General features: G+C 37.4%; 8 protein-coding genes across 10 annotated transcripts; 3 read left to right on the forward strand and 5 right to left on the reverse strand.

The window, feature by feature from the left end:
- Positions 1 to 34,164: 34,164 nt before the first annotated feature.
- On the forward strand, positions 34,165 to 50,885 carry LOC752758 (glycine N-methyltransferase). The gene is made up of 5 exons (XM_001180074.4): positions 34,165 to 34,713; positions 40,973 to 41,103; positions 47,465 to 47,715; positions 48,477 to 48,646; positions 50,659 to 50,885. The coding sequence occupies exons 1-5, from the start codon at positions 34,553 to 34,555 to the stop codon at positions 50,819 to 50,821; spliced, it is 876 nt and encodes a 291-aa protein (XP_001180074.2). The 5' UTR covers positions 34,165 to 34,552; the 3' UTR covers positions 50,822 to 50,885.
- Positions 50,886 to 55,505: 4,620 nt separating this feature from the next.
- LOC589953 (glycine N-methyltransferase) lies at positions 55,506 to 69,241 on the reverse strand. Its single transcript, XM_030992695.1, has 6 exons — positions 68,968 to 69,241; positions 65,649 to 65,797; positions 63,748 to 63,863; positions 59,149 to 59,399; positions 58,293 to 58,420; positions 55,506 to 56,892 (listed from the first exon to the last, which is right to left on the reverse strand). Exons 1-6 carry the CDS (start codon positions 68,968 to 68,970, stop codon positions 56,730 to 56,732), a joined length of 810 nt encoding a protein of 269 aa, XP_030848555.1. The 5' UTR covers positions 68,971 to 69,241; the 3' UTR covers positions 55,506 to 56,729.
- A 3,502-nt stretch (positions 69,242 to 72,743) lies between these two features.
- LOC590728 (TBC1 domain family member 2B) lies at positions 72,744 to 118,085 on the forward strand. 2 transcript variants are annotated; one of them, XM_030992696.1, is made up of 30 exons: positions 72,750 to 73,226; positions 78,912 to 78,988; positions 79,507 to 79,575; positions 80,724 to 80,798; positions 82,286 to 82,358; positions 82,808 to 82,882; positions 89,298 to 89,361; positions 89,869 to 90,019; positions 90,585 to 90,695; positions 91,004 to 91,060; positions 93,090 to 93,198; positions 94,359 to 94,486; positions 95,594 to 95,728; positions 96,970 to 97,069; positions 97,603 to 97,779; positions 98,492 to 98,598; positions 100,045 to 100,130; positions 101,191 to 101,296; positions 102,209 to 102,323; positions 103,052 to 103,138; positions 103,495 to 103,559; positions 104,232 to 104,307; positions 104,723 to 104,818; positions 105,762 to 105,827; positions 106,430 to 106,488; positions 106,786 to 106,929; positions 107,389 to 107,455; positions 115,917 to 116,096; positions 116,570 to 116,647; positions 117,800 to 118,085. In XM_030992696.1, the coding sequence occupies exons 1-30, from the start codon at positions 72,759 to 72,761 to the stop codon at positions 117,926 to 117,928; spliced, it is 3,330 nt and encodes a 1,109-aa protein (XP_030848556.1). In that variant the 5' UTR covers positions 72,750 to 72,758; the 3' UTR covers positions 117,929 to 118,085. The 2 variants fall into 2 exon arrangements, with proteins under 2 accessions (XP_030848557.1, XP_030848556.1); XM_030992697.1 differs by lacking the exons at positions 115,917 to 116,096; positions 116,570 to 116,647; positions 117,800 to 118,085 and adding an exon at positions 115,560 to 115,685 and having other exon boundaries at positions 72,744 to 73,226.
- Positions 118,086 to 131,482: 13,397 nt separating this feature from the next.
- LOC105446486 (calmodulin-like) lies at positions 131,483 to 136,682 on the forward strand. Its single transcript, XM_030993626.1, has 5 exons — positions 131,483 to 131,489; positions 131,714 to 131,860; positions 132,333 to 132,447; positions 134,289 to 134,404; positions 135,916 to 136,682. The coding sequence occupies exons 1-5, from the start codon at positions 131,483 to 131,485 to the stop codon at positions 135,942 to 135,944; spliced, it is 414 nt and encodes a 137-aa protein (XP_030849486.1). The 3' UTR covers positions 135,945 to 136,682.
- Positions 136,683 to 141,330: 4,648 nt separating this feature from the next.
- Positions 141,331 to 145,982, reverse strand: LOC105446487. The gene is made up of 5 exons (XM_011683399.2): positions 145,883 to 145,982; positions 144,735 to 144,839; positions 143,517 to 143,717; positions 141,813 to 141,853; positions 141,331 to 141,363 (listed from the first exon to the last, which is right to left on the reverse strand). Exons 2-5 carry the CDS (start codon positions 144,772 to 144,774, stop codon positions 141,331 to 141,333), a joined length of 315 nt encoding a protein of 104 aa, XP_011681701.2. The 5' UTR covers positions 144,775 to 144,839; positions 145,883 to 145,982.
- Positions 145,983 to 146,521: 539 nt separating this feature from the next.
- LOC105446498 lies at positions 146,522 to 149,625 on the reverse strand. The gene is made up of 4 exons (XM_011683426.1): positions 149,489 to 149,625; positions 148,458 to 148,631; positions 147,355 to 147,395; positions 146,522 to 146,551 (listed from the first exon to the last, which is right to left on the reverse strand). Exons 1-4 carry the CDS (start codon positions 149,604 to 149,606, stop codon positions 146,522 to 146,524), a joined length of 363 nt encoding a protein of 120 aa, XP_011681728.1. The 5' UTR covers positions 149,607 to 149,625.
- Positions 149,626 to 155,704: 6,079 nt separating this feature from the next.
- LOC100892317 lies at positions 155,705 to 170,214 on the reverse strand. Of its 2 annotated transcripts, none has more exons than XM_030992700.1 (8): positions 169,705 to 170,214; positions 166,414 to 166,577; positions 165,399 to 165,507; positions 164,725 to 164,791; positions 163,634 to 163,837; positions 161,356 to 161,534; positions 160,343 to 160,457; positions 155,705 to 158,415 (listed from the first exon to the last, which is right to left on the reverse strand). In XM_030992700.1, exons 1-8 carry the CDS (start codon positions 170,002 to 170,004, stop codon positions 158,267 to 158,269), a joined length of 1,287 nt encoding a protein of 428 aa, XP_030848560.1. In that variant the 5' UTR covers positions 170,005 to 170,214; the 3' UTR covers positions 155,705 to 158,266. The 2 variants fall into 2 exon arrangements, with proteins under 2 accessions (XP_030848560.1, XP_030848559.1); XM_030992699.1 differs by having other exon boundaries at positions 155,705 to 158,421; positions 169,705 to 170,213.
- Positions 170,215 to 171,004: 790 nt separating this feature from the next.
- Positions 171,005 to 184,145, reverse strand: LOC105442755. Its single transcript, XM_030992701.1, has 6 exons — positions 184,041 to 184,145; positions 182,917 to 182,974; positions 180,330 to 180,548; positions 179,259 to 179,440; positions 178,874 to 178,990; positions 171,005 to 175,063 (listed from the first exon to the last, which is right to left on the reverse strand). Exons 3-6 carry the CDS (start codon positions 180,370 to 180,372, stop codon positions 175,052 to 175,054), a joined length of 354 nt encoding a protein of 117 aa, XP_030848561.1. The 5' UTR covers positions 180,373 to 180,548; positions 182,917 to 182,974; positions 184,041 to 184,145; the 3' UTR covers positions 171,005 to 175,051.
- Between the last annotated feature and the right edge of the window lie 88,441 nt (positions 184,146 to 272,586).

A 272,586-nucleotide genomic window follows, 5' to 3' on the forward strand; every position in this document is an offset into this window, starting at 1 on the left:
ATTACGGGCGACTATGGAACGCAAAATACCCTTAGTAATCCATGGTTGTTTGGCCTTTTTACCTTTTTTTATTTTGACAAGGGGTATATTCTTATGATAATAATGTAATACAATTTCTAGAAATTTTTCATATGCTACATTTACGTCAGATACACATAATACCTCGACCCAATCTTCTTTGGCTAAATCAAAGTTTAATGATTCAATATTATGTTTTGTTTGTTTTCTATGCATTGCACAATTATTTTTAGTAATTTTTTTAACAAGGTGAACTTTAGAAATAATAAATATCGGTAAATGGTCAGAAATATCGTAATACAACAGACCATTTGTAAAATTGTTATGAGCTACATTCGAAAAAATATTGTCAATGAGAGTTTGAGAAATACATGAAATTCTTGTTGGTTTATCAATATGTGGGTTAAATGCGTAAGATTGCAGTGTACTACTAAATTTCACAATGTGGTTATCATCAGAATTTAAAAGATTAATGTTAAAATCGCCCATTATATAAACTTCTTTATTTTCTCGGGAAACAGTATCAAGACATCTATCAAAATTGTCCAAGAAAATGTCTACATTATGATTAGGGGGTCTATACATTATGCCAACTATTATGTTTTTGGTTTTATCATTTAATATTTCAATATATAAATCTTCAGCACCTTCAGTGTGTAAGTCAGACCTAACTTTAATTTTAAAATGATTATGTATGTATAGCGCTACTCCGCCCCCTCTACCATTGTCACGATCAGAACGAAACATGTGATAGTTTGGTATATTAAATAGAGGTGGGGAATTGTTATGGAGCCAAGTTTCAGATAAGCCTATTATGGAAAACTGGAAGTTATTTAATTGTAAAAAAAGTTCTTGTACGGACTCAAAATTCTTATTCATACTTCTACTATTAACGTGAAATAGGCTAAAGTCAGGATTGGCTTGAAGATTCATGGAGTTTGAATCATCGTACATTTGATCGTTATTATTGGATGAATTAAAACTAGAATTAAATTCTTCTACTGTATAATACTTGCTTTCAACATTTATCAAACCTTGGTCAAAATTTGCGTTAGGAAAAATCATTAAGAATTCTGGAATATCTCAAGTATACAAGAAAAACCACAGAGAGCACGCTGTGTGAGTTTTTGTCCATGTGTGGAAGTGTGAGTCTGTGCATGTAATTCTGTGAACGTGTGTACGTTCTTGTGTACATGGTTGTGCTAGTGCTGAAAATAAAAGTGTTGTAAGAAAACATAAGTAAAGGTAAAAATGGCAACATAATCATAATCACTTACAGGTCTCAAAAGCAAAGTGTTGTAGCCCATGGGACATTAATACAGCTTTTCAAATTAATTATGCAAGTATATCGAGTTATCTCTTTGGTATTCTCATAACTTTATCATGAATTGTGAACATAGAGAATCGAATTTAAAAGAAAAAGTATAGAGATTAAGCTCAATCTAATGCGCACTTTAAACATGCAATATCATTTATGTTTTTACATGTAAATAACCTCATGTAATGTAATATGTAAAACTTTCTTTAAAAAAAAAAGAAGAAAAAAAATCCTAAACTTAACCAACAGAAAGGTCTAATTTGCACTCGTGATTAGACTAAACAAATTATGGGAGACATTGACAACAGTCAGAGTACGAGCAGCTGTATGTACGAGCCAGAACCTTGTTGGCATATAATTCAAGAACACACGAAACCGAATCCAATGCACTAAGCCCAGACGAGCGCCCCGCCTCAAAGCCATTCAACCCACCCGCCACGAATAACTGCATCCCGACAGCCAGAAAGCAAACCGCGCACACTACGTGCCGCCAGGCAGGAAAGGCATTAATGCTTGTCTCACCTAGCAACAAAGAAACGTACGCCATTCACCCGACCACCGAAACACAATCACCCGTAGCAGGCGAAAGAACAGACCCGTAGCGAGGCAGCCAACAAAGATTAAATCACGAAAAAGGACCATTCAATCAACGACACAGGTCATGTGAAATAGTCCGCACCGTCCAAGAACATTGTGTATGTTCTATCTATGCAAGCCACCCATGAATACCTTACATTTAGTTATAAATGTATCTATACAAATAAAGGCTCATGTGTAAAACTTGTTAGTAAGTACTAATAATTACAAAATGTATCCTTGAAACGCAGGCCTAACACATTGGGCAGGCTTGATTTTCCTTTATAAATTATCATTGATGTGATTGAAAATAGAAAAATATCACAACATTATGAAACATGTACCCCTAATTATCTTACGCAAAAGCATATGATATTATCACCAGCATCTTGGGTGTTCGATGTGACAAATGGCTTATCACACCAGAATAACAATATGCATAATTTATTGAGCAATATGCTTTGCAAATCATATTTAAATTGTATACATGTTTATATTTCAACATTTATACATTTGTGGCTCGCGATTTATGATGAAAAAACGGGTACTATAAACCATGCTATAAACGCTCATAAGTTTAACTTGTGCATGTGAAGTATGCGTCTCCTTAATGAAATTTGAGTTATACTAGATGTATTAAGTAGACACATACATGCATATAAATGAGTATTCTTTAAATTGAATAACAAACGAAGAACACTTAAAGTTCTCATTGTGTATCATGAGAAAGTGAATTATCATAAACTATCATAATATATTCCTACATAAGCTTAAATGCCTGTATGCATAAATACATCCAGAATAGCATATCAAGCAAAACCAAACCCAAATTGTATCATGTGAATATGAATTATCATAATATATTTTGACATACTAGCCCTTGTATGCATAAATACACCTAGAATATCGTACCAAGCAAAACTAACCTTAAAGTGTATTTTACATGCGTAAGTAATGGATGTATGATAAGAATGCTTGAAGAAAGACAAACCAAATAAGAACAAAAAACACAAAACACTTTCGTGTTAAACCAGATTAATGTATCAATAACTAATACAAACCTAGTCATTGAAATTCACATGTATATAGTTTATCAAGAAGTGTTTGTTTCAATACAAACGAGATGCATCATACCTCTTTCGGGTATGAAGAATATAATGAGCTTATAAAAGCATCTTCAAGTATAATGTAAAATCACGATTCGACAAAGGTGAAAAGGTATATACTTATTCAAATTTGAACGGAGTACCACCCGCTTGGCGCCATTTTCCAGCGTAAAATCGGAGTCTAGTGCCTGCTTGGTACAGATCTCGGACTTGTTTGCTCCATTTTTGCTTCTCTCGCAGGTCGACGGGCGTGTGGTCATCTATAATGAAGAAATTCTTATCTTTCAGAGCCTCTCTATGTTTCCGCATTATGTTCACTTTATCTCGATAGGATAGCAGCTTCATCAGGACATGACGTGGCCTATCCTCGACCTTTTTTCCATCTCTATGGGCGCGCTCAACTCTGCTTTCTATGTCGAAATGGGTGCGAATGATGCTTTCAGCTATCTGAATACAATCATCATGATGACCTTCCGGAGGCTCAGGGATCCCTACAAGGCGAATGTTATTTCGCCTGGAGAAACGCTCATTTTTATTTGCATCACTTTCATACTTTTCAATCTGAACTTTGAAGGTTGATATTTCCTTTTTCATTTCACCGATTTGCTTTTCCATTTTCTCTTGATTCTTTTCCAGGTTATCGACACGTTCACGCTCAAACTCCAACGAGGCTCCCACATTGGCTTCAAGATCCTTCAACTTGGCAATGAAATTATCCACCGCGCTTCTAATCATTTTTTCAAATTTTACAGAAGCTTCTTTGAAGAAGTTGTCGAGATTAGGTAGACCTGGTGACGGGTTATCGACGACCTGGTCCGACCCAGCTGCGGTATTCCTTGAGAGCTCCGCGTCTTCATTGTTGGTAGTAGCCGGCACAATGGGGTCACATTCCTGTAGCATAGGCATCGTCGTTGTAACCGGGCTCCGTAAATTTGAATTTGGCGGGCTTCCCTGGCGGGAGTTTGGCGGGCTCCTATTGGTAGCAGTACGTGGCTCCGTGGTAGGTTTGGGTTTCGCGTTTGTAGGGTGTTTGCGAGTCCTCAAATTCATACTTATGGGATCACTTTCGGGTCCAGACATCGCTGTGCAGGATCTCTGAATGCTTAATATCCAGACACCAAAATCAGAATTCCAGTTGCATAAATCCAAAGTCCCAAATTTTAATGAAAATTTCGTGGCTTTCGAGACGAGCAAGAAATTTGACCTTATCCAAAGAGCGCCATCTATATGCAGTGTGAAATGTCCGTATTTAAATGAAACCATTTCGTTATTAAATTATTTGATATGAGATTCGTTTGATATATGTTATTCTTCCAACATTTAACATCAAATAAAATTTAGTCGGTTGAATACAGGTAGTTGACTTCGTAATTCATACGACGAATTTACGTTGTGTGAATAGGGGTGTTAAGATGTGGTCATGCACAGCTCTGTAGAAATAAAGTACTATTGTATACGTTTTACGCTTGCCTGGACGAGCTACCCGCCCACCACAACAAACACAAAAATGAAAATATTATGAAAGATATTAGTTGAATTGGGGTTATTAAACAAATTATCTATAAATACGCGAGTGCTGGGGATTATAGGTTGCATTCTGTGATCCATAAGGAAAGAATCGCAAGTCTTTTCGTTTTCTTCATCGTTCACTTTTCATCAGATTTCAAGCCAGTCGTCGTAGACACTACAACGAATCGTCTTTTTTCTTTAATACTTTTAATGAAACGTCAAAGCTTCAAGTAGACACTACGTCAGAAGAATCTCAAAGAAATTTAGAAGTTTGGCTGAGGCTCGGATACGTCATCACAGGTAATGCTCACACATTTCCCTTAAGAACATGTCATTATTTTCTGACTTACAACTGCGTCAGCGAACTACTGCAGCCTTAACGCGCCACATAAGTATAATGTCTGTTACAAACATGGCTACATTTAGTAACGTATGATTGCGTCATCGACTAACCCTTTGAGCGCCATGTGAGAGTACTGCAAATTTCACACGAGGCGTTAAAATGTTTCCTGACGTAGGTTGCGGCAGCGTTCTCTGAACAGGCATGTGATCAATGCAAGTTGCACAAAAATCGTCATATATTAACAAAGGACTGCGCCAGTGAGCCGCGCAGCCGCTAAAGCGCCATAGGAAAGGGATGTTATCTACACGATGAGTCATTTTGTCTGACATAGGATTGCGTAAGAAAAAAAGCGCTACATGAAATGACGTTAGTTTTACACCTGGCGTCAATTTCTTCCGCAGTCTTTGACGCGCGATACACACTGTTTAGACAACAAACACAACAGTTATGGCAACAATACGAACACAAACTCTTCGCTAGCGCATTTTTAGCGCATTCGAAATGACGCCTCGTTTCTGAAAAATAATTATGTTTACCCCAATTTTTTGAATGATTTTAACAATGATTTATTCCTAATAGATCTAAATAATAGTTTACATTCTCAGATTATATTCAATGACAATTGGGGAGTGTTTGTTTTGCGTGATTGCTAAAGCATGAGTGTGCTACTCCCCCCCCCCCCCTCACTCCGAGAACGGACGGACCCTATGCGTATTACCAAAATGTCCTTTTCGTAACAAAAGAAAAAGGTCGACAAGTATTGACTTTACACACCGGACTTTTGCTGAAAGGGGGAGGGGGGGTCGCTTGGAACACGCATATGCGTACCCTAAATAACACTGAGTGGGCGGGGGGCCGCTAATTAACTAGGCGACCTACGTCCTTAAGTCATAACTGACAGTAATGGAGATTAATGCCTCATAAAAGGGCACTAATATAGCACATCGACACGATTTTTATCCTGGGGGATCACAGTAACGAGGCCATTGCTTATTCAATGAATCATGACTGTATGTAGCGGGCGCTAGGGTACGTCGACGCCCCCACACACACAAAAAAACAAAAACAAAGAAAATACAATAAATTATCAATGATTCATTGCATTTTTCCCCAATCCCAACAGGAAAAAATCCTCTGTAGGGCCATTCATTATGGTTCAAGGCATGCCTACATAGGGATTTTTTTTATAATGAGCATAGAAAGACGGGAAATCAAGGTAGTACTAGCACCGACACCATGTGTGTTGTCCCATATATAGCTTTCTGTGTACAGTGCTTGTTACTTTACCAAGACTCGGCCAAATTTATGATGATTTTGATGACTCCAGAACCTTGCAGTGCACACCGCTACTTGCATGCTACATGATCAACTGTTTCTGATCCATTCCACACCATTTCTTTCACAATGCTATCGCATTACCAGAACTCACATTTATCTTTAAGTATACAATATTTTGAAAATCTAGGTCCTTCTTACAAAGAATTTACTCAATGCATGGTCAATGGACCGTGCATGATGGCATGCCTAACACAGCAGGCTTGTTTACGAACAAAAAGACTTCTCTTTTGCCTTCGGATAACACGGACAATCTACATCAAATAAGACTTACCATTATGGCTGTGTGTCTTTTATGAACCTCCAACATTATTCTCAGAAGATTTACGAAATATTGATTGTAAACTTCAATCTTCAAATCACTGTTTTCAATCAACTGTCTAGATCCACAACCTGTCCGGACACAATAGCCCGAATTCACAAAGGAGGTTTGTCGACAAACCTTGGTTCCCGATGTCATATGACGCGTTTTTACGCGTTTTTACAAATCTGGTTTGTAAAGAACAAAAGGAGGTTTGGCGAAACAAAAGGAGGTTTGTCGACAAACCTCCTTTGTGAATTCGGGCCACAACGTCTAGGTATATACTCGAAAATTCAACTAGATTTTACTTTACTCATTACGATTTCGTGTCACTACTCTGTTACAACAGTACATAACATAATTAAAAATACACTACCTGTGGTTTATCTAAATTTCATGTTCGAGTTTTGTTTGAACCCAGGGGATCGATGTCTTCATCAGGTTTCTCCCTTTGTAAATATCAATATGCTTCTCTTGTGTGTGTATTGGTTGTTTTACAGACGTGTATCAATCAGATCTGAATATTTTTCTGGGGACCGAACTTTAAACGTCACCATCCGAAAGACGTGACTCAGTTTCGAACCTGCGTCCTCGGCTGAATCAGTTTGTAACTTCCACTTTTAGCTGGATTAAAGGCGCACGCCACAACGCTTAGTTGTGATAAGCCTGCCAGTTCTCATTGCTACAACTGCTTACTACCCTTTAGTTGAAATGTACTTGCTTGAACTCTTACGAACTTAGCATGCTGTACCTTGTCTCACTCTCTCTCTCTCTCTCTCTCTCTCTTTCTTTCGCTCTCTCTCTCTCTCTCTCTCTCTCTCATCCCCCTCCTTAAGAATGCCGTTGTTTCAGATTGACTACATGTCCTCCAATCGATCGCAAATTCACAATAGGTATCACATTTGAATCAATGAGGCGTAGTCAGTCGTCATGATCTTTCAGAAGAAGCGATAATATCTATGGAACCATAGTGAGGCATAGCGAGTATACCTTTGGATCCATAGTTAGACAAAGCGACGGTTTCTGGGGATCCAAAGTTAGGCAAACCGATAATATCTTTGGATCTACAGTTAGGCAAACCGATGATATCTTTGGATCCATAGTTAGGCAAAGTGGTGATGTATGTGAATCCATAGTTAGGCAGAAGCGATGATGTCTTTGGATCTATAGTTAGACACAGCAATTTATCTTTGGATCCACAGTGAGGCAAAGTGATGATATTTTTTGATCCATATTTAGGTATCGGCGCGACAACTCATCTTGGTCTCTAAATAGGCCAACCATAATGTTACTATATTCTCTATTATTTGTGTTGATTGCACGAAATGTCTTGGGATATCCATGAATAATAACTTAACATGGAAAAAACGTATTGATCACATGTGTAAACTTTTTTCTCGAAACATAAGGGTGATCAACAAATTCAAAGTGTCCCTGCATTCCTGTATTTTATTGACTTTCCTCTCAACCCTCATTCATTTCTATCTAGACTATGGCATTCTTGCGTGCGGAAACGAACAACAAATCAGCACTCACTAATTCTTGTTTAAAAAACGAGCAGTGAGAATAAAAAAATAGACTTTAAATCGTCACTTTGACGAATTAGGTGATACGTATGCTCATGATCTACATAATGAGGAATGCATTTTCACGATGTCATATTGTTATATAAAATGCTTCTCCCATTATGATATATCCATATGTCAACTTTCTACTGTTTAGCCTTGATCATTATGGATGTATGGAAGATATATTGAGACAATTTGACCATTGACCCTAATTAACATAATGAGGCCTACACATACACATTACATATTCCGTGGTAAGAATGAAGTAAGCGAGGGAAAATGAAGGCAATGACAATCGAGAGCGACAGAGAGAGAGAGACAGAATATGGCCGGGTTCAAATTAAGTTTCCTTTAAATCAGACCCAGTACTGAGAATATGTTTATGTGCCATGTTTTTGTTATTTGACGGCTTTTGACGCTACATAGAAATGCCGTCTTTTGTCACCAAATATTGTTCAAATAGCATTGTAGAGACGATGGCCATTAATGCAAAGTCGTTAGCCATGAGAATGTCAATTTCTATTTCGTTCTGCTAAATAACCCGAACTTACAATAGAATCAACCGAGTGGAATCAACTGTTAAATTAATTTATCATGAGTTATGAAATTTCAATTTGTTACTGCACGTCATAATAGTATTAAAGAGCAGCAAAGGCGAACGATTGTCGCTAAAATTCAGAAATTGTTGCTTATATTGCTTAAATTACCATGAGACATCAAGTTACATAGAACTATGATCGACACACATGATATTGTTTTGAAAACAGTCTGAAAAATTGGAGGTAGAATGAATAAGAGATAATGTGGTCATGTAAACAAGTGCATTATGTCCATGTTAATCCCCTAGTTCCAAAATCATGATTGTATTCTCTATTTATTTCTCCTATATAATTTATTTCAATTTGAAATAGAAATTCTAATGTTCCTTCTTTTGGCTTAATAATATTACAGCAACGAATTGACAGTTTTGGTAGACATCTTAGATGTATCATAGCAATAAATTCTTGGCACATGACGTATGGTGTATACGATAATAATGATAAGAAGAAGAAGCATACAAATAACTATAAGAATAATAACAATAACACATACTTACTATAATAATGATTATAATTACGATATTTACTATAATAATAAATATAAAAATGATAATAATAATAATGATTATTATGATGCTGCTGCTATTACTACTACTACAACTACAACTACTAAAAAGAAGTAAATGAAGAAAAGGGGTAGGAGAAGAATCATTCAAGCGATATTAGTGAGTATATTCTCAATGATTGAGGCATACACGTGCATACACATTACATATTCCGTGGTAAGAATGAAGAAAGCGAGGGAAAATGAATGCAATGACAATCGAGAGCGACAGAGAGAGAGAGAGACAGAATATGGCCGGGTTCAAATCAAGTTTCCTTTAAATCAGACCCAGTACTGAGAATATGTTTATGTGCCATGTTTTTTGTTAATTGACGGCTTTTGACGCTATATAGATATGCCGTCTTTTGTCACCAAATATTGTTCAAATAGCATTGTAGAGACGATGGCCATTAATGCAAAGTCGTTAGCCATGAGAATGTCAATTTCTATTTCGTTCTGCTAAATAACCCGAACTTACAATAGAATCAACCAAGTGGAATCAACTGTTAAATTAATTTATCATGAGTTATGAAATTTCAATTTGTTACTGCACGTCATAATAGTATTAAAGAGCAGCAAAGGCGAACGATTGTCGCTAAAATTCAGAAATTGTTGCTTATATTGCTTAAATTACCATGAGACATCAAGTTACATAGAACTATGATCGACACACATGATATTGTTTTGAAAACAGTCTGAAAAATTGGAGGTAGAATGAATAAGAGATAATGTGGTCATGTAAACAAGAGCATTATGTCCATGTTAATCCCCTAGTTCCAAAATTATGATTGTATTCTCTATTTATTTCTCCTATATAATTTATTTCAATTGAAAATAGATATTTTAATGTTCCTTCTTTTGGCTTGATAATATTTCAGCAACGAATTGACAGTTTTGGTAGACATCTTAGATGTATCATAGCAATAAATTCTTGGCACATGACGTATGGTGTATACGATAATAATGATAAGAAGAAGAAGCACACAAATAACTATAAGAATAATTACAATAACACATACTTACTATAATAATGATTATAATTACGATATTTACTATAATAATAAATATAACAATGATAATAATAATAATAATTATTATGATGCTGCTGCTATTACTACTACTACAACTACAACTACTAAGAAGAAGTAAATGAAGAAAAGGGGTAGGAGAAGAATTATTCCAGCGATATTAGTGAGTATATTCTCAATGATTGAGGCATACACGTGCACACACATTAAATATTCCGTGGTAAGAATGAAGAAAGCGAGGGAAAATGAAGGCAATGACAATCGAGAGCGACAGAGAGAGAGAGAGAGAGACAGAATATGGTAGGGTTCAAATTAAGTTTCCTTTAAATCAGACCCAGTACTGAGGATCTGTTTATGTGCCATGTTTTCGTTATTTGACGGCTTTTGACGGCACATAGAAATGCCGTCTTTTGTCACCAAATATTGTTCAAATAGCATTGTAGAGACGATGGCCGTTAATGCAAAGTCGTTAGCCATGAGAATGTCAATTTCTATTTCGTTCTGCTAAATAACCCGAACTTACAATAGAATCAACCAAGTGGAATCAACTGTTAGACGAATTTATCATGAGTTCTGAAATTGAAATTTGTTACTGCACGTCATAATAGTATTAAAGTAGATATTCATTGATTTTAAAAACTAACTTTATTTTCATTATTGCAAAGTTGAAGCTTTGATTCGACAAGGTTATCAACATTTAATGCTTGGACACATTCGAAGTAATGATTATTATAAATTACAAAACGCTTAAATACAGCCCCGGCATAGCATCTGAAGATCCACACACACATTTTAAATTGAACGTATGATGTTCAACAATACGATGGTGGGTGAAACTTCTAAAGTTGCAATTAATATGACCTTAGAACACATTGTTTGCTTATTTGTTTTTATCCAAACTTCTTTCTAGCACATTCCTTTAAAGAAATTCTTGTCTGCGTATTAGCTACAGCTAGATTTCGTATTATTTATGAGTAGATATCGAAGCTTGCCGTTCGTAACCGACAAGTCACCACATTCCTGTACAATTAAACGAAGCCATCAACAATTTATTTTGTTAAATTTAACCTACCTGCATTCGTACCCATCACAAATGGACATATAATAGGTATCTTAAATGTTTGTTTGGATTTTTTTTCAATCAACAATTTATTATTATTATTATTATTATTATTATTATTATTATTTGTTTACATTTAACCTACCTGCATTCGTACCCATCACAAATGGACATATAATAGGTATCTTAAATGTTTGTTTGGATTTTTTTTTTCCATCAACAATTTATTATTATTATTATTTTTTTTTTTTTTACATTTAACCTACCTGCATTCGTATCCATCACAAATGAACATTTAATAGGTATCTTAAATGTTTGTTTGGATTATTATTGTTTCTGTTTCATACTGATAAAATGTTCAATCCACATTTATACACCAACGTTATTAACCGTATCCATCGCTCTAACCCGGAAGCTCATATACCAATCCAACATGTTGATCAAATATGGAAAGATTTCGAAATGAAATTCCTATAAAAATCAAATTTACTATGCACTGAGCGGCTTCAGTTGAAAATCATAAATTCTCTGTGACTGGCTTAGCACTAGTTGCTAAGGGACTAGTCACTGAAGATTGGTAATTTCACAGGTGCGTCGAAAAAAAGTGCATGGTACATTTGTTTTATATCAAGAAATGTCAAGAAATGAAAAACTAAAGATGTAAGCTATAAAGAAAAACATCAGAAATCAGGTATCTTTTTACACCTCTGTTCATAATACACACAAGAACACGCACACACATACACATTAAAGGCATTTAAGGCATTAAATTCATAAATTCAATCTGCAGAAGCAGCCGATATAATAGGTCGTTATGCACGGCGTACTTTATAAAGAAGCCTAAGCTTGTATTGTGTTCTTACTTTTTTTCATTATACGGTTAAATAGCTCTTTTATTTTCCGTGGAAAGCAAATTCCATTGAATCAGAAGAGACCAACCCAGTCAAAATAGTCTCACGAATCCATAAATGGACCTAATAATTTGTGTCGAGCTATTTCATGATCTCTTGTAAAGAGTATTGTTCATTTAAATATGGTCATAATTCACGATATAATTCAATGGCAGTTGCTGCAAAGTAGGTATATGGAGTAGGCATCTAGATTTTTCTCTTCAGGGTTGTAACTGGAAAATACACGACTTAATTGTTTGGTCTTTACACATAAACTTCAACAATGACGGTTTTATTACAAGTCAACTTTTGCAGTGTTAGTAATAATGCAAAACGGCTTCCACGCAACAGGTGATGCAGCTACAGGTGGCACGGGGGCACGTACCCGTCATTTAAATGGTTTTAAAAAACGGGAAAAAAGGGAGTGAGTGAGAGAGATAGAGAGAGAGAGAGAGAGCAAGAGTGAGTGAGTGAGAGAGGGAGGGAGAGCAAGAGCGAGTGAGTGGGTGAGAGAGAGAGAGAGAGAGAGAGAGAGGAGGGGAAAGAAAACGGGGAAAAATAGGTTACGATCCCCTTATATTATCTTGTTAGTTTGCATTTCATACACTGTCTCCAGTAAATCAGGTACTTGATCCCCCACCCCCTCATGGTAGTACCCCGACAGTGCCTTGACCCGCACTAGCTGTCGTTCTTGAGGAATCGTTGCAGTCTGTTTGGTGTCGGTCTGGTTGACTTGACTGGGGTCTTAGGACTGGGGTCTTATTCTGTTCACGCTGTTCATTGACGAAATTTGTTCACCCGAGTTGTATTGGTCCGACCCACCCTTTTCCATTCTAGGAGGTCTTGCAAATTTTGATGAACACACTCCTTCAATTAATCACTTCCGAGATCAGCATCCTGGTCTACAAAATGGAAGTCTCATCATCCACCAGCTTTGCTGTCATGGCGATGTCGATGATCACGTTCTTCATACTCAACGCCCTTATCGACAAGCTGCCCATACCATCGAAGTACGCCGAAAGATCTCGCCGACATAAATGGAGAAACGTGTGGGTTTCGACGGTCCATGCGGTATGTGCCACCATTGGAGCTTTCGCTAGGTATGCTATTCCCTTTCTAATCATAAATCAAACAGGATTGCAAAACAATTTTACGAAATCAAATCAATTTTTTTTAATACCCTATTGTATATTCCATCTACATATTACGTAATAAAACATCGTGATATTCGCACAGAACTGGAGATTTTAGAAGGTCATAAAGATCATGTTATTATCACAACACGATACAGTTCTTATACATGGTATTCTTAAAATTCACATAACTATATAGACGAAAAACATATTTCATATCAAAAATTCACCAATATTTTAGGCGGCTTATATTTACTCTGTATACCTAAAAGAGTCTCAAATAAATTTTGTTTAAATCGTATTAAGCTGCAAATTGATAATGCATGAAAGGCTGTTATATATCTTAATAAAATGGTGCATATTTGTAAGGAAATTAATGATATTTAAAGAGTCTATACACCTGATTTGCAAGCATATGGTTGCAATCATCTTTTCGTTTTTATATATGGATTAACACTAATTTGTCCTTCGTCCGTTACAGCATACACCTCACCCCGGAGCTGCTGAGTGACCATTTAGATGCGCTCTCATCTACTATGTTAATATCTATGGCCATCAGTAACGGTGAGTACGAGACCTCTATCCCTATGCTTCAACACAATTTTGTTTCAACACTACTAAGTCTTAATTTTATGTTAAAGGTAAAGACCAGTATTGGAAACGCCCCAATTTCAAAAAATGAAATGGAAGCTCTCATTACCAATCATGTGAAAGAATATTTTTTGACTAATACATGATGATACAAAAATTGCCGGGAAACCGCCTACTAATTCATATATTTGGTAAATTTGTTTCTCTCATGGTCTGTGAGAGATATAGGGTAGCCCCACATACATCTTTCTGTGTATAGTGCTTGTAACTTTACGAAGAATTGGCCAAATTTCTTATCATTTTGATGATTCCAGAACCTTGCAGATGCTAGATGCTAGATGATCAACCTTTTCTGATCACTTCCACAACGTTTCTTTCACAATGCAATCGCATGACCATAACTGGTCTTTACCTTTAACATGTATAATGCTCTTTGACTTGGTAGCCATAAAGAACACAATTCATGCTTTTCTAATTTAATGGCGAAATCAAAACAAAGTTTATTCCTACGTTCTTCCAACGTTAGCAAATTGCACAATTCTAGAGCATGATTATATGTTTTATAATTAAGTCCCAAAATAATTCTACATGCCCGTTTTGGTATTCGTTCATTATTGTTTTCTAATAACAATAATTCCGATTGCAATTTTAATATTTGTGTACAAGTCCGGCTTTCTACTATGCTTAAATCATCTACATACTTATGAAAAGGGAGTAAACTTAATTTACGAAATGTACCGAACTATTCTCAATTTATTTGTAAACCAATCGCTTTAATAATAGCTCTATTCCCTATTTTGTTCGTATCTTAAACAATTATTATTCAAAAGATAAGCTCCATGTATTTATATATATGTTTATGTTTAATGATGTTGCCTATTATGTGTATAAATGTATCTAATATATTTATCCTTTTATATGTCATTAATTTTATTGTATGTTAACATGTATAATGCTCAGTGTATTTTAAAATATCGTGATGCTTTTACCTTGTATAAATGAACTGCAATTCAGCTTCAGCTGCCAGAACGTCATATGAATAATCCCTTATTGAATTAAATTGAATTATAGCGCTAAATTTTGACACCACTTTTTTTCGACACCCTTGCTTCGACATCTCTATGTTTCGACACCCCTATGTTTTCGACACCACTATGTTTCAACACCCCTATATTTCTTTACCATTATGTTTCGACACCACTATGCTAATATCTACTTGCAGCAGTAACTGTGAGTATGTTTCGACACCACTATGTTCCGACATCCCCATGTTCTGACACCCCTCTGTTCCAACATCTCTTTGTTGTTACACCCGTATGTTTCGACATCAATTTGTTTTCGACACCACATTGGTGAAATAAACTGTCAGCAGTAACGGTGAGTATATTTCCACACGACTATGTCTTGACACTCCTGTGTATCGACACCTCATTGTTTCGACACCCCTATATAATTATGTTTCAATAAATCTATGTTTCAACACCTTTATGCACTGACACCTATGTTTCGACGCCCCTGTGTTTCTTGCCCCCCCCCCCCCCCTTTCATGCAGGATACTATGTCTATGATTTCTGCGATCTAGCAAGGAACACCAAACTGGCTGAGTGTCTTCCGCTGATGATACACCATACCATGGTATGCAAGGCTGTTTCTATTCCCCCTCAATAGATATTGTTCTAGACTATTATCATCAGGTTGATAGAGAAACAAGATAGTTTAAAACCTAATTAAGTAAAACAAAACGAGCGAACCTACACACAGAGCTATAAAAGGTGTTCTTGGGGAGTAAAACGAAATTGGAAAAATAGGGCGCCCCTATTACACCTTTTAGGTAGTAAAACACGGAAATACGCAAGGGTGTACAGAATAGTCATTTGAGGGGTGTAATTTTCCACTCAATTTTAGTCAGACGAGCTCTGGTTGGTCAATATATTTTCTGTTGTGAGTGCATATGCGCATGCGCTACAGCAATGGTGCATCGTTGTTCTCATGTTGTGTATGTCAATACCATAAAAATGCGAGTAACACATGTAATTGCAATAATCGAGAAAATATGGGCAGCGCCTTGTCATGAATATGTCTTTGAAACGAAGTAAAGCGCAATCCAACCTTTTAGTAGTCCTGCCAATAATAATAATACTCTTGGGTTCTTGTATAGCGCTCATATCTGTCAGACTTGACACTCCTGACACCCCGGCTTTAGCATCGCTCTATTACGGCGCTCTAGCATGTCAAAGAATCAATTCGTGCCAGGTACCCAGGGGTGGATCCACATGGGGGGGGGGGGGCGACTGACCCGGGCCCCCTTCCTTGGCAAAAAACAGTTAAAAAAGAGGGTAACGTTAATTTAATACTTTAAAAACAAAAATTGTAAATGCCCCCCCCCCCCTTGCAAAACAAGGGGGTATTGTTAACAAAAAAGAGGGTTAACTCTCCTCCCGCCCCCTGCACCGTTGAGCCCCCCAAACAAAAAAAGTGCTCTTGATGGCCTTATTTATTTATTTTTAGATCTCTCTTCATTAAAAACAAAAAGAATAGTGTCACCGTCAATTATTTTTTCTGTGTTTATCGATCACCCAACAAACTGCATATCACTTATTATTGATAAAAATTTCCCATCTTAAAACAACGAATTAAGATTGTCTAATGGAATCAAATGTTATGCAATTTCATTATAAGAGAGATATCATCTAATTGGAGTCACAGTAGATATCCAGGATTCTTCAAAGTCATTAATTATGCAAAAATAAAATATAGAAGATTCTATTTTGTTCTAATTCATAACGGATCTTATAAAATAACTTACAATTTGAAAGCTCAGATCGGATGTCCCTTGAATTTCTCCTTCACCTCTTTGTATTGTATTATTCATTCGGCACTTTCAAGGAATACAACAATAAAACAATATAATCATGGCGATTACCAAATTTGAACGACAAAAATTATGGAAATACAAATTTTTGTAACAATATTCTGAATGCAAAAAATGGCGGCCAGGGAAGAAGAGAGCAAACTTAATCACTGTTAATCACTTAATCTCTTATTCTCATTCTCGTCTCCGCAGGGAATGGGTTTTGTATGCTGGGTGCTCATAGAGAGGAAGCTCATTGGTATAATCGCCATCTGTTCATGCATTGAACTTAACGGAATATTTCTTCATCTCCGCCACATCCTTCTCATGTGTGGCTACAACAAAGGCGACATCGTCTTCCAGATCAACAACGTCTTCAACGTCGTCACCTACATCGTGCTCCGCCTGGGTATTTTCACTTACGTCACGTGGTGGTTGTGCGGACATTGGACGGAGGTTGGCCTGCTTCTCCCTCCCATGATGGCGATAGTGCTTATATTGAACATTTTTTTGTTTTATCGACTGATCAAGAGTGATTATTTTGGGAGATATCTTACTCAAAAGTCAGAGGAAAGTGATATTATGTACGGAGACGAATGACTCCGCGATAGTCATCTTTCTCCCCCCCCCCCTATTCTCTCTATCTCTCTTCTTCTCCTTCTCCATCTTTCTATCCCACTTCCCCCTCTACCCCGCACTTTTGCTTGTATCTCTTCACTTTCTACCAAATTTCTACCAACTTTATATCTCTCTTCCAGCACCTCTCTCCTTTCTTTATTTAAGTTGGGATTAAAATATTTTCGTGAAGAATATTATCCATAGTAGTAGTAGCAGCAGTAGTAGTATTAGTCATAGGCGCCGGAAGTGGGGGGGGGGCAACCCGGGCAATACGTATTTTTACCCCCCAAAACGCCCGCCCCCCCCCCCCCCCCTCCAAAAAAAAACACACTAAAGGAGTAAAGATTGTTTGTATTTTCAACCCAAAAGAACATAACAATAATAAAAACCTGAATTAAATCGCATATAAATGTCCATTCAAAGTACTTTTTAAAAAAGTATGTTACAGAGAAAAAGAAAGAAAGAGAGAGAAAAAAAATAAGTGACCTGCCAATGTCACAAATGAGGTTTCAAAATATGCTCATCTGACCGTAATTAAATGCCTAAAACCCCCGAGCTTCCGGGGCCCTGCCCCTGGACCACATCAGTTGCATCAAAAAGGGCCCCTGGATGCTCATCTAACCGTAATTAAATACCTAAAACCCTTAAGCTTCTGGGGGCTTTGCTCCCTGGACTCTCCTTCAATTAGTGACCTGCCAGTGTCACCTTTAAGGTATCTTAAATATGCTTATCTGACCGTAATTTTGGCCTAAAACCCCAAGCCAATTTACGCTCTACCTGATCGTTAATACTCCACTTTGAAAAAAGTTCCGCGGGCCTGCATGTAACTTGTAAGAGTGGTGGTGATTTTTCTTCTGCCCCTCTCCCCCCCCCCCCCCCCCCCCCCACTTTCAAACGTTGTGCTCATTACGTCACTGCCCCTGGAAGTTGAGCCCCCTGGAATGTTTGCCCCCCCCCCCCCCATCCCAAACTGTTTCCGACGCGCCTGGTATTAGTAGTAGTAGTATTAGTAATAGAGTAGTAGTAGAAGTAATAGTAGTCGTAGTAGTAGTAGTAGTAGTAGTAGTAGTAGTAGTAGTGCTGGTAGTAGTGGCGGTGGTAAAACTAGTAGTATCGCTATCATTATCATCATCATCATCATCATCATTGCCATTAGCGTAATAAGGCAAGTCAAAGATATGCCCCATATTATGCTTCCAAGTACCATTAAATGGTATTGTGTATATTACATATTAAGATTTTATTTGATATTTTGTCTGATTTAAGCTGTTGGAGAACGATCAGCTTGATACACTCATTAATATACAAGAATCGTAGATGTGGTCGTTAACGTAATAGCTTGGTCTTGCCCGATAATTATCATGATCATTAGTGTCATTATCATGATCATAATTGTCATTATCATGATCATTATTGTCATCATCATGATCATAAGTGTCATTATCATGATCATAATTGTAATTATCATTATCATTATTGTCATTATCATGATCATTATTGTCATCATCATGATCATTATTGTCATCATCATCATGATCATTATTGTCATTATCATGATCATTATTGTAATTATCATGATCATTATTGTCATCATCATGATCATCATTGTAATTATCATGATAATTTTTGTCATCATCATGGTCATTAATGTTATTATCATGATCTTTATTATTGTTATCGTGATCTTTATTGTTATTATCATTATCAACGTCATCATCATTACCACTAGTGTTATTAATTATGTTTAAGAATCACATCTTGCTGAAATCACATGCATATTATTTGCATTGTGTCTCAAACTCGTGTTAGTTTTATTCGGAAACCGCCATGAATCTAAAATCATTGAGGTGCTCCGATCTCGTATTTGCTATTAAGGTAGAGAAAAGAAAAAAATTCTTTTAAAGTCATATTTAATTGTTTGTCTGTTCATTATTTAATAATGATGACTGCGTTAGACAAGTTCATGCATTGATACAAAAAATTGTTTTGTTGTTTTGTTATCATAAAAGTTTGGTTGCATATTCAACATTATCTATACAGACTCTATAGAGAGAGAGAGGGATAGAGAGGGAGGGAAAGAGAAAGAGAGAGGGTGGGAGGGAGAGAGAGAGAGAGAGAGAGAGAGAGAAAGATAGAGAGAGAGAGAGAGAGAGAGAGAGAGAGAAAGAATGAAAGGGATGGGTAGTTGTGGTGGGCTACAGATAGTAAAACAGTGAGAAGGATATAAAAGCAACAACTAACATGATCAATAAGTGTTATTTCCTTACTCATTTTGTTCAAAGTTGCGATGTCTGTCCAACAGATATAGACCTATGCTGAGACCTTTTAATATACACATAATACTTATACTGCTGGTACTTCATTGGGATCAGCGTAATCCGTAATTGGAGAAGCTATAATGACGGCAAGCACACTAATACCTCATAATCCGCCATTCGAGTTTATAACCATGACAACGACAATGTTTCAATGTTTAGCTTATGAAATCTTCCGTTGACTGTTGACGTAGGCAAGTGTACATGCGAATACAACATGGCAACTTGTTCGAGTTTTCAGAACAAAAGCGCTCTAAAATCGGTCCTGGCTCTTTTCCTGCAAACGTGTTTTGTCCTGGGCACGATCAAGTCTATCGGTGTGTTTTTATAAGAACTAGAGCGGAGTTTAGGACTAACCTCAACCGATATAGGACTAGCTCTGGGCTTGTTCGATGCCTTTGCATTTGGTCCAGGTATGTATAGCCCATTACGTCAGTACTGTTATAATCTCTATCTGACCAATGAGTTTTTTCCCTGACTGTTAAGAAAGAATGTATAAGCTTTAAAGTAAACAACCATGGGACCGACGGCTTTATTGTCCTCTCCTCTCCGATGGAACTGGTAATGAGGTTTAATGCCTTACCAAAAGGCACGAGCGCATTGGATCGATTTCTAACTCGGGACCTACTGGTTACGAGACCACTACTCTTCCACTGTGTCACGGTGCCTCCTTTAAATAATATATATATATACGTATATCTCCTCTTTATATCCCACGCAAATAATCTCTGTGATGATGCGTGGTTACTGTAGCGTCAAATGAATGTCCTCATTAACATACACATTACCAGGTGGCGGTGGTCATGGCAGGCGCAGATCCAGCGGGGGCCGAGCGGGCCTTGGCCCCCTCCCCCCCCCCCCCCCCCCCCCCCCGCAAAAAAAAAAGGGAGAGAAAGAGAAGGAAAGAAGGGAAAGGGAAAGAGGAGAGAAAGGGAAAAAAGAAGAGGAAGAAGAAAAGAGAAGAGGGAAGAAGTAGATCGGGGGGGGGGGGGTGGGGGGCAAAAGGACTTGCCTCCCAGGCTGTTGCCCCCCCCCCCCCCAATCAAAAAATAAAAGAGAAGGAAGGAAAGGGAAAGAAAAAAGGAAAAGAGGAGATACAAGAAAGGAAAAAAAGAGGAAGAAGAAAAGAAAAAAAGGGGATAACGACACAACAAATCGTCTTCTTTCTCTAATTATTTAATGAAACGTAAGCTTCCGCTTAGCGCGGGAGGGGGAAAACTCAATTCAGACGAGGATTATTTTTTGGGAACGGTACAACAAATCGTCTTCTTTCTCTAATAATTTATTGAAATGTCAAAGCTCCCGCGTTTCGCGGAAGAGGGAGGGGAAACTCACCCCTCCCTGCACCCACCCACTCCCAATTACGTCACTGCTGGTCACCATTACGAACCAATATTTGGCTCGCATAATTTCAAATCCCCCCCCCCCCCCTAAGAAATCCTGGATCCGCGCCTGATGTATATACAACGGCAAAAGTTTCAATATAAAATGTAAGTTCTTCTTACTTAAATCATTGGTCTGGAAACAATTATTTGCCCATTGTTGTGTATTGTATTACATTTTCAATGACAATGAATTCACATTGTAATGCAACTTTCAAGTTTCCCAGGCTTTATTAGGAGAACAGAAGATCGATATTGTTTAGTTGTACGATAACATCACTCAGTTTGATTTGATTTGATTGGAGATATATCTCATTAAAAACAGAGTAAAGGCTATACATTTTCAAACAAACCTACACCATTAAACTTCAAGCTCACTCACACATGATTTATTGCAACACTTTCAAGGCTACTTATTATTTCAAGTTCATGTATATGCAAAGGGCAACAGCTTCAATATTAAACGTAATTAAATCAATGATCTGGAAAATGTTAATGCCCATTGTTGTATATTATACAACATTTTCCATAACGATGAATATACATTGTATAATGCAATTTTCAGGAAAACCATACTTGTCATTACTGTTATATTTGTTATATGATACTAAAGCAAATCGTTTCGCTTATCGATAAGATAAATCAATGTGAAGTACGTGTCAAATAATGAAATCATTACGTGCTATTTTTAACCGGACTAGACATTTGAAACGTATAAAAAATGTATACACTATTGACAGCAAGCAAGTTTTTTAAACAAAGAATTCAGAAATTGAACAACATTGCACATTTTAGTCTACACGGCATGCTCTACACCCTTAGTTGGACTGTAAACAGTTGTCTTCTTAAGTCTTCCATATAAATATAAATTTAAAGGAGGTCAATAATCATTATGAAAACACCACTTTCGTAAGGTTGACACATCAATATATATTGTGCACACATGTAACAATGTGATAATATTTTTTCTTGGGGGGGGGGGGACGGGAGGAGGGCAATCCAAAAAGGGACTGATATGTAAACATTAATATTGATAGGTCGCTTCACAAAAGGGGCATACATAGTCCTTTTTTGTGGATAGTTTTTTGAGGAAAACACAAAATAGGTGGAAGGACGGGGTACACGTCTTCCTTCAATTTTCTGAGGGGGATCGTCCCCCATGGATAATTTGAAAAAGTGCACACCAACAAAATGTATAGCAAATACTGACTAAAGACTGCAACACGCTTTAAGGCTCTGGTGGGCACAAGAGTACAGCGTTTAGACTAATAGAAAAGCTAAAATCTTCTCGCTCGGTCGCTACGCTCCTTCGCATAATATCCTAAAAATATACAAGTAAATATTGAAGAAAATATGTATTCTGTTGGTATCACGTATGTACAAATTACACTGTATGTTAACAAGATTAAAAGTTATAGAAACAGATCAGTGTTCCAAAAATGAATATTCAGCTTGCTCTTTTAAGAAGTCCCTTCCTGCTCAGTACTTACTAAAATTTACCTAGTAAATATTTACAACCCTTCGGACTGCACACTAGATATCGGCAAAGTAAAAGTGAAGCGTGAAAAAAGTATATTGCTTGTTTTTATGCTGTAGTTTTGCTAAAGAATGTAATTTTGTAACACAACAAAACTTCAAAAACCTGTGAGGGGTTTACATATAAGACTTATCATACAGCTTTATGGGGGTAGTCCCTTCCGTCACCTCCGCCTCTTTCACTGGCGTACTGATGGGGGGGGGGGGGCAGTAACCCCCCCCCCCCCCCAATACAATTTAAACATGGGTTATTTTTAATTTGATACCAGTGATTTACAAGTATTGCTAAAATGGCAGTATTTTCCCATGAGCTCCCGGGGGCTCTACTCCCTGGAACCCACCAAGGGCCCTAAGGCGGGCCCCTGTTTGCTCATCTGGCCGTAATTAAATGCCTAAAGTCCTTGAGCTTTCGGGGGCTCTGGCCTCTGGACTCAACCAAGGGGCCTAAGGCGGGTCCCTAGATGCGTAATTTGGTGCCTAAAAGCCCTTCCGTTATGTATTTCTTATGCACCCACAACAAAACGTGAGTAATTTGACACATTTAAGCATAATTTTCGTGAGTCAGGTGTAAATTGACTCATTAGTAACAACCAATGAGTCTCTATTGACTCATTTATATTTCACCAGTGTGTCAATCATGAGCTGACGCATTTGCAAAATGCTTCGACTGACTCACATGGTCGTAAAAAATGAGTCAAGATCGACATAAGAGCATTTTAGAAGAAAAAAGTGAGTCAACTTGAAAGTGAGGCTGTATGCATGCGCGCGCATGCTTTCGTGACGTCATCCAAAATGCGCATTCTCGAGCCATATTTGAATTCCCGATCGACGACGCGACGTCGCCATCTTATATCTTGGATTCAGAAGAGTTTTGACTGCAGCTAGTGAAAAATTGGTACGCATAATTATTCATATGGTTTTAAACGATGATTTTTATGACTGGATTCGTGGGCTGAATCATCTGATTATTATACAAATGATGCATGCGTTCATTTTACGATATCCGCACTCGAGTTGATGAGGCTGTGTGTAACTTAACTATCACTATGAACATGACTGACAATGAGAGCGGACAAAATATACAGTTCCTCAGGTAGACAAAGGAACATCCCTTACTGCTATTATGTAAAAATGTGTAGAACAGGTGTCACATGCATATTCACCTTTTTACATAATAGCTGTGAAGGGATGTTCCTTTGTCTACCTGAGGAACTGTATATTTTGTCCGCTCTCATTGTCAGTCATGTTCATAGTGTATAGATTCTACTGTATCGCACGAAGCCGTGTCGAATGAAAACATGCATGATCTTGCATCATTGTTTTATACAACGAAACTCCTAGATCCTTGTTATTTGATGTAAAACGAATTAATTCAAGATTGTTTCGTGACAGTATGGGTGACAAATAAATCTCAAGTTAAGGCTTAATTTAGTGCGTACAAAGTAGATTTTTCAGATTCGGGTAGCGGGACCACCGATTACATCGCTAAAATGTGATATTTTAGGATATATTTTCCATTGCAAATGTGGACAGTGACTCTGGCATGGTATGGTATGTGTGTGATAGGTCTAGGGAGTAGGGGGTCTATGTCATGATGCACCCACAACAAAAAGTGAGTCACCCTTACTCAAATTGATGAGTCACTGGTTTGTCCGTACAGCGAAACACTTGAAGGATCATGTGAGTCACTATGACTCGATACAAATGAGTCTCTTAGATAAATAAGACTCATTTGTATCGAGTCATAGTGACTCACATGATCCTTCAAGTGTTTCGCTGTACGGACAAACCAGTGACTCATCAATTTGAGTAAGGGCCAGGGACTTGCCCAACATAGCAACACTTAATAGAAGACTGGGTTGATGGATTCCATTATTGTAGTTCACTCCTTATAACATGTTATTAAATAACTCGCCACTTAATTGTCCCCAGAACAGGAACATCCATACATTTGAATTTGTTAGTATACCAGTCCATCAAAATATTATGGCAACATTATCGACAATAACAAAGTTTACTAATATATTTAGATTTGATGCATGCTTTTTAGACACATGTTGTTCTTGACAACCAGAAGGCTTGTGCAAAGCTTGCCTGACGTATGCAGACTGGATTCCGCGTATTTTTTGGTTCATTCATTGATAACGGATTAACACTATGAACATGACTGACAAAGAAAGCGGACAAAATATACAGTTCCTCGGATAGACAAAGGAACATCCCTTCACTGCTATTATGTAAAAATGTGTAGAACAGGTGTCACATGCATATTCACCTTTTTACATAATAGCAGTGAAGGGATGTTCCTTTGTCTACCTGAGGAACTGTATATTTTGTCCGCTTTCTTTGTCAGTCATGTTCATAGTGTAAATGGATAACTTGTCACGTTAGGTTCCTAGGTCTGAGCATGAGCAGATAAAGGTCACTGCAATCCGAATCGTGAAATACACGGAGACATAAAACTTCACGATACATAAGTGGAAGTATTCTTGAAAAGGGGAAACAAAGGCTATTTATGTAGCACCTCCATTGCTGTAGGGGTGATTATTTCAAAATGTACAAAGTGAGACCTCTTTGGCCCGAATTCACAAAGGAAGTTTGTCGACAAACCTACGTTTATGTGCGTCATATGACGCGTTTTGACGCGTTTTTTTTTAAAACCTGGTTTGTAAAAACGCGTCGAAACGCGTCATATGACACACGAAAACCAGGTTGGTCGACAAACCTCCTTTGTGAATTCGGGCCACCATGTTTTGAAGATCTGTGGATATTCGGGGTCATGTTTGACAAGTACTACAAAACCGTGAATTCAAGTCTATTTTATACACATTTATGGGTGTTCGTTTCCCGGAGAGCTATAGCGACGAGTTTTTCCATTAAGCTGTTATTCATGAATTATCTACATATAACTTGGAATCCAATTAGCATAGATTGATTGTAGCCCTGTCTGGCCAGCATCAAGATCAACCTTTGTTTATAAACTTCCGATACGAACTTCGTTTAGTTGAATACATCAATGGGGGAAAAAGAAGCAGTTCGAGCGCAAGTTTGCGCGCATGTACTAATCCCTGTTCTACTATCTAATGCTACGGTCACAAAGGTTCGAACGAACGATAATTTCTTACGAATCTCCCTGTTTTTACATTGTCTTCCCGAATTTCCATTGTCTGAAAATCGTTCGTACGGCGCTCGTAGCAGTTCGTAATGGCATTTGTGACCGAGGCTTAAGATAAAACAGTAGTACAATTATGGGTTGTTTCAAGAAACCAACCCCATGAAAGTCACATCTTTCACATTATCATGATTAGCGGCAAAATCATGATTTCGATACTATCGGCCAACAAAAATAATCTTCGTCACGATCTATCATATTTTATTTTGAATCACCAATGAGGTTATGAGGCTTTATTTCACTCAAATTGTAAAGAAATGTTACATTCTAAGAGTGTGGTAGCACCGTAGCACAAATAATACACATATCCCATTTAAAGGCAAAGTGAGTTAATAATGACATGTGATAAATTACAAATTTGAGGAAACTGGAGGATACCTTAATTAATTATAAGTCGAAAGAAGGCCCTCATTTTATTTCTTTTTAAATGAATATTGAATATAAGATATTTTATTACTCAAAAAAAAATTGAGTAAAAGTTGATGTGATTGGATTTGTGTCAAGGTTATGCTTGAACATTGAAACTATGTACCAAAAAATACCTTCATGAACGTTGGCGTCATAGGCATGGGGTCTGTGATTACAGGCTGTTCCTTATTCGGTGCCTTTTTTGTATAGATTAAACTGATGTGTGGACTTATAATTTATATCTTATTCAGTTATTTTTGCAATTTTTCACTGCCCATGGAATAACATAAAGTTGATCTCAGAGGGCGTTCTAAAAAGATACGGAGGGTTTGGAGTGGTGACAAGTCTCTTGTTGGGAAAGTTGTCGCAGGAAGCTTCATTACAGCTTCCTGGTTGTCGCTTGCGCCTTGGCAAATTCAAGGATGGTTTTGTGATACTTAGCGGACAAGTCGAGTGATCAACATCGTCGAGATGTCTAATTAATCGTGTGATTATGGCCAAACAAGTTAGATAATTAAACAAGACATTAAAAGTAAATGTGTGTTTACGTAATCCCCCGCTGTATATGTGTGCTGATCATTGCATAAAGAGAGGAGGGATCAAAACGTTACACGGTAAACAAGGTCCGTAAGAATTATTGGCTATGATTCTCCTAGTATGACTTTGCCATAGGCCATTTTCGTAATGTAACCAAATGTAATGCATACGTCTTTGTGAAGTGCCTCAATACAAATTATTTCATTCACATGAAAAGAATAATAGTATTTCAATAGTCAGAATGCAAACTGCATATATCAAGTGTTGCTTGGCAGGTCAAGCCATAATGTTTGTCCAACCTGACAACAACTAATGTACGCAGTTTGGATTATGTCTATTCAAATACTGTTATTCTTACCAGGTGAACGAAATAATTTGTATCGAGGCACTTTTACAAAGACGTAGGCATTAAATTACGTTACATTACGAAAATGGCCTATTGGGTAAAATATAATTTGAATACATGGACTACCATAATATAAACTCGAAAAGCTGAGCAGACTGTTCATACATTTGCTTTTGACCCTTACAATTCTCAACTGCCATAGACAGCTTGAGGCTTTGTAGAATTATGCATGCTACCCTTATATTCTCTTTGGAGGAATTTAAAATGTAATGTATATGAAATTTGAAGACATTTTCTACCATGATATAAACTCGAAAAGCGGAGGTGGCAGGTTCTGGACCCGGTTCTCACTCACTCCGCGTCACATGCATACCCCCCCCCCGCCCCCCCCCCCCCCCCCCCCCCCCCCCCCCCGCCCCTCCCCTTCCCACCTCTCATTAATTCCTCCTTTCTGATGCAGTTAGAGTCAATTCCTGTCTGCTTTGCATGGGACTGAATAGAGTGGATTATGCCACGATTATAGGCAGTATAAGAAAGAAAAAACTATGAAACATGTGTAGTGATTCAGCCTGAGCCAATACGGCTCTGGCGGGTATAAACCCATATGCGCGCAAGTCCCGCATTTGGCGACACCCGCGGTTGTTTCCGTGGTCATGCTAGCCTCTTGTCGATGCCCTCGCTCTGTTGGAGTCTCTAAATTCTGACGAGCAAGCGAGTCAGTGAAACCGAGGCGCTTTTTGGGAGGGCCTCTTGACTAGGCCTGAGTCAAACCGTTTAACCGACGGTTATCCGACCGCATTCATCAAAACCGTTTGGCATTTCTTGCTCCGTTTAACCGTTATTTGCATACACTTTGGAATGTGCTATAATAGCCGATGATAAAGATAATCAAAGAAACCGCAGTGTAATGTTACACCCTGTCCGCTGCGCGCCAGCTTTCTGGCAGCAGTAATCTCCATGAATGAATTTGTAAACAATAAAACAACCAGCCCCCTTCTCTCTTTTCTCACCCTCTTTATTCCCTTCTCTCTGCAATGTGTTCATCGCTCATATACCTTTTCTTATTACTGCACTCTCACAAGCAAAGTTCTAAATGTTTACACATTCGATGTTCAGTTCCTCTCACATCCCTTCTCCTCCGAGTCTCTCTCTCTCTCTCTCTCAATATTAATATCCATCCCTTGCCGACTCGCCCCCTAAAATATTAATGTTCATATATAAATAAAATGCAAAAATAATGATAACAATAATAATTGAAGTTTTAGAAATATCAATCAACAAAGTCTTGGATATTGTGAGTAATTTAAGTTTTTGATCATTCTTCAATTCAGCCGATTAACATGCACAGCCACCCTTTCTATTAATAGTCTCACTTGTCTACTTCACTCTCTCATGTCACTGCATGCCTGGTCCATGCAGGTACATGCTAGACCATGCATGCTCTCTCAGTCACACACACATGTACACACAAACCTCCGGCGCCCAAATACACTGTACATACACACAGATGGAGAGCGCATGCTTGTCATATGCACACATGTGGGCGTGGTTTCTTGACCTCCCACTGAACTCGGTACGGTGAAAGCACATGCGGTCACCAACCTATAATTTATGCTGGTATCAAACTCCACCCACATAGCTAGAGAAACTTCCTGATTGGTCACTAACTTGGATCAGCTCATTGCAGGGTGTGTCTTGGATGTGTGTGATACACACTTGCACATACTTTCATATGGCAATGATACATGCAGGGAGCTCTCTCCCTGACCACGTGCAAACATTGCATTGCAAAGGCATACGGTATATAAACACGTCACAGATCAAGCTATCTTCACAGAGTAACTTTGCAAGGTTAATCATGATATCAGATTCAGATGAGGAATAATAAGACATGTTTTATGTTGTTTATTACTGGTCTCTGTTTATCAGGATGACCCAATGTGTGCCATAGTCTGGCTCGGAATGCTCAGCCCGACAGTCTAAAGACCAGCAGGGTTCCGAGCTACAGCACTATTACAAATACTGTATTTTCACTTTTTCAGATTATTATTTAACGGTTAAACGAAACCGCCCGTATACTTTTAACGGTTATCCGTTTAGCACAAAAACCGTAATGACTCAGGCTTACTCTTGACAAGTGATCTTAATTTTTTATGTTTTACTCTGTTTGGCGAATATTCCGACCCAGCAGAGTTCGGTGAAAGTCATCCAATCAGAGAGAGCTACTATGACGTAATATCCACCGCTCTGTGCGCAAGCACAAACCCTGGTCAGTTGTAAAAGAGAGTGTGCACTATAAGACTACCATATGCCACGTACTATAGCTGCTCCTGACCTATATTGGTACAACCAGTAGGTACCAGTAGATAGCTGGGCTAGGCTTCTCTCAAGGCACAATGATTTTCTGATAAAGTGTCAAATTAGGGTCTGTGCTTGCAGACTAGCCTAGTTGGGCAATCCCGAACACACACGTACACACACACACAATCGCTGCGGTCTAGACATGCATAATTCAGTAGGAAATCGGGTCTCATGAATATATAATTCAGATCACTTGTCAAGAGGCCTGCCGCGCAAGCGCCTCGGTTTCTCTGACTCGCTTCGAAAGGGTGCGGTGCGGTGCGGCGCGGTGTGGTGTGCTCAACGCACCCATTCGATAAAAGAGGGAGGGCTTTTCTCGAAAGGGTGCGTTGAGAGCGGAGTACCGTTTTAACACACCCTTTCGATAGAAGCGGGGGGGGGGGGGGGGGAGGGGGGTTTTCTCGAAAGGGTGCGTCGACTAGTCTTTCGCATCAGTCGTTTAAAATGAGGATCTGGGACAGAAGGTAATAGTTGCCAATTTAAGTATATCAAAAATGTATTAAATAAAATGGAATGGTTGTTGTTGTTGTTGTTGTTTTAGTATTAAGGGCGTGTGTCATTCAATTATGAATATTAACGCCGTCTTGACTACAGAGTGGTCTCTTTCGTTATTACTATGTTGATGGGGGAGACAGAGAGAAGGAAAAAAGGGAAAGGGAAAGGGAAGATAAAAGGAAAGAAAGAAGAATAAGAAGAAAAGAGAGAAACGGGGGGGGGGGGGGCGAAGGGCTCTGGCCTCCTCCTCACCCCCCCCCCCCCCCCCCCCCCCGCCAAAAAATAAATAAGAGAGAGAGAGAAGGGAAAGGGAAAGGGAAAGAAAATATAAAAGGAAAGAAAGAAGAGGAAGAAGGAAAGAGGGAAACGGGGGAAGGGCGAAAGGCTCTTGCCTCCTTCCCCCCAACCCCGCCAAAAATAAATAAGAGAGAGAGAGAGAGAGAAGGGAAAGGGATAGAAAATATAAAAGGAAAGAAAGAAGAGGAATAAGAAGGAAACGTGGGAAGGGCGAAGGGCTCTTGCCTCCTCCCTCCCCACCCCCCGCCAAAAAATAAATAAGAGATAGAGAGAGAAGGGAAAGGGAAAGGGAAAGAGAAGATAAAAGGAAAGAAAGAAGAGGAAGAAGAAGAAGAAAAGAGGGAAACGGGGGCGAAAGGCTCTTGCCTCCCCCCTCCCGCCAAAAAATAAATCAGAGAGAGAGAGAGAGAAGGGAAAGGGAAAGAAAATATAAAAGGAAAGAAAGAAGAGGAAGAAGAAGAAAAGAGGGAAACGGGGGAAGGGCGGAGGACTCTTGCCTCCCCCCCCCCTCCCGCCAAAAAATAAATCAGAGAGAGAGAGAAGGGAAAGGGAAAGAAAATCTAAACGGAAAGAAAGAAGAGGAAAAAGAATAAGAAAAGAGGGAAACGGGGGCGAAGGGCTCTTGCCTCCTCCCTCCCCCCCCCCCCCACCGCAAAAATTAATAAGAGAGAGAGAGAGAGAGAGAGAGAGAGAAGGAAAGGGAAAGAGAAGATAAAAGGAAAGAAAGAAGAGGAAGGAGAATATGTGTCCTGCCAGTGTCACAAATAGATATAAAAATATGCTCATCTGACGATAATTTGATGTATAAAACCCCTCACCTTCTTGAGGCTCCCCCTTTGGATCCAACACCAATTTGTGTCCTGCCAGTGTCACAAATAGATATAAAAATATGCTCATCTGACCGTTATTTATTGCCCAAAACCCCTGAGCTTTCGGGGATCCACCCCCTTGACCCCACGCCAATTCGTGACCCCTGTGTCACAAATAAGGTATAAAATAATAATAATTTAATGTACAAAACTTCTGAGCTTCTGGGGGCTCCGCCCCCTGGACCCAACACCAAATTGTGTCCTGCCACTGTCACAAATAAGGTATAAAATTATGCTCATCCGACATTAATTTTGATGTTTAATACCCCTGAGCTTCTGAGGGCTCCGCCCTGTGAAAAAAACGTGTAAAAAAAAACACGTTAATTTTACCGTTTTGGGGAGATAGGCCCCCCCTCCCTGGCGTTTAAGGGGGGGGGGGGGTACGATTTTTCAAATTTTCGAGGGCCCCCCAAAAAAATTAGTGCTCTCTAGTAATTTCGCGACTACTCCGGAACCGCGGCAGATATAAAGTTTTTCTTTCATGACTTTTTTATTTCGAGTCTTACGCATCTTTTGAAACATTTTTTTGTTGAAAATTGGACGTATAGTTGCGGAGTCACGTGACCTTTTGTTTTTGCATGTCAGCCCTAAAATCGCTCATTTTTGTGATTTATGTACCAAACATATGGAAATACCATTTATTCTTTTAAAAAAAGAGAAAACATTGGTTATTTGTTCTTGTTTTCAAGTTAATGTGTTTGATTTGCGGTTAAAATAGTTGAATTGTGGTACGAAATGAAATAAAAACAACAAAAACAATATAATACATAAATACAAATTATCTAACGAATATATGTAGTGAAAAAGAACGCTTGAATATGAATTATATATGATTTATGGGTAAAAATGTGAATTCTCTGACCTTGTTTGCATAAATTACCATAAATATGCAAATGAGTGAATTTTTCAAAAAATTGAAATTACCATAGTTTTTTATACACTTCACTTGACATGCATGCACATTTTCGCGGCGATCGGTTGTGAAACGGCCGAGATCTTAGGGGGGGACCCCCCCCCCCCACCCTCAAGTCTACTCCAATCACATTGAAAAAAAGTATGACTTAAATCATCTCTCTCATCATTATACCGCTATAGTATTCATGTTTTTAATATTATTTATTATCCTTCCATTAAACAAGTTCATAGAGAAAATACTTATCTCTCTGCAACATTAAACAAGAATCTTCATTAATATGTCTTAATTTGTATTGATAGCCTTGTGGTCGCCAACAGTGGCGTAGGTAGGGGCGTCTCCAAAGGGGGGTGTGGGGGTGCGACACCCCCCCCCCCCTCCCACCTGTCAGGATATTGTCGGTAAAATTGCGCTGCCGTCGGGAAAAAAGAGAAAAGGGGAGGGGAAAAAGAGAGGGAAAGGAAAAAGAAAAAGAAAGAAAGAGAAAAACGAAAAAGAGGGAGAATAGGAAAGAAAGGAAGAGAAAGAAAAAAGGAGGCAAGAACCCTTTGCCCCCGTTTCCCTCCAGTTTCTTCTTCTTCCTCTTCTTTCTTTCCTTTTATCTTCTCTTTCCCTTTCCTTCTCTCTCTCTCTCTCTTGTTTATTTTTTGGCGGGGGGGGGGAGGAGGCAACAGCCCTTCGCCCCCGTTTCCCTCTTTTCTTCTTATTCTTCTTCCTCTTCTTTCTTTCCTTTTATATTCTCTTTCCCTTTCCCTTTCCATTCTCTCTCTCTCTCTCTCTCTCTCTCTCTCTCTTATTTATATTTTTGGCAGGGGGGGGGGGTGAGGAGGAGGCAAGAGCCCTTCGCCCCCCCCCCGTTTCCCTCTTTTCTTCTTATTCTTCTTTCTTTCCTTTTATCTTCCCTTTCCCTTCTTTCTTTCCTTTTATCTATACGTCCAATTTTCAACAAAAAAATGTTTCAAAAGATGCGTAAGACTCGAAAGAAAAAAGGCATGAAAGAAAAACTTTATATCTGCCGCGGTTCCGGAGTAGTCGCGAAATTACAAGAGAGCACTTTCCTTTTATCTTCTTTTTCCCTTTCGCTTTCCAATCTCTCTCTCTCTCTCTCTTATTTATTTTTTGGCGGGGGGGGGGGGGGAGGAGGCAAGAGCCCTTCGCCCCCGTTTCCCTCTTTTCTTCTTATTCTTCTTCCTCTTCTTTCTTTCCTTTTATATTCTCTTTCCCTTTCGCTTTCACATCTCTCTCTTATTTATTTTTTGGCGGGGGGGGGGGCAAGAGCCTTTCGCCCTTCCCCCGTTTCCCTCTTTCCTTCTTCCTCTTCTTTCTTTCCTTTTATATTTTCTTTCCCTTTCCCTTTCCCTTCTCTCTCTCACTTATTTATTTTTTGGCGGGGGGGGGGGGGGGGAGGAGGCAAGAGCCCTTCGCCCCCGTTTCCCTCTTTTCTTCTTATTCTTCTTCCTCTTCTTTCTTTCCTTTTATATTCTCTTTCCCTTTCGCTTTCACATCTCTCTCTTATTTATTTTTTGGCGGGGGGGGGGGCAAGAGCCTTTCGCCCTTCCCCCGTTTCCCTCTTTCCTTCTTCCTCTTCTTTCTTTCCTTTTATATTTTCTTTCCCTTTCCCTTTCCCTTCTCTCTCTCACTTATTTATTTTTAGGCGGGGGGGGGGGGGATGAGGAAGAGGCAAGAGCCCTTCGTCCCCCCCCCCCCCGTTTCCCTCTTTTCTTCTTATTCTTCTTTCTTTCCTTTTATCTTTCCTTTCCCTTTCCCTTTTTTCCTTCTCTCTGTCTCCCCCATCAACATAGTAATAACGAAAGAGACCACTCTGTAATCAAGACCATTCCATTTTATTTAATACATTTTTGATATACTTAAATTGGCAACTATTACCTTCTGTCCCAGATCCTCATTTTAAACGACTGATGCGAAAGACTAGTCGACGCACCCTTTCGAGAAAACCCCCCTCCCCCCCCCCCCCCCCCCGCTTTTATCGAAAGGGTGTGTTAAAACGGTACTCCGCTCACAACGCACCCTTTCGAGAAAAGCCCTCCCTCTTTTATCGAATGGGTGCGTTGAGCACACCACACCGCGCCGCACCGCCCCGCACCCTTTCGATGAAAGCCAACACATGAACAGCGCGAGGGCATCGACAAGAGACTATGGTCATGCCCGATACTGGGTATGTCAGATTTAGACTGGAACTGCAGCCGCGCGACATGCAGTTTGCTGTGTTCCTCTGAGTCTCGGATCTCAACGTAGCTTCGTGGAGCTCCACCGTCGAGTCTTCGAGATATAGATTCTACAGTTCTACAAGCTTATGGTAGGATTTACCCTTACTTGAGCTTCTAATTAATTATCAGTATCGTAGTTGTCTAATAACCGCCCCGTCACTATACATGAAACGTCTTGATAAAGGCTACACCCTCGACTGCATGGTCAAGCCCCCATTACATAACGCCAGAGTATTGTGTTTGCGTTTCTTGAGTCGGCGCTTGATCTGTCCATCGCTTATCGTTATTTGAACATTATTTTAACCATGTCTCAATCGGACAACACTTCTAACGCATGTGATGACGACAATGTTGTTCGACGATTTGGGGTGTTAGCTGAGAGGTCAGATGGTTTCAAACAATGGCTGCTTGACCAGCTTCAAACTCGTAATTGTCGCCGTGTGCTGGACGCTGCTTGCGGTACTGGGTAAGTGACAATTAATGTATGCAACTCGCATTCTGACTATAATGAAATACAATTATTTGTAACAGGTAGCCTATTATATAATTAACAAAGATTGTTGTATTCAAGTTGATAACATTACGAGAATGGTCTATAAGGATCAAAATTACCAAAGCCGACCGCCTATGAACCAAAAAAACAACAGCAACAACAAGAGTACGTGCTTGGTTTCGATACGAACCCGCATTCTTCGCTAAGTACATGTGTAGATGTTTATAGCTGCCTGCTGTTCGAGATCACTGGAGCGAACGAATAGCAAGACACCATGGCAGAGAGCCAGAGACCCTATTCAAAGAATCGTTAATCTATAGTGTCTTTCAAATGTTATATAACAGTATTTGGAATGAGAAGGGTCGTTGAATCTAAAGGGCTCTTTGTGCTCTTCCATCGATCCTCTCCTACCGTGTTCTTCCCCGTTATGCCAACATAAGAATATTCATGTCCATTACTAGCAAGGAGTTTTGAGAGCTGGAGCCCTAACAGACAACAAATTATTCCAAGCATCTGCCGTTTTCTATGGTTGCACAATACAATCTGCTGGTGTGCTGTTACCTTTGATGTCCGAGGTTCGAAGCCGCCAATATCATTGGAAAGCTTGAGTAGTGATAATTGTCACAAAGATATATCCTTAAAGGTATTACAAAGTTTTGGGAAATTTTGAAAAATGGGTGGATAGTGATTCTTTACAATTTTAATATATTTGGATGCCACTGTGGATGTATTAAAAACACCAGAAATTTTAGCCCCTAAAACACTTCTGCTTTCGAGAAAAATTGAATATAAAGATTTACCGGTGCTCCCGGTAAATTTTGATAAATTTCAAATAGCTCCTACGGCCGTACAATGGTAGCTGTGACCATGAAAATCTCAGAGTATGTAGTTGTGGTATATAATTTTCGAACGAGAATAGCTAATCAGTCAATTTTAGTCAATAAACATTGTTTTATAGCTTAATTAATAACTTGACCTTGAGAGGGAGCTATTCAATATAAAGTGTTTATTATTTACAATTTCATAACTTTAGAGTCGATTTCGACCGCGACACCGATCACTGAATATTGTAGGATCGTATATGCTTCCAATATGTTCATTTGAACCAAATTCATGACCCCATACCAAAACTTTGTATTACCTTTAATATTTCACTTTTTATTTTAACTAAAAAGGGGAAAATATAACAGATGATAAAATATGATTATAAAATCCTAATTGTGTCACGAAATTTGCTTACATTGTATGATAGCAGCTTTAATCTGTGAAAAATAGTCAAAATCTACAGTCAGACCTAAAACCAGTAATTTGACACTTTCCCGATTTGTTCGTGTACAGTTTTTTATGATGTTATATGTCAGATTAGTGCCCACACAAGCCCAGTCGAGTAATTTTGATTAATATTTCAGAAAACTTGCTCCATTGTACTGCTCGTATTATCAGACGAGTGGTAGCGAAAAGTAATTGGCATTACAAAAGCATATTTCCCTTTGAAAGTCACCCGATAGTTTGCAGCTAGGCAGGAATCTTGTGTCTACGTATCTGCAAGGAAGGTCCAGTTAAGCACATGCCTGACATATTTTCTCCTGGCGGCATCGAAGATGGTACAAAGGGAATGAGCTAGATAGGACTCTATCTCTTAAAATTTCTTGGTGCTAGTGCGTGGTAGAAAATAGTCTATTTCCATCCACATGATAAGTATTATTGATTATGATGATTTCGTAAACCGAATCGCGCCGCACTGATCTGTGATCTTGTTTTCAGATCATAAGCGGAGGGCCAAAGTGGAAAAATCACGTTGAATATGTTAAGAAAAAAGTTATAAAATATATTTATCTTCTGAGAAGACTCCGACCATACATTAACCAAAATACGGCACTGTTGTTCTACAAAACCATATTGCAAAGCCATTTTGATTACTGCAGTCCTGTTTGGACAAATGCCTCTAAAACATATCTTGGAAAATTACAAATTCTACAAAATAGAGCTCTCCGTACAGTGTTAAAAGTGCATTATTTGTTTCCTTCTAATGATTTATACCGATTACTTAAACTAGACCGTCTGAACGAGCGATGGTCAAAACACCTAGCTTGTATCATGTACCGATCAATTCACCAACTCTGCCCAACCTATCTTAGCAATATTTTTCTTTCCACCAATCAAAATATAATACAAGATCTGGCCCACGTAAATTAAAACTTTCCCAACCCAAAACTAATAACGGTAAACGATCACTTGTCTATCGGGGTTCAAAGCTGTGGAATTCACTTAGTACCATCGCTCAATCAATAGTCTCAATTCAAGCATTTAAACACTTCCTTCAGAGTAACCCCATCAGATGATTTGTTTTATTATGTTTTGATTGTTTTATACGCAACAATTTTATATTTGGTTTCTCTCTCGCCTCTCTATTCCTTGTTTCTTTCTTTCCCCTATCCTGCACATTTCTGTTTTTCTTAATGTATATATAATAATGTGTTTTTGTTTTGTTTGCTTGTTTATCATTGTAATCATATTTCAAATGTATTTTATCAACAATTTGTATTTTTATCTTGTGGATGGACCCCTTTGAAGACCAGCTTTTAGCTGAAAAGGGTGATCCTTCCCATATGTGGAAAATAAATAAATAAAAAATTAAAAAAATTAAAAAAAGTCAAATATCATGCTTACTGAGTTTTTAAGTGGCCTGTCACTACCACACAAACTAAGCACACCTTGTTCAATCGAAAGATGTTATCATAATACCCAATATTTCAGAGGTGTTTTTTGTTTTATATGTAGCGAACACCCCTTAATCAGAGGGGTCGTCCAAAAAAAGAGGCCCTTTTGACGAAAAAAAAAAATTTGTGAATGATATTTCAAGGAAACCTTTAATTAAACTGCTTGTGATTTAGCTAGTATTATTTATAAGACAGCCCACGAGATCGACCAGCAATGTAGGTATCATGAGCCCTCAGATAAATTGTCAGAATGCCCATAAACTTGACACGCCGACTTGTAAATCCTCAAGTATTTTTTTTCAGAAGACCATGCAGAATTCTAGAGCGCTAATGTGATGTAAATTTTTTTCAATACATTTGGATATCAAATCTGAGCCAAAAATGTGTTTTCTTTCCATTATTGAAGAACAAATATAGAAATGAATAGTATTTACTTATCAGACTTGCTCCTGAAGACTGATCTCCATTGTTTTCCTCCTTTAATGTTGTTTTGGTTGCGATAACTGATACCTTTCCTCTTTCAAAATAATATTAATTATTTGCCAAGTTGAAAGGAAACAGTTCTTATCTTACAACCATTAGATATAAGTTTATTGCATTGATATTTATTTATTTAATAAATATACATGTATGTACCAAAATTCCAAAAGCAATGTGTATATAGATTTTTTTAATAAAAAATAGTTTAATTAAAAAAGTGAATAGGCTCTGACTATTAAATGTGATAAGGACTTTAATGTGATAATTTAGTATTGCATGAGTCGTGTGAGTGGCGGACCCAGGAGGGGGGGGGCCTTGCCTCCCCCCCCCCCTTGAGGAAAAAAATCATGTAAAATCACTTGTTTTTTACCTCCCCGTCCCCCCCCCCCCCCCCTGGCGCTCAAGGGGGGGGGGGGGGTGCACATTTTTAAATTTTTAAGGACCAAACAAAAAATGTACCCACTACCACCAGTCTATTGCTCCGAAGGGGGTGAATGTGGGGAATGAATTTCCCGTTTTCAGTTCTATTTTACCCAGACGGAGACACTCGGGCCTTCTCGCGGTTCTGAAAAGGAAAGGGTTCGCAGACCAGTGTTTTATCCCTATATATTTTAATTTATTTATTTCATTATTCACTTTGGATTCGCCTAAGCATAAAGTATTAACTCTATGAAAATGCCGCCCTTATCCTAGTCTGGAAACACAGACCCTAATCTGACAAAACCATTGTGCCTTGAGACAAGCATTGCCCAGCTACCTATACAGGGCCCCGTCTTACAAAGAGTTACGATCGATCCAAATCAATTGTAAGCCCTCCAATCAATCGCAAGTTTGCAGTCTCCTATCTCTTATGTACATAGTTACGATTGATATCAATCGCAATTAAGTTACGATTGATATCAACTCTTTATAAGACGGGGCCCTGGTTGTGTCAATATGTGTTAGGAGCAGCAGTACATGGCCTATGGTAGTCTTATAGTGCAGACTCTCTTTTACGACTGACCAGGGTTTGTGCTGTAATTCAACCGCATATGACATACGGAGTTGAGGTTTGGGGAAGTAATTATGAAACAAACATGAAGTGTTTATTATTAAGCCAAAAGATGACACTAATAGTTATAACGTTTAGTCATATTAGGACTCATTCACAACCGATATTTCGGAAGCTGAAATTATTGAATATGTATCAACTCCATAAACTCCATAAACTCCATAAACTATCTATTTCCTTATGATACGTGTATCTTTTCTTTCTACCAAAATGTCACATTCGCCATTGGCAGTGGGAGTGGGAGCCCCTTGTAACAAGTAGAGATTCAAGATTCAAGATTTATTTATTTCTTTCCACTTGTATACAAAAAACATTTTATTCAGGAACAGTAGCAACAAGTTCGTCGTCAACTAGCATAAATTCATTAACAATAAAACAGTTATAAAGACTTTAACAAAGCTGGAAATGAGGTGGTCTATAAAAAAAGCACAGCTTGTTAAAACACATATTACCTTTACAGGAACAACAACATTTTTTTAAGACTTCGATTGAGAGAGAGAATTGAGAGAGGGGATGAGTGGTTGACACCACGTCAACTCAAAAGTTTGATAAACATTTTATCCAAGCATTTAACGAAATATCTTCGGAAATCAAATACGACTTTTCCCTTTTTTCACACTGAATATTCTTAATCTGGTCAGGAAAGTCAAATTCTAGAGACTTGTTCGTATGTATAACTATGTCATTTTCTAATTTACATGAATGCATTCTTTATCTTTTGTTTAAACAAATAATAATTGTGCACCATACATAGTGATCAATTCTCTAACATTCATCCCATACCCATTTCCATAATAAGCATTGTCTTCATGCTTTATGCCTTAAAGATAAACTTTAGTTCTGGTTAAAAAAAGAAAATCAATTCTCAAAGAATCTAACGAAACTTACACTGAACGTTCAAGATTACAAATAAATGTCATGTGCCAAATATTTTGGAAGAAAATGTATACTGGTTGAATAATGAGCATAGAAAGATAAGGAAATCAGGGTAGTACTAGCCCCGACACCATTTGTTTTGTCCCATATACATCTTTCTGTGTAGTGTGCTTGTTACTTTACCAGGACTGAGCCAAATTTGTTATGAATTTGATGACTCCAGAACCTTGCAGTACACACCAATACTTACATGCTACATGATCAACTTTTTCTGATGCATTCCACACCTTTCTTTCACAATGTAATTGCTTGACCAGAACTCAAGTTTATCTTGATTTCAAAATTCACATCTAGTTTGCATTCTGAACACATCTTGGTAGTTTTTAATCTCTTTTAAATTGTGGTGTCGGGGGTTGGTGGATCGTGTGGCAGTGTGCCGGACATAAACGCTAAACAAGACCTTACTACAGTGTAAGTCATAAAAAGGTTTACACCTTGAAAATTGCTATTTATTTTAAAAATCCCATGTAAACAGTAAATTATTATACATCTTATGAAAGAGTGTTTCATCCCAAATCATTTGGTGTCATTTGTGTGTGGTATGCGTTCAGGCTTGGATGAACAGATCCAAATAACGTCCCTTACACGATTAATGATGCAACAGATATCGAATATCAAATATCGACGAATATTTGCGCGCGCGCGAGCGTGTGTGTGTGTGTGTGTGCTTCTGCAAAAAGCATATGCAATGCATCTCATTTGATACATTCAATTCATTCTCTCATTCTAATACTTTTGCACAAGTCGATTTTTGCACTCTCGCAAACAATGCCTTCTGTTTATCCAAGCGTGAACATATACAGCACATGAATTATACCAAACTATTCGGTATATATCACTCTTTCGAAACATGTATTATAACCTTTCGTTCATAGCAGACTTTTAAAATAAATGACAATTTTCTCAGTGTAAACTTTTTATTGATTCACACGGTATTATCATTATTATTATGATTCTTAATAATTTTCTCATGATTACTATTTTTGTTATTCTTTATTGTTATTACTAAGTTTTTGTCTTTTGTATTACTCTGTCTCGATAACAGAGGGGACTCTCTCTTTCTTCTAGAGCATGGTTATCAAGTTAGCAGTTCAGATAGTGCCGAGGCTATGCTCAAACAAGCCAGGCAGGCCAAGATTTCTCATCAAAGTTCAAATGAAGCTGTTCAAAACTGGGGTGAGTTCTATATTCAATGTTTTGATCACTTCTTATTTGTATACCTGTATCATAATGTGGCAATAAAGTGAGCACATTTTTTTTTTTTTTGATCCTCAAAAAAATTTCGATTTGCACCCCCCCCCCCCCCTTGAGCGCCAGGGGGGGGCCCAACCCCCAAAAAAGGTAAAAATCACGTGATTTTACATGATTTTTTTCTCAAGGGGGGGGGGGGGGGCGGGCCCCCCGGGCCCCCCCCTGGATCCGCCACTGACTGAGTGAGTGGTGTATTTGTGTACGTGTATGTGTGAGTGTGGGTGTGTACCAGCGCTCAAAATACACGGGGGCGATGGGTGATTCGCCCCCATGAGCTCCATAATAGCCCCCATCAGGTTGTCCACGGGGGCGATTGCAAAATTAAAAATCGCCCCCGTGGAATTATAAAATAAAGATTTTCAGCGAATTGAATAATATTGAAAATGATGCAATTCATAGTTGTACTCGATAATACTCACTTAACATATTCTCTCTCTCTCTCTCTCTCTCTCTCCCTGTCTTGCATCAAGAAAATATGAAAATAATATTGCCTTGATTAAGAAATATTGAAATTTTATCAGTATTAAACAGGGAGAAGAAAGGGGAGGATATTAATCAAAACAAACATTGAAGAATCCAATTCAGTGTTTTTTCGTGATGCATAAGAATGAAAGTACATTAAAAGGTGAAATAATAAATTGAAGAGCGATGATGAATCAATTCTTTGACGTTGATTGATTGAATAAAAAATAATGAAACAATATGGTCTGAGGGTCATATATCTTCGAATATTAGAAAGTTTCATCCACCATCGTGTTGTTGAACACTATTTGCAATTTAATTTTAATGCGGTGACGTGTCGGTTACGAGCAGAAGGTCATATCAGGCTTCTATATTTTATAATACTATCAACAGATATTAGGATAGAGACACTTTGTCACATCAAGCTACGAGAAAGTATATCATCATCTCACAGAATTCTACTCGAACACCGCATCGAAATTCTTTTCACCCTTTTTTTTCTTCTTCTTTTTTGGTCCCTTTTAGCTCTCCTTTTTTCCTTTTCCTTCCTTCTCTCTCTTTTTTTTTTAGCAGGGTCGGGGGAGGCAAAGGCCTTTTGCCCCACCCCCCACTTGTTGGCGGGAAAATTGCAAGTGATATCCCCCTTCTTTTCTTTACTTCTTCCTCAATTTTCCTTCCCTTTATCTCCTCTTTTCCTTTTTTCTTTCCATTTCCTTCCTTTCTTCTCTCTTATTTTGTTGTATTGGGGGGAGGCAACAGCCTGGGAGGCAAAGCCCTTTCACCCCCCCCCCCCGATCTCCTTCTTCCCCCTTTTCTTTTCTTCTTCCTCTTCTTTCTTTCCCTTTCTCTCCTCTTTCCCTTTCCCTCTTTTCCTTCTCTCTCTTTCTCTCTCTCTCTTTTGCGGAAGGGGGGGGGGGGAGGGGGAGGGGGTGGTAAGGCCCGCTCACCCCCGCTGGATCCGCGCCTGCATCTACCTTATATCTACTAACGTTAGACCCTAATAATGGATCTAGAAGGTGATTGACCTGGTCTCAGTGACGGGTAAACTTTTTTTTTCTCAATTACTTGGTCTAACCATGAAAACCGTCTAATTTTACTTTAGATTTTCAAACAGTAACAGTTACGACCTAAATTAGGCCTAGGGCCAAGGGCTGTACTCTACATTTTAATAACAAATTAACGTTAACGTTAGACTTAACTTAAACTGTTGTTTCTCTGTGATACAAGTGGGAAAGGAACACTTTTTTCCAAAAAAATAAAATCTTTCCCCCTTTTCTCCCCTTTTTTCCAAGGGGGGGGGGGGGGGGGGGGAAAATTGCAACTGATATCCCCCTTCTTTTGTTTACTTCTTCCTCAATTTTCATTCCCTTTATCTCCTCTTCAGTGACTGGTCCCTCAGAAACTAGTGCTAACTGATGCCTGTCAGTGCATTGTAAATTTGATTTTTCTTCAAATTTCATTTAAATATCTTAAATATTTAAATATCATATTTGATAAAATATGGTACATTGGCATATGGGCTATGGTTGGAGCGTTGGATGCGTTGAACAACGTTGATGTATTATGTGGATTTATCATATTCATATTCTGAATATTTTCAGCGAATTGAATAATATTGAAAAGGATGCAATTCATAGTTGTACTCGATAATTCTCACTTAACATATTTTCTCTCTCTCTCTCCCTGTCTTGCATAACAAAAATATGAAAATAATATTTTGCCTTGATTAAGAAATATTGAAAATTTTATCAGTATTAAACAGGGAGAAGGAAAGGGGAGGAAATTAATCAAAACAATCATTGAAGAATCCAATTCAGTGTTTTTTCGTGATGCATAAGAATGAAAGTACATTAAAAGGTGAAATAATAAATTGAAGTGCGATGATAAATCAATTCTTTGACGTTGATTGATTGAATAAAAAATAATGAAACAATATGGTCTGAAGGTCATATATCTTCGAATATTAGAAAGTTTCATCCACCATCGTGTTTTGCAATTTAATTTTAATGCGGTGACCTGTCGGTTACGAGCAGAAGGTCATATCAGGCTTCTATATTCTATAATACTATCAACAGATATCTGGACAGAGACACTTCGTCGCATCAAGCTACGAGAATTCTACTCGAACACCGCATCGAAATTCTTTTCACCCTTTTTTTTCTTCTTCCTCTTTTTTGGTCCCTTTTGGCTCTCCTTTTGTCCTTTTCCTTCCTTCTCTCTCTTTTTTTTTAGCGGGGTCGGGGGAGGCAAAGGCCTTTTGCCCCACCCCCATCCGCAACTTGTTGGCGGGAAAATTGCAACTGCATGATATCCCCCTTCTTTTCTTTACTTCTTCCTCAATTTTCCTTCCCTTTATCTCTTTTCCTTTTTTCTTTTCATTTCCTTCCTTTCTTCTCTCTTATTTTGTTTTATTGGGGGGAGGCAACAGCCTGGGAGGCAAGGCCCTTTCGCCCCCCCCCCAATCTCCTTCTTCCCCTTTTCTTTTCTTCTCCTCTTCTTTCTTTCCCTTTCTCTCCTCTTTCCCTTTCCCTCTTTTCCTTCTCTCTCTTTCTCTCTCTCTCTCTCTCTCTCTCTTTTGCGGAAAGGAGGGGGGGGGGGTGGGGCTCACCCCCGTTGGATCCGCGCCTGCATCTACCTTATATCTACTAACGTTAGACCCTAATGGACCTAGAAGATTGATTGACCTGGTCTCAGTGACGGGTAAACTTTTTTTCTCAATTACTTGGTCTAACCATGAAAACCGTCTAATTTTACTTTAGATTTTCAAACAGTTACGACCTAAATTAGGCCTAAGGCCAAGGGCTGTACTCTACATTTTAATAACAAATTAACGTTAACGTTAGACATAACTTAAACTGTTGTTTCTCTGTGATACAAGTGGGAAAGGAACACTTCTTTTTTTCAAAAAAAAGAAAAAAGAAAATTCCCCTTATTTCCCCTTCTTTTTTCCCAGGGGGGGGGGGGGTGGGGCGGCCCCCGCCCTCCTGGATCCGCCACTGATCACGGGGATAAAAGTATACAGCTATGTAACAAGTAAATTTCTAAGAGGGAGAATGCCGACTTAAATAAATGATGATAAAATACCAAGGAATTTAGGAGTTTCATCCAATGGAAATTTGTATTAAAATAAGAGCCCCCGTCAGCACTAAAAGAGCCCCCGTGAGAAGGTTCACGGGGGCTATTTTTTTTGGAAGAGCCCCCGTGGACAAAAATTTAATTTGAGCCCTGGTGTGTACGTGTGAGAATGAGTGAGTAATTACGGATGGTAGTTGGTTTTAATTAGGGTTGGGTAGTCAAGGAGGGAGTTATAATGGATTATGATTATTATATTGGGAAAAAGAGTATGGTAAAACCGGTCACTCAGAGATTTTTACGTTTTTGAGACACTTCATGATCATTTTGAAGCGCAACTTGTTAGGGCTTCAATATTACACCATATCACAAACAACTCTTGAAAATTCCTAACTTTGTTTGTTGAATTTTGTTCAATCTTTCAACATTTGATTTTTTTCTGAATTATTTCAAGGAAACTTTATTAGATTTTGTGCTTGGATTTTCCTTTTTTTTCCACTTTTTTTTTGGGGGTGCCGAAATTTGAAAATTTTACCGTTTCACATTCCGTAGGGGGGGGGGGGTATGGTCACCTTTTTTAGGTCACCCATTAGCATTTGTTTCTTTTATTTATTTTTTATTTGAAAATTAAAAATTAAAACAAAGAACCAAGGGGGGGGGTGGGGTGGGGGGAGGGGGGTTCTCCAAAACAAACACATAAACAAAAACTTGAAATTTAATTCGTCATGGGGACGAATTAGGTGGTCTGTCTTCAATTCCTATGTTCATGCTCATCTTTAATTCAATATTTACTATATTGAAAAAGGGAGAAGTTATATAGACATGTAAACAATGATGATCATGATGATGATGATCTTGATAGTAATGGTGATGACGATGTTGATGATCATTATCAACAGACCATTGATGACATCTGATTGAACAAATGAGGGGACATTTAGATAGCGTATAGTCTCAGCTACAACATACTCAAAAATCAACAAAAATCATGCTGAAATAACGGCGATATTGCTTGCAAAAGACATGAATGTAGCATCCCGATTTGAGAAAAAGTCATCTCCCTTAAGGATTACACGCAAAAAGTAATGGATCAAGTGATAATAGGGTTATAATAAAGTAAATATGGTTGTTTATTACATTATTTGCGATTGTACGTGTTTTAATATTCAAAGGAGATGGTACAGTGAAAGGTCAAAAAGAAAAAAAAGTGAAGAAAAAAAAATTGTTGGAGACGCCCGGACTCGAACCAGGGACCTCGAGGTCGGAAGTCAAGTGCGTTACCGATATACCAAAACATTTCCCATAGAGATTACACGTAAACGGAAAATAGAATTCACAAATCCCACTTTGTAAGTGAAATATGAGCATGATCCCGACAACTGACCAAAAAATAATTGTCTCAGCTACAACATACTCAAAGTTCAACGAAAACAAAGCTGAAACGACGGAGATATTGCTCGCAAAAGACAGGATGTAGAAACAACATACTCAAAGTTCAACGAAAACAAAGCTGAAACGACGGAGATATTGCTCGCAAAAGACAGGATGTAGAATCCAGTTTTGAGAAAAAGTCATGTCCCATAGAGAATACACGCAAAATGTGAAAAATTGACATGCCACCTTTAATCGCCAAAATACGCCATGATACCTTTGTCAAAATGAAATATTGTGATAACTGCATTTGTAGAGAATTGTCTCAGCTAGATCATATCACAATTTGGAAGAAAATCAATCAATATTTACAGAGATACAGTCAATTTTCCAGAAATATGCTGACGTCATAATATGCAAATTGAAATTTTGAGTTCGGAGGCCATTATGATGACGTCATGAGTTAATTGAGGGTCAAATGACACATGAAATCATATCTCCGATTCATACTTAATCAAAATATGAAAACAAAATTGGGGTCACCTTGCATCCTAAAGAGCTACAATGGATTTTGCATAGGCATGTTTTTGTCCATATATGCTATGTATTACAAGAGCTCGCGCGCACGTAAGTTTATGTTTAACGGTCGATTATTCTGTCATTGATAGTCATAAAGAGATAAACATGCTATCAATTTGTTTGTAAAAATATGTGTAATATTATGAAAGAAAAAAATGGCGATTCTATGTTGTGTAATAGTTTAACACGCAAAAACGCGCACGCATGCGCGTGTGCGCGATTTTTAATAAAATGCTTAGAATGGCCTAAAACGTATGCAAAATGATTTTGAGACGATTTTGAGCATTTCAAAATTTTACGCGTTCATTGACGCGCGGACGTACGCGCACGCGCGCGTTATTTGGCCTTAAATTGACCGGACGGATATTGACCTTGATCATGATAAATATGAATCAGAAATACCTTTTGGTTATGAAGATATGATCATGAGTTGATTTTCGTAAGATTTTACAAAATGGCGCCTAGATGACGTCATCAGTCAAGGTCAAGGTTGAAAAAAATTCTGTGCTTTGTACATATGCCTATACATATGTGTGCCAAATTTCAAGGCATTTGATCCAGCCATTTTCAAGTTATCTTGTCCACAAAAAAGTGGTTAGAAATAAGAAAAATAAAGAATAATAAATAAAGGCAATTCTAACGAAATTATAAGGTGGTCTGTACGTTATACAGCCCACCTGATAAAAGCCTCGAAAAATGCATAATTCGACCAGTTTGTCGTTTCCTCATTTATTAGCTGTGAATAAATATACATAATATATTAATTTTAAAACGTTATTTTGATTGAATCATTTTTTGCTAGAAATCAAGAACGCCAACTGGCTAACTCTTAGCGAGGACCTCCCAGGATACGGACAATTCGATGCAGTACTCTGTATAGGAAACTCACTGATTTGTTTACTTGATCCATCACCAAACTTTGACCTTTACCGTCAGTGCTTCGAGAACTTCAAATCCATGCTCAAACCAGGAGGAGTTTTCATGGTTGACCATCGGAACATGGACATCATCATGGACCACGGTAGCCCTATCAACAAGCACGTGTACTTTAAGGTAAAGTCTTTTTTACTTTCGTTTGAAAGGCCCCGGTTATAAACACATGATGATAATAATGATAATAATAATATTGATGATGATAATGATAAAACTGGGTTATTGTATAATGCACATATATATCTGTCAGACTTGAAACTCCTAGTACTTGACATGATGATATTAATAATAATGATAATAATGATGGATCATACGTAACAGAACTGCGAATCATATGGTTTACGGTTCGAGTCCCACCGCAGAACTAATGTCTATTGCCAAGGCATGAATCTACATTTGCAACACTCCACCCAGGTGAGGTAAATGGGTACCTGGCAGGAAATAATTCATTGACATGCGAGAGCTACAACACGGCAGACATACTACAGCTAATAATTCTGGAGCGTCTGGAGTGTCAATATTGGTAATACTACTTCTACTACTAATAAATGTGTTTACCAGGGGAGGCCTCATCAGTCTCCGTGCCGTTCTTCCTGAGGGCCCTGCGCGTATAAAGATGACACGCAATAATCTTATAGTACAGCATAGAGTTAAAAGAATCTAATTGGTCAAATTACATCACATGACCAAGCAGCATTTTAAGCTGCCTTGCAAAATATTGTATGAAATGCGGCTGGAACTGTTTTCTCTTCTTTCCTTCTCACATTCATGAAGAAATAGACACACTATATGGTTACCTTAATTTGTTCTCTCTCTCTCTCTCTCTCTCTCGCTCTCTCTCTCTCTCTCTCTCACACTCACTTTTTATAACGTCAATTCAGGAAAATACTATCAACAAAATATCCTCTGAGATAGTTAAATCTCCTGGAAAACAAGATTTCGTCAACATCACTTTCGACATGATAGTTGATGGTAGTGCTTCTGACAAGGGTAAACAAAATGGCGCTGATACTACGTCAGGAATCAACAACAACAACTGTAATATTGAAAAGTAAGTAATTCAACTACTTGTAGCGATTTGCGCCCTCTATATAGCGGTGACCAGTGGTCCCCCACGACCCCCTTTTGTTGATAGATTTGATGAGGTAAACACCTGTCAGTAACCATGCAGGGAGGTTTAATCCATCCTGGCCAAATAGTGCAGACAGGATTGAAACATCTATACCAACTTTTCTTGTTTTTAAACGAGAATTGTCTTGTTTCATTTCACACTACCACAATTAAGAATCCTTCGCATATTTATTAAGATGAAGATTTGAAACTTAACTCGACAAAATCCTCTAAACGTGTATATACAGTGTGAGACCAAAAAAAGTTAACGCCTAGAATATTGCTAATTATTTAAAAAATCATCTATGAACAGTGAATTATTATACATCTTATGAAAGAGTGTCTCTTCCCAAATCATTTAGTATCATTTTTTTGTGGTATGTGTTCACGCTTGGATAAACAGGAAGCATTGTTTGCGAGAGTGCAAAAATCGACTTGCGTAAAACGATTGGGATTTGAGTATTAATTCGGTCTTTGCAGATCCTAATAACATCCCTTACACAATTAATCATGCTACACATATCACACTTCAAATATCAAGGAACAATTGTGCGTGTGTGTGACTTTGCTTCTTCGAAAAGCATATGCAATGCATCTCATTTGAAACATTCATGCAATTCATTCTCTAACTTTAATACTTTTGCGCAAGTCGTTTTTTTGCATACACTTTACCTTCTGGTCTTTAATAATAACACAGAGTTCAGTGAAAATGCGCCTCATTTGGGTTGCACCGTCAGTTGACATTCTTGTTAAAAGTAATAAAAAAAAAAGAATAATAATAACCACGGTAGATTTTTTTTGGGGGGGGGGGGGGGGTAGGGGGGGGGGGAGTTGTCTGAACGAGCCTAAAAATGGGGTACTCAGAGCCAGATTACACAGAGTGGATTGGTTTCAGTTTGTCACTCACAACAATTAAGGCACACATTTTTTGTCTGTGCTTTTGGGGGTCGTTTAATGGTACACCGCCCGCCCTCTTCTCCCTCCCACCCCCTCTTAACACTGTCATGAAAAAAAGACATTACAACCCGACCAACAAGGCTTAGCGTGTTTATTGACATTTCAACGAATCAAACATTACATAAGCAACTTTGGCGCAAGTCGATTGTTGCACTCTTGCAACCAACGACTGTTGTTCATCCAAGCTTGAACTCATACCACACACAAATGATACTTATGATAAAATCATCTTTCATAAGATGTATAATAAATTACTGTTCATAGATGATTTTAAAAATAATTAGCAGTTTTCTAGGTGTAAACTTTTTTTTGACTCACACGGAATAGCTGATATGTCTTGGATTATACGTATTGTGTTAGAATTTGTATTGAATGCGAGAATAAATAGTGAGGTAAGTACCGTGTTTCTTGTCGATAAATACATTGGTTTATGGATAGGCATCTAAATCATAGAGTAGAGTTCCTTATAGGCCACACAGCTCTTTGAAAACTACCAGAAAGTAGAGAGGGGTGCATGGCGATGTCATGCTGACTGTCGTGATGTGTTTCATTAACTCATTGACTCTCAATAAGGATCTCCACTCCATCTATATATGTGTGTGTGTGTGTGAATATATATATAATTATAAGATGATGACGTGGATCCTAATCAAATGATTGGTTGAAAGCGTACACGTGACCAGGCATTTATTTTGCCTAACGCATAATCGCGCGTAATTTGGGTAATGACCGGTCATTATCCAATGGTAATGACTGGTCATTATCAAAATCATGTTAGAAAACATCATTTTATAAAACAAATAATACACATCATTTTGTTCGGGCATTAGTAAAATTACCCACACTTGCACCTTCAAAACAGTCCAAACGCCCGAGGCGATTAGACTGTTCAAAAGGAACCTCGTGTGGGTAATTCTTACTAATGCCCTCACTGATGTGTATTATTTGTATAATATATGTATATATATGTTTTTTTTTTCATTTCTTTTTCATCAGAGCAACTGTGCCTCTTCAGGCTATCCGTGCTGGGCAAGTAGCTACCATGCTTGCTGAAGTTTTTGGTGAGAATTGCGAGCAGGCCCTCTACGGGGATTTCAAGTCAGCTCCAGACATTTCCGACACCGCCTATTTCCAGCATGTAATAACAAAGACAGAATGAGGAATAGAAAACAAGAAAGAAGATTGAGGAAGACCCATCCCTCTCTCCCTCTCACACTCGCTCATTCACTCCTCCTCCCCCTCTCTCTTTCTCTATCTTACTTGTCCTTCACCCCCACCCTTCTCTCTATCCCTAAGAGCACTTTTTTTTCTTCCAGTGTTTGAGGACAAATTTCGCAACGACTCAGCCAGCCGGTGAATAAGCGGGGGGGGGGGGGGGGGGGGGGGGGGGGGGGGTTAAGAATTTTTATGCCTCCGCTACAAAGTAGCCGTAGGCATTATGTTTTCGGGTTGTCCGTCCGCCCCGTTCTCGTGAACACGTTATTTCAGGAACCAACTGATTGATTCCCGCCAAACTTGGGTCATATATGTATCTTGCAGAGCCAATGAACTGATTAGATTTTGGGGTCACGAGATCAAAGGTCAAGGTCACAGGGCTCATTTTTTTTTTTGGTCCAGTTTTTGAGGAAAAATTTCGCAACGACTCAGCCAGCCGGTGAATAAGAGCACATATTTGTTTTTGTCTTGGAAATGGGAAAATTATGCCTACCGTTATTTCGTTCAGTAGGGGGGGGGGGGGGGGGGGGGGGGAGGTCACCCTTTAGCACCAAAAACATTTAAGGGGGGAGGGGTCCTCAAAAAGACACACATAAAACAAAATAAAACAAATGCTGGAACCCTTTAACTCTTCTTTTTTGTTTGCTTTATTTTTCTGTAACAATTTTGATTCCATAATTCGTCGTTGTTTTCACGAAGTGACGGTAGTGAAAAAAATTGCATTCACTTTGCGTGACGATTTTCCTCACTACCGTCACTTCGTGAAAACAAGGACGAATTATTGTCAAATGCGGAACGGATTTTAGCAGGGAATTATACCTTGATTTACAGGACACTTAAGTTCGCGAAATCTTTCAAATTGCATGAGTAAAATTTGACGTTGATATTTGAACATAGAAATCCGGTATGGAGCTCATTGCACTAAGAGGTAATTAGTACTTTGTTAAGTTAGATGTAAAAGCAGCCATGCTAAAGCCAGGGTTATGAAGGAGACAGGAGTGGCAATGTTCGTTATCATATTTATTATTTTAACTATCAGTAGTAGTAGTAGTGTTATTATTGCCTTTACTATTATTTCATTATTATATTAGTAATATTATTACGACTGTCATTATTATTATTGTTATATTTATTATGTGGTTCGTGGGAACAGAATGTTTTTTATTCAATTTATTTTATATTCTAATATTCTGTTTCTGGATATCGGTACTTGCTTGTAATATATACTATTTATTGATGATATTGTCATTTGTATTCTATAGAATACCTTTGTATTGGTAACGTATGAAACTGTAATAAACTAACACAAACAATCAAGGTTAGAAAACGTTGAGTCTCTTTGTTGCTTTGATTTTAATAAGGGGATCTCCAGTTGAAGAGGTTAAAGAGATTGATTGGTGTTGTCTTAAAGAGAAGGTTGAGTTCTGGGAAGAGGTGAACAATAATTTGTGAGCGTTATCATTGTTATTATGCAAATGTGGAAGAACATCAGATAAAACATGCTCCCTGAAAAGCATGGCTCTTCAAATGCCTTCATATTCTAAATATGGCATGTAACATCGTAAAAATTCGGGACAGATTTTTACGGCACGTGTTCGTGTGGTCCCATATACATATTTCTGTGTACAATGCTTGTAAATTTTACAAGACTTGACCAACTAATTTGTTTTTATCATTTTGATGATTCCAGAACCTTGCAATAGACACAAATACTTATATGCTAGATGATCAACCTTTTCTGATCGACTCCACACAGTTTCTTTCACAATGCAATCGCATGACCAGAACTCAACTTTATCTTTAAACATTACATATGCAGGCGCGTAGCCAGAGTTTGATGTTTGGGGGGGCACATACATGTAATCGATCGAGGTCAAAAAAAGGGGTCTACAAAATTTCAACCGATCCTGGAAATTTTAGGGGGGGCACGTGCCCCCCCGTGGCTACGCGCCTGTACATATGAAAAGACGAGAAAATAAACTCCTCAAAAAGTTATGCAATTCAACTTTCAACTGATATATCTCTTGTAATTTGTTTTACCATAAAGCCAAAAGCAACATGTTGCAAATTGCATTGGTATTGTACAGAGTGAATTCTTCATTTTTTTTAAAGGATGGATCATGTTTGATAATATTTAGGCGGTCGGTCATGCGTGAATGTCAATATGGTGTATTGTCCAATTCATTGGAAAATAAAACATGTTTTGATTAATGATGAGGTATACATGAGGTGCAATGTGCTGTTATCACCGTTTGTTTCTTCTTCCATTGTAGTACATCCTCTAAAAGAGCATTGTCGTACTTAAGATGGAAGATGATATGTGTTGCAATAAGGTGCGTACGCAGGGGGGGGGGGGGGGGGGGGTTGAACCCCCCCTTACACTTGTTGTATATGTGTTTTGGAGGAACCCCCCCCCCCTTCATTTTTTTTATTATTAAAAAATACAAATAAAAAAAATACAAATTGTGATAATGGGTGACCCCAAAAAGCTGACCCTTACCCCTCCCCCCCCCCCCCCCCCCAACGAAACAAAATATCGATCGGCCAAATTTTCAAATTTTGGGACACACACACACACAAAAAATGTGCTCTTCATTTCCCTGACAGTCGGGCTATTTCTCAAGATGGCCGTCGGCATTTTGTTTCTTTAGTTGTAACTTCAAGAAAAGATAATTTTAGCAGTATGTTTTTCATGTGGTCAAAGATGCCAGAATGTCCCAAATAGTTAGAACGATTTGAATGCATTGGATCTGTAATCGATACATGTTTATACATTTGTATTTTTAAATAGAATTTGGCTATCAAAATCCGCTCAATAACTCATTTCGATAAAAATGTAATCCTAATTCTGAGAAAACATTTTGGCCAGAGAGCGCATTCAAATTGTCAACAATCGCTGAACCCACTCTGCTGAAGTTCTGGAAGGAATTGTATAGGTAGAAATATGTATTATTATACAGTAGGCTTGCGGGTGCACCATTACCATATTTCATGTCTCTCATCTGATTGCAAACCTACCGATCAATTTACAATATATGTTATCCATAACTCACCAATGAAAATGTAAAATGTAATTTATTAATTTTAACAACCAGTATTCTCTCTGTCGAAATTGTACTACCTTATTTTCGATATGTCTGATATACACTCTCATCCTCAGCATTATCTTTTATATATATATATATATATATATATATATATATATATATATCGCTTTGTCTCTCTTTCTCTCTCCCTCTCTCCCTTTCTCTCTTTCTCTCCCTCTCTGTCTGTCTCTATCTCACATTTTTCCTGGATCTCCCGTGCTGTCTGCACTATTGTCCTCCATACCTCTCTTCTATATTTCTCTCCAGCCCTATGATGATTGTGGAATAGAATGTTAAGCGAATTTTATGAATTGTATTAATTTGTATATATATGTGTTCACTGATTTATTTAGAATATTCATTCACTGTGTGATATACGTTTTATGTTTGTATAAATATTTATGTTTTTACAATGTACAATTAAGTTCTGCAATTCAACCATCTGGCTGCAAATGAATTTTTAATAACGCCATTACCATTACCATTACATGTGAGAGAGAGGGAGGATTGAGGAGTCCTGAAAAGGACTCTCGGTATAGTCTTGAAAAAGACTGTTGGTTATCTTTCTTAGCTTATAGTTCTAAGGAGAACTATAGCGCTTGGAGAGGATGAGTGGCGGGTGTGGCTCGATGTTTCGAACAGGTTGACTCGTCGTCAGGAGTTATATTATTCTTGATTATAATGTAATGTTCATTGAAATGTATCATGTAATGCGGTATATAAATATAAAACATTATTACTAATAGTTGTAGTAGTAATTGTAGAAGTACTAGCAGCAGTAGTAGTATCAGTAGTACATGTAGTAATAGTAATATTCTTCTTATTTTTTCATTACAGTGTATCATAATTATTATTAATCATTATTATTATAATCATTATAATCATCAACAATATTATAATCATTATTATTATTAAACTATCATTGTTATTAAATTATCATTATGTTGTTACATGTATTATGTTGTTATTATCGATGAATTTAGGGCCATCTGACATTTACTCTGGTGACAATTACTCCCGAGTCTTAGTTCATCAATGTATACAATATTAAAAAAAACAAGTTCAAAAAATAAATAAATGAATAACGTTCAAAGGAAGACAAAAACAAGTCACGAAGTGCAGTTATTACACTCAAGATAGAGTCAAATTCTGGGCAATAATACTCTAATAATCATTAATTAATAAACCATCTAAAAGTAATTTGTTTATGAAATACAAATGAACTTGGGTATACTCTGTCCATTTGGAATCATCAAATTAATGATCATGAAAGGCACATGAACTGCACACCATGGTATAAATGGAAAATTCGGGACACACATTTTTCAGTCCGATAAATAATTCTGCCTATGAAGGAATTTGCAAAGCATTCCGTTTTATGATTTTCATTTCATTATCATGGCTTTCTGTCTTTCAAACATACATTTTGTTTCAAGTAAATGAGAAAAAAAAATCACAAATTATTTTTCGTCTTGACCAGAACTCCACTTTGTTTTCAACCTGAATTGAAACGCAAATGAATAAACACAATGGACTACCGTATACATTGTTCTTTGCACTGTCATTTATTAGTACGTTTTAAATATTAAAAATTGATTCAATGCATGTATAAATACATTTACCAACAGATATTGTGTATCTGGAACACTCTAAAATATACGACATCTATGTATTTCTAAATACATGTGCACCCTGTATGTTTATTGTGGATGTGGCCACGTGTATGTTTATCGTGGATGCAGCCACATAAATAAAACAATCATTATCAGTACATTCATATAGTTACAAGATATTTGTATTACAAAATATAAAAATCCTGATTTCATATGAAATCATAATAAATATTTTCGACGACACTTCAGTACAACGGATTAATGGTGTAACCTAATTTTTTTAGTAGAGAGTAGTAAAGAAGAAATGAGAGTAGGAACTTTGATGACATTTTTGCTTCCCCGCCGCCTTCCCCTCTTCTTTCTCTTCTCGTTCTTCTTCATTTTTCTCTTTTCTTCTTCTTCTTCTTAGTTGTAGTAGCAGTAGTACAAGTAGTTGAAATAGTATTAGTTTGAGTAGGAGTACAAGACGTTGTAGTACCGCTTCCCTGATCGTCTCCTGGGCTGTTGCGATCTTCTGGATCTTTTTGGAACTTTTCTAGTCACAAATTTTATTTTAAAACTCGGGCCGTCCGCCTCGTGGAACTTTTGCCATTGCAATCGGTTTCATGGGGCTGTCGATCTACTGCGACGAACCCCATCGTCATTACATTTATATAATATAATTTTAATGAAACTTATAATACAGTCAAACCTGTTTTAGTGACCACCTGTCTACAAAGGCCACATTTGATGTTTCCCTTGAAAATGGTTTCTCCTTGAATCATGTACTAAGGGAACCTGTCTACAAAGACCACCTGTCTACAAAGGCAACTTTTTGTGTTTTCCTTGCTTGGTCGCTATAGGCAGTTTTGACTGTATATGCACATGGGCAGATAAAGGTCTATTGTATCAAGTTATACAACGCATTGAGAAGGATGCTACGTGTATGTTCGTGATAGGTTTTTTTTTTTAATCGTTAATTCATCGACAGTATATTTTTGATACACAGATGAAAGGATTAGTGGGCAAACAAAAATAAATGATTCATGCAGCACCCCCATCATTTTGGCAGTGATTATTCTGAAATGTACAGAGCAGGACTTTTCCATGTTTAACAAAAATTATATTGTGGATATTTTGGGGTCACTTGTAAATGTACTACGTTTAAACTAGTCTATTCGTGTACAATGTGTTGAAAATAGGCTACATCTTCTGTGTTCCCGTTCTCCAATCGTTGCAGATCGCCGTACAGGGTGTATTCGCATTTCGGTCCAAACATCTCCTTGAGTAACGTGGTAAACTTGTGAACGTGGATCGGTGCTAACGGCATGATTACCCTGTAAAAAAGAGAGAAGAATCAGGGTAATCGTAAAATTAACAAATAACCATAAGACCTGAGACATTTGTAGGTAGCCAGTGTCTGTGGGAGTGGCAATGGCTGTTGTAATGTACTTGACCACCGGTCATTGTCCGTTGTAATGTACTTGGCCAACGGTCATCCAAACCAACTCGAAACCCACTCTACATCAACTGATCTGTGGCCGTTAGGGTCAATGTAATAAGCTATTTTCGTAATGTAACCAAATGTAATGCATACGTATCTGAGAAGTGCCTAGGTACGAATGATTCCATTCACCATTTAGCAAAGAAAATAATACTAAGCTGGAAGAACTGTTAAATATACTTTAAGTTTTAGCCTTTATGTTTCACTCAATCATTGAGTTATTAATGTAAATATGTATTAAAATTGCTTGAGGATAAGAGAAAAACATTCACCATTTACAAATAATTGTATCTCAATACTCAGAATGCATATTGCATACATTACTTGTTGCTAGGTAGGACAAACATTATGCTTGCCCTACCTAACAACACGTATTACATGAATATGCAATTCGCATTCTTATTGCATACATTACTTGTTGCTAGGTAGGACAAACATTATGCTTGCCCTACCTAACAACACGTATTACATGAATATACAATTCGCATTCTCACTATTGAAATACATTTATTCGTAACAGGTAAATGGAATCATTTCGTATCCATGCACTGCCCAAAGACGTTTGCATTAATTTTGGTTACATTACGAAAATGGCCTAGTAGTTATTCGGTTTAGGATCCGGTTGGTGTGACTGAAGTTTTGGGGAGCTGTCAATACCAAGACAAATCTACAGTGTCCACACTTTCTTCACTGTAGTTTGCTGGGATGTGACTGCTTCAAAGTTCAGCCATCATTTATTTTGTCTTTGCAAACTACCAACTTAGACCGTTGAGTTTTGTATTTGATGGTTTGAAGTATTGGGAATACTATAGTTCTGTGACACATGCCAAATCTGCTATTAAACCTGTGACAGTTTCGATGCATATGGCCCAGATACCTTCTGCAGACGTACGCTGGCAAACTGAACTTATCTGTCTTCTGGCACGTCTGGCGGTAGAAAAAGAATGGCAGCTAAATTCAGACTGCCGGTACACGTCTGCGGGAGATGTCTGACCTGTATACATGTGAGGGTGTGATAGCTCATTGGTAACTTGCATTCATTCTCGTTACAAAGTTCCTCGGACAGGACTTACGCCGTCGGTCCCCTTGTTGCGTACGTACACGCATACGTGTGCATTCTTAGCAGTCGGGTAACAAAAATATAACACCAAATTAAACCTACATCGAAACTGTCACAGGTAAATACCCTCCTAAATGTGTCACAAAAAAAGTTTTAAAAACCTGTATATTTACTTTTCTATTTTGTCGTTGTTGGTAGCAGCATCTCCCTCTTTCATCAGCATATCGTAAATAATATCGACTCGCAATGTGACGCCCTCTTCGGTGATAGTTTTCGTACTTACGCCGGGTAGTGTGTCCTCCTGTTAATGATATTCAAACAAAGAAGATTGGATGTATTTGGTCCGGCAAATGCTTTATTGCGTCATAAGGGTTAGAGTCTGTTGATAGTTTAAAGGTACTATGTCCCATTTGGAGGTCGAAAAAATGAAAATGTTATATTCATTCTAACGGCATTTGAAAGACAATATTTATTTAAACTTCTCTCATAACGAAAGGGTTTGCAAATGGATTTTTGTGGGAAACTAAGGACCATTAGTTGTCGAATCGACATTAGTGATTGCCATCACCTAAGTAATTGTCTGATTTTTTTAGACCATTGTACCAAATGGTCGTTCGTTTTATGCTGCGCAAAGATTCAACCAGTTTAATTTTGGCCATTACAAGTAGTGGGTTATTAATGTAGACAAATGCTCATGTACCCTTTAGAGCTCATGTTATGTATGTTATTATCAAAGAAGAAAAAGCCAGTCAGTCACTCAATAGTGTCTGACAGTGAAGTCTAGTAATTAGACGGGTTTTCTTGCATAATTTCAATATTAGGACACTGCTAACGTAGAAACTTCAAAGATAGGCCATACATGACATATTCATAATTCCTGCAAAGTTCTACAGAATTTGATGTTGGCTGCAAAAGGGACATAGTATCTTTAATACGTGCCTTGCAATGAGATGTTGGAGAACTTGTATAAGGGACTTGTAACCGTTTCGTTTAACGATGCAATTTTGTTGTAGGCTTTTTATTACTTACCGCATGATAAACGTTCTTATTCACGACAATCCCTCGATCTAGCATAGAATCTATGTTCCTGTGATCGATCAGCAGCAAGCCACCAGGTTTAAGAAACTTCTTGAAGTTGGTCAAACATTTCCGATAGAGGGCGAGCTCAGGCAGTTTATCAATGAGGTGTAAAATCGAGCTTCCCAAGCAGAGTACGGCGTCAAATTCACCTTGCTCCGGGATATCTTCCGGTAAGGTCAGCCAGTTAGCCCGCTTTACCTCTGCAAACGAGATAAATATATATATTCATGTAAATGATGTAATACAACAGCAACAACTATACTACTACAACTTCTAATAATAATAATCAATAAATGAAGAAATGAATAATGAAAATTCATAATAAAATGAAGAACAGTAATGGTAATAATAATAACTATATTAATAACAACAACAACAACAATAAACATAATACTATAATAATAATGGTGTCTCCTTATAAAGGTTCAGGTCTTTCTAAAAAGGCGCTACACACATATATAACGAAGGAAAAATACAAAAGAATATACAATTTGTGTTTCCCTTGAACTATATATTCAATTAAAATGATATTCTACTTCACATGTTATGAAATCCGATCAAGAACACAAATAAATAGGAAAAAACAAAAGACTTGTGAAATTTGATGTACAAAAGGCATGGAGAGTTGTCCACAAATGATGTCATCAAATTGAATATCGCCCTCTAGTGACTAGTCATTTTAAAAAGCTTTACTAATCGTTTTAGATAGCTTTTAAAGCTATCAGGGATCCCCTTAACTTATGTCGATCCTGTAATAATATATAAAATGAAGTATTTGCGGTTTTTCATTTCACCAAGGAAAGTCGCTCATGCTTGATTTCCGAAGCCCACGCCAAAGCTATACACGAAATTGATTGGCGCAAATAATCTTTGAGATTGAAGAGCGCCATCTAAACGAAGAACCAACCAACCAACCTTTAACTTCCTTATTCATTGCCCGATTTTGTTCAATTTTTCACTGATTTTATTCCAATATCTTAAACTTTACAATAACAGTAACTTAGTATGAAGGTTTTGGTTCCCTTTAATGAAGAACATCATATCTAGATTAGGTGTATATTTGGTATATTTTTCCTGTATTTTTTTCCAGCATTACATAATTACAGACATAGACAAACACACGAACAAACACACACACACACACACACACACAAATAGTACACACAAGAGCAACCATACTCATCACCATTGTTATTATGTTCAAAATTGGACAATCCCTATGAACAAGTGAGTGGAAATATATATTTCCCGGTATTTCCCAGTAAAAAGTGGTAAATACCGGTAAAAAGCGGTAAATACCGCTTATTTCCCGGCGTCCGGGAAATAAGTCTCCAAAGCGGGAAATATGCCAACCCTGGCTTTAGACATACAAATGCGTTGTCAACAGACGATCAGTGTGTGTGTATTGAACAGTGGCGTAATGAGCAAAAACTGTGGGGTGGGGGGGGGGGGGGCTGAATAAACTGCAGACAATCCTGTCATTTTGGCAATATATTTTGTACATCACTGGTATCGATTTAGAAATAAAGCATGTTTGATTTTTTTTTTTGGGGGGGGGGGGGGGGGTAGGACAACTACCATCCCAAGTGTCTATGTTTGTATGCGTTGTCCCATATACATCTTTCTGTGTACGGTGCTTGTAACTGTACAAAGAAAAGTCTCTGTTTGTAAAGCCCATGGACAAATATAAATAGACCGTGGTGATCAAACAACGATTGCCTGATTATTGCAGACTCATGGAGGGTCGTAGTACTCTTGACATGCTCTTAAGTCTGTTCACACCTGTATTTGTCTATTAATGATGCAGGCCTTATCAACTGAGGTAGCGTATACATATTGATTATAGATATGACGAATAATAATAATAGTAAAAAATGATTACACATATATACGGCCTTATCAAGTGAGGTAGCGTATAAATATTGAATATAGATATGACTAAAAATAATAATAGTAAAAATGATTACACATATATACGGCCTTATCAAGTGAGGTAGCGTATAAATATTGAATATAGATATGACTAAAGATAATAACAGTAAAAATGATTACACATATATACGGCCTTATCAAGTGAGATAGCATATAAATATTGAATAAAGATATGACTAATAATAATAATAGTAAAAATTATTACACATATATACGGCCTTATCAAGTGAGGTAACGTATAAATATTGAATATAGATATGACTAATAATAATAATAATAGTAAAAATGATTACACATAATTATATACGGCCTTATCAACTGAGGTACATGTAGCGTATACATATTGAATATAGATCTATATCACTAATAATAATAATAGTAAAAATGATTACACATACGGCCTTATCAACTGAGGTAGCGTATACATTTTGAATATAGATATGACTAATAATAATAACAGTAAAAATTATTACACATACTGTATATACGGCCTTATCAACTAAGGTAGCGTATAAATATTAATTATAGATATGACTAAAAATAATAATAGTAAAAATGATAACACATATATACTAATAAGAAGAGTAGTAGTTGTATTAATATTAACAAAAACAATTAATGATAGCAATATGATATAATAAAAACACAATTATAACAATAATGATAATAATACTAATTATAATTACAATACTACTACTAATAATAATTAGCTCAAATTGTTTGTAATACTTCTGATGGAAAAAAGGAAATGATATGACGATAAGAACTCAGACATTTTGTTTGTCATGTATATCTTTGATATTATTATGTGTATGTTTCTGTTGTACCACTTGTACCAACGAGAGGAAATCAAAGATCCCGATATGGTCATTGAATGAATGAAGTATATCATTATACTTATATATTTAAAGAGATGGTTGAGTTCTGGGAAGAGGTGAAAAATAATTTGTGAGCGTTATCATTGTATTGTGTGGACGAACATCAGATAACAAATGTTCCCTGAAAACCATGGCTCTTCAAATGCCTTAATTTTCTAAATATGGCATGTAACATCATACAAATCGGGACGGATTTTTATGCCACATGTTCGTGTAGTCTCATATGCATCTTTCTGTGTACAGTGCTTGCAACTTTACCAAGACTGGGAACATTTTCTTATCATTTTGATGATTCCAGAACCTTGCAGTACACACCAATGCTAGATGATCAACCTTTTCTGATCGATTCCACAATGTTTCTTTCACAATGCAATCACATGACCAGAAATCAACTTTATCTTGAATTACTTATACATATGCTTATATTTATACTCATAAAGCCTTTTAAAATCTCGTGCAGACCAATGGCCTTGAAATCCAGACCCTAGTACATGTACGCAATGTGTTGTTATTGAAAAGTGTCTGTTTTTGTGAATCTTTTAAACAAATAATGGACAGTAACAACAATTGCCTGATTATTGCAGACTCATGGAGGGTTCATTTGACATGCTCTTCAGCCAGTTATATCACATCGGTATTTAGGTAATGATGATGTAGGCCTTATCAACTGAAGTGGTACTGTGTGTAACTATTAAATATAAATTATATGACTATTAATAATAATAGTATTAGTAATAATGATAATACATGTGAAGAGTTTAATTCCAAAAGGAGCTAAATCTATTTTTGCAACTTTGGAGAAAAAAGAAATTGTTAACCAGATTTGGTACAGGCGTCTATGGAAGATTGATATTAGAAGGTGCATTGTATCACAATTGCTCCAAAAATTAAGGTAAATAATAAAAAAATAAAAAAAAACAAATTAAATGGGTACTTAGTGAACAATGTTCTGATATCAATAACTCAATTTTCATCAAAAGTGGATTTAGCTCCTTCTAGAATTAAGCTCTTCATATACTAATAAGAAGAGTTGTACATGTAGTTGTGGTAATATTAACAATAATACAAATAATGATAACATTAATATACTAATTACAAAATAATGATAGCAATAACAATAAGGATAACAATAATATTGATCACAATAATAATAATAATAATAATTAGCTCAAATTATTGATAATACTTCTGATGGAATCGACACAACGATTAGAACTCAAACAATAACAACAACCAATCAAAGAACAAGAACAAAAACCCACACAAACAAACACAAGGGTTTTACCCCAGACTTGGAGTCCAAGACCGTATGACGGTCTTTTTTCCGATCTAGCGTAGGAGAGCATCGCTTCAGTATCATACATGTAAATTGTTTTTGAATGATTACTGTTTTTTTTTTATAAATTAGCTTATCACAATGGGTGGATATAATGTTGATACCATCTCAGAATGTTATTGATCAATGAAGATTAATCTGTTTTGGGAAGATTTAAATTTTGTCATTTGAGAAAAAGAAATAAGAACAAAATATTCTAACTTTATGGGAAATAGGGGATGATGGGTCAGAGTTTTTAACTTCTTCTGCTTTTGTATGTAGTACTATTTTATTAAATGAAAGAGAATAAATAAAATGTTTACATGAATGGCAAGTGTAAACGTAGCTACTCACAAAAATGGCCTTACGACTATATATTTTTGACTATTATTTTGATTGAAAAAAGAGCAAAACATGCCTTACCCCAGTCTTTAAGTCCAAGACGATCTTTTTCAGCTCTGGCGTAGGAAAGCATCGCTTCAGCATCGTCACAGCTAACAACCTCCATTCCATGCTTGAGCAGAAATAAAGAGTCCACACTGCAAAGTAAGAGGGATGGTAATAATGATCACAATCAATTTAAACAATACAACATTTTAATGACAAAGAACAGAATTTCTGTTGTGGTTAAAAGATTAACCATTTTGTATGATGGTCAATAGATGTAGGATCAATAAAGTGATGTTTGAAAAATAAGTAAGAATGATATTAATTAATGCCACTACTAATGATAATCATCAATACTATAATAATAACAGGGGAAATGCTCTCGGCGGTCTCGCCTGCATTACGCAATTCAATATGATAAATCAGAACGTCAAAGACGTAGCGCTCATCCGCATCTCGCAACAACAAATATCGTAAATTTTATGTGGTACACTTTTGAACTGGTCAAAAAATAAAAATTTGATGCCCTAGAAGGGTCATAATTTCATTCCATTTGCATAAAGTACCATAAATAATCAATGGAGCAAAATCTCACAATTCTGTGTAGAAGGTTAGTGTTCCAAATTTAGCTCTACCAGATAAGGCAAACCGAATCAAAATCAGTCAAGAAATGAGGGAAAAGAAGCAAAGTTTCATTGACTAAGAACTTATACTTTAAAAATTATATCAAAAATTCAAAAACTTAACCTTAGGTTAAGTTTTTGATGTTGACGCCGCCGCCGTCGCCGCCGTCACCGGAAAAGCGGCGCCTATGTCTTGCTTTATGATACGAAGGCGAGACAATAAGAATACTGATAATAACAATAATTATTATTGTTATAATACAAGTAATAATACGGGCCAAATATACTTGATATTATCTACTGCCCACGTCATAATATGTCTATTGCGAATATAAAAATATCAAAAGCACCATGCACAAAGTAACAATACAGCTGCACCATTTTGAACCATCTTGTACCAGTAACATTTCAGTTGAACCATTTTGAACAACCTTGTACCAGTAACATTTCAGTTGCATTACATGTACTTTGAGCCACTTGTACCAGCAACATTGCAGTTTAACAGTAACACTATTTTAAACCAACCAATAACATTTCAAACTGCAGTGTAGTATCCTATCCTCACAATTGCTCACTTTTCTTTCATAGCCATATTATTCATGGTTAGTTTTTTTTTGTAATTCAATATAGACTCATTCTGAGATGTATTTCATCACAGCGCAGTTGTGTATAGTACCTGAGTAATATGAATCAATGTTTTTATTATAATCATTGTAATTTGTTGTATTATTAGTAGAAGCATATAGTAGTAATATTATTTTCATTATCAATATACTAATAAACATGATATGTTATTTTTATTATTGATAATATCATAATCACCATCATCATCTTCATCATCAACAACATCATCATCATCATCATCAACATCATCATTATCATCATCATCACCATCATCATCACCATTACCATCACCATCATCATCAACATCATCATTCATCACCATCATCACCATTACCATCACCATCATCATCATCATCATCACCATCATCACCATTGCCATCACCATCATCATCATCACCATCATCATCATCATTACCATCATCATCACAATCATCATCACCATCATCATCATCATCATTACCATCATCATCACCATCATCATCAACATCATCATCATCATCATTACCATCATCATCATCACAATCATCATCACCATCATCATCACCATCTTCATCACCATCATCACCATCATCATCATCATCATCACCATCATCACCATCATCATCACCATCATCACCATCATCATCATCATCATCCTCATTGTCACCATCATCATCACCATCATCATCAACATCATCATTTGAACCTTACCCTGTTCCGCAGGCTACGTCAAGGACGCGATGACATTTTTGACCCTGCAAAACTCCTAGCAGCCAGTCCTTATAACCGGACGACCGCTCCGCCAACGGACCAAGCTTGTGGACAGCATCACTGTCATCAAATGGATTTGAAACGTCTTGCTGTAATTGTAAAGGCAACAAGTGTTATTCTCTCATATGCATCAATAGTCCATATTCAGTCCGTTCTTTCTGTTTATTCTTCTATCACACGCATCGATCCCTCACACAGCGTTGTCTGCAAGCACAAAGCCTGGTCAGTTGTAAAAGTGAGTCTGCACTATAAGACTACCATAGGCCATGCACTGTAGCTGTGGGCTAGGCTTCTCTCAAGGCACAATGATTGTTTGATAAAATGTCAAATTAGGGTCTGTGCTTGACACAACCAGTAGGTAGCTGGGCTAGGCTTCTCTCAAGGGACAATGATTTTTTTGACAAAGTATCAAACTAGGATCTGTGCTTGCAGACTACACACAGCTCTCCGACAACTTATCGGGCAATCCCCCAAAAGACCGTCCACACGAACGGGGTCGGGGACTAGTCTGCAAGCACAAACCCTGGTCAGTCGTAAAAGTGAGTCTGCACTATAAGACTACCATAGGCCATGTACTGTAGCTGCTCCTTCATATTGATACAACCGTGTGTGTGTGTGTGTGTGTGTAATTGGGTTTTTACAGACGTGTATCAATCAGATATGATTATTTACGTCTGGGGACCGACCTTTAACGTCACCATCCGAAAGACGTGACTCAGTTTCGAACCTGCGTCCTCGGCTGAATCAGTCTGTAACTTCCACTGTTAGCTGGATTACAGACGCACGCCACAACGCCTAGCCAAGCTACCAGTAGGTAGCTTGGCTAGACTTCTCTCAAGGCACAACGATTTGTTGATAAAGTGTTACATTAGGGTCTGTGCCTGCAGACTAGTCGGGGACGTGGAGTTCTGCTACAACGCACTCATTCCGAACATGCAAAACACTTATAGGCCCAAATTCACAAAGGAGGTTTGTTGACAAACCTTTTCGTACATCATAATGACGCTTTTTTACAAACCTGGTTTGTAAAGAACAAAAAGAGGTTTGGCGAAACAAAAGGAGGTTTGTAGACAAACCTCCTTTGTGAATTCGGGCCTTTAAGTACAGGTCCACTCCAAAAATAAAAGCTGCACTTTGGCTGGCGGGAAAGTTCACATCATTGCCACATTGGGCAAATCTGAAATGTGAACCTGCAGACAGGCGCGGATCCACTGGGGAGGGGGAGGGGGAGGGGGAGGGGGGGGGGGGGGGGGGAGGGGGAGGGGGGGGGGGGGGCTGTTGGACACGGGCTCCCCTTTTTTCTTTTTTTCTTTGTAACATAAAAGGAAATATATATATATAATATTTGTTTAGTAAGTGATCACACATTCCGCTCCCCACCCCACCCCCCAATCGGGGTCAAATAGGAAGAAAACAAATTATGCTCACTACCGCCCCCCCCCCCCCCGACTGTATTTATTTGTCGTCTGATGTTGCAAATCTTGTAAATCTTGCATGTTATATTGCAAGCTCTCCCTATTCTGTGCATGGAACTGAACTGTGTTTGCTCACATATTATTCAACAACGCTTGCTTCATTATTTCTGCTAAAGCATTTGACCATCCATAACCCATCACATGTTCATCTGCATGATCTGTTCCTACAGTAGGCCTACCGCTACTGCTTGATAGTATTATTCAACCCTCTAGCATACGGCTCGGTGTAAAAATGTCAGAGGAAAAAATGTCAGAGGTAAAAATGTCAGAGGAAAAAATGTCAGACGTAAAAATGTCAGAGGAAAAAATGTCAGAGGAAAAAATGTCTGAGGTAAAAATGTCAGAGGTAAAAATGTCAGAGGAAAAAATGTCAGAGGTAAAAATGTCAGAGGTAAAAATGTCAGAGGTACAAGCAAAACAAAATGAGTGCCGTCATCATGTCTCAGCACTTTTATTACACTGAATGTCGAGACGTACTGCTACTGCATGGGCTAGTCTATTATATTCCTTTCTTCCATAATGTAAATTTTATAAATGGCTGTGTGTTATATTTCGTACATTTCCTGAGGATAATACAATGTGGAAAATAGATTTTGAAATTTATTTTGTTGTGATCAGGCTTGCATATATGTATGAATGTCTAACATTTGTTGATATTTTGAATCGGTTGATGTGTTAATGTTTGTGAAACGGACCGGTTTGGCCGGTGCATGCCAGCCTGCACCTATCCGCGTGTAACGTTCCAGAGACAAAGTCCAAACGAAGAAATGAAAGTTCTCGACAAAAGTCAAGTAGTTGATTTACTGTAATATGCTTTGTATTGTATTATTGTATTATTGCAAATTATGTCCTGAAGTATGTTAAACTGTAACTTATGTGTATTTTACTTTCTTTCTTGAATTCTTGCCCACAATTATACAACTTCCACACAACTGCGCCAGGAGTGTCATTTTTGACAGACATGGCGCATTATAAATGTTCACTATTATTATTATTATTATGATTTGTTTTCAAATGGCCAGGAGGGGCGGGGTTCCAGGAAAGGAGACCCACAATAATACCTCTGAAGCTTAGCAGAGAAAGCCAGGCGCAGCGAAGAGGCAGAGTGACGTGAGAGTCCAATATTATGAGATTCACGAAGCGAAGTAACCAAGATTTAAAAAGGAAGCGAGGGGTGTGCCTGTAACAGAGTCTTGTACTACTAATGTAAGACATAATTAATTAAACAAACTAATATGTTGAGAACAGAAACGTTTTTAACAAAGAACATGGCGGTGGTAAATGTTGATGAGAAGAGCCAAACGACCAGCACAGTTTGCCAAGGCTCTCACTTCAATCAACACAGTCAAACTGGAAGACTCAACATTAACAACCATACACACGCAAAGACTGTATTCCCTATATAGAACAAAAGCATTACAGAACAAACTTGTTTCGAATGTAACGTTAAAAAAAATAAAAGTACTGAAATAGGCCTTTTTCATCATAAAATTGCTCTAAAATCTTTAATTTGAATTCAATGAAGCTGAAACCTTGTTTAGAGCTTCCCCCAAGGGTACTTTCTAATATAAAAATGCTAACGTGTGTCTGAGTCTCATGGTTTTGGATAATTGAACAATTTCCCAGTGTTCAATCATGTCAATCTACATGTAAGTGTACCGTTGATCTGAGCCAATCCATGCACATGCCAGTACGGCTAAAATCAAGAGCAGAATTACAGAACATGCATGTTAATTATGAGGTTCATAAAACTGGCCCCCGAGAAATAATTAATTAGAACTCACCATGTTTGTGTTATATCACCAGTTTTCACCACAGCTATTAGCTCGTTTAATTAAATTATAGGTCTACAGTCCCTTGCACCACTTGATCCTGGCTATATATAGAGTCTAGACTATCTAACCCAATAGGCCGTTTACAGTAGTAGGTCTGCATGAACCTTAGGCTCATGGTCTATGTGTGCAGTGCTTGCTTCTCGTTAGCCGTTTCACGTCCGCCTTGAAATAGTCCGTATCGAGGCGTTTCGATTGTCTCATTTTCGCTCGCGTGAACATTGTCAGCACAAACCACTGATCTCGACCTCCTGAACGGATCATCGCCCATTCCCATTCACTATACGTTACGTACGAAAAGGCTGTATTGTCCGTTCAGGTAAATGCAAAATTGAATGGAAATTACCGATATCGGCTAGCTAACTTATATTTTGGTGCTTCGCTTTCTGTTTCATCACTGGCTTTCAAGCCAATGTCGCTTGTATCATCGACCTCGTTTTTATTTTTGAGGGGGTATCGTGCGCTGCCTGTACCGGGGACTTGGCCGAACATGTTTAGCTGCAAGATGTGAATCGCTAGTTCTGTACCAGCAATGCTTTTCTATTATTCGTGCCTAAGACTCAGCGATTTTAAGGATCAAATGTATGAAGAACAAAATCACATCTCAAAGATATTTATTATTCAAGTTTAAAACTGCCTCCTTTTTCTTCTCTCTCTCTCTCTCTCAAAATAGCGAAAACAAACGATACACTTGGCGAACACAGTCATGTATGGTATGCACGCAAAGTGTAGTCTGTTAATACGCCGCGAGTTCTTTGCTTGTCCATTACGAAACTGGTCAGTGCTAGTCTGCAAGCACAAACCCTGGTAAGTCGTAAAAGTGAGTCTGCACTATAATACTACTGTTAGCTGGATTACAGTACAGGCGCACGCCACAGCGCCTAGTTGTTGTTGTTGTTGTTGTTTTAGTTTTAAGGGTGTGTGTCGTTCAATTATGAATATTTACGCCGTTGTAGGTAGCTGGGCTAGACTTCTCTTAAGGCAATGAATTTTTGATAAAGTGTCAAATTAGGGTCTGTGCCTGCAGACTAGGTCAGTGCTAGCATGGACCTATTATGTAATAGGTCCATGGTGCTTGGGAGCGACCGAAACACTGCTAGTATAGTCTGCAGATGAAGACCCTAAATTGAAGCCTCGAGCAGAGTTACAGATCTGTCACTTTCTGGCCGCGGGAGCAGCTGTTATGTATAATATAGGCTTATATTGTACTATTTATTTTTACTGTGTTTGTTTCGCCGTATGGTAAAATGTCGATGCGTCATTTCTTCTTCCTTTACGTCTTTTTCTTCATTCTTATATTCTTCATCCTATAGAACTAGATGTCTCGATGTGGTGTTAGCTAATTGTGGCCATGAACCTACTTAGTATAGGTCCATAATTATGATGTGGTCGCGATCGATGCATCGTTGGTAGTTGTTTTCTGAGTGTATTTTGTAAATAGCCTTATAATTATATTCCATATTTCATGAATCAGTTATCTTTGTCACGTCGTCTCCTTGTCCTTCTCTATTCTACACTGTGCGCTATGGAATACAGTGGATATTAGACGATAATTTTGTACTGTTAGGCCAAAAAAAAAAAACAAAAAAACAAAACATGTTTAGCGTCCTGTTTTTTCCGAAAAATAGGAAGGAGGAGGCCCTTTTTTCAAAATGGCCGCTCGGTACATTTTCCGTGGCAGTCGGGCTATTTTTAAAGATGGCCGCCGACATTTTTTTTTTTTTTTTTCTAATCAGAAATAGATCCATTTTTAGTGTTTTTCATGTTTTGTTTTTTTTAAATTAAAAAATAAATAAATAAATAAATAAAATAGGAGGCGGCCCCAAAAAAGGAAGCGGGCGGAGACGCTAAACGGTATATTTTGTTAAAAGCCTTATGATCATACTCTTTCATATTTTGTTACATGTGTTTTCTGAAAGACAAATAAACTGGAAACTTGAAACTTGAAAAACAAATTGTATACTATACGACTCTTACATGTTTCAATGAATGAATTTATATGGTAGAAGTTTCATTGGAATTTCATTTGCACGATAATCGTATACCTTGATACTGTTTTAAAAGAAAATGAATTTGCCGATTGTTTGATACAGAGGCCTTCCGACAATGCAAAATATGAAGAAACAACCTATAGCCTACAAGTGTCAATCATTAGAAGTCTTTTAATTATTTTGAATTTATTTTGAAAAAAATAATTTAAAATAATTGGTCTAACTGTAACCTGGTTGTGTGATAATAATAAATATGTATGGTTTAGCAAATTATGATTTTATATACAATAATCGACAAAACAAACGTGGAAGTAGGACTGGGCCCTGTCTTACAAAGAGTTACGATTGATCCAAATCAATCGTAAGTTCTCCAATCAATCGCAAGTTTGCAGTCTCCTATCTCTTATGTACATAATGTAGTTACGATTGATATCAATCGCAAATAAGTTACGATTGATATCAACTCTTTGTAAGACGGGGCCCTGGTAGGCCTATGTACATTGCTAAATCGTTTCAGTATCATAAAGAGAAACGAGAATTAAAAGTTTCTACTGAATCAATTGCAAGTCCTTTTATTAAATTATATAATAAACAGAACAAGAATATAATTATTGATGTTATATACCATCTACCTGGACAATTGATAGACCTCTTTCTAAGCGAATTTACCTTTATTTTAATTGTTAAAATATTGAATTCTTGGGAATCAACCTAGATGATAAGCTATCATGAAACTTCCATACAAATTATCTCTGTATCGAACGTTCAAAGAATATTGTTGCACTATATAGGTTACAGTTTTTACCGCAATTTTTTTTTTAAACTATTGTATTTTCACACTTGATTTACTGTAATGGGTCATTCGATGTCAAATCACCCAACACATCCGACTACTTTTAATTTTAATGAAGCTTATTGTATTTGTGGAGTGTGATCTCACGGCACCAAATCTCAAATTTTAGATCAATCAGGTAACGGGTTTGGGAGATACGGCCCATCAAATTTTGAGATTTGGCCCCCTGCCTTTGAAGTTTGAACCCTTGTATCTCAGGAACTCAGAAATAAATGTTTAACATGTTCAACATTTTTTTGCGAAATTATTTATCTGCAAACAGTTGCAGGCGATTGAAAAACAGTCGTAAGCCTTAATTTGCAAACGGTTGTAAGACGGTGTCGCTCTTTGTTTACGTCAGTTCTCATTGTTTGTTTCGCCAATGCTAGCGACCACGTTACCGTATGTTTTTTTTTTTTTTTTTAAATAAAATTGACCCATTAAGTACCAGGGGTTTAATAGCAAGAGATCTCAAACGTGGTCTCAAAAATGGCAAAGGATGGGCAAATATCTGTTAATCTTCGCAAAAAAAAATGTCGCTAATATAGTCGCCAACTGCCTTTCGCAAACACTTTTAGAAACATTCGCTCAAATGTTGCTAATTGTCGCTAAACATCACTAAAAGTTGCTGATTTTTGCCAACATTCGTCAGATGGCGAATCCAAATTTGTAACGTTCGTAAGCATTCGCCGCTCGGTGAGATAGGGCCTAAGTTCACTCCAAAATAACTTACTTTCAAAAGAAGCAGAAAAATCAGACAAACCAATAAAAAAAAAAAAGGTTGAAAAAAAAATCGGATATCTAATAAGAAAGTTAGGATGTCGCACCCCTCACCCCGAAATTAGACAAAGAAATGGTGTTCCTACGAAGTTGATTCAAGGTGTTCATTCAACTTCTCGTCTAGCGCCATCTAGAGCCGCATGCTTGTTATCAGTTCAGAAAGCAAGATGGCAGCGCCCGGGAGAAAGGAAGTTTCGTCACCGGACGGACGAAGCAGCGAGTTGTTGAAAGCAAATTCCCCTTCCGCTCCCCTGGCTAACGTCCCAACAGGCGTGCTGATCTCATTTGAGGATGATGTCATGCCTGTACCTCCAAGAAGAAACAAATCCCTTGTAAAGAAGTCTAAAATGGAACCGGGCTGCGAGCCAAGCAAATCCGATCGGGGGGCGTTGCTCCCCTCCATCAACCCGGAACTCTCCGCGAAGGATTCTCCCGGTTTCATAGCCGTTTCCGATTCCGCGGGTGGTGGTTGCGACGACGACGTGAAAAGTGCCGCGATCGCAGACAAGTCAAGTTGTGAAACTGCCGAAATGGAGGAAGATTTTCAAAAGGAAGGAAATACAAACACATGTCGTTCAGAGCTGAGACACAATTCGAGTAGCAGTGAGGTAAGTTATAATTTGAGTTAGATTCTATTCTATCTCACAAAACTGCAAAAAGCGTGACAAACAAACATGAGTAATATCAAGTTCAAGTTTCAACTGTGTCTGTCTGTTTACAGTTTGCTGACTGCTTAATTACTGTAACTGAGTGTACGTTATAGTGCAGTGTGTACATGTATGTGTTACTTAAAGGGAAAGTCCACCCCCCAAAATAGATCTAAGTTTGTTTCGATAGAGGCAGAATAATAAGAAAATCAGGTGAGTGAAAGTTTGAGCAAATTCTGAATGAAAATAAGAAAGTTATGAATTATTGAAGTTGTGATCAATCAAATACAAATTGGCAACTCTGTGACTTATTATACGAGCTCTCCTTCATTTGCTTTGTGCATAATATTCCATAAAATCATGTTTTCTTCGTTATTGATGACGGAATATATATTTGTTCCTTGCAGGGGGAGTATAGAAACATATTTGCAATTATTATATTTAGGGTGCATGTATGGTTGAAATTTTTCTTGAGGGAAAATGAAAATTTTAGATTGTTTTAGTACTGAGCAAATGGAAGTTGAGCTCGCATGATACGTCATAGAGTTGCCAATTTGTGTTTGATTGATCACAACGTCAAAAATCCTAACTTCCTTATTTTTAATCGGAATTTGCTCAAACTTTCACTGACTTGTTTCTCTCATTTTTCTACTCCTATTAAAACTAACTTAATTTCAGGGTGGACTTCCCCTTTAAAGGGAGTCATGCGTCAGTTTCCATGTGCAGAAGGCCATAATTTGCAGACACCAGACTTAGTGGGAAAACGATTAATGGGAGTACAAATGAATCTGCACACCGCAAACCCGTTGGCCAGTCAAGAATTACCCCCTTATCTCTCGGAGAGTCTAGCTTCGGATCCCGCTTCGGATCGGGTGAGGGAAAAGCAAAGCATTACACAAGGTCGAACGGTCATAAGACTCAAGGCTAACCCTGGTGATTGACAACACCTGTTATTGGGTAAGCACCTGAACAGTGTTGAATTCCCCATGAGAGCTAACTACTGCAGAGTGTCTTTAATGTTACTTGTTGCAGTAATCCCAAACAGCACCGTAAATGGGATCAAAGGATGGCAATCATGTTGTGTACCAATGAAGCTAGGTGCAAAATTTGTGTTGTCTCACAAAGACTTTGTGTGTAAATATGTATTATTTAAATACAATATAAATGTGTGTGTCTGTGCAAGTAATGCAATGTTAGTGTGTTAACAACAACATTAACATAAAACAAGAATCAAATGTAAAAAACAATGAATTATAAACAACTGAGTCATGTTGATTATCTGCTGCCATTACTGAACTTCTAGTAGGGGCTAAGAAGGGGGCGGGGCGGAGGAGGGGCTGATTGTTCAAAGCCAATGATATGCCCTGTAGTTTGAAGGCGACCATATTTAGAATGACCTTGGCTTTGATTAGTTGAATGCAGGCACGTACGCAAGGTGGGGGGGGGGGGGGGTTAAACCCCCCCCCCCCTTCAATTCTTTTTATGTGTGTATTTTTGAGCAAAATACTCCCCCCCCCCCCTTTTTTTTTAAAAATAAATAATTATAAAAAAAAATTATGTCAAAGGCTGACCTAAAAAAGGTGACCTTACCCCCCCCCCCCCCTCCCCTCCCCAACGGAGCAAAATGAAAAAATTACAAATTTCGAGAACCAAAAAAAGAAAGAAAAAAAAGTGTCCTCTTACCCCTTACTTACTTTTTGGGGCTCTCTTATGACTTTCAGGCTCTTTTATGACTTTCGGGGGCTAATTTGCCCCGAGCCCCGTGTATTTTTTTCACTGCCAAGGCAACCGCAAAATTTGGGAGATGGTGGTTTCCTTGCTAATAAATCATATTTTAGTAATTTCAAGATTGAAACAAAAATGGCTGACAATTTTGAATAAGATTACCACTACATACATGTACAGTATGTTGTGTTTGTGTTTCATTTTCTTCAAGGGGTACGGTATCTCCATTTCAGGATGTGGGCAATCTATTTATGACTATCCAAATCACTTCCTTTTAAAACTGAAAGTGAATGTCCTCCTTGTACATAGCTAAAATAAAAGTCAGTGGGTATCTCTAAGATTTCCGCTACATAAGTTGTGTTTCATTTTCCTTTAAAGGGATTGGGCATCATTCCTTCAGGTTCTAAACAAAATCCTGGGGGGTGTTTCACAAAGATCCTAAGTAGAACTTAACACTAAGTGGGACATAAAAGTTATGGACAGCCATTGGAGCCTTAAAATGAAATATATTCAAAAGAAGAAATTCAAGTATTTAAGACTTTTTATAAATTCCACATCCAGAACATGCAATCTCCTTGATGATAGAACATACATGTATGAATGATTTGAATCAACATTTTATGCCTTTTAAAATAACTTTTACAAAATATTTTCAAAGATGCTAATGGCTTTCCATATTTTTTAAGTCCAACTTAGAGATAAGTTCAACTTAGGATCTTTGTGAAACACCCCCCTGGATATAACTCAAGCTACAATCATGATCATAACCACGACTTTTACAAGCTGATCGTCTGTCTGATTATCAAAATATTTATGATTGGAAATCAAAATTTCATTTTTTGTTTTCCTAACGGTTTTTGTAACAGTACACTCTATTTGGGAAAATGAGTATGTAAAACCGGTCACTGAACAATTTGTTACTTTTTTGAGGCAAATCATGATCATTTTGAAGCGCAATTTTTTTAGGGCTTCAATATTGCACCATTTCACCCTCACAGACACTAATTACACGTACTATAGGGCCATGCATCTCAGATTGTTAAACTATGCCTTTAATGGGGATCTCCATTCCTGGATGAAGGTATATGACTGGCCAAATCACTTCCTTTTAAACCAGAAAGCAGTCTGTTCCACTGCACCAGTTCCACTGCACTGTCATGTTTTTGTTCAGTCTCTGAGTCAATTATGTCTCTCACCCACTCCTTCCTCTGCGGGGTCATTCACATCGGAAAAATAAATCACTGTACCATTTATAATGTTCTCGCTGACTGTGTAGAGCATTCCCACTTGCTAATGATAATGAAATTGATAATACTGCTACTATTAATATTAATAATCAAATAGTGATAATAATTCACAAAATAATAATGATAATAATAATTAATTGATTATACTAATACTAATAGTGTATTGTTATTATCATTATTATTGTTATGATACATTCACTTGTGAATTCAATTTACTACAATTCATGTACATATGTAAAATTAGGCTTTTCAAAAGGAAAGTTAGGACATCATGACTATAACCAAATGAAACGGGGGGGGGGGGGGGGGGGGGGGCTTGATTATTTGGATCACCAGCTTATCCACTATGGAATAAATTATCTCTTTTTATTTTCAAACATCCAATACAGTACCCTTGAAACTTCAAAGCCATACATGCACTTGCTGGGTACGATTAAGTTTCTCTCGTTGAAGTTGAAACATTATAGACGTGTGTGCTTTATAAATATTTATATAATATTGGATGGTTTTTGAGAGTGATACAAGAATGTACTGTCATAGCAAGAGCAATATGCATGTATCACACACAAAAACAAAACCATACAATATTATTATTATTATCTATATTGGGCTGACTAGCGAAATAACAAAATTTGACTGTGATATCGATAGTCGAAGTTCCTGGATGACTGAGCATTACAAAAACAATATTGGTCAGTCATCCAGGTACATGTACTGTGCTAAAGATATTAAATACACTGATATATTGTTCCTCTTGGAAGCCTTAATATAAACATGTAGATAATAATCATCATTATTGTCTTAGGCTACATGTAAATGGTCATGGAAAAACATGTAATTGTCCAGTAATCAGTTTTACATTTAAAGGCCCACTGCACTACTTGTAGCTACTTGCGCCCTCTTACAACAAACAATGCCTAATCGGTGACCATTGGTCCCCCATGATCCTCTTTTTCTTATGTTAACTGAGAGCTGAGTTGATGAGATAACCACCTGTCCAGTGACCTTGCAGGGTGCTCTAATCCCTCCTCTAAACTATGGCAGATAAGCTTTAATAGATGTACTATTGTACTGTTACCTTTTTTGTTGTTGGAAGTAGACTATCAAGTAATAATAAAAGGGGGGAAGTCCACTCTAATCTGGTATTGGTTTCAATTAAAGCAGACACAATCAGAGAAACATTAGTGAGTGAGCGCTGAAGGCAAAGTCAAGTAAAAGATGACTAAGGAAGTTCAAATGTTCAATGCAATTATTCTTTAAGGAAAGAGCAAACTGTATTAGAGTTATTTTAAACTCTCTTCTGTATTAATGTATTTCCTTTATTTTGCTTTATTGATATTGATATTTATTTACTAATTAATTTATTTGTGTATTTAAATATACTTCTTCATTTATTTTCTGATTTATGTACATCAAAGGTCTTAGTTCTAGATACAAAATCGTAAATTTCTGTTGTCATGAATAGAATAGTACAACAAATGTATCTATTTATTTGTTTACACCATGTATTCATTATTTCAATTTTTATCCTGTTTTTATTTAAACTTTTTTTTACTTTTATCAATTAATTCATGCTTGTTTATTTATCTGGTCATATGTTGATCTTTTTCATTTGTATTTTTAATCATTTAATAATTTGATTTATATACCTCACTTAAGAAATCCAGCCATCTGATTGGTCGAATTGCATTCATAAACTTCAACTGTTCCTGTAAAATTCCCGGTAACCATGCTTAAAACATTTCAATATTTTTAATAACCATGATTATTAAAAAAATAGGTCAGTCTCCATGGTTACCCCATAGGTTTACATGTTAAAAAATGGTTTGAGCGATGGAGGATACCATACGTGTGCGAAAAATTGGTCGGCAATTTCAATACAATTGAATCTCGATCGATCTTACCGACAATTTTATCTTGCATTGTTGACATGAAGACGAAAATAAACTCTCAAAAACAAAAAAAAACATCTGCCGATAGATCTTGATCTAAGTTCGTGCCAATATGCATTGCAAAAGTAAAAGAAGGGTCCGTTTCATGGAGCTTTTGCGAAGCATCCCTCACGCGGAGCCGTTTTCAATCCATTTTAATGTATATATTGAAGAAAACTGCCAAGCATGTTAACGGCGCGCGATAGCCGAGTGGTCTAAGCGTTGGTTTTCGATACACCTCTTGTTGTACGCAAGAGTTCGAATCCCGTCTTCGACAAAAATGTAAATTATTTTTTATTTTTTATTTTTTAGTCTATTTTTTTTGGCATATACATGTAAAAGTATTAATGACTGCTTTAATATTCGAGAAATAGTTGTTTTCATACGCTCTCTGGAAGGTTACAATTGGGCTATTCCCCTCGGCAAGCCTCGGGGAATAGCACAATCCTAACCTTCCCTTGAGCGTAATAAAACAACTATTTCTCTCAAAGCAGTCATTAATACTATATTATTAATTCATTTAATAATTTGATTTATTAATTCATTTATTATTTAGATCTTAATTAGTGACCATGATTGATTGGTGGATTCATTCATTTATGTATTTATCACAGTTGTTTATTGATTGATTGATTGAGTTTAATATTGATTTGTTTATTTTGTATTTAAATTTACATATTCATTTATTAATTTATGCATTTATTCATTTATTCATGTATTCATCCATCTGTTATCTATTATAGGATCAGTCAGTAAAGCTGTGTGGGTACCTGGACAAACAAGGAGAGAAAGGGCTCATCAAATCATTCAAAACAAGATGGTAAGTTAAAGCCTCTCCAAAGTGTTAGAAGCCCCAACAATTTGATGGCCAAATTTCACTAAAATTGTATCCTAATGCAAAAGAGGATGTCATTTAAAAGCCCCACTGTTCTACTTATAGCTACTTGCTCCCTCTGTATAGAAAACAATGCCTAATTGGTGACCATTGGTCCCCCATGATCCTCTTTTTTCTCTTGTTCATTAAGAGCTGATTTGATGAGATAGCCACCTGTCCAGTGACCATGCAGGGAAATCTCTTCTCCCTCCTGTAAACTAACTAAATGTAGTACAGATGGTCTTTAAATTGTATCATAATGTGACAGAGGATGTCATAGACACACTTCTGCAAAAATCCCCCCCCCCCCAGAAGAAAATGTTTAAAGACAAATTTTGATAAAAGAATACATTACACAATTTGGGTTTTCTGTTGTATGCAGAAAACCTACATTTTTTTTTAACATTATGTGTTTTATTTATACATATTACATTATAATTTAACTAGTTTGTGTTCTGGAACAGGTTTGTCTTTGATGATCAAAGATGTCGTCTGTACTACTATCGGACACCTCAAGATGTCTCTCCACTAGGGTGAGTGAAGAAGACAATTGTTTGTTGTTTGTTGCTATGACAGGCAGCCAGCCAGTGAAAACAAATTTGTTTGAAAAAATTATGGAAATGCAAGTATTACTTTGAACAAACAGAACTTTGTTATTCCTGATTGAGGTGTCATATGAAAGGGCAGAAAAGGAACTTTTTGGAAATGTGATTTTTCTCATTGAAATTTTAAATGAAGTACCGAAGCTGTGACATCACAAAAATCTATTTTTGAAATTGCTCAATTTTTTCTTCATTTTCTGAAAGGCCACCAAAAATAATGTCCAAATATCGAAAACCAATTGAATATAATTATGTTAAGTATTGGCTGAGATACATGTATGACCATCTGAATAAAAAGATTGCCTATGAGAACTCAGTGTTATATCGCTCTGGCTCGTAATGTTATGAACCAGAGCAAATAACAATGAGTTCCCATAGGCAATCTTTTTTATTCAGATGGTCATATCTCAGCCAATACTTAACCTATTCAATTGGTTTTCGATATTTGGACATTACTTTGGTGGTCTTTTGGAAAATGAAGAAAAAATTGAGAAATTCCCAAAATAGATTTTTGATGACGTCACACTTCACCTCTCTATACTGTTCGCCAAATGACTTTTTGTACCCTTTCTTCAAATTGTCTTTAATCACTCGTGCATGAAATATGCATCATATGGGTTGCATCAGACGAAAGAAGAGGATCTAAGCTTTACAAATATGTGTCATTGTGATTAAGTGTGATTAAGTTATGATAAAACATTGATAATTCTCGGTTTCCCTTTCCTGGGAACCACTGTATTACCTATTAAATACTGAAGATATATACAAAATGGAACATGAATTCAAATCCTGAATGAGAAATGAATTGTGATGAATTCAAGTTGGTTATCCTTCAAGGGTTTAAAAAGTTATTCCCCCCACAGCCAAGGAACTACATGTAAACTAGGCGTAAATAGTCAAATTTAACTAAAAGCCAAAAATACAACCAACAACGAAAACACCAATGATGTTGCCTAAAAAAAAAATCAGGTACCGAGTTGTGATTACTTCTAATAAGTTAATTCAAACATGAATATAACTGTAGTTTAGATGAATGTTTTTCACATTTCCATTCAAACGGTGATCTCTATTTTTCTCAGATCAATAGATGTTGCCAACTCCTCCCTCACGTTCGATGTTGCCAATCCAGGAGCACACCGGCAATTCCAGATACAGTGAGTTATCCAAATGTTGTTAACCCTTTCGCAAAAATTATTCAAGATTTTGTTGTTTTGCTCAATACATTTTGATTGAGAGCCAGATACACAAGTAGAAAGGCAAACAATTTCTGCACACACTGCAACCATTTTTGTTTTCATAACTATATTTCGTTTGATGCTATGAATTTTGAAAAGTGCAATAAGTTTTTGAATCCTTAAATTGGCACAAATTGAGAGATTATTATTTTTTTTTTTCTTAACTCTCATACTTTTTGTGAGCTACCTTGCCCAGAGGCCTCTAAGGCCTTTTTAGGTGTGCCTCGCAAACCACTTTTATAGTAGAGCGCCATTTTATTTACCCCCGCCCCCCCCCCCCCCCCCCAATATTTATTTTACTAATATTTGTATCTATCATTTTATATTCTTTTATGCAATTTTTGTACTTTCTATACGATTGATATATATGTTATATTTATAGTATATGTTTTATTCATGGTTTGTGAAATAAAGAGAAAATGAAACAAATTGTTAATCTTTGTTGCCAAGCACGGAGCGACAAACTTTCAATGATCAGCACATTTTTGGAAATGAAGGACCTTAACAATCTGAAGGAAGTAGTCAGAAAAAATGATAGGGGAATGATCACATTGCATGTTAAAGACACAGAAGTTTGGCTCTCATGGGGAATTCAACACCATCCAGGTGTTTACCCAACAATAGGTGTTGTCAATCATCAGGGGGGTGTTTCACAAAGATCCTAAGTTGGACTTAGCAATTATGGAGAGCCGTTAGCATCTTAAAAAATATTTTGTAAAAGCTATTTTAAAAGGCATAACATGTTGATTCAAGTCATTCATATTTTCTGTCATCAAGGAGATTTAATATTCATATTGCTTTTTAATATATTTATTTTAAGGCTACAAACGGATCTCCATAATGTTTGAGTTTGACTTAGGATCTTTGTGAAACACCCCCCCCCCCCCCCCCCCCCAGGATGAGCCTTCAGTTTTGTGACCAACAGGCCTTATAAATGCTCCACCAATTACCCCATACAATGTACATGTAAAGGTCATTATCTTACCTATCCCTACATATGGGACTGTATGTTTGCTGAGTGGGAGACTTGTACACTCATTAATGGTATTTCCTCCAAGTCTGGTGTCAGCTAATTATATCCTACTACACATGGGTAATCCCATAAATTAGGGACCAACTTTGTGACATTTTTGGTGTCCCACTTTTAAAGAAACCCTCACATATTTGTGGCTCTGAGTAAAGGCTCAAATAGTGGAGTGAGATTGTAAAGTGATTTTCAATCATAATATTGCATCCCCATACCTAGAATCACTTAATTATCTCACTCCACAATTTAAGCCTTTAGTCAGAGCCACAAATATATGTGGGTTCCTTATTAAAGTGGGACACCAAAAATGTCACCAAGTAGGTCCCTAATTTCTGGAAACTGACGACCCCTCTCCCTTTAATCTGTTCTCTCCACCCAGCACGGAGGGCAGGACGTACATACTTCAATGCAAGGATCAGCATACCATGATGTTCTGGTTGCAGGAGCTACAGGTAAGTACAAAACATGTCGGAACATGGCTTTGCTTTACTTTTCAAATTTTACATATCTCTAGCCTGTATGAGATACAGTCAGACCTGTTTGTAGCGACCGACCATGGGAAAAACAGCAAGTGGTCTTTGTAGACAGGTTCCTTTAGTACATGTTTCAATGAGAAGCCATTTTCAAGGGAAACAAAAAATGTAGTCTTTGTAGACAGGTGGTCACTAAAGCAGGTTTGACTGTATACACAAATTAAATTTGTGTTCATAGATTGTGGATTTAAAAATTAAAGTATCTTGTTTTGTGTCGTGATCAAAATGTATTCAAGAAAAATAAATGACATTATGACTGGACACTTAAATATCCCAAATCTTAAGAAATGTTAATATTAGCATATCACAAAGGATTTAGAGTCTATTGATTTTAATTGATGATTTTATTTGTTTTGTTGACCTGACAGGAGAGAAGGAGAGCTTACAGCAGTCAGAAGACATCACTTTCTAAAGAGCGATCACTGACCAGATATTCAGTACTAGTAAGTCAAACCTTTAGGCCAAATAACACAAATTAAGTGTTTCTCGTCCCTGCCAGCCTCTTTGTTGGTACTATATACTCTTCAGAAGAAAAAAAAGAAAAAAAGGCTGTGATATACATTTTGTTTAAATACCTTCTAAAGTGATACAAATCATGAGTTTTATCATACATTGGATCAGTCTACTCACATAGCACAATTTATAAGAAAAAATAGGCTCGGCCAGCTACAATTACGTGGCAGCCATCTTGGTAAAATATAGCAAAAAATAGCAAAATGATAAATAATAATGCCCTGCCTCCTCCCTTTCATTTTTTGTTATTTGGCCTTTAAGACAACTCAAGGGAGACATGAAAAGTGGTCTATATACATGTAGGCAGGTGGTCTTTATGTACAGGTTGCTACAGTACAGTGAAAACCTTTATTTAAAGACCACTAATGGGAGACAAGAAAAGTTGTAATTATAAGCAGGTGGTCTTCAAGACTCTTTATAGCCTATAATCTAGGCGGAGTGCCGAGCTTTTTTCTTTGCTGCTAGACTAACCTTAAGCAGAACGTCTGATACGGCGAGACTACGAACCGTGAGCCGCGAAGCGGCTTACCGCCTATAATCACTGGTCTAGCTAATCAATATTCATATATATTCAAAATGGCGGATCTATGAATCATTCAACAGCCCTACCAAATAAGGTACACCTATGTTACGTTCGACCAATCAGATATAAGAAACTATGATCATAGAATCCGTGGTCGCGTAGAAAATCACAGCACAAGGGGATTGCTTGGTGTATTGCACTCTTTCCAAAACCAGTAGGTAATGCAACAAAAATATCCCTGCTGGCTTCAATAACGCTACGAATAGCGGATTCCTGCAGTTCTCTGAATTTTCCATTAGGAATGCCTAGTTTGTTGGCCGCATATGATAAACTTTCTCGCAGAAGATCGTCGTCGCATGAACTACCCGCCATCTTGGATGAAGAAAATGACGTAATGTCATGTGATTTATAATATGCATATGCATAGACTCTTCTCCATACGTGTTTCTGATTGGTTGAGTTCATTTCGTATTCATGAGGTTTTTTCGTACGAAAAACTGCCACAGATTCATGGTCGATAATAAAAAAACAACGACTAAAGCTAGACCAGTGATTATAGGCGGTGAGCCGCTTCGCGACTCACGGTTCGTAGTCTCGCCGTATCAGACGTTCTGCTTAGGGTTAGTCTAGCAGCAAAGAAAAAAGCTCGGCACTCCGCCTAGATTATAGGCTAGACTCTTTATAGACAGGTTGTTTTGATACAGTGAAGTTGGTATACACATGTACATGTATATGTTAAGACAGCTCAAGGGAAACAAGAAATGTGGTCTTTATAGACTGATGGTGTTGAACTCTTGGCGTACAGGTTTCTTTAGTACATGTTTCAATGAGAATTCTTTTTCAAGGACATTATAAAGGAAGTGAAAAAACTTTGCTCTGTATAAACTTCAGGTCTGTCAATTCATGTGGTTGATACAGTAGGCTTGACTGTATAATTACTAGTCTAGTTTTTAAGTCCCCCCCCCCCCCCCCCCCCCATGAAAGTTGGTGTTAACGGTAATAAAGGTATCGTTTTTTTCTCTCCTTTTTTCTCTCCTTTTCTTTTTTGTTGCCTTTGTAGGAGTCTGCTTCTCTTACATATTATTATCTTAGTACAAAATTGAAGATCATTGCCAAAGTTCATGAGTTTTTAGCATTTGAAACTAGCAAGCAAACAAACAAAACTATTCACACACAAAAAGGAGGCTCTTAATAGCCTTATCTCAAATCAGAGCCATCATTGTTTTTTCCTGTTTATACATGTAGGTTATAAGTATCGGTGGTTGAAGAGTTAATGTATTTCTGCAGGTGTTGGTTTAAATGTTAACAGGAACTATGTGGTATTGAGACAACTATGCCAACTCTTTCCCTTGCCAATAACAGATCCATTTTTTTATTTTTAAATTTAATAGAACCTTTAAAATCTAATGTCAGAAGTATTAATCAAATGAAATAAGAGAAGCCGGAAATAAGCATTATCTCTCATATCATTGTTTCTTCCTGTTGTTTCCTTGTTATTTGTGGTTCTGCATTTGTATTACAGGGGGGGGGGGGGTGTTTTACAAAGACTAAGATGGACTTTAAGTTGGACTTAACTATGGGAGGCCATTCATACCACTGGCTGCTCTCACCATTCACTGGCATTGGTCTTTCAAGGGACGTCCAAATTAATGGTCACAAATATACAGAATTAACATTTTTTGATAATTCATTATTGAAGGAAAAAATATCATCTAAAGATCATAATGGTGAGAGCAACCGGTGGCATGAATAGCCTGCCATAGTTTAGTCCAACTTAAAGTTGATCTTAGTCTTTGTGAAACACTCCCCAGGGGAAGTTGTTTTGTTGAGTATTGAGGTTACGGTGCCAAGACATGGCCTCGCCGCCGTACAGTGACTCACACTAATGTAACATGATATGTTGATTTTAAAGGGAATACCTGTTGGTCAGACTTCCTGGAAGCTTGTTACTGTAACTGAGGCCTAAACACAGGCTCTGCTCATGGGGGTATTCCACAAAGATCCTAAGTCAAACTTAACTCTAAGTTGGATTTGGACATCATGGAGAGCCATTTGTAGCTTTAAATTAAAATATATTCCAAAGCAGAAATTCTAATATTTTTGACTTTTCATTATATCCACATCAAGAACATGAAATCTCCTAGATAATAGAAAATATGAATGATTTGAATCAACATTGTATGCCTTTTAAAATAACTTTTACCAAATATTTTCAAAGATGCTAACGGCTTTTCATAATTGTTAAGTCCAACTTAGAGTTACGGTAAGTTCGACTAAGGATCTTTGTGAAACACCCACCTGGACTTTAAAAATTGTGGTAAAGTGATAAATTAGAGTGTATACATGTATTTGCAGACTAGCGTAGGGGGATTGATGCAAAAAAAACAAGACTATCAAAAAAAAATTATTGTGACCTTATAAATGGAATAATAGCAGTGGGGTATCAATGCAAAAGAACAGAAGAGACTTACAAACAATTTGTATCATCTACATGTACTAATATGGAATAAAACTCAGGATCTGCTCTCAGTTTTTTAGAAATTTTGGTAAAGTTTCAGATTAGAGAGTGTGCCTGCAGGTGTTTCAATGCAAATGGAAAGAAACAACAACTGGGGGTGTTTCACAAAGATCCTAAGTAGAACTTAACACTAAGTTGGACTTAAAAATTATGGACAGCTATTGGAGCCTTAAAATGAAATATATTCAAAAGCAAAAATTCAAGTATTTTAGACTTGTTATGAATTCCACATCCAGAACATGAAGTCTCCTTGATGATAAAAAATATGAATGATTTGAATCAACATTTTATGCCTTTTAAAATAACTTTTACAAAATATGTTCAAAGATGCTAATGGCTTTCCATAATTTTTAAGTCCAACTTAAAGATAAGTTTAACTTCGGATCTTTGTGAAACACCCCCCTGGTTAAAGTTTCTTTTACATGTACATATCGCTTTGTGTAAAAAAAGAAATATTGAAAAAATCATACTTGCACAATGCTAAAAAATAACACCTACAAATCTTGGAATTCCTCCAATTGATTTATAGATTGACATGCAGTGCCAATTTGATTTGTACTAAGTAGATTCAAGAGGTAGTGAGATCTTTGATAAAAGCAGTTTTGGTTTCTGTTCAATTATGTGATTAAAATACTTTCACGGACATGTGATCAAGCTATAACTCTGGTTAGGGTCTGGGGAATGTATGTTTATATGTGGGCAATGATTGTTTCCAGGGGTGTGTTTCACAAAGACTAAGATCCACTTAAAGTGACTCTGTAACATTGTTGAAGGTTGATGACAAAAATGTGTAATTTATGGATGAATAGTTACTTAATTCCTTCTATTGTACTAACCCTCTTAACATGCAAAAGATCCTGACAAAATTCTCAAACCACAAAGATATCTATGGCTTTCTTTGAAGGAGTCACTGTGCGACACCTTCTAACAGTAAATTCTCCCAACCATTCTTGAATTTTCCCAACCCTTTTCCCATGAAAATAAGATACTAAATTACCAGTCTCTTTTTTATGTAAAAGATTATATCATGCTTTGTGTGGTTTTGAATAAAATGAACTGAACTGAATAAGACAGGCTTTTAAATACCGGTATCTGACTGGAATGGTTTATAGAGCCAATTAATTGCTTTGTGACGATTTACACTCACCTATAATATAATTAAATTAGATCAGTTTTCCCCAATTTTCATCATTTATAAAGGTCTGTTTTTACTCAAACTTTCAGATTATCTTCAATTGTACCTCTTGGCAGTGAAGTCACTACCTAAGCACCATTTTCTCTCATCTGAACAATGTTACAAAATCCCTTTAAGTTGGACTTGAACACTGGCAGTTCATTCATGCCACTCACCATTGGTCTCTCAAGGGACGCCATGAATCTACAGAGTTCATATATTGTAATACTTTATTATTATTATAAGGAAAAAACATTATCTATAAAAGATCATAATTTCTAAGGGTTTTTTCCTCTAATTTTACATCTGTTCAAGACTTTTTAAGGGCATAAATCCCCTGCCATTGTTCAAGTCCAACTTAAGTGGATCTTAGTCTTTGTGAAACACCCCCATCAAATTGTTAGGGCTCCCATTACAATACTTTAGAGGAGCTTAAATATAAACATTCAATTCCGTTTGACAGTTTTATGTCAAGACTCTTTTAGTTTTGATACTTGTGGAACTCAAGATGTTGATAATTATTTTTTTTATTGTTAGGCGAAGTACCAGTACCCAGCTTTCATTTCCTGTACAAGAGTTTCCTGTATGATATCGATTCTAGTTCAGAAAGCTATTGTTTTGGGAAGAGTAGCCAGCACAGTATACTCCAGAATCTAACAAAAGAATTCAAAGGACGAGAATTGATTTCAAAGCATTGATTCGAAACCAAATATCTATATTCATGAGAAAGAAAAGCTTTCAAGTTTATTGCTACCTCGTCTATAATGACAGCAATGTACACTTTCTAATTAATTATCGAACTGTTGTTATCTCTACTGGTAATTATTTTTTTATTTGTTATGAGTACTAGAGATTAAGTCGGTGACTACCGATAATCAAGTCCATCATTTACGTGCAGTTGTCCAAAAGAAGGCATAGATGGCTTTAAGCAGTATTTGCCAAGCTACACCCCCTTTAAGAAATGTTACAGAATTGTAACATATGATATAAAGCCGTCAGTGGAACTAGAAATACATGTAGCACGTGTGCTCGTCAAACAAGGGCCCCATTTCACAAAACTTGTCATCAGTGACAAATGACATATTTTGTTAAAAGCTAGTGAAAATCCCTGCTTCTGATTGGTTATCAGCAGATTTGTCACTGTTTTGGGTAATTTGTCATTGAAAAAAGGCTTTGTGAAACAGGTCCCAGGTCCCTCTGTATTATAAGAAAAAGAGAATGTTCACCACCACTCCCCTCCCCCCCCCCCCTTCCCCTCCCCCTCCCCCTCCCCCTCCCCATACTAGTACCTACCTGGCTGCCACCATCATAGTTGGTGATTTGCGACCATATCAGCACACCTTCTGATCACTTCCTTCGTCTTCTGTCTATTCTGTGCTAATTTATTGGTTTCCTGTGTTTGTGAGGCCGGTCTATTCCTTGATGTTGTCTTAACACTGCTTTCTGTGTCTGCCTCTTCTTCTCTCTCCTTCTCTTTCATTCTCTCTCCTTCTCTCTCCTCTCCCTCCTTCTCTCTCCTCTCTCATTTTCTCTCCTTCTCTCTCATTTTCTCTCCTTCTCTCTCCTTCTCTCCTTCTCTTCCTTTGCTTGCTTCTCTTTCCTTCTCTTTCCTTATCTTTCCTTCTCTTTCCTTCTCTTTCCTTCTCTCTCCATCTCTCTCCATCTCTTTCCTTCTCTTTCCTTCTCTCTCCATCTCTTTCCTTCTCTTTTCTTTCCTTTTCTTTCCTTTTCTTTCCTTTTCTTTCCTTTTCTTTCCTTTTCTTTCCTTTTCTTTCCTTTCCTTCTCTTCTTTCCTTTTCTTTCCTTTCCTTCTCTTCTTTCCTTTCCTTTTCTTTCCTTTCCTTCTCTTCTCTCTCCTTCTCTTCCTTCTCTTTCCTTCTCTTTCCTTTCCCTTCTCTTTCCTTATCTCTCCTCTTTCCTTCTCTTTCCTTTCATTTGACTTTCAATTATCTGTGCTGCTAGGGGACTCCCACCCCCCTTAGGATGTGTCCATACCCAGCTTTGAATTAAACAAAACATTAAAATGCAAATTATGGTCTAAATCTGTACATGTGTGTATAAATGTACATGTGGATGCTGTGATTGAGATATACTTGTCATAATTACTCATTGTTTTTATTGTCCCCATAGCAACCATCGTCTGGTCTTCTCAGTACTCAAAGAATGAAGGAAAAGATGAACAGCTCTTGCTCAGGTCAGTGACTCTGCACAGACATATTTTTGCCCCCGCTACAAAGTACGCTCTCTTCATATTGTTTTTAATCACACATGCATGAAATATGCATCATATGAGTTGCATCAAATGAACAAGGAGGATCTAAGCTTTACAGATATGTGTCATTTATTAATTATGATTATGATTAAGTTATGATAAAACATTGATAAATCTGGGTTTTGTTCTTTCTTGGACGCACTGTATATGTTTGTGTACATATACATGTAAGTGTTTGAAACAGTTGAGAAAAATGAATTGTTCGAAGGAAGAAAAGTGTCTGCAAGTTTTATTAAAAAGAAACTCGACCAAGCTGCCGTGTGTGTTTACATCAGAGTTATGCCCCCAAAATTGCATTTAACACAAACTTGATCTAAGCATAGAAAATGTTTGCTCTATCCCCGTACATATTCATGACTTTGTACGTGTATAGACACCCAAACTGTAAGTCCATTTAACAGTGAATTTCTACCCCTCCATACTCCACAGAGTCTGATATCCCCCCTGTGATGGCCTATGTGGAACCTCCCAGGCATTCAGTTGGGGAAGCTACGGCCAATACCACTCAGAAAACGGGGATGTTCAACTTATCCCTGACAAGCATTAAATCAGACTTTCGAAATCAGATGTCAAATTTTAGGTAAGAAGAGTTTTTAGTTATACTTGTTTATATATATTATTTTTTGTTTCATGACATAAAGAGTAGTATATTAATGATTCAACAACCTGTTTTATATACTTAACAATTAAATTATTCATACCCCTTGTGATTATTTTTTGTTTTATGTGTGTTTTTTGTAACTCAAAAATGAAAGGTGGACTTGTTGAATAAGTGCCTTTATTGAATACTTTTAGATGTGTATATATATGTCACATTCTCAACAAACATAAATTGGTACAAATCAATTGTTCACACACACACAAAAATCCAACACAATAGGCACCAAGTGATGGAATGATCAGTTTGTGCAAAATGGCTGGTCTTGACTAGCTCAATGAGAACACTCTTAAAATCAGCATAGATAAAGCTTGCACTGAAAACAGTTCACTAGTTTTAAAGCCTTTAGTATATCTATCCATTGATAAATACAATGTGGCACAGGGAGATTATTAGTGGGGTACATGAAGAGTGATATAAAAAAGAAAGAAACCCAAGTGATAACAATGCATTGCTGTCCTAAAATGTACATGTATCTTTTATACAGCATGAAATGGAAGTTGCAATCGCCCAACAGCGAGACACCGCCCGATGACTTCAACGGTGAAGGTATGCAGACAGATGCAGCAAAACAAGCTGAACAGATCAAACAGAAAAGGTAATCATCACAAAAGACAAGGTTGCCGTTTTATAAAGAGTTAATATTAATTGATATTGATGTCAATCGCAAGTATGTATATAAGATATAGGAGACTGCAACTTTATGAAACAGGTTCCTGATTGCCACCCATTTCTTTTACCTGCTATGAATAAGGGCATCTCTCTGAATAAGAATTCATCATTTTAAAATCTTTTTAGTGACTCTTTTTCTTTCTCATAAATGGGGTAAATCATAGATATTATTCCTGCTGCTGTTCACTGTAGACTTTTTTTCTTTTTTTCTTCTTCTCTTCATATTTTATGCAGTTTTGAGAAGAAGGATGTAGTGGGACACATCGGAGGAGCAAAGTCAGCATTTAAAAAGTAAGTCTTGATCTATTAAAATATTGTTCTAGATTTGTTTAGTTATTTATCAGTCAGTTTCCTCCTCTTGTTTTAAAAATAAAAGAGAAAAACAGAAATGCCAGTGCCATTCTAGATTTGAAAAAAATGGAAAAGACAAAAATAAAAGTGAATCTCCAACAGGCAATGATTTTAAAGATAATTCTGAATAATGGCAGGAATTAATTTTTCCGTCGTGGCTCCATAGGACGTTTCTTTTAGTAGATCTGGGGAGTGTTTCACAAAGACTAAGAATGACTTTAAGTTGGACTTAACTATGGCAGGCCGTTCATGCCACTTTTTGCTCTCACCATTATGATCTTTAGATGATATTTTTCCCTTCAATAATGAATTATCAAAAAATGTAAATTCTGTAGATTTGTGACCATGATTTGTACCTTCGGAGACCAATGCAAGTAAATGGTGAGAGCAAACTTTGACATGAACGGCCTGCCATAGTTAAGTCCAACTTAAAGTCGATCTCAGTCTTTGTGAAACACCCCCCTGATGATATAAAAGAAGTTGGTGTGCCATTTCAGTGTCTGTAAGAGGAGAAACAGCTCTCTTAAAACCTGAAATTGAAAGCTTTGAAAATCAGAAGTTTTATGCCTAAAAACTAGCTATCAACTTAATGACATCTTGAAATGGTGTATGCATATAATATTCACAATGAAAAGGAAAGCTCTTGTGTGAAATTAGACCATGTTGTATATAACCTCTCTTTCAGAAAGCTAAGCACTGGTAATAGCTCTACTTTTGGGACACCATCCTCCGTACCATCTAAACACCCTATGTTGTATATAATTTCTCTCTTAGAAAGCTAAGTACTGGAAATAGCTCTGCTTTTGGGACTCCAGCCTCCGTACCATCTAAACACCCCATGTTGTATATAATTTCTCTCTTAGAAAGCAAAGCACTGGTAATAGCTCTGCTTTTGGGACTCCAGCCTCCGTACCATCTAAACCCCCCCCCCCCATGTTGTATATAATTTCTCTCTTTTAGAAAGCTAAGTACTGGTAATAGCTCTGCTTTTGGGACGCCAGCCTCCGTACCATCTAAACACACCCATATTGGTGATACATGTAGCTCTGCTTTTGGGACACCAGCCTCCGTACCATCTAAACCCCCATGTTGTATATAATCTCTCTTTTAGAAAGCTAAGTACTGGAAATAGCTCTGCTTTTGGGACTCCAGCCTCCGTACCATCTAAACACACCCATGTTGTATATAATCTCTCTTTTAGAAAGCTAAGTACTGGTAATAGCTCTGCTTTTGGGACTCCAGCCTCCGTACCATCTAAACCCCCCATGTTGTATATAATCTCTCTTTTAGAAAGCTAAGTACTGGAAATAGCTCTGCTTTTGGGACTCCAGCCTCCGTACCATCTAAACACCCCATGTTGTATATAATTTCTCTCTTAGAAAGCAAAGCACTGGTAATAGCTCTGCTTTTGGGACTCCAGCCTCCGTACCATCTAAACCCCCCCCCCCCCCCCATGTTGTATATAATTTCTCTCTTTTAGAAAGCTAAGTACTGGTAATAGCTCTGCTTTTGGGACGCCAGCCTCCGTACCATCTAAACACACCCATATTGGTGATACATGTAGCTCTGCTTTTGGGACACCAGCCTCCGTACCATCTAAACACACCCATATTGGTGATACATGTAGCTCTGCTTTTGGGACACCAGCCTCCGTACCATCTAAACCCCCATGTTGTATATAATCTCTCTTTTAGAAAGCTAAGCACTGGTAATAGCTCTGCTTTTGGGACACCATCCTCCGTACCATCTAAACACCCCATGTTGTATATAATTTCTCTCTTAGAAAGCAAAGCACTGGTAATAGCTCTGTTGGGACACCAGCCTCCGTACCATCTAACCCCCCCCCCCCCCCATGTTGTATATAATTTCTCTCTTTTAGAAAGCTAAGTACTGGTAATAGCTCTGCTTTTGGGACTCCAGCCTCCGTACCATCTAAACACACCCATGTTGTATATAATCTCTCTCTTAGAAAGCTAAGTACTGGTAATAGCTCTGCTTTTGGGAATCCAGCCTCACCACCATCTAAACCTGCCAGTACAACCTGGTTTGAGGACTATGACTGCAAAAACTGCCAGCAGGTTTGTAGATTTCTTTATTCAATTACTCTTTTTTTAATTCTGTCTTTGTTTGTTCATTTAATTTTGAAAATAAATATTATTCTATTTTTTAATGACATGTACAGGTGTACATGTATAATCATTAGAGTATACTCCAGATTCAAGATTCAAATAAGGTTTTATTCACGACTTGTCAAAAAATCCAAAGACTAAAAATGCAAGTTTACATCAAACATACAATCATATGACAAAAATCAAAAAAACATTAAAAAAACTCATATTTATGTATTTAAAGAAAACATAGCAAATGGGAGAAGAAAAAATAAAATATTTATATATATTAAATTTAATATATGTTTCCTTCTAAACATCAAATCAGTATTAAAAAAACATAAAAAATTACACAATATCAAATATTGTTAGCAAAATTGTGTAAATGTTTAAAGTCTAAAATTTTTGAACTTATCAAAATGATATTAAATTCACTCAATATTGCTGAAAGCCACACATGCCGACAGAGTGAAAGGCATTAGTCTACATCCGTAGTCCCCCTCGGAGAGGACTAAAATCCATCAGTCCCCCGGTTGCTTACAAGCATACGCGCTTTCTTTAATAGCAGTCAGATCAGTTAAATCAAACCATCAAACCGAACCATCATAAGAATGATCAGAGATTATGTGTCACCTTTACAACTACTTCACCTTATTCCCTTCTTGAAATCCATTTTTATCATGGGCAACTTTTGATTGAAAGGCATTAATTTTTTGGTTTGTTTGTTTATTGTTTTGTTTTGTTTTTACCAGCTAATAAAGTATGTGTATGCTTGTAAGGAAGCAACCAGGGGACCAACAGCTTTGAGCCTTCTCCAAGGGACTTGGTAATGAGGATTAATGCCTAACCTAAGGGTACTAGGGCATCGACTTGGTTTCGAACCCGGGACCTTCTGGTTACAAGACCGCGCCTCCTTTTTGTTTTATCTTTCTTTCTCTCTTCTACCTTTTTAGCTTGTAGCTGAGGTCAAACAACTGAGTGAGGAGCTGTGTCTTGTGAGAAAAGAGTTACACGCTTTGACTTGGTTTTAAACTCGATACCTCCCGGTTACAAGACCACTGCTCTGCCACCAGGCCATTGCACCTTTTATATATGTTTTATTTCCTTCTGTTTCTCTACTACTTTTTTAGCTCGTAGCTGAGGTCAAACAACTGAGTGAGGAGCTGTGTCTCGTGAGAAAAGAGTTGAACGAGAGTAAAGAATTGATAGACCTCCTTCATAAGCAACTCACTGCCTCTCAAATGCAGTCCACCAGCAAGTGAGTAGTTTCCCTAACCAGGGGGGGGGGGGGGGGGGGGGGGGGGTGTTTCACAAAGATTTTAAGTCGAACTTAAATCTAAGTTGGACTTAAATATTATGGAGAGCCATACATGTATGTAGCCTTATTATGACGTATAATCAACAGCAAAAATTCAGGTATTTTAGACTTGTCATAAATTCCACATTAAAATCATGAAATCTCCAATGATAATAGAAAATATGAATGATTTGAATCAACATTTTATGCCTATTAAACTAAGTTTTACAAAATATTTTCCAAGATGCTAACGGCTTTCCATAATTGTTCAGTCCAACTTAGAGATAAGTTCAACAAGTTCATCTTTGTGAAACACTCCCCAGCAGGCCCTTTCCCCCTTGATGATAATGATAATAATAATCATTACAATAATTGGATTTATAAAGTGCCTTTTCCAGGGGATACAAGGTGCTGTCCCTTAGTCTGTCAACAACTTAAAGCCCCACTGCACTACTTAAAGCTATGTGCGCCCTCTATATAGCAAACCATGTCTCATCGGTGACCATTGGTCCCCCATGGTCCCCTTTTTCTTATGTTAATTGAGAGCTGATTTGATGAAATAACTACCTGTCAGTGACCATGCAGGGAGGTCTAATCCCTCCTAGCCAAGGTGCTAGAAGTGCCTCCTAGTGCAGAGGGGCTTAAGAATAATGTTTTCAGATAAGATTGATTACATGTGTTATGGGTTGAATACCCAAATGTGGTCAAATTCTCCATGAGAATCCACGCTCATAAGTCTGAAAGGCAGGTGGTGGTTAGTGTTCATGTGCAGAAGGCCATAATTCGCTGATACCAGAATTGGTGGAAATACCATTGATGGGTGTACAAGTCTGCACACAGCAAAACCTGTAGTCCCATCTAGAGTCTTCTGGTGAGAAAATGACTTTTTCATATGGAGCAATTTGTTGAAAATAAAGAGCAGTACATGAGGCCTGTTGGTCATTAAACTGAAGGCTAATCCCAGTCATCGACCATTGGGTAATCACCAGAACGGTGTCAAATTCTCCATGAGAGCCAACATCTACGTATCTTTAAGAATTCTCTCTCTTTCCCTGCTTCTCTGTGCAGTCGTGAGTTTTCATTGTGCCAGACGGACCAGGAGAAGCTTCACGTCGTCCAGAGGAAAGACAAACAACTGATTCAGCTAGAACAACTCCTGCAGGAGATCAGGCAGGATAGAGACAGTTTCAAGATCCAACTTGGGTAAGTACTTCTGAAACATAGAGGTGTTGTGGTCAAGTGGGTAAGTCACCTGACTGCAGATCACAAGGTACAGGGTTCTAGTCCCGCCACAGCACTAATGTCCTTTGGCAAGACGTTAATCTATGTTTGCCACTCTCCACCTAGGTGTTAAATGGGTACCCGGTAGGATGCAAAAGTTAATGTGGTTGGATGAGTAAGTGTGCGCCTGTAAAATGGCGACTGGCGGGAATGCTCCCCAGGGAGTGGAGAATGTGCATACCTTGTGTGTGGGTAAGCCTGAATCCAATGACCGGGGTAATAATATATCTGTAAAGCACTTAAACATATCGTTATTTCGATGTAGTGGGCGCTATATAAAGGCAGAACGTTACTATTATTAACATGTTTGACAAAGAAACCTAACTCACTCACCTCACGATTCTGAATCGTTGTAATGTTTGTGACCTGTGTTTTCTTTTCTTTTCTTTTTTATCTATTCTTATTATCAGTTTCATCATAAACTGCCGTTTATAGACATACATACCAAATGACCTCCAAATATACACAGATCTTATACGCATGGAGACATCCCCACCTAGGGCATTTTAGAATGATCACTGCCAAAGTCATGGTGGTGCTTCATGAATGATTTTTGTTTGCCCTTGCGAGAAAAATGCTTCCACCTGTGTATCAGAGAATAGGTCGTCGGTGAATAAAAGAATAATGATTGAGTAACCTTCATGAGAACGAATCCAGGATTCATCTCGATGTGTCTAAATATTTAGTACAATTGACCTTTATCTGCCTATGCTGAAAATTTATTTGTTTCAATATCACTTTATTTGCAATGAAGTAATAGTCCATACACTTGTAAAGATACTACATAGAACGAAAAAAAGACAAAAGAGAAAAAGCCCATGCAGGGCTAATACTTCCTGTTAATCATAATGGAATATGTGATACATAATGTGCACAAAGATAAATGGACACATTTCACATTGCGTCTGTTTTGGGGTAACAGGGGGGTTAATACCTTGTCAAAGTAATATGGATAAATGCCACTGGCTCCTAACAGATGTTGCTTCATAAATGCAAAATGGATAATCAGGTAGAATTAAGGAACAGGTAGTGACTGATGTGTCAGTATTAACATCAAAATGGTTTATTGCAACTTATTGCAGTGAGTAATGGGCTATTTTTACAAAATCTCTAGTTGCTAATGGGTTAACCCAATCTTTATTATTGTCCTGTATCTACTATAGCTCTTGCAAAAAGGAGGTGCGCGACCTGAGAGAGCAGATCAACATGTTCACTGATCTCATACAGGCTAAAGATCAAGTCGTCATGTCACTGACAATGAGGGTGAGAAACGGCGTCAGATGTGACGCGGTAAACCGCAACCACGGTTGTATTACGTTTAGATACACAAGTCACAGCTGCCAACCATTCCTATTTTGGCAGAATTATTCCTGTTTTGTGGTCTACAAGTTATTGTTTTGAGCCTTAGATTCCTTTTCTTCTGAAAACTTCAGTGTAAAGAGTAAACGTGATAGACTTTGTTCCTAATTTTGTCTGGAGAGATTCCCAATATTTGCTGTGAAAGGTTGGCAGGGATGAATGGATAAATGGCAACCGGGCGCAACAAAAGACCTGCGGGTATTTTCATGAGCTCTGTGTTATAAGATACAGAAATGTGAAACATATTACACTTTAGTTCTTGATTTAGTGAGACTACAGTGTACTCCCAAGTTAGCTTTAATTTTATCTTAATTTATTTTTTATTTTTATTTTTGAAATGATTATTTTGAAAAAATTGGTTGGAAACTAATATGTGGCACCCCAAACTTACGGAGAAAAACATGATTTTTTTGTTTCTGATTTTTTTTTGACTAAAGGTCAGCGAACTTGAGAGGAACGAACCATTAGTTGTAAAGACTGACCCACCTCTGGAATTAAGTCAAGAAATTGAGGGTAATGTCAACCTAGCTGGAAACACCCCTGCTGAAGTAGTGGAGCATGCTCTCCTCAACACACAGTCCTATGTAGACCCTATGGAATATGAGACTTTGAAGGTAAGAACAAGTCATCTTCATGGGAGGGTTGCTTACAGTAGGTATATGACCAGTTGTATAACACAAGCTCTGGACGCTATTGCTCTTTGGTCAATATCCTTCACTTCCGCAAGTAAAGAGCTTTAAACTAATCAGCTATATATATACAACATCATTCACACACAGAAAATTTTGATGCGTTCGTTTCGAGGTTCACAGCTCTTAAATGCGGAGTAGGGCCATTGTACATTATGTGTTTACTATCAGACAGATTGGCGTGCGCTAATTGGCGCTCGGTCTTTAGATACGGACATCATATAACCGATGGGTGGCTCACGTAAATTAAGCACCCAATCGATGGCGCGCTCACGTGTACAAAGCACTATAACGGTAGCGTGCATGCAGCCTCATGGCAGGATATGAGTTAACTGTATAAATGGCATGCGATTGTTTTAATAAACATCATTATTGAATTTTCTTTGGCTTTTTAGCCATACCGGTATTTATGGTACTCTGACTTGTGCTTTAGCAATTTAAAAAAAAAATGGGGTTGGAGTAAATTATTTATGGTTAATGTTAGGGTTGCAATTGGGTTTTATATCAAGGGTTACAATAAGGTATTACCCTTGATTCAGAGTTGAAGATAAGAGCTTTAAACTAATAAGCTTTAAGGAATTTTTCCCCTGTGTGAACGCATGGATGATTGATTGATGGTCTTGCTCTTCTCTTTCAGGACTCAGCGACAGCGTTTGAGATTCAGAATAAGTTCCTGAATAAAGAGATCTTAGAGCTGAACCAACTAAGATGTGATGCTATCACCAGAGAGAAATTACTCCTAGAGTAAGTTATTTAAAGCCACACTGTCCTACTTGTAGCTACTTGCTCCCTCTATATAGAAAACTTCCCCAATCGGTGCCTGTTGGTCCCCCATGATCCTCTTTTTCTCATGTTAATTGAGAGCTGAGTTAATGAGATAGCCACCTGTCAGTGACCTCGCTGTGTGGTCTCATCCCTTCTGGCCCAGTAGTATTGACGGTCTTTTAATAAATAAAATATCCTTCACCGAAACAAACATAGAAAGTAAGTTTCTAATCCGAGGTATGCCATTTGGTGCACATTTACCATTCTAATCTACCCCCTCAATGACAATAAAAGGAATATTGTTTAAAAAAAGGTATATTCCACTTCATAATAACAACAATACTGATTCTTTACTCGCACGAAAACCAGAAGTGCCATAGCACTTTAATACAAAAGCACAGAATGAAAAATAGAATAAAAAGATAAGTAACTATCTAATCCGAGGTATGACATTTGGTGCACATTTACCATTCTAATCTACCCCCTCAATGACAATAAAAGGAATATTCTTTTGAAAAAGGTATATTTCACTTTATAATAACAAAAATATTTGATGCCATCACCAGAGAGAAGCTACTCCTACAGTAATTGTGTTTCAGAATCAAACCTTCATAGGTTACAATCCTTAATCACTGTATCCCAAGATATAAGTTACACCTAACAAAAGTTTGTTTTGGAATATATTTGTCTCATTCAATAAATACTCAATTTTATTGATAGTATTTGTATAAAACTTTTCCAGATATGTAACGATGTACCTTAACCCTATGTAGCATCCCCCCTCTACATTTTTCGCTATAATTGTTTAATGCAAAAGATTCTTGCACTGATATTTTAAGAATTTTTCCTACCGAGTCTTGCACATCTTTTAATACAAATTTTTAAAAATCAGACCCACCGTTACAAAGTTACGTAACCTTTTGTCTTTGCATGTCAGCCCCCCAAATCGCTAATTTTTGTGGTTTGTGTACAAAATATATGGAATTTGGATTTTTCCAAAAAAGGGATAAAACATTGGTTATTTGATCATGTTGATAGTTCAGGTGTTTGTTTTGGGGGTCAAAATAGAAGCCTTAGAACCTTGCAGTACACACAAAATAGATGATCAACTTTTTCTGTTCAATTCAACAATGCAATGCAATGTTTCTTTCACAATCCAATTGCATGACCAGAACTAAACTTTATCTTTCAGTGTATAAATATTGTATAAATTATACAGCATTTTTTTTCCTGATTTGTATAATTATATTGCCATGTAATTTGAATTTGAATTTCTATCTCTTTTTATACAAGAGCAATTCAGCTTATATCTGCAAAATATGTTGTCTAATAAAAAACGAAAAATTTGAATAAATGATGATAAGTGTAACTGCTTCTTTGCTTGTGTTTTAGTTACGTTAATCTGTTTTTCTCTTTTTGTTTTAGGAAATATATTTACATGGAAGCCGATTTTTGCAAGACTGAGAGTAAATACCTTCTACTTCTGAATGAGGTCAGAGGGCCACAGAGAGGTAAGCATACAATTAACAATTAAATTATTCATATTCTTCAATACCAAGTTAATGAAAATTGATTTATCCTGTTTTATGTTTCTTGAGAATGTGACATTCAAGCTTACATCTAAAAGTATTCAATAAAGCCCTAATTCAATCAGTCCATCTTTCATTCTTGAGTTACAAAAAACTCACACAAAACATCAAATTTACAAGGGGTATGAGTATTTGTGTTGTTAACTATATATGACAACAGCTATGAACGGTACATCAGCAAAAAGGTAGCAGGTAGTATTTTTACCAAACTACACTTTTTGCCAATCTGATCACCTCTCACCCAAATATGGAAGTCCCATAAACAGATATCATAGCTTAAAGATAAACTTGAGTTCTGGTAAAAAAAGAAAATGAATTCTCACAGAATCAAACGAAACTTACACTGAATGTTCAAGATTACAAATAAATGTCATGTGCCAAACAATTTTGGAAGAAAATGTATACTGGCTGAGTAATGAGCGTAGAAAGACAAGGAAATCAAGGTAAGCTAGCCCCGACATCATTTGTGTAGTCCCATATACATCTTTCTGTGTACAGTGCTTGTTACTTTACCAAGACTAGGCCAAATTTATCATGATTTTGGTGACTCCAGAACCTTGCAGTACACACCAATACTTTCATACTACATGATCAACTTTTTCTGATCCATTCCACACCTTTTCTTTCACAATGCAATCTCATTACCAGAACTCACCTTTATATTTAACTGATACATGTACTTGTATTACATTTTGAAGCAAGCACCATGAAAGACATCATTATTTTGATTCTGAAATAATCTACCACTTAGAACTAGACAGTCTCCATCAGTTATAACCTTCAGAAAGGCCTTGAAAACACACTTTTTTTGCAGTTGGTAGTTGTAAGATTGTTTTTAATATCATATGTATTTTGGTATGTCATTTACTGTAAGCACTTTAGGCCTCATGGGACAAGCTCGGTATAAGTAATAATAATGATAATAATAATTCTTTTTATTTATCATGACGATTCAAATTCAGAACTTGTTGTTCTTTTACAGAAAAAGGAAGTAAGGATTCTGATGATATCATTTCTAAACTGCTGGCCGAGGCCATGGATTCTGAAATAGGCGAGGAGAAGACAAAGTCTTACTCAGAAACAGCAAAGTATGATTCTTCATGATTTGTCCTTATTTTTTGGTTTCTGTTCTCTCATCTTCTTTTTCTTCTTGATCTTGTTTTACTCCTTCATATTTTCTCTTGTTGTTATGTTTATGAGAAAGCTTCTTTCACATTTTGTTTTACAATACATTGGCATAATAATTATTACAAAAATGGAAATAATCGTTTGAAAGATACATGGAAACGACGTAAATAATTGTTCAAGCAGGTAATTATACATTAGTTGAAATACGATGAAATGTGTAGAAAATGACAAACAGTAATGCATGTAAAATCTTTTATGTAAACCATGTACCTGCTTGTGTATTGCATTAATAATGGTGTATGATATATAAGTAAATCTGATAGCAATGATATATAACGGAAAGTACAGTGTAATTTTTTTTGGGTACAGTTTGAATGGTCAGAAACTCCTTCTCTGATTGTTGCTGTAATTCTTTTGTTATTGATATCACAAGGGTGGAATCAACAAGAAGGCTGTAATTCTCCCCCTCCTTCCCCTTCCTTGTTAAAGCCCATCAATACTAGTGAACAGGATGGATTAGACCACCCGCAAGGTCACTGGACAGGTGGTTATCTCATCAAATCAGCTCTCAATTAACATAAGAAAAAGAGGATCATAGGGGACCTTTGGTCACCGATTATGCATTGTTTGTAGTTGTTGTTGTTGGTAATAGTTTAGTGGCGTTCATTCAGTATTGAATATATACACCATATCTTCAGTTTTATGAGAAAATCAGTTACACATAAGAAAACTGAGAATAAAGATTTGTAATTACATAATTAATTATTCAGTAACGTTGTTTGTAGAGGGAGCAAGTAGCTATAAGTAGTGCAGTGGGGCTTTAAATTATTCTTATTAACAATCTCTTTGTCTTCTTGTTTTGCTGTTGGCAGAGAGCAATTGTTTGATAAGTATGGTTTCATCAGGGATCACAAGGCAGAGATCGAAGAGGAAAACGCCCTCTTGAGTCAAGCGGCAAAGCTACAGAGGAGGTCAGATGAAATCAAGGTGAGCATAACATCTACATACATATTGATTCAACATTGATGCAAATTATTTTATTTCTCATGCAAAACAAAATACAAGTAAAATTGTATTACAAAAAGTATGCAATGAAACAACGAATATAATGGAAAAAGCATGAGAAAAGAGGAACTAACTTGAAACGGAGCTTGTTGAAGTGTTAGTTCCTCAGGAGCTGTTTTACAATATAACATGAACAAGGTATGCTTAGAAATCAATATATAGAAAAATATGTAGCTAAGAAATTCTAGACTTTTGGGGGAAAAAATAAAAAGAGGACAAAATAGAGGGAAATAGAAGAAGGCAAAAAGAAAGGGAGATACAAAAAAATGTGAAAATTAATGATTGCAAAAGCTGTAGAAAAAGGGCATTAGATTAGTAGAATGAGGGGGAAAGAGATTGAGTCAAGAGTCGAACAAACCGAGAAGTGTCGTGGCCGAGGGGATATGTCACCGGACTGTGGATCACAAGGTCCATGGTTCGAGTCCCGCTGCGGCACTGATGTCCTTTGGCAAGACATTAATCTACATTTTGCACGCTCGACCCAGGTTTGTTTTTTCTCTGATGTTCTTCCACACTTGCATAATAACAATGAAAAATGCTTACAAATTATTGTTCACTTCTCCCCAGATGTCACCCTCCTCCTTAATACCTTTTGATGTTTGTATTGGCTTTCTTTTAGTTTTTATCATTATTTTTCTTTTTCTTCACAGTCTAGACATTCTACACTAGAAGTATCTAGAGCAGTGAAATGGGAGAACTATGTTGTCGCTCATCCGGAGAAGGAACTCATCATGACGGTAAGGTCAAAGGTCATCAGTTGTGATTTGAATTTTTAGGTATGGTTTAGGATAAAGATTACGGTCATGTATAAGTTGTGATCAGGATTGAAATTAAGAATGATATTTAGTGGTTTAAAATGACTAAGGCTCATTTCCTCCCCTTCGTTATTCTTGTTCATCTTTTTTTCCTTCTTTTCCTTGTTCTCCTTATTCTTCTTCTTGTTGTTCTACTCTTCTCTTCTCATTCCTCTTCTTCTTTATTCTCTAGTTCTTCTTCTTGTTCTACTTGTTCTTCTTGTTCTTTTCAGATTTGTAAAAGTGGAAACATTGTGCAACAATTATGCCTTTAAACTCATTTTTGTTTTCCCACACAGCCTGAACTGAAGTCTCTGATTAGAGGTGGTATACCACATGAATATAGAGCAAGGCTTTGGAAATGGTAAGCCAATCTTTATTTTGCAATCATGAATGGCTTTAACCCTACTCAGACTGTAATAGTTGTAAGTCATGTTATTATTACATTTACTGGCTTCATGAACACTTCAATAAAGATGGATTCAACATTTTCAGTGAATATTTGCATATCGTTTCTACATTTGTATTTTAATGGTTCGTTAACATAAATTGCTATACCATGTGTCATGTACTAAATGTGGAGGGGGAATGGATTTCGAGGTAGGGGAGATACAGGTGTATACTACCCTTCCTAGTACCATTGTTAAGGGTAGAATTGCATGTGTGTAGTTTTTATGTTTTCTAGTCAAAAGTACTTTTTAATCATCCTCTTCCTCATCCTTCTTCTTCTACTTTGTCTTCTCTGTTTTTGCCTTCTTTTAAACTTGTTCTTGTTCTTCTTCTTCCTCTTCTTTTTCTTCTTCTTCTTTTTCTTCTTCTTCTTCTCTTTATTCCTCTTCTTCTTCTTCTTCTTCTTCTTCTTCTTCTTCTTCTTCTTCTTCTTCTTCTTCTTCTTCTTCTCCTTCCCCTTCTCCTTCTCCTCCTCCTTCTCCTCCTTCTCTTCTGCCAGCATACAGTAAGTACCAAGATAAATCTGTATATATTTGCATCCACATGTAGCTTTTCACAACATGTTTGCTTCTATCTATATTCATAGGTGTGTGGACTTGCGTGTCAGGCAAGATAAAGAAACAACAGGTGTGGGCTATTATCAAAGGCTACAAAACAGTAAGGTAAGGACTGTAAAATATTGCGGCCATTTTTTTTTTTTTTTTTGGTGTATTTTATTGACTAATTTGACTTTGTATCTACTTGGTATTTGTCTTGTTATTTTTTATCTCTCTTTCAGGGCCATTTCTCACAAGCATTTGCTTTTTGGTTGGTCCTTGCCATATTCCATACTGTATTTTGCATTTGCAGTTTAGCTCATTACCTTTCAGTGACCATTATTGCTACCAAAACTACGCAAACATGAGCTTGAACGTATATTTTTTGAATCTTTAATATATTTACTGTTTCTTATAGAGAGCTTTACCAGTTATAGCGTAACTAATCTTTTGCTCATTCTCTATCTCCTTCTTTTCTTCTTCTTCTTCTTCTTCTTCTTCTTCTTCTTCTTCTTTTGTTTTCCTTCTTCTTTTTCTTCAGAGCTTCAAGTCCAGCCCAGCAACGAAGCAAATAGAGCTTGATCTTTTGAGGACACTGCCAACAAACAGACACTATGAGAAAATGGAATCACAGGGGGTAAGTCAAAGATAGAGAGAGGAAGAGAGAAGAGAGAGAGGGAGAGAGGAGAGAGAGAGAGAGGGAGAGACAGTGAGCGATGGAGGGGGAGGGAGAGAGATTCAGAGAGAAAGTGACAGAGGGATAGGGGAGCATGAGGGATAGAGAGAGATAGAGCAAACGACAGACATGGGAAAATGGAATCGCGGGAAGTAAGTCAAAGATAGAGAGAAGGAGAAAGGAAGAGAGAGGCAGAGAGGCAGAGAGGGAAATAGAGATGGGGAGGGAGGTAGGAGGAAAGATAGGGAGAGAAAGTGGCAGAGGGATATGGGAGAATGAGTGGGAGAAAGAGAGAGAGAGAGAGATAGAGAAAAGGGATTAAAGGTAAAGACCAGTTATGGTCATACGATTGCATTGTGAAAGAAACGTTGTGGAATTGATCAGAAAAGGTTGATCATCTAGCATCTAGCATCTGTAAGGTTCTGGAATCATCAAAATGATAAGAAATTTGGCCCATTCTTCGTACAGTTACAAGCACTATACACAGAAATATGTATATGGGACTACCCTATATCTCTCACAGACCATGAGAGAAACAAATTTACCAAATATATGAATTAGTAGGCGGTTTCCCGGCAAATTTGTTATCATCATGTATTAGTCAAAACAAATTATTTCACATGATTGGTAATGAGAGCTTCCATTTCATTTTTTGAAATTGGGGCGTTTCCAATACTGGTCTTTACCTTTAAAGCTTGTGTAAATTATAGAAGGGGAAATAGAGAGTATGTGAGAAAATGGAAACATTTTTTTTAGAGATAGAGACATCAACTTAGAAAGAAAAGATAGATAAAATAATAAAGGTTAAATGATATACAGTGTATGCACTTTCAGGTGAGCAAAAACAATGTAGATGTACTCATCCTCTTTTTTCCTCTTCATCTTCTCATCCCCTGTCCTTCAGATCCCCAAGTTGAGGAGAGTTCTTCTTGCATACAGCGTACACAACCCAGCCATTGGATACTGCCAGGTACGATTCATGATATGACCTTTGACCCTTATGCAAATTTTCTCAAAATATATTCAATTCGGTGACTTACAGTGGTTTGACAGTATAAGAGACAATGATTTTTTTTAAAGGAACTAGTATGCAATGAATTTTGAAGCCATTAAGCTCGAAAGTAAGTTTTTAAAGGGATATGGAAGTTAGTTCTCATCTGCTGTAGGTCACAATTCGCGGACACCAGACTTCGGGAAATGCTATCCATGGGTGTACAAGTCTTGTATACGGCAAACCCGTAGTCCCACCAAGGAATACCCAGTAGTCTCTTAGGGAGTCTTTAGGTGAGGGAATATGTATGATTATTAATAATAATGAGGATTGATAACACCTAGACTTTGAGTAATGTTTAAATTACAAAAAGTCGCTTTCTTTTCTCCATAATATTCCGGCTCGAACATTAACATAGTCATCATGAAAATGTATGATTATGCTTGATATGAAATACTGTCTCTATGCGCTTTACAGATATTATTACCCTAGTCATTGGATTCATTCATGCACAATGTGCACCATCTCCATTCCCTAGGGAATATTCACCACTTGGTTACGTGTATTTTTGTTTATTTCAGGGATTAAATCGAGTTGCTGCCATAGCTTTGCTCTACCTAGAGGAAGAAGATGCATTTTGGTAAGTTCAAGTTCACCGACATCCGTTTTCATCGTTTATATTTTTCACATCGTATTTTCATACACTTCCATTCCCACTTTCGGAGGAATGATTCCATTCTTTTGACAATTTGTCATTTGTAGTGTTTGGTAACAATGTTAAATTTGGATTTAATAATGTAATCACATGACTAGAAGCCAAATTTATGTGTTATAATACCACTCCATATTGTCTTGAATAATGGCTACTGTGGAATACTTCTTGCCGATTATGGAGTTTACCATATATCATTAAAACTCTATATTGTTTTGTATGCAGGTGCCTGATAGCTATTGTGGAGTACATCATGCCAATGGACTACTACAGCAAGACGCTGATTGGTTCTCAGACGGATCAAAGAGTTTTCAGGGAGCTTCTTGCAGAGAAAATTCCGAGACTCCACTCCCACTTTGAGGAATACTCGTAAGTAAAATCTGTTCACTACTGGGTAACTAATTCAATTCAAAACTTGAATAAGACACATTTATTCAAAATTGCTTCTGATGATTAACTTACTCTGTTCACATGGATGTGTATGTCACATGTATTGTAATTTGTAGGTTTGTTTGCACTTTTTTGTTTTGTTTAATATGTAATTGTTTATCAGTCTATTTTGTTTGCTATAGCGTTTAGAAACTTCGGTGGTAAGTGCTTTATTACAAGCATTGTTTTTATTATTTTTTATTTTATTAGGGCTACCAAGTGAGTTCTTGACCCAATATAATCCAATCCAAAATATAATTGATACAGCACTATTTCCTTGCAGTTATAAAGCGCTGCACACATTACTCTACACATGTGGGTAAATTTCAATTCAATTCAAATCTTTATTTAACCAATATAAAGCAATATACAAACAATCATTCAATATTATTGTTTCAGAATTGACCTTTCGTTGGTGACCTTCAACTGGTTTGTGACCTGCTTCTGTGATAACATTCCTGCAGAGGTGAGTTCAGGGGTCAGCGAGAAGATTGATCTCTCGCTATCGTGAATTATATTTTGTGATCCTTCTCACCCTTTAATCCTGACTTCATCAGACCAAAGTTGCAAAATAACTCGCTATTTTAACTAGCCCTAACTCAAATTAGCTAGCTAATTTGCGTCTCAATCAGCCCGCAGTTGCAATGAGCGGGCTATCGGTATTTGGTCAAGAAAATGTCCCAAGAAATCTTGTTCTTGTTTCCAAAATAGCCTGCTATTTGGGAAATAGCGGGCTAATCTACGCCCGTCTGAGCTAGTTTGTGAGGAGCATATGGGTCTGGTGAAGACACAATTTCGAATTTGAAAATAGCAGGTTATTTTGCAACTTCGGTGATGAAGACTGGCCTTTTGTGTGTCAATTATATGAATAATAGTAGAAATGTATTTTGAAAAGGATTGCTCTTCAAGATGCCATCATATTCAAAATATGAAGAGAATTCAATCAACATTACTCTTCTGTTAGGGGAGCCTTCCAAAGTTGCGACTGTGTCGCGACGCGTCGGGGCGCAGAGCAGGATATGAGAACAAAGGAGGCGCCTTTATGCGCCCATTAGCGCCTTTTTGCGTCGGATAGGAGAGGACTTCAGTTGGTTGCCAGCTCATTAAAATCTGGCTATTGTTTGGAGTCTCATTGTTACGAAATTACCCCGCCGGGGCGCGCCCCGGTGAAGAACTTGACATTTGTGAATGGGAACTTAAACTTTGAATAGCTTTCGCGCCCTTTCGCGCCCGGTCCGGCGCATTAGTTATTCATGTAGTGCCCGCTTGTGTGTCGCTCTCGTCTTGCGAGATTTGACTCTGAAAAGCATTACGTGGCTACTGATTTGTTTTAATATTATTTTACGTACATGACATTGGTTACAATGTTTGTTCTGATTGTTTATTTTCCTCTCGAAATCGGAGTTCTGTAGGCGTTAACGTTGGCATGATTGTTCATTTTTTCATCTCCTCCTGTTCTGTTCATGATTGTGTTCAATATACTGTATCAATTTTAATACAAATTGATTTGTTCACGAAAAAAACAAATTTATTTTTATACTTACCCCACTCTCTCTGACATTGTTTTCCTCGTGCATGTTTTGACACTTTAATTGTAATTTTATATTTCCTTATAGCGATGTTATCGCATGTTTCGATTTTCTTGTTTTTTTTAAAACAATTTTTGTTGCATCTTGTAAACAGTTCTGTCGTATGATCATTATAAATCATATAATTATATCATCAGTCTGTTATTTCAATACATAGATCCTTTGAATCTTCTTAAAATTAGAGAACGTATTTTAAAATCCGTGATGTTGAAAATGATACTTAATCAAGAATGTCATAGTTTCTCCTTGAATTGGATTTAAAAAGCGTTTTATCTGTATTACGATTTTTTTTAATGCAAATGATATGTGTATTGTCGGGAACATCATCAATATGTTTCGTTAGAAGGAAGACGCTCATTTTCAGAATGTTCTTTCTTTGCAAAACACTAATGTTACGAAGAAAATTAAATACACTGTACCCGTATCATCGGGGATATCGCAAAACTCCCAGGGAGATTATCAATTGCAAATCAACATAGTAAATTATGCCTAAATCGTAAGAATAGAGCATGCATTAAAAAAAAAGAGAGTTACCAGGAAATGATGTTTGAAATTTCACCCCAAACATATCTCAAGAAGAAATTAGTTTATCATACTGTGTCAAAGAATTTTATCGAATATTTCTTTGCGACGAAGGGGGGGGGGGGGGGTTACATCCGCGGCCAGTTTTAGATCTAGGTCATTGTTAAGAATAACTAAAATACGTATATATAGTGCTGAATAGGGGCCACGTGTTATCGAAAGAGCGTAGTGCGTTCTAGAACATATACAAGCCATGGCAATTCGTTGAATTGCTTCTCGTAACAGAACTGTCTCACTGTCTAAATAAGGATCCATCCGGGGGATCCATCATGCACGTGTTGGTATCAAGTAGTAAACGGAATTAATAATGATTGCGTTGTTTTGGGACATTTTTTTTCGGGGGGGGGGGGGGGGGGGGCAGGGTAGCCCTTATTCTTCTTCTACTGGGTCATCAAGAAACACAAATAGTGTTGAAATTTTCCGCAATCCCTTTAGCGCCGAGGGTAGAAAAGCCTTTAGAAAAGTCAGCTGGACAATAGCAATTAAATGTTGGTCAAACAATCAGCGAGAAATACTGGGCAAACAGATATTAGCCCACGTCTTCAATATAACCAGGGAATCCCGATATAACTAAGCACATGCTCATAATATGAATATCAAATCTGGCTATTGTTTGGAGACTCATTGTTACTGTCTGGTAAAGGGGTACTTTTTACGCACCAAAGTCCGGCTCGTCTAGTACACACAAATCCGGCCCGTATTGACTTTACACACCGGACTTAGGGGACTGTTTTCAAAAGGAGGGAAAATGCATATGCGTACCCTCAGGCGCGTACGCAGGATTTTTTCAAGGGGGGGGTTTTAACATTTATAAATCGGTCCGAAAATTTCGCAACGACTCAGCCAGCCGCTGAATAAGCGGGGGGGGGGGGGGGGGGGGGGGGGGTAAGAGGACACATTTTTTTTTTTTTTGGTCCCAAAAAAATCGCAACGGCTCAGCCGACCGCTGAATAAGCGGGGGGGGGGGGGGGGGGGGGGGGGGGGGGTAAGAGGACACATTTTTTTTTTTTTTGGTCTCGAAATTTGGAAATTTGACATTTTGCTCCGTTGGGGGGGGGGGGTAAGGTCACCTTTTTTAGGTCGGCCATGGGAATATTTTTTTTTTTTTTTTTAATAATTAAAAAAAAAAAAAAAAAAAAAATCCAAAAGGGGGGGGGGGGGGGGGGGGGGGGGTTTTAGGTTTTTTTTAGGGGGGTTTACACACAAAAATTTCCAAAGGGGGGGGTTTAACCCCCCAAACCCCCCCCCCCCTGCGTACGCGCCTGCGTACCCTACATAACACTCATTCGGGGTGGGGGGGGGGAGGGGTGCGCTTAAAGGCGAAGCGCTTTTTGTGAATTGTGAATTTGTGAATTTGAAAAGCTTTCGCGCCCGTTCCTACGCATTAGTTATTCATGTAATCCCCGTGTGTGTCCGCTCTCGTCTTGAAAGATTTGACTCTAAAATTTTCACTTTGGCTACTGATATGTTTATTATTATTTTACGTACAAGACATTGATTTAGATTGTTGTTCTGATTGTTATTTTCCTCCCAAATATCGAAGTTGTGTAGGCGTTGACGTTGTTATGATTGTTCATTTCTGTTCATTAATGTGTTCACTACTTGTATTATATTAATTTCTTCACGAACAAAACAAAAACGATATGTATAATTGTATTCCTTCTGTATGTTTTGACACATTATTTGTTTCATATTACATTTATTTTGTTCTGTCATCCGATCAAAATAGGTCATATATCTATATCATCACTCTGTTCTTTCTCATGCAAGATCGATTTAAAGAATAGAAACGTAGGTTCTCTAAATCTTCGCAAAATCAGCTATTGTATTTAAATACCCGTGATTTAAAAATGATACTTATAATCAAAGAGATTGAAAGATTCTGCTTGAAATAAGATTATAGGGCGTTTATAAATATGTCATACAAAACAAACAAACATCTGCAAATTAAAGATATTACACAAATGATAGTCGTATTGTCGGGAGCCTGCATCATCAAAACGTTTCGGTAGATTGAACAATTCGAAATCGCCTATCTGTTCCAAACATGAAATTCGATCGAATATTTCTTCGCGAAGAAACTTTATTGGTGGTGTCATTTGTCTTAACAATTTGTTATCTTCAATGTTCGTGACGTTTTGACGTTTCATATTTGTTAGCTAGCGCTAGTAAAGTCTTTGTTTTAACGTGCACTGTATATAGTTATAAGGCCTGAACACGTCATGTTCACATTGGGTGTTATATAGCATACGGATATTATAGTACATGTAACTTTTAAAAGCACTTTGTTTTGCAACGCAATGACAAAAGACAGCTCTTTGAGCAGCTAATAGTTGTTGCGCCCAATGTTCCGCTCATAGGCGGCTATTCCCAATTACCGGGCATTATTTGTTATTGTATCATTAGTTAAGTTTATTAATCTATTCATGTTTTCTATTTATTTATTTAGTTTTGGGGAGGGGGGATGTCGTATTACGAATTCATGACCCTTATACATAATGACCATGTTCTCAAATTACGAATAGCGGTCTTCATGAATAGTTGTCCAATGAATTAGCGGTCCTTATAACTAGCGAGCGGAGCCCTCCTGATTGACCTCTGCCATTTTGGTCCGGCCGTTCACTTCGCCGCCCCCCTCTCTCACACACACACATATGTGTAGCTAAACAAGAATCTATAGCAAGTCGGACAATTATAGCGATCAAACAATAGTCGCGTGAAATCCTGCCACGGCATTCTATGTTTTTACCTTAGAGCGAACTTTTCTTTTGTATTCGCTCCATAGAACTCTACTTTATCTTACAGCGAGGTGAAATGAAAAGAGCGTCATCATGAGTAGATCTATTGTTTGATGTTATCCTTGTTCTCCCTAGTTAAGCCAAACCTTCAATTTAGGCCTATCCATAAAAGGTAGCTTCCTGTACCGTTCGCTTTTTTTTCCTGACTGCTATATGAAGCATGTGTATGCTCTGAATTAGGCAAACAGGGGACCGGCGGGTTTAAAGCCCCAGTCCCATATAAAGCCGGACCAGCACGGACGAGCACGGACCACTCCGGACCATCCCGGACCATGGTCTGGGGTGATCCGGGATGGTCCGGGATGTTTTGTTCAAAAAAGTGTGATGCTTTTAAAGCTACAGTCCCATATACGTCCCGGACCGTCCCGGACCATCCCGGACCCCATCCGGGGTGATCCGGGATTCGGTCCGTGTTGACACCGTGTTGGCACCGGGGTGGTCCTGGATGGTCCTGGATGGTCCTGGATGGTCAATAACTCACTCCCGGACTGCCACGGATCAACACGGACCGCCCCGGCGCCACTACGGACGACCCCGGACCCAGCACGGTGGCTACACGGATCACCCCGGATCAAACTATTGTCCCGGACCGTCCCGGACCACCCCGGCAGTTTTGACCGTCAAAAACATCCGCGGTCGACTCCCGGACCGCCCAGGACCATCCAGGACCATCCAGGACCATCCAGGACCATCCAGGACCACCCGGTGCCAACACGGTGTCAACACGGATCACCCCGGATGGGGTCCGGGATGGTCCGGGACGGTCCGGGACGTATATGGGACTGTAGCTTTAAAAGCATCACACTTTTTTGAACAAAACATCCCGGACCATCCCGGATCACCCCAGACCATGGTCCGGGATGGTCCGGAGTGGTCCGTGCTCGTCCGTGCTGGTCCGGCTTTATATGGGACTGGGGCTTTAAGATCCTCTCCGAACGAAATGTAATGTTGAGTTATGCCTTACAATAGCATATCGACTTGGTTTCTAACCAGGGAGCTCCCGGTTACGAGCTGCTCTGCTCTACCACTGGGCTATAGCGCCTCCCTCCTTTTAAAAAGATCGTTTAAAATTTGCCGTTTTTTTTTTTTTAGAATAAGAATCAAAACATGTTTGGTATGTTTTTTGTATCTGTGCATTAAGATTTCAAAATTTCACTTTCGCCACTTAATTATAAAAATCTACGAATAAATGATTCGAATGTTGTGTGGAATGATTAATTATCATCATGAACTGATTAATGTTTTGTATTGCATTTCCAATTGCTGCTCAACTTTATCACCATCAGGCTACACTTTTTTGTTTACATCTTCATGACACACATGTTTTATAATCTCGATATAGTTCCCGGACTCTTTTTTCTATTTATTCCACTTTTAAAAAGAGCTATGGAATTATTATGATTTAAAACGCCTTTTGGACGGGCAATTTTCGAAGGCATATCTCGGGCGTGAAATCCTGCCACGGCATTTTATGTTTTTTTTTCCCTGAGGCCACTTAACAAAATATACATGTTTAGCGTCCCCGCCTGCTTCCTTTTTGGGGGCCGCCTCCTATTTTTTTTATTTTTGGGAAATAATATGAAAAACAATACTAAAATGGATCTATTACTGATTTTTTTAAAAAGTTAAAAGATGTCGGCGGCCATTTGAAAAATAGCCCGACTGTCAGGGAAAATGTACCGAGCGGCCATTTTGAGCGGCCGTTTTGAAAGAAAAAGAAAAGAAAAGAGAGGGCCTCCTCCTTCCTAGTTTTCGAAAAAACAGGACACTAATAAAAAAAAACTTTTATTTGGCCTTAGAGCGAACTTTTCTTTTGTATTCGCTCCGTAAAACTCTACTTTATCAAACAGCGAGGTGAAATGAAAAGAGCGTCATCTTGAGTAAATCGTTTGTTTGATGTTATCCTTCTTATCCCTAATAAGCAAACCTTCAATTTATTAGAACCAAGTCATGGGAGGAGAAAAAAAAAAGGATTAGACTGACAAAATATAAATTCTTCCAAGCTCAGGCTGTGGCGATGTGCAACGCGTAGCGTGAATATGAATGACGAGAGAGAAAGATAATTCCTTTGTCCATTATACGACGCTAGAATCATATCGCGATGTGGGAATTATACAAATATGTTGATAATCATTCAAATTACAAACATACACAAGCGACCCAAACAGTAATCAATTTGCCGACTATAACCGCATACATGTAGTCATTCACATCATTCGTCTTTTATTTTTGTTGTTGGGACAATTAAGCTCGCAATTAAACAACCATTAATCGTACATAGTCATCTTTATTTCACATTTCATACAGTCGTCACAAAAATTAAAAGGAGGCGTATTAAACCCAACAAAAATAAATCATAATGTATTCTGATCAAGATGAACGAGTGTGTTGATTGCCCCCCCAAAACAAAGACGATCTCACCAGAGAAGTTCATGCTGTGCTGTAGTAATGTACATTGCAAAGCTTCGCCACAATGATTGGAAAGGTAATACCCCGCCCGTTACGACGCAAAACGGCGCGAGAAGAATAGATCGCGACGCGAGAAGAATACATCATTTTTTTTTTACAAACAATGGAAAGTTTATCAGAACGAAAACCGGAGGAGGGGAAGACAGGCTTTGGCCGACAAATACTTTCTGGATATCAAGTTTAAGCTGTACCGCGCATCACGAGCGAGAACAATGACGGGAGAGATAATCTTCCATCGCCTGGTGGGGCGCAAAAGGGCGCAAGAAGAATAGAGCGGGTTTATACTAACAATAGACGGTTTCTTTCATATGCAAGAATCAGGTGAGGGTGACTATTGCGCCCCTTCGCGCCCCTTTGCGCCTCAATGCGTCTCTTGGGACGCCACTGTTCTATTCATCGCGCCCCGACGCGTCCGGGCACAGTCGCAACTTTGGAAGGCTCCCCTTATGTATTCATGTATCAGTATTATTCTTTGCATTGGATACTGTCATTATTGTGATGTGATGCGTGTGTAGTCCCATACACTGAGTAAGTTTTGTATCATTTTGATTGTTCCTAAACCTCACACTACACACCAGTTCGTAAGTGCTGTATAATCATCCTTTCCAATTTCTTCCAGTCAGATTATTTTACAATGCAATAGCATGGCCAGAAGACAGCTTTAAAATTGCAGTCAATTAGAACGTCCACATCTGTAAAAGTTGAATAACATGTTGATGAATTCCTGATTCTTATTTTTCTTTTATTTAGAAGATGCTTCTGATCTGGGACACGTTTTTGTTGGAGGGAAACAACATTCTCTTCTGGACTCGCTGGCACTGTTGACTCTATTCTTTTGTGATTTATCAAAGACTAGGCTTTCAATTGCTCTCATTTTCGAAGGTCTACATCTGTAAAAGTTGAATAACGATGGATGAAATCCTTTTTCTTCCTTTCTTTTTTGATTTAGACAATGCTTCAGATCTGAGACTTGTTTTTGTCGAAGGGAAACAAAGTTCTCTTCAGATACTCCCTGGCAGCATTCACTCTCTCTCATTTTGGACAAGGCTATCAATCGCTCTCAATTTTAAGGTCCACATCTTTAAAAGTTGAATAACGCATTTGAGAAATCCTTTTTTTCCCTTTGATTTAGACGATGCTTCGAATCTGGGACACGTTTTTGTTGGATGGAAACAGAGTTCTCTCTGGCAGCATTCACTCTCTTTTCATTTTTGACAAGGCTATCAATCGCTCTCAATTTTAAGGTCCACATCTTTAAAAGTTGAATAACACATTTGAGAAATCCTTTTTTTCCCTTTGATTTAGACGATGCTTCGAATCTGGGACACGTTTTTGTTGGATGGAAACAGAGTTCTCTCTGGCAGCATTCACTCTCTTTTCATTTTTGACAAGGCTATCAATCGCTCTCAATTGAAGGTCTGTAACAGTAAAAGTTGAATAAGGCATTGATGAAATCCTTTTTTCTTCCTTTTTTTTCCCTTTTATTTAGACGATGCTTCGAATCTGGGACACATTTTTGTCGGAGGGAAACAAAGTTCTCTTTAGATACTCCCTGGCTGCGTTCAAGATCTTTGAGGAAGAACTGCTGAAACAGAACGATTACCTCAGGATCTTTGCCGTCCTACGACGAATGCCAGAGATGCTGACAGATGTACAGAAACTTACGCAGGTAAACCTAGACTGTTCCCTTGCCTAGAAATGTAGCATTAGGTGCACTAGAAAATGGTCTTAAAGCCCCACTGCACTACTTATAGCTACTTGCGCTCTCTATATAGAAAACAATGCCTAATCAGTGCATGTTGGTCCCCATGATCCCTTTTTTCTTATGTAAATTTAGAGCTGAGTTGATGAGATACCCACCTGTCAGTGACCTTGGAGGGAGGTCTAATCCCCCTTGTCAAACAAGTGCAGACTGGCTTTAAAGGTGGTGTCTTTCAATTGTCACCAGTGAAACAAAAATTGGCAACACTGACAAATCTTGCGAGCTCCTCTCCAAATTAATAGAATTTCACATAAACTTTCTTTCATCTGTTTCACTAATTGTTCTGCTTTTATTCAGATTAACTTGATATCATATAACAACCAATGGTCTAGTCTTTGTTTCATAATACTGTTTGATTTGTTTTTCTCTGTTTCCATCAGATTGCCTTTGATGAGCTTAATCCATTTCCAAGGAGACATATCAACAACAAGAGAACCATCCATCGAGCACATGTCAAGGTTAGTTTTGAAGAAAGAAAAAAGGAAAAAAAAGGGAATTGATGCATGTTATCAGATTTTTGGTAGGCAATTGTTTAGCTTTCTTTGGGGGGTTGTATTTCTGAGAATGCCTGTTTTTAGATATCCGGTAATCCAGGATGTGCAAGATATATATTTCCTTCAACCACAGTTCATGCACAAGAACCTACAGTACATGTATTTCCTTCTTTCATCCCTCTTCTTCTTTCTATTTAACAACAGCTTGATGAGCTGCAGGCTATCAGAGCAGAGTTCGTTTTGAAAAGGAAAGAACTCTATTTATATCCGGTAGTTCAGGATGTGCATGAACATGTTTATTTCCTTCAATCACACTTCATGCTTGTTTAACCCATAAAGTGTCAAATATAGTACATACCAAACTATAAAAAAAAGGAAAAATGTAAAATCTCTCCCAACATGCCAATATTCCTCACATACTGAAGTGGCAAGAACATGACTGATAAATGGACCATAGAACAAAAGAATCAGTTATGCATGCAGCACACTTTGAAGTCTGAATAACACAATAAGCCAATGGGTGAGTCCACAGCTGTACAACCAATGCCAGTTTACAAGATTTCAGCGTCTGATGGATTCATCTATGTTCCTACTTGCATTTCTCTTCTGTTTTTCTGACTCGTTTTTTGGCAACGACCTAATAAGCTGGAGGCTCTCAGAGCAGAGTCTGTGTTGGAAAAGAAAAATAATAGGGTAATACTCCATGCATGTCATCAATTGTTTTGGTGGGGAATTTAGCCTTCTCTTAGACATAGTGGTTGTTGTTCTGGGAATATTTGTTTATACATGTAGATATCCAGATGTACTGCAATCACAGTTGATGTACATGAATCCTGTGTTCCTACTTTCATTCTCTCTTCTTCTTTCTCCCCCCCCCCCTTTTAATGTTTTTTTAGCAACAACATTCTTAGTCACAGTTCAAGCAGAAGAATCTTTTTGTTCCTACTTTCATTATCTTCTTTCCCCCCCCCCCCTCTTTTCATTTTTTTTTGCAACATCTTGACGTTATCATACCACAATTATTTCTGCAGCATTCTCAATCCCAGTTCATGCACATGAATCTTTGTGTTCCTACTTTCATTCTCTCTTCTTCTTTTTGTCCCCCTTTTTTTAAAGCAACAACTTGACGAGCTTGAGGCCATCAGAGCAGAGTTTGTTCCGCGGCATTCGCAGAATGGGGATGATCTTGCCAGCGATGAAGAGGAGGATTACGACCAGGTCGAGGCGTTAGGAGGAGCTTCCTGAATGAGGGTGTTTCACAAAGCCTTTTTTGACAAATATCAGTGACAAATCTGCCAAGAACCAATCAGAAGCAAGGATTTCACTAGCTTATAACAAAAACTGTCATTTGTCACTGATGACAAGTTTTTGTGAAACGCCCCCCTGGAGGGTGTTTCACAAAGCCTTCTTTTTCAATCACAGATGACAAATATCAGTGACAAATCTACTGATAACCAATCAGAAGCAAGAATTTCAGTAGCTTATAACAAAAACTGTCATTTGTCACTGATGACAAGTTTTGTGAAACAGGGCCCTGATGAAGAAAGTTGACTTGTGACTTCTTGCCTTCAAAGATCTGCCAATTAATTGTAAAGGTCGGGTGACATCGAAATATAACTTGATTCCTGTTGATGTGCAGGGCTACATACATCTCATATTTTGTTATTCAAACATCTAAATATCTTTCATTGATTTTAAAATATTTATACAAAGAAAAATGTCAGACCTGCTTAGCTCCACCCTAAAAAACGTGCTCCAGATCTCATTCATCTTGTGACATCATCTGTCAATCATTAGTGAGCTAACAAGAGACAGTGGTATGTAGCTTCACCAGAGCTGAACACCTCTTTACAATAGACCATACAATGCCCACATAGGATTTGCTATGGCAGACGTGCTGTAGCATCACAGGAAAAGAATGTGGTAATGTGGGGGTGTTGTAGGGGTGTGTTGTGGGGGTGTTGTAAGAAAGAATGCAATTCTTTTGTGAGCATGTGCTGAGGCGACCTTTAATTGAATATATGATTCATTTGTCATCCAACAGAAATTCCTTATTCCATTGTTTTAACATTAACAAAGATCATGACACAGCATAATTACACATTTTATAACATAACATGGCAAAAGGTTCGCTAGACCAAATCGTCAGTCTCATAGGCTGTCGCCATTCTCCAAAGGACACATGCTCTTTGGAGAAGGCTTTCAGTGTTAGGTACCTGTGAACTTTGACCTGTTGTTTACCTCAAAAGAAACTCCAATGAATTTGTGAGTACACCAAAATATTGTCTTTCAGCATTAGATTTAGCAGACTTAGTAAAGTTAATTTCCTTACCCCCTTGTTATCAGGGACCATTACAAAAAAGATGTGACTTGTTTTATTTTATTTTTTTTTCGAAACAAAATGCCAAAATCTTGCAGGACAGCATTTATTCAAGGAACACCTTTGTTGCCAATTCGAAAAATTAGTTCCATTTGTGAGTTTAAATTCAGCAAGAATGTACGAAATGACTGTGTATGAATGTGGGCATTCATAATTATATATCATGTAGTGATTTGTGTATATTGCACAATGGGATTATTTCTAATGTTTTCCTTTTCTAAAAAAAATAGGAAATGAAAATAGGATAGATATATACATAAAATGAAGATAAACTGTATTTTTGTTTTTCATTTAAATTTTTCATTTATTGCTACACTGTTTCTGTAAACAATTTGTGAACATTTTGCAAATTTGTATCAAACAGCTATGATTTTGAACATGTCAATGTGTTGCCAATTTGAGGGTCTCAAAGCTATTTTTTGTTTCCTGGCATGCAAATGGATGCAGTGTGTGCAAAAATTTGTAACCTTTCTAGCCCAAGCATTGGGTATATTTTTAGGGTTCTGAATAAAAAAAAATAAAAAATGTGAAATGCCTGTCACAAGGGATATCTCAATTATAAGACACTCTACTGTGTAAAGAGTGGCAAATATTGTTAAATGTCTTGCACAAGGGTTATAGAACACTCTAGTCTACTGTGTAATTATACCGAGTAACTGTATTCTTCTGGGTAAATATAGTTGAAATGTAGTTAAATATCTTGCCAAAGGGTTATAGGGCACTATACTGTGTAATTACATAAAGTGATCATATACTACTGGGTAAAGAGTGGCAAATATCGTTAAGTGTCTTGCCAACTGATTTGAACCAGTGTCATTATCCCCCAATAAACAACTATCCCATGACAAGTATTACCCTGTTTTCTGAGCTACGCGAAACAGAAGCAAAATACGCTGTTTGGTTTTGTGATGGGCTGTATTGAAACAAAGTAGAGGAACTTACCGGTATAGATAAATTCTGGATTGCGTTATGAAATAAACTGGAAGGAAGGTATTTGGAGAGGTTGATAATGTAGTAAATATGAATTTCATATTATTTCATTCCATTATTGAGATGCAATAAATGGGGGATGAATATTATTGGCATTCTTAGTACCTTATATTATAATTATGGAGAGAACAACTTAAAGTGAAATAATTATTAATGCTCCAACCAAATTGCCAATTCGAGATTTGCACCTATATATTTAGTCATTTCTTATATCAAACAGTCATACCTACCTTATTATTGGTCCAATATAGTTATTTCAAACTTTAAACATTCAGTTTAGTTATCTCATTTATCTGCTAGCATGTAAATGAATTAATTCAAAGGGTTGAATTTCCTTGCGAATATTCAGTGCACCTCCATTTTATACTTAATGTATGTTATGAAAATGCATGTAGATGTATATCAAAAGTTGTACAGATATTCAGATTATTATATGATAAATATCTTTTTTATGAATATTAAAAAGAGCGCATTATTATATGTACATTAGAGTGGTGTCTAGCCTTTTATTTGTTTGGTGAATGTTAGTGGCTGGTAGAAGGGCGTTAGCTCGAATTTCAGGTAAAAAAATAAAGCGCTAAGCAGAAGGGCGTTAGCACTAAATCACCTCAAACTTTTATAAGAACTGACTTATTTTCCACCCAGAAATTGTGGCGGTGTTCTACTATAACATTTCTATTCGTCTTTTAAGTTTTAAACCAATTTTCGGAACGGAAAGCACATTAAATGCCAATGATTAGAAAAGTAGTTATTGAGTCCCTCGCGTGCTATACGCCCTTCTGCCAGCCGGGCAAAGAGTAACTACAATTCCAGTTTGAGCGTTACCGTCTTTGTTGTTACTATATTATCATATTCAAATTTGGTATCATTCAAAAGCCTAGTACTTTATTTCCCTTTACAAAGATGCCCATTTGTAGTGGTTATGCAATGATGAAATGTGCAGTATACACCCGAATATGGGACCAACTCAAAAGTGAGATCTTGCAAAATGCATTGTTATTGTCAATAGTAAATTTGTCATTTGTTTAGAGGTTACATTGTGTTTACCAACACTAACAATCAATTTACATCAATCCATATATCATTGTATTATTACATCATTGTTTATATGTCAAGTGTGTGAAAGATTGTTCTATCGCAGAACTTACTACTCGTTTACATTATCTTTTTTTTTTCTTCAGATCTTGTTGAAAGTTCTGTAAAAATACATAGACCTAATTTCATTTCAATCTATACGTTCATTGTTTAAGCTGACTGAATCTTTGCGCAGCACGAAACGTACACTATTCAATACAAGGTTATGCAAATCAGACTATTTACCAAACGGATTGCAATCCCTAAAGTCGATACGACAACTAACGGTCGTTATTTTCCCACACAAAGACATTTCAAGCCCTTTCGTTTTGAGGAAAGATTTAAAATAGTATTATCTTTCAAATGCCGGTGGAATTTAACAATTTCATTTTTGGGCCTGAAATATTTCAATTTACTTCAATCAACATTCCACGCAAATTAGTCTATATGAGGAACTCATTTTCTGTTCTATATTTGGCGCTACATTTATAGTTTGTCAGTAGTATTCTTCTTGTGCAAACATTGTAAAATTCAAATGTTAGAAATATGAATTTGGACCGAAACGAAACATTCAAAGCCGTGCAGGCATCCATGTGATCGAGATACCACATCCTCCTAACCCATTACCGCAAATTTACCTTTCGGAACGTGGCAGTGACGTAATAATCCAAACTCCAGAATAAGCTATATTGCATACGGCTGGGCTTGTAACACGGGTAATTAAAAGAAGAGGATTTTTTTATGAAAGGAACCCTCTGAAAGAAAACGTACCTTGATTGAAATCATTTGTATAAATGATGTTTACGCTAGTAGATTTTACATTAAAAAAAAAAGGAAACAATCAGTTTATGATCACTGATTGTAACCTGAGGAGCGTGGATGCTTAGAAGCTCAAAAACATGTTTGTCGAATAGATTCTTCAGAGTAAAATTACAATGGTGAAGCGTTAGCATATCCAAATGTGGGTATTGCTTCGTTATGCTCTGATACAAACATTCCTCGCCTTCATAAATTGCATTAAAAGAATTATTAATAAGTACGCATGTAAGTACGCATAAATGTAATCATTTGAAGTGTTAAAAAGTTAAGTATTGAAATACAGATCCGTGCGCTTTTCACCATATACATGATATATCTACCTTGACATATTTTTGTCTAATTTTGATATTCTTGTACTCATGGGCGTAGATCTGTAATTGATACCTATTGTTCAGGGGGGGGGGGGGGGGGGATGATCTATTCATTCACCCCCCCCCTGAACAATAGGTATTACGTAAGGATTGACGCCCATCCTTGTACTCATGTAGAACGCTCCCCCCCCCCCCCCCCCAAAAAAAAAAAAAAAAAAAAAAATAATAATAATAATAATAATAATAAATAAATAAATAAATAAAATAAATAAATAAATAAATAAATAAATAAAAAAAATATATATGTTTCTGTAACATTCAGGTTTTTAATCTATAAGAAAGAGAGAAAGACAAAAGGGTGACCATGCCTGGAAATCACACAAATCTATATCCGAACCCTATTAGTCATATCATGGTATAAGAACTGGCAACACTCTTTGTATCATGTCGCAGTATCGTAGGTGAAGAAGATATTCCATACGGCTGGGATTTTAACAAGGGTAAAAGAAGATAGAAAAACACATTTGACTGGAACATTCTGAAAGAAAATATTAGTTGACTAAAATCATTTATACTGATGTTCACGCTGGTAATATTACATTTTAAAAAAAAATCATTTTAAGTCACTAGTTGTAGGTTGAGGAGCGTGGGTGCTAAGAAGCTCAAAAACATGTTTGTCGAATAGATTCTTTAGAGTAAAATTACAATGGTTGAAGCGTTAGCATATCCAAATGTGGGTATTGCTTCGTTATGCTCTGATACAAACATTCCGCGCTAAAATAATATACGGTAAAACCCAAACAGACATATAACTGAAGTTAAAAAAGGAAACAATATTTTTGCTTCTGTTTACTTAACCTGATATTCAGGTCCACCATCGATATGTAGCGCTCAATACACCGATCCAACGATGTGCCTAAGCGCTTTACAGATAATTTATTACCCCGGTCATCGGATTTAGGCTTACCCGCACACAATGTATGCACACTTTCCACTCCCTGGGGAGCATTCCAGCTAGTCGCCATCTTACAAGCGCACACTTGCTCGTCCAACCACATACATTTTCGCATCCTACCGGGTACCCATTTAACATCTGGGTGGAGAGTAGCAAGTGCAGGTAAATATCTTGCCTAAGGATATTATTGCCGTGTCGGGATTCGAACCCTCGACCTTCGCATCTCCAGCCAAGCGCCTTAAACCACTCGACCACGATACTCTGTATATGTATCATACTATAATTCAGGAAATAAGGTAAAACCCTGAAACGTAAATACCAAACTACATTCATGTGTTTTGCTATGGTATGCTAACTTGAAGCTGTACTTGAACCTAAGAGGGGTTTAAGGGAGTGTATCATGGGAAATACTGGTCAACAACATCTACGTCTTCATTTGGACAACTGCATGTAAACGAATGGACTTGATTAACTGGGTCAGCGCGCTAGCGTTCGCGAAACAGACCGAAGTTCTCCTCACGCTTCGGTTTCGCGTATGTTGCACACACGTGAATGCTGTGGTCGCGTCGTCCGAAGTCGTGTTATACCCGATTGGCCCGAGTAGGGCCACGGGAAAGACACATAATAGTCTCGTCATGACACACTCCCTTTAAGCTGACGTTTGGTAGATCCGGACATGATTTCTGCGGGATATACCACATAGAGAACATGCAATTTTTGCAATGGAAACAAATGTATGCATATATGCCTTTGTGAAGTGCCTCGTGCGATACGCATTATTTCTTTCACCTCTTACTAATACATGTATCTCAATAGTCGAAATTCAAATTGCATACATAAGTCGTTGCTAGGTAGGACAAACATTAAGGCTTGCCCTTTATCTAACAACACTTTATATATGCCATTTGCTTTCTGACTATTGAGATAATTTGAAACAGGTAAATGAAATAATTACGAAAATGGTATATTGAAATCAGTTGATGTTCCGCACGTAATTGCGGTTGTTTTTTTTTTCTCGATTAAACACGTACACACACTTTTCAATTTCCTCCTGTTTGGATGTCATAATAGCGTGATTAACCGCGTGACCTCACTTTTAAGCATTCGCGTGTTTATACGTTACATGATCTTTTTGTTTTGAAATGATTCTATTCTAGATATATCCATATATGTATATAGAATCACAAAACCATGAATAACAATCAAATGCGTACAATGAATAGATATGTAATTTGACAAAACTTAAAGTGTCTACGTTTATTCTTCATAATCGTTAAGTTTCTAAACGAATCAGATATCTCAATCATATGCATCTCGAACAGAAGAAAAAAATATTTAACTATCATGATATAAAAGTATGATGAAAATACAATAATACATTTCACGTGTGCTTGAAATTATTCCTTTCCTATATATTTCTCCTCCCCCCCCCCCCGGCTACGTACACTCAGAAACGGGCACTCATTTTTGTAACGCACAAATAAACACACACTCCATCTCTCTATCTCTCTTTCTCCCCCTGCCTTCTCTGACCCCCCCCCCTCCCCCTCTCCCTCTTTACCATACCCTCCCCTCCCAACTATATGTGCCTCTCTCTCTCTCTCTCCCCTATAGCTGTCTAGAGCATACTTCCATTAGAAGAAAAAAAAACTGGAAACAAATCCTCACATTAGAAGGTTTTTATTGCCGCACTTTGTTGCGAATCAATATTCGGTAAATAAATGTAAATGGTCAGACTGCTTTTAAGCCCCCATCACACCAAACTAGTTCTCACTACGTTCTGGAACCGTCCTAGAAAATCGTAAAACAGGTTGTGGTCGGGCAGAGTGTGTAAATAATGTCTATGCACACAGAGAAATAAAAGGTGTTTTTGAGGGAGTAAAACGAAATCGGAAAAATAGGGCGTCCCCTATTACACCTTTTAGGGAGTAAAACACGGAAATACGCAAGGGTGTATATTTGAGGGATTTAATTTTGCACCCTATTTTAGTCCGACGAGCTCTCATTGGTCAGTGCATATGTGAATGCGCTACAACAATGGCGCAATCGTGTCGATATAGGAACTTCCAAATGAAGGAAAATTAGCATAATTTACGTACTTTCGTCATGTTAGGGGAATTATCATGTTTCATTTGACCATATTATTTGTGTGAAAGTTTTCCGATCAAGAATAAGGGGTTGTACCGAAGGTTACATTATGTAAATTTACTCCCAATGTAGGGAGTAGATTTGCACCCCACAAGAAAGTATAACTTTGTACCCCAAGGTTATGATTTTACTCCCTTCAAGGAGTGAAATTTGCACCCAAATGGTGCTTAATTAACACAATGGTGCTTAATAGCTTTTGGTTCCATTTTCATGAAAAATGGGTTCCAATTTACACCCACGGGATATAATGGTATACTCTATATGATCGATTCCGCACCCTGTGTGGAGTAAATCTACCCCCTTCTTATGCAAAGCATCAACAAATTGATCATCCCTCGAGCAATCAATCATTCATGCTTCGTAATCACCTAAAAGTTACTTATTCTCACCCTTTTGTCTACGTATTATGGGTCGTATTATAGACACTGTTTACACATTCTACCCCGACTTGAATGTCTTGATCTGCCCGGCTTGAAGCGTTGAAGTTGAACGGGAATGAGGAATGGCGAGAACGCGCTTGGGTTTTATAGCTCCCGAGCTGGGACGGGATTGCACACGCTCTAGGAGCGCGTTCGAACGCACTAAGAACGAGATGAGGACGAGTTAAACTGTTCTGAACGGGGTAGTCGGGTTAAAAACTAGTAGTGAACTGGTAAGAATGGGTTTGGACGTATTGGAAACGAGGTGGAACTAGTTAATATTGGGTTTAAACTAACTACGGACTGGCTTGGACTGCATGGAAATGGCAAATTTACCCGATCTGAACTTGATATGAACTGACCGTGGACGGGGTACAGACGAGATGGACGTATTGAGGACTGTTTATGAACGAACTAGGATCGTATTATAGACATTATTTACACATTCTGCCCCGTCCACAACCGCTTTCTTTACGATTTTCTAGAACGTAGTGAGAACTAGTTTGGTGTGATGGTGGCTTAAGCCAGCTTTCTACCAGACTTGAGCCAATTTTGTGGAGGCCTTGGGGGCCTTGGTTATCGAATCTCAGATCCGCCTCTTGATCTTGTTATTTGAGTTATTCTTTGTAATTGGCAGTATTGATTGAACGAAAGCTGTTAGCTTTAAGTACACTGTCGCTCATAAAGTTGGAATATTTTTAGTTTTACCCCAATTTATGGAACTATTTTTAAAAACCCCGGTTCCCAACATAAACAAATCCTATGTGTGCCCATGCCTTGAGCCATAATGCATGGCCGTCCAGAGAATTTTTTATGTTGGGAACCGGGGTAAAATGTAATAAATTATTGAAAATTTATTGCATTTTCTGTGTTTTTTTATTTATGGAAACTCCCCCCTATCCTAGCCACCGCTGCATACAGTCATGGTTCAGTGACAAAGCAATGGCCTCGTAACTGTGAGGCTCCAGGATCAAAACCGTGTCGATGTGCTTTATTAGTGCCCTTTTGTGGGGCATTAATCCTCTTTGCTGTCATTTATGACTTAAGGGAGTAGGTCCCACCGTTCACAAGCATACAGTGTGAGTAAAAAAAAAGTTTACACCTAGAAGATTGCTTATTAATAAAAAAAATCATCGATGAACATTGAATTGATATATGTCTCATGAAAGAGTGTTTTATCCCAAATCATTTGGTACCATTTTTGTGCGGTATGTGTTCACGCTTGGATGAACAGGAGACATTGTTTGCGAGAGTGCAAAAATCGAATTGCGCCAAAGTTGCCTATGTGATGTTTGAATAAAACAATTGGGATTTAGGTATTAATTCGGTATTTGCAGAACCAAATAACACCCCTAACAAAATTAATCATGCCACACATATCAAATATCGAATATCAAATATCAACGAACATTTGTGCGCGTGTGTGTGGGTGTGTGTGACTTCGCCCTTTGCAAAAAACATATGCAATGCATTTCATTTGATACATTCAATCCATTCTCTCACTCTGCTGATCCCAACATAATACATACTGAGGGCATCATTGTGGCGCAAGTCGATTTTGCACTCTCGCAAACAATGGCACCTGTTCACCCAAGCGTGAACACATACCACGCAAAATGGTACCAAATGATTCGGGATAAAACACTCTTTCATAAGATGTATAATAATTTACTGTTCATAGATGATTTAAAAATAATTAGCAATTTTCTAGGTGTAAACTTTTTTGTGACTCACACGGTAGTAGCATACACACGCTTTAGAAGTCACGCAAAACACACATTGTTCAATTATTATTTAATAAAATCTGAGAATGTAAACTATTATCTAGATCTATTATTTTTCAAATTATTTTAAAAATAATTCCATAAATTGGGGTAAAACAAAAAATATTCCAACTTTATGAGCGACGTTGTATGATAATTATGTACGCGCGCGCGTGGGTGTGCGCGGGTGTACCCAATATACATACACCGGCAAAGTCACAAAGGCAAGTACTGAAGATTACAGACAAACAATTAAGCACCATACAAACCAAACGAGAAAGAGAAAGAAACTCACAAAATTCGATACCGATTCATAAATCCTCTTGACTTCGATCACTCTAAGCGTGTATAACAATTTTGAAAAAGGCGATGCGTACGGCTTTATCGTTTGCGAAAAGTTCAAATCTTTTTCGAATGTTTCTGTAATCGTTGCGTTGCTCATTCATTCAACCAACAAATACGGTCGAGGATTTGTATTGAATTAATCCGTCTCTGAAATTCGTCATAGTCGGTGGGCCTATCTGAGAAAAGGAGCTTCATACTGTTTTAAATGGTAAGTTATTAAAAGATTTTTTTTCAGTTTAGGAAACATAATTATCTTCAAGCGCCTAATTAATAATAATAATAATAATAATAATAATAATAATAATAATAATAATAATAATAATAATAATAATAATAATAATTTTTATTTGGTTTATTCTTCAAGCATTGGGGTTACGGTCACTATACTAATTGCTAACAAATTTTTTTCTCTCCTTCGAACGCTGCTGTTTTAATTACTAATAATTACTACAATCTAGGCCTAATTCTCATCTCTCTCTTCCTCCCTCTCTCTCTCTTCCCTCTATTTCTCTCTCCCTCTCTGTCTCACTCCATCTGCCTCACTCCTTCTCTCTCTCTCTCTCTCTCTCTCTCTCTCTCTCTCTCTCTCATTCTCTCTCACTCTCTCTCTCTCTCTCTCTCTCTCCCCTCTCTCCCCCTCTCTCTTTGTCTCTGTTATTCCCTCCCAATCCCTCCCTTGCTAATAACTTATATTTGAATTCTTTGTGACATTCCTTGTCCATTTTTAAATCGATCTTTCATTTATATGTTTATCTGATTTTCTAAAGCAGCTTTGCTCATATTCATGTTAAAGGCCCACTGCACTACTTGTAGCTACTTGCGCCCTCTATATAACAAACAATGCCTAATCGGTGACCATGGTCCCCCATGATGCTCTTTTTCTTATGTTAACTGAGAGCGAGTTGATGAGATAACCACCTGTCCAGTGACCTTGCAGGGCGGTCTAATCCCTCCTGTAAACTATGGCAGATAAGCTTTAAAACCCGTTTGTACTAGTTTGGCCAGAGGGATAAGACCACCCTGTAATGTCACTGACAGGTGATTATCTCATAAAATCAGCTCTCAATTAACATAAGAAAAAGGGGATCATGGGGGACCAACGGGCACCGATTAGGCATTGTTTGTTAAATAGAGGGCGCAAGTAGCTATAAGTAGTGCAGTGGGGCTTCAAACATTATGAGTTTGATTTCCACTGCTATCTCCCCTCTCTCTCTAAATAGATGAATACAAAATGTATGTGAACGAGTGAAAAAAAAATAGGCCTAGGTAAAAAAAAAAGAAATTAAAGAAAGAAAGAAAGAAAGATTTAAAGTACTTAGAATAACTTTTTTTCATATGAACTAATGGTGGAAAATAAGTTTATCAAAAATCCAACTTCCGAGGAACATGCGTAATAGCAGGATACAAATCAGATTTGTTGGTCTTTTTTGTTGTGATTGCGTCATCATTCGGAAATTCCAAACAGTTAAACTGGCACGTAGGCATTCATCTAACTTTTGATTTCATCATATCTTTGTTTAATTCTCATTTTTTATGAAAAATCCGCTTTCACTTTTATTTCCATAATTTTAATTATTCATTTCATCTTTCATTTTCAGTTAGAAATGCATGATGAAATCAGTATACATTAAAACATAATGAAGAAATATAAACTTATTCAAAACAGAACTGACAAGGGCACCAAGATGAGCGAAGTATGATGCCGTGTGAGCCCTGACAATTAAGTAAATATACGAGCAAAATACATAAATCAGGGAGTTACTGGTGATGCAAGGTACAGCAAAGAGAAGAGAAGAATGATAGGTAGAGGCTGAAGAGAGAGAGAGAGAGAGAGAGAGAGAAAGAGAGAAAGAGAAAGAAAGAAAGAGATAGATACAGAGAGAGAGAGATAGATACAGAGAGAGAGAAAGAAAGAGATAGATACAGAGAGAGAAACAGATAGATACAGAGAGAGAGAGAAAGAAAGAGATAGATACAGAGAGAGAGAAAGAAAGAAAGAGATAGAGAGAGAGAGAGAGATAGAGAGGATTAAAGCAACTGGTAATTATCCATTAGTTTTCAACTGGTAATTATTTACTGGATTTAAACTGGTCTCAGATGTCAACTAGTTTTTCAACTCGTCCTACTTGGCGGTGTTTCAATTAACATATAAAAACCAATTGAATATACTGGTTTCAACTGGTACCAGTTGACTAGTGGTTTTAGCTGGTTCCAGTTGACCAGCTGGATATTGGTAATATACTGGTCCCAGTAAACTGGCATTCTATTTGTCCGACTTCAAACTGATATTTTTATTTTTCATTCTAACTCACATACACTGTAGGATCATCAACAGATACCAGAGGAAGAAAAAGGTAACATACCGTTCTTTGTTTAATAATTTCATTACATGATAAACCAAAGGAAAAAGTTTGTTGCATTTGTCCAATAAACTTTGGATTTGGGATTCAATGTACTTACTTACCCACAGTAGTAATACTATTTATAGTAGTAGTATTAGCAACTTGCTGTTGAAATCAAATGAGATGCTTTGAATACACATACCGGCATGTTTTCATTGAGTTTTTAACTTGCTAAATTATAAATATAAGAGCTTTTTCTAAAACATTATTGTTCTTGTTCCGTTACCGTGGTAATAACCACAGTTGTCACACCCATCACCAACTTTGGGGCAAACAAGGATATTCTGTAGCTAAAGATCCCAACAGAAGTACCTAATTTAAGATTGTGTCTTAGGCGATGGGGACTTTCAATTATAGCCCATACACTAATATCACTAATACCTGTAATAAATGCCATAATATGGACATGTACAGAGTATTTTCCACTCAAAATGCGCATCCTGTAAAAAAGACATCAACTCATTTGGGTTACCAATATGGCGCGACAACATACACTGTCGCTCATACAGTTGGAATATTTTAGTTTTACCCCAATTTATGGAATTATTTAAAAATAATAGATTTAGATAATAGTATACATTCTCAGATTTTATTAAATAATAATTTGCCAATGTGTGTTTTGCGTGACTACTCAAGCATGTGTATGCTACTATGCTTATCAACTAGGGGACCTACGCCCTTAAGTCATAAATGACAGAAATGAGGAATAATGCTCCACAAAAGGGCACTAATATAGCACATCGACACGGTTTTGATCCTGGGGCCTCACAGTCACGAGGCATTGCTTTGTCACTGAACCATGACTGTACGCAGCGGGGGCTAGGGTAGGGGGCAGTTTCCATAAATTTTAAAAAAAAAAAAAAAATGCAATAAATTTTCAATAATGTATTGCATTTTACCCCGGTTCCCAACATAAACAAATCCTCTGTGTGCCCATGCATTGAGCCATAACGCATGGTCGTTAAATCAAGAAAAGGTGTTTCGATGGCCAAATTTATGGTGTTCTAAAAACTGTGTAATATTTTGAGTTTTAATAACCCCATATTTTAGTCATTCATGCTTTCATGTTTCAAAACGCCATACATATGTGTGTAATATCCAACTTTCAAATGTATATTAAACATTTATTACTTCAATTGTAGGGTCTTTTTTGATAATACATATTCTGTCAAAAAATAAAAACATCCTTTCAAATGTCGAGTGAGAAATGAAACTGTTATATTTAAAATATGCGCGTGTCATCCACCTCTAATGTTATTTAAAACATTTTTTGCAAGAGTTTTAGCACGGACGTCATGAATGACCCCATAATGCCGTCCAAAGTATAAACACAGATTCACGTCTTGGCTAATCTACTAATAAGCACAATTAGTATTTACCTCATCTTCAACCATGATAATGACTATGTTTTCTTCCCCATCCAGAGTTGAAAACTGTCTTCTCATTTTTGGATAAGAAAGAAAATGGAGAGATTGGAGTGGACGATGTCGGCGCTGTACTGAGAGCTTTCGGGTACAGGCCAACTGATGAAGAACTCCAATACATGGTCCAAGAAGTAACCCAAAATCATGGTAATATATTATTCGTAGGACTATTTATTTATCGTTTTCATTCATTTATGTTGATACCTAGATCTTTGTTTATTCAATTATTTACATAAAATAGTAATATAATACTCAATGAATTGCCTGGGGGATGTTTCGCAAAGATCCCAAGTCCAAAATTATTGAGAGCCATTGGTAGCCTTTAAATAAAATATATTCACACAAAAAATGTAAGTATTTTGTACTTTTTAAGAATTCTACATCAAGAACATTGAATCTGAATGATTTTAATCAACATGTTATGCCTTAAAAAAAAAAAATTAAAGATGCTAACGGCTTTCCATAATTGTTAAGTCGAACTTAGAGATAATATTAACTTAGGATCTTTGTGAAACCCCCCAAGTCTCATATCGTATAATTTTCTGATACAGACATTGATATTTTTACTATTATTATTATCATCAACGTTTGTTGTTGTTTTTTGTTTTGTTATTTCAAGAGAAAGGTTCAATTACCTTCAACGAATTCTTAGCGCTGATGACGGAGGAGGACACCGAAGATGACCTGAAAGAAATGTTCAGTGTGTTTGACAAGCATGACAAAGGGTTCATCAGGTAGGGACTAATTTATTTCATGATCTCAAAGACTCGAACAAAATTTACTTACAGCCTAACTATAAAAAGCGTTACCTGCTAAATCCCCTCTAGCGCCCTCTCAGGTCAGCTGAAGCAGTATATACTCATAACTCGCTGCTTCCCATTAGCTGCTCTAATGGTTATCGCATTACGTCCTCTGTCTGGGAAGTGGGAATAAGGTACTAGTATTGGGTCACGTACTGTTGGCAAGTTACCATGAGGTGGCGCTGTGCAATAAACAGTACGTAACGACAGGTCAGTATCGCTTTAAGTCAATTTCACTAGCCGCACACGTAGAAATGTGCGAACATCGCAATGGTGCATTACGGTGCAAAACTTAACATATTCCTGGGGAATATAAATATTAATTATTCACAGTTGACTGAGTACAAGTTAAAGGAAAACATAACCAAAACTCAAATGTTATTGAAAAAGAGTCGATATGTTTACAGTTTTACTGAGAAAGAAAATGGGTTCCGAAACCTAGTGAAATAATCTACTAAAACTTAAATCATGTTCAGCCAAGCCCCGGCCCCCCCCCCCAACTCAGTGTTATTTAGGGTACGCATATGCTCGTTCCCTCTTTTTGAAAGCACCCCCTATCTGAGGACTGCCAACATTTCCGACCCCCCCCCCCCCCCTTTCGCGGGGTTTTCGCGGGGTTTTCCTGCCTTGGAGACCCCCCTAAATCCGGAAAAATGCTCAATGTACCCCCTAAATTTGGAATAATTTCTCAGGAGTCCAAAGAGATGAGAGAAAAGAAAAAAAATCACCCCTTTGTAAAGAAATCTCCGGGTAAAAAGTCAAATACACCCCTTTTTTTTACAATTCTCGGGCCGGACTTTGTCGCACGAAAAGTACCCCTTTACCGGACATTTTGGTAACACGCATGCGGTCATTCCGACCCGGAGTGGGGGGGGGGGGGGGAGCCAAGGACAGCAGGATGTTATGAGATCTATAACCAGTCAAATGCTTACACACTGCGCCGACAGACATGAATTTGAATGTCTCTCAGTACATTGACTGTCTCTCATTACATGTTGTCCTGTCATGTCTTCTTTTGTCTTTTTTTTGTCTTGTTCTGTCATGTCCTTTTTAAAAATTGTCTTGTTATGAATTGTTTTGTCATGTCCCGTCTTATCTTATTATGTCAGTTTCGTGTCCTTTGTGTCCCTTCTAGTTATTTTGTTCGTTAGTATATTTCAATTATTTAGACACTAATTTGAAAGGGTTTATGAAAATATGTTATCATGATGGATCTGTTTTTCTCTGATGATTAAGACACTTTTTAAAATTATTTATGAAATTAATGTTCATATTATATTTATTCTTGCGAACCTACAAAAAAACAATTCATGCTTTCCAGTAGGCTCCTCTTCATTTCATAATTTTGAACTTACTTTGTCAACTATGTTCTTGGAAATAATTGATATGAAATGGAATAAATTTGAATCAATCAATCAACAAATACCGCTTACAGAAATGTTTATCGTGTGAACTTTGAAATATGGGAACTTTGTCAGCGTCTGCATTTGAAGAATGACTAATTGACAAATACCTTTGATTTTCACGCAATAGTTACACAAGAACCACAGGCACCGTCCTTACTACACATAATAGTTAAATTGGTTCAAAATTGTGCGGTTCAGAAATTATGAGGAGTTGTTCAAGGAAACTTACTTCATCATGATCTCTATTTTTATCGTCATCATCATTATTTATTATTATTATTTGTTTTATTCTGATGCTCATTATCATTATTATCATCATCACTCGTGCTGTCATCATCTTAATCATTCTTTCATTCGTCTTTTCAATAGCGTGTCTGATCTACGTGAAGTCCTGATCGAGCTCGGTATCAAAACAACCGATCGCGACATCGACGAGATGATTGAAGAGGTTGATGGGGATCTGTCCGGCCACATCACATACACTGGTAACATTGCTCATGATATTGTCTACTTTTACAACCCACTCTACATCCTAATCAAATGATTGGTCAAACGCGGTCACGTGTGGTTTCCTTTAATGAAGAATTGCGCAACAGTACTACCAATTAAAAACGATTTGTATTTAGGTGATATGTGCGCGTAGAGGATAGTGCGCAATGTACTGTATGTACATGGTGTGGGCTTATAAGATTTGCAGTGCAGTTTAAAGATGAAGTTGAGTTCTGGTCATGCGATTGCATTGTGAAAGAAACGGGTGTGGAATCGACCAGAAAAGGTTGATCATCTAGCATATAAGAATGTGTGTGTATTGCAAGGTTCTGGAATCATCAAAATGATAAGAAATTTGGCCAAGTCTTGGTAAAGTTACAAACACGGTACACATAAAGATGTATATGGGAATACACAAACACGTGGCGTAAAAATCCTACCCTGGATGCTACATGACATATTTAGAATATGAAGGCATTTGAAGAGCCATGCTTTTATCTGATGTTCTTCCACACTTGCATAATAAGAATGATAACGCTCACACATTATTTTCACCTTTTCCCAGAACTCAACCTTCTCTTTAAGATATTATGTCCAAGTTGCAGGCCCCCAAAATGAAATTAAATTCCAACGGCATTTGAAAGACAATACTAATTTAGAACTTCTCTCAAAACGAAAGGGCTTGAAAATGAGTTTTAGTGGGAAAATAACGACCGTTAGTTGACGAATCGACTTAAGTGATTGCAATCACTTAGGTAATAGTCTGATTCAGACCCTTTTACCGAATGGTCTACACACTAAACTCATTTTATATATGTTATTACCAATGAAAACATATGTTTGTCCGTCACTAATAGTGTCTGCTAGTGAAGTCTAGAAGATAAACGGATTTCCTAGCATAATTTGAATACCAGGACACTGCTAGTGTGTATTTCATTGGTAAATCAAGTTCATTTTTTCTTATATACACTCCCTTTCTCTTCACTCCACCTCAACCCCTTTCCCTCTCCTTTCTTTTACTCACTCACTTTCTCTCTCTCTCTCTCTCTCTCTCTCCCTCACTCTCTGTCTCTATTTCTCTCCTCTCTCTGTCTGTCACTCTCTCTATCTCACTCCCTTTCCCTCACCCCTTTCTCTTTCTCTTCTTTCACCCCCTTTCTATCTTCCTCACTCTCTCTCTCTCTCTTTCTCTTCTTTCAACAATTTTCTATCTTCCTCACTCTCTTTCTCTCTCTCTTCTTTCACCCCCTTTCTATCTTCCTCACTCTCTTTCTCTCCCTCTTTCTCTTCTTTCACCCCCTTTCTATCTTCCTCACTCTCTTTCTCTCTCTCTTTCTCTTCTTTCACCCCCTTTCTATCTTCCTCACTCTCTATCTCTCTCTCTCTTTCTCTTTATAGCTCTCCCTTTTTTTTCTCTTTTTTCTCTTTCTCTCTGAATTAATACATCTATATCTCTTTGTATATCTATCTTTTTACATCTTTCTCTCTCTCTCGATTATGTCTACAGACTTTACAAGGATCGTCACGTCGCAATGAATACATCAGCATCACCGAATTAATTCGCACCTTAGAGGCGGAGAGTGTTGGGCTTAAAGTGGGATGGGTGGGGGGCAAGTAGGAGTACAAATCAAGTTTTCCGTTAATTATGAACCCTGGCTGGGCCCCTTAAAGAAAAAGGTTGGCGATCATAATTATTATATTTATTATTAAAGCCATTTGTATGATTATTGCTTTATTAACAATAGTGCACATGATAGTGATCTTGTTTGGCAATTACCATTTTGTGATTGACCGCAAACCTTAGTGTTACGGCCGCGGGCGCTGGGGCGGATATATTATACTCAGTCGGGGTCAAAAATACCCCCATCAGTACATAATTAGGTGTCAAATTATATTTTGTTGCAATACTGGTGGTTTTACTAGGCGTTAAACTTGCAATATTCCTCTTATCACGATATTAGTGATATAAAATCCATCAAAATGGTATCAAATTTAGGAGAAACAGTTATTAAATGGCTGTGCTTACTCATGAGCGAACGGTATAGACCCAGTACATATTCAATATATGCATGATTCTTTCCTGGGGATCTATTAACGAGTTAGTCCATCAACCTGTTATTAGTAAATGAACTACAATATGAATCGAGTCTGCATTCATAACTTGTTGATATATCCGTGAAGCTCGGACAAGCTTTCAGGTGATCAACCTTTGCTTAAAAAGTATGAATACAATTTCAATAATTTAGTAAAATGGTACATTGCATATCATTGTAAAGAGGATGAATTTATGTTTATATTGATAGATCAAAGATAAATCTATATTAAATATTTATTAGAAAATGTGCACAGTGTCCACGTTTTATTTTATATTTGAGTTTTCATGAAATGATGAGGTTCCATGACACATGCTCCGCGACATTTGCTCCGACGTCAAATGCTCCGCCGACACTTGCTCCGCCGAAATTTACTCCGCCGACATTTGCTCCGCCGACAATTGCTCCGCCGACAGATGCTCCGCCGACAATTGCTCCACCGACAATTGCTCCGACGACATTTGCTCCGCCGCCAAATGCTCAATTTTTTTTTTTGCTCATCTGACCATGATCATGTGCCTGAAAACCCTGGAGCTTCCGGGGGCGCTGCCCCCTGGATTTCACCTAGGGCCTAAAGTCAGGGACCAGGGGGTGTTTCACAAAGATCCTAAGTTGAACTTATCTCTAAGTTGGACTTAAAAAATATGGAAAGCCATTAGCATCTTTGAAAATATTTTGTAAAAGTTATTTTGAAACGCATTTATTGTTTATTGAAATCATTCATATTTTCATCAAGGAGATTTCATGTTCTGGATGTGGAATTAATAAAAAGTCTAAAATACTTGAATTTCTGCTTTTGTATATATTTTTATTTAAAGACTCCAATGGCTGTCCATAATTTTTAAGTCCAACTTAGAGTTAAGTTCTACTTAGGATCTTTGTGAAATACCCCCCTGGATGCTCATCTGACGGTAATTTATTGCCTAAAACCCCTGAGCTCCTGGGGTCTTCGGCCCCTCGGCCTCACGCCAATTAGTGTCCTGCCAGTGTCACAAATAAGATATCAATGTATGTTTATCTGACCGTAGAACCCCTAAGTTTCGGGGGCTCCACCCCCTCGACCCCACGCCAATTCGTGACCTGCCAATGTCAAAAATAAGGTATAAAATTTGGCTCATCTGACGATAATTTGATGTATAAAACCCCTGAACTTCTGAGGGCTCCGCCACCTGGACCAAACACCAGTTTGTGTCCTGCCAGTGTCACAAATAAGGTATCAAAATATGCTAATCTGACCGTCATTTATTGCCCAAAACCCCTGAGCTTCTGGGGGCTCCGCCTCTTGGACCCCATACCAATTTGTGTCCTGCCAGTGTCACAAATAAGGTATCAAAATATGCTCATCTGACAGTAATTAAATGCCTATACCCCCTGAGCTTCTAATGGCTCCACCCTTGACCCCCCCCCCCCCAAAAAAAAATAAATAATAATAATAATAAATAATAATTATAATAATAAAAATAAATGAATAAATAAAAAAATAAAAATAAAAACATAATAATAAATAAATAAATAAATAAATAAAAAAAAAAAAAAAAAAAAAAAAAAAAAACGTTTTTGCCACTAAAAAATCCTGGATCCGCGCCTGAAAATCATTTACATGTAATACTAAAAACCTGTTGATATGTTATCTCTCTAAATATATATATATATATATATATATATATACACACATGTAGGTTATCAGTGCATGTAACTTCGTACATGACTTGTATTTCATTAAGCATATCACTAATATCCATATTATGTTCATATACATGATAAACACCGAATTCACAAAGGAGGTTTATCGACAAACCTCATTTGTGAATTCGGGCCTGTACGTTTATAAGCTGTATAACAAACGAAAATCATACATGTCTAGGTTATATTCATTTTGTTATGAAAAGGTTAGAGCAAGCTCTCACAATCGAAGCCGATGGCTGTGTATAGCCGCCAACTCCGGCCTGAGTCCCTAATAAAAACATTTAGCCTGACGCTAGTGAAGTAAGAGAAATAACTGAAGAGAAGATGACAAAACAGGCACTGGAAATGTGTGAGATGTCATGGGACATCGTCTGCTTGTGCAAATCATGTTCAACATGTGACGCCACACATTTTGGCAGTGTTCGGAGAGCTTTTCAGGTGCTATGCCAGGGCTGTATTTAAGCGTTTTGTAATTGATAATAATCATTCCTTCGAATGTTTCCAAACATTGAATTTTGATAACCTTGTCCAATCAAAGTGTCACTTTTGCAATAATGACAATAACGTTAGTTTTTAAAATCAATGAAGCTTTTCTGTAAGAGTATGACAAAAGGGTGTTGAACAACAGTTTGTGGGGCGTGGTCACAGTGGGTGTACCAACTCTTTGGTTTCATTGAGATCAAAATTATTTAAAGGTATAACAACAACAAAACCATCTTAAGGCAATATCAGTAGCCTTGTCCATCATCCTTTGAAAAGTGTGCGAATATTATAATGATACCCACTTAGACATAGATAGCATCTGGGAAAAGATCAAGCAAGCATTTAACAGCACAGCAAAGGATGTTCTGGGAATGAAAAAGAATAGACCGCAGGAAGCCTGGATCTCACAAGAAGTGCTAGATCTCAGCGAAGAACGCAGCAAAATCAAACAAGCCAAACAAAACAATCCTTCACTAAAACCAAGGTACAACTTTCTGAATAGAGAGATAAAGAGGAAGACTAGGGGCTGTAAAGATGCGTGGCTCCAAGACCTCGCAGTAGAGTGCACACCAAGCTGCTAAATCAAAGGAGGTCTACGCAACAATTAAGAAAATCAACAAATCAGCATCAAAGAGAATGCAATCAGTTAAGAGCAAGACAGGGAGAACTCTAACAGATCAATCAGAAGTAAAGAAGAGATGGAAAGAAAACTACGACGAATTATACAATGAACACAACCCCCAAACGACACAGTAGCAAACAGTCTACCCAACAGCTCTCCAGATGACTCAGAGCCAAACATACTGAAGGTGGAAATTACAAGTGCAATAAAAAAAAAACTTAGTGAGGATAAGGCACCAGGATTTGATGCAGTCACTTCCGACGAAATCAAAGCAGCTGGAGAAACGGGAACAGACATCTTTCACTATCTCTGCAACCAAATATGGGAGTCTGAGAAATTCCCGGAGGAATGGGGAAGAGCAATAATAACCCCGATCTATAAGAAGAAAGATAAGCTAGATTGCAGGAACTACAGAGGTATCAGTCTACTGTCCCATGCAGGAAAAGTACTGACAACAATCCTACAAAGAAGAATTCTCAAAAGAAAAGAAGAAATCCTCTCTGAATCCCATGCAGGATTCAGACCAGACAGGGCTACGACAGACCAAATATTCACGCTAAGACAAATAGCTGAAAAATACCTGGAAAAGAACAGAAGCCTGTACCGCTGCTATATCGACTTTCAGAAGGCTTTTGATTCGGTAAGGCAGAAGGGCCTGTGGAAGGCGATGGGATATTTTGGATATCCAAGCAAGCTAATACGACTTTTACAAGCACTGTATGAACAATCCCAGAGTAAATGGAGAGCTGGCAGAGTGATTCAAGACAACCGTAGAAGTCAGGCAGGGGTGTGCCATCTCCTCACAACTTTTTAACATACTCCTCGAGCTAGTTATGACCACTGCAATGGATGAAGTCCAAATAGGAGCCAAAATTCAAGGAACCTTCATAAACAACTTACGTTTTGCAGATGACATCGTCTTGATAGCCGAGACTCCAGAGGAACTGCAGGCACTGGTTGATCTACACGGCAAGCTGTGACCTTGGTCTCAAGGTGAACTTAGCAAAGACAGAAGTGCAAGCTATTAGCAAAAGCAAGTGCAACCTCAACATTGACATAGCCAACGACAGACTAAAACAGGTGGAAGATTGTGTGTACCTGGGAGGGAAAATAGCAGAAAACGGCTCAAGTACGAGTGACATTAAAAATCGTATCAGGAAAGCAGGGGCAGCTTTCCAAAGGCTAAATAACATATGGACATCAAAAGCATTAGTAGCCACACGAAGATGCAACTGTATCAATTACTCATCCTCTCTATACTGCTTTATGGGGCAGAATCCTGGAGAGTTAAAAAAGAAGATAGCAACAGGCTTCAAGTGTTTGAAATGGCATGCCTTCGTCGCATAATGGGGGTGACAAGACTAGATAAGATCCGTAACACACACATCAAAGAATCCCTCAACCTCGATCAAGATGTTATGGACAAAGTCTCCACTAAAAGGCTCAAATATTTTGGCCACGTCCTAAAATGAAACCCACAAGATACCCCAAAATTGCCGTGGAAGGAAAGGTCACAGGAAATCGACCCAGAGGCCGTCCACCCAAAGATGACTTGACTGCACCTCAAAGGACTGCAAAGCAAGATCCATACTAAGGCTGACAGATGCATCAAGATTGCCTGCAGTCAGAAAAACTTGGCATACCATCACCATACAGAAGCCATCACGAGGCCCCTGGCCTGCGTGGACGGCATAAGTCAAGTAAGTCATTATAATGGTGTGACTATGATTTTTTTAATGGGATATATTTAGTTTATTCGTCGAAAAAATTGCCATCGTGTCCTGAAATCGGTCAACATGGAGTAACGTCGAAGGATTTCCAGGCCATTGTCACCTCCCTTCTCATAATATCTCCGGGCTGATTTATGAACAAGACGTACAGTAAATAGTTTATTTCAGACATTTTCTGAGTCAATTTACAATCTGTATTTCTTATAGTATTACTTTAATCCAATCAATATGTGTTGTTTGTGTCAAGTTGATACCGTGTAATGATCGGAAGAGTGATTGGGAGGTCTTATTCTCCTTGTGTATCATGATTATAAGCCGTCACCGCTGCGTTTCTTGCAAGCCTGTTAGGGAAAATAAAAATAAAAGAAAATTGAGGTCGATTAATTCCAGCTTTTCTTTTATCGACTTTTATATTCATATTTATGGAATATCTATAAGCATTTACTATCAAAGTATTAAAGATCAATAACTTTCGTTATTCTGTGTTGGATTTTTCCCAAAAAATAACTTACTTTCTTTGATTTTCAACATTAGTCAAAAATTAACTTGATAACAAGTTTGAGTTCTATAAGTTCTATAGGGAAAATATAATCACGGATAGAAAATGGACATCACTGGTATAATTACAAAGTTTATTTGGTTCGATTTTCGACAAAAAATGGACTCCAAAATGATTCTATATGCACCCGCCACCCTCTGTAACGTTATTGTTGTACTTTGTACTAAAAGTATGGCAAAATGAATCACTTGTCATTACTTTGAAGATATGATGTGAAACTACCTAGCTTACTTGTAGTGTTGCACGGACTAAAGCCTTGCCTAAACCTCTGCCTGCAATAACAAAAATGAATACAAAAGAGAAATCATGACGTGGAAACGGTAATTGCCAAGTTCACATTGCACTATACCACGAGTTCCTGGCAGAACATCATTTTGTCTCTTTTACACTTAAAATGTAAAGCCTACCGTCTATAGTTTGGCGAGTAGGGGTTAGACCTCCCTGCAAGGTCACCGACAGGTGGTTATCTCATCAAATCAGCTTTCAATCAACATGAGAAAAGGGGACCATGGGGGACCAAGGGTCACCGCTTTGGCATTGTGTGCCATATAGAGGACGCAAGTAGCTATAAGTAGTGCAGTGGGAATTTAAGGTCAGTCATAGAGGGGTATACGGGCTATGAATCGATGACAATCAGGATTGACCGATTAAATAACGGAGTTGTATGTCCATAATTAATTAAAAATATGCACTTTCTTTGCTTTCTTTCTCCCAAACGTGTAAAAATTAGTGTGTTAGTTGGGATGGACTATATTTTCGACCATTTCTAGATTTTTGTATATTAAAGTAGTCTTCACATCTCCTGCTATCTAACCCTCCAATGTAGTAGAACAGATCCTATGTTAAAGATAAACTTGAGTACTGGTAATGCGATTGCATTGTGAAAGAAAAGGTGTGGAATGGATCAGAAAAGTTGATCATATAGCATGTAAGTAATGATGTGTAATGCAATGTTCTAGAGTCATCAAAATCATCATAAATTTGGCAGAGTCTTGGTAAAGTAACAATCACTTACACAGAAAGATGTATATGGGACAACACACATGGTGTCGGGGCTAGTACTACCCTGAATTCCTTATCTTTCTATGCTCATTACTCAGCCAGTATACATTTTCTTCCAAAATTGTTTGGCACATGACATTTATTTGTAATCTTGAACATTCAGTGTAAGTTTCGTTAGATTCTGTGAGAATTCATTTTCTTTTTTTTACCAGAACTCAAGTTTATCTTTAACTGATTGTAGGCTATTATCTTAGGTCACCTTTTGATTAAGTGTTTGTGAGAGACAGGTGGACAAAATATGGCAAAGATCATAGAGGGGCACATCCCTACATTCTTTTCAAATAAAGGACTGATATAACTCGAATAGAGGATTATCCGACACCTTCGTCACTCTCCAATCTCTCGTATTTTATCCACCGCATAAGCATCTATAAGTTGCCCCCTTAATGACGAGACATTTGCTACGCCACGGATTGTATTTTCTAATGATACTTGCATGTAGTATGTTGATACTTTTGCTTTAAAAAAAAGTATAAAGTATAATAATTTATTGTCCTTTTCAGGAAATTTGGTTTCCACTGGTTACAGAGTAATTACAGGACAGTGATAAACATACACATAATGATTAACATACATAATGAATGAGGTGATAAATGAGTAAGCTACGGTATATAGGGTGGTTATAGATATAATATCATATTCCATTTTACAAAATATGAATCTAAATATTTAATATGATTATTCCATAGCGAATCTTAAAATGATAATAAATACAAGAATTATTATTATTATTATTATCATCATCGATTACTATATTGAAGATAATCCAACATTTTGGATTCTGTTTCAATGAATTTGAATTTGAAATATGTAGTAGTTGTAATGAAGTTAGTGTTAACTTAGAGCTAGGAGTATTACTGTTAGACCCATTACCCTTCTGCGCCGGCTTGAGAAAAAGGCCTTGCAAGAGATATGTCTGACCTATCAAAGCATAGTACATCTTAGAATAGAGCATACAACCCACGATGTCGTGAACGACTTCGCTCTCTTCATCCTGGTCTTCGACACGATGACGATGTTCCACGATGACGGACCCGTACAGTGCTTTGTCGACTAAACCGTCGCGTTCAAATTCTGAGAAAGTAAAAGGAAAGATACAGTAATTGAATTTTTCATTCTTTCTATCTTGTTCAGAATGACAGAATGAATTTATTATGAATTTCGGGCACAAAATATAAAACATATAATAGGTATATGGCAATGAAAGATGACTTAACCATGTTTAGAGAGACATGTAAGATTATACCACCTGATTTGAGTGCTATAACTGTTCCTGCTCGTACGTTGTCAATTTACTCCTGTTTTTTTTCAATCTTTCACTTATCCTCCACCCTTATTAATGCAATTTGATGCCAAAGTGAAATCCTGTTATTGTTTGTATTGAATGACGTAATATTACGCATTGAGGAGTTTCACAGATATCGACGGCACCATTTAGTGTAGAAAGCATATCCATCCTCTCCCTTAAAGCTTATCTGCCGTAGTTTACAGGAGGGATTAAAGCTTATCTGCCATAGTTTACAGGAGGGATTAGACTGCCCTGCAAGGTCACTGGACAGGTGGTTATCTCATCAACTCAGCTCTCAGTTAACATAAGAAAAAGAGGATCGTGGGGGACCAATGGTCACCGATTAGGCATTGTTTGTTACATAGAGGGCGCAAGTAGCTTCAAGTAGTGCAGTGGGCCTTTAAATCGCCCTGAAAGGTCACTGGACAGGTGGTTATCTCATCAACTCAGCTCTCAGTTAACATAAGAAAAAGAGGATCATGGGGACCAATGGTCACCGATTAGGCATGGTTTGTTGTATAGAGGGCGCAAGTAGCTACAAGTAGTGCAATGGGCCTTATATAACAGTCACACACAAAATCTCAAACCTACACAAAAGTACCCCTCCCCCTCTTAGCCTCTTTCTCAACATCATTACCATCATCATGTCCATCCTCATGACTATTGTCATTAGTCATTATTAATCATCTTCATAAATACATATGTTATTTCCATTCACACTTTTTTCCTAGAAATAAAAACGTTTTATTTGCCTTCTACTTCGTTTTTTGTTGTTCCTTGCTTAAATTGCGTCATTTGCCTACCTTCTTTGCTGACTTTGAAACGAGCAGTAAGATTCTTCATCTCGAGGAGATGGTAATATTGCTAAGATCTTGTTCTGTGCCGTCACGGATTATATAATCGTCATGCTGTAAATACATAATGAGATGAAAGGACGGGGAGAGAAATGTGAGAGTGAGAGTGAGAGAGATGTAAGAGTGAGAGTGAGTGAGAGAGAGAGAGAGAGAGAGAGAAGGAGAGAGAGAGGGAGAGAGGGAGAGAGGGAGAGAGAAAGAGAGAGAGAGAGAAGAAAGAGAAGAGATGGATGGTTAGGGGAAATATTTTCTATATTCTTAAAGAAATGGCATTGTATAAAACGATTTTCATTCATTAACAACTATAAAGAGTTATAAATAGAAACATTGCAACAATATTACAATGCAGTAAAAGATCACAATGCCAACTGAACTGGTGGGTAATGAATTATTGTCGATTCAATTTTAAGTAAAAGGTATTCAGAGGGATTTGACAAGCTTTGACTGAACTTAATTGAAATCAATTAAACTTCACATACAGTCCCTGTCCACCAAATAAATGTACATGTGATTTTAAATGTAATACAAAGTTTTTGGGAATTTAGAAAATTTGGTGGATAGTAATTCTTTACAATTTTGATATATTTGGATTCCCCCGTAGATGCATTATAAACACTAGAAAATTCAGCCCCTAAAACAACTCTGCTTTTGAGAAAAATTGAATATATAAATTTACCGGTGCTTCCGTAAATTTTGATAAGTTTTCAAATAGCGCCTACGGCCGTACAATGGTAGCTGCGACCATGAAAATCTCAGAATATGTAGTTGTATATATATTTTTTCAAACGGAATAGCTATTTGTCGATTTTAGTCAGAAACATTGTTTTTATAGCTTAATTACTATCTTGACCTTGAGAGGGAGCTATACAACATAAAGAGTTTATTATTTACAATTCATAACTTTAGACTCAATTTCAACCGCGACAACGATCACTGAATATTATAGGATCGCATACGCTTCCAATATGTTCATTTGAATCAAATTCATGACCCCAAACCAAAACTTTGTATTACCTTTAGAGAGTGGTAATAAATTAAGCTTAATTTATTACAACACAATATTTGATTGATGAGGGTATCTTGTCACCATAGTTTACCTTTTGAGTAGATGTTGAAGGTGGATTTGGCATGATCCAGACATCCATCTCAAAACTACTGGTTAGATTGATCATACCTTCATTTTCTAAGGCTTTTCTATATGAGGCGTCAGTGTCAGTGTGTTAAAACAGTCAACATGTTGTTAGTATCTGCATCTCGAGACATCTACGAAAGGAAAACAAACATCGATAATGTATCTTCTAGTAACCAGGAGGACATTATATCGATGAGACTGAGATATATGTACACCAAATCTAAATGAAATTAAACTAAGATCTTTTCGATATTTATGTGTCTGTGTTTTTTTTTTATTAGCAATTGGCTAAGCCTGTACCTTGAAATTTAGTTAGAAATTAAAGCAAATAATGTCAGTGTCATCTGCTGAGACAAAGATTTAACTCGTTTGGGCCAGTAATATCGAAAAGAAAAAACTGGGGTCTCAGAAGGGAGTTGGAATTCAAACGCTAGCTTTTCTGTTGTTTGTTAGCTCCCCGTTTTCAAGATAACTTCTGGAACGAATTCATGAAATTAAGCATTGTACGGTCATTTTGCTATTGTTTCAATTAGAAATAAAAAATTGCATATGTTTCTATCGCTGAAAAAGTTAGATGAACACGATCTTGATGATTTGCGAAAAATCAATCCATGTCAGTAGCATTGTCCGTCACCTACTGAAAAGTGCGAACATTATAACGAAGTGTTACGTAATCCGAACATAATTTCTATGGGATACCATAGGGAATTGATCGATTCTATGGGATACATACCAATTGATTGATTCTATGGGATACCATAGGGAATTGATTGATTCTATGGGATACCATAGGGAATTGATTGAATCTATGGGATACCATAGGGAATTGATTGATTCTATGGGATACCATAGGGAATTGATTGATTCTATGGGATACCATAGGGAATTGATTGATTCTATGGGATACCATAGGGAATTGAACTGCCCTTCAGTTGATTTCTCGAAGTCTTTGCGATCGTGTAAGTATACATCTATGAAGAAGATATTAATATTTAAATACCTCCCAACCTCAAGAAAAGATTCTGTATAGACAGTTTTTAAAGACATACCAATTAATTTCAAACTATTATACCTCAGTTACGAATCGTATACATTTCAAACCATCTTCAATGATATTCATCATCTTCATGAATATATTTTGTTATTCATAATCATTGGAAATTGATACTAAACAGAACTGCACAGTTATCATTTAAAAGTATATGTCTGACGTATATATAATCATTCTCGTTTGTGCATCGTACATGGCAATGTAATACATCATTCATTATTCCATTGAATTAAATCGATTAGAAGAAATAAAATGTGAAAATGTAATAATTTAGCGACCACTTTTGACTTTTTTTATGAAAGACATATTGACGGGGCGGGGTCAGATCCCACATTCTCTCGAGTGATGGCGTTAATACTGGTTCTAGATTGAAAGATAAATCTAACCTTTTTGGTAAGCCGGATCAATTTCTGCTCAAGTCCACGGTCTGTCAAATCGAAATAAAAATATAAAAACAAATAAATACAAAGTGAGCAACAATGGAGTAGGAAAGTATATGCATTGTTCATTACATCAGATTGCAGGGGCGGGATCATTACAGGGACGGATTGTGATCAGAAAATGGCGATTCCCTCCAGCCCCTTCCCTTAGTAACCTTGCCCTTTATTTTTCTCGCAGCTCTACCCCCCCCCCACCCGGACACCCCCATAATGACGGCCATAATTCCAGGCATTTTTCAGGGAGTAAACGACCGCGATTCTGAAAATGACGATGCTAAACTTGGTGATGGTGACTGGGGTTGTGATTATTGTGATAAGGGGGTGAAGGAGGGGAAGGAGGAGACAGAGAAAGATAATCATGATAATGATGATGATAATGATATAAATGATGATGTTGAAGATGATGATGGTAATGATGATGATGATGATGATGACGGTAATGATGATGATAATGATGATAGTGATCAAGGTAGGTCCAATAATAAAACTGCTCAGTATAGGCTAATAACAACTTTGATAAGAATAATTACGCCATTATAATAAACATAATATGAACGCTTTCTACCTAGTAAACTACAAGACGCAGTTGGTGAATTGCAACGGTATTCCTATTCATTGTATTTGGTTTATTATACCCGGTAAACGAGATTTTTGTTCTCCCTCTGAAAATCATCAACTACAGGTTTGTAAACAGTGTCACAGATATCAAAAAATAATACATTTTTAAGTTTTAATACATAATTTATGGCCTGATTATATTGGTCCTGTTATTCCTGTATTATTTATGCATTTATGAGTTCATGTATATTATAATAGTTCCTTATAACATACAAAAAATACATAAATATTAAAAATTGCGAACATGACCATCAAGTAAAAAATCGACAGCTGACAAACAAGTTTTTGTTATCGATTTTTTTCAATATACATGCAGGTACAAGAAGGAAATCCAATCATAGTCTCGTACAACAGGTACATAAAGGATTTACAACATAATTAAATAGTCCAATTGGTCCTTCTTAGTTATGATCAAAGAGAAAATGTCGTACTTCTAAAAGCTGGCTTGATATAGCAGCAGTGAGGGAAAGTCTTTGCACCTACGACATAATCATAACAGATGGAAAAAGAAATACATCCAATGATCTGCTTCTGGTTCTCTGTTTCATCGTCAACCTCGATGACAAGCGCTTTGAATAGTACTTGGTTGAAGTGTTTCTCAAAACCTATGGAAGAAAAAATATTGATAAAAATATAATATATCAGCATAGTTCGCATGCAATTGTAACTATGATTAGGGTGGATAGTTTTGCTTGGAGAGAAGCCCAATATTCATTCGCATCTCCTCCCATTAATGCCATGGAGATTGATTGATCATTTGTAAAGGGGAATGATGTATAGGGGAGTGGAGATTGTGCACACATTGTGTGCGGGCAAGCACTGAATCCAATGACCGGGGTAATAGTATATTTGTAAAGCGCTAAGAGACATTTGTATAAAGCGCTATATAAAAATTATTATTATTATTATTATAATTATTATACACTTGGATATCTTCTGCATAACAATGGTAATTAAAAGAGTGTAATCACAATGAGCACTTCGACAGGTGAATATGCCACACGAGCTAGGCCATAGCGGCCCTTTATAAGGGCTACAGGTAAATCATTTGTGATTCCACTACCTAAACGCCTGGAATTTGCCAACCTCTGAATGCCTCGTATGCAGGTGAATGGTCCCCCAAAATACATATACATAAATAAATGTAGGTCTCATAGAGCTTAATAATACTCACAACTTTTTGAGGGTTCACTTGATCGACAACTACAAAACCTACCTTTTCTATCTTCGCCTATGTATTACATGGGCTGTCTGTTTTCTGAGATGACCCGTAACTAATGGCAATGTGAGCATTCTGTAAATTATGGGAATAAAGATGCCCCATAATTATGGCAATTTACACTGTAACACTGGATGCTCGGGTGAGAAGAGGACTGCTTGCGATTATTATCAATGGCTATCAGAATACAATGTTTCGATCGTATATTATCAACACTATGTTGCAGATAAGGCTTAAACTTACTAGTTCGTGAATTCTTGAACTCCCCCTCAAGTTCTTGTTCGATGACATACTCCTTGAGTAAATCATAGAGACCTGCTACGTCGGAGGCGATGGCGAGACGAATCGCATGGCTATCCATTTTCGAGACACCAAACCGATTTAAAGCAAATAATATGTTCTATGCATATGCCCTATGGTATGGTCTACTGTCGTTTATAGCGCTAGTAACTCCTTGACTCGCATAAAGGACAAAGTCCATCATACAGATAGACGATGAAGGAAGTGTTGGATCCGTTTAAACTATATCCGAACTGAAAACAAATCACTTACAAAGTCTTTCATTAATTGGAGCGGCGTTTTACAATTTTTTTTTCTCGAATCTTGGCAACCTTTTAAGAAATGAAAATGTCACCCCAATCCCAAATTTATCATAGAAGATAAGTTTTACATCACTCTGACACTCGTCAGTATATCTATGAGCGAGCGAAGTGAGCAAGCACAACCAATTAGAGCACAAACATGTAATACAAATCAGTGGCGGATTCAGGGGGAAGGGGGCCGCCCCCTCGAAACAAAGAAGGAAAAAAGGGGAAATATTGGTATTTGTATTATTTTTTTTTGGTGCTAAAGAAAGCAACAACAAAAAGTATTCCTCCCCCCTCCTATTGAAAAAAGCCACTGAACGAAATATCTGAAGACGTAATTTTCTAATATCTGGGGCAATTTTTTTTTGCTCATCTGGCCTTGATTAAATGCCTTTAAACCCTTGAGCGTCCGGGGGCTCTCCCCCTGGATTTCACCTAGGGCCCAAAGTCAGGCACCTGGATGCTCATCTGACGGTAATTTAATGCCTAAACCCCTGAGCTCCTGGGGCTCCGCCTCCTGGACCCCACACCAATTAGTGACCTACCAGTGCCACAAAGTAACGTTGACACCATTTTACTGTTACAAAAGAAAGCAATGCGTATATGTACTGATTCTTCCTATCGCGACCACACCAATCCCTTGTTTTCGAAACTAAAAATTCTAAAAGCTAATGATATATATCTCTACAAATAGCACTTTTCATGTTTCACTTACAAAATGGTTTACTACCTTCTTATTTCCCCCCATTGTTTAATTTTAATAAAAACCATCCACTCTTACCTTACAAGGCAAACTGAAAAATTCCATTTAAGAAATCCAAAAACCGCATTGGCTCTCAAATCCATAAGACACGCCGGCCCAGACATCTGGAACTCTTTGCCCATTGTAATAAAAAACCTTAGGACATTGTATTAATTTAAGAAGGGAGTTAAAACTATATTATTGTCTAAGTATTGATCCTGTCGTGTGTAATTGTACTATATTCATGTTCGTGTGTACAAGAGGGAACGATTCCACATGATATGCGTGATGCTAACATCATTACCTTGTACAAGAACAAAGGTGATCGCTGTGAGTGCAACAACTATCGTGGAATATCCCTCGTAAGCACTGTTGGGAAGACGTTTGCCCGTGAGACCCTGAGCAGACTGCAAACGCTTGCAGCCCGTGTGTACCCAGAATCGCAGTGTGGTTTTCGGGCTGGAAGATCAACACCCGATATGATATTGTCCATTCGACAACTGCAGGAGAAAAGCCGGGAGCAGAGACAGCCACTGTACATTGCCTTCATCGATTTTACAAAGGCCTTTGACCTAGTCAGCAGAAAGGTCCTCTTCAATCTGCTACAGAAGATAGGATGTCCACCTACACTGCTAAGGTTGATTGTATCCTTCCATGACGATATACATCGGTCCCTTTCCCAATCAAGAACGGAGTGAAGCAGGGATGTGTGCTTGCTCCCACGCTCTTTGGGATCTTCTTCTCTGTGCTGCTATCACACTTTTCAGGTCATCTCAAGACGGCGTGTACATACACACACGAAGCGATGGAAAACTGTTTAATCTTGCACGACTTCGTTCGAAGACGAAAGTGAGGAGCATCCTGATTAGAGAGATGCTATTTGCAGATGATGCTGCTTTGGCATCCCAGTCTGAGGAAGCTCTACAGAGGCTGATTAACTGTTTTTCAGAAGCATGTGAAGACTTTGGCCTGACCATCAGTCTAAAGAAAACAAACATCATGGCCAGGATGTACGCAGCGTTCCCGATATCTCCATTGGAAACTACACCCTCCAAGTGGTTGAAAACTTCACCTACCTCGTCTCCATGATATCCAGCAGCCTCTTCCTCGATCCCGAGCTCAACGTACATATTGGCAAGGCAGCAACCATGATGGCTAGAATTTCAAAGCGTACCTGGAAGAACACTTTACTAACTACCAACACAAAAATGAAGATCTACCAGGCCTGTGTGCTCAGCACTCTTCTGTATGGCAAGGAGTCGTGGACCCTGTATGCACGTCAGGAGCGCCGTTTGAACGTTTTCCATCTCCGCTGCTTGAGGCGAGTCCTAGGCATCAAATGGCAGGACCACATTCCAAACAAGGATGTCCTCAAGAAAGGAGGCATGATGACCATCTATGCTCTTCTATCACAACGACGACTGAGATGGCTTGGTCATGTAAGTCGAATGGAAGACGGCCGCATTCCAAAAGACATAATGTACGGAAAGTTAACGACCGGGACCAGGGCTGTTGGAAGACCTGTCCTTCGCTTCAAGGATGTGTGCAAGAGGGATATGAAGGCCAGTGAAATCAACCCTAAAAACTGGGAAGCATAATTATGCTTCAGACCGTCCTGAATGGAGACGCGTTGTAAAGACGGGTATACAGAGGAGTGAGCAGAGGAGAGTAGAACAGTGGGAGGAGAAAAGACAACAACAACAAGACAGCAGCTAGCTACGGCTTCAACAGCACAGCCATAAATGACTTTTATCTGCAGCAACTGCAACAGGACCTGCCTCTCTAGGATTGGACTGTTCAGTCACAGCAGGAGCTGCACACCAAGAAACTGACTAGTACAACTATAGCGCAATATTCTATTGTCTTTCGAGACAGACAGATGCCGACAAAGTGTACATTGGCTGTATATTCAACAATGATGTGTAATCGTCCATGACCTAGCATCGTTAAGCCATTCATGGATGAACCTGCATTCAATCAGCAGATGTACGAGATTTATTGTATTATTACCAATGCTCCTTCTCTCCCCCTTTCCTTTTCTTCTCTGCAAGTCAGTCTTTTCTATTTGATGATGATGATGATGATGAACAGCATTTGTATAGCGCCATTTATCTGCAAAAGCATTCAAAGGCGCCTGGCTCCCTCAATATGTCACATATTATTCGCAATGATGCCGGAAAGATAGGTTTTGAGTTCAGATTTAAAGGTATCAATGTTGTTACAATTTCGAAGTTGGACAGGTAGAGAGTTCCAAGATGCGGAGCAGATGAAGAGAAGGCTCTATCCCCGTATGTTTTTAGACGGGTTGTTGTATCTAAGTTGAGGGCTGCGGGCACGTCAAGCTACTTTGCTTATTTATGTAGCCCTCCTGCATCTAATGTATGTTAATTATGCATTCATATATTTGTTTAAATTCGTTTATTATCTGTATAAAATTATATACACTTAAAATATTGTATCAAACCATATTATGTTCATGAAAATGTATGAAGAAAAAATAAAAAAGATGTATATATCTGTAAAGCGCTTTGAGAGGGCCTTCGGTCCTGAAAAGCGCTATATAAGAACTAGCTATTATTATTATTATTAGAAACCAATAATAAAATAAAATAAAATCAAATAAGTATCAAAATATGCTCATTTTACCGTAATTAAATGCCTAAAACCCCTTAAATTCCCGTGGCTCTGTCCCATAGACCCCACCTAGGGCCCTAAGGCGGACATATGCTTATCTGACCGTAGAACCCCTAAGTTTCCGGGGCTCCACCCCCTCGACCCCACCAGGGGCCCTAAGGCGGGCCCCTGCATGCTTGTCTGACCGTTATAAAATTCCTAGAACCCCTGAGCTTCTGGGGGCTTTGCCCCCTGGACCTCGCACCAATTAGTAACCTGCCAGTGTCACAAATAAGGTTTAATTATGCTCATCTGACGTAATTAAATGCCTAAAGCCCTGAACTTCCGGGGCTCTGCCCCCGAACCCAACCAATGGCCCTAAGGCGGGCCAATGGATGCTCATCTGACAGTAATCTATTGCCTAACACCCCTGAGCCTCCAGGGGCTTCGCCTCCTGGACCCAACGCCAATTCATGACCTGCCAGAGTCACAAATAAGGTATCAAATATGCTTATCTGACCGTAATTTATTGCCCAAAACCCCTGAGCTTCAGGGCGATCCGCCCCCTGGATCCCCCGCCAATTCGTGACCTGCAAGTGTCACACGTAAGGTATAAAATTATGCTCATCTTACCGTAATGTATTGCCCAAAACCCCTGAGCTTCTGAGGGCTCCGTCCCCTGGACCCCACACCAATTTGTGTCCTGCCACTCTGCCAGTGTCACAAATAAGGTATCAAAATATCCTCATCTGACAGTAATAAAATGCCTATACCCCCTGAGCTTCTGGGGAAACCACCCCTTGACCCCCGCCTAGAAACGATCAGCGGGGCCTGCATGTAATAGTGGGGTGATGGCGATTTTTTGTTTGTCTACCCCCTCCCCCCCAAAAAAAATAAAAAATAAAATAAAAAAAAATAAAATAATTGCCACTACCGGTGTCACCATTATGTACCAATATTTGGCTCGCATAATTTCAAATTTCGCCCCCCCCCCCCACCTAAGAAATCCTGGATTCGCGGCTGCCGCCAGTGCATATAAATGATTACATAATGTCATGAGCAAGAGTCAATATCTGTATTTCGTGTTATACCCATATATTTACACTCACTACAATGCATTCAGATGAACAATATATATGTTCTTTATACTTATAATTTAACATTGTGTATGATGCTATATTTTCATGAAATGAAATTATTACTGTTAAAGTGACTCGTAACATTGTTGAAGGTTGATGAAAATATTGATTAATGTTTGTATAAAAATCTGTACTGTATCTGTACTAAACCTCTGACATGTAAAAAAATCCTGAAAAAAACTTTCAAACCACGAAGATATTTAGGGTTTAACTTGAAGGCGTCAATGTACGACACCCTCTAACAGTGTTTAACAGTAAATTTTCCCAACCATTTTTGGATTTTCCAATCCGCCTTTCCATGAAAAAAAGACTTAAAACAGGCTATAAAATATGTCAACACCTAAATGTCTAAAATGAAATGTAGAGCCATTGTATTGCTTTGTGATGCGATTTTAATTCACCTAAAAGGGAATTAAATTGTAATTATATAGTTGGGAGAATTAAAGAATCGATCAGATCAGTTTTTCCCAATTTGTACCATGAATAATGGTCCATTTTCACTCAAATTTTCAGATTATCTTAAATTGTGCATCTAGCATTGAAGTCACTATCTTTAAGCACCACTATCTCTCATCTGAACAACGTTACCAAGTCCCTTTAAGTGTTTGACGTCACCCCACCCCCCCCCACTCCGGAAAAACGGAGGGACCGCATGCGTGTTCCCAAAATGTCTGGCTCGAAACAAAACAAAAGATCTGCCCGTATTTACTTTACGCAACGGACTTATGCTGAAAGGGGGAGGGGTGCTGAAAAGGCTCGTATAACAAAATAAAAGGATCTACCCGTTTGACTTTACGCACCGGACTTATGCTGAAAGGTGGGGGGGGGGTGCTAGGAACACGCATATGCGTACCCTAAATAATACTGAGTGGGGGAGGGGGTGGGGGCGTCACCTGTGATTGGGAAGGGATACGCGAACTGAACCACTGTAACACTCGGGTCTCTGCTTGAAGTATAACTGATTTGGGATGTGCAGGTGGACCAATACATCGTCATCTATAAATGCGAATAATGTAATGAGCACTTTATATGTATTAGGGTGGTGACTGTCCTCTACTTAGGGCCCCATTCAACTTCATGTCCGAGGGATGACATTCTTTCCGTTGCATTGTAACTTATTTAGTTTTATCCACTCTCTCTCTCTCTCTCTCTCTTTCATATATATTTCTCTCTCTTTCATATATATTTCTGTCTCTCTCTTTCTTTATTCCTTTCTTTTCGCCTCTTGTTCCCTTTCTCTCCATAATTCTTTTCTTATGAAATTGTATGTCGACAGAAGTACATTTATCATCATCATCATCATCATCATCATCATCATCATCATCATCGTCTCCATTATCATCAGCAATTTCTTTACACAGAATGTCCGATACCTCTATACTTTTGTGTGTTTTTCAATAATTTTTTTCTTCATCATTTATTAATGGAGTAATACTTACATAAAAAACATATGATCATAATGATTACAATTAAAAACGCATACAATATACTTATATCACAAGACTAACGATACATTTTAAAACATAATTACATTTTTTGTCAGAAGTAATTCTTTTCAACGTCTGCCCTCCATGATATTTCCTTTATATAAATTTTTAATATATTATGTAATTATTGTTTCTTTCTTTACCTCTCCTCGTGCGCACCATACATCATTATTACATTTGGTTTGTTGTGGGTATTTTATTTTTATTTAAGCCTTTTCATCTCAAATGAAACATCACATGGATCATTATAATAGTATATAAATGACGTCAATTGTACCAATGTCTATTTCATACATACGAACGAAATAATCAAACAACTAGTTGTCGATTACTAATATTAAGTTATTACATGACATTACACGAGACAACCATACGTTAACAACGCTCATCATAAATCAAGGTAATATAAAGAAGCAGGTACCTGTCCAAATGAAAGATGAAAGAGAAGAAAAACGCTATGCGCTTTAATTCCTATTGATATTTAATGATATTTTTAAAAAAATGGTTGCCCATTTGCCAGCGAGGAGAAAAAATGGTTATTTCAGGTCAAACATTACAATGAATTATCATCTTCGTCATGATATGTTTCATCTTACGTCATTTAATGAGTAGATATTAACTGGTAAATGAATTGATGAAAATATAACCCTTTAGAAAAAATAACCAACTGTTAACTGTTAAGTTATGTTTTTAAATCCGTGTAAGTGAATCTGGTAACATAATTTAATTAATTACAACTACCTTTTACGAAAAAAAAAATTCTTATCAATTAGATGTACCATAAATTTCTCTATCATGTTGTATGTCATCGGGGGAGGGCGATGGACGGGGAGATGACTCTTTTTTGGTGAACGACATCGCCATTTATTAAACAGTAAAACGAAATTGGGTAAAAGAGATACTAGCATTTCTATACTTTGATTTCCACGTCTCCTGTTTCTTTAAACAACCGTCACACAAGAGCTACTCTACTGACCGATATAAAAGTCAACTTATATATGTATACAAATAATACAGATTTTTGCACACAAAAACAACAACATTCGAATGTGTGTAACACTGCTCTAGTGCCGAAGGTTACAGACTTGAATGGAATTCAGGGCCCCGTTTCACAAAACTTGTTATCACTAACAAATTCTACCTTTCTATGACAAATGTTGCTCTCCACCAATCCAATGCCACGATTTCAGTAGCTTATAACAATTATTGTAACTTGTTATTGATAACAAGTTTCATGAAACAGGGCCCTGATAGGCTAACGTTTGTTCACTTTCCCTTTTTCTTATAGTGTCGTCGGTCATGGACCCATAGGCATGGTGGTGCCAGACATATTATGTAGAAAGTTCGCAAATACAAAATTCACCAAATAATCTTCAACTAATCAACTCCTGGTTGTCTGACGTAGTTTACTCTCCAAAAATGAAACCACGACTCCATTACATGAAGATCCTTCCTATCAACAATTCAAACGTAAAACTAAACGTTTAACGAAAAAAAACAGCTATCAACTTTATTTCATCAATTCACGTAATCGAAGTTGAATGTTTTTCTTGATTATATTTCACAGAAAGGATTAGTGATGACGTTCTGACACTTTCCAAGTCTTCTTCTAATCTACATTTCACTTACCGATTTTAAGTCTAGTTTGATTACACTTTCATAAATTTCAACAGTTGCAATTGTAATTTATCCTAAAGCTGTTCATGCGCAACATTTTATTCATCTTACGATCCGACCTGGAAATGGCATTTTAAATTACTTTCTACATATTTGTATAATGTCTGCTTGTTTTAAAGATTTGTTTACATGTTCATATCTTTATCAAATATTCTATAAATCATTCATTCATTATTCATTCATATTTCACATATTGTTCAAGTTTGTGACAAATATTGACATTGATTTGATTTTAAAAAACACAGAGAATGATGAATAGATGAACAGATTAAGAGCTAGAACAACAAACTCATGGGGAGATGTGGAGGGGTCTACTAAGAACTGTATAGCTTGTTAAATGTAGGCCCTTTGACTATATTGAGAGAAAACAAAATTGTCGTAAAAATAATACGAATTAGCTAAGCAAATGAACAGAACTAATTGAAAGTAAATGAACAAACACCATTTGTTATCATATTGCATACAGATGACATAAACAGATACAGTTACATGAGACAAGATGTGAATAATGTAGAGTCAGAGAGGTGGAAAAAGACAGAGCAAAAATCGTTAAATGCGGCGTAGGATCGGTAGGAATAATGCAAACGTACATTACCCTAATTATTATAAAGATGAATGATATATACAAGACATGTATTGATAACAATCACTGATTAATAGACCATTATTGTTCGATTTGCCTAATTTTATAATCAAAGGTTCATTAAAAAATGTTGTGGAGCAATAGGTGATGTATTTTGTTCGAACAACTGAAGACGCTCTGATTGATTGTGGATTTAGCTGTCACAGGCTTTGAATAGTTTGAGAAAATCTTCTCTTGTTTTCAGAACTTTGCCGTCAGATTCAATACGGAACTTGGAAGACGATGCTCTCAGACTTGCAACCCAAAGCATGGCATCCTCTTCGTCGGATGATATGTATAGTTCTGTCCCTAAGAGAGAGGGAGAGGCGCATAAAATATATTAGAAAGATGGTGGCGGGGAATGATAGTCAGAGGGGGGGGGGGGGGAGAGATACATTGAAGATAATAGAGAGAGAGGGGGGAGGGGGGGGGTAAAGAAACAACGAGACAGAAAGCAGGTGCCGAGAGAAGGTTTGACAGTTTGCGTGTGTGTGTGTGTGTGTGAGGTCGAGAGTGTGGGTGTGAGAGAGACAGAGGGGGGGGGGGGGGGGGCAGAAAGGATTGGAAGAAAGAGTGGGGTTAATAATAGCAGGGGCGGATCCACGTAGCGATTTTTCCGGCCCGCCCGCCCCCCCCCAGCCCCCCAAAACGATAACAAAATAGGATAATAACGTAAAGTTAACCTTTATAAAACTAAAAACAAAAGCGCCCCCTCCCCGCTTATTCGCCGGTCATCTGAGACGGCACTAAATTTTGTATTAAGATTTAGCTACCCCCCCCCGCTTATTCACCGGCTGACTGAGTCGGCGCAAAATATTTCCTGAAAAATTGGACCAAAAAAAAGTGCCTCCTACCCCCCCCCCCCCCCCCCCCCCCCCGCTTATTCACCGACGGCTGAGTCGCAACTAATATTTCCTCACGGATTGGGCCCTCCCCCCTCTTCCCGCCGGCTGGATCCGCCACTGAATAATAGTAATACAATATAAATACTACAATGATTTAATAGTTAACGTAAAATATTAACGAGATAGAAACGTATCATAAGGTCACAAAATAATGTTGTATCTTTAGATTTCTAAATCTAATATAATTGTCTTTTCTTCTAAAATTTGATCACAGGAAAATGGTTTAGTGTTCGGTAGGTCTACGTCACGGCGTAATCCAGCAGATTTGTAGCCGTTAATCAAGTTAACGAAAAAGATTTCATCGTTTTGAAAAAGTGAAGAAAGGAAAATGGAATAAATAATAAATTACCAATTTATTTTTCAGAATGTGTCAAACCACATCACATCTCCCTTTATTAGGAGGATGGAGTCAACCCCAGACGAACCTCCAGACAAATGCTAACAAAGTTATGTATTTGGAGGTGTGCCCCCCCCCCTCATCCTCACAAGGAAACGCACGCACAAATGCCTAACATTTCTTTTTCATCAAGAAAGGGGTGTTCCCCTTACCAATGCCAACGAACCCCCCCCCCCCCCCCATACACACACAAATGCACAAATGCCTTACATGTCTTGTTCATGAAGAAAAGGGGTGTCCCCCTACAAATGCCAACGAACCCCCCCCCCCCTCCCCCCAAACACACATAAATTCCTAACATTTCTTTTTCATCAAAAAAAGGGGTGTTCCCTCTACAAATGCCAACGAACAACCCCCCCCCCCCCACACACACACACACACGCGCACGCACATATGCCTAACATTTCTTTTTCATTAAGAAAAGGGTGTCCCCCTACAAATGCCAACGAACCCCCCCCCTCACCCCCACACACACACAAATGCACAAATGCCTTACATGTCTTGTTCATTAATAAAAGGGGTGTCCCCCTACAAATGCCAACGACCCCCCCCCCCACACACACACACACAATGCCTAACATTTCTTTTTCATCAAGAAAAGGGGTGTTCCCTTTACAAATGCCAACGAACCACCCCCCACACACACACACACATCCACACTCACGCACAAATGCCTAACATTTCTTGTCCATAAAGAAAAGGCCTGGGGTGTTCCCTCTACAAATGCCAACGAACCACCCCCCCCCCCCCCACACACACACACACACACACGCGCACGCACATATGCCTAACATTTCTTTTTCATTAAGAAAAGGGGTGTTCCCCTACAAATGCCAACGAACCCCCCCTCCACACACACACACACGCACACGCACGCACGCACACAAATCCCCCCCCCACACACATACAATACAAGTTAAACATTTACCGTCTTGTGTGTTGGCAGCCTTAAAGACTTCTGATCCAGTAGGGAGAATAGCCATGATAAAGAACATGTTGTTTTGCAGGATCGGGTCAGGCCCCGTCATGTAGGAGGGAAAGGACTGTCCAATCAGGGAATGAAAGTAAGTTTGCAGTATTAGTGTAGAAACAACATAATCATCATCATTTTTAATTTAAAGGTAAAGATCAGTATTGGAATAGCCCCAATTTCAAAAAAATGAAATGGAAGCTCTTATTACGAATCATGTGAAAGAATATGTTTTGACTAATACATGATGATATAACATTTTTGCCGGGAAACCGCCTACTAATTGATATATTTGGTATTAGTTTATCTATTGGACTGTGAGAGATAAACGCACGTGTCGCGCACGTGTGCGTAGTCCCATATACATCTTTCTGTGTACGGTGCTTGGAACTTTACGAAGACTGGGCCAAATTTCTCATCATTTTGATGATTCCAGAACCTTGCAGTACACACCAATACTTATATGCTAGATGATCAACTTTTTCTGATCGATTCCACAACGCTTCTTTCACAATGCAATATAATTGGTCTTTATCTTGAACTGTTATGATCATTATTATTATCATCATAGTCATCACTAATACAACTAGTATTAATTGTTGTCATTGTCATTGTTGGTCAAACAGTTTTTGAGCATCATGTAACGCCTGGCAGGAATGCTCCCCAGGGAGTGGAGAATGTGCACACATTGTGTGAAGGCAAGCACTGAATCCAATGACCGGGTAATAGTATATTTGTCAATCGCTTAGATACATTTGTATTAAGCGCTATATAAAAATGTAATATTATTATTATTATTATTAATAATACTATTACTCCTACTACTATTATATTTGTGATGATGATGGTGGTTAAGATGATGATGAAAATGATAGTGATGATTGCGATAAGGGTAGGCATAATAAGGATGACTGTAATTGTGATCATAATGATGACGATGAAGATGATGATGATAATAAGAGTGAACTTACGACTACGCTGAGAGGACCAACATCGACAGCCTCAATGCACATCGAACTATCATCTTTGTCACAATCGGAGTCGATTCCATTGTCCAAATCGCGGTCGGACGATTCTGGTGTTGAGATGGAAAGCGCTAAACCGGGAACAGTACCAAATATCGTTTCGTAGTAATTAAGAGTCACGATCTCTGCCAACAAGAAGACAACAAGCTCAATAATTAATTCTTCCATTCATTTTTCTCGCAAGAAATCGAACTTGGACCGGTTTTGTGCACTTTTATTATTAACTCGAATGTCCTCTATCGAATGGCTCGATCTAAATAACACCACGTTTGCAAAGGGATTAAGAATCGGTCTCCGCCCACAAGAAGACAAAAAGCCCATAAATCAATTAATTCATTAATTCTGGTAACAGATCGCACTTTGACATGTTTTGTGCGTTATCATGAATCCGAATGGCCTCGAATGGCGCAATCGAAATGACAACGCGTGTGCAGCGGGCTCAAGATTCACTGCTCAAAGGACAAGTCCACTCGAAAAATAACTTACTTTCAATAAAAGCAGAAAAATCAGACAACCAATCAAAACAAGTTTGAGCAAAATCGGATAAGTAATAAGAAAGTTATGATTTTTTGAAAAAGTATGTTAAACGATGGAACAATGAAATTCACAACACAAACTGCCAAGCTGGTTATCAGTTTGTGACGTCATGTCCTCACTATTTATCAATTGCTCTATATGGTTTAATCCCATTAATTTCCCTTTTTATTCCCCAAAACTTGATTTCCCCATGCCTTTGACCAGGTTATATGATTTGTATTATATTGCGTGCACGACATTTCACAAAATCTTTTAACTGAGAACTATTTTCTGAATATTGTATATTCATAATATTGATTTTTATATAAATCGTTTATCAAAATTCACATTTGTCATGATTTAACTGGAAACAATTACTCCATATTAGTGCATCCACACACAAACATATTACTATAAATCTCACTTGGATGCTGGTGTGAAGAAATAAGATCATCAATATAAAGAAAATAATTAGTGGATAGTGAGGACATGACGTCACAGACTCATGAGTGAGTTGCCAATTGTCTAGTGATTTTCCAAGTTTTTAATGTTATTAGAAATTCATAACTTTCTTATTAGTTATCCGATTTTGCTCAGATTTTTTTGATTGGTTAGTCTGATTTTTTCTGCTTCTATCGAAAGTAAGTTATATTTGGAGTGGACTTTAAGCTAAGCTCTACATTCCGTGATCGCTTGACGACGTAAGTCTGTGTAAAAAAGTAACGCGAACAAGCCCGGGTTACTGAGTCACGTGACAGAAAGATTATGCTAAATCAGGGATAACCCAATCTGATGAGACCTATCATTGGTACCTAGTCTGAAGGCACAGCCTCTTCATTCGCACTTATTGACAATAAGCTAAATCTTTAATACAATTTGCGCATATAAGCAGAACCCACTGAAAACAAAGTAAATTCGACGTTTCATAGTACATTTTTATTACACAACAGTCGATTGGGGAAATGAGTATTGTAAAACCGGTCACTTAAAGATTTTAACTTTTTTTCAGGCACTTCACGATCATTTTGAAGCGCAATTTTTGTAGGGCTTTAATATCACACCAAAACATAGGCACTGATAAAACGTAGGGCCATGCATTTCAGAATTGTAAAACTGAAAACATCCTAAAGTTAAGTTCTCTGTCTGCGAAGTGGTAATTAAGTACTGGGTTACACACTGTTGGCAAGTTGACCATGAGATGGCGCTGTGCAATAAACAGTACGCTAGGGCAGAAAGTTCAGTATCTCTTTAAAATACCAATTCAAAGATTGGGTACTTTTTACCATGTGTTAACTACGAATTGGTTGATGCCTTAAAGGCATCGTTTAACAATGTTAAATATGAGATGCACGGCCCTACGTGTTATCAGTGTCTGTGATATGGTGTAATATTGAAGCCCTAAATAAAATCGCACTTCAAAATGATCAAGAAGTGTCTCAAAAAGTAAAAATCTGTGAGTGACCGGTTTTACTATACTCGTTTTCCCCAATAGACTGTAGTGTTATGAAAACCGTTTGGCAAATTTGTAATTTCAATTATAAATATCTTGATAACCAGACAGGCGATCGGCTTGTAAAAGCCATGGGGTTCCTGACTGACCCAAATGTTTATAATTTTCATTGCAGCATGAGCTAAGAATCTGATACAAAGTTACCGGATCCCTTAAAATGTTAAGCCTTATACGCTAATTAGTCATTGAGAAGCTTACCTTTATATAAAACGTAGGTCGCCTTGTCAGTATCAATCTCCATGTGCCGGTCGCCATCTTCAAGTATCATTTCCACTTGTGCGGAACAGTCATAGGAATAAACAGGGTTTTCGTCGAAGGCACTGTCAACGGGAATGACTGGTATGAGCAAGCTGTCCAAAATAATAATTTTGCTGAATATGTTCTCCACAACTGGCCGGTTATCTGCATCCATCAAAATGATAATAATAATAGGCATTTGTATAGCGCCGTCTATCTAGACAATGCTATTCCGAGGCGCACAAGAAAAATAGAGAGAATCAGAAAGTTTGGACGAGAAAGTTCGGATGAAAAAGTTCGGATGAGTGTCATATAGTGCCAAGTACAGGTATTGTTAACAAAGATAAGATTTCTGCTGGAATTTAAAGGTCTCTAAGGAAGTTATGATTCTCAAATTAAATGATAAAGTGTGTGTGTGTGTGTGCGCGCGTGTGTGTGTGCGTGTGTGTGGTCATCATGAAACAAAACAAGTTTATAGAGCAACATTTCCAGAATCCCATTATACCGTCCGATTGAACATACATACACGGGTCCCTAGTCACGCTTGCAGTGTCATTCCACTCCATTTCCCCTTTTAGCTTTTCTTGATTCCCTCTTAGTCTATTGCCTTATACTTTTCCTCCCAAAACGTTTTCAAGAGACTCTAATGTCTATAAATAGGGCCAAAGTATTTCGCCTTTCTTTCTATAACCATTCCCATTACTCTGACAGCGCTATTAAATTCAAAATGGCCGACTCCCGTGGAAGAATGGTTAGCAATCCTCAGAGAGATTGTTTTCCTTGATAAACATTGAGATGAGGGTAATTTTAACGATAAATTTAACTGGCTCACCAATTTTCACAAAGGATAATTTGTGGTTTCATTTTTCTTTCATACACATGATCAGATCAAAATCTTAAATTTAAAATATAGTACGGGGCAGAATAGCTTATGCGTGCCTGTAAATGAAAGTAAAACCATAGTAGTTACTCCAATTGTTTATACTATCTCCTTATCCTATCTATCTAAAAGTATTGAAAATAAAATGGGCAGGAAGAGAGAAAGAAAATACCCTTTTCGTTGAGATGAAAAGCAATCAGCCACGTTTCCTCCTGTTTCCGCTGTTTCCGCTTAATAACCTAAATTTTAAAGAAAGAAAAGAGTTAATTTTAGGACTCGTGATTAAAAATTGCATTATCACAGATCTACGGAAATAAAGTTTTCCTTTCGAAATGATAATATTGCTAAAAGTCCATAGTCCATTGAGAAGTCGACATGGCATATTTTTCCAATGTTTACTTCAATAAAGACATGAAATAATTGTAACATGGTAATGATGGTAATGATTTAGATGAAAAGAAAAAATAAATATACAAATTAATGAATATCATCATTTAAACGAAATTGAATTATCATAAATAATAATACTAATATTAATTGTAAAAATACTTATAATAATTATAATAATGATTATAATACATATAAGTTTTAATGATAACATATGTAATAATTATAATGATAATACTATTACCAATAATATTCACAGTAGGGAGCCGTCATAGTTAGAATTATTTTAATAATAACGATAATAATAAAAACATGATTACCGAAAAAAAATCAATCAATCACTCTAAAATGACGATAATACAAATAGAAATCAACTAGCAATATACGAAATAATGAGAATAGTAATGAAAATATGGCTACAATTATATTTTTAAATCGTAAAATGCATAGGCTTCCTACCAATCCAATCTGAGTGCCAATATCTGAGAAACATTCTAGAACTGCTAGCTGGCTAGCACTGCTTATGTCCGACTGTGGGTTATTGATGCTTATTAGTTCATCATGGTGTCTGCAAAGAGGTAACGGGAGGAGATACAATATGGCGAGAAAAATCTTGCTTCGTTCTAAGAAGACGAAAGACTTGATGCATGGCTGATCATCAACGAAACAGAGGTATCCCGTTGACTACTGAATTATTTCATTGCCATAGGATTAATACAGGGGTCACTGGGTTCCAGTGGGCAATGGGTTAAGTCTTTTGTCAACACTGTTTGTCGCTATGAGGCACCCAGTGAAAAATAATTCGTTTAAAATCAAATTATGGAACGAACGGAACTTTGCTATTCCTGGCTCATTTTTCCTGATCGAGGTGTCATATGAAAGGGCAGAAACTGAACTTTCTAGAAATGTGCTTTTCTCTTTGAAATTCAGATACCGTCCGCCAAATGGCTTGTTGGTTCCCTCTCATTAAATTGTTCTTAATGACTAATGTGTGAAATATGCTTCAGATGAGTTGCATCAAATGAAAGAGGAGGAACTAAGCTTTACAAATTATGTGTCATTTATTATTCGTAATTGTGATTAAGTAATGATAAAACATCGATGATTTTCGGTTTCGTTTTTTCTGGGATGCACTGCATATATAAAAAACATAATAAATTCTATACATAAAATATACCTTCTACGTTTTATATTGAATATAACTACAACTCACAATCATAGCTTTCATCAGAACCAGAGCTCCCTTCATTTCTCGCTATTCCTATTAGTTCAGGGTATTAATTTAGTGTGTTCAAACAAACTGATATGAGGTACTCATCTTCTTTTTTAAATTTTTATTTTTTGTTACAGAATTCATATTTATTTGTATTATTTATTTCGTGAAATCATGACTGCAAAATATGAAATATATGTGAAATATGAGACAATAAACTGAAAACTGAAATTGAATCAAAAAGTTACATATCCTATTTACCTCAGCCCGGCAGCTCGAGCCAGTCCTGTACCATCAATATCCATGAACTCATGGCGATCATGATGAGTGTAAAGAAGTGCTCCAAACTCCGCGAGAGCATGAGGTTTACCAGGGATATACTGTACAAAGATCTCCCGAAAAGCAAGCCCATCTGAAGATTCGATCTGAAAATGTAAACAACAAAATAGATATTCTGGGCCCTGTTTCATAAAAATTGTTGTCAATAACAAGCGTTAAAACAATCGTGGCATTAGATTGACTGAAAGTGAATTTTTCATAGAATATTGTAGCTTTTGTTATTGCGTTAGCGGTATTGGACGTGCCATTATGAAGGTATTATAAATCACACATTGTGTCGCACGGCCTACCACATTATGTACATATGCTCGTTTTGCTGCAGGTACGTGCTCTTTAATATCGCTCGTTTCAATATTGGAAAACTTGAAATATTCTTACACGGTCATTCAGGTCCCTCGATCGTGCATTCTCATTATTATTACATCATCATGATCATCATCATTATCATCATTATCGTCATCATCATCATCATCATCATAATCATCATCATTATCATCATAATCATAATCATCATCATCATCATCTTAATCATCATCATCATCATCATCATCATTATCATCATCATCATCATTATCATCATCATCATCATCATCATCATCATTATTATCATCATCATCATCATCATCATCATAATCATCATCATCATCATCATCATCATCATCATAATCATAATAATCATCATCATCATCATAATCATCATCATCATTATCATTATTACTATCAGTATTGGTGTTGTTGTTATTATTGTTATAATTTTTTATTATTATTATTATTATTATTATTAGTAGTAGTAGTAGTAGTAGTAGTAGTAATAGTAGTATTGTTGTTGTTTGTTGTTATCAGTATTAGTTCACATTATGTTTACAAGAGATAAAGAATGCAGATGTTCAATAGTACCTCTTAAAGGTACTATGTCCCTTTTGCAGCCAACCTCAAATGCTGTAGAACTTTCCAGGAATTATGAATATGTCATGTATGTCCTATCTGTGAAATTTAAACCTTAGCAGTGTCCTCATATTCAAATTATGCAAGGAAACCCGTTTACTTGCTAGACTTCACTGTCAGACACTATTGAGTGACTGACTGGCTTTTCTTCTTCGGTGGTAATAACATGCATGAAAAGAGTTGTAAAGGGTACATAAGCATTTGTCTACATCAATAACCCACTTCTTGTGATGGCCAAGATTAAACTGATTGAATCTTTGCGCAGCATAAAACGTATGACCATTCGGTACAATTGTCTGAAAATCAAGACTATTACTTTTGGGCTCTATAGCCCTAAAGTCGATTTGACAACTAATAGTCGTTATTTTTCCACTTGAAGACATTTTCAAGCCCACCTTTTTTAGGGAAGTTCTAAATTAGTATTATCTTTCAAATGCAGTTGGAATTTAACTTTTTCATTTTTTTGGCCTGCAAATGGGACATAGAACCTTTAAAGGGTCGGTGATTCAAAGGGAATGAGGGATGTCTCCAACTGGTGAATATGTAAAAGGGGTTGTCCCCTTCCCCTCTGATATTTAGAAATCGCCAAAGAGCATCATAATTAACGATCTGCTTTTAATAGACAATTGAGAGGACGAAGAAAAAACTGAGGTCAGAAATTTTCAAACTACCGAAAGCTAATATTCTTGCTCTGTCGCTGGGTTCTCTGGGGAAAAGGTTTTTTTTTCATAGTGCATCGGTTGGAAGCCGCTAGCGCAGTGCCATACGTTAGGATAATAACACTTTCATGTGTGGAGCAGATCGAATAGCAAACAAAAGAGTATGACCATAAAGGATCAATTCCTGGTTTCACTTACCTTCCTCCTTCCTTTTTAAGACTTCCTCTTTCTGTTGTTGTTGAAATTAAGTTTTTATTACACAAGCACGTGCAGCCAGAATAATTACAAATGGAGTAAAAATAGAGAACCTTGTACGGGACTGCAACTTCAGGTAAAAGTTAGGTTAAAAATACTCTCGTTTTTGTAAACTTTTAGAAGGGACTCTGTATACCAGGCTAAAGGGTCAAGGGAGAGGCGATGAGGTTACTGGGATAACATTTTATATATAAGTGTATCCAGGCGCGTACGCAGGATTTTTTCAAGGGGGGGGGGGGGGGGGGGGGGGGGGGGGGGGGGGGGGGGGGGGGGGGGGGGGGGGGGGGGGGGGGGGGGGGGGGGGGGGGGGGGGGGGGGGGGGGGGGGGGGGGGGGGGGGGGGGGGGGGGGTAAGAGGTCACTTTTTTTTGGGGGGGGGTCTCGAAATTTGAAAATTTGACATTTTGCTCCGTTTTGGGGGGGGGTAAGGTCAGCTTTTTAGGTCAACCATGGGAATATTTTTTTTTTTTTTTTTTTTATAAAAAAAAAAAAATCCAAAAGGGGGGGGGGGGGGTTTTGAGAAATTTAGGGGGTTTACACACAAAAAATTACCAAAGGGGGGGGGGGGGGAGGTTCAACCCCCCAACCCCCCCCCCCCTGCGTACGCGCCTGAGTGTATCTTTAAAGAAACAAAGAATCAGTTGGTAATTTCAGCATCTCGGGGAGAGGGCCTGGCTTATATGGGTAAGGGTTTCTATATCCCCGAAGTTGTTTATTAACTATTACATCACTGTGGTGAATATAGATTAAATGTATTTATTGAACTTTCAATTATTTGTTTTACCCCCCCCCCCCCTTTCCCAAGTTGATGTCGTTTTACCCATCTTGTTTCCCCCCCCCCCCCCCCCCCCCCCCCCTCACCCCTTTTTGGGGTTGTTACCTCGAGCCTTTAGCTATTCACTGCAACGCTATTACTCATTACAGTCACTGCTTCGTGGGAAGAATTGCTTGGCTTTGGTAAATTTGTTTATATCACCGGAAGCACGATGGCTCACTGTAGAGCAATGGTCTTGTAACCGGAAGGTCCATGGTTCGCTATAGTGCCCTTCGGTAAGGCATTACTCTTCAATACCAAGTCCATCGGAGATGACTTAAAGCCGTTGGTCTCCTGATTGCTTACTTACAAACATACACATGCCTTCTTAGCCGTCAGGTATTACAAACACACAATAAAACAAACAAACAAACTCTACCGTTATTGGTCATCATGCATTGAAGGAAAACAATGACTTTACCACTTAACCGTGGTCATTACCTCAGCGCTGCGGTCATCTTCACCGCTCATTCCCCTCTCCATAGGTGAAATGTGTTTGTTTCAACTTAACAGACTAAGTATCTATCGGCCTACCACTTACCAACTCTTCACCATCATGAGGTTCACAGGGCGTCTTCTTTTCTGTTGCGGTTGTAACCGCGGCTACCTCGTGTGCGTTACTCGCCTCGACCACTTCTTTCGGTACCGCCTGCTTCGAAGAAATAGCCGCTTCGGAACTCTCAGTGTTATCTCCACGCGTGTTTGAATCAACTCGCTCTGGCTCGCTGGACTGCCCAGGTTGGCGTTGATCACCCGACGCTAACGGTTCCACCGCGGCAGCGCCTCCCGACTGCCGGATCGTAGATCCCGCACTTCGCTTTTTCGATGCTTTTCCACCCATTGTGAATTATGCTTCTATTCTCCTATGTTGGAAGTCAAAGATATGGTGTTGCGAGCCTAACTGTTCAATGGACGTGTAGCAACTCGTGCAGCAACACATTGATGAGCCAGTTTTCAATTTGTGCGCATTGATTTGTGTTGCAATCACTGCTAGCTTACTCATCGACCAATGGGAAGAAAAGGCTAGGCCTAACACTTTGCATCAGTGCATGCGAAAGATTCTTCTCCATCCCGCTCTCTCTCTCATTAGCTATATTTCGCTCTGGTATTCCTTTCTCATCTCGTTATTCTATCAGATCTCTAGTTAACTCCTCTCTCTCCGTCTTTTCTTATCTCTCCTTTCCTCTTTCTATCTCTCTCTTTCGTTATATCGTTCTGTCTGATTGCCCCTTTCTATTTTCTCTCTCCCTCTCTCTCTCTCTCTATTCCTATTGAACTTTCTTATATCTCTACTATGTTACCCTCTTTTTTCTGCATTATTTTTGTCTCGCTCTCCTCCTACCACTTACTCCCCCCCCCCCCCCCGGTGTCTCTCTCTCTCAATTCTTATGGAATTTTCTTATATCTCTACTATGTTCCCCTCCTTTTCTGCATTATTTTTTTGTCTCTCTCTCCTACTACCACTTACCCCCCCCCCGGTCTCTCTCTCTCTCTCTCTCTCTTTCTCTCTCTCCCTCTCCCTCTCTCTCTCTCCCCATCTCTCTCTCTCCCTCTCTCACTCTCTCTCTCCCCCTCTCTCTCTCTATTTCACTCTCCTCCTTACGCCCCCCCCCCCACAGGCAAGATCCGAAAATTAATGCCAAAGGAGTTAGCCTTTGTACTCTAGCATATTGCGTTACAGTCTTTGATTCATGACGTCATTGATGTTTCCTCTTATTTGCAATTTAATTTGACTCCAGTCCGTTCCTATTCAACATATATTCAGAGCAAACTTATATTCAACTCGCCGGAAAAAAACACAGACACATACATCATAGACCCACCTCTCATTTTAAGGCCACTAATAACTCTTGAAAAAAACGAACCCTGTTACTATAAATTCAATACCATCATAATCGTTAATGATTGTGATCTAGACTATCAAAGCTAGGTTTTAACCCTTTTTCTTCTTTTCAGAGAGCATTGTTAACAGTGAAAAAGTATACCTTTCTCGGATAAGCCATGCAATCACTAATCACTGGGACAAATTTGTGTTTGTATGTGGATTTATTGAGATTTTTTGCAACAATAAACATAGCAAACTGATTCGATAATATGTCAACGCATCTATAACATCGTTTCAATATGTAGCTTAGAATAATGACAACACGAACAGGCTTAAATACAGTTGAAACAACTTTGTATATAAGTACACTGTCGCCCATAAAGTTGTAATATTTTTGTTACAACTTAACGTACAATCAATAAGACATCACGCTGTTTTAGTCATATCTATGATGAATACAACCATAACGTTTTATTGATCGATTCCTTCAGGTCATATTTCATTGAAATTTAACTACAATTAAACTTTGCAAAGGGTGTATCAAGGCAACAACCAAAAAGGGGTATGAAAACAGCGAAACGAAGGATTAGGCTACAATGTTTAAATTGGTCGGCATAAGATATAACAAATATTTAGATGAATTTCATGCATGAATTGTGTTTTGTTTTTCTCTTTCAAATGTCAATCAGTCACTAATATCGGGTATGACCATCCCTGGTATGGATCAGTGCGTTGAGACGTCGCGGCATGCTGTCAACGAGCTTGTTGATGGAGTCAATGGCCAGAGCGTCCCACTCGTTGATCAGAGCCTGAAATAACCCATGTAGAGTTTGAGGAAAATTGTCCCTGTCATTGATGGCTCGGCCTAGAGTGTCCCACGCATGCTCGATAGGGTTCATATCAGGGAGTAGGCAGGCCATGGCAACTGCTGCACCCTCTCTGCGTCAGGGTATTATCTCACTGTAGATGCTCTTTGTGGCCTAGCGTGTTTATCCTGCAGCCGGAAATTGTTTCCATAGACCATTCTTGTGTGTGGAAGGCAGTGGTTCTCCAGGATGACCCGGTGCACGATGGCGTTGACGTTTCCATCCGAAACTACCAGTTGCGTGTTTTCACCATAACGGATTCCGGCCCATACAACCACGGACCAACCACCTTCTTGAGTCGTTTCCCGAACGCGTCATCTCTCTCTGGTGTTATAAAGGTATTCGACGCTCCCGTTGCCTTCCATCTGTACGCTCAAGGACGTAGCGGCTCTCATCCATGAAGATGACATGTCACCAGTGTCCTAGCTGTAGTCTTCTGTGCTCCCTAGTCTCTTGAAGTCGAGCAACTCTGTGTCTAACGGTCATGCGTGGACGCTTGGTCATTCGTCTTGCCCGATAACCATGTTGAAGCAGTTTCCGACTGACAGTTGGGCGGGACACATGGACTTGTTAGGATCTTCCTGTTATGACGGCACGGATTAAGCAACCGGCGATCATCCCGTGCGCTGGTCAATCGTGGTCGTCCTGGAGATTGCCGTAGCCGGTATTACCCTCCTCCCAATGAAGTTTGAGGATTGCAGAGACCGTGCTCTGTGATATCCCAAGGAAACCAGCGATATCGACTAAAGTGCGGTGTGGTATGTAATCCCGTTGGATTTTTTTGCCAAAGTTGATTTTTTTTTTTTGCTGTTTTGGCTCCGAAAGGGTCCCAATTGGCCAAAATGATGGGGTTCAAATTTACAGACCCCTCCTTCATTTCCTGGGGGGTCCATATTGGGCGCCAAAATGGCTTATAAAAAGCGCAATAGGGAAATGTGGTGTCTTTGGAAAAATTTGAACTCAATCAATTTCTGATAGCCTAGACCCCAATGTATAAAAAAATTAAAAAAAATCAATCAATCAATCAATATTGGCAAAAAAGTCCTACGGGTGCTGTTTCAGTGATATACCGTACCACAGTAGTAGTTTGTGTCCTTCCTGGTGGAGCGTAATCACTCTGCGGCGTATAGCCAAATTTGGTTCAAAATGATACAGCTAACTAGATGCACATACGCCTTTTGAAAGTGAAATTGACAAAATATCGAAGTGCGATGCCTCTTATACCTTCAACAAACAAAAAAGGCTCACGAAATGCATTATTATACAACTATCCATTACACCTAGTAGTGAAGACACATTTTACAATTAAACAAAATTCAATAATTACTGAGTGAAGCGTAAAAAGTAAGAAATGTTTGAATTATAAAAGAATATTCCAACTTAAAGAGCAACAGCGAATCATTTAATAAAGTAATTGCTATTTCTGTGACCCTTAAGATAGATTTGTATAAGGTTGGAGAATATATCAACTTAATATTTTTAGAATAAACCATATGGTCACAATCCTTTCATAAAAAGATATAATACAAAAAGTGTTTTTACTTTTTGGGGCTCACATGGGCACTCTTTTTTTTTTTTTTTTTTGAGGCCGCCATCCTTGTCAAAGGAAGTCAAGGGGGCGCCCCCCCTGGATCCGCAACTGGGGTAAACCGTTATGTCATTACCGTAACTGCGGCAAATTCGACCCCTGTTGACCCGTTATTTGAAAGAGTGCGTAAAAAGAGTTTTTGAATTTGCTTTTGTTTAATAATGAGATGGAAAACATTTGTATTCCTTGATATTTGCATTCTACGCTCATAGAGCTGTCTATTGTTATAAAGTTGCAATTTGTTTCTGATATGGTCTTCAAAATGCAAAGGATATTATAGGGAATGTGGTCCGAAATTCACGCCACTGCCTCCGTAAGTTTTATTGCAGTGATTGCCAAGTAATTTTGTTTCACTATTGTAGTAATGACAGTAAACCTAAAATTGCTCGTTCCATCTATTTTTAAGACTATTATAAACGGAATATCAGGAACAGTTTCGCCAACGACATCTTCGATTATTAGTACAACAAAATCTATTAAACATACTGATAAAAAATGACTTTCCCTTTGACGCCAATAACTTACAATTATAGCTCTTAACGTAGGCCCATACATATGTCACTTTTCTTTAGTTCAATCTTTTGATTTAACGCATTCAAACAAATAGGTGCGAGATAGTGGCTCATTTTTAATTTTTGTTTAATATTTCCTTTCTTTAAAACTTCTGTTAATATAATTTATGTTTTAAAATCAGTAGCATTTTTGGGTGAAATTATTGCAAAATGTAAAATGTATGTCAAATATGAAACAATAATAACTGAGACTAACACTGAAACTGAATATTTCAAATATCCTCCCTCAATTTTGAAATAATTTTCGTTGGATTAGCTTGAGGTTGAAGGGGCCTCTTATGGGTTCCCTTCCTGTTGTATCAAGTTAAAGATCATTCTTTCATTCTTAAGCGTCATAAGATGTATATAGGGGGGGGGGATACTAAGAAAACTGAGCCATTTACATGTTCCGATAGACGGCCTCCTGTAAACATTAAAAAAAATGTAGAATAAGTTCTTTATACATGGCATGCATAGACATTATACATTCTTTAAATTTGGCAAGTAGATAAAACCCGAAAAGACAAAACGCAATGACTTGACGGTAATTTGAAGAAAAAGAGTTATGAAGAAAGAGAGTGAAAAGGTTGAGCAAAAAAACCTGGAAGCGCTGCTTTTTCTTTCATTTTTCTTTTTCGTTTTGTTTCCTCTTTGATTTCTTTGATTTTCTTCTTTTTTCTTCTTCCATTTTCCATTTTTTTTCCTTTTCTTTTTGAATAACGCTTTTTTCTTCAGGATAAACATCTCAAGACAAACCTGGCTTGTCCTAACTACACGTTGTATATGCCATTTACATTCTTACTACTAATATTGAATTATTTGTAACCAGGCACTTCACACAAGATATATGCATTAGATTGAATCACATCGCAAAATTGACCTAGAAGGAACAGTCCAAGCAGTAGGCTACCATTCCAGCCGTTTGTTGGAAAGAATGAACCTATGGACGTCCTTAAGTGACGTCATGACAGTTTAGACGATCGAAGATGTAAATTCTGTTTTTGTTTCCCCGAGATTACCAATCCACAAGTTGGGGTCTTGACCGTCTGGCAAAGACGTTATGTACAAATCTGTTTCAAGAAAGATTGAGAGAGACGGGAAGAAGAAGAACAAGATGAAAAGGAAAAACATTAACAATTGAAATAAAACGAGCAAGAACAATAAAAACGAATGGGGCATATGATTATTAATAACGAATTGGTTTTGAAAATGTTGATGGTGTAGATCTGTGAGATTACGAGAGCAATAGAGATAATATGATCCCCAATACCCCCTGCATTCGTTTTCACCAGATTCGATATTAAACCTCCGATATCAGATATCAAATTTCGTGTGTGGAATAATTTGAGGTTCGTGCGTTCAAATAAACAAAGTAATCCTGAGGATCCCTCTTCGGGCAATTAGGGAAATTCAATTCGATTATTCGTAGATTCCGTATGTTTGTGTGTGAGTGTTTATATTTTTTTCTTTCCATATAAATACATATCTCTATATCTGTGTATGTCACTATGTGTTTGTGTAATATTGATATGTGTATAGGCTTGTTGTGCCATATATCATGTGTATTCTCTTGACGTTAATGAGATTACTTGTTTCTTCAAATGCAAAGTCATCAGATTTAAAGACTTCAAAAACAACATATTTGACGATATTTACAATGACAGTATGATTGTTAAGCTATTTGTTTGTTTTTACATGTGTTCCTTTTAGAAAGTTTGATTTAAACCATCGCTTGAAATTGTGCACCTTTTCGAAATTATGTTTATACTGTTCACATTGGAGCTTTGGAAGTGACTGATGAGGTGATAGATCGAAGGAGAATGAGCAAGGAAGGCCTACATGTAATAATAGCTGTTTTTGGACAATGCATCTTAAATCTAAAATTTATTTAAAACATGCTTGCCATTTCATGAAAAGTTGTTTTGAAAAATGTTGCAAGGATAGTAAATTCGAACGAGGGAAAATTATGTCGAATGCCCAATCCTTAAATTGCGTGTTTTTTTATAATTCGGGTGACTCATTTGAAAAATTGTTTGCACTGATAACAAATTCGAACGAGAGAAAATTAAAACGATTGACCATTCGTTAAATCTTATGTTCCGTATTGTTATCTACATGATTCATTTGAAAAGCTTTTGCATGAGTAACGAATTAGAACGTACCAAAATAAATCGGAATTATAATTTGTCGTGGCGATTACAACTCTCGTGAGTTTGAATGCTCTTAACATTAAACCGAAAAACCACGTTGCAAAATTAAGCGGGAAATACTACATTATCATTACAGTATTATTGTTATTAATATTATTATCGTCATTATTTTCATTTTTGTTATAAATAATAATGTTAATGTCTTTTATAGCACAAATGACATTATATAACGTCTCAATGTGCTTCCAAACAGCTTTGGATATTAATACCCTAGATTTAGCTACTATAATCATTATTACTGCTATCCTTATCATCATTAATATTATTATAATATTTATAAAGTCATTATCCCTTTTATCAACATGATTATTATCATTATATCTATTTTTGTTGTTATCATCATGCTCAACATCATTATTATTTGAGCTTCACTTTAGTTTCAGAAATGTAGCCTATTCATATTTCAGATTTTCACATTTTAAATTGATTCACCAACAAAAATATGATGAAAATAAACGTGAATTCCATTGTGAGACACTCATGGTGGGTACCTCATATCACTTATTTTGCATGCACTATTTTATTGAACAAATAAACTAAAATAAGAGTGAAATATGAAGGAACTCTCCTTTGAAAGCTAACAGTTATAGGCCATCGGGGGAGGGGGGGGGGGTAAATACTATTCAGATTTATACAGTCTTTAAAATAGAAAGAACGAGTGATGCACTTTCATTGATATCATAATTATGATCAATCTTATTAGTATTATTATTATTATAATTTTTATTATTATTATAGGATTTCCCGGCCAAGTTTGCGTGTTTGTCATTCGAATTCATTTACTTTGCATTTAAGTTAGCGCAGATTGGCTTTGCCATGCCAATTATCATTCAATTTCCAGTTTTTGTATTTAATTTGGGATTTTGGTCGAAGGGTTCCATAGATCTGTCATTCAATTTAGAAACTGCTCAACTAGCATTCAAATTAATATTCACTTGTCGAAGCGTAATTTTTATCATTCAAATTAACACCTGTCATTCGTATTCGTAATATTTTTATTCAAGTTAAGAATGTTAGGGGGAAGAATTGCAACAAACTGTTACAGTTGTTAAATAAGGCAGTTAAAATGCATGATTTGCCATTTGGGTCTAAGCTGTTATTCCATCTATTTATTTTCAGGACAATGCAGATGGGTGTTGTCAGACATAAAGTAAAGAAGGGGCGAAATCAAGGGATATGGCATTTCTGCACGGACATGTTCATATACCCGGGAAAGGTGGGGTACCCTCAATCGACCCTTTTTACTACAGACTCGGAATTTTACAAAAGTAATTCACATCGTCTCTTATACCCAGCACACCCCTCTGTTTTTCTTAAAGATTCTCATTGTTTACTTGCCCGCCAGCAGATCGATCGCTAAAGACATAGCTAAATAATGAATCATGTTCAAATTGTTGACTCTAGTCCCTACCCCAGTCACAATATTGTACCCTTCTTCCATAATGAAATTATGATAAATTTATGATGAAACATAAGACAAACAACTTCCTTACATGAACATTTACAAATATACCGAGACCACCAGGTCCGTAGATGCAAGTCTTTTTTTTCTTCTTAACAATCAAACTTAAATGCTGATGAATATCAGATAAATCTTATAAGTATAAGTGTATAAATGCAAGAAAATGAAATATGATGAAATACACATGAAAAAACAAGCTTGAAAGAAAAAGAATGAGCTATAAAAAGTGTGTAATTAACGTAAAAAATGTATATTGACCATCAATTTAAGTGCACAAAGTGCTAATTTGAATGCTACAAATGAATTAGAATGCTAGAAGTACAACGTCGCGTTGTCAGAAATTCGTTTTGCGCCAAATCGAATGACCAAATAGCGAAAGAAGCACATTGTTCATTAATTTGAATGAAACATACGTAGATACTAACGAAAATTCCATAGATTTGAAAACTAGAAAAGGGAATATAAACCCGAGATATACCTGACTGCACTAAAACCGTCGAATTTGAACGGAAGACAAACTAATTTTTACGACAAACTCGCGAATTTGGCCAGAAAATCCTATATTATTATTAAGTTTATAATTAGTATAATCATGACTATTATAATTATCATTCATATGTTCATCATCGTAAGTTTTTATAATTGTGTTGCTGTTGTTATCAGGCCAAAACAAATAAAAAATCATGTGGTTGTCATTTTCGGCCTGCTTTTTTTTTGGGGGGGGGGGGGGGAGCATTTTTAAACACCTAATATACAATTGTATGCATTTTGCAAGGATCAAAATGCGTCCCGTTGCCAGTTTAGTCTTTTCAGTACGCAATTCTGTGTTGATTAACATTCCATTTTGTCAAAATGGGGTTCATTCAAATCAGGTTCTGAGCATTCTTAAACTCATTTTAAAAGGTGCTGTATTTTAAAGCCAAAAATACTTTCTGTGTAGGTCTTGATTTTCATTGTACATATTTTATGAAAGATGATAGTAAACTAAAGTGGTTAATTGACCTTGTTGTTTAAATGCTTGACATCCCAATGATTTTCTATTTTTTATTTTAAATATATTTTTTCATATTTTATTTATTTTTTATATAAGTAAAGAAAGACCTCCCCCCCCCAAAAAAAAAAAAAACATCCGCCCGCCCCTACTCCAGAAAAGCAATCGAGGACAACCACATGGTTTGTTGGGGGCCTTATAATTATCAGGCATTTACCTTTTCTGTGTTAGCGGCCTTGATGGGTGTGCCTCCTGACAAGTCTACATCCATGAAGAAGAACTTGTTATTTTGCGGAATCTTAGCGTTCGGTTTTGTCATGCAGTCGGGCAAAACCTGTCATTTTGATACAAAATATTACATAGATCAATTTATTCTTTTGGTCACTGTTTTCAAATTTTAATTTGATTAAAGGGGGTAAAATAGACAAGTATTTCAATCTGCAGTTATTCCCTTATCACTTTTAATGTTTTTCCTCTTTCTCTTTCTTCTTCTTCTTCCCCCCCCCCCCGTGTAATCTAGCAATTTGTATGCATCGCTCTTTATCTTATTTTTTAATGAGTCAAAATAAATTTAAATGAAATGAAGTTAAACTTACAACTACCTCCAAGGGACCATCACTGTTACCCTCAATGCACATTGGCTTGCCGTCGTCACAATGGATGTCGGGGTCGACGTCACTGTCCGCATCGCTGTCAAATGTCGTGGTCGATGTCGAGATGACGACTGGGGTGCCTTTCCCTTCATCGTTATAAATATTCTTGTAGCGATTCAAAGTTAAAATGTCTGAAAATGAAGAAAAAGTTTAAATAACTGGAATGTTTTTACCTTCGTTCATTTATCTTTAAAGTTGCTCAAGCTTGGGTATATAGTCGTTCGTGAAGTAGGCAATTAGGCGAACACTGAGCAAACAGGTTTTACGCTCCCATACAGACGTACGCATATTAGGGACACTAGTTCGCATGGGAGCGTAATACCCGTTGGCTCAGTGTGCTGCCCTCTATATACCCAAGTTTGAGCAACCTTAGCATCACATCATTTTCGCTACTACTTTTAAAACATTCACTCCAGGGAAATTTCCATATTGTTTATTTTATATAAATCACCTTCTGATTACGTAATACGTCTTTACAATGTTCACACATTGGAAAAGGTAACATACATACATGGCCATTAAAATTGCCTCACGTTGATTTTTTCCAAAGGAGTTTTAGGTTTAGTTTTTAATATACCAGTTCGTAGATACAATCTGAGCGTGCGCGGATGGATCTGCGCATGCGCAGATAAAGGTCACTTGAACAAAATTGTAAAAACCCACTGAGACTAATACTGGATACATGCTCACGAAAGTTATGTAATCATTATTCGTGCATACACCTGTGGTGCGTTCTATTGACTACAGGTGAAAGTAATCTTTTCAAGAGGGCAAACAAAGAATCACCTCCATGAGTTTAGCTGTGATTATTCCAAAATTCACAAAGTTATATTTATCTATGATTAAAAGATATGTGGATATTTGGGGTCATATGACCCATGTGCTAACTACGAACTGGTCTATTGTGGCAGTAATTGTAGTTGTAGTTATAGTCATAGTAGGAGTAGGAGTTACAGTTAGAGTTAAAATTAGAGTTGTGGTTATATATGTGTGTCCGGCCCTTGGCAACAGGAAACTTACTCTTCTTTACGATGAACGTCGCTTTACCGGTATCAATTTCCATGAAGCGACCGCTCTCTTTGAGTGTGAGCTCAACTTTTATGGAGTTGTCATATGCATAGACTGGGATCTCTTTGAACGAAGATTTAGGCGGAAGAACGACTCCGACCAGCGGAAAACGAAATATGTCGACAATATGGAACCGATGATGAAATATTTGTTGGACGACAGGCCGGTTACCTGAGCAGGGGAAAACAAATCACAATCTATAAGCATCTAGATTTAAAAAAAAAGAATAACTGCATAACTAAAGAACCAATTATTAATCAATAAACAAATAAATTAACCTATAGACAGAAAGAAGTAGGAGCATAAATAAATTAAAACAAATAAATAGACGAATACATATTCATAAATATATAATTACATGCACAAAATAATAACATAATCCCTTATCATGCTACCTAACTGACAGCAAAATTGCCAATTTTTTGGCAGAGCATTACAGACCTGTTGGAGCGCCAGGAGGGTCAAATCTGACTGACGTGAGCGCTATAAAAGAACCCATTATTATTATTATTTATTTATAAAACTGAATGCCACTCCCGGTGATTGGCAACACCTGTTGTGTGGTTAACGCCCAAATGGTGTCAATGGCCAATGTGAGCCCACTACTATGCGTCTTTAAAGGGATAATTGAGTTCTGTTTCCAGACCGCAAATGCCTTCAAAGTGCATGGTTGTTGTTCTCAATCTTATCTATGACATTCCTAGTGCCCTTTGATAACCTAAACTTGCAATGAAGGTAAATTTAAACCCCAACATGTGTAAAATGTTGCCAATATGATCATACCAATTCAGCTCAACTTTCAAATAAATACGGTGACCGTTAATGAATAAATTAATCAATAATAACAATACGTGGGCCGGCTGGATGTGCGTAATATAATCAACACAAAAAAAGCCAACAAAAAAGCCAACATCGGCATTGGCTGAAATACAACGTTAAAGGCGCTATTTCGTTTTTTTCAACGGCTGATTCAAATTATCTAATAATTGTGGTGGTACACAAATATTAGAAATCGTTATATTTATGGATATTTAAGTAGTTTCTGAACCGATTTTGATCAAACAAAGATGATTTTGTCATTTAAATTGTATGTTCTTTCAATTTTGACACTCAGTTTTTCATTATCTCACGCAAAAATTATTTGGTGCAGCGCCCTCTGCAACCGAACTCAACTATCTCTTTAAAGTTTACAGGCTGTGCGAAGGATACATGATTATATGCCATCTTTTTGTGTATTATGTCACTGAAATGATCCCCCATGCCATATTACGTTTCCAATGCGGTAGTTTTACCAAACACCTCGAGATTATTCACATGTTTCCAGTGGGCCTACCAACTAATCAAGATTTAAATACACCTTGTTAGGGTTGTCAGGAACTAAACGAACACCGGAAAAGGCTGATTTCGCAGAGTTATTACGTAAGGTAACTATTCTGGTAGACGGTGACTATTGTCTTGTGTCGAATGGCATGTTTGACAACTTGGCAGAATGGGCGAGTGTGCCAATTGGTACCAGTGGCAAATAAAAGGTTAGAGAGGTTGACACGGGGCTTTTCAGGGGCTGGAATATCTTGAAGGTCTCTCCATCTCTCTCTCTCTCTCTCTCTCTCTCTCACTCTCTCTCTCTCTCTCTCTCGCTCTCGCTCTCTCTCTCTCTCTCATTTTATCCTTTGCCTTTACATTGACGTAATATTCCGAACAATTTCTGACCAATGATAACAACAAAAAACAAAGCAATAACTAAGAGAAAATAAACGTCTTTCATTTTAGGTACTCTTGTAGTAAAAGTAAAAGCAGGTGGGGAGGGGGCACGAAAAGAACTTTGCTCTCTCGTATATATCTCTCTCTCTCTCTCTCTGTGCCTTGTTCCCCTCCCAACTCTCTATATCTCTTCCTCTCTTTCTTTCTGTCAAAAGTTTTTTTATTCTTTTTGCAAAGTTTTCCCATTTTGAATATTTTCATGTAATACCATACTATGAAGTCAAAGTAGTCTGCATGCACAGACCTTTTGTATAATGCTTTAAATCTTTAAGCCAGTCATACCTCTGTCAACCTCTGGCAATGTAATGGGAATCGGTAGCACTAGGCCTACGGAATGCAGTAACACTTTGCATTCAGCAGAGTCTCAAAGTTTAGACACCCGGTTGCGCAGTACCAGATCTAGTGAAAACGGTCTGTTCCTGTAGATTATAGTCATCGATTCCGGTATGAATTTTTACAGATGTTTTTTTTTTTTTATTCCCTGTTTTCAGAATCAATATTAAACGTGCCGTTTTGTATTCTATATTTATATTGAAATATATAGCTGATTCTGTAGGAAAATTAACCTCACCAATTGCTTTTAAGGACGAAACCATGTCGCAAGATTGATTTCTAATTACATGCTCATTTTTGTATACACCCCGCCTCGAAAATATTCAGTTGCCATTCAGTTTTGGTAGTCGAAGGGAGATCTTTAGGCATGCATGTTTCTTGAATGATACTAAATTCGACGCAATATTTCAGTTCAGTGAATGAAAGGAAAACAGGGCGGGCTTACCTTCTTCGTCTAGATGAAAAGCAAACAGCCATATTTCTTTTCCATTTCTCTCAACCACCTGACAGAAAGAAAAATGAAATCAATTTTAAATAAAGTAATGATTATCAACATGGTGATATATGTAGTACAAGAGAAGACTGGGTTCTAGGCAAGGTAACAAAAAACAAAAAAGTGATCTTGTTCATTCCTTGTATGGTAGTGTAGCAGAGTATTATCCCCTGAAAAAGATGGCTCTTCAAATGCCCTTATGTTTATAATATGACAGGTAACAGCTATTTATTTATAATCATAATATATGTGTACATCAACAGTTTGGGGGTATGCTCTTGTTTTCCTTCTAATCGTCTATTGTGCGAGCGCGTGATACCCATGTTCAAGTTTAAGTTCAATTTATTTCTCCAGAAATGCAAAACATAGGGAGATACATAAAATAAAACACATACATATAATACAAAAATTGAACATGTACATTATATATAAAACGACTCCAGTTGGAGCAATGTATGTTTTAAAAAGAAAAAATCAGCAAATGTGGAAGGGGTAGTCAAAAATCAAAAATGATTTGTCGAGGACTACCCCCAATAATACAAGACAAATTATACATTTAAAACTTAAAAGTAAATATAAGGTAAATATGATGTTGGTAATCATGGTTATCATGTGTTCGAAAATTAACAATCAGAAGAATGTAAACTGTATATCCCAAAGTTATGAAAAGAAAAATAATAGGCGCATCTCTTAACACACATGCCTGTAAGCATCCCGATTCAGCAAAACAAACATTCGGAGACGAACACACAACATTTAAATGCGGCCAGGAACACAATAGTCTGCCCGATCCTACCAGAGTTATGCACCCAAGATGCCTTGACAGAGCCTGTGTGGAGCACTGGATGGGATTTGTGTAGTGACCCGATAACAAGAAGCATTTAGGGGAACGACAGCTCTCCGAGGGACTTGGACATGAGAATTAGAGCCTTACCAAAGGGCACGAGCGCATCTACTTGGTTTCGAACCCGGGACCCCCGGTTACGAGACCACTGCTCTACTCCTCAGACATCGCGCGCCCTTTTATAGATTATTAAGAACTCAGAAAGAAAAAAAACAGACAAACAAAATCTTACCAAGCCGATATTTGTCCCAACGTCTGTAAGGCATTCCAGAATAGATAAAGGGTCGACATTGATCACACCTTGTCGTAGATTGTTGATACTTAACAGGACATCATGGTTTCTAAGAGAGAGAAAAGGGTTAGTTAGACGGTATGATATTAAAGCTAGGGTAATAATTTCCACCAAAGTTCTTTGGAAGCGCACAGAGATATGTGATATTGAAAATGCGCTATACAAGAACTGCATTTTATTATTAGATCATTATCAATAATAATATTAATAATTATAATTTCAAGTATTATGTTTTTGATACCACGAAAAGTAATAATTTTACTATTAACAGTGGTAATGATAATAATAATAATAATTATTATTATTATTATAATAATAATTATTATTTTAATAAAATCATTATTAATTAATTACAATAATATTAATAATAAACACAATTATTTCAAGGATAATATTTATAATACCGAAAAAAAAAAATCGTAGTAACAGTAGTAATGATATAAAAAATATTAATGATAATAATACAAAATAATAATAATAATAATAATAATATTGGTAATAATAACATTAATTATATTATTGCTACTAATGATAAAAAAATACTACTAATAATGTTAATACCACTTGACTACGACACTTGTTGTGAAATTTCTTGCCTTTAACAAGAAAAAAAGGAAGAGTCTATTTTTTTAATCCGTGAATATTTAAATGCTGCGCTCGGGAACAAACCCTCAACACCAATTCCCCCCCCCTAAAAAGAAGAACATCGCACCATCATTGTAAACTGCGACTTTGGTTGTTGTTATCCATTGTAGAAGGAGAATTCAGAATGATCCAACATGCTTTGATTATAATCATTTATAATGTGAAAGTAAATTTGAATTTGCGTACGCATCAATACAAATTGATACCGCGAAGAGGGGGGGGGGGGGGGGGGGGGGGGGGGGGGGGGGGGGGGAGGGGGGGGGGGGGGGGAGGGGGGGGGGAGGGGGGTGAAAGGGCACCTACCTCAGCCCGGCGGCTTGAGCCAGTCCTGTACCATCAATAGCCCTGAACTCATGGCGATGATGATGAGTGTAAAGAACAGCTCCAAACTCCGTGAGGGCGTGAGGCTTACCAGCTATATACTGGACATAGATCTCTCGAAACCCGAACCATTCCAGAGGAAATTTCTGATTGTTCAAATTCAAAAATATTCGTTTTACACTGAACAATATATACAGTTAACAACCTAATTATTCATACCGCTTGGAAATGTCATGTTTTTTGGTGTTTTTTTTCGTAACTCAAGAATGAAAGGTGGACTGGTTGAATTAAGGCCTTTGATGGATACTTTTAGATGTAAGCTTTAATATGTCACATGTTCAAGAAACATAAATTGGAACAAATACATCTTTCACTTACTTAAAGGGCTAGTTCAATCCAAAAATAACTTACTTTTTAATAGAAGCAGAAAATCAGACAAACCAATCAAAAGAAAGTTTGAGCAAAATCGGATAACTAATAAGGAAGTTATTAATTTTAAATGCATGAAAAACTTTGAAAATCACAAGACAAATTGGCAACTCACCCATGAGTCTGTGACGTCATGTCCTCACTATCCACCAAATATTTTCTTTATATTGATAATATAATTTTCCTCTTTTTTCTCCCTAAGAATCTTATTTCTTCACACCATTATCCAAGTTATATTGATAGTAATATGTTTTTTGTGCGGATGCACTAATATAGATTAATTTTTTCCAGTTAAATCATGGAAATTGTGAGTTTTGATAAACTATTTATATAAAAATCAATGATTATTAATATGCAATATTCAGAAAATAGTAAAAATCCTTCAAAGTTCATGAACATTTTTGTGAAATGTGATGCACGGAATATGATACAAATTATTTAACCTGGGCAAAGGCATGGGGAAATCAAGTTTTAGGGGATAAAAATGGAAATGAATGGGATAACACTATATAAAGCAATCGATAAATAGTGAGGACATGACGTCACAAACTAAAATCAAATTGGCAATTTGTGTAGTGATTTCCTTTTTTCATAGTTTTACATACTTTTTCAAAAATGCATAACTTACTTTAGTTATCCGATTTTGCTCAAACTATTTTTAATTAGTTTGTCTGATTTTTCGGCTTCTATTGAAAGTAAGTTATTTTTGGAGTGGACTTGGACTTTAAAAAATTACAAAACTTGGTAAGGGTATACAAACTGAATTGTTTACTACACCTGTGTATATATATATATATATTTACCAATATTTTACTAAAGGCGTCATTAGAAGGCCATTTGGAGTGAAAAATGAGTCATTAAGTAGACATTGTCAGTCTATAAATGAATATGACCTGAATGAAAAAACTGACTTTAGAACCCAAACGAGGATGATGGCAAAAGTAATGCCATAATAATAAGATAAAGGATAGTCGAGATGGCGAGGGTGTCAAGGGGATAATTTTGTTTTACTGAAATGGGTCTGAAAATGTTAATAACAATGATTTTATTTTTGTATTTTTCAGAACTGCAACTTTTTAAGAGAGCAAAGCGGACAGTCGGGTGGTATATCAGAAAAAATAGGGACACCGGAAAAGATAGTCAAATGGGTACATAAGGTAGAAAATAAACCAGCAGAATATGTCAATATTCTTCTAAGGAATGGCAGTATATTTAATCATAAAGGGCGCAGTTTTCCATTGATAAACGTCGGTGAAAACTAAATATACCCACGCATAAATACACCCACATACACATGTACATAAGCGTCCACACTTTCCACCCCACTGATAGACGTCTTGACCGCTTTGTCAGGTATTACCTCCGACACGGCACTGATATCCTTTGGCAAGATATTAACCCACACATGCTACTCTCCACCCAAGTGTTAAATGGGTACCCGGTATGATGCGACCGTCATTGTTGGTCAAACAGTTTTTGAGCGTCAAGTAACGCCTGGCTGGAATGCTCCCCAGGGAGTGGAGATTGTGCACACAGTGTGCACACAATCCAAATACCGGGATAATAGTATATTTGTAAAGCGCTTAGAGACATTTGTATTAGGCGCTATATAAAAGCTAGATATTATTATTATTATATTACCTCTTCAGAAGAACTCGCAGCCACAGTTGCTGGTTTACTTTCCTTAGCGGTCGCACCGGACTGGCTGGCTTGCGAACCTGATTTCGATTCTGTTGATGCTAATTCGGCCTCCATTATACGAATAATACTTTCCCACATAAACTAGAGATACACTTGTATTCTTCTTCTGAGCTAATTCTGAGCTGTTTGAAAACAAGCGTCGTCAAGACCGTCGAATATCCTGTACAAGTCAACGTTAAACTCATATGTGTGTGGATCAACGATGGTACAGGGGATATGTTTGCTCTGATTTTATGTAACGAACTTATTGCAATTTCCCCGTGCAATAAAATGTTGAGTTCGTGCCTAGTTCATAACACGTTTTACTCATGCGTAGCTGACTGCACGCGCGAACGGATACACATGTATGGAGAGTTCGGTTCCAAAAGGTACTACATCCATTTAAAAAAAAAATCAAAATCAAAATTGACTTCTTTTTTCTCCTTTTGGGGGAATAAATGTACACATTTCCAGTAGCCTCATACAGTGACACTTCCAAAAAGCTGAAGTTCCTAAAAAAGTCAGAAATGGCATTTAAAAATCAAAAGGTACTACTCCATTCACGTCATGCATTCTAAAATGCATACAGTGTGCATATATTTTGGTTCAAAAAATTACTACATCCATTCCGGTTCCAAATGGTGCTACATTCATACTTTAAAAAACTTTAAAAAAACAAAAATTCGTGAAAATGTTGTGTGCAGACTTAACAAATTTAAGAGTAGTTTTATACTTGTATCATACAATAGTATAATCAGCAAAAGTATCAATCAAAACTGACATTGTTAACTATGGTATTAACAAATCGTGTTTTCTCAAAACTTGGATTTATGGATGTAGTACTTTTTGGAATTGAGCTCTGTATAATTATACTGTACCGGTGGTGGATCAGGATGTGTCAGAAACAAAGAAATGGAGGGGTGAGGGGGGGGGGGGGTGGTGCCCCTTACAACGCATTTTCCCGAGGTATATGATTTTTGTTTTCTAGTGCGAATTGAGCATTATAATGGGAGGGGGCATTTTTCCCTATTCCAATTCCCCCGGAATTAGATTACGCTGTTACTTCCGGTAGAAGGAGGGGGGGGGGGGGGGGGGTGTCCCTATCCCTTAATGAATACGATATAGATTACTCCTCTTTACGAAAGGGGGTCGCTCCCCGAAATTATTATCCACTCCCCTTCTTCTTTTAAAGCCTTTTACATTCTTGTTGTTTAGGTTTTCAACGATAGAAATTAAATTAACTCATAAGACACGGGAGAGAAGAGAGAAATAATGATATGAAGAGTTGATACTATATTGTTTAATCAATATGTTTGCTGTTAAAGAAGTATATAAACTATTATTCAGATAGGCTTATTTACCTGAAGCAGACTTTAACCGCAGGTCTGAAATTCATTGCAATTCCGTTCTACACATCCGTTTAAAACAATAATAAGGCGATCAAATATCGTATCATATTGAATTAAAGGTAAAGACCAGTATTGGAAACGCCCCAATTTCAAAAAATGAAATGGAAGCTCTCATTACCAATCATGTGAAAGAATATGTTTTGACTAATACATGATGATAGAAAATTTGCCGGGAAACCGCCTACTAATTCATATATTTAGTAAATTTGTTTCTCTCATGGTCTGTGAGAGATATAGGGTAGCCCCATATACATCTTTCTGTGTATAGTGCTAGTAACTTTACGGAGAATGGGCCAATTTTCTTATCATTTTGATGATTCCAGAACCTTGCAGATGCTAGATGCTAGATGATCAACCTTTTTCTGATCGATTCCACAATGTTTCTTTCACAATGCAATCGCATGACCACAACTGGTCTTTACCTTTAAAAGCAGAAAAACACTCTTCGGAAGTGCATTATTATTCCACCAGCTGTTTCATGTTTAGCAGATCCCATTGCAATGTTTTCTGGTTCGTTAGGGAATTACATAGAAACGAAAACATATGTTTGGCATTGCTCCAGAGTGCTTCGATGCAAATCAGCCAAAATATTTATGTGTGCCTCATGGAGGATGTCGGCATCCTAAAAAAAAGAATGAGTAAAGGGAAAGTTGACTAATAAAATGTTGTTTTTCTTATTCTGCGTATGTCAGTCTGGAAGGATGGCATAGTGAATTGCAGAAAATAAAATAAAATCCAACAAATCTAATTCGCTAATAGTCCTGTCATATAATGAAGCATTGTAAAAGTAAAATGCACGTACTACGAAAACGTCAAATGAAACATTAATACGAAGCCATTATGGAATTGTTATTGTACTGTTTAACATTAGTGAATGTCAATGACCTTAACATATTGGTGAAAATTATTTATGAGTAATTATCACATTGTCAGAAAATTGAGAAAAGGAAATACAAGACAGAAATAGAGAAAAAGTGGGAGAGGGGAGGAGGGAAAGGAGAAAGACAGAGAATAAGCTAGAGAAAGCGAGAACAAGAAAGAGAGGGAGAGAGGGAGAGAGTTCGAATAATGACAATACATTGTAAACAGGTCTATCAAGATTTCAGTTGATTGAATTTAGCAAACGCACATGAGAGGGAACTGTCGATTGTTTGTTTGTAGCGCTGAGTTCTGCATCGTGGCAGGGACAAATGATCGGAGTTTCTCAAGCTGCGGCAAGTAATCACATGGCGCGGTTGTGGCAAGAGATGGCGGTGTCTTAAAGAACCCAGAAGTGATTTCGCAAATCGCGTGAGGATCTCAACACGTCGGCAATCAAGAGATGAAATGTCAAATTGGTAAAGAAGGTCATCATAGTGAGAGTCAGTCGGGTAACAAATCATGCGAAGAGCTTTCTTCTGTACTCGTTCAATTTTAACAGACTGGCGCAGGGTTAAACTTGATCCCCAAACAGGTATTGCATACTCTAGTATAGGTCGTATGTACACAGAGTATATAAGCACGACATCCTCCGGTTTGACACCAAAGTTCTTTAGTTTACATAGAATGAAGAGGCGACGTGATGCATTTCCAATCATGCGTTTCACCTGCTCTCAACGTGTCGATTTGTATTCGTGGTTGGGGGGATGATAGGTGCCAAAATATTTTCGGCAATGGATCAAAGCAACCAAGAGGTAGAAGCGTGTGGCAGGTTGCACCCACTCCCTTTTACAAGTTATTAACTTTTTCAAGTCACCCTCAATAAAGATAACATTTCAGAGAATATGGGACCCATGTGGGTCCCACATGGGCTTGCAACTTGGGTAATTATCCTCTCAAGCGTATAGCAAGGATTTTATTTTAGGGGGCGGTCCCTAGGGGGTGGCTGCAGGGAGGGGGGTTTCCCTGTCCCACGCGAAGCGCGGAAGCTTTGATGTTTCATTTAATTATTAGAGAAAGAAGACGATTCGTTGTACCGTTCTCGATTCTTAATCCTTGTTTGAATAAAGTTCCCCTTCCTCCGCGCATAGCGCGGAAGCTCTGACATTTCATAAAATTGATAAAGAAAGAAGACGATTCGTTGTACCATTCTCGACTCTTAATCCTAGTCCGAATTCAGTTCCCCCCTCCCCCTTCCCGCGCAAAGCAGCGAAGCTTTGACGTTTTATTAAATTATTAGAGAAAGAAGACGATTCGTTGTACCGTTCTCGACTCTTAATCATTGTCTAAATTTAGTTTCTTTAGACGTTTCATTAAATGATTAAAGAAAGAAGACAATTCGTTGTACCATTATCGACTCTTAATCCTTGTCCGAATTCAGTTCCCCCTCCCCCTTCCCGCGCAAAGCGGGGAAGCTTTGACGTTTCATTAAATTATTAGAGAAAGAAGGCGATTCGTTGTACCGTTCTCGACTCTTAATCCTTGTCTGAATTCAGTCCCCCCCCCCTCCCCCCCCTCCCTCCCGCGCGAAGCGCGGAAGCTTTGATGTTTTATTACATTATTAGGGAAAGAAGACGATTCGTTGTACCGTTCTTGACTCTTAATCCTTGTCTAAATTCAGTTTCTTTTGACGTTCCATTATATTATTAAAAAAAGAAGACGATTCGTTGTACCATTGTCGACTCTTAATCCTTGTCCGAATTCGGTTCCCCCCTCCCCCTTCCCGGGCAAAGTGGGGAAGCTTTGACGTTTCATTAAATTATTAGTGAAAGATGACGATTCGTTGTACCGTTCTCGATTCTTAATCTTTTTTCTTCCTACTCTTCCTTTCTTCTTTCTCTCTCTCTCTTTTTTTTGGCCGGCGTTTTTTTTTTTTTTTTTTTTTTTTGGGGGGGGGGGGGACCGCCCCCACTCTGTCTCTCATTATCTCTCTCTCCCACTCTCTACTTCTTTTTTGCACTTTTGCGCTTCGCGCTTAACATTTAGCTCGTTGCTTTTTAACGCTGCGGCTTTGCATTTGGCGCACTGAATTTCTATAATGCTGTTGATTAAATAAATTGAATAAATTCATCAATTTCTGATGAAGCCGTATGAGCGAGAATTCCATTTATTCTTGTCTCATTAACGGTTGTCCCATTTACATATGTATTATGAAAATGAGATAGCAAAATGTGTATATTGATGGTGATCTTGCGAGTAATAACCATTAACTACTCTCATCGGACTATCATCATTAATTTTTCTCTTCATTTTTGTTTGTTTTGATGGTGAATTATTGGGGGGGGGGGGGGGGAGATGATTGTACAGGCCATCCCCTCACCTAAAATATTGGGGGGATATATCCCCCCACCCCCATCCCCCCCCCCCCGGGATCGACACCCATGCCTGCTCTTTCCATTTAAGATCATCCTGAACGATAATAATAATAATAATAATAATAGCTCGTTCTTATATAGCGCTTTTCAGGACCGGAGGCCCTCTCAAAGCGCTTTACAGATAAGTATATTATTACCCCGGTCATAGGATTCAGGCTTACCCGCACACAATGTATGCACATTCTCCACTCCCTGGGGAGCATTCCAGCCAGGCGTCATTTTTACAAGCGCACACTTGCCAATCTAACCACATTAGCTTTCGCATCCTACCGGGTACCCATTTAACACCAAGAAGTTTAAAAGATGAGTAGGATTGCAAGGGTACATCACGAATGGACAAATGAACAGGGGGAGGAGCATGACGATAAAAACAGACTTGCAACACTTGACACTTTTCCGGTTTAGGAGCCATATTGTTGTCATCACACCAGAGACTTAAGGAATCGAGATTCGACTGCATTTCTGACGGCCGCGAGTGATGAACAACTTCCGCAAGTGACAAATCATCGACATACTTCCAGTAGTCACAATTTTCAGCAGCATCATTGATCATAACAAGGAATGTGAAAGGGCCAAGTTTCGTCCCTCGCGGAACACCGCAAGAGAGCTGTCGGGTTTCAGACCATACACCCTTGAGGTGAACAGACTGCGTTCTCCGCGAAAGAAAACTGCAGATGGTTGGCAAACCTATCAACACCGAGATTGATCAATTTCTTGATGGCAATAGTATGATTGATCTTGTCGAAAGCTTTACAAAAGTCGATGGCACAGACATTGGCGACAAAGCCTGGCCGGTCAAGGCCTCTGTGAATACGGTCAAGCATTCTAACAAGGTAGTCTGATCGACCGAAGAACCCTTCATGTTTCCAAATTGGTGAGAATCCACAAGGGGCTTTATGTCCTCCATTACCCAGTCAGCAAGAAATCCCTCGAATGGGCGAGCCAGAATGTGTGTGATGGATATTGGTCGTAATTGGTCATATCCGGTAACACGACTGCCCTTTGGAATAGGACAGACAGAAGAATCTTTCCAGGCATCAGGAAAGCAGCCAGATCTCAGACATAAGTTGAAAAGAACTGTAAGGGGTTCTGAATAAGCGAACTCTTTAATCAACCGAGGCAGTAGATCCCTAGGATGACATGCCTTCGACACATTGAACCGGCGAAGCCGCTCAAATACCTGCCGATGGTCGATGATTGGCGGGCAAGAAGCGGCTGGCAGATAAGCAGGAAGTTGACGTGTGTTCAAAGGAGGGAGTGTAATGCAGATCTGACGAAATGTTGATTCAGTTCGTAGGCAATTTCTACAGTAGACTTCTCGTCTTCAGGGAGACGCAGTGATTGCTTACGAAGGCCAGCCATGTGTCGAATTTGCTGATGCCATTTGCCTGGTTCAGCGTTTCTTAGATTGGCAGTTTTCCGTTCCTAGAAAGACTTCTTGGCAACTTTGATCTCCCTTTGGATGGCGTTAAGTAATCTTTAAAAAAATGATTCAGTGAGCTTCACATCTTCCGTTCAATCGATGGTGTGGGCAGTAATTGAGTTTTCGACCATGAACAGGGTGCGAGTATTAATTAAAAAGGTTGAATGTGTAGTGGTAGACTACAGAATTTTCCTTTCCTTTTTTTGCACTGAGCGAGACGGGAAGATTGACCGGCTTTTCGCTTGAAGATGCTGTTGACGAAACTGTTCATGAAAATATGTTTATAATAGTCTTGAAAATATACGGAACGAGCAATTATTTTAAATCACAGTAAAATTGTCCGCATTCAAAAAATTAAATTAAATTAAAAGGCAATTTTAGATTCACTGTCATTGTAACAAAGGTGTAACAAAATTACTTGGCAACATCTGCAATGTGAATATTTGAAGCAAGTGCGTGGAACCCGGGGGACTGAGGGCCACATTTTTCGGCATAATATATTTCAATATGTCTTACTCCCCTAACCTGGAATTTGCATTTTAAGCACGACATATTGCCTCAGCTATATAAAGTGTGAGTCAAAAAAAAGGTTTATACCTAGAAATTTGCTAATTATTTTAAAAATCATCTATGAACAATAAATTATTAAACATCTTATGAAAGAGTGTTTTATCCCAAATCGTTTGGTATCATTTTCGTGCGGTATGTGTTCACGCTTGGATTAACAGAGGGCATTGTTTGCGGGAGTGCAAATATCGACTTGCGCCAAAGTTGCTTATGTGATGTTTAAATAAAACAATTGGGATTTGGGTATTAAATCGGTTTTTGCAGATCCAAATAACATCCCTTACAAAATTAATCATGCCACACATATCAAATATCGAATATAAAGTATCAACGAACATGTGCGCGCGTGTGTGTGCGTGTTTGACTTTGCATCTACAAAAAGCTTTTGCAATGCACTTCATTTGATACATTCAATTCATTCTCTCACTCCGCTAATCCCAACTTAATACATGCTGTAGGTATCACTTTGGCGCAAGTCGATTTTTGCACTCTCGCAAACAATGCCTCCTGTTCATCCAAGCGTGGACAGATACCACACAAAAATGATACCAAACGATTTGGGATAAAACACTCTTTCATGAGATGTATAATAATTTACTGTTCATAGATGATTTTTTAAATAAAGAGCAATTTTCGAGGTGTAAACATTTTTTTGACTCACACGGTAAAGGCGAGCCGATCTGGTCAAATGTTACGTCATCGCTGTTGACACGTAATTCGAGGGGGTGCGGAAAATGAGGTTTTGATTTGGTTTTATGCAATACTGAAACAGAAAATATTTGCATTCCTTGATGTTTGTATTCTACGTTAATTCAGCTTCCCATTGTTATATAATTGCAATTTCATCTGATAGGGTTCTTAATTAATACAAATGCCAATTTTCAAAGCTTTATATTTCAAGTGTTCAGAGATCGGTTATCCCTCTGACAGAGACTAAATTAGCACGTACCTAATTTTATTGCAACCTAAGGCATATACGCTTTCTGTTGAAACACAATTTATCTATTTCATATTTCATTTCCGAGAGGGTCTCTATAAAGAGCGAGAGAGAGAGAGAGAGATACGAATTGCGTAACGAATAATGAATATACAGCACACTATTAAAGGAGAATTAAGTCCGGCCCATTTGCCAGTTGAATTGAATGAGTAAACTTAACAAACAAAACGGCGAAAGTAGGAGGCGGTAAACCAATTTCTTGAATCCAGTAGCAAAGGTATGGCTTAAAGGATATACAAAGTTTTGGTATGGGGTCATGAATTTGGTTCACATGAACATATTGGAAGCATGTGCGATCCTACAATATTCAGTGATCGTTGTCGCGGTTAAAATCGGGTCTAAAGTTATGAAATTGTAAACAATAAACTCTTTATGTTGTATATCTCCCTCTCAAGGTTAAAATATCAATTAAGCTATAAAACAATGTTTCTTGACTAAAATCGACTGATTAGCTTTTCCCGTTTGGAAATTATATATCACAACTACTTATTCTGAGATTTTCATTGTCGCAGCTACCATTGTACGGCCGTAGGAGCTATTTGAAATTTATCAAAATTTACCGGGAGCACCGGTAAATTTTTATATTCAAATTTTCTCGAAAGCAGAAGTGTTTTAGGGCCTAGATTTTTTGTGCTTATAATTCATCCACAGGGGCATCCAAATATATCAAAATGGGAAAAAATCACTATCCACCCAATTTTCAAAATTTCCCAAAACTTTGAGTTACCTTTAAGTAGCCATGTGTGCAAAAAGAGTTGAAACAATTTTGTATAATTTCTTTTTATGAAAAGATTGTGATTATATGGTTTATTTTTGAAGTTCTATATTCTCATAACTTTATTTTGATCAACCTTAAGGGTCACAAATATTACAAATATTATATTAAGTTATATAAAATGAAAGGCTTATTAAGCAACAGTGTATTCATGAATACATTTATGTAAATATATATATATATATATATATATATATATATATATATATAGATAGCTTAGACAGCTACCGAGATGTGATTGGTCCAGAGCTCGTCACGTGATATCAATTGCGAGGATCCAAATTGTTATATTTTCCTGGCCGGTCACTTTTCGGTGTTATATTAACCAGCTGGTAAAATGAATATATTTTTAATCAATGCATGTGGCCCTCTTGAGGACTGTATGTCACCAATTACACACATTTCACCATTACCGAGGGTCATTTTATTTTTTCAATATTCTTTTTCCATCATTTTTTTTCCCCTTGAAATTATTTTTTCCACATTTTCTGTTTTTCCCCAAGAATGCTTTTTTGGGTAAAAAAATGCTTTTTTGGGGTAAGAATATTTTTTTTCGATATTTTTTTTTTTGGTAAGGTTTTTTTTTCTTTCTTGAACCATCTCGACAGATGGAGAAAAAAAAAAATTCGGGCAAAAAAAATATAGACCTTCCCCCCCCCCCCCACAAACAAAAAACCAAGGCTATCTTATATAACAGTTATTGACTGGCAGGGGGTATATAACATTCTTTGGACCTGAAGGGAGTAATATTTCCCCTCGTGACCATATTTTTCCTCAGCGCTGCGCGCTTCGGGAAAATATAACCACTTGGGAAATATAACTCCCTTCAGCGGTCCAAATAATGTTATATTACACCCCCTGCCAGTCAATAAATGTATAATATTTAGAAATAGTTTTTTCAACTGTAATTATAAGCCTATTCGTGTCTGAACGTTTTGTTGTCCCTATTCTAAGATTAATCATGAATATTTGTTATCATGTTATTGATTCATAGCACAGTATCACATGTTGTGTCTATGATTATGTGTTTTATTCATATTTTGTAAATATCATAATTATGCTTTAGCGTAGCATTTCATTAAATTCCAAACCGCCCTTCATGATTTTTTATATTATATTTGCTGGTCTGTTTTATTAAAACAATGTTTTCACCGGGATTGCAGCCTTGTAAGGATTTTAAATGTTGTTGATGCATCTCTATTTTTCGTGTGCAAAGATAGTCAGAATAATTCCACAAACAAACACAAATTTGTCTCAGAGATTAATGAATGCATGACTTATCCGAAAAAGTCTTTCTGCTAACAATACTACTGAACAGAAGAAAAAGGGAAATAGGGAAAACCAAAAGTTTTAATAGTCAAGATCACGTTAACGATAATAATGGTATGAACTTCAAATTAACAGGGTTCACTTTTTTGTTTGAGTTATTCGTGCCCCTTGAGAGATAACTCTATTATGTCTGTGAGTCTTTTGTTTTCTAAATCTTACGAAGCGCGTAAGGGCATTAGGTATCGGTCACGCAATTTTGAGTATTCTCACTTCGTTTTACAATTGACTTCAAGGACAATCCAACCATAATTAACAAATACTCTAAAGAATACAAACAAATCAAAGAAGTAGACAGGTGAAAGTTTAAATAAAGTTGGTAAAAAAAATAAAAAAGTAAAGATTAAAAAAAAATTGCAATCGCTTTAGAAATGGTCACTTTCAATTGGCTGCATCGCTAACGTCACTGTGATGTAGTCCCGGACAACTTTTCCATTAATTATTATCGCACATAATTGCTAACAAGCTATTTTCACCAAAACGTATTGAACATGGCAGGATCTTTTATTTTTAGAGTTCTAATAATATGCGATCCATAATACATTTCAGTAGTGCCCCAAGGAAGAAGGCACTTGTGAGAAAAACATATATTAATACTTTTGTACACGGCAAACGGGAATGCTTTCCGTACATACGTCACAATCCACTGACCAAATTGCCCAGATTACATTCGAATATTTAGTTCATACAGATCCTGTTCCGATGATTCGGAGGCATATTATGTATGATGAAATCTCTACGAGTATTCAGTTGGACAGCGCCCTCTCCATGTTCATGTTGTGCTCAACATCAGGTTGTGTACATGTGCCCCCCCCCCTTCCCTCCTCTCCTTCCTTTTTTGTGTAGAAACAAACATTTACGTAGTGGGTCATTAATTGTTTGTTCATTTTTGTTTTCTTGCACTTGGAATTCCTTTAATATGGACAGGAAAAGGAGACCTTGGGTTAATATACATGAAGTTATTTGTTTGTTTGTTTGTTTGTTTATTTTACATGACTGCTAAATGAGCATGTATATGCTTGTAAGAAGGCAGCCACGGGACTGTCGACGTTACGTCCACTCCGAGGACATAACATCATTTTAATTTTGGGGACCCCACTGGAAATATGCTCTCGTGCTTTCGTGGGTTATCCTGCTCAAGCTGACTTAATTTTGATCTGCTATTCGTGTACATTGTTGTATGTTGGAAGCTTGATGAATACAAATCATTCAATTAATATATCAGGGACTTGGTATACTGAGTATTAACGCTTTACCAAAGGGCACTAGCACATCGACTTGGGTTCGAACCCGAGACCACTGCTCTACCACTGAGCCATCTCGCCCCCTAATTTAATTAACCAAGAGACATGTATTGAGATTCCATCTTGTTTTCTTTCTATTACCGGCACCCATGTGTCTGTCTTCTTTTCAAACCTTACTTTTGTATTCACTATTAACTCGAGTTTGTCTTTGCCGAATAAATCATTATAGTAATAATGATAATAATGATAGTAATCATAATCACAATCATAATAACAAGGAGAATAAAAGAAAAATGAGAAGAAGAAGAAGAAGAAGAAGAAGAAGAAGAAGAAGAAAAATGTATGGATACTGTGAGGTTTTGTATTGATCAAAGAGGAAAGAGGTTGACTCGATCTGGTTGGAGTTTGCATGCACTGCTAATACACATCAACAGATGGGACTCATCTTTTCAATTACATGTATGTCTTTAAACTTAATATGAGGGCACTTTCATGTTTTTTTAATATTCTATTCTTCCATTTTTCTGACATTCAAAGAATGAGAAAAGCAACACTTTATTTGTCAACTTTCCATTTAATCATTCTATTTTCTGGATGGCGACATATTTCATGAGATACACACGGTTATTGTGGTTGCTTTGCCTTGAACCGCTCTCGAGCAATGCCAAATATAATCTTTCATTCCTTTATACTTCCCTCACAACAACCAACAAACAGTGCAAACGGACATGTTTAATATGAAACGGCAGGTATAATAATAATGCACTTCAGAAGTGTTGCTTTTCTGCTTATAAACCAATTAGATACAATACTTAATCCAGTGTTATTTTGTCAAACAGAAGTAAAGAGCGGAACGGCATGTATCAATAGTATGCTATTTATGAACAAATTCAAAGGGGGAAAACTTTAGAAAAATAAACCACAATTTTGACATAATAGGTGCTGGTATGTATACATTATGTTTCCTGGTTGATGTTTGCACAGTCAGAGAGAGAGAGAGAGAGAGAGAAAGAGAGAGCGGAGCTAGGGAGGGAGAGAGAGAGAGAGAGTAAAAGAGATGTGCGAGAGCAAAGTTCTTTTCGTGCCCCCCCCCCTCCCCATCTCCTTTTATCTTTATTACAAGGGTACCTAAAATAAAACACTTTTCTTTTCTCTTCGTTATTGAATTTGTTTTGTTTTATGATGGGGCAGAAATTGTTGTGACTCGTATGTTGATGTATAGGAAAAGGATGAAATGAGAAACAGAGAGAGAGAGAGAGAGAGAGAGAACTCAAACTCAAAAGAAAAAGGAAAATGAATGATTACTGTGAAGTTTTGTAATGATTAAAGAGAAACGAGATTGACTCGATTTGGTTGAAGATTGCATGCACTGCATATACAAATCAGCAGATGTGACTCAGTTTTTCAACCATATGTAACATATACAGAAGGCTTGCGGGTGCACCATGTGAGAGAGAGGGAGGATTGAGGAGTCCTGAAAAGGACTCTCGGTAATCTTTCTTGTGGATGTGTAGGCCAGAACAGGACTGTTTGGTATAGTCTTGAAAAAGAGTGTTGGTTATCTTTCTTAGCTTATATTTCTAAGGGGAGCTATAGCGCTTGGAGAGGATGAGTAGCGGGAGTGGCTCGACGCTTCGAACAGGTTGACTATCCGTCGTCAGGATAGTCAACCTCTCTCTCACATGGTGCACCCGCAAACCTTCTGTATATCTACATCACCATGCAAGCCGACACTTACAAGCAGTATGTAACATTTTGATGATTTTTTACTATGCTATTCTCCCAAACTGACATTCAAAGAGTGAGAAAACTCATATTGCAATTGTCAATTTTCCCTTTAGTCATTCTATTTTACTGAAAGGCGACATACTAAATGATATACACATAGTTATTGAGGTCGTTTTGCCTTGAACAACCCTGGAGCAATACCAAATATAACTTTTCATTCCTCTATACTCCCCTAACAACAACCAAAACAGTGCAAAGGGACATGTTTAATAGGAAACGGCAGGTATAATAATAATGTACTTCACAAGAGTTGCTTTGCTGCTTATAAACCAATTAGATACAATACTTGATCCAGTGTTATTTTGTCAAACAGAAGTAAAGAGCGGAACGGCATGTATCAATAGTATGCTATTCATGAAAATATTCAAAGGGGAAAACTTTAGAAAAATAACAGACAACTTTGACATAAAAGGTGCTGGTATGTATACATTATGTTTCCTGGTTGATGTTTGCACAGTCAGAGAGAGAGAGAGAGAGAGAGAGAGCGGAGCTAGGGAGGGAGAGAGAGAGAGAGAGAGAGAGAGAGAGAGAGAGTGAGAGAGAGATGTGCGAGAGCAAAGTTCTTTTAGTACCTCTCCCCTCCCCATCTCCTTTTATCTTTATTTCAAGGGTACCTAAAATGAAACACTTTTCTTTTCTCTTCGTTATTGAATTTGTTTTGTTTTTTGATGGGTAAGAAATTGTTCTGACTCGTATGTTTATGTATAGGCAAAGGATGAAATGAGAGAGAGAGAGAGAGAGAGAGAGAACTCAAACTCAAAAGAAAAAGGAAAATGAATGATTACTGTGAAGTTTTGTAATGATTAAAGAGAAACGAGATTGACTCGATTTGGTTGAAGATTGCATGCACTGCATATACAAATCAGCAGATGTGACTCAGTTTTTCAACCATATGTAACATATACAGAAGGCTTTCGGGTGCACCATGTGAGAGAGAGGGAGGATTGAGGAGTCCTGAAAAGGACTCTCGGTAATCTTTCTTGTGGATGTGTAGGCCTGAACAGGACTGTTTGGTACAGTCTTGAAAAAGAGTGTTGGTTATCTTTCTTAGCTTATATTTCTAAGGGGAGCTATAGCGCTTGGAGAGGATGAGTAGCGGGAGTGGCTCGACGCTTCGAACAGCTAGGTTGACTATCCGTCGTCAGGATAGTCAACCTCTCTCTCACATGGTGCACCCGCAAACCTTCTGTATATCTACATCACCATGCAAGCCGACACTTACAAGCAGTATGTAACATTTTGATGATTTTTTTACTATGCTATTCTCCCAAACTGACATTCAAAGAATGAGAAAACTCATATTGCAATTGTCAATTTTCCCTTTAGTCATTCTATTTTTCTGAATGGCGACATAGTTCATGATGTACACATAGTTATTGAGGTCGTTTTGCCTTGAACAACCCTGTAGCAATACCAAATATAACTTTTCATTCCTCTATACTCCCCTAACAACAACCAAAACAGTGCAAAGGGACATGTTTAATAGGAAACGGCAGGTATAATAATAATGTACTTCACAAGAGTTGCTTTGCTGCTTATAAACCAATTAGATACAATACTTGATCCAGTGTTATTTTGTCAAACAGAAGTAAAGAGCGGAACGGCTTGTATCAATAGTATGCTATTCATGAAATTATTCAAAGGGGAACACTTTAGAAAAATAACAGACAACTTTGACATAAAAGGTGCTGGTATGTATACATTATGTTTCCTGGTTGATGTTTGCACAGTCAGAGAGAGAGAGAGAGAGAGAGAGCGGAGCTAGGGAGGGAGAGAGAGAGAGAGAGAGAGAGAGAGAGAGAGAGAGAGTGAGAGAGAGATGTGCGAGAGCAAAGTTCTTTTCGTGCCTCTCCCCTCCCCATCTCCTTTTATCTTTATTTCAAGGGTACCTAAAATGAAACACTTTTCTTTTCTCTTCGTTATTGAATTTGTTTTGTTTTTTGATGGGTCAGAAATTGTTCTGACTCGTATGTTTATGTATAGGCAAAGGATGAAATGAGAGAGAGAGAGAGAGAGAGAGAGAGAACTCAAACTCAAAAGAAAAAGGAAAATGAATGATTACTGTGAAGTTTTGTAATGATTAAAGAGAAACGAGATTGACTCGATTTGGTTGAAGATTGCATGCACTGCATATACAAATCAGCAGATGTGACTCAGTTTTTCAACCATATGTAACATATACAGAAGGCTTTCGGGTGCACCATGTGAGAGAGAGGGATGATTGAGAAGTCCTGAAAAGGACTCTCGGTAATCTTTCTTGTGGATGTGTACGCCTAAACAGGACTGTTTGGTACAGTCTTGAAAAAGAGTGTTGGTTATCTTTCTTAGCTTATATTTCTAAGGGGAGCTATAGCGCTTGGAGAGGATGAGTAGCGGGAGTGGCTCGACGCTTCGAACAGCTAGGTTGACTATCCGTCGTCAGGATAGTCAAACTCTCTCTCACATGGTGCACCCGCAAACCTTCTGTATATCTACATCACCATGCAAGCCGACACTTACAAGCAGTATGTAACATTTTGATGATTTTTTTACTATGCTATTCTCCCAAACTGACATTCAAAGAATGAGAAAACTCATATTGCAATTGTCAATTTTCCCTTTAGTCATTCTATTTTTCTGAATGGCGACATAGTTCATGATGTACACATAGTTATTGAGGTCCTTTTGCCTTGAACAACCCTGGAGCAATACCAAATATAACTTTTCATTCCTCTATACTCCCCTAACAACAACCAAAACAGTGCAAAGGGACATGTTTAATAGGAAACGGCAGGTATAATAATAATGTACTTCACAAGAGTTGCTTTGCTGCTTATAAACCAATTAGATACAATACTTGATCCAGTGTTATTTTGTCAAACAGAAGTAAAGAGCGGAACGGCATGTATCAATAGTATGCTATTTATGAAAAAAATAAACCACAATTTTGACATAATAGGAGCTGGTATGTATACATTTTGTTTCCTGGTTGATGTTTGCACAGTCAGAGAGAGAGAGAGAGAGAGAGAGAGCGGAGCTAGGGAGGGAGAGAGAGAGAGAGAGAGAGAGAGTGAGAGAGATGTGCGAGAGCAAAGTTCTTTTCGTGCCTCTCCCCTCCCCATCTCCTTTTATCTTTATTTCAAGGGTACCTAAAATGAAACACTTTTCTTTTCTCTTCGTTATTGAATTTGTTTTGTTTTATGATGGGTCAGAAATTGTTCTGACTCGTATGTTTATGTATAGGCAAAGGATGAAATGAGAGAGAGAGAGAACTCAAACTCAAAAGAAAAAGAAAAATGAATGTATACTGTGAAGTTTTGTAATGATCACAGAGAAACGAGGTTGACTCGATTTGGTTGAAGATTGCATGCACTGCATATACAAATCAGCAGATGTGACTCAGTTTTTCAACCATATGTAACATATACAGAAGGCTTGCGGGTGCACCATGTGAGAGAGAGGGAGGATTAAAGAGTCCTGAAAAGGACTCTCAGTAATCTTTATTGTGGATTTGTAGTCCTAAAAAGGATTGTTTGGTAAAGTCTTGAAAAAGACTGTTGGTTATCTTTCTTAGCTTAAAGTTCTAAGGAGAACTATAGCGCTTGGAGAGGATGAGTAGCGGGAGTGGCTCGACGGTTTCAACAGGTTGACTATCCGTCGTCAGGATAGTCAACCTCTCTCTCACATGGTGCACCCGCAAGCCTTCTGTATATCTACATCACCATGCAAGCCGACACTTACAAGCAGTATATGTAACATTTTGATGATTTTATTTTACTATGCTATTCTCCCAAACTGACATTCAAAGAATAAGAAAACTCATATTGCAATTGTCAATTTTTCCTTTTAGTCATTCTATTTTTCTGAATGACGACATACTTTATGAGGTACACATAGTTATTGAGGTTGTGTTGCCTTGAACAATTCTGGAGTAATGCCAAATATAATTTGTCATTCCTTTATATTTTCATAACAAGAACCAAAACAGTGCAAAGGAACTATTCTGCTAGAAATTACTTCATTACCAGCCTATTATACTTTACTGATCTCTGAGAAGTGTCTAACTTTTGTTTTTAAGTGGCCCAAACATTGTGGAGCGAGTGTGCAGCGCTTTGTAACTGCAAGGAAAAGGCGCTGTATCAAATATCTTTTGGATTGGAATGGATTAGAAATGGCAGGTATAATAATAATGAACAGAAGAGTTTTTGTTTTCTGCTTAGAAACCAATTAGATTCAATACTTGATCCAGTGTTATTTCGTCACACAGAAGTAAAGAGCGGAACGGAATGTATCAATAGTATGCTATTCATAAAAATATTCAAAGGGGGAAAACTTTAGAAAAAATAAACAACAACTTTGACATAAAAGGTGCTCGTATGTAAACATTATGTTTCCTGGTTGATGTTTGCACAACTAGAGAGAGAGAGAGAGAGAACGAGAGGAAGAGGAACTAGGGAGGGAGAGAGAGAGAGTGAGAGAGATGTGCGAGAGCAAAGTTGTTTTCGTTCCCCTCCCTTCCCCACCTCCTTTTATTGTTATTACAAGGGTACCTAAAATGAAACACTTTTCTTTTCTCTTCGTTATTGAATTTGTTTTGTGTTATGATTGGTCAGAAATTGTTCTGACTCGTATATTTATGTATAGGCCAAGGATGAAATAAGAGAAAAAGAGAGAGAAAACTCAAAAGAAGAAGAAACAGAAAAATGTATGTAATCTGTGAAGTGTGTAATGATCAAAGAGAAATGAGATTGACTCGATTCGGTTGAAGATTGCATGCACTACATATACAAATCACCAGATGTGACTCAGTTTTACAACTATTCCTTTAATGTCTTGTAATCCTCTTAATATTAAAGTACTTAGATGATTTTTTAACTATACTATTCTCCCAAACTGACATTCAAAGAATGAGAAAACTCATATTGAAATTGTCAATTTTCCCTTTAGTCATTCTATTTTTCTGAATGGCGACATACTTTATGATGTAAACATAGTTATTGAGGTTGTGTTGCCTTGAACCATTCTGGAGCAATGCCAAATATAATTTGTCATTCCTTTATACTTTCATAACAACAACCAAAACAGTGCAAAGGAACTATTCTGCTAGAAATTAATTTATTACCAGCCTACATATACTTTACTGATCTCTGAGAAGTGTCTAACTTTTGTTTTTAAGTGGCCCAAACATTGTGGAGCGTGTGTGCAGCGCTTTGTAACTGCAACGATAAGGCGCTATATCAAATTTTCCTTTGGATTGGATTGGATTGGAAACGGCAGGTATAATAATAATGCACTTCAGAAGAGTTGTTTTTCTGCTTATAAACCAATTAGATTCATTACTTGATCTGGTGTTATTTTGTCAAACAGAAGTAAAGAGCGGAACGGCATGTCTTAATCGTATGCTATTTATGAAAATATTCAAAGGGGGAAAACTTTAGAAAAATAAAGCACAACTTTGACATAAAATGTGCTCGTATGTAAACATTATGTTTCCTGGTTGATGTTTGCACGGCCAGAGAGAGAGAGAGAGAGAGAGAGTGAGAGAGATGTGCGAGAGCAAAGTTCTTTCCGTGCCCCTCCCCTCCCCATCTTCTATTATCTTTATTACAAGGGTACCTAAAATGAAACACTTTTCTTTTCTCTTCGTTATTGAATTTGCTTTGTTTTATGATGGGTCAGAAATTGTTCTGACTCGTTCGTTTATGTATAGGCAAAGCATGAAATGAGAGAGAGAGAGAGAGAGAACTCAAAAGAAAAAGAAAAAGAAAAATGAATGTATACTGTGAAGTTTTGTAATGATCAAAGAAAAACGAGGTTGACTCGATTCGGTTGAAGATTGCATGCACTACATATACAAATCAGCAGATGTGACTCAGTTTTACAACTACTCCTTCAATGTCTTGGAATCCTCTTAATATGAAAGCACTTAGATGATTTGTTAACTATACTATTCTCCCAAACTGACATTAAAAGAATGAGAAAACTAACATTGTAATTGTCAATTTTCCCTTTAGTCATTCTATTTTTCTGAATGGCGACATACTTTATGAGGTACACACGGTTATTGAGGCTGTGTTGCCTTGAACCACTCTCGAGCAATGCCAAATATAATTTTTCATTCCTTTATACTTTCCTAACAACAACCAACAAAAGTGCAGAGGGAAATTCTTAATAGGAAACGGCAGGTATAATCATAATGCACTTCAGAACAGTTGTCTGTCTGCTTATAAACCAATTAGATACAATACTTGATCCAGTGTTATTTTGTCAAACAGAAGTAAAGAGCGGAACGGCATGTATCAATAGTATGCTATTCACGAAAATATTCAAAAGGGGGAAAACTTTAGAAAAATAAACCACAACTTTGACATAAAAGGTGTTTGTATGTAAACATCATGTTTCCTGGTTGATAATTGCACGGCCAGAGAGAGAGAGAGAGAGAGAGCGGAGCTAGTAGGTAAGAGAGAGAGAGAGAGATGTGCGAGAGCAATGTTCTTTTCGTGCCTCTCCCCTCCACACCTCCTTTTATCTTTATTACAAGGGCACCTAAAATGAAACACTTTTCTTTTCTCTTCTTTATTGAATTTGTTTTGTTTTATGATGGGTCAGAAATTGCTCTGACTCGTATGTTTATATATAGGCAAAGGATGAAACGAGAGAGAGAGAGAGAGAGAGAACTCAAAAAAAGAAGAAAAAGACAAATTAATGTATACTGTGAAGTGTGTAATGATCACAGAGAAATGAGATTGACTCAATTTGGTTGAAGATTGCATGCACTACATATACAAATCAGCAGATGTGATTCAGTTTTTTAACTACATATAACACTTTGATGAATTTTGTACTATGTAAATGGGTACCTGGTAGGAATTTATTCCTTGAAACGCAGCGCGCGTAACAGCTGCACTGCTAAAGCCAGGGTAAGTATGCCGCATTATTGTAGAGCGCTTAGAGGCTTCTGATAAAGTAAGTGTTAGTCGCTATATAAGCAAATATAATTATTATTATGTTATTCTCTCAAACTGATCTTTAAAGAATGAGAAAACTCACATTGTTTTTTGTAAATCATTCTTTTTTGCTGAATGGCGACATACTTCATTAAGTACATATGGTTATTGCGGTTGTTTTGCCTTGAACCACCCTGGAGCAATTATAAGTTTTCTGTCCTCTGTACTTCCCTCACAACAACCACAACAGTGCAAAGGGACGGATTTATTAGGAAACGGCAGGTATACAAAATAATACACTTTTTTAGTAGATTTGTTTTTCTTTGTATAAACCCATTAGATACAATACTTTGATCCAGCGTTATTTTGTCAAAAAGAAGTGTAGAGCGGAACGGCGTGTATCAATTTATCTGGTTGAATTCAGACCTGCGTTTTAAGTGTGCTTCAGTTAAAGGTACTATATCCCATGTAATATATCCCAAATAATACTAATTTAGAACTTCCCTGAAACAAAAGGGGGCTTGAAAATGTCTTTAATTAGAAAATGTTTTTGCTGTTAGTAAGATAATATGAAGATGTATTTTTGATTACTTTATACATGGAGTTATCTTTATGAATATAATTGTATTCGTCTATTCATTTGTTTCAATTTATTTATTTTCCTTCATTTTTTAACGTAAATATGTTTGTGTGTATGGGTCTATTTATATACATATTTATTTATAATTGGCTAATCAGTTATTCAGTTATTCGTTTCTCTGTTTTTAAATTGATCTAGTTCCTTATGTATTGTTGTGTTTTCCCCTGCTCAGGTAACCGGCCTGTCGTCAATCATTTAATCCAATATCAGTTTGATCTTGACGTCAAGCTGTTAAAGATACTATGCCCCTTTTCCAGCAAACATCAAATTATGTAGAACTTTGCAGGAATTATGAATACGTCATGTGTGACCTATCTGTGAAATTTAAATGTTAGCAGTGTCCTAATATTCAAATTATGAAATGAAACCCGTTTACTTGTTAGACTTCACTGTCGACTCTATCGAGTGACTGACTGGATTTTTGTTCTTCTTTGGTAATAACATACACTGTCGCTCATATAGGTGGAATATTTTTGTTTTACCCCAATTTATGAGATTATTTTAAAAATAATTTAAAAATAATAGATCTAGATAAAAGTATACATTCTCAGATTTTATTGAATAATAATTTGCAAATGTGTGTTTTGCGTGACTGCTAAAGCATGTGTATGCTTCTATGCTTATCAAATAGGGGACCTACGCCCTTAAGTCATAAATGACAGTAATGAGGATTAATGCCCCACAAAAGGGCACTAATATAGCACATCGACACGGTTTTGATCCTGGGGCCTAACAGTTACGAGGCCATTGTTTTGTCACTAAACCATGACTGTACGCAGTAGGGGCTAGGGTAGGGGGCAGTTTCCATAAATTAAAAAAAACACAGAAAATGCAATAAATTTTCAATAATTTATTGCACTTTACCTCGGTCCCCAACATAAACAAATCCTCTGTGTGCCCATGCCTTGAGCCATAATGCATGGCCGCCAAGAGGATTTGTTTATGTTTTCAACATTGACCTTCACTGATGACGTCATCTAGGCGCCATTTTATAAAATTTTACGAAAATCAACTCATGATCATATCTTCATAACGAAAAGCTATTTCTCATTCATATTTATCATGATCAAGGTCAATATCCGTCCGGTCAATTTCAGGTCAAATAACGCGCGCGTGCGCGTACGTCCGCGCGTCAATGCGCGCGCAAAATTATAAAATGCTCAAAATCGTCTCAAAATCATTTTGGATACGTTTTAGGCCATTCTAAGCATTTTATAAAAAATCGCGCACATGCGGCGCACACGCGCATGCGCGCGCGTTTTTGCGCGTAAAACTATTACACAACATAGAATCGCCAATTTATTTTCTTTCATAATATTTCAAATATTTTTACAAGCAAATTGATACCTTGTTCACCTTTTTCTGACCATAAATAACGGAGTGAGGGTCCGTTTAAGATACATGTCCGTGCGTGCGAGCTCTTGTAATACATAGCATAAAGTGGCAAAAACATGCCTATACAAAATCCATTGTAGCTCTTTAGGATGCAATGTGACCCCAATTGTTTTCATATTTTAATAGAGTATGATTCGGAGATAAGATTTCATGTCTCATTTGACCCTCAATACACCAGTTTACAGTTGTGTGCGCCATTTTAAACAAAGCCAATGACCTAGAGGTCATGTATTTATGCGTAAATTAGGATTGCGCCCATGCAAATTTTGATAATATCACTGCCCTTACGCGCTGTGTTGTGCGCGCACATCATCATTTGCATGGGCGCAATCTTAATTTACGCATAAATACCAGAGGTAAGAGGTTATTGGCCCCGTTCCGGGGCCAATGACCCGAGGTCAACTGTCTGCGCATGCGCACTGATACAACTGTAAACTGGTGTATTAACTCATGACGTCATCATAATGGCCTCTGAACTCATAATTTTAATTTGGATATTATGACGTCAGTATATTTATGGAAAATTGATTGTATCTCTGTAAATATTGATCGATTTTCTTCCAAATTTTGATATGTTCTAGCTGAGACAATTTTCTACAAATGTAGTTACTACTATCCTTCATTTTGACAAAGGCATCATGGCGTAATTTTTGCGATTAAAGGAGGCATGTCAATTTTTCACATTTTGCGTGTATTCTCTATGGGACATGACTTTTTCTCAAAACTCGATTCTACATTCCCGTCTTTCGCGAGCAATATCTACGTCGTTTTAGCTTCATTTACGCTGAACTTCGAGTATGTTGTAGCTGAGACGTAGCTATCTCAAATGTACCCGTTATTTTGTCTCAATTTGTTGTTGGATCAGCCCACCTATACTTGTTCAAAACAAGTATTACAAATCTAGTCAGGTGGGCTGTATAACGTACAGACCACCTTATAATTTCGTTAGAATTGCCTTTATTTATTCTTTATTTTTCTTATTTCGAACCATTTTTTTGTAAGCACGATTACATTGACCTTCACTGATGACGTCATCTAGGCGCCATTTTGTAACATTTTACGAAAATCAACTCATGATCATTATCTTCATAACCAAAAGCTATTTCTCATTCATATTTATCATGATCAAGGTCAATATCCGTCCGGTCAATTTCAGGTCAAATAACGCGAGCGTGCGCGTACGTCCGTGCGTCAATGCGCGCGCAAATTTTTTAAATGCTCAAAATCGTCTCAAAATAATTCTGCATACGTTTTAGGCCATTCTAAGCATTTTATAAAAAATGGCGCACACGCGCATGCGCGCGCGTTTTTGCGCGTAAAACTATAACACAACATAGAATCGCCATTTTTTTTTCTTTCATAATATTCCACATATTTTTTCAAGCATTTTGATACCTTGTTCACCTTTTTCTGACCATTAATAACGGAGTGAGGGTCCGTTTAAGATACATGTCCGTGCGTGCGAGCTCTTGTAATACATAGCATAAAGTGGCAAAAATCATGCCCATACAAAATCCATTGTAGCTCTTTAGAATGTAAGGTGACCCCTATTTTTTTCATATGTTGGTAGAGTATGAATTGGAGATATGATTTCATGTCTCATTTGACCCTCAATTAACTCACGACGTCATCATAATGGCCTCCGAACTCATAATTTCAATTTGCATATTATGACGTCAGCATATTTTTTGAAAATTGATTGTATCTCTGTAAATATTGATCAATTTTCTCTTAAATTTTGATATGTTCTAGCTGGGACAATCTTCTACGAATGCAGCCTTCACAATTTTTCATTTTGACAAAAGCATCATGGCGTATTTTTGCGATTAAAGGAGGAATATCAATTTTTCACTTTTTGCGTGTATTCTCTATGGGACATGACTTTTTTCAAAACTGGATTCTACATTCCCGTCTTTCGCGAGCAATATCTCCGTCGTTTTAATTTCGTTTACGCTGAACTTTGAGTATGTTGTAGCTGAGACAATAAGATATCTCAAATGTGCCCTTTATTTTGTCTCGACTTTTTGTTGGATCAGCCCACCTATACTTGTTCAAAACAAGTATTACAAATCTAGTTTATTTTTCTTATTTCTAACCACTTTTTTGTAAGCACGATAACTTAAAAATGGCTCAATCAAATGCCTTCAAATTTGGCACACATATGTATACCGTAGGCATATGTACAAAGCACAATAACGTTTTCAACATTGACCTTCACTGATGACGTCATCTAGGCGCCATTTTGTAAAATTTTACGAAAATCAACTCATGTTGATTTTTGAATATGTTGTAGCTGAGACTATATGCTATCTTAATCATCCCTCATTTTTTTCAATAAGATGTCAGGATCACACTCATGATCATGATCATCATCAATATCATCATGATCATCATCATTATCATTATGATCATCATTCTCATTATGATGATAATCATCATCGACATCATCATGATCATCATTATTATCAATTTCGCTCACATCATGAATCTACATGACCTTGTCTTTTTAGCAGTATCTCGCTTATTTTTGCTCTATTTTGTCTCAAATTTTAGTTGACCAGCCCACCTATACTTGTTCCAAACAAGCATTATATGTCTAGTTTTGATTATTGTTCCTCGGTGTGGTCTGAGCGATTTCAAAGACAAACGATTAAATTACAAAACGTTCAAAAACGAGCTGCATGTGTAGTGCTGGGAGAAGGATTTGAAGTATCTTCAAATGATATGTTTAGTCGCTTAGGATGGATGGCTATTCAGACACGTTTCCAGTTTGGACGTGCAGTGATGATGTATAAATCAAAGCAAGACATGGCACCAACATATAGTCCGTGGGCCAGAGGGGGCTACCGTGCACCCCCCCCCCTATGATCCTACTTTTTGGGTGTCATTTTGTTCATAGGGATCCATAATATCAGAAAAAAGACGTTCCCAAGAAAAAAACTCATTTGGACACTGTTTTTTTGCTCCTTATTTGAAAATATGTAAAAATGTCAGTTTTTCGTGTTTTGCACACTTTCTTAGGGTTTGTGAATTATGTGCTTACATTTTACCCTGTTTCTCAGCAGATATAACTCTAATCTCCACCAAATTTATAAAAAATCTTCGTAAACTATACAAAAATAGGTAGACAAAATTATTTTATTTTATTTTATTGTCTTCAATTATTAATGACGTCATAAATTTGCATATATTTTGATATGCAAATTTCTGTCTCAAAACCTGTCAAAATCACCTGAAATTTGTTTTTTGTCTGCTATTATCATGAAATAAGCTTTCAAACCCCCTGATTTGGTGCAACATTATTCATTGATATGTTATCTGATGTTTCCTGCAAAAAAAAATCATTCAACTCATGTAGACATTGTTTTTTTCTCCATTATTTTGTATGTAAACATATCAGTTTTCCGTGTATTTTACACTTTCTTAAGGTTTGTGAATTATGTGCTTACACTTTACCCTGTTTCTCAGCAGATATAAGTCTAACCTCCATCAAATTAATAAATAATCTTTGTAAATCATACAACAACAGGTAGACAAAATTATTTTAATTCATTTTGTTGTCTTCAATTATTAATGACGTCATAAATTTGCATATATTTTGATATGCAAATTTCTGTCTCAAAACCTGTCAAAATCACCTGAAAGTTGTATTTTGTCTGCTATTATCATGAAATAAGTTTTCAAACCCCCTAATTTGGTGTAAAATTATTTATTGATATGTTATCTGATGTTTCCTGCAAAATAAATTCATTCAACTCATGTAGACATTGTTTTTTCTCCATTATTTTGTATGTAAACATATCAGTTTTCCGTGTATACATTTTCTTAGGGTTTGTGAATTATGTGCTTACACTTTAACCTGATTCTCAGCAGATATAGGTCTAATCTCCATCAAAGTAATAAACAATCTTTGTAAATCATACAACAACAGGTAGACAAAATTATTTTAATTTATTTTGTTGTTTTCAATTATTAATGACGTCATAAATTTGCATATATTTAATAAGCAAATTTCTGTCTCAAAACCAGTCAAAATCACCTAAAAGTTGTATTTTGACTGCTATTATCATGAAACAAGTTTTCTAGCCCCCTAATTTGATGTAAAAATATACAGCGATATGTTATTTGATGTCTCCCGCAAAAAATTCAGCATCAGTCAACTCGTATGCGCATTACTCCAGACATCCAGAAGAACTTGAATGATTTGTTTCTTAATCTCATCATTCGTTAGGAACTGCTTCCAGTCAGATGGTCTTTTGGTGTTGCCTCCATTAATCATCATCTTCTCTGCACACCCACGCCGTGTCCGTTCACTTGACTTCCCAAGTCTGGCTTTTACATGTCTGTGCTGAAGGTGACATCGCATTTGGACAACACTCCATTGTGACTTTTGATGCAATTATCGTGGAAGTATGCAGGCATCTCTTTTAGGTAGTTGAAAACAGCATTACCATCTTCCACTACCAAGGAATTGCCAGTGGTTGGAGGTACGAGTTCTCTACATCATTACGGAGATAGTGTTGGCCCTTAAATGTATCAGTCTTAGCAAAGAAGTTGTTCCAATGTTCCAATTGAGTAAAGAACAGGGATCAAAGAATTCCCGTAGATCAAGTTGGCGGCCTGAACTTTGTGCCTTTACCACCAGCTGGATAGCAATGTCCCCTTGTTGCTTGTACTATTTTACTTTTCGTTGGGATTTTTTAAGCTTGAATTTCTTTTTTGTCTCTGCCATGGTTTGAGCTTCAGTTTCTTGATGGGGTCAGAGCACAGTGTCTTTTTCTCTAATCGCTCTTTGATGTACATCTCTTTCTGGTCTTTCCCTGTGGTAATTGCAGGCATGACATCTTTCTTAACCTCAGCTGGAACGCAGGCACCGGAAGAAAAAACATACAATCCATTCTTGTCATCGACATCAACATGATTGAGGAAGCTTTTTACATCATGTATGGCCTTTTTTAAATACACATCCCTCACTTTTCCTCAACTGAGTTGGTTGTTGATCTCTGTGTTTATTTCCACGGTGAGCATCAAACGTCATATCTGCATATGTTCGAGCCCACCTCTGATATACACTGTAGTTCTAAATTATGCCAAAGACATCGACACCACTACGACCCCCACCGCGAGATTTGCCATGCTTCAGGATTATCTCCTCAATTGTCTTGTCGACAGCACATCGGTTCCCTGGAATGAGCGACCTGACAACACTTATTGCACCTCTTTCGAGCAATGTCATGGCACTAGGATGTGAATCTTCAATGTTTACCAGGAATACATCAAGGTAGGTAAGATATCGGGAGAAATTGTGACCAGGTCAGGCATAAGGAACAGGCAGTGCAAGTACAATGGACAGTCATTTTCTTTCACAGACCTGATCAATGAAAGATCAATCCAAATGCAATCAACATACGACATCAAAAATTGTGCCATCTTCCAAAGAGATCCTCTTCGAACATCAGCTTTGAAGCTCTCATATGACTCTATCAACGCCTTCAGATCTGCATTAGCCACCACCTCAGCAAGCCTCTCCTTTGTTGGTAATCGAATTAGCTCTTGGAAGATATTCTTTGATTCCTCAGCTATACCAACAAGTGCATCATCTTGTCCAGCCATTGACAGGAACTAAAAAAAGAGCCTTTCTAGCACTCCACCATTGTCTGGTGACAATGCAGACTCCTGTCGCAGTTCTTTCCTGTTACGACGTCTTTCATAGACCCAGAAGACATGAGACTAGCTTCCAAGAGGATATCTCCGAGTCCGGATCCTTCCATTTTCTTTCCAAGCATCTTGGAGTATGCACAAATCAAATGGAAAGTGCCAATCAACACAATGTGATTCTTGTAATTGTACGTATGACTCCAAATGAGAGGATATGCCTTCATGCACACGCCCAAGTCAAATGTTGTTATGACATATATAGTCTTGGCCAACCTCGCGGCTTGCTTCTTCTGCAGCTCTCGGGCACTCTATTCTGTTATGGGATATTTTATAACAGGATATCTATGGTCGTCACATTTGAAGGCACCTCCCATGTTACTGAGACAAATCCGGCCGAACCTGGAAGCTCTTGACCTGTCTCTCCACTACTTTTTTCGGACAAGCATCCACGCAATATCATTTCTGGCACATTGTGTGAATGCTTTCTATCGGTTTACATAGCAAGGTGGAAGAGGACCTTCATGTTCAATAGCCAAGGAACGTTCTTTGGTTCATGTTTGTGCTTCTGAGGGTACTGTGCTATTTGAAGATTCAACTGTCTCATTGTTAGAAATCTCCTGCAGCATAATCCCATGGGCTGTGCGGACAGAGCCAGAACCACTTAAGCTTGAAATGTATTGGTTGAAATCATCAAAGTCTGAATGGAAGACTGATGGCTCCACGGGATGGCAGACTACCTGTCTAGATATAATACCGAAAGTCTCCTCTATAGCGCTTGTGCTATGGCAGATTCAAGCTCAAGTGAAAATGAATAGCTTTCTGAAAGAACAAGGCGATTCATAAATCAATTGAGTACTGCGTAAGAGATGTCTCAGAGTCATCCATACCAGAATATGCTTGGACATTTTCCAATTGTGGCTGCCCTACATATATCTTGCCCAAGAGATATGACAAGTCTAGTCACTCGTTGTGATGGTCGAGATGGATTTCCACTCAACAAATGGTTCAGAAACTTCTCTAGCTCAGTGGGAGTCTGGTCATCTATACAGGCAATGGCTTCTGCGGTTGAGGGCCAGGTATTTCATCATCTACAATTTAATCTACATATGCTGGCAAATGCTTTCTTGTAGGCTACTTCCATTGTTCTCTGTTTAGCTACTTCATCGTACTTGTCACTTCTCCATTAATCTGGTCCTTAGTTCGCCACATATTTCTTCCGACAGTTCTTGTGATATCTTGCTTCTGCAGCAAACAGATCAACTTCCATGATTCTCAAAAGTAGGTCTTCATCACCCACTCTCTTTGCAACATCTACAACATTTTGCCACCCACAAAAATCTAACATTGGTGACTTTCTGTTGTCCAAGAGCTTTTCACTTTGATTGATTTTGGGCCTTCCTTTTTGCAAAAGATGACTTCATTATTGACGATCTGGGTGGACGGGATGTTGAAGGTTCTGTGATATCAGATAAGATCTCTGACATTCGATTGAGATTCTTGGTAAAAGGTTGGTAGCACTCCCGATGATAATCGTGCACATCTGAAATGTCTTCAAGAATGAGGATGCATGCTTTTTCCATTGCTAATTGTGTCAAGTTAGTTGAAATTCGTGAAATGGTACCCTGTATATGTTTGATCATTCATTTGTATAAACAACAAAACTATATTATAGCATATATTGGGATAAATGACCCACTGCTGAATAAGTTGGCTTTTGTCTGATCCCCCCTTTTCAGGCTGATACTATAAAAAAAAAAAGAATGATATCTGTGGTAATATACTGATTTGATTTATTTTGATGTTAACAGGCTAGCCCCAATAGTAATTGAAATACTGCTTGTTGAGCTTTTGTCTTTTAATCAGGAACTTTAATTGAATGTACATTTTATATACAGAATGTATTAATCGTAATATGCGAGGGGGGGGGGGGAAGGGGGGAAACAAAATTTGCAGGAAACATCAGATAACATATCAATGAATAATATTACACCAAATTAGGGGGCTAGAAAACTTATTTGATGGAGGTTAGACTTATATCTGCTGAGAAACTGGGTAAAATGTAAGCACATAATTCACAAACCCTAAAAAAATGTACAATAAATGGAAAACTGATATGTTTACATACAAAATAATAAGGGAAAAAACAATGTCTACATGAGTTGAATGAATTTCTTTTGCAGGAAACATCAGATAACATATCAATGAATAATTTTACACCAAACTAGGGGGTTTGAAAACTTATTTCATGATAGTAGCAGACAAAATACAACTTTTAGGTGATTTTGACTGGTTTTGAGACAGAAATTTGCATATTAAATATATGCAAATTTATGACGTCATTAATAATTAAAGACAACAAAATGTATTAAAATAATTTTGTCTACCTGTTGTTGTATGATTTACAAAGATTGTTTATTAATTTGATGGAGGTTAGACTTATATCTGCTGAGAAACAGGGTAAAGTGTAAGCACATAATTCACAAACCTTAAGAAAATGTACAATACACTGAAAACTGATATGTTTACATACAAAATAATGGAGAAAAAAAAAACAATGTCTACATGAGTTGAATGAATTTTTTTTGCAGGAAACATCAGATAACATATCAATGAATAATTTTACACCAAATTAGGGGGTTTGAAAACTTATTTCAATGTAATAGCAGACAAAATACAACTTTCAGGTAATTTTGACATGTTTTGAGACAGAAATTTGCATATCAAAATATATGCAAATTTATGACGTCATTAGTAATTGAAGACAATAAAATAAAATAAAATAATTTTGTCTACCTATTGTTGTATAGTTTATAAAGATTGTTTATAAATTTGGTGGAGATTAGAGTTATATCTGCTGAGAAACATGATAAAATGTAAGCACATAATTCACAAACCCTAAGAAAGTGTGCAAAACACGAAAAACTGACATTTTTACATATTTTCAAATAAGGAGCAAAAAAACAGTGTCCAAATGAGTTTTTTTCTTGGGAACGTCTTTTTTCTGATATTATGGATCCCTATGAACAAAATGACACCCAAAAAGTAGGATCATAGGGGGGTGCACGGTAGCCCCCTCTGGCCCACGGACTAATACTTAAAACAAGATTTACATCATGTTAGTTCACTACATGATCACAACACAAGACATGCTGTAAGGGATGCATTATGTGTACCCAAATTTAGGACGGACACTTATAAAAATAGTCCTCTAATTTCTGGATTTAGAGTATGGAACCAACTTAAAAGTCTTGTCAAAATGTCACCTACTTTGAACATTTTTATACACGCTCTAAAAGCCCTGTTATCTGTAAATGACGTGTAAGTGAACTTTTGGTGGTTTCGTGCGAAGGTAACCATTTTGTTCCCATTTGCAAAATTATGAAATTTGGTTGACATGGTTATCGTTATATCATGTATTCATACATGTAATGTATCCCTTTTCAGCTATCTTGTAAACAACCTAACTATATTAGTTAAAGAGCAATTGAATGTAAATATGTATTTAACAATTTTGGCATCCCGTCCGTTAAGCTATATCAGATTATTAAATGAACGTTTTTTTTAATTGTATTTAATTTGAAAATTCCATTCACCTATTTCTTGTAAATGGTCGAGGATGATTCTTGAATGATCAGTTATTTCAAGGGGATACCAATTAATTTGCATTTTACCTGTTTATATGATTGTGTATTTTTTTTTATTTGTTTTGTTGTTGATGCTGTTATTTGTTTTTATTATTACCAAACAGGGCCTCATGGAAGACCACCAAGTTGGTGATATGTGCCACCCTGTACAAATATCAGAAATAAATAAATAAATAAATAAAATCATCAGCATACCGTACATATTTAGTTAACACTCCTCCAACGATCACTCCTAATTCTAACATTGCCAGAACTTCTCTTACCATTGCCTCTGCATAGATATTGAAAAGAAGTTCATTCAGTGCCATTATATTTGTCTTCAAACAGATTATTGCTGTGCGTGTGTGTGTGTGTGGGGGGGGGGGGGGTCCTTGCAGGAGTGTGTCTTCAATGTGAAGTAAAGGTGTGGCCAGAGTGCCCATGTTTTCCCCCACTTTTCTTTTTTTTTTTTTGGGGGGGGGGGTATTAATTATTATTTCTTTTTATTAAGGGATGGTTTATTCTTGACAAAATAGGTTTATATATCAAAAGTTTCATTCCAAAAGGAGCTAAATCCATGTTTGTAACTTCAGAGAAAAAAGCCATTGTTTACCAGATTTTGTACAGGCGTCTATGGAAAAGTGATATTAGAAGTTGTATTTTTTTCATAATTGCTCCATAAATCTAAGTAAATCATTTTGTTAAAAGACGGTACTAAAGTGAACAATGTTCTGATATCAATAACTCTTTTTTTATCAAAAGTGGATTTAGCTCCTTTTGGAATTAAGCTCTTCATAATTATTCTCAGAGCTTTATATTAATATACATATATATAGAGAGAGAGAGAGATATTTGTTTCAACTGAAATCGAGCTTATCCGTGTTACACAACATACACAACATAAATTGTGTGTATTTGGATCGATGTTATTGATACATTGACATAGTATCGAATTGTGTATCTATGATTCTGTATTTTATTCACATTTTCGACATTTTATATGCTTTATCGTTCCATTCCTTTAGTTCCAAAATAATGATCATTCATATTTTATTTGTTTATTTCATCAATATTTTCACCATGAGTGCAGCCTTAGATCATTTTTTAAAAGCTTTTGCTGCATCCCCTGCTATGTCTGTCTCTTGCTAATAGAAATGGGAATAAATCCACATACAAACACAAATATGTCATAGTGATTAATGAATGCATGACTTCCCTGAAAAAGGTGTCACTTCTAAATATACTTTCCGAAAAGAAGAAGAAGGGGAAAACACAGTTTTAACAGTCAAAATCACGTTAACGATTACAATGGTACGTACTCACAGGGTTCAATTTTTTCAGAGTTATTCGTGCCCCTAAAATGAGAAAATGAGGTCTATTGTGCCTGTGTGTTTTTTTTTCCGGCGAGTGAAAAAAAGATATTGTATGAATATTAATTTTCTGCGTAAATATTTTTGATCCTGATTCACAGAATAAACATTCGCATGCACTGATGCAAGGTAGCTAGGCCTACCCCTTTCTTCCCATTGGTCGATGTGTTATCTAGCAGTGATTGCAACATAAATCAATGCGCACAACTTGAAAACTGGCTTGTCAATTGTGTTGGTGCACTCACACTGTAAAGTTAAACTTGCAACACTTCATCTTCGACTTTCAAAATAAGAGCATAGAAGCATAACTCACTATGGGAGGAAAAGCATCAAAAAAGCGAAGTGCGGGATCTACCCACCATCAACAGTCGGGGGGCGCTCCCGTGGTGGAACCGTTAGCGTCGGGTGATCAAAGCCAAGCTGGGCAGTCCACCGAGCGACAGAGAGTTGATTCAAACATGCGTGAAGAATACACTGAGAGTTCCGAAGCTGCTATTTCTTCGACGCAGGCGAAACAGAAAGAAGTGGTCGAGGCGAGTAACGCACACGAGAAAGCCGCGGTTATAACCGCAACAGAGAAGAAGACGCCCTGTGAACCTCATGATGGTGAAGAGATGGTAAGTGGCAGGTCGACAAGTATTAATTCTGTTAAGTCGGCACAAACTCATTTCTCCTATGGACAGGGGAATAAGCAGTGTAGATGACCGCAGCACGGCGGTAATCACCCCGGTAAAGTGCTGTTAAAACCGTAAGTGACCGGGAAGCCCTTCTTTTCCTTCAATGCATGATGACCAATAACGGTAGAGTTTGTTTGTTTGCTTGTTTTATTATTTGTTTGTTTGTTTTACACGACTGCTTAGAAAGAATGTGTATGTTTGTAAGTAAGCAATCAATAAGCAGTAGTTGTATGGAGTAATAGCACCATATGGAAACGTTTGCTTTGATTTGTCTCATAAAAGAAGTTGACCACAAACTGACTCCCACACGGTGTTGAGTGCTCAGGGGTCACGGGCCACTGGCTTCACCGGGCAGGCAGTTCCATTATGTGAATGGTTAAATTAACTATTACAAAATTAGGAGATACATTACATTGTACAATAGGGACACACATTGCTTTTATTGTGCAGAACATACTCTTTTATTGACTTACTTATTGAATGAAACTATAAAAACAAAATGCATTTTGTATTCTAACAATTATTGGAATACAAAGAATAATAACAGGTGATTGAAATGCATTAAAACCACCCCTGGGAAGGAAGCATTCATAAATTTGAATACATATAGTTGATAAACGACTCCGCATGAAACTATAAAACCAAAATGTAATTTGCGTTTTGGCAATTGGAGTACAAAGAATGATAGCAGGTGAATGAAATGCTTCAACAACACAAACACCTGGGAAGGAAGCATCCATAAATTTGAATAATTTAGTTTATAAACGATTCCGCATGTGGACGTTTGGTGGAGCAGAAAGCAGTGGATTCTTAAAGGTACTTAGTAACATTGTGATGGTTGATTTCACAAATCTGTTGAATCAGGATGCAAAACACGTAAAATTATGTTTGTATGTATGGATTATCCAACTACGATGCCCCAAATCCGAAATTAATTCACGCAACATGAAGATTTTTAACAAAGTTTAACGGGTTTTCGAACGGGCGTCGATGTGCGGCGCTTCTGAATTTAAATTCTCCCAACCATTTTTTGAATTTTCCCAACCGTTTTTCCATGAAAAAAAAGACATAAAAACAGGCTATAAAAAAATGTGTCAACACTAAAACGTCTGGAATGGAATGTAGAGCCATTTTATTGCTTTGTGAGATTTCCATTCACCTAAAATGTCATTAAATTGTAATAATATAGTTGGGAGAATTAAGGAATCGATCGGATCAGTTTTTCCCCATTTGTACCATGAATATTGGTCCGTTTTCGCTCAAATTTTCAGATTATCTTTAATTGTACATCTAGCATTGAAGTCAATGCCTTAGCACCACTATCTCTCATCTGAACAATGTTACAAAGTCCCTTTAACAACACGAACCCATTTAACAGAATGTCGGAACGTAAATTAAATTTGGCGCGGTTGGAAAATGCATCTTTCTACCCTGCGACTTTAATGGTACGATCCAGTCAATTAAAACAGTAAAATGGCTCTTATTTAAAATTACTAATTAAATAAAACCCCAAACTTCAGTGATATCAGACAAAATATGTTATATCCTACTAATAATTAAAAAAGATGTATAAACATTGTGAAAGTGTAGCATGTTACGATAAAAGACACCGATTGAGCGGACATGACGTCATTAGAACCTGCTTATATGCGCTTGCATCAGGGAATTCAAGGTCAAAAGGTCAATTCAGACGCTGATAAGTTATTGGTCAAGCCTTTTTGTTTCCTTTATTCCGAAAAAATTATACAATCAATCAAAACAAGTTTAATACCAAAAGAAAGCTAACGATTAGTATTTTCATTAACCGCTTGCCCCAAAGTCGCTTGACCAAAGTGAAATGAGTGAGAGCTTGCGAGAGCGGCCAAAGTATGATTGAAACTCGCTTTTACTCTTCTCCAACGCAAAAAGAGATGACATTGTGCTGGATAAATCTATTTTTCCGACAAAAGTACAGACAATTTGCATATGATATTTTTATATTATACTTTATGAAATGTTACCCGAGTGACTCCCGGGCGCCCCAATGCTGGAAAGAAACGCACATTTTAGAAAACTTCACTTTTTCATGGATATATGCTTATTTGTTCTATGCACGCAAGTCAGATTGAGCGGATGATACAACGTTTCCATATGTGCGGTAAGAACCGTGGTGAATAGCTAAAGGCCCAAAGTTACAAACAAAAAAGTGAAGAGAGAGTGGGAATATGATAGCGTTGAAAGTGTAATAGATATATTTCAATCCCTGTATTCACCAATAGCGATGAATACATATAAATATATATACTCATATATTTATATCGCCCCCCCCCCCACCCCTGCCATCCCCGCCTCTCCCTTGACGCTTTAGCCTGATAAACAGAGTGCATTTCCAAAGCTTCCAAAAGCGAGAGTATATTGAACCCAACTTTGACCTTAAGTTGCAGTCCCGTACAAGGTCCTCTATTATTACTCAATTTGTAATTAGTCTGGCTTTATGCACATGTGTCATAAAACTAAATTAGAACAACAACAGGAAAGAGGAAGGTCGCATAACAGAACGAGGAAGTAAAGAGAAACCAGGAGTCGATCCTCCATGGTCATACTCTTTTTGTTTGTTATTCTGCTCCACACGAAGCGTCAATCCCCTGACGTAGCACTGCGTTAGCGACTTTCAGCCGATGAACTTTCAAAAGTACTTTTTTTTTTCTCCGAGGGAGCCCAGCGACCGCGCCAGAAAATTAGCATTCTATAGTTTCAATTGTTTTGTCCTCAGTCCTTTCTTCGTCCTCTAAATTGGCTGAGACAGATCGTTAATTTAGACAATTTTTTTAGCGATTTTTTAATATATCTGGGGGAGGGGGACGACCCCTTTTATATATTTACCAGGTGGAGACATCCCGCATTCCCTTTGAATCACCGACCCTTTAGGTACTATTGAGCATTCGCTTTCTCTATCTCTTAAAGAAAGTTTACACTACACACACACACACACACACTCACACACACATGGAATTGGAATTGTTTGCTGTGAATCATTAACAACACGTTTTTATCCTTCTTTGACAAAACGTGAAGGCCCCCGTATGGTTGCGTTTTATCCCCTTCCGCTTGTGATACAATGGACAGCACACCACAAATGATTAGCATGGCTTCGGGGGGTATTAGGGACTTTTAGATTTGCATGTCGACAGCTTTGACTGCAACGTGTGACGTCATTTTAAGGCATTGCGCATGCGTTACGTCGTCTCAGTCGACGATCGAGAATGCGTCAACCATGATTTTCCATATATTGATATTTATATAGCGCCTTTACATGCTCAAGGTACTAGTATGCCGCGTGCGCATACAATATACAGTTCCTCAGGTAGACAATTAAAGGAACATCCCTTCCCTGCTATTATGTAAAAATGTGTAGAACAGGTGTCACATGCATATTGTTCACCTGTTCTACAAAGCAAAAATGTCTCTCTCCCCATTTAATTATTTATCTTATTTATTTAAACAGGGTAGCTCTCTCAGTATTGTTTTTATACTTTTTTTCTGAGAGGCCTTGTTCACAAAAAAGGATCATTACAAATACAGGAAATAACAAACAAGTCCTACATGATTATACAGGGTGAGTCAGAAAAAATGTCCCACTTTTTAAAAGTTGTATTGTTTGAAGTATGCATATTTAATCATGGGTTTCATGATATGTCTTGATAGAGTTATCCTCCCAGTACATTATACGGTACCATTTTAATTTGAATCCCAGCATGCATGACTGAACATCAGACAATATTTACAAGACTGCCAGATCTCACTTGCGGCAAGTTGCTGGGTGAGGAATAAATAGTGTTTTGAATAAAGACAGCCAGAAAGACAAAAACACACACACACGCACACACACCACAGCACACGCACGCACTCAAGAAAAAAGTTAACACTTCACACATACACTCAAGAAAGGAAGTTTACACTACACACATACACTCGAGAAAGAAAGTTTCCACTAGACACATACACTCCAAAAAGAAAGTTTACACTACACACATACACGCAAGAAAGGAAGTTTACAATACACACATACACTCGAGAAAGAAAGTTTACACTACACACATACACTCAAGAAAGGAAGTTTACACTACACATATACACTCGAGAAAGGAAGTTTACACTACACACATACAGTTAAGAAAGAAAGTTTACACTACACACATACACTCGAGAAAGAAAGTTTACACTACACACATACACGCAAGAAAGGAAGTTTACACTACACACATACACTCAAGAAAGGAAGTTTACACTACACACACACACACTCAAAAATGAAAGTTTACACTACACACATACACTCGAGAAAGGAAGTTTACACTACACATATACACTCGAGAAAGGAAGTTTACACTACACACATACAGTTAAGAAAGAAAGTTTACACTACACACATACACTCGAGAAAGAAAGTTTACACTACACACATACACGCAAGAAAGGAAGTTTACACTACACACATACACTCGAGAAAGAAAGTTTACACTACACACATACACGCAAGAAAGGAAGTTTACACTACACACATACACTCAAGAAAGGAAGTTTACACTACACACATACACTCGAGAAAGAAAGTTTACACTACACACATACACTCGAGAAAGAAAGTTTGCACTACACACATACACGCAAGAAAGGAAGTTTACACTACACACATACACTCGAGAAAGAAAGTTTACACTACACACATACACTCGAGAAAGAAAGTTTACACTACACACATACACTCAAGAAAGAAAGTTTACACTACACACACACACTCAAAAATAAAAGCTTACCGACAGTACTCCTTTTCAGGACTATCTACCCCCCCCCCTCTTCTCTCTCAAATGGTGCAACCGTAAACCTACTGAATATCTGTTTTTTTGTTTACATTTTCAGATCGAATCTTTAGATGGGCTTGCGTTTCGGAGGATCTTTGTCCAGTATATTCCTGGTAAACCTCATGCTCTCACGGAGTTTGGAGCACTTCTTTATTCTCGTCAGGGTGGTCATGAGTTCAGGGATCTAGATGGCACCGGACTGGCAAGAACTGTTGGGTTGAGGTAAATAGGATATGTAACTTCTTTATTCAATTTCAGTTTTCAGTTTATTGTCTCATATTTCACTTTTATTTCACATTTTGCAGTCATGATTTCACGAAATGAATGATACAAATTAAAAAGACTTATATTAACAGAAATATTACAAAAAGAAAAAAAAGAAGGTGAGTACCTCATTTCAGTTTGTTTGAACACACTAAATTCATAGACTGAACTAATACAAAGAGTGAAAAATGAAGGGACCTCTCGTTCCGTTGAAAGCTATAATTGTGAGTTGTAGTTATATATTTAAAATGAAACGTACAAGGTATATATTATGTATATAATTTATATGTCTATTTAATCTTATATATGCAGTGCGTCCCAGGAAAAACGAAGCCGAGAATCATCGATGTTTTATTATAACTTAATCATATTTATAAATAATAAATGACACCTATTTGTAAAGCTTAGATCCTCTTCTGTCATGTGATGCGGCTCACATGATGCATATTTCACGCATTAGGAATTAAGACAAATTTAGAGAGAGGAAACCAAAGAGTCATTTGGCGGACGGTATCTGAATTTCAAAAAGAAAATCACATTTCTAGAAAGTTTAGTTTTTGCCCTTTTATATGAAACCTCAGGAAAAATGAGCCAGGAATAACAAAGTTCTGTTTTTTTAAAGTAATGCCTGAATTTCTATAATTTGATTAAACGAATTCGTTTTCACTGGTTGCCTGCCGTACCGACAGACAGAGTTCACAGACTTAACTCCGTTTCGTTGATGATCAGCCATGCATCGAGTTTTTCGTCTTCTTTGAACGAAGCAAGGCTTTTCTCGCCATAATGCATCTCCTCCCGTTACGTCTTTGCAGAAACCATGATGAGCTTTTGAGCATCAATAACTTACGGACGGACATAAGTAATGCTAACCAATTAGCAGTTCTAGAATGTTTCTCAGATATTGGCGCTCAGATTGGTTTGGTAAGAATACATTTTTTTAATATCTAAAGACAGGGGCGGATTTTTTTTTATGGGGGGGGGGGGGCCACGTGCCCCCTGTGCCCCCCCCCCTGTATCCGACCCTGAAAGATAATTGTAACCATATTCTCATTTCTATTCTCACTACTTCACATTATTGTTAGTTGATTTACAGTATATTTGTATTATCGTCGTTATCAGAGTGATCGATTAATCTTTTTTCGGGCATTATTATTTACTAAGATAATTTTTATTATGATTACAATCATTATTTTGTATTGCTAGTATTATTATCATTAGGATTATTTTTTATTTTTATTGATATTATAATTATTATTACTATTGATACTGTTATTTTCATTTAGAATAATTTAATTTCGTTTTCATGACAATTAAACTGTATATTCATTTTTTTTGTTCATCTGTATTTAATAACATGATACGATTATTTCATGTTTCTATTCAAGTTAAAAGGGGAAACCAGATGGCTTGTCGATTTTTTAGAGGGTTATGAACTTTTGGCAATATAATCATTTCGAAAGGAAAAATCTTTTTCCGTAGATTCGTGATGAAGCAAGTTGTAATCACGAGTCCTAAATTGACCATTTACCTTCTTTAAAATATAGGTTATTAAGCGAAAACAGGAGGAAACGTGGCTGTTTGCTTTTCATCTCAACGACAATGGTATTTTCCTTTTCTCTTCCTGCCCATCTATTTGTTGTTATTTTTTTTAATAGATAGGATTATGAGATGGGAGTAACTACTATGGTTTTACTTTCATTGACAGGCAAGCAAAAGCTTGTCTGCCCCGTATGTATATTTGACATTTAAGATTTTGGTTTGGTCATGTGCATGGAAGAAAAATGAAACCCAAGAAAAAGTTTTATTCGAAATTGCTAACCATTCTCCCACGGGAGTCGCTATTTTGAATTCAATAGCGCATTTAGAATAATGGGAATGGTTATAGAAAGAATTGGAAAATACTTTGGCCATATTTATAGACATCATAGTCTCTTGAAGAAAACAAATGGAATAATAAGTATAGGGTACAAGACCAAAAGGGAAAAAAGAACTATGAGGGGAAATGGAGCGAAATAACACTGCAAGAGTGCACTAGATTGGCAGAAAAATAAATACCTTGATAGATTTCCACTTAAGAATCCGTTAGTTTTCCACTCGATTAAACAAAAAGAGATCGTCAAAGAGATGTATTTTCAATTGCATGATATGATAATATTGATGGGATTCTAGAAATGTTACTCTATAGATATTCTTTCATGATGAGCATATCTTACACCCCTCCCCTTTCAAACACACACACACACTTTATCTATTTCGATTGCAGTTAACCGGCCAGTTGTGGAGAACATATTCAAGCGACGATTAGACAGCGAAAGATGGAAGAACTCGTCCAAACCAGACATTCCCATTGACAGTGCTTTCGGAGAGAACCCTGAATATTCCTATGATTCTTCCCTTCAAGTGCAAATGATACTTCCACAAGAAGAAGACAGATTCATGGAGATCGACAACGACAAGGCGACCTACGTTCTACGTAAAAGTACGTTTCTCAATGACTAACTAGTCTTGGCTTAAAGGGATAGTTGAGTACCGTTGCAGAGGGCGCTACACAAAATAATTGTTTGTGAGATAATGAAAAAGTGAGTGTCAAATTTGAAAGAACATACATTTTAAATGACAAAATCATCTTTTATAAACTTTTATAAATTCTACTATTATTTACTGGGTGTAAGCCACAAATATGTTTAAGCTATTACAATCATCTCTGTTTGATCGAAATCGGTTCAGAGACGGCTGAAATATCCATAAATATAACAATTTGTAATACTTTTGTACCACCACAAACATTAGATAATTTGAAAAAACCTTTTACGTCGTATTCCAGCCAATGCCGATGTTGGCGTTTTTGTTGGCATTTTCAAGTCGGTTATATTACGCACAACCATCCGGCCAATGTATTTTTTTTTTTAATTAAATAATTAATTAACGGTCACCGTATTTTTTTTACAGTGGAGCTGAATTGCTATGATCGTATGGGCTATATTTCACACATTTGGGGGTCTAAAATTACCTTCAGAACAATTTTAGGTTCTAAAAGGGCACTAGAAATGTCATAGATAAGAATAAGAGCAAAAACCATGCACTTTGAAAGCATTTGCGGTCTGAAAACAGAACTCAACTATCCCTTAAACGTTTTAAGACATCGACCAATTTTTAAAATTACCCAACATTTAAAATGGTATCTTATAGCGATACTGAACTTGTGGACGTTCTGCCCTAGCGTACTGTGTATTGCACAGCGCCATGTCATTGATCACATTGCCAACAGTGCGTGACACAGTACCTAATTACCACTTCGCTGACAGAGAACTTAAAGGCGTTTTTTAGGATGTTTCTCGTTTTACAAATATGAAATGCATGGCCCTACGTTTTATCAGTGCCTATGATATGGTGTGATAGCGAAGCCCTGCAAAAAGTGTGCTTGAAAATTATGGTGAAGTGCCTGAAAAAAGTCAAAATCTTTGAGTGACCGGTTTTACAATACTCATTTTCCACAATCGACTGTAGTGTTATAAAAATGTATTTTGAAACTTCGAATTTACTTTGCTTTACTTTGTTTTCAGTCGGTTCTGCTTGTATGCGCAGATTGTAATACCGATTTAGCTTATTGGCAATACGTTTGAATGAGGAGGCTGTGCGTTTAGACATGGTACAAATTATAGGTCTCATCAGCTAATAGGCTAACCCTGATTTAGCATGATCTTCCTGTGACGTGACTCAGTAACCCAGGCTTGTGTGCGTTACTTCTCTACACAGACTCACGTCGTCAAGCGATCACGGAACATAGAGCTTATGCTACGTTTACACTATGTTCCCGGCGGCCACGGCAACCACGTTTCAGGCCACCTTGGACGAAACGGGATTGACGTGACACAACGCGGGGGACCGTATGGGCAAACGTGACAGGCCGTGATTGCCGTGGATACCGTGTCAGATGTTTAAACTGTCAACAAAATTTGGCACGGCAGCCATGGTGCGGATGACAAACCTAGTTGGCCGTCGACAAACGGGGGAACGTTACAAAACGTGACTGGCCGTAATAGGCCGTAACAAAACTTAGAGGTGGTCCGTAGTGGGACTGGAGGCCGGCACTTTACCCGGCACCTTACGGTCTGTTCAAGTTTTATCACGTTCTGCCACGTTTAGTGCACGTTTTGTCACGGTTGCTTCACGGTCGCTGCGCATTTTGTCCCGTTTGGCCACGTATTGCAAAAGTTCGCTACGGTTCTCACGGCAGGCCAGGGTGTATGGCAGGCGCGGATCCAGGATTTCTTAGGGGAGGGGGCCCAACTTTTTTTTTTTTTTTGCTCCCGAAAATTTGAAAATCGCGCCGGCCGAAAAGTCGCTCAGTGGGGGGGGGGGGGGGGGGGGGGGGGGGGGGGGGTACAGAGCACATTTTTTTTTTTTTTTTTTTTTTTTTTGCTCCCGAAAATTTGAAAAACGCGCCGGCCAAAAATTCGCTCAGTGGTGGGGGGGGGGGGGGGGGGGGGGGAGGGGTAGTGAGCACATTTTTTTTTTGATCCTCAAAAAAAAATTCAATTTGCACCCCCCCAAAAAAAGGTAAAAATCACGTGATTTTACATGATTTTTTTCTCAAGGGGGGGGGGGGCCCGGGCCCCCCTCCCCTGGATCCGCCACTGGTGTATGTTAGGCGTTCTTACACGGCGCACGCTGTCGGGAGGTAGTATTTAAAAGACGGGCGCGGCAGGAGCTTCATTCGAGTCTGATCAATCGACGACACATTACTGCATCTACAATACGAAGAAAGAAGGGCAAGCTATGCCACCCAAGAAGCCAAGACATTCGAAGGCCCTCCGTCCTGCACCACCACCACCACCAAGTAGTGCTTGGGAGGCCTTCTTTTATACCGTGGGCACAATCGTGCTCCAAAGCTGCCCGGCGTCCACGTTTCATCCGTAGAAAGCCTTGACAGAACGTGAAAAACGAGTCAGAACCGTGATCAGAACGTGGGAAACGTGAGGGCCCCCATCAGAACGTGAGGGATCCCATCAGAACGTGACGGGCCGGGGGGGGGGAACGTTCTGGCATCCGTGGTAGAACGCGGGCCGAACCGTAGTGCGCCTTGGAGCCTCCGGGACTCAGTATCCCCTTTCCCCACGGCCCGTCACGGATACCGTGGTACACCCAGGGGCGTCGCTAGACCTTTTTCAGTGGGAGGGTTGTAGAGGCCAACGATTACCGACAAAACTAGCCATCAATTACCGACAAAATTAAATGTCCCAATGTCTACAAATTAACCCTATAAACCCGGGGCCAAAGGCTAAATTGTTTTTCCTATGGACTATCTATAGTACTTGCGTAAGCGCAAATGGTCATTTTCCTCGAAAACATAAATATACGAATTATTTCGTCAACTTAGTCAGCATCATAATGCAGGCGCGGAGCTAGGATCTTATTTTAGGGAGGGGCGGTAGTGAGCAAAGGAATCGCAGAAGCTTTGACGTTCCCTTAAGTTATTAGAGAAAGAAGACGATTAATCGTTGTACTGTTCTCGACTGTTAATCCTTGTCTGAATGAGTTCCCCCCTACCGCGCTAAGCGCGAAAGCTTTGACGTTTCATCAAATTATGAGAAAAATCAGACGATTCGGTGTACTGTTCTCGACTCTTAATCCTTATCTGAATTCAGTTCTCCCTCTCGCGCGAAGTGCGGAAGTTTTGGCGTTTCATTAATTTATTAGAGAAAGCGATTCGGTGTACTGTTCACGACTCTTAATCCTTATCTGAATTCAGTTCTGCCTCTCGCGCGTAGCGCGGAAGTTTTGGCGTTTTTTTAATCATTAGAGAAAGCGAATCGGTGTACTGTTCTCGACTCTTAATCCTTGTCTGAATTCAGTTTCCCCCTTCCCGCGCGAAGCGCGAAAGGCGTAGACGTTTGATTTAATTATTAGAGAAACAAGACGACTCGTTGTACCGTTTTCGACTCTTAATAAGCCCTATTTGTCTGAATTCAGTTTTCTCCTCTCGCGCGCAGCTCGGAAGCTTTGACGTTTCCTTTAATTATAGAGAAAGCAGACGATTCGTTGTACCGTTCGCGGCTCTTAACCCTATTTTGGCTGAATTGAGTTCCCCTCCTCCCGCGCGAAGAGCGGAAGCTTTGACGTTCCTTAAATTATGAGAAAAAGCAAACGATTCGTTGTACTGTTCTCGACTCTTAATCCTAGTTATCTGAATTCAGCTTTCACCCCTTCTGCGCGAATCGCGGAAGCTTAGACGTTTCCTTAAATTATTAGGGGAAAGAAGACGATTCGTCGTACCGTTGTTGACTCTCAAACCTTGTTTGAATTTAGTTTCCCCGAAAATTTTAAACCACTGATTTCTTTAGCTGATATTATAGGAAAGTGAAACTTCGAGAAAATACAAGTATTGTAGTTGTAGTCACTCTCGAAGTCGTCACAGTGGATACAAAGTCACAGTTCGTAGGGGAAAAAAACTTGTCGGCCCGACCGACAATATACATCTCACCGACTTCAAACTTCTGCATTGATATAGTACACGAGGATCGAGCAAGAATACCGACACAGCTGACCCGACACAGCAACATATTTACCCGTGTCTTTCTTGCTCCTTCGACGAGACGACTTCACCCAACACCCCCCCCCCCCTCTCTCTCTCTTTTACTCCCGCCCTCCTCTCTCAGGCTCTTACCTCCCCTCTTTCTCCTCTCGTTCTCCCCCGTTTCTTTTGTTTCCCTTTTACTTTTTTTGTTTTTACTTTTCTTTCTTTCTATCTTTTCCTTTCTTTCCTCTCCTCTCTCTTTTTCTTTTTTCTCCTTCTTTCTTCTCTTTTCTTTCCTTTCTTTTCCTTTCTGTCCATTCTTTTCCTTTCTTTCTTTTCTTTTCCTTTTTCTTGTTTTCTTTTCTTTCCCTTTCCCTCTTTTTTCCTCTCCCCCTTTCTCTTTTTTCCCGACGGCAGCGCAATTTTACCGACAATATCCTAACAGGTGGAGGGGTGTCGCATCCCCCACCCCCCCCCCCCTTTGGCGACGCCCCTGGGTACACCGTGAGAAAACTTGGCAAGATTTAACTTGAATCCAGAGATGAAATTGGTCTAAATCCCACGGCGCACTACGTTTCGGGCAAACGGTGCTGCCTTGGCCGCCGGTAACATAGTGTAAACGTAGCATTAGCTTAAACAGTGAATCTAGAGCCCACTGCACACGTGATGTCATTTAGATTGAGCCATTCGAGGCCACTCGGACTTATAATAATCCACAAAACATATCCAAGTGCGATTTCTTACCAGAAATAATGAATTAATTGATTAATAGGCTCTTTGTCTTCTTGTGGGCGAAGACCGATTATTAAGCCCGTTGCAAACGTGGTGTCATTTAGATTGAGCCATTCGATCGAGGACATTCAGGTTAATAATAATAGTCAACAGAACCGGTCCAAACCTAATTTCTTGCAATAATGAATGAATGAATGAATTAATTATTGAGCTTGTTGTCTTCTTGGTGGCAGAGACCGTGACTATCAATAAATACACACGGATAGACGGAAGTGAAGATGATGGTACTCCAGTCTCCATCTCAACACCAGAATCGTCCGAAAAGTCGACGTGCATTGAGGCTGTCGATGTTGGTCCTCTCAGTGTAGTCGTAAGTTCACTGTTATTATCATCGTCATCATCATCATCATCATCATCATCATCATATTTAACAATTACAGTCATCATTATATGCCTACCCTTATCCCAATTATCGTTATCGTTTTTCTCATCGTCTTAACTACCATCACCATCACAAATATAATCGTAGTAAGAGTAATAGGAGTAATAATAGTCGTATCAGTGATGACTATGATGATAATAATAATGGTCATAACAGTAAAAATAAAATGATGATGATTATGTTGTTGTTGTTGGTTTCTCCACTAATACCATAAACTTACTTTCATTCCCTCCTTGATTCGACAGGCCTTCCCTCCCTACATGACGGGTGATGAAGAGATCCCGCAGAATAACATGTTCTTTATCCAGTCTTTTCTCAATGAAGCATCTGTATTTAAGGCTGCCAACACAGAAGAAGGTAAATAGTTGTATTGTGTGTGTGTGTGTGTTTTTTGTGTGTGTGCGTGTGAGGGGGGGGGGGTCGTGGATTTGTTGGGGAACACCCCTTTTAAGCGTGCGTGTGTTTGTGAGGATGGGGGAGGGGGGGGGGCACACCTCCAAATATAAACATTTGTTGGCATTTTTCTGGGACCTGACTCCATCCTCTTAGTACAGAAATGGAGATCATTTGTGGAGCGGAGCACAGAGGGGAATACTCCCTCTTTTAAATAAAATAGTTTCCCGGCTTGTAGTGCAACAAGACCCCCTCCTCCCGAAATACAGAAAAACAAATTCATACAATCTTGTTAAAGGTAATACAAAGTTTTGGGAAATTTTGAAAATTGGGTGGATAGTGAATCTTTACAATTTTGATATATTTGGATGCCCTGTGGATGTATTATAAGCACTAACAAAATTAGCCCCTAAAACACTTCTGTTTTCGAGAAAAATTGAATATAAAAATTTACCGGTGCTCCTGGTAAATTTTGATAAATTACAAATAGCGCCTATGGCCGTACTATGGTAGCTGCGACCATGAAAATCTCAGAATATGTAGTTGTGAAATTTAATTTCCAAACGAGAATAGCTAATCGCTCGATTTTAGTCAAGAAACATTGTTTCGTAGCTAAATTAATATCTTGACCTTGAAAGGGAGCTATACATTATAAAGAGTTTATTATTTATAATTTCATAACTTTAGACTCGATTTCAACCGCGACAACGATCAATAAATATTGTATGAACGCATATGCTTCCAATATGTTAATTTGAACCTAATTCATGACCCCGTACCAAAACTTTGTAATACCTTTAAGGCTCCTCACTCATGGCAATGTATATATTGCAACGGGGAAGGGACGGGTGTACAGGGAAGGGGAGAGTTAATGTGGTTTGACACATTCTGAAAAAAGAATTGGCAAGTTATTAATTTTTTCCATTTTATTGTTTTAACTTCTTGAAAACAATGACATCCGTTTCGTTAATTTGAAACCTTTACAAGAAGATGTTGGTTTGCTTGTTTTGTCATAATCTGATTTTCTTGGCTACAAATCTGCTGGATCACTTCGTCATTTAGGCCTAAAACGCACACTATATAATACGATTTCCCTGTCATCCGATTTGAGAAGAAATGACAATAATATATAGGTTTAGAAATCTAAATAAACATGATTTTCTTGTTGAAGGCTCTGAAAAGGGATTTTAAAAAGCCGAATAGTGAGCACTTTTCTTTTTTTTTTGGCCCTCGAAAATTTGAAAATTTGCATCCCCCCTGGATCCGCCACTGCTCTCACCCTCCCACAAACACCCTGTCCAACCCTCTCACGGCACCCACTTTCTGTCTCTTTCTTTCCTTATTCCCCTCCCCCCTCTTTCTCTCTCTATTATCTTCAATTTATCTCCATCTCCCCCCCCCTCTCACTATAACTCCCCGCTATATCTCTTTCTAATATATTTTCTGCGTCTCTCCTTCTCTCTTTTGGACAGAACTATTCATATCTTCCGACGAACAGGATGACAATATTTTGGTTGCAAGTCTGGGAACATCGTTCTCCAAGTTCCGTATTGAATTTGGCGGCAATGTTCTGAAAACAAGAGAAGATTTTCTCAAACTATTCAAAGCCCGAGACAGCTAAATCCACAATCAATCAGAGCGTCTTTAATTGTTGGAAAAAATACATCAACTGATACTCCACGGCCAAAAGCTTACGCCCACTTACTAAACCTTGACCTTTACTATAGCCCTTGACCCTAGGTGTCAGGGGCGGCGATTTATTTTCATGACCGGGAGGGGGGAACGAAATGCGAGGGAACTCTGTATTCCGTTGGTATCACGGTGATACCAACGGAATACAGATTTTCTAAAATATTTTCCGGTACATTTTGAAGGATGTTAAGCGAGGAATCGTATAGCGACCGAGAGAGAAGGATTTTGCATGTTCATTAGTCTAAACGTTGCACACTTGGTCCCTCCACAGCCTATAAGTGTGTTGCACTTTTGTTGCACTTTTTTCAAATCTTACGGCGGGGGACGATCCCCCCCCCCCCCCCCCCCCCCCCCCCCCCCCCCCCCAAAAAAAAAAAAAAAAAAATTGAAGGGGGGACGTTGAATAAACCTTCTGATTATCAAATCAGTCAACTCGAACAATAATGGCTTATTAATCAGTTACTAAATAAAAACATATCTTGTTTAAATAATTACACATACATAGTAGCCAACCGAAGCTTTAATATTCATGTTTACATAGTCCGGCAGCCATCTCGATATACCTTGTTTTAGGGTCTATAGTTTTTTTTTCTTCGGATTATAGTTCCTTAGACCATCAATTTGAAGAATTCGATTGCTGACACTCTGTCAGCATTGAGCAATTTGAGATATGTGACGTCATACAAAATGGCCGCCAAAATCCCCTTTTAACCAAAATTAATGATATAAAAAGTTTTAACAGCATTTTACTACATTAAATTGCAGTGACATATCTTGATTTTTTTCTAGAATCATCACTAAATAAAAATTGCGATACTGTATGATCACAAATGATATGCAAATTTGCATAATTCGGAATGGCGCCCTCTATAGACACATTAACTTGCATAGTTCAAAATGATGGCCAAATACCAATTTCTAACATGAGATTATCATATGTCATGAGTCAGATGCACTGGATACAGTGAGTAAAAATTCTGCTGCACATTTTTTTATTTCGTAATTTAATACTCAAAGAAAACACGGTTGAATTTTATGCTCTCTGTCCCATAGATATGAGGTGGCATAAGGTGATAAATGCCCATTTTCAGTGACAGCGTTAAGAAACTAGATTTGTTTTCTAAGGTACTAGATTCTTTTAAATTAACCTAAAAATTACAAACTGCCAATACGATACAGGACTATATCCGTTTATAAGTTTGCTTCAAAATCTTGAAATTTGTTTAAAAACCCTCTAAAGTGTTGGGAACCCTAAAATATTCCATGCAGAAGAGGATGTCATTTAACACTTAATTCTGCACAGTCAGGTCGTGACTGTTATGCGTGCTTCCACACGCATGTTTGCAAATGAGCTCTCTTAACATTTTCTACAAACGCTTCAGTAGTTTGAGGTAGTGAGGCAAGGTTTGGGGGTATCTGGAGCTCCTAGTCTTCGGACCCTTGATAGCCACACGTTGATACGAGCCTCTGACATTCAGTTGATTGTTGACTGTCCATAACATGAAGCAAAGCATTGAGTAGGTTGAGTGATGACATATGACCATGCTGCATCAACATTGCCAACTGAGTCCTAAGGGAGTCGAATATTCTGCTTCATCACTTCAGCATTGTACCCTATCCAATGCCAAAGTATGCCCCAAGAGTGTCGCATCCCGTCAACGCATGTCCTGCCAACATCGATGGAATGATATCTCCTAACTTGTCTACATTGGCAGGAACATCAGTAACAGTTCGATTTGTGAAGGGGCGTCTCCATGGTCATTGGCGTTTTATAAGTCCGTCATGTAGATAATGATGCAAAAGTAGTACGTAGACGTCTGTGTCATCCACTAAGACCCTAACATACATCTTCTCATTAGCATCAATTCAAATCGCTTGCTGTACTTTGATGTTGCCTGCTTCATCATAACTATGTTGTGGACAGACCTTTCCTTGGCATGACATCACTGTCTGGAATCACTTGAACAGGAACCTCATCTTGACGGTAAAGGCCTGCTTGTGCTTTTGTCTATTTCTGAGCACCCAATCATCCTGCAGACTCGCGCATATAATTATGATGTCGATCAACTGTCGTTTGTTGTCATGAAAAGATAGTGAGGTTAGCAACACTAGAGACACGTTTCAACAACTTCTCTCCCTGGTCAAGTTTCTGTTGGTGGACGAACGATCACCAACCTAAGATACGCCGACAATACAACACTCTCTGGCGTATTGATGGGGAAGGGTTAGGGGGGGGGGGGGACAGTTGACCCCAAACAGAATTCAAACTGTTTTGTCTACATATTCGATACCAGTGATTTACAAATGTTGCTGAAATGACATGATTTTCCTGGGTTTTTTCTCACTTTTTAGTAAATTATTATTTGTTAAGCGTATGTTGGAAAATGACAAATCCTAAATTCACAGTCAAGCAAAAAATATGCTTATTTAAAAGCCTACATGTCAGGGTCCGCAGAACAGCGGGGCTCAGGGGACTCAAGCCCCCCTCACTTTTTGTATAAAGTATGTTAAAGAGAACTAGAAAGAAAGAAAGTGACCCGAGGTGAAATGAGGTATCAAAATATGTTCATCTTACAGTTAATAAATACCTGAAACTCTTAAGCTTCCGGGGACTGTGCCCCTTGAACACCATGCCAATTTGCGCTCCTCTCTTCCTGATCATAAATACTTCACCCCCCCCCCACCCCCGCTTTAAAAAAAGATCCGCGGGGCCTGCATGTAACATGTATGAGTGGTGGTGATGCAGATTGTTTTTCTGCCCCTCTAAGTGTTTTTGCTCAGTATGCCACTGACAACACTTATAACAAGAACATCAGAAGAACTACTAGAACTCCTTAAAAAAGAGTGAAGGATGCAAGTGAATAATTTGGACCCTACCTCAATGTGAAAAAGACCAAGATCATGATTGGTGGAAATTAACTACATGCAACAGAGCATGGTGGTTTATGAAGAAGAAGTTGATCAAGTGGACAAGTTTATATAATGTTCCTGGGTCAATGATTGTCAAGGAGGGTGGAAGCTCGGCAAATATCTGCCTTTGAAATGTGGTGTTAGATCGAAGCTACTTGGGATATCATGAAGAGATTACAACACCAATGGACACAATTAATGTCCATCATCGGAGATCAATCGCCACTTGCGACCAGGATTGACAAGTACAAGCTACAATAGTTTGGTCAAGTTAGCAGAAGATCATGAGACAACCTTGACAAATTATCATTCAAGGTACCTTTGAAGGAACACGTAACAAAGGAAGACTCAAGCTCAGATGGACTGACGACCTTAGGGAAATCACTAGCCACCCTCTAAATACTAAAGACACTCTACCAGATTGCAGGAGACAGATGCCGATCAAAAGGTCTCATCAAACGGGTCACAAGGGTGAGCCATGATCTATATGACAACGACGACGACGACGAACAGTAAGATATTTCTTGGAGGGCAGCAGTGACGCGGGACTCAGTTGGAAGACTCTCGACCCGTTATGACCTCTAGATACTGTCGGATCTGTCAAACACCAAGCAAACATCATCAGATTTTCATCCACAGCAGAGCACAACCATCAATAACTGTACATGGTTGTTCCAGTGTCTCATGCCTGGCTGACATCTCAACTTTTGTCAAATTCTATAAGTCCGTCTTTGACATGGGAGTGCTCGTTTCCAGAATCATCAAAAAGTGCTGTTGGGACTGGTGAAAGCTCTTATGACAAAATGTCCTTGACATTGACCTCTCTTGAACTTGTCTGCAGTCATATCACTCTGGAGTAGATTAACTTTTCATAGACTTTCGTACCCCCAACATTGACTTCTTCATGGCTGCCACGGTTTGAACTTTCTTGGAAATTGTGTCATAGAATCCACCAGGTAATTTCTTTTGAAAATCATGCATCTGTCTAGTATAGATGTCAACTGCTTTATCCACATTTACTGACGTTGGAGCAATGCTGGTCTAAATAAAGCCTATCAATTGAATAATGATGTGTGCCGTAAAACCACTTCTCACCGATTTGATGAAAAATGAATTCTTTCATAGTCATTTTTTTTTCTTGACATATGTAGGGTAGGTTTAGGGAATTGGAGACCACCAAGCTTGAACCCATCACTGTCTGTCCGTGTTGGCTCCAATATTGGTATAGCGACATATGTGGTCTTCAACAACACTACTGCATATATCCAATTCATTTCGAAGACTACTATGCGTTCTCTCAACGAGAAAATTGGCAAAATTGACCAAGATAAGCAATTTTGATCGTAAAATGTTGTTCTGATATAAAAACACAATTTTCACTGAATGCTGTGGTGTATGCAGATATTTAGGGGTGGCTCCTAAAAATCAGTTTTAAAACGAAGTTTATGAAATGTGCCAACCATGAATGGTGTCTGATCAGAAATGTGTGTAGGTAATGGGGGACACCAGGTCCAAGATGGGGGCCTACTTCTCCCCAGTTGTCCATTTCATGTTGAAAGGCACTATCATGAAACATATTTGGTTGTACGTGACACCATTCTAATTTGAATGCATTTAATTTTAAGAAGTTGTTTCTATGCTGGGAGTTTGATCGATGTAAAAGTCATATTGCCAGAACATTATTCTGAAAGTATTTTAACATAATTGAGAGCACCTTTATTACTGTAAACAAAAAACTACAGAAATATTTTGTGCCACATTGTTTTAAAACCGTTTCAACATTACAGTAAGTTCATTGTCTGCATGTATCTCTTTCAAAAAGTGTTTGAACTATAACAATCCCATTTTCATTCAAATTGTATTTAAAATGCCTTGATTTGTAACTGTCCCTTATTACCTACACATGTAGGTAATGAGAGACCTTTGGCGATGACGTCATTAATCATTGTTATCTTATTAATCAGTTACATCATGACCACAATTTCGTTACCAAATACAGAGAAAAAATACTAAAGTGAATACAATGTCTGTATGTGTAACATTGTTCATGTTTATGTAAATTATGCAAATGTGCTTAAGGGTCTTCCATTCCCCACACCTACCCTATCTAAATTTGTACCAAACACGATGAAAGATTAATGCAGCACAACTGCAATTGTTGCCCCAAAAAATATTTAATATGTTTTCAACGTGACATAGATTTAAGAAATTGGCATTTGGCTGGCACACATATTTTATTCAAATTAATATGTTTATAGAGGGCGCTATTTCAAAATATGCAAATAAGCTGGTCATCTTTGGCCATGCAACATCACGAAACATTTTTTTAGTGATGGTCCAAGAGAGATACAGACATTCGGCTGCCAAAAATTGTAGAAAAAATCCTTATTATATATTTATTATTCATTTTTAAAGGAAAATCATGTACTTTGGCGGCCATTTTGTATGACGTCATATATCTTAAATTGCTCAAGGCTGACAGAGTGTCAGCAATCGGATTCTTGAAATAGAAGGTCTAGGCAATCAAAATCCATTGAAAAAAAAACTATAGACCCTAAAACAAGGTTAGGCCAATAATCTGGATTTGGCTGCCGGACTAACATGTTGTAAGGGTAATTTGATATACGTTGGCGTAAATCTTGCGTATTTGACGATTCTGCTTTTTTTTTGACCACTCTAACTCAAAATGATTCACATTTAATTGTATCTGTTAATGTCATCTGTATATACAATGTACATATATATTGTTCTGTTTGTTTAATATACTTAGCCGAATAATTTTGTAAATTCATGGAACTACATTTAAATAACTATGACATTCTTTGTAGACCCCTCCACATTTCCCCATGAGTTGTTTTAGTTCTCAATCTGTTCATCTGTTCACCATTCTTTGTAATTTGTTTAGCAAATCTCAAATCAATGAAAGTATCTATCACAAACTCAAACAATTTGTAGAATATGAATTAATGAATGAATGATATTTGACAAAGATAAGAACATTTTAAACAATAAGACGTTATACAAGTGCGTAGATGGTAATATACAAGTGTGTAGAAGGTAATATACAAGTGTGTAGAAGGTAATATACAAGTGTGTATAAGGTAATATACAAGTGTGTAGAAGGTCATATACAAGTGTGTAGAAGGTAATATACAAGTGTGTAGAAGGTAATATACAAGTGTGTAGAAGGTAATATACAAGTGTGTAGAAGGTTATATACAAGTGTGTAGAAGGTAATATACAAGTGTGTAGAAGGTAATTTACAAGTGTGTAGAAAGTAATATACAGGTGTGTAGAAGGTAAAATACAAGTGTGTAGAAGATAATATACAAGTTTATAGAAAGTAATATACAAGTGTGTAGAAGGTAATATACAAGTGTGTAGAAGGTAATATACAAGTATGGAGAAGGTAATATACAAGTTTGTAGATGGTAATATACAAGTGTGTAGAAGGTAATATACAAGTATGTAGAAGGTAATATACAAGTGTGTATAGGGTAAATTAAGAATGCCACTCCCAGGTCAGTGCGTTAGAATAATAAATACTGCGCATGACTAGCTTTAGGATTAATTACAATTGCGCTTGTTAAAGGGAAAGTCCACCCCAGGATTTTCTTTAGCTGACGATATAGACCTAATAATACCATGAAGAATGATACAAGTCTCATTAAAATCCATGATCACATAACGAAGATATATCGACTTTTTTATCGAAAATCAGCCGCCCCCCTAATGCAATAGCGTTACATGGGCATGAAACGATCGCCAAAAAATAACCGATAGTATCGAAATTGTGACGTATGTTGCGAGCTGCCTTCTTATGGCAACGAAATATTGAATACTATACTCGGGTAACAATGCATGACTTGAATTGATTTAGTACCTTTTGGAACCGAACTGATTTTTAAATGCCATTTTAAATCTTGGGGGGGGGGGGATTCAGCTTTTTGGAAGTGTCAGTGTATGAAGCTACTGGAAATGTGTACATTAACGCAAACATTTTTTTAAATATAAAATGAATGTAGTACCTTTTGGAACCGAGCTCTTCATTTGATCCCGTTGTTATCTTTTTAAACGGAAGTGTAGAACGAAACGGCATGTATCAATTTATCTGTTTGAATTTCAGACCTGCGGTTTAACTAAAAAAAGTCTCTATGAATAATAACTTAAATAACATAGATATTGCTACAATAAAATAATATACTTTCTTTGTATTATTGTTTCTCTCTTCTCTCCCATGTCTTAGAAAGTAATTCGATGTCTATCGTTAAAAACCTAATAACAGGTATTTGAAGAGGATTTGTAAAAAAGAGGGAAGGGGAATTAATTTCAGGGAGCGACCCATTTTCGTAAAGAGGAGTAATCAATTCTATTCCTTGGGGGATAGAAATACCCCCCCCCCCCCTCGTCCTTTCCATCCGATTTCAATTTTTTCCAGAGTTTTTCTTTCCCATTAAATAAAAGGTAGGTAGATTATGCCTGTATTTTTTTTTCCGGTGAGTGAAATAGTTTGTTCTGAATAGGTTAGTACTGGAGTACAAATTTAAACAAAAATAAGAGGAAACATCAATGCATTCACGAATCAATGTCTGTAACGCAGTATGCTAGAGTACAAAGGTTAACTCCGTTTACATTAATTGTCATTGTTTGCCTGTGGGGGGGATGGGGGGTTGAGGAGATGGGGAGTGAAAGAGAGAGAGAGAGAGAGAGAGATAGAGAGAGAGAGGGGGAGGGGTAAGTGGGGTAAGTGGTAGGAGGAGAGAGAGAGATATTTTTAAAAGAATACAGAGAAAGAGGGGAACATAGTAGAGATACATGTATAAGAAGTTAAATAAGACGAGAGAGAGAGAGGTGAAGGGGGAAAAGCAGACAGAACAATATAAAGGAAGAGAGAGAGAGAGAGAGGGAGAGGGAGAGAACAAAAAGGGTGTGAATGCTAGGTGGTAGTTGGAGGGAGACAGAAAAAATCATAGAGAAAATACGAAAGGAAGAAGAGATGGAGAGAGATGGGAGAGAGAGAAAGAGAGAGAGGGGGGTCCGGGAAAAAACAGAGGTGATACAAAGACATGCAGTGAGAATATAAGAGAAACAGCAATGGATTTATAGAATAGAAAAACAAATGAAGAAAAGAAGTGATAGAGCAGCAGGGAGAGAGAGAGAGAGAGAGAGACTGAGAGGGAGTGAGAGAGACGGAGAGGGAAGGGGTAAGAAAGCGAGCGAGAGAGAGAGAGAGAGAGAAAGATACAGAGAGAGAAAAAAAGAGCGAGAGAGAAAATGCCTTGATAGCTAGGTACGTAGCTAGGCTTTCCTTTTGTTATTTATTTGGAAATGGTTCACTGGTTGTGCAAGCAAATATTCATACTCGCATAAAGTCAAGTGAAAAAAATATATAGCGTATGAGTAGGGATAGGAGATGCTGTGTAAATGTTTTGGATCCCGATTCAAAGGAAAATCATTTGCGTGCACTGATGCAAAGTAGCTAGGCCTGACCCTTTCTTTGCATTGGTCGATGCGTTAGCTAACAGTGGTTACAACATAAATCAATTCTCAAAAATTGACAACTGGCTTATTGAAGGTGTTGCTACACGTTTATTGAACAGGAAGGCTCGCAAAACTTTATCTTCGACTTCCAAAATAAGAGCATAGAAGCAAAATTCACTATGGGGGGAAAAGCATCGAAAAAGCGTAGTGCGGGATCTTCAACCCAACAGTCGGGGGTCGCTCCCAAAGTGGAACCGTTAGCGTCGGGTGATCAAAGTCAAGCTGGGCAGTCCACCAAGCCAGAGAGAGTTGATTCAAACACGCGTGGAGATTACACTGAGAGATCCGAAGCTGATCTTTCTTCGACGCAGGCGAAACAGAAAGAAGTGGTCGAGGCGAGTAACGCACACGAGGAAGCCGCGGTTATATCCACAACAGAGAAGAAGACGCCCTGTGAACCTCATGATGGTGAAGAGATGGTAAGTGGTAGGTCGACGAGTTTTAATTATGTTAAGTCAGCACAAACACATTTCTCCTATGGACAGGGGAATGAGCAGTGTAGATGACCGCAGCACGGCGGTAATCACCCCTGTAAAGTGCTGTTAAAACCGTAAGTGACCGGGAAGCCCTTGTTTTCCTTCAATGCATGATGACCAATAACGGTAGAGTTTGTTTTTGTTTGCTTGTTTTATTGTTTGTTTGTTTGTTTTACCCGACTGCTTAGAAAGAATGTGTATGTTTGTAAGTAAGCAATCAATAAGCAGTAGTTTAATGGAATAATAGCACCATATGGAAACGTTTGCTTTGATTTGTCTCAGAAAAGAAGTTGACCACAAACTGACTCCCACACGGTGTTGAGTGCTCAGGGGTCGCGGGCAGGCAGTTCCATTATGTGAATGGTTAAAATTAACTATTACAAAATTAGGGGATACATTACATTGTACAATAGGGACACACATTGCTTTTATTGTGCAGAACATACTCTTTTATTGACTACTTATTGAATGAAACTATAAAAACAAAATGCATTTTGTATTCTAACAATTATTGGAATACAAAGAATAATAACAGGTGATTGAAATGCATTAAAACCACCCCTGGGAAGGAAGCATTCATAAATTTGAATACATATAGTTGATAAACGACTCCGCATGAAACTATAAAACCAAAATGTAATTTGCGTTTTGGCAATTGGAGTACAAAGAATGATAGCAGGTGAATGAAATGCTTCAACAACACAAACAGCTGGGAAGGAAGCATCCATAAATTTGAATAATTTAGTTTATAAACGATTCCGCATGTGGACGTTTGGTGGAGCAGAAAGCAGTGGATTCTTAACAACACGAACCCATTTAACAGAATGTCGGAACGTAAATTAAATTTGGCGCGGTTGGAAAATGCATCTTTCTACCCTGCGACTTTAATGGTACGATCCAGTCAATTAAAACAGTAAAAATGGCTCTTATTTAAAAATTACTCATTAAATAAAACCCCAAACTTCAGTGATATCAGACAAAATATGTTATATCCTACTAATAATTAAAAAAAGATGTATAAACATTGTGAAAGTGTAGCACGTTACGATAAAAGACACCGATTGAGCGAACATGACGTCATTAGAACCTGTTTATATGCGCTTGCATCAGGGAATTCAAGGTCAAAAGGTCAATTCAGACGCTGATAAGTTATTGGCCAAGCCTTTTGTTTCCTTTATTCCGACAAAATTATACAATCAATCAAAACAAGTTTAATACCAAAAGAAAGCTAACGATTAGTATGTTCATTAACCGCTTGCCCCAAAGTCGCTTGACCACAGTGAAATGAGTGAGAGCTTGCGAGAGCGGACAAAGTATGATTGAAACTCGCTTTTACTCTTCTCCAACGCAAAAAGAGATGACATTGTGCTGGATAAATCTATTTTTCCGACAAAAGTACAGACAATTTGCATATGATCTTTTTATATTATACTTTATGAAATGTTACCCGAGTGACTCCCGGGCGCCCCAATGCTGGAAAGAAACGCACATTTTAGAAAACTTCACTTTTTCATGGAAAAATGCTTATTTGTTCTATGCACGCAAGTCAGATTGAGCGGATAATACAACGTTTCCATATGTGCGGTGAGAACCGCGGTGAATAGCTAAAGGCCCAAAGTTACAAACAAAAAAGTGAAGAGAGAGTGGGAATATGATAGCGTTGAAAGTGTAATAGATATATTTCAATCTCTGTATTCACCAATAGCGATGAATACATGTAAACATATATACTCATATATTCATATCGCCCCCCCCCCCACCCCTGCCATCCCGCCTCTCCCTGCACGCTTTAGCCTGATAAACAGAGTGCATTTCCAAAGCTTCCAAAAGCGAGGTATTTTGAACCCAACGTTGACCTTAAGTTGCAGTCCCGTACAACTTCCTCTATTATTACTCAATTTGTAATTAGTCTGGCTTTATGCACATGTGTCATAGAACTAAATTAGAACACCAACAGGAAAGAGGAAGGTCGCCTAAAGGAAGGAGGAAGTAAAGAGAAACCACGAATCGATCCTCCATGGTCGTACTTTATTTGTTTGTTATTCTGCTCCACACGAAGCGTCATTTCCCTGACGTAGCACTGCGTTAGCGACTTTCAACCGATGAACTTTGAAAAATACTTTTTTTTTCTCCGAGGCAGCCCAGCGACCGCGCCAGAAAATTAGCATTCTGTATTTTCAACTGTTTTGTCCGCAGGATTTCTTCGTCCTCTCAATCAGCTGAAACAGATCGTTAATTTAGGGAAAAAAATAGCGATTTTTGAATATATCTGGGGGAGGAGGACGACCCCTTTTACACATTTACCAGCTGGAGACATCCCTCATTCCCTTTGAATCACCGACCATTTAGGTACTATTAAGCATTCGCTTTCTCTATCTCTAAAAGAAAGTTGACACTACACACACACGCACACACACAAGAAAAAAGATTACACTACACACATACACTTAAGAAAGGAAGTTTACACTACACACATACACTCAAGAAAGAAAGTTTACACTACACACATACACACTCAAGAAAGAAAGTTTACACTACACACATACACTCAAGAAAGAAAGTTTACACTACACACACACACACTCAAGAAAGAAAGTTTACACTACACACATACACTCAAGAAAGAAAGTTTACACTACACACATACACTCAAGAAAGAAAGTTTACACTACACACACACACTCGAGAAAGAAAGTTTACACTACACACACACACTCGAGAAAGAAAGTTTACATTACACACATACACTCAAGAAAGAAAGTTTACACTACACACACACACTCACAAGTAAAAGCTTACCGACAGTACTCCTTTTCATGACTAACTACCCCCCCCCCCCCTCTTCTTTCTCAAATGGTGCAACCGTACTTCACATGGGATTGCGTTTCGGGAGATCATTGTACAGTATATTACTGGTAAACCTCATGCTCTCACGGAGTTTGGAGTTTGGAGAAAAAAAATGTATGGATAATGTGAAGTTTTGTATTGATCAAAGAGGAAAGAGGTTGACTCGATCTAGTTGGAGTTTGCATGAACTACATATACACATCAGCAGATGGGACTCATCTTTTCAATTACACGTATGTCTTTAAATCTTCTTAATATGAGGGCACTTTAATGTTTTTTTAATATTCTATTCTTCCATTTTTCTGACATTCAAAGAATGAGAAAAGCAACACTTTATTTGTCAACTTTCCCTTTAATCATTCTATTTTTCTAAATGGCGTCATACTTCATGGGGAACGCATGTTTATTGAGGTCGTTTTGTCTTGAACAACCCTGGAGCAATACCGAATATAACTTTTCATTCCTCTATACTCCCCTAACAACAAACAAAACAGTGCAAAGGGACTTGTTTAATAGGAAACGGCAGGTATAATAATAATTCACTTCAGAAGAGTTGTTTTTCTGCTTATAAACCAATAAGATTCAATACTTTGATGTAGTGTTATTTTGTCAAACAGAAGTAAAGAACGGAACGGCACGTATCAATAGTATGCTATTCATAAAAATATTCAAAGGGGGAAAACTTTAGAAAAATAAACCACAACTTTGACATAAAAGCTGCTGGTATGTATACATTATGTTTCCTGGTTGATGTTTGCACGGCCAGAGAAAGAGCGAAATAGAGAGAGAGAGAGAGGAGCTAGGGAGTGAGAAAGAGAGAGAGAGAGAGAGTGAGAGAGATGTGCGAGAGCAAAGTTCTTTTCATGCCCCTCCCCTCCCCATCTCCTTTTATCTTTATTACAAGGGTACCTAAAATGAAACACTTTTCCTTTCTCTTCGTTATTTATCTTGTTTTGTTTTATGATGGGTCAGAAATTGTTCTGACTCGTATGTTTATGTATAGGCAAAGGATGAAATGAGAGAAAAAACTCAAAAGAAAAAGAAAAATAAATGTATACTGTGAAGTTTTATAATGATCAAAGAGAAACGAGGTTGACTCGATTTGGTTAAAGATTGCATGCACTGCATATAAAAATCAGCAGATGTGAGTCAGTTGTTCAACTATATGTACCATAATATACAGAAGGCTTGCGGGTGCACCATGTTAGAGAGAGGGAGGATTGAGGAGTCCTTAAAAAAAGGACTCTCGGTAATCTTTCTTGTGGATTTGTAGTCCAGAAAAGGACTGTTTGGTACAGTCTTGAAAAAAACTGTTGGTTATCTTTCTCTTAGCTTAAAGTTCTAGGGAGAACTATAGCGCTTGGAGAGGATGAATAGCGGGAGTGGCTCGACGTTTCGAAAAGGTTGACTATCCGTCGTCAGGATACTCAACCTCTCTCTCACATGGTGCACCCGCAAGCCTTCTGTATATCTACATCACCATGCAAGCCGACACTTACAAGCAGTAATATTTTGATGATTTTTTTACTATGATATTCTCCCAAACTGACATTCAAAGAATGAAAAAAATCATATTGCAATCGTCAATTTTCCCTTTAGTCATTCTATTTTTCTGAATGGCGACATACATAGTTATTGAGGTTGTGTTGCCTTGAACCATTCTGGAGCAATGCCAAATATAATTTGTCATTCCTTTATACTTTCATAACAAGAACCAAAACAGTGCAAAGGAACTATTCTGCTTGAAATTACTTTATTACCAGCCTACATATACTTACTGATCTCTGAGAAGTGCTAACTTTTGTTTTTGAGTGTCCCAAACATTGTGGAGCGTTTGTGCACCGCTTTGTAACTGCAAGGAAAAGGCACTATATCAAATATCTATTGGATTGGATTGGATTGGATTGGAAACGGCAGGTATAATAATAATAATACACTTCAGAAGAGTTGCTTTTCTGCTTATAAACCAATTAGATTCAATACTTGATCTAGTGTTATTTTGTCAAACAGAAGTAAAGAGCGGAACGGCATGTATCAATAGTATGCTATTCATAAAAATATTTAAAGGGGGAAAACTTTAGGAAACTAAACAACAACTTTCACATAAAAGGTGCTCATATGTAAACATTATGTTTCCTGGTTGATGTTTACACGGCCAGAGAGAGAGAGACATAGAGAGAGTGAGAGAGATGTGCGAGAGCAAAGTTCTTTTTGTGCCTCTCCCCTCCACACCTTACTTTTATCTTTATTACAAGGGCACCTAAAATGAAACACTTTTCTTTTCTCTTCTTTATTGAATTTGTTTTGTTTTATAATGGGTCAGAAATTGTTCTGACTCATATGTTTATGTACAGGCAAAGGTTGAAATGAGAGACACAGAGAGAAAGAGAGAGAGAGAGAGAACTCAAAAAAAGAAGAAAAAGAAAGAAAAAAAAATGTATACTGTGAAGTGTGTAATGATCACAGAGAAATGAGATTGACTCGATTTGGTTGAAGATTGCATGCACTACATATACAAATCAGCAGATGTGACTCAGTTTTTCAACATGTAACACTTTGGTGAATTTTGTACTATGTAAATGGGTACCTGGTAGGAATTTATTCCTTGAAACGCTGCACGCGTAACGGCTGCACTGCCAAAGCCAGGGTAATTATGCCGCATTATTGTAGAGCGCTAAGAGACTTCTGATAAAGTAAGTGTTAGGCGCTATATAAGCAAATATAATTGTTATTATGTTATTCTCTGAAACTGATATTCAAAAAATGAGAAAACTCACCTTGTAATTGTCAATTTTCCCTTAAATCATTCAATTATTCTGAAGGGCGACATACTTCATGAGGTAAGCATGGTTATTAGGTGATACGTACGTAGACGTATCACCTTTTGATTTTGTCAAGATTTTTCTTTATTATTTATTATTATTTATTAGGTGATACGTAACGAAGTCTACGTATCACCTATTGATTTCGTCAAGATTTTTATTATTATTAGGTGATACGTAACGAAGTCTACGTATGATTATTTGATTATTTAAACACGTAGAATCGCAAATAATGTCATAAACAACCCTTTTTACTTTATTATTACCCTATTTTCACTTAATCCATTACTTTTTGCGTGTAATCCCTATGGGAGATGACTTTTTCTCAAATCTGGAGTCTACATTCCTGTCTTTTGCGAGCAATATCGCCGTTATTTCTGCTTGGATTTTGTTGATTTTTGAGTATGTTGTAGCTGAGACTATATGCTATCTAAATCAACCCTCATTTTTTCAATACGATGTCATGATCGCGCTCATGGTCATGATCATAATCATTATTATAGTAAGTAAGTGTTATTGTTATTAGGTGATACGTACGTAGACGTATCACCTTTTGATTTCGTCAAGATTTTTATTATTTATTTATTTATTTATCAGGTGGGCTGTATAACGTACAGACCACCTTATAATTTCGTTAGAATTGCCTTTATTTATTTATTATTTATATATTTTTCTTATTTCTAACCACTTTTTTGTTGGCAAGATAACTTGGAAATGGCTCAATCAAATAATTTGAAATTTGGCACACATATGTATAGGCATATGTACAAAGCACAATAACGTTTTCAACATTGACCTTCACTGATGACGTCATCTAGGCGCCATTTTGTAAAATTTTACGAAAATCAACTCCTGATCATATCTTCATAACCAAAAGGTATTTCTGATTCATATTTATCATGATCAGGGTCAATATCCGTCCGGTCAATTTCAGGTCAAATAACGCGCGCGTGCGCGTACGTCCGCGCGTCAATGCGCGCGCAAAATTTTGAAATGCTCAAAATCGTCTCAAAATCATTTTGCATACGTTTTAGGCCATTCTAAGCATTTTTTTAAAAATCGCGCACACGCGCATGCGCGCGCGTTTTCGCGCGTAAAACTATTAGACACCATAGAATCGCCATTTTTTTTCTTTCATAATATTCCACATATTCTTACAAACAAATTGATACCATGTTTGTCTCTTTATGACTATAAATAATTGAATAATCGACCGTTTAACATAAATTTCAGTGCGCGCGAGCTCTTGTAATACATAGCATATATGGGCAAAAACATGCCTATGCAAAATCCATTATAGCTCTTTAGGATGCAAGGTGACCCCAATTTTTTTTTCATATTTTGAGCGAGTATGAATCAGAGATATGATTTCATGTCTCATTTGACCCTCAATTAACTCATGACGTCATCATAATGGCCTCCGAACTCAAAATTTCAATTTGCCTATTATGACGTCAGCATTTTTTTGGAAAATTGATTGTATCTTTCTAAAAATTGATTAATTTTCTTTAAAATTTTGATATGTTCTAGCTGAGACAATTCTCTACAAATCCAGTTGTCACAATTTTTCATTTTGACAAAGGCATCATGGCGTATTTTTGCGATTAAAGGAGGCAAGCTAATTTTTTCACATTTTGCGTGTATTCTCTATGGGACATGACTTTTTCTCAAAACTTGATTCTACATTCCCGTCTTTCGCGAGCAATATCTACGTCGTTTTAGCTTCATTTACGCTGAACTCCGAATATGTTGTAGCTGAGACAAAAAGCTATTTCAAATGTACCCTTTATTTTGTCTCAATTTTTTGTTGGATCAGCCCACCTATACTTGTTCCAAACAAGTATTACAAATCTAGTTATTTATTATTCTTCCTCGAATTTGTTCGCAGGATATCTCAAGACTGAATAAAGCCATTGTCATGAAACTTTCAATGATGATAGATCTTAGTCTAACTTAGAACTGCGTAACTTTTCAAAGACTCAAAGTCATCGTGACGTCATCCAGGCGCCATTTTGTAAAAATCAACTCATGATCATATCTTCATAACAGTAAGTAATTTTACATTCATATTTATCATGATTAAGATCAATATCCGTCCGGTCAATTTCATATCAATAAACGTGCGCAAATGCGCGCGTGCGCGTTCGTCTGCGCGTTTACGCGCGCGAAAAAAATTAAAATGCTCCAAATCATCCCAAAATGTTTTTGCATACGTTTCAGGCCATATGAAGCATTTGACAAAAAATGATGCAAACGCGCATGCGCGCGCGTTTTTTGCACGTATTAGCATTTTGCAACATAGAATCGCCATTTTTTTTCTTTCATCGTATTTGGCACATTTTTCCAAGCATTTTGATAACTTGTTCACCCAGGCCCCCCAAGCTCCGCCATTTTGTCCGGATCCATTAGAAGCCCAAATAAGCTACCTTGCATAATTCATGAGCCTTATGAATTATTCATTCTGTAGGATGCTCCCCGCGAAAAGTGAACTGGAATGATGTTCACTACATGGTAAAAGACAATGCGCGTATCAGCGTAATAAGAGAGGTCAAATAATCTACTGTACGGAATTATGGGTAATTTATTCATCACGCTGCGCGCTAGCAACGCAAGTGATTCAGCGAATCACGTGGATTATTCTGATGCGTTAATATACGCGCTGTTATTTTTATTCGATATTGTATGACCGTCAAAAATTAAATGATCGTAAAAAAAGACGAGAAAAAAGGCACGAAAATCACAAGAATTTCATTAAATCAGGCCACAAAATTAACCAAAGCACTAATTCATTTGCATACATCGATAAACCCTATTGCATTGAAATATTAATATCAAGGTGACGACTATTTGTCTTCAAATGATAGTCGAGGACTGTCGAGGAGGTGCAGCTTTCTGATTCTGTCTGCAAGTGTCGGCTAGCCGAATCCTCAGAGGCCACACCCCCTCCTGTTTTTTTTTTTTTTTTGGGGGGGGGGAGATATTTCCCAAATATGTGGTACTTACGACTCTCAATTGTAATGCAAATGTTAAGTTTAAAATTTCCATTTTTTTTTTTAAACCATGAGTACCTATAATAAATGAAAATAGCAAATATCTTGATCATCCATTAAATCCAAATGGATTTGTGTTGCTATGACAACTCTTCCAGCTGGCCATCAGCTGATCGATTTCTTCGTGCCGACTAATAATTGATTGGCATCCTCATATTTTTAGTCTATTTGTCTTCTAATTTCCAACCGATCGAGCTTTTTCGGCCACAATGCCTCCAAGATGTTCAGTGAAGGGATGTTGGTCAAAAAATAGGACTCAAGAGGATTTGAGACTCCATCGGTAAGTTATGAAAAAGTGGTAGTAGGCGATGCTGCGTGTGTGTGTGTGTGTGTCCGAGTTGGGGGGGGGGGTTACAAGTTCCAACAAAATTCTGTTTACCAGTCCTCTTCTCTTCTCTTTCTCTTAAAAACAACTTCTATGGGGGGCCAGGGGTATGTCAATTATATTTGATACATTTTTAATTACTTAAATTATTTTATTACTACAATCCTCATTTTCATCATGATAGATTTTGACCCATCCTTTAAAAAAATGAAGGTCATCACAGTACACTAATGGAACATGGTATGAACCTGGGAGCCTGTGTGTGTTTTTTTCACTTGGAGCAAGTGCAGAAGCAAGGTTGGAAAATACGAGACTCATTTTGTTTGAAGGCTTCCCCCCCCTTTTTTTTTGGGGGGGGGGGGGGTTGCGGCTTCTGATTCAAGAATTATCTTAAGAGCATGATTAACAAACACAAGGCCCTCTTAACTGGCATCCAGGACAATGTACATGTAAGATAATGAGTGTGAACAAAAGTGTACAAAACTACAAAATTCAGTTATTTAAAAAAATAATTTATTTCATGCAAAGGTAAAAAAAAAGAAAGATCAAAACGTCACTGATTACCGGTACTGTAATTAATTAAAATTGACAAAGTCAACAATAAGTTAATACAAGTACAATATACTACAAACTTCAGTCACCAATCCAGTATTCATGCATATACACGTATGTATTTTTTATAAATTAATCAAATGAGCACCGAAAGGTGGACCTGTGTGCTATACAAGGAGCCAGTATTATTATTATTAGGTGGTCTGTTATCAACAGACCACCTATTGATTTCGTCAGAATTTTCTTTATTTATTTATTATTATTAGGTGGTCTGTTATCAACAGACCACCTATTGATTTCGTCAGAATTTTCTTTCTTCTTTATTATTATTTCTTTATTTTTATTTATTTCTTCACTTTTTTGTGTGTCGGATAACGTAAGATTGGTTATGTCAATTTGATTCAATTTTGACACAGTCATAGGTCATTATCATGAGACGTGACAGGAACATTTTTAAGGTCATTAGGTTATCGTGACGTCATCCAGGCGCCATTTTGTGAAATTACGTTATCCATCATATCTTCATGATGCATCAGCAAAGGTCATTCATATTCATATCACATATACTTCAAGTCAAGGGTCAACAGGTCATGTCATCAAAGGTCACATAAAGGTCATGACGCGCGCGTATGTGCGCGTCAAAATTTAAAATTGCTCAAAATCACTAAACTATTAAACGAGAGTACGAACCAGGTCATTTTAAGCATTTCAAAATTTTCCGTCCGTAAGTGTCCCCGCGCGCGGTGTGCGCGCTCACAGCGCGCGGGAAAGGTCAAATTCAAAAAGTTTACATGATTTGGATTCCTCTTAACGTAATTGACAATTTACATTAATTTCAGTCACTCTTCATATTTCATAAGGCCGTGAGCGTGCGTCAAAGTTCAAAATCCGCGCGTACTGCTATGGGCAATATAGTGCAAATTTGATCAAAAACATGCCATTTTAAAAATCGAAATAGCTCTTCAGATAGTCCATTGACCCCCAATTTTTATATCATGGTTGGAGAAAGCATGAGTTGGAGATATGATTTCATACCACCCTGACTCGTACAAAGTGATATAAAGTCATCATATTGGCATCTAAACTCAAATAAATGTATTTTGTTGATGACGTCATTTTTGTATTTGTTTATTTGAGATTATCTCACTTATCGGTGATCGATTTTCTCCCAGATTTTGATATGTTGTAGCTGAGATAATTCTCTATCAGAAATATGTCATTTATTTTTCATTTATTCGACGTCATCATAGTTAAATATTCCATTAAAGGCGACAATGCATAATTTGTCATATTTGCGTGTTATGTCTATGGGAGGTCACTTTTTTCAAAACATGAATCTGCATGACAAGGTGCTTTGACCAGTATCTCGGTTGTTATTCAACAGTTTTCTCCCAAATTTTAGTATGTTGTAGCTGAGACTATTTCCTATTTAAATATTTCCTTATTTTTTCAATCAGATGTCAGGATCATGCTTGTGCCCATCATCATCATTAACATTATCGTTTTTATCATCATATAACATTATCATTATCATCATCATCATCACCTTTACTATCATGATCATCATCATGGTCATCATGATCATCATTGTTTACATGTCTATATAACTTCTCCCATTCTCAATTCTATCATAAGACTTAGACAGACCACCTTATTCGTCTTCGTGACGAATTAAATTCTAGTTAGGTGGTCTGTTGTCAACAGACCACCTATTGATTTCGTCAGAATTTTCTTTCTTTATTTATTATTAGGTGGTCTGTCAACGACAGACCACCTATTGATTTCGTCAGAATTTTCTTTATTTATTATTATTATTATTATTATTATTTATTTTTATTTCTTCCCGTTTTTTGTTCCTAGGATAACTCAAGTTTGGTTTAGTCAATTTGATTCAATTTTGGCACAGTCATAGGCCATTATCATGAGACGTGACAGGAAAATTTTTAAGGTCATTAGGTGATCGTGACGTCATCCAGGCGCCATTTTGTGAAATCACGTTATCCATCATATCTTCATGATTCATCAGCAAAGGTCATTCATATTCATGTCACATATACTTTAGGTCAAGGGTCAACAGGTCATGTCATCAAAGGTCACATAAAGGTCATGACGCGCGCATATGTGCGCGTCAAAATTTAAAATTGCTCAAAATCACTAAACTATTAAACGAGAGTACGAATCAGGTCATTTTAAGCATTTCAAAATTTTCCGTCCGTAAGTGTCCCCGCGCGCGGTGTGCGCGCTCACAGCGCGCGGAAAAGGTCAAATTCAAAATGTTTACATGATTTGAATTCCTCATAACGTAATTGACAATTTACATTAATTTCAGTCACTCTTCATATTTCATAAGGCCGTGAGCGTGCGTCAAAGTTCAAAATCCGCGCGTACTGCTATGGGCAATATAATGCAAATTTGATCAAAAACATGCCATTTTAAAAATCGAAATAGCTCTTCAGATAGTCCATTGACCCCCAATTTTTATATCATGGTTGGGGAAAGCATGAGTTGGAGATATGATTTCATACCATCCTGACTCGTACAAAGTGAAATAAAGTCATCATATTGGCATCTAAACTCAAACAAATGTATTTTGTTGATGACGTCATTTTTGTCTTTGTTTATTTGAGATTATCTCACTTATCGGTGATCGATCTTCTCCCAGATTTTGATATGTTGTAGCTGAGATAATTCTCTATCAGAAATTTGTCATATATTATCATTAAGATGACGTCATCATAGTAAAATATTCGATTAAAGGCGGCAATGCATAATTTGTCATATTTGCGTGTTATGTCTATGGGAGGTCACTTATTTCAAAACATGAATCTGCATGACAATGTGTTTTGACCAGTATCTCGGTTGTTATTCAACATTTTTCTCCTAAATTTTAGTATGTTGTCGCTGAGACTATATGTTATCTAAATCACCCCTCATTTTTCCGATAAGATGTCAGAATCACGCTCATGATCATAAACATGATCATTATCATAATGATGATAATCATCCTCATCAACATCATCATGATCATCATCATAATCACTACTATCAAGATCATCATCATCATAATCATCATTGTTTACATGTCTATATAACTTCTCCCTTTTTCAATATAGTAAATATTATAATCTATTATAAGACTTGAAGACAGACCACCTTATTCGTCTTCGTGACGAATTAAATTTCTAGTTAGGTGGTCTGTCGTTTTCGACAGATCACCTATTGTTTTCGTCAGAATTTTCTTTCTTTATTTATTTATTATTATTATTATTATTTATTTTTATTTCTTCCCGTTTTTTGTTTATCGGTTAACTCAAGATCGGTTGTTTTAATTTCTTTCAATTTTTACACAGTCATAGGTCATTGTCATGAGACGTGACAGGAACATTTTCAAGGTCATCAGGTTATTGTGACGTCATCCAGGCGCCATTTTGTGAAATCACGTTATCCATCATATCTTCGTGATGCATAAGCAAAGGTCATTCATATTCATATCACATATACTTCAGGTCAAGGGTCAACAGGTCATGTCATCAAAGGTCACATAAAGGTCACGACGCGCGCGTACGCGTGCGTCAAAATATTAAAATGCTCAAAATCACTTAACTATCAAAGGAGAGTACGAATCAGGTCATTTTAAGCATTTCAACATTTTCCGTCCGTAAGTGTCCCCGCGCGCGTTGCGCGCGCTCACAACGCGCGGAAAAGGTCAAATTCATTTGTTTTACATGATTTATATTCCTCTTACCGTAAATGACAATTTACATTAATTTCAGTCACTCTTGACCTTTCATAAGGCCGTGAGCGCGCGTCAAAGTTCAAAATCCGCGCGTGCTGCTATGGGCACTATAATGCAAATTTGATCAAAAACATCCCATTTTAAAAATCAAAATAGCTCTTCAGATAGTCAATTGACCCCAACTTTTATATCATGGTTGGAAAAAACATGAGTTGGAGATATGATTTCATGTGTCATTTGACCCTCAATTAACTCATGACGCCATCATAATGGCCTCCGAACTCAAAATTTCAATTTGCATATTATGACGTCAACATATTTTTATAAAATTGATTGTATCTCTGTAAATATTAATTCATTTTCTTTCAAATTTTGATATGTTCTACCTGAGAATATTGTCTACAAATGCAGTCTCCACGATATTTCATTTTGACAAGGGCATCATGGCGTATTTTTTGCGATTAAAGCAGGCATGTCAATTTTTCACATTTTGCGTGTATTCTCTATGAGACATGACTTTTTCTCAAAACTGGATTCTACATTCTCGTCTTTCGCGAGCAATATCTCCATCGTTTTATCTTTGTTTATGCTGAGCTTTGAGTATGATGTAGCTGAGAGAATGAGCTATCACGAGTGTGCCCTTTATTTTTCGATCAGATGCCAGGATCATGCTCATATTTCACTTATAAAGTGGGATTTGTGAATTCTATTTTCCGTTTACGTGTAATCTCTATGGGAAATGTTTTGGCATATCGGTAACGCACTTGACTTCCGACCTCGAGGTCCCTGGTTCGAGTCCGGGAGTCTCCAACAATTTTTTTCTTTTCTTTTTTTTTTTCTTTTTTGACTTTTCAATGATCATAAAATTGAAAACAGACCACCTAATTCGTCCCCATGACGAATTAAATTTCTAGTTATTATTTATTTTTATTTCTTCCCGTTTTTTGTTTATCGGTTAACTCAAGATCGGTTGTGTTAATTTCTTTCAATTTTGACACAGTCATAGGTCATTGTCATGAGACGTGACAGGAACATTTTCATGGTCATCAGGTCATCGTGACGTCATCCAGGCGCCATTTTGTGAAATCACGTTATCCATCATATCTTCATGATGCATCAGCAAAGGTCATTCATATTCATATCACATATACTTTAGGTCAAGGGTCAACAGGTCATGTCATCAAAGGTCACATAAAGGTCATGACGCGCGCGTATGTGTGCGTCAAAATTTAAAATTGCTCAAAATCACTAAACTATTAAACGAGAGTACGAATCAGGTCATTTTAAGCATTTCAAAATTTTCCGTCCGTAAGTGTCCCCGCGCACGGTGTGCGCGCTCACAGCGCGCGGAAAAGGTCAAATTCAAAATGTTTACATGATTTGGATTCCTCTTAACGTAATTGACAATTTACATTAATTTCAGTCACTCTTCATATTTCATAAGGCCGTGAGCGTGCGTCAAAGTTCAAAATCCGCGCGTACTGCTATGGGCAATATAATGCAAATTTGATCAAAAACATGCCATTTTAAAAATCGAAATAGCTCTTCAGATAGTCCATTGACCCCCATTTTTTATATCATGGTTGGAGAAAGCATGAATTGGAGATATGATTTCATACCACCCTGACTCGTACAAAGTGAAATAAAGTCATCATATTGGCATCTAAACTCAAACAAATGTATTTTGTTGATGACGTCATTTTTGTCTTTGTTTATTTGAGATTATCTCACTTATCGGTGATCGATCTTCTCCCAGATTTTGATATGTTGTAGCTGCGATAATTCTCTATCAGAAATATGCTATTTATTTTTCATTTAGATGACGTCATCATAGTTAAATATTCGATTATAGGTGACAATGCATAATTTGTCATATTTACGTGTTATGTCTATGGGAGGTCAATTTTTTCAAAACATGAATCTGCATGACAAAGTGTTTTGACCAGGATCTCGATTGTTATTCAATAGTTTTCTCCCAAATTTTAGTATGTTGTAGCTGAGACTATTTGCTATCTAAATATTTCCTCAACTTTTTAAATCAGTTGTCAGGATCATGCTTTTGCTCATCATCATCATTAACTTTATCGTTTTTATCGTCATATAACATTATCATTATCATCATCACCTTTACTATCATGATCATCACCATGTTCATCATGATCATCATTGTTTACATGTCTATATAACTTCTCCCATTCTCAAATCTATCATAAGACTTAGACAGACCACCTTATTCGTCTTCGTGACGAATTAAATTCTAGTATTTTAATTGAATTTGTACAAAAACACAATTCAATTAAAATAAATTTGTGACCACTTTTTTGTGTGCACGATTACTCAAAATTGAACCGTCCAATTCCTTTCAAATTTTACACAGTCATAGGTCATCATCTTAAGACGTGACAGGAACATTTTCAAGTTCATCAAAATATCGTGACGTCATCCAGGCGCCATTTTGTGAAGTGCTCTGAGAATCAACTCATGATCATATCTTTATAACCGTAAATCATTTCTCATTCATATTTATAACGATTATGGTCAATATCCGTCCGGTCAACTTAAGGTCAATAAACGCGCGCGTACGCGTCCGTCCGCGCGTCGGTGCGCGCAAAAATAAAAAATGCTCATAATCACTTTTTGATCAAATTAGAGTACGTTTTAGGCCATTTCAAGCATTTCGAGAATTTTGCGTGCGCACACCTTTCCGCGCGCATAAATTTGCGCGCACGTTTTTGTTCGTAATGGTCGAGCGCAACCTAGAATCGCCATTTTTGTCTATCATAGTATTGCCCATTTTTTTCCGAACAATTTGATACCATGTTTATCTCTTTATGACCATTAATAACGAAATGAGCGTCCGTTTAAGGTAAATGTCTGTGCGTGCGAGCTCTTGTAATACATAGCATATATGGTCAAAAACATGCCTATACGAAATACATTATAGCTCTTTAGGATGCAAGTTGACCCCACATTTTTTTTGCGTGTCAAACTCGTGAGAAATAATCGAGTCAGTTGTAAATAACATCGCGCACCAGCTGCTGGTGACAATGACAATGTAATGCGCACCATGCACGAACTCTATTGTGACGTCACAATCAGACCCTTTGCACACTATTTGCAGTGTATCGAAAATTCGTCAAGCACTGGATGCACAGTGCTTGTTTGACGATGTTTTTGCAACTTCTAATGCTAGGAAATCCTGTGGAGTGTAAGTACATAATTTATAAGATAGTAATTTATAATTGATAAGATAGTATAAGATAGTAAGAGTTCCTTGTTTGCTCTAGATATCTGATGTGGTTAATAATAGTAATATTTACTGCCTAATTCAGGGCAATACGACTTGCCATATATCATCCTCACCTTTGGTTCAGGCGATATACGTCATATTGCCAAGAAGGCAGTCAATATTACTTAATTATGCATCATCATAATTGCTCAATATTTCGTTCATCAGTTCAGCTCATCGTTTAGTTCAGTTCATCAGTTCATCCGTTTAGCTCATCAATTCAGTTCATTTTACATCAGTTCAATTTATCAGTTCATGAGTTTATCAGTACTTCATTCATCAATTCATATCTTAATACAATAAATATATCATTTTACATTAACATAATTTCATGGGGTAATTAAATTGAAGATGAGCATGATCATAAGAATTGAAGACAGACCACCTAATTCGTCCCCATGACGAATTAAATTTCTAGTTATTATTTATTTTTATTTCTTCCCGTTTTTTGTGCCCAGGATAACTCACAGTTTGGTTTAGTCAATTTGATTCAATTTTAGCACAGTCATAGGTCATTGTTATGACACGTGTCTAGAACATTTTCAAGGTCATCAAGTCATCGTGACGTCATCAAGGCGCCATTTTGTGAAATCACATTATCCATCATATCTTCATGATGCATCAGCAAAGGTCATTCATATTTATATCACATATACTTCAGGTCAAGGGTCAACAGGTCATGTCATCGAAGGTCACATAAAGGTCATGACGCGCGCGTATGTGCGCGTCAAAATTTAAAATTGCTCAAAATCACTTAACTATTAAACGAGAGTACGAATCAGGTCATTTTAAGCATTTCAAAATTTTCCGTCCGTTCGTGTCCCCTCGCGCGGTGTGCGCGCTCACAGCGCGCGGAAAAGGTCAAATTCAAAATGTTTACATGATTCGGATTTCTCTTAACGTAATTGACAATTTACATTAATTTCAGTCACTCTTCATATTTCATAAGGCCGTGAGCGTGTGTCAAAGTTCAAAATCCGCGCGTGCTGCTATAGGCAATATAATGCAAATTTCATCAAAAACATGCCATTTTAAAAATCGAAATAGCTCTTCAGATAGTCTATCGACCCCCAATTTTTATATCATGGTTGGAAAAAGCATGAGTTGTAGATATGATTTCATACCACCCTGACTCGTACAAAGTGAAACAAAGTCATCATATTGGCATCTAAACTCAAAAAAATGTATTTTGTTGATGACGTCATTTTTGTCTTTGTTTAATTGAGGTTATCTCACTTATCGGTGATCGATTTTCTCCCAGAATTTAATATGTTGTAGCTGAGATAATTCTCTATCAAAAATATACCATTCATTTTTCATTTCGATGACGTCATCATAGTAAAAGATTCGATTAAAGGCGACAATGCATAATTTGTCATATTTGCGTGCTATGTCTATGGGGGGTCACTTTTTTCAAAACATGAATCTGCATGACAAGGTGTTTTGACCAGTATCTCGGTTGTTATTCAACAGTTTTCTCCCAAATGTTAGTATGTTGTAGCTGAGACTATTTGCTATCTTAATATTTCCTTATTTTTTCAATCAGATGTCAGGATCATGCTTATGCTCATCATCATCATTAACATTATCGTTTTTATCATCATATAACATTATCATTATCATCATCATCATCACCTTTACTATCATGATCATCATCATGGTCATCATGATCATCATTGTTTACATGTCTATATAAATTCTCCCATTCTCAATTCTATCATAAGACTTAGACAGACCACCTTATTCGTCTTCGTGACGAATTAAATTTCTAGTTATTATTTCTATTTGTGCAAAGCTGAACATCATAAAGAAAATAAACTACTGATTACTGAAAAAAACATTGTACAAGCAAAGTTGACAATCTCACTGATAACTTTTTGAGGGAACAAAATAATTTCAGTCATGGATACAATCACATCGCTTGGGGGGGGGGGTTAAACATACAAGTTTACTAAATTTTTAGGACTTCTTAAAGGTACGATTTCTTAAATTAATAATATCATCGCTGGATAAACATACAAGGTCACTAAAAAAATGTTGAGAACTTCTTAAATGTACAATTAATATAGGTAATGTCCTTTTGTGCCCATGTTGGCAATGGGACAGGGAGGGGGTTGCATTGTTTTATGAATCTTAGGACAAATAAGGAATGACAAATTTGTGTAAATTTAGTGTACAAACATCAGGTGCATACAACAAAAATCTGTAGTAATACCATTTAGCAATGTGTCTATCAGTTGGAAACACATGTAAACTCACCCCCCTCCTACCAAAGCCATGTAAAGGTAAAGGGAACCATCAAATTTGACTATTTTTCAGAACTTGTTAAAATGTGGAAAGGAGTAAATGCTAAATTTTTGACATGGCAGGAGTGGTGAAATGTATTCATTTTCACAAAATACACAGAAATGATTATATATCAATAAACTCAGAATCAAGCTTTAAATGGGATCCAAAGCTCTTATGAAATGATCTTTCTTTTTCCAAGACTGCCAACAAAACCTAGCATTCGCAAAGAATGGTTGAAGGCTCTTGGAGGAACTGAAGATCCAATAACAAGAACATATGTTTGCTCGATGCACTTTGGACCTGACAACTATTCACAAACTGTGAAGAGGAGATGTCTGCTACCTTCAGCTATACCTTCATTAGATGTGAGTTACTTTTTTTATAAAATAAGTAATTGCAATATCTTTAAGTAATTTTTATCCGTAAGTACCTATCCACAAGGGTTTCCCTTCTCTCTAATTAAGAGAGCAGTGGCTTATTAACAAGCAGTTATTATCAAAAACCGTAACTCAAGTTAAATAAAACCCATAACAATTATTATTTTATTTTAAATTTCTTCAATAAGCATAATCAAAAAGATACATAGATTTATAAATGAAACATTATACAAAATTACCTTAAAATAAGATAAATTTTCACGCAAGAGTGAAATTTTCACTTATATTTGTTGTTTTGTGGTTACACAGTGTATAACTAAAAATACATTACGGTATTGTAATCAACTAAAATTAAAAAAAAATAAATAAAAAAGTTCAGGATCAGGGTTAATAGGAATATTGTAATTATATTATTGCTAAATTATGTCCTGAAGTAGGTTAAACTTAAACGTATGTGTATTTTACTTTAAATTAATTGATAGTAGTAGGACCGCAATTAAACAATCTTCACACAAACGCACCAGGAGTGTCAATTTTGACAGACACGGTGCATTATAAATGTTCACTATATTTATTATTATTATCAATATTATTATTATTTCATCAATGAAAATTATTAAACTTGCCCAGTTCAGAATTATGAAGAGCCTTTGCATTTTTATGTAAATACATTTAAATATTTCAATCCCTTAAACAATTTAGATGCCAGTTTCAAATCCTATTCCATTCTACCATGAGAGGACACCTGTACCACTTCCTACACCTGGTAACTTGCATGACCACAGCTACACAGTGAGTCCTGGCACAACCAAACGCAAGCTGGAAAGAGCCCTAGGGATAGAGAAGATAAAAAAGCGCAAGGCACAGATGGATAACATCAAGAAATCTATCAAGATTCAATCTTTAAAAGTAAGTAAATTATGTAAGTCCAGAGGCATGGTATGTAAGGGAATGATAAACAATTATCTGAAATCATTGAACTAGCTCACATCATGGAACCAAAATATTTCAATTTATAAAGAAATCTTGGAAATGTTGATAATTTTACAGCTCATTCTTCATAGAAGGGTAATTCTGTATCTTAACAAGGAACATATACATGTATAATCCAAGATTCACATCTATTGATAAACTCCGCCAAGACTTATTCACATAAGACACAGTTTTTTTTCTTTCTCATCTGAATGAAAGGCAAGTGTGGTTTCAGAATTCAAATATATTCTTTTCCATATTTCATCGCTAGGATCTGAAATCAACAATGCAAGACCATGGGATGGAGGATGAAGCCATCCAATCTACATTCGACTCTGTCCATGGAAACGCATATGTCATACTGTCGAATCAAAATGTGAATAGTGACAAAATTTCTGCCAGAAGATACAGCCAAGAACTACTCAACCTCTCTTTAACATTACATTACATGTCACCCCGCTGCTACAAATTTCTAAGAACTATATTTGCACTGCCATCCGAGGTGACACTTCGAAAGATGTTAGCATCCGTAGATGGGAACCCAGGATTCACTACAGAATCAATAGAAACATTAAAGTACATTAAAGACAACTCTCCTACTCAATTACATTGGACCCTTATGATAGATGCAATGTCTATCAAAAGGCAGGTAGCATATGACAAGAACCGCGATTGCAATACCGGATTTACCAATATTGGCAATTCCAAATCGAAAGGGGAATTGCCAGAGCCGGCAACACAGGCATTAGCGTTTATGGTGGTTGCGATGAATATGCATATCAAACTAACAGTTGGATATTTTCTTGTGAAGAAATTGTCGGCCCCTTTTCAGGCTAGCCTGATTAAGGAGTGCCTACAACTTCTTCACGAGAAAGGCATCCAAATCGATGCCATTGTTTGTGATGGTGCAGCTGTGAACAAGTCTACTATGAGCATGTTGGGAGCAAATCTGGATCCTAATAATCTAAGAGGAGACTTTCCCCATCCATCAAATGGACACCCGATTACCTACATCCCCGACGTTTGCCTTAACCTGAAATTGCTCAGGAATCTTCTTGGAGACAAACAAGAGTTAACATTCAATGGTACAGAAAAGGTATGTGATTTTTTTTAAATCTCTCTAGTGTAAAAACAGAATATAAATATTAATATTTTGTTAATGGTAGAATAAGGTGTATGAAGTATTTAATATAATAAGGACCAAATTAAACTTGTTACTATGAAAACAGTTACAGTCCTTCAAGTTCAAAAGTATCAAATTTTTGTGAACCCTTCTCCAAAATTTCTGAAGTATATGGATGATAATTAAAAAAAAAAAAAAAATATTTTCATGATTTCTATCAAATCTGAATAAACATTTCATGTTCATCGTTTTGTATAATTCCCACGGTGTAGACATAGATATACACATACTGCATAAAGATCAATTTTAATATAACAAAGGAAATATCCCTACACCTGTTTATAGTACTTGACAAATCTATACAATTCATTTTTTAATAATCGCTCTATTACATTGATGAAAACACAATAATGATTTGTCTCCGTTACAGGTCAAGTGGAAGCATATCAAGAACTCCTATGAAATCCAGCAGCGTGAAGGAATGAGGGCTGCAAATAGGCTAACAGGAGACCACATTGACTACTCAAAAGCAAAAATGAAGGTAGTGATCATTCATATAGTCTTTACAGGCTATTGATTTTGTTAAATACCTTTTGGCAGGTTGGGTACATTTTGATAACCCAATAAACAAAATCACGTGAAAATCACGTCAATATCAAGGTATCGACTTGAGGAGAGTTACGTTCTTCAAACACCTGACATTTACGTAAATGTGTTAATACGTTTATTGCACTAGGTAACTTAAAACACACGTACACTAAATCACGCAATTGTCACTGCAATATCACCATTATAATAACGTGATTATCCCTACCTTGGAGACCATGGTTTGTAAACCTAATATTCCCGTGTTTGTTTGGTTATGAAATTACATCTTCATAAACGAAATTATCGCGTCACAGAAACACGTGAAGCGTTAGTAATAGTTTTAGTCAAAATATCTGCGTGAAATTCACGTGAATATTACGAGGCTGACTTGAGACGAATCATGTTCTTCATTCACGTGAAATTTACGTCGAAGAGGAAGTATGTTACTGTAACCCGCGTTCAACCCAATAATTACGCAAATGTTACAATAAATGAACCAAAATAATAATAATCATCCCGTTTCTGAACATCGTGTCTTGGATCTTCCATAATTACGTCCAGGCGCGCCAGAGCAGTTTGGGGTTAGAGGGGGTTGGGGGAGGGGGGGGGGGGGGTGCAAACATCCCAGAAGAGAAAGCTAGTTGCAACTGGTCCAGTTGATGAACCATTTAATGCCAACTGGTAACCCTGGAAATTGAAATGGGCTAAATGATCCAGTTGATCCAGGCCAGTTATAATTCAACTGGTCTAGCTGAGCCATTAGAACCATTTGGTTAACTTCCAACCAGTTGAACAGCAACAATACTTCAATACTGGTACGTCTGTATTTCCAATGTAAAGGCATTGGTAATAAGTAGACTTACATAATTGAATTAATCATACAAATTTCGTATACTTGTACTTTATTGAAATTATTTTAGTTCATAGTTAATGTTTCCCTTATTCATGTTTAACTAAATGTAATTTATACGAAGTAGCGAAATGTCCTAATAACTGGTAATTTATATTTGTAGTATTTTCGAAATGAATTGCATATAACTAATTCATCAGTAATTAAGAAATATGCTGTAAATTCAGATAAATTGTTTAAAAACATAGATATGCACACACCCCACATTCAATATGCAAATTAATTGGTGTCAGCTGGTTCAACTCGAAATATGCCGACACTCAGTCATCAACCGGTGCAACTGGAAATATGCACACTCCAGTTATCAACTGGTGCAATGAAAATATGCCAACAGTCAGTTATCAACTGGTGAACATAGAAATATGCCAACAGTCACGGTATTATCACCACGGAACTTAAATGGGAACTGTGAAACCATCAAGACACCCAAGAATAACTCATTTTCACACCTGGAAAACACGGAATACCCAGCTTATATAAATAATCGGTTTGAGTCACGAGATCATCACCGCGGAACTGCTGGCAACGTTGACTACCATTTAAATAGGTGTTTTAAGACACCTAATCATGACTAATTATTCACACCTAAAAGTCACGTATGCCCAGCTTAGATTAATATTCCGTTTGAGTCACGAGATCATCACCGCGGAACTTATGGCAACTTTGATTACCATTTAAATAGGTGCTTTAAGACACCTAATCATGACTAATTTTTCACACCTAAAAGTCACGTATGCCCAGCTTAGATTAATATTCCGTTTGAGTCACGAGATCATCACCGCGGAACTGCTGGCAACGTTGACTACCATTTAAATAGGTGTTTTAAGACACCTGATCATGACTAATTATTCACACCTAAAAGTCATGTATGCCCAGCTTAGATTAATATTCCATTTGAGTCACGAGATCATCACCGCGGAACTGCTGGCAACTTTGACTACCATTTAAATAGGTGTTTTAAGACACCTAATAATTACAAATTTTTCACACCTACATATCACGGATTCACAGCTTAGATTAGTAATCAGCTTGAGCCACGCGATCATAACCAAGAAATTTATGGTAACTTTGAAACCATTTAAAGAGGTGTGTAAGACACCTCCGAATTACTTATTTAATATAACCAGAGATTCACGGACAGAACAATAAGACGATTAGCCGGTGTAAGTAACGTGATTATTACCATCAACCTTGGATAACCTGTGAAACCAATCGATAATGGTGCTTACAAGACCAAATGATTACGTATTTATCGCCACCATCGGTTAACGGACAAAAAACTCGTTGCTTGGTCAAGTAGTTATTTGGACATAAACACTTGATTTACAGAGGTAAGTGGAATCACGTTACTCCAGTCGCGTGATAAACTGGTGGTTTTTAGGTTATATGAAAACGTGAACAGGAGTACCTTTTTTGTTTAAATGAAGGCACGTGTCGATAACGTTTAAATCTAGTTCAAAAGGCACTATACTTTAAAATCACTCAAAATACACTCCCAAAAGAGGTTACTTTTTAGTGTTCTGTTTATTGGGAAGAACGATCTTTCACATAGTAAATATACATAGCATTAATATAATTTAGATCACCTCTAAAAATTTGAACTAAATGATATTCTGATGTATACAGGACTTACAGGCACATGTCATCATCTACATGTGATCCCATTTAAATTCTGGTAAGACTACCTTTGCACGTAACGCATGATGTTCTATGCATTCTTCCTTTTTTCAATCAAAGCACTAATATTGGCACTTGTACATAGATAATTTTTTATTCATGATTTCTTGATGAAACCTTATATTCTTTGTTTATCCACTTTAACTACTTACCGGTATGCATAATTTCATGCAGGTTAAATATGCAGCCCAGGTTTTTAGTAGCTCAGTAGCTGCTACAGTTGACATCTTAAGGCAACTGCACTTTGAAGGATTTGAAGATTCGGAAAGCAGTGCCTATTTCCTACGACAGATAGACAGGTGAATAAGATTAGTGTAGAGAGTACAAAAAGTTAAAAACTACTTTATACATAAAGACATAATTTAGCCCTTTACAAATTTTGTCCATATATCTTTTTTGTATTAACAGTATATAATGCAATTTAGTGTTGAATCTAAACATGAATGATCACCTTTACATGTTTTAATTAGTTAATTAGTTATTAATTGCTTCAATCTGATTTAGTCTAATAGCAATAATACTAGTGGGTTTTTGTCTAGTGCTCAGGTCTGTCCCACTTGAATAAACTTGTGCTCCATTGTTATGACAGGGGATTCAGTACATGTATGGCTGTTATTACAGGGCTCAAGCATTTCAAGGAATAAAACTAAACCATTTAAGTCTAGTGAGGAAAGTGCAGCTTAAAGATGAAGTTGAGTTCTGGTCATGCGATTGCATTGTGAAAGAAACGGTGGGGAATCGACCAGAAAAGGTTGATCATCTAGCATATAAGAATTTGTGGGTATTGCAAGGTTCTGGAATCATCAAAATGATAAGAAATTGGCCAAGTCTTGGTAAAGTTACAAACACTGTACACAGAAAGATGTATATGGGACTACACGAACACGTGGCGTAAAAAACCTACCCCCCCCCCCCCCCGAGTTTTACGATTTATATGACATATTTAGAATATGAAGGCATTTGAAGAGCCATGCTTTTCAGGGAACATGTCTTATCTGATGTTCTTCCACACTTGCATAATAAGAATGATAACGCTCACAAATTATTTTTCACCTCTTCCCAGAACTCAACCTTCTCTTTAATGTTTAGCAAAAAGGTGGTTAACATTGTGGCAGGGATTCAGACCCTGTATCTTGTTGTTCACTGCCCAGGGACAAGTAGTTTCTTTCATATCAGTTATTTTAAAATTTCACTCAACAGACTATTTGACATGTTGAATGGGCGGAATAGGTTACAGAAAGGTTACAAAGCACCTCTCTTCAAAAGTACTCGTCCTACCTGGGAAGCCTACTTCAATAAGACAAAGAAGATGCTACTGTCACTGAAGTTAAGTGACGGTACTCCCGTTGCCTCAAGCAATAGAGGAACACCAGTCATAGGTTTCTGTTTAGCGATGGATGGATTCATCTCTCTGGCAGACCGGTTCTTCAATGATCCTCAATCTGGAATAAAGTAAGATTATAGTCAATTATAAATACCTACTTAATTCTGTGTAAAATATTCCATAGACTAATGAAAGCAGGAGGAATGTATTACAGGATTATTGATCGACTTCCATTTTTTTTCTACTTGAAATTTGATTGTTGGACATCCTTTATCAATATGACAAAGCACAAGTATCAAGTACATACCGGTATTAACTATCAATTAATACCTTGAAGGGAAAGTCCACCATGACACATGTGTTAAGTTGGTTTTAATAGAAGCAAACAATGAGAGGAAACGGGTAAATGAAAGGATTTGAAGTTGTGATCGATGAAACACAAGTTGGCCATTTCTTGTAAGTTACTTGCCCTGTACTTTTAAAAAAAATCTAAAGAAAAAGTTTGTTCATACATTCACCCTAAATAAAATTATTGCAAATATATTTGTACATAACCCATGTACATGTATGAAACAGGTCTTTTCTGTCATCAGTAACTAACAAGAAGAAGAAAAAAATAAGAAATCAAATTCATTTCTTTTCCATCAAATTAATCCGCATTTATTTACACTATAATTTTTGGTTTTAATTTTAAATATTGCAAGAATTAACACACACACAAACAATAAACTAAAAATTAATAATAATAACTGTGCTATTAATACAGGTACTTCCTTCCCTATCGTCTAAGCCAAGATCAACTTGAACTTCACTTTGCTAAGATTCGAGGAAGGGGCGGTTGGAACAACAATCCAACATCAACGCAATTTCAGGCTGCCTACAGGTAACAAACAATGCACTTAACAAATGTATTGCTCTTAAGATACATGTGACCCTTGACTTTATATTCTATGCATGATTACACTAGTGTAAACATAAAAGAAAACAATGAGAAGTTAACATTTCATTGTTACTGAAATAGCAGCGTACTTTTTAGAGAAATTATATGCCTTAATATATACAATGTTTCAATTACTCATCACAGAGCACTATTAATCAACTCCAACATACCTGTGAGTACATCAGGAAATGCTACATGCTTTCTAGAAGCAATGGGAACCAACATCCATGAAGATCGGAAATTGCCCTCTGATGGGGTCATCTCGGTTGAAATATCGACCATTGAGGCACAGACATCTCCATCCACTTCTCCCCCTGCAGAACTCAGCATGTTTCAACAGAATGTCACAGCTTACATTGCAGGATACACTATTAGGAGTATACAAGGAAAATGCCATGTAAGTATAAAAGGTTAAATTTGTAACAAGCACAAACTTTAAAGCTATCTGAAATGTTGGAAGCCCCCAAAAATTGATGACAAAATTTCACTTAAATTGTATCATAATGTGAAAGAGGATGTCATTTAAGACACATTTCTGCAAGGATTTTCAAAACAAATGTATTTTATGTCGACTATTGATGAAAGAATACTATTACCTGAAATGGACCACCAAAAAAATGGTGAAAATTTGTATTCAGCCATTTTAAATAATTTGTATTATTGGATGTTGCACTAGACGAAAATAACCCCCACCCCCATTAATCATTTCATTTATATAATAAACTCGATATCAGGTTATTCTGCATTCTTCAGCACTAAAAACATAAAAAGGGACATGTATATTAATTACAATCTGAATGTAATGTTTGAAAGACATGATATAGGAGGTCAACATACATGTAAATATACATGTAAAGTTAGGTTATTGATTATCTGAGTAGGACTCAACAGTCTCAATTGAAGCTCAAGCTGTGTAAGGATTATGAGTGAAGCCAAGTTTGTCATTTGATCTTTCCTCCATTTTTTTCACAATCAGTCCTGTGATAAATGCAAGGAGGCACTAGTAGACAGGACAGATGAGGTTCCAGAAGTCTACTTGCAACTAATCAGGTTGAAAGACAATGGCGGTCTAATCATCCCTTCCAAATCTGTACTGAACATTGCAATGGCTTCCGAAAGAATCTTGAGAGAACAGGGTACCAAGCCCACGATTGGACAGCATATAAGAGACCAACTGTGTCTTAAAATCATACACAGTCTCAATCATGGGAGTCTTTTTCCCAACTTGCATGAGCAGTATGACTGTGATTTTAGGAGAAATCATGTACTACAGCTCATCAAGGACTTTGTAAATCATTACCTGGTTACAAGGTTGCACTTTGTCGCATTTACATATAACAGGGACATCCGTGGGCAAAGCATCCGTAATCATATGTCACGGATGGTGATTTTTCAAAATCAGTAGCTTAAAGGCCAAGTCCACTCAAAAAATAACTTACTTTAATAGAAGCAGAAAAATAAGACAAACCAACCAAAAAAAGTTTGAGCAAAAATCGGATATCTAATAAGAAACTTATACATTTTTGAAAAAGTCTGTAAAACTATGAAACAATGAAAATCACAAGACAAATTGGAAATTCACTCATTTGATTTGATTTGATTTGATTTATTGGTTTCTGCATCTTTTTTCTTTTTTTCATCATACATTTTCATAAACATAATATGGCTTGA

The sequence above is a fragment of the Strongylocentrotus purpuratus genome, unplaced genomic scaffold, assembly GCF_000002235.5.
Source record: "Strongylocentrotus purpuratus isolate Spur 01 unplaced genomic scaffold, Spur_5.0 spur5_scaffold_20, whole genome shotgun sequence".
Classification (NCBI taxonomy): Eukaryota; Metazoa; Echinodermata; class Echinoidea; order Camarodonta; family Strongylocentrotidae; genus Strongylocentrotus; species Strongylocentrotus purpuratus.

Bases quoted from the DNA above. Each gene is read 5' to 3' on its own strand.
- LOC752758 (XM_001180074.4), top strand. From the start codon at position 34,553: ATGTCTCAATCGGACAACACTTCTAACGCATGTGATGACGACAATGTT. The intron at 34,714-40,972 runs GTAAGTGACAAT...TCTCGATAACAG, and splicing joins GACGCTGCTTGCGGTACTGG to AGGGGACTCTCTCTTTCTTC. The intron at 41,104-47,464 runs GTGAGTTCTATA...ATTTTTTGCTAG, and splicing joins TGAAGCTGTTCAAAACTGGG to AAATCAAGAACGCCAACTGG.
- LOC589953 (XM_030992695.1), bottom strand. The intron at 63,864-65,648 runs GTAAGGTTCAAA...CTTACTTTGCAG, and splicing joins GACGTAGCCTGCGGAACAGG to TGTGGACTCTTTATTTCTGC. The intron at 58,421-59,148 runs GTAAGTAATAAA...TATCATTAACAG, and splicing joins ATAAGAACGTTTATCATGCG to GAGGACACACTACCCGGCGT.
- LOC590728 (XM_030992696.1), top strand. From the start codon at position 72,759: ATGCTTGTTATCAGTTCAGAAAGCAAGATGGCAGCGCCCGGGAGAAAG. The intron at 101,297-102,208 runs GTATGATTCTTC...TGCTGTTGGCAG, and splicing joins TCTTACTCAGAAACAGCAAA to AGAGCAATTGTTTGATAAGT. The intron at 103,139-103,494 runs GTAAGGTCAAAG...TTTCCCACACAG, and splicing joins AGAAGGAACTCATCATGACG to CCTGAACTGAAGTCTCTGAT.
- LOC105446486 (XM_030993626.1), top strand. The intron at 132,448-134,288 runs GTAGGGACTAAT...TCTTTTCAATAG, and splicing joins CATGACAAAGGGTTCATCAG to CGTGTCTGATCTACGTGAAG. The intron at 134,405-135,915 runs GTAACATTGCTC...TTATGTCTACAG, and splicing joins CGGCCACATCACATACACTG to ACTTTACAAGGATCGTCACG.
- LOC105446487 (XM_011683399.2), bottom strand. From the start codon at position 144,774: ATGAAGAATCTTACTGCTCGTTTCAAAGTCAGCAAAGAAG. The intron at 143,718-144,734 runs GTAGGCAAATGA...TTACTTTCTCAG, and splicing joins TTTCAAAGTCAGCAAAGAAG to AATTTGAACGCGACGGTTTA. The intron at 141,364-141,812 runs GTAAGCTAGGTA...TTTCCCTAACAG, and splicing joins TAGTCCGTGCAACACTACAA to GCTTGCAAGAAACGCAGCGG.
- LOC105446498 (XM_011683426.1), bottom strand. From the start codon at position 149,606: ATGGATAGCCATGCGATTCGTCTCGCCATCGCCTCCGACGTAGCAGGT. The intron at 147,396-148,457 runs GTACGACATTTT...TCGATTTGACAG, and splicing joins TATCAAGCCAGCTTTTAGAA to ACCGTGGACTTGAGCAGAAA. The intron at 146,552-147,354 runs GTTAGATTTATC...ACTTTTCAGTAG, and splicing joins TGATCCGGCTTACCAAAAAG to GTGACGGACAATGCTACTGA.
- LOC100892317 (XM_030992699.1), bottom strand. From the start codon at position 170,004: ATGGGTGGAAAAGCATCGAAAAAGCGAAGTGCGGGATCTACGATCCGG. The intron at 161,535-163,633 runs GTAAGCTTCTCA...TCTTGTTGGCAG, and splicing joins GACCTACGTTTTATATAAAG to AGATCGTGACTCTTAATTAC. The intron at 158,422-160,342 runs GTAAATGTTTAA...CCTCTCTCTTAG, and splicing joins GGCTGCCAACACACAAGACG to GGACAGAACTATACATATCA.
- LOC105442755 (XM_030992701.1), bottom strand. From the start codon at position 180,372: ATGGAAATTGATACCGGTAAAGCGACGTTCATCGTAAAGAAGA. The intron at 179,441-180,329 runs GTAAGTTTCCTG...CTTCATTTTCAG, and splicing joins GACGTTCATCGTAAAGAAGA to ACATTTTAACTTTGAATCGC. The intron at 178,991-179,258 runs GTAGTTGTAAGT...TCAAAATGACAG, and splicing joins ACAGTGATGGTCCCTTGGAG to GTTTTGCCCGACTGCATGAC.